Raw genomic sequence first — 288,358 nt, forward strand, 5'->3', positions numbered from 1 at the left:
CAGGAAACCCTCCTGCACACGTTGGACAACAACTGACCCATCTAAAGGACTCAAATTACAGCATTTCCAGTCAATATTTGGAAAGTTAAAGTCCCCGATAACAACTACCCTGTTACTTTCTCTCCTATCCAGAATCATCTTTGCAATCCTTTCCTCTACATTTCTGGAACTTTTCAGAGGCCTATAGAAAACTCCCAACAGGGTGACTTCTCCTTTCCTGTTTCTAACCTCAGCCCATGCTACCTCAGTAGATGGGTCCTTATCAAACGTCCTTTCTACCAGTGTAATACTGTCCTTGACTAACAATGCCACACCTCCCCTTCTTTTACCACCTTCTCTGTTCTTACTGGAACATCTAAATCCTGGAACCTGCAACAACCATTGCTGTCCCTGCTGTCCCTGTCTATCCATGTCTGTTTATTATTTCTTTCTTCTGGTTTAATTGATGGGCTTGACCCCATGACTCCAGATAATTAGCTAAATATTTAGGCCAGTAACATTTACCATTGTGCCCACCATCTTCCCCCCAAAAAGGGAGGGATGTAGAGATAGAATTGTTGTCAGACAGAGAGTTACCTTTCACCCAGTACCAATGGAAATCTTACATATTTAAAGCAGTGCATGATTAAACTAAGAGAAGAGAACCATTGATTGATTGTTTCTGCATTGGGCACTTTTCTCTTACAGAGTTTTATTTATTTATTTATATTGGGCTATTACCACAATAAAATGTCCCATAGTTTTGCGGTTCCCTGTCTGAAGTAAGCATTCGGACAGTTTTTTTACTCTCTGTCCTGTTATTTGATTTTGAAGCTGTATTGACTCTACCTCCATCAACATTTACTAGTTTAAAGGCCTTGTGCCGACACTATTTAATCTCTCTGCTGAGACATTGGTCCAGATCAGTTCAGATCCTGTCCCAAAACTGATGCCAGTGCCCTATGAACTGGGCCCTCTTTCTTGCTTCACTCAGTTTAGTTCCTGATATTCCCCAAATAAGACCTCCTGCCTATGTTATTAATCCCAACACGGACAACAACGTTATTTCCCCCTCTTCTTCCAATATTGTTTCAAGCTGGTTCAAGGTGTCCCTCACAATGGCACCCACTAGAAACACACCATGTGGGATTCTTAATCCTGTTTATAAAGGATGCTATCTGTACTCCTAATTACAAAATTCCCTACCATGATCACTGTTCTGCTTTTCTCCCCCTATCGCGTGAATTGCCGCAATGGTCAGTTTGCTCATGCACCCTGCAGTCCTTTTCCTCATCCCTACAGGGCGCAAGGTCAAGAGCCAAGGCTCCTCCAGTATTAAATTTAGGATCCTCCTACCTGCATCACTTGTAATCACATGGTCCTCTCTGTGACCACTGACCAGATGTGAAGTACTTAACCTATGGAGCGACTATCTCCTGAAACACACCATGATATGTTGCAGTGTCTGAAGATCAGACTCCAGCTAGTCAACTCTGAGCTGGAGTTTTTTTTAATTGCGAAAATATACTTTATCTGTAGAAAGAAATCTTTGGGTATGTGTGTGGTTAATGAAGCCGTTCAGATCTATACTCTCTTTACTTACAGAGAACAAATTAAGCCTTGACGTTCACCATTCTCTATATTTACAGTCAACCTCTTGGCATTTAGCTGAGGTGATAGCAAGGCATAGTTACTGAATAGACCCCTGTTACTCTTCGGCAGAAGGACCTTACACAGTGGTCTTTCCCCACTATGTCTTGGCAGCAGCTTTACCATGTCTCTCAGCACGTAATCTTAGACCTTGGAATGTGCCAGTCTGCAGCACTCAGTCAGGGTCAGCTCATTCTACTGGAATACCAGCAAGTTTTGGGTAGACCCTGTGTGTGCCTTTCGTCGAGTTGCTGATCCTCCAGGCACTGTTGATGTTTGTCTCCGTGTGTGGCCTGGGGGACAGACCATAGAGCACAGAGGCCTGCATCAGGGAGCTGCTCAGGACGAACCTTGACAAACACCACTGCATTCCTCTCCAGTCTTCCTTTGCAGGGGCACATTCCAGAAGGAGGTGTGTGACAGTCTCGTCCCCTCCACAGCTGCTTTGAGGGCAGCGTGCGGTGCGGCAGAGAGTCTGGGCGTGCATAAAGGATCCCACAGGCAGTGCCCTTCTCACCATCAGCCAAGCGATGACCTGGTGCTTGTTGGAAGGTTCTGGCGATGAGGCAGTCTGCCCAGGGAACATGTCAACAGGATCTGCCCTCTCCTTTTCCCGAAGGGTCTCGAGGATGCAATGTGTTGACCACTTCCTGATGGACCTCTGGTCAAAGGTGTTTTCCTTCACAGATTTCTCTACGAAGGGCAGGTGATATGGAATGGTCCAACTACTTGGAGCGTTCTGCAGCAGCAAGGCCAGGCCCATCCTTCGCAACACTGGGGACAGGTAGAACCTCAGTCCGTAATGACACTTGGTGTTTGTGTACCGAGGGTCTATGCACAGCTTGATGCAGCGACACATAAAGGTGGCGATCGGGACGAGGGTAGCGTTGGGTGTGTGTTTTTGCCCTTTGTCCAGATCTTTATCTATGGTGTCCCTTTGAGCAGGGTGCTCCAAATTAAGTGAAAGACGACTCGGTAGCGCAGGTTCGGGGAATAGGCCAAACCTGCGCCATGTACAACAACTGAGAGAACCGTCTGTCTGATGACCAGGCTTTTACCTGCAATGGAGAGTGACCATCTGCCCAGTTTCTGCCTCACTTTAGTGACACGTTCCTCCCAAGACTTGGCGCATTCCCCAGCCCCTCCGAACCAAACACCCAGCATCTTCATGTAGTCCCTCCTGAGGGTGAAGGAGCTAGAGGACTGGTCGTCCCAGTTTCCAAAGAGCTCTTGCCTCGGTTTAACTTGGCTCCCGAGGCCCATTCAAACTGGTCACAGATGCACAGGAGTCTGCAAAGACAGTGGATCCGAACAGAAAACAGCGATGTCATCCATGTACAGGGAGGTCTTAACCAGTAAGCCCCTGCTGTCAGGAATAGTCATCCCTCTCAGGTTCACATCCTTTCTGATGGGCTCGGCAAAAGGGTCTTTACAACACACAAGCAAGGCAGGAGAGAGTGGCCAGTCCTGCCTGACTCCAGATCTGACTGGAAAGCTGACTGATTCCCACTCGTTGGTTAAGATGGCAATAGCGATGTTGGTGTACAGCAGTTGGGTCCAATTGAAGATTCCCTCCCCAAAGCCCATTTTGGAGAGAACATCTCTGATGTACATGTGTGATATCCTGTCAAAGGCTTTCTCCTGGTCCAGGCTGATGAGGCAGGTGTCCATCCCTCTGTCCTGCACATAGGCGATTGTATCCCCAAGGAGCGCGAGACTCTCAGGGATCATCCTGCCCAGAACAGCACAGGTTTGCTTGGGCTGAATCACTGATCCCAGAACAGACCTGACCCAGTTGGTGATGACCTTTGACAGGATTTTGTAGTCTGTACTTAACAGTGAGATTGATCACCAATTTTTAATTTCCTCCCGCTCCCCCTTCCACTTGTGGCTGAGGGTGATGATACCTTTCCTTATGGATTCACTCATGGTACCTGCCAGGAGAATAATGTTGAATACCTCGAGCAGGCCCTGGCCAATCAGGTCCCACAGAGCAGAACAGAACTCAACCGGTAAGTCATCACTTCCGGCAGTTTTATTCTTTACAAAGGACTCAAAGGCCTTGGTCAGCTCATCCAGAGATAATGGCTGGTCCAGCCTCTCCCGTGTCCTGTTGTCTATGATCTCCATGATATTGGACAGGAATGACTGGGAGGCCACATTGCCTGTGGGCTTCGTGTGATATAGACTGGCATAGAAGGATTTGCTGATCCTCGTGATGTCAGACTGAGATGATGTTACCGAGGCATCGTCCTCCTTCAGGCTGCTGAGCACGGAGCTCTCCTTGTACACCTTCTGGAAGAAGAAATGTGAGCACGTCCCGTCCTGCTCCATGGAGTGGACCCTGGACCTGAAGATTATCTTGGAGGCCCCCGAGGCAAAGAGCAAGGCTTGCTGGCCCTTCACCTCCTGGAGGTCCTCCATGACATTGACCCCCATCGTCTGCAGCCGGAGCAGGTTCTGCATACCTTTCTGAAGTTTTGACAGTTTTCCCTGCCTCTCTCTCACCTTCTGCACACCTTTGAGGATAAACAATCTCTTGATGTTCCCTTTGACTGTTTCCCATCAGTCCGCTGGAGACTCAAAGAGAGGCTTCACGGTTCTCCAACTCGTGTAATCCTCAGAACGGAACTTGTTCAACAACTTCTATTTTTGTTTCTAATTTACAGATCTTTTGGTTTTAAGTTTAACAAGGCATTTTAACTTACTTGGTGATTGTTAATTCTAAGTTGGACCATGAATCTTATTCATATATAAGCCCAAGAAGGGCTTACTAGAACTTACCATGTAAACCTGGTTTGCTACTCACTTTATGTCTCCCTCGGTATAATCTCCTTACTGTAACAGCCCTTAATGATCTATGACAGGAAGGGATAGGGAGTACATGTCTAAGAGTAAACCAACAGATGCATCTAAAAGTTACAAAACAATGAACAAAACTAAAGACTCTATAATTGAATGATCATGGCATTTGAGATAAAATAGCTGACCTCATAGTGCATTTAGAAATAAATATGATCTGATAACCATTACTGAAACAGGGCTGCAGGATAGCTTAAAGTGGTATCTGAACTTTGAAGGGTATAAGAGATTTAGGAAGTGAAGATGTATCCATTAGTAGGAGAGAATTGGATGAAAGGGCACAGCCCCAGAGTATAGGGACAACCCATTAGAACTTGACAGGAGAAATGTCTTCAGGAAGAGCATAGTTAATCTGTAGAACTCATTGCCAAAGAAGGGTGTGGAGGCCAGGTCATTGAGTATATTTAAGACAGAGATAGATAGGTTCTTAATTAGTAAGGGGATGAAAGTTTATGGGGAGTAGGCAGGAGAAATATATCAGCCATGATTGAATGACAGAGCAGACTTGATAGACTGAGTGGTTGAATTGCTCTCCTGCGTCTTATGGTTTTATTGGGAACTAGGAAAAGGTGAAGCGTGGCTTTGTTAATTAATGATGATATTGTGTAATAGAGAAGGATGACCAATATCTGACAACTTGGCAAATTAGTAAGAGGAGGAAACAGGACTACAATTGTTTACCTCATTGGTATGTACGGAGAGGAAGCCTAAATACGGTGAAAAATAAAGTTCATTCTGGTAGGTTACAAAATGCTTTCAAGTTTTACACAGATGGGAAGAAACTGGAGCACCCAGAGGAAACCCGCACAGATACGGGGAAAATGTGCAAACTCCACACAGACAGTCGCCCGAGGCTGGAATCAAACTTGGGTCCATGACACTGTGAGGCAGCAGTGCTAACCACTGAGCCACTGTGCTGGCTAACTCAAGTTTCATCTTTCATGGTTTGAATCCACCTGGATCACAGGTATCGCCATGATGTTGAACATTCCTCAGGCTGTTGTTCTCACCACATCCTGACAGCCCCACACACCAGGCCTTGTCATCACATAGGATGTTACCCATTGCCAGCTACTCATAGTCCCAATTATCAGTTACCAGACTGACCAAGAACCACTCCTTTCTCTGTTCACTGTTTTCCTCACCCTTTGGGCTCCATTTCCACCTATTGTTGACTCTCCCCCCTCCCCCATCCCAATTTCTGAATGATCACCATCCTTTTTCTAGCTATCATCAGTTCTGAAGAAGTGCCACCAGACCCGAAGTGTTAACTCTTTGTGGCTTCAAAGGACAGCACCCTGATATGCACCTTGTGATAATATACATTGCACGGGGTACTGAAGGCATGCCAGTTCATCTCCTTATTCGCTACAGTGAGTGTACCAACCTACATAATCGATGTCCCACTGCTCCTTTTGAGTCTCACTCCTTTATTGGTTGAAACGTTTATCCTGACATTATAGAGTCAGTTAAATCAAGGCCCACATTTTTCTCCATTCAAAAAATGACACATTTAAAAATTGGATTAATAAGGTTTATTAACAATTAATCATTCATACAATATTATAAAAAAATTCAAATGATATCCATTCAGAATCTTCAAGGCACATTCCAGTTTGCAAAAATCCACATACTTTTGTAAGGCATATTCATATAATCATGCCCTAATCTTCTTTCTCAGTGCCAACTGGTAGTTTTCTGACTTGTCTTGGAATGTCTAGAAAGGATGTAGGAAACGTCAGAATGTTTTAGTGAAACCACATCACATTCTGCTCTTGTCATTCTTGGTGGAGAAAAGATCTTTTATTCTTCGCCTTCTACAAGGACAAAATCTTGCAATTTGCTAGCTTTCTCACTGCAGATTACTGGTGACTTTGTTTTGTTGAAGTAGTGGAGCACTGAATGACATATCCAAATAATTTGGAAATTGTCCAAAAGGATAGAACATTTTCACTGTCAGGCTCCTTATCAACCCTCTCTTTTTCCCGAATCTGATTACTAAGCCAAGTTTGCCAACCACTGTTCCTTGTTACTTTTAAGATATGAGACAGCTGACTGAAAAAAAATTAAGTACATAATCTCTCTGATTCTATATATTATTCTCATTTCTAACAAACTTTCAACTTTCTGTGAAGTGACAAATTAACCATAATGTAATTCTCATGGTGATTTACTGCTTTATTGTTTACAGCTGTGCTTAATAAAATATTTTTAAAATCTGCAGAATTACCCACTGATTATTGGTACAAACAGAATGTGAATCACTGGAAATGGATTTCTCCAGCCAAGTTTAGATTGATCACCAACAAGATTATACATGAAACATTTCCCATATGTGAGCCAGGTGGTGAATAGTGGAAGCCTTTTCCATCATAGGACCAATACAAAAAATACTAATCTTGACAATTACCAACATCATGCCTGACTAATGGGAAGATCATTGAAAGCTACTTGGTATAATCGACTGCTGATTCTTTGTAGTCCTTCTCATACTGTTCTTGAAATCAGTCACCACTTATCCTAATTGTTCGGTTTGATGTTAGTCTGTCTGTAACCACAATCAACTGCATAATCACATTTTGTTTTGGGAATTTTGTATAGCACCCATTGAAGAAGACACAGGAAAGTAAGAAAAGGAATCAGCTATTTAGCCCCCTCAGGCCTTCTTCAACACTTACAAGATAATGGTTATCTATGACCTGACTCCATATGTTTGCCTGTGGTTAACAAAATACATCATTCAGATTTAAACAATAAAAAGCAACATCAATTACCATTTGTGAAAGTGTGGCGCTGGAAAAGCACAGCCGGTCAGGCAGCATCCGAGAAGCAGGAGAGTCGATGTTGTGAGCATAAACTCTTAACCATTCCTGATGAAGAGCTCATGTTTAAACGTCAACTCTCTTGCTCCTCGGATGCTGCCTGACTGGCTGTGCTTTTCCAGCGCCACACTTTTAGACTCTGATCTCCAGCATCTGCAGTCCTCACTCTCTCCTAATGTTTGCAAAAGACAGCTGAAAAGTTCTACTACCCTATTTGAAATGTTTCCTAACGTGTTGCCATCCTTAATTGCCCATGAACCAACTGGCCTCCCAGCCATTTCAGAAGGCAGTTGAGAATCAACAGTACTGCTCCAGGTCTGGAGGGCCACGTAGGCCAGACCAGGTAAGGACAGTGGTTTCCTTTCCTAACGGACATTACTAAACCAGATGGGTTCTTCCCAACAATTGACATGATGATCATTAGAATCTGAATTCCAATTTTTTAAAAATTGATTTCAAATGCCACCATCTGCCATGGCAGTATTCTGACCTGGGTCCCAGAACATGACCTGGGTTGCTGGATTAACAATTGAGTCATAATACCAGTAGGCCATCATCTCTCCCACATTAATGAACCAGTTAGATTTTTACTGGAGTAATTTCATGGTTCCTGCTCCTGAGACTAGATTTATATTCCAGATGTTTTTAATAATTGAAATTGAGCCCATTTTTCCACAGCTTTTGTAAAGTACTAGTCTAATGACTACTATGCCATCATCTTCCCCTAAGTTCATCACATTGGGAATGTAGCTTTGAATCTTTATGACTCATCTGTTCAATATCATACCATTCAGTGTCTTCTCATTTGAGCCACTGACTGTAGTTCATTTGTCACTCACGGTTTACATTAGTTTGAGACTGAGCAGCATTTGTTCCAGTCAACAGAGGTATTTAGGAGGTGGTACATATTTTTTGCAATTATATTTACTCTTTATTTGCAGTTTGGAGCCACACAGGTGGAACTCCACACTACTTGCTGCCACTATGATGCTGATTTCACCAAAATTGTCCACATATTTGTACATTTTTAAAGCTTTAATATTTTGCTATGATTTATTCATTTCAGCATTTGCTTCACCAGAAGTTTTTATCTTTCCTAATTAACAATTCTTCAAACACTTCTATTAAAAAAATGAATCATGTTGGTGTAAAATATTTGAATCTTAAACAATGATTCCATTTAACCTGCTTAGTTGTGACTGATGCTTAAAATGATAGTTTGAATATTCTGTTTTCTAGATTTCCAACCTATTGTCTGCCATCTCATCTGCCTCTCACCCTACTTCAACCACCGACTCCTGACTTACTTATCCACCTTGCCACCCTACCCATATATTCACGCATCCACTCACACATTCACTGACATTAAAATTGGACCTTTAAACGTACCAATTGACAGCTAGTGCCACTAAAAAAGGAACATCTCATCTTTCCACTTAGGCCTCCAGAATTCAACATTGAGTTTCAATATTCCACAGCATGAACACCCTGTTCATTGTGTACTACCTACCCCAATAACCCCAGATCCTGTCATGAAATGGGTTAAGCGCGGCCAACCCATTTTGAACTACTCTGAGTCCCTATTATTACCTGTCTAGCTTCTTTTCTTCCCTGGCCTACTATCAACAATCCCTTTTTCTGCTGTGACAATACTATGGCTTTAAGAGTTGTATTTTGTCCTGGTGTTTTTTTGTGAAGGAAGGTTGAGGCAGAGATGAAAGGCAGTCCACTCAACACCAATAAAGTACACAGCTTGTGAAGCCTTGGGATTTTTTTTAAGTTGGAACAATAGAAGCAGCCTGACTGGATGGGGTCAAGCTCCCACAGAACCAGAATTTTTAGTTATAGCTTTCTGCAATTGCTGGGGTCCTGGAGCTGGATGTGGAAACTCTTATTTCTTTCTCAGTTACAACTAAAATCTGGGGTTCTGCTTCTGCTGCTAGAATTGTATATGAGATAATCTATTTTACTGAAATTGCTTTTGCCAAGGGTATTTATGGGATGTTACAATGTTGGAATAGTTAAGTGGTAGTAGTTAATATTTATATATTATTTTGTTTTGCATTTCAATATTTTTATTTTGCCTGTATTTTAATTGTAATATAAAAATAAAATATGTTTTCCTTTAGGTCAGGTAGTTTGACCAATAAAATTACATCTGGAATACTACACCTCAAGCTTATCTTTACAACAAGAATAAAATAGGGTCTAAAATATCATCTTAATATATTTTGAGGGGGGTTTGATCTGACCCATAACAAATTGGGGGCCATCTTGGGATCAAAATCTTTAATTCCAAGTTGGGTTTAGGATTATTGGACTCAAAGGCAGTGGTGAGTATTTTTTTTAAATTTCAGGTGTTGTACTCAGTTGGTTTAAATAGGATGTGCCTTGTGTAGTAATGGCTGCTTCAGTTGCTAAGAATTTCCTGGGGGTGGAATAAGTTACTTAAGATGTTTTTTAGCAAGTGACCAAGGCAAATCTTTCTGAATTGGCAAACACTTTGAAGGTTGGAGCTGCCCGAGTTGGTGAGGAAGGGGGGGAAATAATTGGTGAGGTATTTGCATCAATATCAAAGGAAGTATCTGGGGAGTAAATTGAGTTGAAAGATGCCATCCTAAGTGCATATGAGCTAGTCTCAGAATCATGTTTTAGGAATCTAAGGAGGGACCCTGGTCAAACGTACATAGAGCTTGAAAGGATCAAAGAAAGTAATTTTGATCTGGGAGTGTGGTGCTGGAAAAGCACAGGTCAGGCAGCATCCGAGGAGCAGGAGAATTGACATTTTGGGCATAAGCCCTTCATCAGGAATAGGGCACTGAAAATAGATCAAACATACATATTCACTTAGAGAGACAATTATCTTGGAGGAGTTCAAAAGTTCACTTCCTGAAGTAGCGAGAACTTGTGTGGAAGAGCAGAGAGTTAAGACAGCAAGATTAGCAGCTGAAATGGCAGATGATTATGATGAGTTAGTCCATAAATTAAAGTTTGGCTTCTGACATCAGTTTCAATCCATGAAGGATAGAAATTAGGGAAATGAGAAATCCTCAGGTGGTAAAAAGAAAACGAGACCTCATTTAAGATAGGAATGATAGTTTACCACAGGGTAAAAAGGAAACCCATAAGGGGGCAAGAGCAGTAACAAATGTTTGCTCTGTAATAAAGTAGGCCACATGAAGTTGCAGTGTTGGTGGTTTACAAAATAGCACTGAGAGGACAGATGTGAAAAATGAGATTCTCCAGTGAGTTTTAATGAAATGGTATAGCAAAGCACAATGGAAGCTAAAAAGCTGCAAAATAATATATAACCTGATCAGGGGTTAGTTGAGAAAAATGTGCCAGATCTCTTTAAAGAATTTACTTGCGTGGGTATGGTTTACTCATGTATGCCAGGAGGAGTATGTAAAGAAAGTAAGATTTTAAGAGACAGGATCAAGTCAATCTTTGAGGGTGAGAGAAGAGGAGATATGTAATTCAGAAGGAGTATCCCAGAAAAAATGTGAAATTCATCGTGAGCAGACCATTGTTCCATTATATAAAGTGAGGTTGGAGAGGCTGGTGAAAAGTGGTGATAGGAGTAATACAGAAACTTTTTGTTCCAGAAATACGGCTGATCCTCGGGAATAATATTACAGCTAGGTCACAGGTGGGAGTGATCCTTACTGTGGTTGAAAAGCCAGTGGGAAATCAGGCAACTGAGGTGTTACAAGAAGTATACCCTGGGATTTTTCCTAACTGTGTGGTCACAATGTCACAAAGCCCATGGTGGAAACAGGAGGAGAAACCAAAGCATAAACATAAGGAAGTTGAAGTTCAGAATCTACGTTTGATCAAATGTTGAGGAAAAACAAGAACAGGTGGAGGACAAAATGGATACTTTTCGTTCAGAGAAATTAGCTGAACCACAACAGAGAGTAAAAACTAAAGCAGTTATGATGATTAGATTAGATTCCCTACAGTGTGGAACCAAGCCCTTTGGCCAAACAAGTCCACACCGACCCTCCGAAGAATAAACTACCCAGTCCCATTTCCCTCTGACTAATGCACCTAACACTACGGGCAATTTAGCATGGCCAATCCACCTGACCTGCACATCTTTGGACTGTGGGAGGAAACCGGAGCACCTGTTGCAAACCCATGCAGACACGGGGAGAATGTGCAAACTCCACACAGACAGTCACCTGAGGCTGGAATCAAACCTGGGACCCTGGTGCTGTGAGGCAGCAGTGCTAACCACTGAGCCACTGTGCACAGCAGAAGAATCTGAGCGTATCCCAGAACGTTTCTATCTTAAAAATGAAGTGTTGATGAGGAAATGGAAACCATCACATATTTGAGCAGAGTAGAAATAGGCAGAAGTTTATCAACTTGTATGACCAGTGGGTTAAAGAAAGGAGGTTTTGCAGGTAACACATGAATTACCAGAAGGAAGTCACTTGGGAGTAAGGAAACCGCAAATCCAAATACAAAAACATTTTTATTGGCCTGGACTGCACAATGATGTGGTTCAATGTCATGCATGTCAGGTAACTGGAAAACCTCAGGCAGTGGTACAACCATACCCTTAATACCCATTCCCGCATTTGAGGAATCTCTTACAAGTCTCACAATTGATTGCGTAGGTCGTCTACCTAAAACGAAGAGTGGAAATCAGTATTTGTTGACCATAATGGATGTATCTTTTAGATTTCCAGAGGCCATTCCATTACGCAATATCGTGGCTAATAGGATTGTAGAAGAATTTACTCAAATCTTTTACTAAATATGGATTATCCACAGAAATACAAATGGTTCAACAGTCAAATTTTACATCAAAATTATTCAAGCAAGTTATGGATCACTTAGGAATAAAATTATTCAAATCCACTACATGTTACCCAGAATTACAGGGAGCATTACAACAGTGGAGTCAAACTTTAAAACCATGTGAGGGCTAATAGTCAAGACTATCCAGAGGATTGGGATAAAGGAACTGCATTTGTAATTTTTGCAATTAGGGATGCTCCTAATCAACTAAATTTGAACTCGTTTTTGAGCATGAGTGAGAGGATGCCTAAAAGTAATTAAGGGGAAAGTGGTGAGTCAGAGATCAGAGACGACTCATTTGAACTAAGTGTCAAATCTTAGGGAAAGATTCAATATAGTGGGGAGAGTTGGCTGGAGAGCATTTATAGATTAGATTAGATTAGATTACTTACAGTGTGGAAACAGGCCCTTCGGCCCAACAAGTCCACACTGCCCCGCCGAAGCGCAACCCACCCATACCCCTACATCTACATCTACATCTACCCCTTACCTAACACTACGGGCAATTTAACATGGCCAATTCACCTGACCTGCACATCTTTGGACTGTGGGAGGAAACCGGAGCACCCGGAGGAAACCCACGCAGACACGGGGAGAATGTGCAAACTGCACACAGTCAGTCGCCTGAGGCGGGAATTGAACCCGGGTCTCTGGCGCTGTGAGGCAGCAGTGCTAACCACTGTGCCACCATGCCGCCCAGTACATGGTGAAACAGGAAGCAGACAAGAAATCAAAAGCTCGCAATTTTGCTCACAGAGATAAAGTGTTAGTGTTACTTCCAGTAATAGGTGAACCTTTAAAAGCAAAGCTTAGTGGACCTTATCAAATCAAAAGGAGATTGAGTGAGGTGAACTATTTGATAAGGACTCAAGTTTGTCATGTGAATATGCTCAAGTGGTATTTTGATAGAGAAGGAAAGCAAAAGGAGAACATGTTATTGGTTACAACATAAAGTGAGGAACCAAATTCAGAGGATTCTGAATGGGATGTTCCTCAAATTAGATTGGACAATGATGTAGTTGTCAAAAAATTGGGATAAATTATTGAGTTACTTTCCAGAGAAAAGTCAAAATGACCTGAAAGAGCTATTACTATTGCATGGGGAGATACATGGGAATAAGCTGAGAAATAATAATCTAATTATGTGTGATTTAGAGGCAGGAAATGCTGATCCAACTAAGCAACATCCTTATAGACATAACTCTTGAAAGTTGGCACAGGTTCAAAATGAGATTGAACACATTCTCAAAGACAATATAATCAAAGTGAGTTGTAGCGAATGAGCTCACTCATAGTAACAGTGTTGTTACCCAATGATTATGTGTGGACTATTGCAAAGTTAAAGCAGTTACAAAATCTGATACATACCCTATTCCACATTTGGAAGACTGCATAAGAAGCTGGGACAAGCAATCTTTATCCATAACAGCAGATACCTTTATCCATAACAATGAAGGAAACTTTGGCTTTCATGACACTGAAGGGACTGTAGTAGTTCGAAGTTATATCATCTGGTATGAAAAGTGCGCCAGCCACATTTCAAAGACTAATAAAATCATTCCAGGATTTAAACATTGTGTGGTGTACATCGATGATCACGTGGATTTTGGTCACATATGGAAGGAACATTTGAAGCATCTATCAGAATCGACTTCAGGAGGTTGACTTGGTGATAAACCTGGCTGTTAGCAAACACCCATGCCATTGGCCATGTTATTGGATATGGACAGATGGCCCACAGGATATGAAAACAAAGATTACTGGGGAGTTTCCCATACCATCGACAAAGTGGTAAGTACTGCAATTCGTGGGATTGAGTGGTTTTTACCAGAAGTTGAAACAAACTGAATTTTAGCAGTGTGGTTGCTCCACCAACTGACTTTCTGAAGAAGTGCAAAAATGTTCAGTAGATGAAGGGATGCTAAAGGCACTTGAAAGCCTGAAAAGTGTTAGCCACACCTGGTTATGCAAAATCATTCAAAGTGGCTATCGCTGCTGCACTCTTGCAAATGATGACAAAAAGATAGGAAGACCCAATGGGTATTTTTTACAGAAAATTAAATAATCATCAACAGGTATATTTCACAATTGTGGAGACCTTAGATTTGGTATTGGTATTACAACATTGTCAGTATTGTATTGTCTGAGACAATTGCATATACTGATCATAACTCTGTAAAATTTTTGGAAAATTTAAGGATAAAAAATCCACACTGTTTGAATGGAGGTTATTATTGCACCCATTTAAAGATTACACCTGCGGCAGAATGAGAGAACGTAATTGCTGATGCATTGTTGAAACTTTGATGAAGGTAGACGGTGACATTAGGTGGTGGGAGAAACATACTGAAATGGACTGTAGTAGTGAATGCTTGCATGCTTAGAGTCAATATATGTATATATATTGTAGTGTAATAATAATAAGATGAAAAGTTTTTAAAAATGAAGCTATCTTTGTGTATTGTCGTTTTCTTTTAAGGGAGGGAGGTCTGATGATACAAGAGCTTTAAGACATGCATATTGTCCTGGCTTTTTAATGAAGAAAGATTAAGGCAGAGGTGAAAGGCAGCCTGCTCAATGCCAATAAAAGAAACAACTTGTGAGGCCCTGGTTTTTTTTTTAAAAGTTAGAACAATAGCAGCAGCTTGAACGGGTTGGGTGAAGCTCCCACACAACCAGAATGTTTAGTTTTAGCTTTCTGCAGTTGCTGGCATCTTGAAGCTGGACTTAGACGCTCTTATTACTTTCTCTATTATAGCTAAAAACTCGGGTTCTCTTTATGCTGCGAGAATTGCATGTGAGACAATTCTTTTTACTGAATTTGTCTTTGTCAAGTGTGTGTTTATAGGATGTTACAATATTGGAACAGTTAATTAGTAGTAGTTAATACGTATATTAATTTGTTGCGCATTTTGATGGAGTTACAGTTAAGCCAATTTTTTTTCTGTATTTCAACTGTAGTTTTAAAATAAAGTATATTTTACCAATTGAATTGCATATGGAATGTGATGCCTTACACTTACCTTTTCAATAAGAAAAAGTTAGAATCTAAACAATCTTCTTAATATATTTTGAGGGGATTTGGTCTGGGCCTTAATACTGCCTATTGTTTTGTTTTCTCTCTCTCTCTCTCTCTGTGCTCCCTCTCCACCTATCTTCTCACTGCCCCCCCCCCCCCCAAGCCCCCATCCTTCATCAGCACAAATGTCACTTTTTCCTGCCTGATTCGAGTTCGGAAGAAGGGTCACAGGACTCGAAATGTTAATTGTTTTCTCTTCATAGATGCTGCCAGATCTGCTGAGTTTCTCCAGGAATTTCTGCATTTGTCTGTTTCAGATCTTCAGCACCTGCTGTTTTGTTTGCTTTATTTTCATCGTTAAAAGGGGACTTGTTCTGTCTTTCCTCCCCGACTTTTAGCCTGCTGTGATGGAGTCCTGAGGGTGACTCTGTGCTCTGCATTCCTGGGAAAGCGGTGTCCGGAGATCCCAAAACAGATGTGGGGTTGGATAGAGTTGGGAGTTGTTGATGAGGAGTAACTGATCTTTGGGCGATCTGGGCCGTTAACTAAAAAAGCAGACTTTCCCGAACATCTGCTTGATTGTTGAAAACTCACAAAATTGTACTTCACTAATTCCTGAAGCAGAAGTCCAGTGCTGATGAACAATGTTAAACCACAAAACAGACTTTATCTTTTGCCTATTTTTGAACACTGAATGTTGCAGCTGCTTTCTTCTGGATGTTAAATTATTTTTATAACTGCTGTGATTTATTGCAACATTTCTCTAAGAAGCAATTCTTCTCAAAACCAAATTATTTAAAGTAAGGTATACATTAATGTAGTACTAAATCTATTAACTACTGCTGTACTTAAATCAGTTGTCCAGATATGCAAGTGTGAAATTGATGAGGGACACTGAAAAAGTGCAATATTGTAGTTATTAAGATCGATGATATAAAGATGATATTTGAACAAAATATTTAATAATTCTTTGCATAACTATTTCCAGCAAACGCCTCACCTAACCACATATTAACTTGTTTCACCTCATGTCCTGTATTGAAGTTCACAGTTAAATTGTTGCATTTAAGTGCTGAACATACATGGTAAATTCCAACAGGTATGGTGGGGGGGGTGGGGGGGTGGGTGTCAAGGAGCATAACTCTTGTTACAAACCTGGCACAGAATATCACATGATTAAATTGATAAAAGAAAATAGACCTTAGGATATTTTCTTTAAATGCAAAACTTTTAGGGACTTGCTGGTAAGTGAAATGGATGAGTTCAAGGAGAAATTTTAAAAAAATGAAAATCTATCTCTCCAGCAGCAGTATGAGAAGCTTAACTCCAAACGTTAATAACACACTTATAATAACCTGTTGACTATTGGCCTTGACAAATGTAACAGTACTAGGCCCCAATGACTCCTGTGTTAAACTGACATTAATAACTCCCCTTTCACCACTGGATTACAGCTTAATGAACATTTAAATGTGGGCCCATGAAAAGAGCTGTATCAGTTCAAGAGAACTGTCAGTGGTCGTGTTTTTGCAGCTACTGTATTTAAAAATATACTTTAGCATATTTGTTGCTGTTTACATATAGTATTATAACAAACGCAATACAGTACATAACAGGTTATGTTTAAAAATACAATTTCTCAGCTCAATAGTCACAGTAAATTACTGTATTCATGAGGACATTAAGCATGCATTTACATAAACAATATATTAGATTTTAAAAGAAATTATACATTTAAATGTCTTTTTTTAAAATCTACGTACACCAATTAGAATCCGACAAGTGACATACCAGTAATGAGCTTACACATGTTCCTGACCATTTTTCTTAGATATCACCGTTTCTAAAATCTCATTTCAGATATCACACATCATTTAAAATAAATTTAAGGTTAGACAACAAAAACCTGAATTAACCTGTCTTCCCATTTTTGAATTTTAAAATCTTTTAGTCCCATGTAAAATATACATCAAAAAGTAAAAATTATCTTGAAATACATTTGTTCTTTTTCTCAGTGTGGAAGAAACTAAAAGATGGCTGGCCAAGAGTTTATTTATCTATCCCTTGTATCAGTCCTGTGCCTTGATGGTTTCTTGGTAAGCAGGTTTTTATGCACTCTTCATATGAGCTGAATCTGTTTTTGTTACCCTGGCAACCTCGATAGAGAAACTGTTCGCACTGTCTGGTATCCGCATTAAAGAACCACCGTCTTACAGGGGTGTTACAGTTCCCATGTTTTCTGGGCTGCTGGCAAATTGCTGCCGAGGAAAATAATGAAAAAGTAAATCTGAATACATTGCCAAAGGAAGTAGTTCAAGAATCCAACTTATTAATGATGAACCAAACAATTCAACTTTTATGATAAGTTCTTGTTGCAGCTCTGAAAAAAACACTGATGTTCAATTCAAACTCTATTTAAATGGACATTTCAGACATTTGATACTGTGCTAGGGTTTAATTGTAAAACTAATCAGTTAACAACATCAAGGGAGATGTATTTTGCATTCAATATAAATAAAACAAATTCTAATGGAAAGAACCATGAAGAATAAACTAAAAGTCTTCAGGACCTGCTGCTTCCATTCCAGGGATTTAGAAGAAACAGGCGAAGAAATTGAAGAAGCTTTAGCTTTTCGGTTTTCTTGAATCACAAATGTTGCTGTTCGAGATAGTGAGAACTGCAGATGCTGGAGAGACAGAGTGGATAAAGAGTGGAGCTGGAAAAAACACAGCAGGTCAAGCAACATCACAGGAGGAGGGAAGTTGGCATTTCAGGTTATCAGGTGACTACAGTTAAAACCTTAAGGACAGAGTGACTAAAGCTCTTGAACAATTATGAGTCAATTAGAAAGAGACAGCAGAGCTTTGTTCAGGCTGTGTCACATCTCATTAATTAACTTGACTTTTTTTTCAGGAGATTGCTCCAAATGCAGATATGAGAGCATTTATGGATTTTACTGAAAAATTCTAAGTTTCTATAAGCACTTTACATCAGATTTCTTACAAAAATGAGAGTCCTTTGTAATGGAAGTTGACTTTTGAATAGGGTTGGAAATTGGTTGGAAGGTAGAAGACAGAAAATTAGTCAGAAGACAGTTACATTGTAAAGGAACAGGACTAGCAGTGTATGCCAGGGATCTGTTCTGCAACCTCAACTCTTTTAAGTTTTCATTACTAAGTTGGATATACAACATAGACTAGAAATGCTAGAACCAATAGACCAAATTACCCTTCAAGCCCATTCCACCATTCAATATGATGATGACAGTTCCTCAATCTCATCTCCACTTCCACACCTACCTCCCGTATCTCTTAACTCCCTGACAACAACAAATTCTCTATACCAGTCTTGAATAAACAAAACATTAGAGCATCCATCATTCCAAGGATTCATAACTCTTACTTTTCAGTGAAGAAATTTCTCCTCATCTAAGGCTGAAATGATTGCCCCATAATCCTGAGGCTGTGCCCTTGTCTTCTAGATTCTCTAGCTTCAGAACCATCTTTCAATGTCTACCCTGTCACAGTCTGTCAGAAACATGTGTCTGAATGAGATTATACCCCATTCCTCTAAAACCTAGAAAGTATAGGCTCACTTAATTTTTTATTTTACTGCCTCTTCTCATAGCAGAACCCTACCATCCTAGAAACCAATCTAATTCATTTTTGTGTTACCATCTCCAAGTATATCCTTTTAGAGATCAAAACCAAAGGCCTCTGCAGAGATCAATACAACTGTAACAAATTTACCTGATTCTTGTTTTCTGACTCTTGCAATATGCCACTTGATTTATTAATTGCTTGCTGTATCTCCATGCTAGCATTGCATTTTTCTTATGTGTACATCCAAGTATCTTTGAACATCAACATTTAACATGCCATGTATTTTTAAAAAGAGTACTTAGATTTTAAATTAGATTCCCTACAGCGAGGAAACAGGCCCTTTGGCCCAACAAGTCCACACTGACCCTCTGAAGAATAACCCACCCAGACCTACTCCCCTACTCATGCACCTATGGGCAATTTGGCATGGCCAATTCACCCAACCTGTACATCTTTAGATTGTGGGAGGAAACCCACGCAGACATGGGGAGAATGTGCAAACTCCACACAGACAGTTGCCCAAGGCTGGAATTGAACCTAGGTCCCTGGTGCTGCGAGGCAGCAGTGCTAACCACTGAGCCACCGTACCACTCAATGTTTTACTTGTTCGTATCAATAAAGTGAATATCCACCTCTCCACATTATACTCCATATATCATCTTGTTGCCTACTCACTTAATCTGTAGAAACCTCTTGACTCCTTGAGTCATCCTCACATGCATTCCCATTTTGTTTTGTATTGTCAGCATTACTCTTGGCCTCGTCATCCAAGTGATTAATGTAAATTGTGAACAGTTGAAACCCTCACATTAATCCTCACCATTTAAAACCTCCAAACTTGAAAAAAAAAATTATTTTGTCCTTGTTTTCTGCTTCCTATCCAGTAACCAATCCCTCCACGTGAATATATTACCTCCAACCCCATCATCCCTTATTTAAGCATGTAAAACCTTTGTGTGGTACATTATCAAATGCCTTTGGAAAGGTAAATAATAACTTCTGGCTCCCCTTTATCTAACCAATTAGCTACATCCTTAACAAAAATTCCAATGAATTTGTCAACACAATTTCCCTTTTGTAAAACTATGGTAACCTTGTCTCACTAAAATTTGATTAAATACATTAAGGCTTCCTTAAAAATAGGTTCCAATATTTTAATTCTGATTGATGTCAGATTTACTTGGCTTATAGTATCCTTTCCTAAATAAAGTTGTTACATTTGCTAACATACAATTTTCTGGGTCCATTCTTGAATCTCTGAAATTTGGAAAATCATAAATTGCGGATTCATTACCTCTGGAATGCATTTTAAAAGTTCGAGCTTTAGAAACAGTGTCCCCAATTCATCAATTGCGTTATAGCCAATTGGTATTAATGAAACATGCATTATAACAGAATGACCTGTACAACACAATTTTCAAAATGCTGGAAGAATGAAATTAGAATGAAAATATAGGGGTGGCACAGTGGCTCAGTGATTAGCACTGCTGCCGCATAGCACCAGGGTCCCAGGTTCGATTCCAGACTGAGGTGACTGTCTGTGTGGAGTTTGCACATTCTCCCCATGTCTGTGTGGGTTTCCTCTGGGTGCTCCGGTTTCCTCCCATAGTCCAAAGATGTGCAGGTCAGGTGAATTGGCCATGCTAAATTGCCCATAGTGTTAGGTGTATTAGTCAGAGGGAAATGGATCTGGGCGGGTTACTCTTCGGAGGGTCGGTGTGGACTGGTTTCCACACTGTGGAGAATCTAATCTAAAAAAAATACACTGCAGCACAGTAGCTGAAAGATCTTGATATGTAGATAGGCAGGCTGTTTAAGATGACAGCAAAATTCCATAAAATCCAACATATTATACAGTATCTTTGGTCTTTAAATCAGAGATATAAAGTCTACAAGCAAATTATTCGTGATGAAATTGTTCAAAACTGTAGATTTGAGTTAAATGCTGTTTTGAAGTTTTGGCATTCTATTATAGAGTCAGACCCGGAAACAGACCCCTCAGTCCAACCAGTCCATGCTGTACACAAATCCCAAACTAAACTAGTCTCGCCTGCCTGCTCCTGGCCCATATCCCTCCAAACCCCTCCTATTCATCTATTTATCTAAGTGTCTTTTAAAAGTTGTAACTATGCCCACATCCACCACTTCCTCAGGAAGTTCATTCCAGTTTATATCATATCATGGGAAGAAAAAGCAGTGAAACAGATGCACTGTAGATTCATTAGAATGTTCCTAGGAGTTAGAGGTTCCAGTTATGAAAAGAACATTGAAAAATGGAGCATTTCAATTTTTACAGCTAAGAATGTAAAGAGTTGACCCAAAACTGGTCTCCAAAATGATGATAAAGACAAAAAAACAGTAGATGCTTGAAATTTAAACCAAAAATAGGGAGTGCTGGAGAGACTCAGCAGGTCTAGCAGCATCCATAGAGAGAAAACCAGAGTTAACCTCATAGTCCAGTTCTATTACATTTTAATGTGGTAACTTCTCAATAGAATCAAATTTGCCTGAATGCTGTAAAAGAATTCAGCCAAGATTACTATCCTGATTGTGAAGAAAAGCTATCCCAGGTAAATCATTTTCACTTAATTTCCTTTATTGCATGAAAGAATTATAAAGTTTGTCAAATGTAACAGCCTTATGGAAAGTCATACTGACTGGTCCTGAATAATTCATGTTACCTCAGATCCTTAGTAATTTCATCCCATATTATGGATACTAGTCATTTAGCTGCAACTGATGTACAGCACAGTTTTGTGTTTTCAACCTTGGTATAGTTTTCAAGAAATCCTTCTGTGGTAACTGAACAATCAGAAGTACAATGCATAGGACATAACAATGATGGTTGACTATAATCAGAATAACAGGAGTTATTCCGCATTGAAAACACAAAGTATAACTTAACTAGTGAAGGAATGTTGACATAGTTCCAAGTCAGGATGGTGTGTAGCTTGAGAGAGAAACTTGCAGACAGAGGGATTCCTGTGTTGCCATTGTCCTTCTAGGTGTTACAGAGCATGGGTGTAAAGGAGTCTTGTTGAAAACTGTAGTGCATCTTGGAGATGGTGTACATTGCTGCCTCTGTGGTGGTGCCAGATGAATGTTTATGATGATGGATGAGATGTCCATTCAGTGGGTTGCTTTGTCTTGGCAGAGTGTTGAGCTACTTCAGCGTTGTTGGAGCTGAACTCATTCAGGCCAGTGGATAGAATACCATAGTGCTCCTCATTCTGGCTCATAAATGGTGGACAGTCTGTGCTAAGTCAGGAGGTAAGTTACTCCCCTCAGTATTTCCAGTCTTTGATACAGCATTTGTGTGGCTACTTTAAGTAAGATTTTGATTCGTAACCACTAGGATTCAGTGCTGCATTGTTGGAAAAAGACATTTTGTCAAAGCTTTTTGCCTTGCAATCATTAGGACGCTTTGCAAGATTACCAATTTAAGGTGAAAACCAACATACAAATTGCATGAGACAATTGGTGGAGGAATTGCCAAGGAGAATGCACCCATCAGTGCTGATTGATACTTAACAGCCAGACTTTGTTTAAATTTTAAACCGGCCAGAATGACTCTGATTGTTGAGGGCATTGCCCTGATAATTAACAAGAGAATGACAGTCATCTATTTGTTCAGCTGAAACAGGTTCAGTGCATGTACATGTACTTTCTGCCTGAATGAGGCACTTATGTATCAATAGACGTAGCTTCCAGTACACGCTTCTGTACCACACTGTGAACCTGATTATCTTAAGTTGGTCATTGTCATAATTCATGATTATCTGGCAAATGTCACCCAATTGTAGGATCACATTTCATGTTCAACATGAGAGCCTGATTCCTGATGAAGGGCTTGTGCCCGAAACATCGATTCTCCTGCTCCTCGGATGATGCCATACTGTTGCGTTTTTCCAGCACCACACTCTCGACTTTCACGTTCAATAGTTTGTTGTGAGTTTTGCACGTGCAAGCTGGTTGGGTGTGGTTAGTCCTTGCCTGTTGCACACATCTGAAAGGGCACTCTGTTTGGTATGATCCACCAGTCTTTTGAACTACATACTTGGCATCACACTGGCACTGAAATTCATTCCCACATTACTGATTTGTGAGATAGGCAGAACATCTTTATCAGCATCCTGTCAGTGGAGTACACTGCTACTTAGTAATAGCGTAAAGTAGCTAGTTTCACCTGTTGCTCCAACAATTCCTTTTTATTACAGATACATCCTGTTAACCAGTCAAACAATTTGATGCAAGTTATTGGTTTAAAGGCATATACATATTATACTGGAAGTTGAATAATACCTGCCCTTGCCACTCCTTGAATGTTTCGATCCACTAGTTCGCACTGAGGTCCAGTGTAGCTTTCTTTACATAAGCACATATTAGGCCGCACACATACACCACCATGCTGGCACACTGGATCACATTTTGCTGTTAAAGAAACAAAAAATCTTTAGTACACAAAAAACTTCAATTTGCTAAAGATTAATTGTCTTTATACATAGCATGGTTATGTACAAATACAGTCAAAAATAGTTATATTATGCAAAGTTATATTATACTTTACATGTGACTGGAATTTATTTTTGTTATTCATTGGAAATAGATAATAACATAATGTGCGTGATTTAGAAGGATATTGCTGTAAAGGCAAACTACATTGAACTCCTGGTCTGAGCCAGATTGTACAGGTAAGTTCAAGTCCAGATCAGCAACCTTTCTGTTTGGTAACTACCATCACATGTCTGTGGTAGCAGCCCATACGATGACAATCTCAGGTGTGTTGGGGTTGGGGTGAGGACTTGGGAGAAGGTGCTTAGGCTCTAAACTAATTGAACTTGGTATTCAGCCCTGAGGGTTACAGGATTCCCAAGTGGAAACTGGCAGGATGTTCTTCCAGCTTGTGCTGAGCTTTGCCGGAGCAATGCAGCAAGCCTGAGACAAAGATGTTGGCCAGGGAACATGGTGGTGTGTTGAAGTGTCAGGCAACAGGATGCTCAAGGTCATTTTTGAGGAGAGACATAGATATCCTGAAAATCGGTCACTCAGTGTGCATTTTGTCTATCCAGAGATCATATTGTGAGCACCGAATACAATAGTGCAGGTAAATCACTGCTCTACCTGGAAGGTGTGTCTGTGGCTTTTGGGTAGTGAGGAGGAGGGAGGAAGTAAGTGGGCAGGAGTTATACTTTCAGCGATTGCATAGGAAGGTGCCATGGAATGTGCTGAGTGTTGGGAGTAGAGGAGGAGTGGACCAAGGTGTCTTGGAAGTTACACTCGCGCCTGAAGGCTGACAAGAAAGGGGAGGGGAACATCTCTCTGGCGGTGGCATCCTGCTGGAGATAGTGGAAATGGCGCTAATGATCCTTTGGATATGGATGCTGGGTGGATTGCAAATAAGGGCCATCTCTGTTGTGGGAGGGAAGAGAAGGGGTGAGGGCTAAAGTGTGGAAGATGGGATGGACATGGCTGAGGGCCCTAAGAGGGAACAGATGAAGGTGGGAGCACAGTGGAAATTGGAAGCGAAATTGATAAAAGTTTTCCAATTCTGGATGACAGAGGGAAGCAGCAGCGATGATGTTACTGATGAACAGGAGAAAGAGTTGAAGGTGGGGGCCAGAAAAGGACTGAAACAAGGCATGTTCCACAAAGAGATGAGCATAACTGGGACCCGTGTGGGTGTTCGTGACCATATCTTTGATCTGAAGAAGATCAGAGGAGTTAATTGTTCAAGGTGAGGCTGATTCGGGCCAGGTAGAGGACGGTGGTGATAGATGGGGACTATTCAGGCCTTTTTTGCCAAAGCCGGAGAGCTCTGATACCGCCCTGATGGGGGAATGGATGTGTAAAGGGAATATATATCCATGGTGAAGAAGAGGTGGCCGGTGCCCCCCAGTCTGGAAATTCTGAATCTGATGTAAAGCGACAGAAGAATTGCGGATGTAAGTGGGAAGAGTCTGGACAAAGGAGGAAAAGTCAAGTCAAGGTAGGAAGACATGAGACCTGGAGGGCTTGAGCAAGCAGAAATAATGGGTGTGTCTGGGCACTCCTGTTTGTGTATTTTTGGAAGGAGGCAGAAGCAGGCTGTGTTTGATGAAGAAACTATGAGGCTGTTCGGGGAGATCACCAAATGAAACAAGATCAGTGATCATTGTGGATACAATTGCCTGGTGTTCACTGGTGAGTTCCTCCCTTCTTGACATCTGTTTATATTTCTGGGAATAGGATGGCCACCAATATCCACTATAAATCCACCGTAAACCACCGTGACTATACATCCTCTCACATTCTGCTTCCAGTAAAGACACTCTCTTAGATTCAATTTCTATTTTCCTAGTTTCTGTCTCTGTTGCAACAATCCCGATGATGCCAGCTTCTATCAGGGGGCCTCTGAAATGTCCATCTTCTTCCTCAACCGAGGATTCCCCATGACCACGGTTGACAGGGACCTCATCTGTGTCCGACCCACCTCCTGCATTTTGGCCCTCACCCTTCTCTTCCCTCCCACAACAGGGATAAGAATCTCCTTCGTCCTCACTTGCCATCCAAACAGCATCCACATCAAAGAAAGGATCATGAGCTGCTATTTCCACTATGTCCAAGCAGGGTACCACCAGCAGATACAGTGTGAAAGTCATAATCAAGGGAGCACGCTCTGAGCTATATACAATGTTGCTTCCCCTTAGAACGGTGAGATCAAGAACAGACATCGCAGAGCCAATGGGTTGAGTAAAGGGACGAACTGTTTGACAACAATGTCTTGTTAGGTTCCTAATCACAGCTTGTGTGGGATTAGTGCATCTAGCCTGCAAAGGGAAAGCATCAAGAAATCTGTGTGTCTGTCTCTCTCTCTCTCTCTCTCTCGTGGGGGTACTAAAAATCTCCAGTAACAACTAGCTGTCCTGTTTCTTTGTAAATCCCCTGACGGAGGAGTAATGAAAGCATTAATTCCTAACCAGTGAATGGAAGAGAGAGTGTGTGAACAACAGTAACAAAAAAATGAAAAAGAAGATATTGAAAGAAACAGCTCTTCAATTGCTGTGGTTCAGACTGGTGCTATTGAAGTGTATAGCTCTGATTTTCTTTTTCTCTTTAACCTGACTGATGATTGAGTTCGTCAGTCTAGTAAATTGGGGATTTTGGGTTGTTTGACTTAAATCTGTTCACATTAGTGATGACACCAAGAAAAGTGGGGCTTGCTTTGCAGCACACCAGACCAGAGATTTGCGATAAAGTTTGGGAACTGGTGGGTGGGATGTTTTGGAACCAAGTCAACGTAAGATTGAATGTGGAGTGAGTGAGTGACAAAGAGATAAAAAGAAACACTTGGATCGATTCTACTAAAAATGTGATTGCAATAACTCTACAGGGGCCAGTATCCCGTCATTAACTTGCCTTTTATTTACAAGTGGCGAGTCTTTGACACTGATTCAGCTCCCTCAGAGCCAGCTCTCAGAGTGAACAGAACCTCTGGCACCCCTATTTATATCTGTCAGCCAGAGCTCTCTGATTGGAATAGATTAACAGCCCCAGTCAGGGAACTCATATTCTATGAGGTCAAGCTGGCTGACCTCCTTACAGTCACTGCAATTAGAAACTGCTAAAGCTATCCTGCAAGAGGAAGATACGTTCCTAACAAACATACAACAAGTCACACAATCAGACTGATTGGAACTGGCAAATAAATTAGAACGAGAATTGCCTAAGAAGGCACAAATAAAGATCGAGCACAGCATTTGAGTTTGATAGAAAGAGAGAGAGAGAGAGAGACCAGGTATTCCAAATAGTGGACCATCAGAATTCGTTCATACTGAGTACAGTTAAATCATTTTCAGAATGAGGAAGCAAAAGCAGCTGGCCTGGAGCTGGAAATGGAGAGCGATTTCCAAAGGACAGAAAAAGACAAACAGAGAGCAGAACAAAAAAAAAGGAACGTGAGAATTCAAATTGAAATTGAAATAAGAAGGATGTAACTAGACATTAAAGAGACTGTAAAAGGGAAAGAAATTGAACAGAAACTCCAACAGCTCAAGGGCATCAACGACATCAACGACACGTGCTATTTCTTCAATGCTATCAGGATAATGATTCAAGCATTCAAGGATTCTTTAAGACACCAGCTTTGAGGGGATCTCCCCAAAGACAGAGAGACAGTCAATGCTCACTAGAGAGAATAGTTTGAAGAACCCCTCAACTGAGACTCCAATTTTGATTTGAAAGCCCTTCACTTCTTTCAGGTCGGCAGTAAAGCACTGAACAGCTGAAAAGCAACAATGACTCCAGATTAAATGAGATCCCTGCCAAAAATTCTGAAGCATGGCAGAAATATACTGTTGGCATGGCTACACAACCTCTTAACGGTTATCTCAAAAAAGAAGTACTTTTTTTTGGTCATTCACAGGATATAGGTATCACTGGCTATTATTGTCCATGGTTCTACATTTGGGGCATCAGACTCAAAACGTTAACTCTATTTTCTCAGCACATATCCTGCCAGACTCGTTGAATTTCTCCAGCAATTTCTGTTTTTACTTTTTTCAGGTCTCCAGCATCCGCAGTTTATTAAAAATTGTACCAAACACTCCTATTTGGCCTTTTCAACCTCACAAAATCTTTTAACTTTCAAATGTGAAGGTTTATGAAACAACCCAAAATTTTGCTACCCTCAGAAATTTGCCATCGTTCAAAGTCTACTCCACGATGACCCGCATGCCATGATTGTCATCAATGGCACTATGGAGAACCTATCTCTGTGAAATCTGGATTCAATGACGGCTGTATCATTGCACCAAACCTTTTTCTATCCTACTGAAATATTGCATACTACCTTCAAACGAATTACCGACAGGTATGGTAATAAGTCATCAAATGGGAAACTTAGGTATGTCAGAAAGGCAAGGTCACGGTGATCATGGGAGACTTCAATATGCAGGTGGACTGGGTAAATAATGTTGCCAGTGGATCCAAAGAAAGGGAATTCATGGAATGCTTACAGGATGGCTTTTTGGAACAGCTTGTCATGGAGCCCACAAGGGAGCAGACTATTCTGGACCTAGTGCTTTGCAATGAACCAGACTTTATAAAAGATCTGAAAGTAAGGGAACCCTTAGGAAGCAGCGATCATAATATGGTAGAGTTCAGTCTGGAGTTTGAAAGAGAGAAGGCAAAATCGGATGTAATGGTGTTACAGTTAAATAAAGGTAATTATGAGGGCATGAGAGAGGAACTGACAAAAATAGACTGGAAGCAGAGTCTAGCGGGGAAGACAGTAGAGCAAAAATGGCAGGAGTTTGTGGGTATAATTAAGGACACTGTACAGAGGTTCATCCCCAAGAAAAGAAAGATTATCCAGGGTGGGATTAGACAGCCATGGCTGACAAAGGAAGTCAGGAAATGTATTAAAGAAAAAGAGAGATCCTATAAAGTGGCCAAGAGCAGTGGGAAATCAGAAGATTGGGAAGGCTACAAAAACAAACAGAGGATAACAAAGAGAGTAATAAGGAAGGAGAGGATCAAATATGAAGGTAGGCTAGCCAGTAATATTAGAAATGATAGTAAAAGTTTCTTTCAATACATAAGAAACAAATGACAGACAAAAGTAGACATTGGGTCACTTCAAACTGATGCTGGAAGCCTAGTGATGGGAGATAAGGAAATAGCAGGAGAACCTAACAAGTACTTTGCGTCAGTTTTCACAGTGGAAGACATGAGTAACATCCCAACAATTAAAGGGAGTCAGGGGGCTGAGTTGAGTATGGTTGTCATTACATAAAAAGTCTTAAAATTGATAAATCTCCTGGCCCCGATGGGATACGTCCTAGAGTTCTGAGAGAGGTGGCTGAGGAAATAGCGGAGGCATTGGTTGAGATCTTTCAAGAGACACTGGAGTCACGGAAAGTCCCGGATGATTGGAAGATCGCTGTTGTAACCCCATTGTTCAAGAAAGGATCAAGATAAAAAATGGAAAATTATAGGCCAATTAGCCTAACCTCTGTTGTTGGTAAAATTCTAGAATCCATCATTAAAGATTAGGTTTCTAAATTCTTAGAAGAGCAACAAGTCAACATGGATTTAGTAAGGGGAGGTCATGCCTGACAAACCTGTTGGTATTCTTTGAAGAGTTGACGAGTAGGTTAGACCAGGGAAACCCAGTGGATGTGGTCTATCTAGACTTCCAAAAGGCCTTTGATAAGGTGCCACACGGGAGGCTGCTGAGCAAGGTGAGGGCCCATGGTATTCGAGGTGAGCTACTGGGATGGATTGAGGATTGGCTGTCTGACAGAAGGCAGAGAGTTGGGATATGAGGTTCTTTTTCAGAATGGCAGCCGGTGACGAATGGTGTCCCGCAGGGTTCAGTGTTGGGGCCACAGCTGTTCGCATTATATATTAATGATCTGGATGAAGGGACTGGGGAAATTCTAGCAAAGTTTGCAGATGATACAAAGTTAGGTGGACAGGCAGGTAGTACTGGAAGTGGAACGTGTCCAACGGAGATTCACACAGATGATCCCTGGAATGGTAGGTCTAAAATATGAGGAATGGCTGAGGATCCTGGGATTGTATTCATTGGAGTTTAGAAGATTAAGGGGAGACTTAATAGAGACGTACAAGATAATACATGGCTTGGAAAGGGTGGATGCTAGGAAATTGTTTCCGTTAGGTGAGGAGACTAGGACCCTTGGACACAGCCTTAGAATTAGAGGGGGTAAATTCAGAACAGAAATGCGGAGACATTTCTTCAGCCAGAGAGTGGTGGGCCTGTGGAATTCATTGCCGCAGAGTGCAGTGGAGGCCGGGACGCTAAATGTCTTCAAGGCAGAAATTGATAGATTCTTGTTGTCTCGGGGAATTAAGGGCTACGGGGAGAATGCGGGTAAGTGGAGTTGAAGTGCCCATTAGCCATGATTGAATGGCGGAGTGGACTCGATGGGCCGAATGGCCTTACTTCCACTCCTATGTCTTATGGTCTTATGTTCAAACAAGGCCACCCTCAAACCAAACCATAAACCTTCCAAATTAACTCAACTGTTGACATAAAGTAACTCCAGCTTAACTCAATTGTTCACTTCCAGTATGCAGAAATCTCTTAGTAATTGGTGACTCCTCTAAAGCTTATGTGAACATGTGTCTTTCACTGAATATACACAAGACTATGGTTTTCTTTCAACCAATTCCCATAGCACTACGTTTCTGTTCACTGATAATGAATAAAAGCAAGATCCTGGAACATGTTGACCATTTAAAAAATATTTCTGTATTTTTGTCTGAAGGCAGAAATAATAAAATCACAGAATCCCTACAAGTGTGGACGTAGACCATTTGCACACTGAGACCGCACTGACCCTCTGCAGAGCATTCCACCCAGAACCCCTCTACCCTACTCACGTAATCTTGCATTTCTCATGGTTAAATCACCTAGCCTGCACATCCCAGGACATGACAGTGCAATTTAACATGGCTAATCCACCTAACCTGCACACCTTTGGTGTTACAAAGCTGAGTTGAAAAATGTGGTGCTGGAAAAACACAGCAGGCCAGGCAGCATCCGAGGAGTAGGAAAATCGACGTTTCGGGCATAAGCCCTTCTTCTGGACGATTCCTGAAGAACGGCTTATGCCCGAAACGTCAATTCTCCTGCTCTTCGGATGCTGCCTGGCCTGCTGTGTTTTTCCAGCACCACATTTTTCAACTCTGGTCTCCAGCATCTGCAGTCCTCACTTTCTCCCTGTTACAAAGCTGAGTAGAGTAATTGTGAGTTGAGAAGAATGTACGGTCGCCTTTAAGAGAGAAAGTCCTTTTCTGAGCTTAAGGGACAACAAATGCTGGGGAGCAGCTGGGAAACAGGCTGTTCCAAAATAGACACGTGTAACAATTGGCTGTGAAATGGATACCTGTGTTTCGGTCGCTGTTTTGACAACAAATCAAATCTGACCAATTGATTTAAACCAAACACTCAGCCCCTCAAAGCCAATTGAATTTAAAATCTGAAGATGTTGACAGCCTGAAACCAATCTGACTATAAGAATTGGAGGTGTACTCAGGGGTATAAAAACAAAAATCCCAGGGAGGGAGCAACTGCCTCCGAAAGAGAGCCAATAGCCCTGAACAGCTCTGAACGAAATCTCAGAAAGCACACTCTATTAAAGGTACCAAGGAATTTTATACAAAGATACTTGCAGGAAAAATAAATCATTGAAAACAGCCCAGGGAGAAGACAGCAGAATCGGAAGTACAGAAGGGAACAGCAGAATCGGAGAGACGGAAGGAAACAGCAGTTTCGGAGAGACGGAAGAAAACAGCAGAATCGGAGAGATGGAAGGAAATAGCAGTTTCGGAGAGATGGAAAGAAACAGCAGTTTCAGAGAGACAGAAGGAAACAGCAGTTTCAGAGAGACAGAAGGAAACAGCAGAATCGGAGAGATGGAAGGAAACAGCAGTTTCGGAGAGACAGAAGGAAAAAGCAATTTCGGAGAGATGGAAGGAAACAGCTGTTTCAGAGAGACAGAAGGAAACAGCAGAAACGGAGAGACAGAAGGAAACAGTGTAAGAGACTGATTGGACTTTGAGAGATTAAGTTAATTTAATGTTTAGTAATTGTGTTACTGGAGCAGCATTTTAGTAGAATTGGGGTCAGATAGTGATTAGGAAAAATGGGTTCGGATTTGTTGATAGTTTTTGTTTAGTGTTCACTGTTAAGAGTTAGGAAAATAAATTGTTATTTTTTTCTTCAAACAGCGAAAGTCAGGGGTTATCTTTCATGCACTCACTCACATTTTTAACCAATTACGAGGCAAGGCAAGCTTCTCTGGGTATTTTTGTTTTAATTAGAAGATGGATTCGACATCTACTTTGTAACATTTGGACTTGGAAGGAGACCGGAGCACCCAGGGAGAACACGCAGACTTCACACAGACAGTTGTCCAAGGATGGAATTAAACCCAAGTCCCTTGCATTGTGAGGCAGCAGTGCTAGCCACTGAGCCACCGTGCCGACCATAATATATAAATAGACGACAAAATTCATCATTGCCTCCAATGTTCCAGCTCAGGTTTTGGCTGAATGAGGAAAGAGTATGTGAGAACAAGGATCTCCAACCTGAGACTAGGGTTATAGGACAAGGTGGGCCTTCTAGCCTGCTGAGCTCGCCATCAGCTCACTTCCTTTGACATGTGGGGCCTCCCTCTGAAGGTGGAGGAATTCTCAGTTCTTGATATCTATCTCCTTGCTTAAGTCCCTGTCCTTCATGTCATATTAAGAAGGTGTGTGTAGTGAATGAGATAAGTTGTCTTGGGATCCAGGTGTCATATTGGGCCAGATTCTGCATCAAGGACAGTTGTGTGGCTTTCAGCTCTCAGTTATAATGGAATAAATTGGTCAATACCTTCGAACAGCTACATATGCATGTTAATGTTCAGGTTGAAATGCTGCTGTCCGAGGGCAGTGATTGGAACCAGCTGGATCTTGTTGACTACAAGATCCTTGTTTGGGGATGTTAACCTGGGCCAATCAGAAAAGCCCTGGCTGATCACTATAACCAGGAGAAAGGGCAGTGCTTGTCACTGGCCACTCAGGTGTTTTCCTATCTTCCTGGTGGTGGAAATTGAATAAAGATTCGTGCACTTTGTGTCTTTCACTGTGTCTCAAGAAAATAAGAAAAAAAAAGAAAAAAAAATATAACCAGGAGATGCTGGTTGACTGGGGGTGTCTGCGTGGTTTGTACTATTTCATTATTTGGTTAATTGGACTGTTCTGTGTGTGTTTGTGTCGACTGTTTCTCTTTGGTGGAATTTGGGGTTCATCCGCATTTCCCTGTGAACTGGATGTACGGTGGGGTTTGGGGGTTGGCTATGTTGCACCTACTCCAATGTAAATTGCCAATTCTTGTAAGACGCTGTTTATTGTTCACTGTTGACTGTATGTTTTGTACAGTTTAAAGGGTGACTTGGTGATGGGGTAGTGGCCTTTGTGCAGTAATTTCTGGGAGATTATCAAATCAGTGCAATTTTCAAAATGGGTAACACCGGTCATACCAATCGTGAAGCCTGATGTCTCAGTTTGTCTTTGTGGGAATTTTAAGCTAAAGGTAACCATCTGGATAAATACCTGGTCCCTCGCAGAGAGAACTTGAATGCAAAGTTGGCAGGGGCTGTCCTTTACGAAGCTGCACATGAGCCATGCCTACCGACAATTGCAACTCAACGAGGAGTCCCAGAATTATGCTACAATTAATACCCATAAGGGTTTATGTCAACATACAAGGCTGCCATTTGGGATATCATCAGCTTGCACCCTTTTCCAATCGACAACGGAGAATATTTTGCAAGAACTACCCCAGGGTGCCATTTAGCTGGATGACATACTAATAACAGGGAAGACCAATAATGAGCACTTGGAGAACTTGGACATTGTGCTTAAATGTTTCTCCCAGGCATGCATGCATCTCAGAAGGGAAACAAAATGTGTATTCCTAGTTACCTACCTGGATTACAAAGTTGACAAAACCAAGTTACACCCATTCGATAATAAAGTGAGGGCAATCAAAGGAACTCTGGCTCCCAGGAGCTTGAGTCGAGAGTGTGTTGCTGGAAAAGCACAGCAGGTCAGGCAGCATCCGAGGAGCAGGAAAATTGACATTTCGGGCAGGAGCCCTTCCTGATGAAAGGCTCTGCCCGAAATGTCAATTCTCCTGCTTCTCAGCTGCTGCCTGACCTGCTGTGCTTTTCCAGCAACACACTCTCGACTCTGATCTCTAGCATCTGCAGACCTCACTTTCTCCTTGTACCAGAGCTTGGGTTTTTCATTGGGTTAGTGAATTATTACTGAGAACTCACACGTAACCTGGCCTCCATCCTGACACCTTTACACTTGGTTTTGAAAATGAGTCAACCTTGGAAATTGTCATGTAGCCAAGAAATAGTCTTGAGGGAAGTGAGAAAGAAGCTATTGTTGGGTAAGGTGTGACCCACTACGATTGGAAGTGGGAGGTACTGCTGACATGTGATGCCTCCCTGTACAGTATCAGGGTAGTGGTGGCTCACCAGGGGCCCATCAGGCAATAATGCCCAATAGCGGATGCTTCCCAGACTTGGCTGAATGCAAATATGCCCAGATAGAGAAGGAAGGTTTGGTGGTCATCTTTGGTGTGAGAAAGTTCCACCACTACCTTTTAAGGATAGAAATTTGTCAGAGGAGCAGATCACAAACCCCTGCTAGGGCTACTGAAAGAAAATTAGATTAGATTCCACTATGTTGTGGAAACAGGCCCTTTGGCCCAACCAGTCCACACCGACCCTCCAAAGAGTAACCCCCAGATCCATTCCCCTCTGACTAATGCACCTAACACTAAAACCATTGCTTTTAATGGCAAATTCTACCAATAACCTCTCTAGCACTGTAAACATAAACTTGAAAATGTTCAGTCTCACACACTTGGAAGAAAATTTGGTATTTTTAAAAGAAAAACTTTTCTGCATGTCTCATTTTTTCCCGTCGTCCCATTTTTTTTTTTGTTTTTCACTCTTCATATGATCTTCTACATGTAATTTCCAAATAAATAGACTGTTCAAACTGACTGGAGGAAGAGCATCCCTATTTCTTGTGCTACTCACGGATGTCATGCTGTCCAATGTCAGATGTCCAATTTCAGCAAGTCCCCAAACAAAAGCACAGTGGGGAAACTGCCAAAGCATCTGCATTGTCACTGACTGCAAGATCTAGTTCAATAAGAACAAGGTTCTTAACTTTACCTTAAGGTTTGCTATCTGATTTCATTTCACAAGTAGTCCAAATATCTTAACTTGCAAAGAGCTCTATTTGGATATCTTGCTGATTCTAATACATTTGGTAGGGGTTTCAATTTCCAAGGTCAGATTTTCATTGTACAGGCTGGAATTCAAGGTGGTTGACTTCCCTATTGGAAACCTACCTCCATCGTTAGCCTGCCAGGAAGCAATATATTCTAGAGATTAGGGGCTTAATTTGTCTTGAAGACAGGTCTAGTAGGCAGACCTAAAGTAGCAGTGGAGGTGGGCTGATTCCAATGCAGACAAATTAAGAATTCCGGCTGCAGTTCCCACATGGTTCCAAATTTACCAGCCTGGATCGTCTGACGAATTAGTAGTGAACATTGAGCTACATTGGTAAGGCCTCATGTACATGCATTTTAAAAGTAATTCTAAATAATTGTAAAATTTGATTGCAATTTCCCATCCCCCTCCCCCAACTTCTTCAAGTGCTTATCTACTCATGAAATCACACATCACCCACAGCAAAATCTCTTTACTCACCTAATGGCCCCTCCCTTGCGACTAGACAATCATCACCCAACCTTCTCACCCAAGCCCACCCCACAGAACCCTAATCTAAACAACACACCAAGCTCCATCCCACTTCCATTCCCCTCCAACCAAACCACCATCCATTAGCCACTTCATAAACATATGAATTCACCGGTTCTATTCTAAAAGCTGGATTTCATCCAAGAGCCCATAAATCCTCAATTAAACAATTTGACTCTTGAGAGCAGCTACGTAAACACAGTTAAACATTTATAAACACACATTACAAGTTGGATTGTATCCAGAAGCCCATAAGCTTGCCAAATAAACAATTTGACCTTAGAACCGCTAATCTTAGCAGATCTCTAAATGGACAACATAAAATCAATGGGAAAATTGAAAAGTAAAAAAAGCGAAGGCACGGCTATGAGAAAAGACAGTGGAATGTAATTAATTTGATAGCTCTATCAAATATTCAGCACAAGGAAATCTCTGTATGATTTTGTACATTGTATGATATTTTGTTGCATGACATAGAAATTGTGGTGCAAGCTAGTCATAGAGTCATAGTCATAGTCATGTAGAGCATGGAAACAGACCTTTTGGCCCAACCCCTCCATGCCGACCAGATATCCCAACCCAATCTAGTCCCACCTGCCAGCATCCGGCCCATATCCCTCCAAACCCTTCCTATTCATATACCCATTCAAATGCCTCTTAAATGTTGCAATTGTACCAGCCTCCACCACTTCCTCTGGCAGCTCATTCCATACATGTACCACCCTCTGTATGAAAAAGTTGTCCCTTAGGTCTCTTTTATATCTTTCCCCTCTCACCCTAAACCTATGCCCTCTAATTCTGGACTCCCCAACCCCAAGGAAAAGACTTTGTCTATTTATCGTATCCATGCCCCTCATAATTTTGTAAACCTCTATAAGGTCACCCCTCAGCCTCAGACGCTCCAGGGAAAACAGCCCCAGCCTGTTCAGCCTCTCCCTATAGCTCAAATCCTCCAACCCTGGCAACATCCTTGTAAATCTTTTCTGAACCCTTTCAAGTTTACAACTTCTTTCTGATCGGAAGGAGACCAGAATTGCACGCAAAATTTCAACAGTGGCCTAACCAATGTCCTGTACAGCCACAATATGACCTCCCAACTCCTGTACTCAATACTCTGGACCAATAAAGGAAAGCATACCAAACACCTTCTTCACTATCCTATTTACCTGTGACTTCACTTTCAATGAGCTATGAACCTATACTCCAAGGTCTCTTCATTCTGCAACACTCCCTAGGACCTTACCATTATTTGCATAAATCCTACTAAGATTTGCTTTCCCAAAGTGCAGCACTTCGCATTTGTCTGAATTAAACTCCATCTGCTACTTTTCAGCCCACTGGCCCATCTGGTCAAGATCCTGTTGTAATCTGAGGTAACCCTCTTCACTGTCCACTACACTTCCAATTTTGGTGTCATCTGCAAACTTACTAACTGTACCTCTTATGCTCGCATCCAAATCATTTATGTAAATGAAAAAAAGTAGAGGACCCAGCACCGATCCTTGTGGCACTCCACTGGTCACAGGCCTCCAGTCTGAAAAACAACCTTCCACCACCACCCTCTGTCTTCTACCTTTGAGCCAGTTCTGTATCCAAATGGCTAGTTCTCCCTGTATTCCCGTGAGATCTAACCTTGCTAATCAGTCTCCCATGGGGAACCTTATCGAACGCCTTACTGATATCCATATAGATCACATCTACTGCTCTGCCCTCATCAATCCTCTTTGTTGCTTCCTCAAAAAACTCAATCAAGTTTGTGAGGCATGATTTCCCACGCACAAAGACATGTTGACTATCCCTAATCAGTATTCTTGTTTCAGAGTAGTGATCCCAAAGGCTTTATCACCATTGGTGCCTTAAAGGACTTGGACAGTGAGAAAAAGAGAGATTGAAGACTATAGTATAGAACATGCCTGTCCAACAGTTAGCCTGTGGGCCACTATGTGGCCTGTCAAGGTGTCTTTTGTGGCCCACCTCACCAATGTTCAAAACCCAGCTAAATGTAACTGGATGATTTTGAAAATAACTGTTCTTCCAATCATGGACCATTTCACTTCTGAGTTTGCTACTGATAGGTTTACTTGTGAGTATATCAGCAGCAAATGTGGGATAGGAACGGTCTGTGACTGGACTAACAACACAACACAACTCCTTTCATTCAGCACAAAGCCTGGAGGAAAGGTGTGGAATGGGAACGAGGAGACACTGGCTTGCGGAGGAGGGAAATGGCAGCCAGGATAGAGGTAGATTGAGAGTCGGGGTGCCATGGAAAAGCGGGGTGGGATGTGAATTGAACTATCATGGGAAAGGAGGGTAAAATGAAAGTCAGGCCTGTGTGCCTTAACAAAACAAGGAGAAAGTGAGGACTGCAGATGCTGGAAATCACAGTCGAAAAGTGTGGTGCCGGAAAAGCACATTATCTGAGGAGCAGCAGAGTCAGCGTTTCAGGCATAAGCCCTTCAACACGAATAGCAAAACAACACAGTCACTTGAGCACCATTTTCTTTTTCATTGTCCCAGCTGTGAGTGATGGAGAGCACTGTTATAGCCCACAGATGGAATTATTTCCAAAGGTGGTACTAGCTTTGTATTTCCTTCCCACCATAAGGAAGTAAATTCACAGATTTAACGGCCCTATTAAGGGCCAGAGAGGAGACTGCTGACAAGGATGACAGGTTATGCCTTTGGTCCCAATGATGACCAGGGACGGTTGGGGACAGCATTATCATGAAAAGAAGCAATTGCAGCAGTGGCATAGTTTGGGAGTATGGTTAGTGAATGGTTGTTTAGTTGGGTGAGTGACTGGGTGAGGCTCAGTGGTTAGGACTGTTGCCTCACAGCACCAGGGACCTGGGTTTGACTCCCACCTCGGGTGACTATGTGGAGTTTGCACATTCTCCCCGTGTCTGCATGGGTGTGCTCCGGTTTCCTTTCACAATCCAAAGATGTGCAGGCCAGGTGAATTGGCCATGCTAAATTGCCCACAGTGTTAGGTGCATTAGTCAGGGGCAAATATCGGTCTGGGTGGTTTAATGTTCGGAGGGTTGTTGTGGACTCGTTGGGCCTAAGGGCCTGTTTTCAAACTGTAGGGAATCTAATCTAATCAGTGAGTGAGTGATTGTGCTGGATGAATGAACAAGTGGTTGATTGGGTGAGTAAACGAGAGATTGGCTGGGAGAGTGAGCAAATGGCTGGCTGACTGAGTGGAAGAGCAAGGGCCTGACCCTATTTCCATGTAAATCCTACCTTGGAATACACGCAACCAGATGCAAATCAAGATCAGTGTTAGTTAAACCCAACTCTTTTGCTTGCCCTGGTCCTAATCACTTACTTGGTGATCAAAACTACTTTAGCTGTTCTCAGCTTAAAAACATTATTAGTTAGCTATTAGAATAGTTTTTTTCTTTAAACATTTGAATTTCATATATCTGGAGCATTAGTCTGGGTCTCTGGTTTACAAGTTCAGTAACAATTCCATAACACAATTATCCTCTCTCTGCTCTGCTACTTGGTACATTGAAATGGCTGTTTTTATTAGTTATTCATTTAAAATGAATCACTCATGGATTGTGGGCATTGCTGAGTCAGCCAGCTTTCATAGACTATCCCTAGTTACCCATGGGAAGCTGGTGATGAGCTTGAACTATTGCAGTCTATATAGTGTAGGTACACCCACATGCCTCTAGGTAGGTGGTCGAGAACTCTGACCAAGTGACACTGAAGGAATGGCGATATGTTTCCAAGTCTGGATGGTGGCTCGGAGGGGAACTTGAGGGTTACAGTGTTCCCTTGTATCTGTTGCTCTTGTCATTAGAATCATGAACTCATATAACTGAACTAATTCCCGTCCCATTTTTCTGCATTTGGCCCATATCCCTCAAGACCTTTCCTATCCATGTACCTGTCCAAATGTCTTTTAAATGTTGTAATTGTACTCACCTCTACCACTTCCTTTGGCAGCTTGTTCCATATTCGCACCATCCTCTGTGTGAAAATGATGTCCCTCAGGTCCCTTTTAAATCTTTCTCCTCTCACCTTAAATCCATGCTCTCTAGTTTTGCCTTCCAGATGACAGTGGTCTCAGATTTGGAAGGTGCTGTTTAAACAGCCTTGGTGAATTTCTGAAGTGCTTCTTGAAGATAGTACACATGGCTGCTTTTGATCATCAATGGGCAGAATGGATGTTAATGGGTATGGTGCCAAGCTAGCAGGCTGCTTTGAACTGGATGGAGTCAATGTTGTTGGAGTATCATTGGATCTACACTCATCCAGGCAAGTGGGGAGTACTCTATCACATTCCTTATTTTTGCCTTTAGATGGTAGACAGACTTGGGAGAGTCCGAGATGAGTTACTCGTTGCAGAACCCTAGCGTTTGATCTGTTCTTGATGGAACTTGCCATGGAACTTACATGATTAATCCAGTTCATTTCAAATTATCAATTTATTGTTACCGAAATGTTTCACTGAAATTTATACTTACTGCTGTTCAAAACCTCAGCTTTCTGAAATGTACTCCCCTAATCCAGTGAAACAAAACAATGAAATGCCACTCCCTTCACCCTCAATACAAGAAGGTTGGACAACCCTGGGATAAAAAGACTGGATATCAGAGTGGGGATTGGAATATGGTAGGATTGGAGACAGAATTGCGGTCAAGTGGCAGTTACCTGAGACTTCTTGACTCTTCATATCTGCACATTTTGGTGAGTTCAGTTCAAAAAGCTTCCTGACTGATACACAGCTAATAGGCGACTCCAAGATATTTGCCGACTGAGGTCAGTTTTAACTTTTCCCGGGTGGGAATCAAATCGGCATTCGTCCCATATTTGTACTGGTAAAGCACTTAATGCCTATTTCAGGCATGAGTCATATATGATGACGTTGTGCACACACCTCCTGCTTGCTATAGTGCGGGCTTTAGCAAGCACACTGGTGCCTGATAAAAAGGCACTACCTGGCCAAACTTCTAGGCATTTGATTCCATGAACAGGAAACTGCCAAGCCTGAAGCTACCTTGTTAACTATAACATTTCAGATGAATTACATTATTTAGACTATTACACTATTAATTACAATTAATAAAAAATCAGTAGGCGCAGAGGGCTGCTGGCATGAGTTACAGAACTTTCAGGTAAACTCAGATTATGAATTGGGTGCCCAGCCACTTAAATACTTTCACATGCTGAAAGGAAAGTATTTTGTTACAAATCAACCTTGAGGTAATCTTAATAGGATGTGCTGGGAAAGGTCCAGATGAGAGTTTTGTAGTTTTCTTAGCTTCAAAGTGCTGAATCGAAGTTGAGACTTGCACAGTACACTATATTGTGCTATTTTCTTGTATTATTTCAGAATTATGGCTTCCACAACTTTTGAAGGGATGTGGGATATTAGTAGGAACTGTTTTTACCAGAGTTCACCAGAATATACCTAACTAGAGGAATAAATCTAAAAGATGAACTACTTTGTATCTTACAATGCCTTGATAATATGAAAAAAAAGATTTTTATCCTCTGCAACAATGGAAGGACATTACTTTAGCAATGAGTGTACTCAGTGGGGCACCTTAACCCAGAAAATTGAATTTGATGCAGATTATGGTCAACGATGCATCAATAAACAGCAGTTCTACAGTGGGACACGATATTAACTAAGAAGTACTATGGGCTTGTAAGAAAGATATGACAATAATCAATGGTGATTTTAATATGCATTTTGACGACATTACTCAAATTGGCAAGGATTGCATTGAGAAGGAGTACATTGAATGCGATAGGGATTATTTTTTGGAGCAATATGTTGGGAACCAACCAGGGACCAGGCTATTCTGGATTTAGTGTTGTGAAATGAAGTGGGAATAATTAATGGTCTCATAGTAAAAGGTCCTCTTGGCAAGAGTGATCATAACATGCTAGGATTTCAAATTCAGTTTGAGTGCAAGAAACTGGAGTCCCACACTAGTGTTCTGGAGTGAAACTAAGGCAATTACATAGGCACGCGAACAGATTTGGCCATGTAGTAGTGGACAGGAAGACTAGAAGGCAGAACAGTTGAGTAGTAACAGATGTTTGAGGGAATACTTAACTCCTTCCAACTAAAATATATTCGAGACAGGAAGAAAGATTGGAAGAGGGGGAAAATATCCATGGCGAAAGTGAGGACTGCGGATGCTGGAGATTAGAGTCAAGATTAGAGTCAACCAGTCCATGCCAAACATAATCCCAAACTAAACTAGTCCCACTCACCTACTCCTGGCCCATATCCCTCCAAATTTTTCCCATTCATGTTCTCATGCAAATGTATTTTAAATATTGTAATTGTACCCATATCTACCCCTTAGTCAGGAAGTTCATTCCACACACAAACCACGCTCTGTGTAAAAGGTTTGCACTTCATGCCTTTTTTAATTCTCTCTCGTCTCATCTTAAAAATGTGCCCCTTAGTTTTGAAATCTCCCAACCTAGGGAAAAGACAACTACCATTAACCCTATCTGTACCCCTCATTATTTTATAAACCTCTACAATGTTTCCTCTCAACCGCCTACACTCCAGTGAAAAAAAAGTCCCAGCCTATCCAGCCTTTCTTATAACTCAAACCGTACCTACCCAGCAACATCGTGGTAAATCTTTTCTGAACCCTCTCCAGCTTAATGATATCCTTCCTATAACTGGGTGACCAGAACTGGACACAGTATTCCAGAAGAGGCCTCACCAATGTGCTGTACAACCTCAACATGACTTCCCAACTCCTGTACCCTAAGGAGAAAGTGAGGACTGCAGATGCTGGAGATCAGAGTCAAAAAGTGTGGCGCTGGAAAAGCACAGCCTGTCAGGCAGCTTCTGAGGAGCAGGAGAATAGACGTATCGAGCATAAACTCTTCATCAATACTTCCTAACTTCTCATTGAAAGGATTTTTCTTTCATTTTTCTCAAAATCCCATTTCTTTCAGGTCTTCATTGGAAAATGTGAGAATTCACATAGCTGAAGAAACTACCTCAGTTGTGACCATCAGTTGGAGAAACCTTTTGACAGTGATACAAATGTTTGCTGAACAAAATGATGCTTTAGAATTTTACGTTAAACCTATGTAACAAAACTATAGTCAATGACTATCAGGCACTGTTTGCTGCTTTGTGGCAGTAGTCTGGCACTAAGAAGTGAGGTGATCATGTAGGTTCCCTAAAGAAACTGAATAAAAGATACATGCACTGGATGAAAATCCAGAAGGACATAGGTGTTACTCATGTGTTCTTTCACTGAGTATGGTTATGTGATTTAAAAAAAGTATATAAATGGTTTGAATCAAATAAACGATACGTAATTATTGCGGAACACTAATAATGTAGCTGACTTAATTTTTGCTTACAAATTGTTCAGATATAAAAGTTTGTTTTATAGCATTACGCCATTCCTTCAGTCTATAATATATTACATTTTTTTCAAAAATGCAAGAGAACCTACTTACCCACGCTGCAGAACTCTCCCTCCCAGCCTGGACTACAGCAGCATTTTCCTGTTGGAGTACAATGTCCATTCCTACAGAGATGTGAGCATTCTGATGCTACTGGCTGTGGAGGCTGTACTGATCTCTTACATTCTTCTGGAACATTAGCTCTATTTTAAAATAAAGAAATGCCAAACGTTTATGCTATTTGGCTGAGAAGTGAGCTGTGTTATACCTCCGCTGGTTTGTCAGATTATATTGACGCAGACAATTCAATCACTTGGATCAACCAATAGTGTGCTTACTATCTTTTAAATGTAAAATTTTATTTTAATAATAAAATCATAATTGAAGTAGAAAACATCGGAGCCTAGAAATTACAAGATTAGAAGATTCACAAATAGACACTACATTTGCAAGACATTATTTTGTCTGCCATTTCAACTTAAGAGTTTAAACAATTTATTTCAAATATATTAATGATTTATTTTGTATGCTTTCATACAGTGATATTTCTAGATCTAAAAACTTTTACCCAGATATCTTTTGCTGCTTAACTTTAAATACATTTAACACACTAACTCTTGTTCTTCATACTTCAAGAATTGAAAGAAGTAACCCTAATACTCTCGGCCTTAGCTACAAAGGACAATATATTGCCATGGTGACCACCCTTTCTTTTTGTCTGACTAAATTTCGGACCTGTGGACATGCAATTCATGATCCTTCTGTTCCTCTACACTTCTCAGTATCCAACTTATTTTTTAGTTTTCTTTCTCTTTTCCAAATGCATTACCTTATATTTCCCCAGATGAAATTCCATTTTGTCATTTTCCATCCACCTGACCAATCATTGTTATCTTCCTTTAGTCAATGGCTTTCTTCCTCATTATTAATCTGATGACCAATTTTCACATTATGTGCAAACTTCTGAATCAGGCCTCTTACAGATCTAATCATCAATGGCAAGGGGCCCAGAATTCAGCCTTGCGAAACCCTCCACAAAACAGCCTTCCAATTACAACAATAACTTACTGCCACTGAATCAATTTTAGATCCTATTTCTTGTTTCCTCTTAGATCTCATTAGCTTTTAATTTATTGACCAGTCTGCCATATGGAACCTTGTCAGATGCCTTGTTAAGATCCAGGTACGATACATCAGAATTGCAGCATGTGAACAGTCCCAGAAGAAAAGGAGTCCTGTCAATGGTAGAGATGGTGTCAAAAGTGACATTACAGAAGGAGGGGTCCCACCCAGTTTCATTGATGCCTCCCTGGAGGCACTGCTCCAGGCCAAAATGGCTCCCACACCAGCTCATCAAAGCAAGAAGGTATGGACAGAGACTGCTGATAACCTGAGCAGCCATGGGTGATCTCATTTAATGTGGCTCCCTCTCTGATCAATGACCTGATGTGCTCCAGCAAGCGGAGTACAATGCTTACTATTAAGTTTAGAGGCTTAAATGTGATATAGGCTTAAATGTCGTCACATGACAGCTACAATACTGTGAATAGTTTTCATTCTGTTATCGAAGGAAAGGTATAGTGGCATTGGAGGAGATCAGAGAAGGTTCACTGGTTTGATTCTGGATATGCGTGGACTTTCTTACAAGAAGAGATCGAGTAGGTTGGACTTGTACTCAATGGAGTTTAGAAGGAGGACAGGAGTCTTACTGAAGCATATATTCTTTGAGGAAAGGTTGCTTCCCTTTTGAAAGAGTGTAGAACCAGAGTGCATAATCCAAGGATATGTGGTCACCTATTTAAGGCAGAGAAGGTAGTCAATCTGTGGAAATCTGAACTGCAGAAAACTGTTGAGGCTGAGTTGTTAAGTATCTTCCCAGTTCAGTTAGATTTTTAACGAGTAAGGGACGAAAGGTTATGGGAATAAGGCAGGAAAATGGCTTTGAGAATTAATATATCTCCTTGAATGGTCAAGCCGACTCATTAGGCCAAATGACCCAGTTCTACCCCTACATCATATGGTAGCTGCAGCTGGTCATGATATGCACTTGAGGCAAGGCCCATTGCGGATCCCAGGCCAGAGCGAATGATATCGAGGGTTTGCATTGCTCACATGGGGAAAGCGGTTTGACAGCAAAGACAACATAGTGACTCAGCAAAAATCCCATCACCTCCAGAAGAATCCATTAGTAACACTTCATATTTATTTCATCTGCTCCCCCACCTGCATGCTGAGCTCCTTCCTCACTCATGACTCGATCAATACCGTTAGCAATGCAATGGAACCCTTAAGTGGACATTACTTATGGACTTTACTGGGGTGAAGGTGGGAAGGAAGCAGAATTCTGACCCACCACCCTCTTGATTTATTACATGTCACCTGACATCAAACTTGCCAAAGGGGAGGCATGGAATCCTGCCCAGTGAATTGAATAGATATAAAACTGTTGTGAACCACTGGATGCTCTTTTATCATGATACATTCTCTTTTTAGGGAAGTCTGGATGAGTTGCTTCCATTCCATCTCCATGACTCTGAGATAGCTGATAAATTGGAGTCAAAGGCTGGCAGGAAAAATGGTTACTAAATAATGGACAGCCTTTCATAAAGAGGTAGGACACAGTCAAGGTATATTCTAACAAAGAGGAAAGGTAAAGCAAATAAATTTGTAGCTCCTTAGGTGATAAATGAAATAGGGATTTAGATGAAAAAGAAAATCTGTGCTCACAATACTTCCAATATAGCACAAATATAAAACCAATATCATAAGGATTTATACAACCTAGAGCTAGGCTGAATGTGATAGATTCAGAGAGGTGAGAGAACAACCAAAAGATGCCAAGAAAGAGTATGAAAAGAAACTGGCATGAAAAGGAATGCTACAGTCTTTTATAACATATAAGGATTCTGCGTAATCCAAGATGGAGGACGGGAAAAATTTCTGGCTGTAACAGCTGCTCCTTTTTTGATGTATTTCAGGTGTTGGAAGTGAATTCCTTGAATTCCAGGCACAGCAATTACTGTTTTATAAGCTGTTGCATTGTTTTGGAACTTTGGAGAAAAAAAGTCAAAACAACAGCACTTTTAAAAGGGAGAAGAACAGACAAAGGAAGCACATGGTGAGATCAGTGCAGGAGAGAGAGAGAGAGAGAGAGAGAGACAGGGAGAGGGAGAGGGAGAGGGAGAGGGTGAGGGTGAGGGTGAGAGGGTGAGAGAGTGAGAGAGAGAAACCCACATTACTAACTGACAGAGTTAGCAGTTACTGCCTTTGCTGTTGAATTTATGAGTCACTGGACACCAGTGCCATCTGGGAAAATGAAAAAACAGTGAACTTCACAACTGATCTTGGAGGAACCTGTCTGGGAGCAGTCACAGCACAGAAGCAGAAAAGTGGATTTTAAGCGTGACCTTAAAATAAGTCTGCAGTAGTGAGTACAGTGGGTTCTTTCTTGATTATATGTTTTATTGAGCTATGTCTCTTGATTAAACTTAAAATATAAGCCATAAGTATTAATATAACCTGGAGCAGTGTTTTGTAGAAGAATAAGACAATTCTATTTTCTGGGTCTGTAGGGTGAAAGAAGTAAAAATGGCCTTTAGTAGAGTGATAGAGCTTAAAAATGTGTTGTTGGAAAAACGCAGCAGGTCAGGCAGCATCAAAGGAGCAGGAGAATTGACGTTTCAGGCATAAGCCCTTCTTCAGGAAGGGCTGCGCTTTTCCAGCAACACATTTTTAAGCTCTGATCTCCAGCATCTGCAGTCTTCAATTTCTTTTAGTAGAGTGATATGCTCTTCTTGTCGGATGTGGGAGTTTAGGGAGAGTTTACGGGTTACTGCAGAATATATCTGCAATAAATGCCATTGGTTGTGAATCCTATCAGATCGAATGGATCAGTTGGAGAGACAGTTAGAGACAATGAGGAATTTACAAGAGCAAGGGGATGTGATGGATGGCAGTTATAGGAAGGGGGGAAAGTCTCAGATACAGTCACATAGATGGGTTAACTCCAGGAAAGGTAAGAGAGGTAGTCAGGTAGTGCAGGAATCTTCTGCAATCCCTATTTCAAACAAGTATGTTGTTTTGGAAAACATAGGGGGTGATGGATTCTCAGGGGAATGTAGCATGAACAGATAAGTTTCTGGTATTGAGACTGGCTCTAATGTAATGAGAGGTACATCGGGTTCCAAGCTATCGATTGTGTTAGGGGACTCTCGAGTCTGAGGTACAGACAGATGTTTCTGTGGCCAGCAGTGAAAAATCAGAATGGTGTGTTGCTTCCCTGGTGCTGGGATCAAGGATCTCTTAGAAAGGTTGCAGAATGTTCTCAAGGGGGAGAGGGACCGGCAGGAGGTCAGTGTGCACATTGGAGCCAACGACATAGGAAGGGAAAAGGTTGAGATTCTGAAGGGAGATTACAGAGAGTTAGGCAGGAATTTAAAAAGGAGGTACTCGAGAGTAATAATATCTGGATTATTACGGGTGCTACGAGCTAGTGAGGGCAGGAATAAGAGGATAGAGCAGATGAATGCATGGCTGAGGAGCTGGTGTACAGAAGAAGGACTCATATTTTTGAATTGTTGGAAGTTGTTTTGGGATAGAAGTGACCTGTACAAGGAGAACGGATTGCACCTAAATTGGAAGGGGACTAATATACTGGCAGGGAGATTTGCTAGAACTGCTTGGGAGGATTTAAACTAGTAAGGTGGGGGGGGGGGGGGACCCAGGGAGATAGAGAGGAAAGAGATCAATCTGAGACTGGTACAGTTGAGAACAGAAGTGAGTCAAACAGTCAGGGCAGGCAGGGACAAGGTAGGATAAATAAATTAAACTGCATTTATTTCAATGCAAGGGGCCTAACAGGGAAGACAGATGAACTCAGGGCATGGTTAGGAACATGGGACTGGGATATCATAGCAATTACAGAAACATGGGTCAGGGAAGGGCAGGACTGGCAGCTTAATGTTCCAGGATACAAATGTTACAGAAAGGATAGAAAGGGAGGCAAGGTGGGGGGGGGCATTTTTGATAAGGGATAGCAATACAGCTGTACTTAGGGAGGATATTCCCGGAAATACATCCAGGGAAGTTATCTGGGTGGAACTGAGAAATAAGAAAGGGATGATCACCTTATTGGGATTGTATTATAGACCCCCTAATAGTCAGAGGGAAATTGAGAAGCAAATTTGTAAGGAGATCTCAGTTATCTGTAAGAATAATAGGGTGTTATGGTAGGGGATTTTAACTTTCCAAACATAGACTGGGACTGTCATAGTGTTAAGGGCTTAGATGGAGAGGATTTTGTTAAGTGTGTACAAGACAATGTTCTGATTCAGTATGTGGATGTACCTAATAGAGAAGGTGCAAAACTTGACCTACTCTTGGGAAATAAGGCAGGGCAGGTGACTGAGGTGTCAGTGGGAGAGCACTTTGGGGCCAGTGACCATAATTCAATTAGTTTTAAAATAGTGATGGAAAAGGATAGACCAGATCTAAAAGTTGAAGTTTTAAATTGGAGAAAGGCAAATTTTGACGGTATGAGGCAAGAACTTTCAAAAGCTGATTGGGGGCAGATGTTCACAGGTAAAGGGACGGCTGGAAAATGGGGAGTCTTCAGAAATGAGATAACGAGAATCCAGAGATAGCATATTCCTGTTAGGGTGAAAGGAAAGGCTGGTAGGGATAGGGAATGCTGGATGACTAAAGAAATTGAGGGTTTGGTTAAGAAAAAGAAGGAAGCATATGTCAAGTAGAGACAGGATAGATCGAGTGAATCCTTAGAAGTGTATAAAGGCAGTAGGAGTATATTTAAGAGGGAAATCAGGAGACATGAGATAGATTTGTCAAATAGAGTTAAGGAGAATCCAGAGGGTTTTTACAAATACATTAAGGACAAAAGGGTAACTAGGGAGAGAATAGAGCCCCTCAAAGGTCAGGAAGGTGGCCTTTGTGTGGAGCCGGAGGAGATGGAGCAGTATTTTGCATCAGTTTTTTACTGTGGAAAAGGATATGGAAGATATAGACTGTAGGGAAATAGATGGTGACATCTTGAAAAATGTCCATATTGCAGAGGAGGAAGTGCTGGATGTCTTGAAACGCATAAAAGTGTATAAATCCCCAGGACCTGATCAGGTATACCCTAGAACTCTGTGGGAAGCTAGGGAAGTGATTGCTGGGCCTCTTACTGAGTTATTTGTACCAGCGATAGTCACAGGTGAGGTGCCGGAAGACTGGAGGTTGGCAAACGTGGTGCCACTGTTTAAGAAGGGTAGTAAGGACAAGCCAGGGAACTATAGACCAGTGAGCCTGACGTCGGTGGTGGGCAAGTTGTTGGAGGGAATCCTGAGGGACAGGATGTACATGTATTTGGAAAGCCAAGAACTGATTAGGGATTGTCAACGTGGGTTTATGTGTGGGAAATAATGTCTCACAAACTTGATTGAATTTTTTGAAGTAGTAACAAAGAAGATTGATAAGGGCAGAGTGATGGACGTGATCTATATGGACTTCAGTAAGGCGTTCGACAAGGTTCCCCATGAGAGACTGGTTAGCAAGGTTAGATCTCATGGAATACAGGGAGAACTCACCATTTGGATACAGAACTGGCTCGAAGATAGAAGACAGAGGGTGGTGGTGGAGGGTTGTTTTTCAGACTGGAGGCCTGTGACCAGTGGAGTGCCACAAGGATCGGTGCTGGGTCCACGACTTTTCATCATTTATACAAATGATTTGGATGTGAGCATAAGAGGTATAGTTCGTAAGTTTGCTGATGACACCAAAATTGGAGGCATAGTAGACAACAAAGAAGGTTACCTCAGAGTACAATGGGATCTTGATCACATGGGCCAATGGGCTGAGAAGTGGCAGATGAAGTTTAATTTAGATAAATGTGAGGTGTTGCATTTTGGGAAAGCAAATCTTAGCAGGACTTATACACTTAATGGTAAGGTCCTAGGGAGTGTTGCTCAACAGAAAGACCTTGGAGTGCAGGTTCATAGCTCCTTGAAAGTGGAATTGCAGTAGATTCTAGTGAAGAAGGCGTTTGGTATGCTTTCCTTTAGTGGTCAGAATATTGAGTACAGGAGTTGGGAGGTCATGTTGTGGCTGTACAGGACATTGGTTAAGCCACTGTTGGAATATTGCATGCAATTCTGGACTCCTTCCTATCGGAAAGATATTGTGAAACTTTAAAAGGTTCAGAAAAGATTTACAAGGATGTTGCCAGGGTTGGAGGATTTGAGCTGTAGGGAGAGGCTGAACAGGCTGGGGCTGTTTTCCCTGGAGCATCGAAGGCTGAGGGGTGACCTTATAGTGGTCTATAAAATTATGAGGGGCATGGATAGGATAAATAGACAGAGTATTTTCCCTGGGGTGGGGGAGTCCAGAACTTGAGGGCATAGGTTTAGGGTGAGAGGGGCAAGATATAAAAGAGACCTAAGGGGCAACTTTATCACTCAGAAGGTGGTACATGTATGGAATGAGCTGCCAGAGGAAGTGGTGGAGATTGGTACAATTGCAACATTTAAAAGGCGTCTGGATGGGTATATGAATAGGAAGGGTTTGGAGGGATTTGGGCCAGGTGCTGGCAGGTGAGACTAGATTGGGTTGGGATATCTGGTTGGCATGGACGGGTTGGACCGAAGAGTCTGTTTCTGTGCTGTACATCCCTATGACTCTATGGTTCTCTATCATTAGTAAAACAGAATTAAAAAGGCAAGTGTGGTTCATGAGGAGCATTACTGAGGTATGAAATGAACTTAAACTTCTGAGTTTAATAAAGAAGATGCTATCAAGATCCTGGTGAAAGAAGAGATCATTCAGACACTGAAGTATTTAAAATTTATAAAGAGGAGGTATCAGACTTAAAATTTATAAGCTGCCTAAACTGGATGAGGTGCATCCAAGTGCACAGAGAGAAACAAGAGTAGAGGTTGCTGAGGCGTTGGCTCGCAAGAAAAGGAAATAGGACAAAAGAATTCCAACTCAGTGCAAAACTAATTGACTGGTTAACTATCAGTGTTCCACTATCAACTTCTTTACCAAAAAAACCAGAGAGACTGATCTTCTAACTTTTATCTGTTTTTGGACTCACTTCTTATTTCTCATCTCAGTGTGTTATTACTCTTCCTTTACACATTTAGTCATTAATAAACTCACTTCTTTGCTAAATCAAGAAAGCCTTATTAAATTAGCTCCTTTTAAAACAAATTCATTTGGTCTGGGAGACAGGCATCTATAATCTATTAAGGCATCCATTTTAAATTAGATGCTTAAATTAGCCATGATGCAACTAACTGAGAGAATGGGTGAACAATGAAGCAGAGCCATTTAGTTTTTCTGCACCTGCGAGCTAAAAGCTGTGGGGTATTCATCTGGAACTGGATTAACTTGGGCAAATTGCCTGGGGTCTGGTCGTAACATTAACCAGCTAAGCACTTTCACCATTTTTGCTTAAATTTAAGGGAATGAGATTGTTGGTTTTCATGAAAGGCTAACCAGGGAACCACTGATTGCAGAAGGAATTAAAAAGATTGCCATCCTGTTGGAAGAGGTCAAAAAGACACCTAGGCAAAACAATTCACCAGCATGCTAAGTCTGGGGAAGAAACCTGGCTTCTTCAGGGGAAATTAGCTCCTTTCAAACTCAATGCTGGTCTGAAGGACAATTATGAGATAGTGATCCAATTACTAGACATATTGTTTTATTTTGCTGAATTTCACCAGGGGAAGGGTGCTAGAGTCTTAAGAGCGCTGACTTGCATCTATATTATGTGGTGGGAAACCTTAAACTCACTGTGGGACCCCCACCTCTCAGTGAAGAAAGCCCTATCCTTCCAAGCTGCTGATTAATCTGATTAACTGGCAGTTCTTGTGATCCAACAATGCTAGAACCAAATAGCTGACACTGCGAGGATTTCAAACTATCCCATGAAGAAGGCAGCATAGACACTGGTCTCAGGCAAGTCTGGGAATTATGGACATGGAGCGATTAGGCATCCTAGGAAGAGGTAGGAAGGTGCAGGGAGGAGGCAAAAAAGTGGGGGTACAATATTTTGCGGTGGTGGGTCGGGTGGGGGAGTTTCTTAATTAGGTTAACACCGTTAGATTCTTAATTGCACATTAGTTGGCTGGGGGAGAGGGTGGGGTTAAAATCCATTTCCTTATTTCTCTTTTCGCAAGGAGATTCGTTGGCTGATGAATCCAGGCAAAATTTAGTTTTTGAAGCTTGCTGTAATGCAATAGAGCTTAATTATTTGTCCATGGTCTTGTCTCACTGAGTGTTCTAGTCCAGTTGTGACAGATTGGAGAATCACAAGGGTAGAAGCTTGAAAGATATAACCTGCTCATTGCATTACAAGTGACTAAGAATGTTATACTTCTAGTTTAAGCAATTTTAAAATTACATACTGGTCAGTTTAGGCACTTTTCTAAGTCTAAGGCACTTGGATCGATTTACTGTAGTGACCAACACTGTTGTGCTTGAGAATATCCAAGACAAATCTGGAATTTGGCACAATGTACTACTACACAAATCAAACATTTCCAAATTAGGGTCAAAGTAACACCTCTGCATACTATTGGCTTATCCCCAGTAGAGACTGGATTTAGACAGGCAACTGTAATTTGAATTACGACCCTTATTAGATAGCAAACAGACATTCAACTGATCAATCTAGACTGGATTTGAACACCAGAGGTGAAATGTTAATGTTTACCCCACTGTTATGCCTAGTCTATGCTCAAATAGCCCATTTGTACTCAATGGGAATCACATTAATCAACACTTATTGAGAAAATATTGAACAAATGCCCAAGCTTAGGAAAGTAAAGTCACTGTAAGTAATTTGAACAGTTACACCTACACTAATCTTGTTTAGGTAAGGTACTGGAAAAGACTTTTAAACAAGCAACTTTTTTTCTTTTTGAATTTCTATATCAAGAGAAAATTGAAAGAATAATGCATTATTGCATTTCGTCTGGTGTCAGAATGTTGTGATTGAAACAAACATAAGCTTAGTACTGTACTGACATTTTTTGACCCATAGCCTTTAACAGCTCTGAAAACATTTGAAAAATGACACCCAGTGTTCTTTGCATCAATGACAATAGCTCAGAGGTCAGTACAACTACTAAATAGTTTGTATTACTGTCAGGGTGGCCTTGAAAACAACACCTGTTGCACAAGTACTTGAACAAACAGCTGGGTCAACAGGCATCAAGGGAATTTCTCAATGTAACATCTATCACAGAAGAGGGCACAGAGAATTTACTACTGTTCTCTAAAGTTGGTTGAACAGTTTGAAAAGTTGAAATGCACACAAATTATTAAAGCTCTTAAGGGAATGGTTTATGCGTGTGGCTGGGTAATTGAGATAAGCAATCTATGGCAATATTATGCTCACTGGCCAAATTAAACAAAACACTGTGCTAATTTTAGTATGTAATTCCTTGCAAAGAATGATGTTAATTCACAAGAAAGAGTGAATAGCCAAATGTTATACACAACATAAAATATGCTTTTAAAACAGTCATGACAAAATAGTGTATTTTACTACAGCTTAAAAGGCAGACACAATTGGGAGTACTCCAACCGATCATCCACGAGGGAAAATGACTGAGTAAACATCCAAAAAACAGGAGTCACTTTCATTCAGTCGATGCTGCACATTGTGTTAATCACATCACCCCTTAACCCATCATAGTCGGCTGGTGCATTGTGAGGTCCCAGTATAACCTTCGAGATATTTCAGCTCAAGACCACCCCGCTAGTTTGGACAACATGATCATAAAACCAAGGTCAGACGAGTCAGTTCCTTGAAATCAGATACAAATACTGTAACAGGCGCAACCAACTCAGTCCAAGAAACTAAATCACTGAACCTAATGTGAAAAGATTTGTTAAGTTTGCAGACATGACAGCAACAGCACAACATCGATCTAGCTGTAACTGTGTTCTGAACTAATAATAATTCCTTTGTTTGAAGGATATATAAACTTCTTCACAACTAAGATTAAACGATGATGGTTTACTTACTTATGCAATCTTTTAATTATCCAATTTGCATCTACACAAAGCTTTTAACATGGGAAATATCCCAAAATGGTTCACAGGGGCATTGTTAAATAAAATCTGACACAGAGGCACAAAAGAAGATATTGGTACAGGTGCCCAAAGGGTTGATCAGAAAAAAGTGGAGTGGAGCATCTTAAAGGAGGGAAAGAAATTTTTGAGATTTATGAAGGATATTCCAGAAATTCAGGCCTGGGTATCTAAAGGGAAAAACATTAATAATGGAGCAAAGGAAATTGGGAAGCACAAGAAATCTGATTGGAAGAGCACAGAAATCTTGGACAGTTGTCGGGCTCGAGAAGATTTCAGGGATAGGCAGACACAAGAATCAAGGAAAGAATTGAAAACAAGAATAAGAATTTTAAACATCGATGTGGCTAGACTGAGAGCCAATGAAAATCAGCAGTGTTGCAGTGATTGGTGGTTAGGACTCCATGTGAGTCAGAACACAGGCAGCAGAGTTCAAGTTTTATCAGGAAGCATTTTGCATTATAGCTCCTTATGAACCAATTCAAAAAATGGCTTTGTATCACAAGTTTGGTTCAGATTTTTCCACATGATAAGTGTTAACCGCTGCTTGTTATTTTAGAATCATTGAGTTTTTTACAGCATGGAAAAAAGTCCTTTGGCCAATGTTGTCTAGATTTGATATCAAACATTCATCTTTTCTAATCTAATTTTTCAGCATTTGGCTCATGACATTGGATGCCATGAGATTTCAATTCTGCGATAGTTTCTTAATTCTTTCCAAAGTGAGAAAACTTTGCATTTGAAAAACACATGTAGTATAGCACTCAGTGGTGGAGGACGTTTTGTTCATGTGGTGCCAATGAAGTGGGCTGCTTTGACCAGGATAATGTCAAGCTTCTTGAGTGTTGTCGGAGTTGCACCCATCCAGGTAAGTGGGGAGTATTCCATCACACTCCTGACCTGTAAATGATGGATGGGCTTTGGAAAGTCAGGAGGTGAGTTACTTGCCACAGTATTCCTAGCCGATGACCTGCGCTTGTAGCCACTGTGTTTATGTGGTGAGTCCAGTTGAGTTTCTGGTCAATGGTAATCACTAGGGTGGGGTAATGAGGAATTCAATGATGGTAACACCATTGAATGTCAAGGAGTGGTGATTAGATTGTCTCTTATTGAAGATGGTCATTGCCTGGTATTTGTGTGGTGAGAATGTTACTTGCCACTTGGTGCTCTGATGAAAAGTCATCTACACTCAACATGTTCGCTTGCTCTATCTCCATGGATGCTGCCTGAGCCACTGAGATTTTCAGTATTTTTTGTTGTAGCTACGAATTGCAGCATCTGCAGTAGTTTGCTCCTTACTTGCTACTTGCCAGCCCAAGTTTGGATATTGTCCAGATCTTGTTCCATTTGCACATGGACTGCTTCAGCATCTGAAGAGTAATGAATGGTGCTGAACATTATTCAATTATCAGTAAATATCCTTACTTCTGACCTTATAATGGAGAGAAAGTCATTGATAAAGCAGCTGAAGATTGTTGGGTCTAGGACACTATCCTGAGGAACTCCTGCAGAGATGTCTTGGAGCTGAGGTGACTGACCTTCAACGACCACAACCTATGTAGCAGGTATAACTCCAACTGGTGAAGGGTTTGCCCCCGATATCCACTGATTCCAGTTTTGCTAGGGTAATAATTCTTCGAAATTCAATTCAAACCCACTCCAACCCCCTTCCTGCTTAATTATCCCCGGTCTATTGCCATTGCAAAGGGCAATTTCAACTGACGCTAGATCCCCACACATCTTCTGAAATCCCCAGGAAGGGGATTTTCCCCAGGCTAGGGGAGTCCAAAACTAGAAGGCGTAAGTCTAAAGTGAGACGGGAAAGATTTAAAAGGGAAACTGAGCAGCAACCTTTTCACAGAGGGTGGTGTGTATATGGAATGAGCTGTCAGAGGAAGTGGTAGAGGTGGGTATAATTACAACATTGAAAAGGATGGGGATATGAATAGGAAAGATTTACAGGGGTATTGACCAAACACAGGCAAATGGGAATAGATCATAGGTACCCTGGTTAACGCGGACACGTTGGACTGAAGGTTCTGTTTCCTTGCTGTATGACTCTATGCTTTTTGATGCCCCATGACCAAAGAACCTTTGAACTTAATTCTGTCCATTTATCATTTTCAATGTGCACACATAAATCCCTAAAGGAGGTACTATAAATGGAAATAAATATTTGTATAGTACTTTTATGACTTCCCAAGCACTTCACAGTCAATGCAGTACTTCTGAAATGTAGTTACTGGTTGCAATGTGAAAAAGTTGGAGATGGAAGGAACTGATTGAATGTTGTATCTCAGCCTCCTCTGTAGGTGCCCATATTATAGATGTTAGTCTTCAGACAACTTAATTCACTCAATGTGAATTGTTGAACACATGGAATACGGCAAAGTCTATGTGCCCTGACAATATTCTCACTGTAATGTTGAAACTTAGCTCCAGAACAAACTACATGTAACCAAATTGTTTTGATGTAGCTGCAGCACTAACATTTACCGTACAGTTTAGCAAATTGCAATGAGGTGCCTTTTCCCCAGTAAGCAAGACAAATCCAGTCTGGTTAATTGTCACCCTTTTGGTTTACTCTCAAAAATCAAGAAAGTGATGAAAGGTGTCAGCAATATTGCTATCAAGTGTTATTTTACCCACTTCTAACCCCATAACTGATGGTTAGTTTGAGTTCTGCCAGGGAAATTCAGCTCTTGGTCTACTTCAACAACTCTGTTGAAATCCAGAGATGAGACACCTTTGATGTCAAGATAGCATTTGACAAAGAGTGACATTAAGCAGCTCAAGTAAAATTGAAGAAAATAGAAATAGAGATTTTTAAATATACAGAGGAACTAACAGGGAGGTCAGATTCCACAGAATACTGGGGAACTCAGTGACCGAGGGAAATAATAGTTATGTCATTTCACGAAGGAGTGGTCTAAAAGAGTAAACAAGAGACAACCTAGGAGTCGGGGTTTAAAGGTATTAATTGGGTATGCAGGTAGATGAATTTTCTTGATCTTTTTTACTTTAAACTTGGACAATAGTTTAAGCTAAAACCAAGGAGATAATAATATTGAACTAAATTTATAGATATTAGTAATGTTATAAACTTTAACTATAAATAATGTTTGGGTAATATTTCAAAACCTGAAAGCCCAAATAATTAAATGTCATACAGTAGAGAAGGTATGCCAGTGATGCTTTAGATTTATTAGCAGTGGATACCTGTGTAGAATCCTGGAAACTTTAGGCACGGCAAAGTATCAGGCATGGAATCAGTCACATGGATTTTTTTTCTCTAGGAGGCAGTCACATGTATTAGATACTTCAGATTTAGTGCATGGTCAGAAAAAGAGGTGTGTGACTATATGTGAAGAAGGATAAGGATGCAGCAAGAAGCACTGGAGGAGCCTCAGCCATTACACACATCTAACAAGCACAAGGTCTTTGCAGCCTGTATCGACAATACTGGGTACTACAGAGAGGATGAGCAAACTGACCAGAGTATTGTGGTTCATAGGACCATTCAAGTTGAGGAACAAAAAGGAATGCTATAGTCGTAGATGGGGAGTACCATTCTCTGCAATTGACAGCATGTATTCCAAAAGCTATGTTGCCTGCTTAGTGCCAGGGTTAAGGATATTTTCTTGGTTTGGAGAGGAGCTTGGAGTTAAAGGGGAAGGATCCATGTGACATTTAGGAAGGACAAGAAGTTTGGAGTGGTTTTGGTGAAATATTACCCAAACATTATTTATAGTTAAATTTAGCTGTCATGGTCCAAGGGAGTACCAACAACATATGTAGGGTAGGAAAGAGGTTCTGTTAAGGAAGCATGTGAAGTCAGCTGTAAAGGGGTTTAAACAGCTGAATGAGCTACTAAATTCTTATTTTCTAAAACATGTCTAGATCTTGAAAATTACTGCATGGTTTCTCACAGCAGTGTCCTCAGACCAACTATCTTCACTTGTTTCATCGGTGACCATCCCTCCATCATATGATTGGAGACGATGTGCTTCCTGATGCTTGCGATGTTTGCCTTCACTGCAACTTATTCAATACTGAAGCTGTCGAAGCCAAGTGCCAGTGACAATTGGTGACCATGATCAGTATTGGCTGAATAATTGAGAAAGGCAAATGGGCTTATGATGCTAGAGGGCTAATAGGAGGCCCTCCATCACTGAAAATCCTGCTGACAGAGGCAGGAGTTGTCAATGTGGGTGAGAGAGAGAAGAGAAAAGAGATAGAGATAGAGAAGACTGCGAACTGGAAATATACACTGAACAGTTTTCAAATGTTTTTGACACAAGGCTCAAGCTACCAGCTAACATTGTGGATGGCCAGTGGCTATGCATGTATTGGGGAGTGTTCACTAGCTAGATGGAAAGCTGCCTCTTCCCCATAACACTGGTTTGCTTCAGGGAGGTCAGCTCCATCCCTTGACCATGCTTTGGCCTCAGTGACCGGTAGTAGTGCAAGTCGAGATTATTAAGTAGTGACATGTGGCTGTCGGATGATCTAGATTGCGATGTAAATATTGGAAGGCATGTGACATTTAGGAAGGACAAGAAGTTTGGAGTGGTTTTGGTGAAGAAAATATTGGCACAATAGAGGGGGATAACTTAAATTCAGGAAACCAGGATATAGAAGCAGTCTGGAAAGAGATGAGGAATGATAAAGACAAGAGGTCATTTGTGGGAGCTGCATACTGGCCCCCTAGTGGTAACCACATGGTAGGACAGGACATGTATCATGGTAGAAATAATGGGAGCTTGTCAAAAGGGTATAGTGATTATCATGGCAGATTTTAACGAGCATGCTGTTCAGAAAAATCAGGTAGGGAAAAGTAGTCAAGATGAAAAAAAAAATCAATGAATGTTTTTCAGACTTTTTTTTCTAGACTAGCATGCAGTGGCACCAATCAAAGAGCGAGCTATACTGGACCTGACTTTTAGCAAGGATTTAGGACATATACTGACCTCCTAGTGGAAACACCCCCTGGGTAGCACTGACCACAATATGATTGAAATCGACATACAATTTAAGGGCGAAAACTATGGATCCAAAACTACAAATTTGAATTTAAACACGAGCAATTGTGAGGGCAAGAAAGCAGAGCTCATGAAAGTGGACTAGCAATTTAGGTTTAGGGACAGGACAAAGGAGTGCAGTGCCAACCATTTAAGGGAATATTACATAAAGCGCAGAATAGATACATTCCAACACTTAATACACATTCTAAGGGACCTGTAATCTGCAGTTAACTAACCAAGTCAAAGACAGTATTAAACTCAAAAGAAAAGACATATAATTGCACAAAGATTGGTGGCAGAACAGAAAATTAGACAGGATATGAAAAAACAGCAAAGTATTACTAAAAGATTAATAAGGAGAGAAAAAAATAGAGTACAATAGAAAGTTAGGCAAAAATATAAAAACAGATCAGAGAAGTTTTTCAGGTACTTATAGAAAAACGTTAACAAACTTAGTGTTGGTTCTATAGAAAATGATTCTGGGGAATTAGAAATGGAGGATAAAGAGATGACAGGGAAACTGAATAAACAGGACATAAGCATCCCGGAAATACCTGTATATCAGGAATTAAAAGGAGGGAGGAAGTCAAGAACATTACAATTACCATGGAAGCAGTACTGAATAAATCACTGAGCCTGTGAGTTGTCAAGTCCCCAGGTCCTGATGGATTTCATCTTAGGGTCTTAAAAGAAGTAGCTAACGTTGGCTTTAATTTTCCAAAATTCACTGAATTTGGGGAAGTTTCCTTTAGATTGGAAAATAGCTAATGTAACTCCTGTATTCAAAAAGGGAATAAGGCAGATATCAGGAAAGTACAAGCTACTTAACCTAACATCAGTAATAGGGAAAATTTAGGACTGATTTGAGGAGGCACTTCTTCACCCAAAGGGCTGTGAATCTGTGGAATTCCCTGCCCAGTGAAGTAGCTGAGGCTTTCTCATTGAATAATTTTAAGGCAAAGTGAGATCGATTTTTGAACAGTAAAGGAATTAAGGTGAGCAGGCGAGTAAGTGGAGCTGAGTCCATAAAAAGATTAGCCATGATCTTATTGAATGGCAGAGCAGGCTCAATGAGCCAGATGGCCTACTGCTGCTCCTAGTTCTTATATTCTTACTGGGCACTTGGATAAGTTAACCAGGCAGAGCCAATATGCTTTTGTCAAAGGTAAATTGTGTTTAACTAATTTAATGGAGTTCTTTGAAGAAGCAACTTGTACTTTTGATAAAGAGGGACCGGTAGATGTATTGTACTTAGGTTTCCAGAAAGCATTTTATAAAGTGTCACATCAAATGGTTATTGCAGAAAATAAAAGCTCAATTGTTGGGGATAACATGTTGGCATGGATAAAAGATTGCCTGACCAACAGGAAACAGAGAATAGGAATAAATGGGTCATTTTCAGGCTGGTAGGATGTCACAGATGATGTGCTGCAGGGGTCAGTGCTGAAGCGTCAACTCTTCAGTATTTATGTAAATAATTTGGATGTAGCTAAATTTGACACAAAGATAGGTAGGAAAGTGGTTGTGAAGAGAACAAAAGGAGCCTATATGAAGGAATATAGACAAATTAAGTGATTGGGCAAAGATCTGGCAAATGGTATCATACAGAATGGAGTGAAATTGTCCATTTTGGCAGAAAGAAAAGAAGCATATTATGTAAATGATGAGATGTTGTGGAACTTTGAGCTGCGGAGTGATTTGGGTATACTAATACATGAACTGCATAAGTTTAGTATGCAGCTATATCACCTAATGAGGAAAGCTAATCTAATGTTATTCTTTATTACAAGGGTAATTCAATGTGAGAGTAACAAGGTTGTTTCAGTTACACAGTGCATTGGTGAAGGTACGTTTAGTGCACTTTGTACAGTATTCCTCACTATACTTACAAAAGGACGTTAATGCTAGAAGCAGTTCAGAGAAGGTTTACTGGACTAATACCGGGAATGAACTGATTGCCTTATTAGCTCTGCATCCTCTGGAGTTTAGAAGAGTTAGAAGTGACTTTATGGAAACATATAAGAGCCTGAGGGCAGTTAATATGGAGGATGTAGAAAGTATGCTGCATCTTGTGGAGAATCTCAATTTGGGGTCATGATTTAAAAATAAATGATTGCCCATTTAATACAAAACTGGGATAAGGTGAATTTTGATGGAATTAGACAGGAGCTTCTGGGGGTTGATTGGAGTAGTTTGTTTGCAGGCAAAGGGACCTCCGGCAAGTGGGAGGCCTTTAAAAGTCAGATAGCTAGAGTTCAAGATCCCATGAGGGTGAAAGTCAAGTTTGACAGGAATAGGGAACCCTGGATGACAAGAGATATTTAGGCTATGACTAGATAAAAGGAGGTTTGGCTCAGGTACAGACAGCTGGGATCAAGGGAATCTCTGGAAGTATACAGGGGATACAGGAGTTTATGAAAGAATGAAATCAGGAGGGCGAAAGGAGCCATGAGATAGCCTTGGTTGAGAAGATTAGGGTGAATCCAAAAGGTTGGTTAAGTATATTAAAGGAGAAAGAATAATTTAGAGAGAGAATAGGACCCCTTAAGGACATGTATGTGTAGAGCTGCAGGAGATGGGCGAGGTCCCAATGAATATTTCTCCTCTGTGTTTACTGTGGAGAAGGACATGAAGACTTGGGAACTTGAGGAAGTTAGTGGTCATATCTTGGGGACAGTCCATGTCACAGGAAATGTTAGATGTGTTAGTATGTATGAGGATGAACAAATCTCCTGGTCCTGACCAGATACATCTAGCAAGAGGCTAGATGCAAGAGGCTAGAAAAGAAATTCCAGGGCCCTACCTGATATTTTTGCACCATCGTTAGCCATGGGTGAGGTCCCAGAAGACTGGGGGTGGGCGGGGGGGGTAGCAAATGTTGTGCCCTTATTCAAGAAGGGCTGCAAAGGAAAGTGTGGGAACTACAGATCAGTAAGCCTAACATCTGTGGTAGGTAAGTTACTTGAGAAGATTCTGAAAGATAAGATATACATGCATTTGGAAAGACAGAGTTTGATTAGAAATAGTCAGCTTGGCTTTGTGCGTGGGAGATCATACCTCACAAATTTGTTAGAGTTCTTTGATGAAGTGATCAGGAAGGTTGACAACAGCAGGGCAGTAGACGTAGTCTTTTTGGATTTCAGTAAGGCCTTTGATAAGGTTCCACATATTAGGCTGCTCTGGAAGGTTAGATCGCATGGAATCCAGGGGGGGGCTGGCAAATTGGATACACAATTAGCTTGATGGTAGGAAGCGGAGGGTAATAGTGGAAGGATGATTGTTGGACTGGAGGCCTGAGACTAGTGGAGTGCCTCGGGGGTTGGTGTTGTTTGTTATCTATATCAATGATTTGGATGAGAATGTACAAGACATGATTAGCAAGTTTGCAGATGACACTAAAATAGTGCTATCATGGACAGTGAGAAAGGTTATCAGAAATTGCAGCAGGATTGTGATCAGCTGGGGAAGTGGGCCAAGAAATGGCAAATGGAGTTTAACATAGATAAGTGTGAGGTCTTGCATTTTGGCAAGTCGAATCAAGGTAGGAGTTTCTTGGTGAATGGTAGGCCCTTAAGGAGTGTAGTGGAACAGAGGGATCTTGGAGTCCAGGTGCATGGTTCTCTGAAAGTAGAGTCACAGGTAGACAGGGCAGTGAAGAAGGCTTTTTACACACTGGTCTTCATCAGTCAGGGCATTGGGTATAGAAGTTGGGAAGTTATGTTGCAGTTGTACAAGACGGTGGTGAGGTTGCACTTGGAGTATTGTGTTCAGTTTTGGTCACCTTGCTATGGGAAGGATGTTATTAAACTGGAGAGAGTACAGAGGAAATTTAGAAGGACATTGTCAGGACTCAAGGATCTGAGTTATTGGGAGATATTGGACAAGCTAGGGCTTTTTATTTAGAGCAATAGGAGACTGAGGGGGGAACCTTAGAGAAGTGTATAAGATGGTGAGAGGCATGGTTAGGATGAATGCAGTCAGTCTTTTTCTCAAGGTTGGGGAATCGAGAACTAGAGGGCATCAATTTAAGGTTAGAGGGGAAAGAATAAAAGAGAACCTGAAGGGCAACTTTTTTTACATAGAGGATGGTACACATATGGAATGAGCTGCCAACAGAAGTGGTTGAGGTGGGTACACTAACAACATTTAAAAGGCATTTGGACAAATACATGGATAGAAAAGGTTTAGAAGGATATGGGCCAAGTGCAGGGAAATGTGGTTAGCGTGGATGGACATTTTGGTCAGTATGGACCAGTCTGGGCCAAAGGGCCTGTCTCCATGCTGTCAGACTCTATGACTCTTTGAGGAAAAACCTCTCCCTCAGAGGGTTCAAAAAGTTGAAATTCTCTTCCTCAAAATGCAGAGAATGCAAAATATTTAAATGTTTTAAGACACAGGTAGATAGATTCTTGATTACCAAAGGAATAATAGGTTATGCAGGAATGCAAAATTGGGGTTAAAAATCAAATCCATGTTGGCAGTTAATAATCAAGAGATCCAGAGTAGTAGCTGAGTGTTTAGTCTCTGTTCACTCTATGCAACTAAGATCTGGATAATATTGCTGTTAGTACATTATGGCATAATTTCTTTTTCTAAGTTCAGGATGGGTCTCCAGCTTAACTATCCTGATTACAGAAACCCTGCCCCCAAAGCTGATTTTCTTTTGCTTATGGAGAGGTTGGGCAGTTGTAGATTTCATTTCTATGGTTCGTGAGGCAGCTGCATGTGTTAAAGTGTTGCTGCCTTCAAACAGACACAGTTTTCTACAGTGGGATGTCGAAAACATATCTGTGGTCTCACACTTTTCTTGGGAAGATCTAAACTCACTGGAGTCCTTTGCAGAGATAGGAAACCTTTTGGAGAGTTACCCTCTTGGATGTCAAGGGTGCCCTCTGGAATTGTTAAAATTAGAATCGATTGGCATCAGAAGTTGCTACATTCATCGCAACTGTCAAACAGTCATGGCATTTAAATTCCTTGGAACTGTCAAGCTATAAAGGCATTTTAATCTCTTGGTCTTTAAATAAAAAAAAACATCTGCAGTTTTAGAGAATGGATCTGCCGGCTATTTCACCCTGCCTGTTACCACAAACCTTTCTATTCTGTTGCCATAGGTCTGAGTGCAATAATTATAGGATTGTTCTGCATGTCTGATTTCACAACCTCAGTGGATGCCTGGCAACTCACAGTTTGAGTGAAAACTCCAGGTCTTGGGCATGAGACTAAGATAACAAATAATTGTTTTGTTTTAACAAATCAAATCGTTGATGCAATTTAAATATAGTGAGGTTTAAAAATCAGTTCTGCTTTCAAAATAATGAATTCATCAATAGACAATTCGAACTTTACTGTATTTCATCTCAGCATGGATCCTGAGCTCTGTTATTGTGGATAATGAATGCATTGTTATGGAGGACGTAAGGGATAAGAGTGGTGGCTGATGAGCATGGTTGGACATGAGATGACAGTAAGTTGGTGTAATGGCTATAAAGGACAATTGGCTGGGTACAGTTGCATAGGTTGGCATGGAGGGTGTGTGGGGCCATTGGTTAGCAAGATCATAAGAAGGACGAATAGGCGCAAACTATTTGGTTCCTTGTTCTGTTCCTCCATTCAAAAGAACGATGGCTGGTTGATCTAACATTCCCCATATCTGCATTCCTGTGTTTCCCCCGCTGATCAAGAGTTGATCTATTTCACAAGGACTTTGGCCTCATAGCCCTTGAGTATTGGAGATGGGATGTCATGTTGTACTGGACCAGACCTTGATTAAGCCACCTTTAGAATACTGCGTTCAACTCTGGTCTCCTTGCCATAGGAAAGATGTTGTTAAACTTGAAAGGGTTCAGAAAAAATGTTGCTAGGATTGTCGGGTTTAAGCCATAGGGAGAGGCTGGATAGGCTGAGGCTTTTTCCCCTGGAGCGTCGGAAAACTGACAGGTGACTTTATAAAGTCATGAAGGGCATGGATAGGGTGAATAGCTAAGGTCTTTTTTCCCAGGACAGGGGGAATCCAAAACTAGATAGGTTTAAGGTGAGAGGGAAAAGATTTAAAAGGGACCCAAGGGGCAAGTTTTTCATGCAGTGGGTGGCGCATGTAGAGAACAATCTGCCAGAGGAAGTGGCATTCCGGATGAAGGGCTTATGCCCGAAACGTCGATTCTCCTGCTCCTTGGATGCTGCCTGACCTGCTGTGTTTTCCAGCAACACATTTTTCAGCTCTGATCTCCAGCATCTGCAGTCCTCACTTCTTCCAGCACCACTCTAATCTCCAGCATCCACAATACCCACTTCTGCCAGAGGAAGTGGTGGAGGCTGGTACAATTCCAACATTTAAAAAAGCATCTGGATGAATACGTGTATTGAAAGGGTTTAGAGGGATGTGGGCCAAATGCTGACAAATGGGACTAGATCAGTTAGGATAGCTGGTCAGCATGGATGAGATGGACCAAAGGATCTGTTTTCATGTTGTATAACTCTCAAACCTCTGAGCTGAAGAAATTGCTCCTCATCACAATCTTAAATTGGTGCACCTATATACTCAGAGTGCGCCCTTTGGTCCTTGACTCTCACCTGAGGGGAAAACATCCTACCAGTATTTACCCTGCCAACCCATTAAAAAGCCTGTATTTTACAATGACATCACCTTTCATTTTTCTAAACTCCAGTGAGTATAATCCCAAATCGCTTAGCCTCTGTTTATGAGACAATCCCTCCATTCCAGAGATCACTCACGTGAACATTCTCTGACCTGCCTCCAAATGAAATAGTATTTCCTTAGATAAGAGGACCAAGATTGCTGCAGTGTTCCAGGTGTGCTTTCAACACTTACAGGAAGACTTACCCTACTCTTATACTCTAAACCCCTTGAAATAAGGGCCTATATTCCATTCGCCTACCCGATTACCTGTTGCAGCTGTGTGGCTTGCTTTCTATGTTTCTTGCACAAGTACTCTCATAGTAGCTTTCTGCAGATTTTCTCCATTTACAGAAGAGCCTCGATTATCCAGCATTCGATTATCCAAATATCGGATTATCCGGCAAGATCATAAGGTCCCGATGCTCGGCTAAACTATGTTGTCTGGCATTTGATTATCCGGAATTCGATTAACCGAATGAAACACTCCCCGCCCTGTCCCTTGGATAATTGAGGGTCCTCCGTAAATAGTATTCTGATCTTCGGTTTTCTTCTGTATCAAGGACCGTATGCAGATCGAAGGGAGGGGTCACGAGAAGGCATGGATTGGATATGTGGATATTGGATATTGGGTGTGTTGGTTGAGAGGGTATGAGGGGTGAGGAATGATTTTGCTTCATTCCCTTGCAAGGCCCCAAGCACCAAAGCTGGCTTTTTACAGTGCTTACTTCACACCTGGTAGCCTCTGTGGCTTGACCTGATTCCAATTACTGCCCAGCACCCCCCCACCGCCCCCAATCTGGAACCCAAATCAGAACATTTTTACAGAGAAAATTCAGGCCTACATGTTAAATAAAACTTAAGTGGGAAACCCTTGAAAAGTTGCCGCTCTGAATTAGAGGTTAGTTCTGGATGTAAGTTTGCTCGCTGAGCTGGAGGGTTCAATTTCAGACATTTTGTCACCATACAAGGTAACATCATCAGTGAACCTCTGGATGAAGCATTCGTGGTATGGCCTGCTTTCTATTTGTGTGTTTAGGTTTCCTTGGGTTGATGATGCCATTTCCTGTGGTTATGTCATTTCCTGTTCCTTTTCTCAGGGGGTGGTAAATAGGATCCAAGTCAATGTGTTTGTTGATAGAGTTCCTGTTGGAATGCCGTGCTTCTAGAAATTCTCATGTGTGTCTTTGTTTGGCTTGTCCTAAGATGGATGTGTTGTCCCTTGTAGAGGTCAGTGCTTAGCACTAGTTGAACAAAAAAATACTTAAATAAATTTTGGGGAGTTGTGGTTCTTTCTTGCAACAATTATGAGGATCAAATGGGGTTTATGTATGAAATCAAGAAATAGATGTAGACATTTCAGTATTCTGATAATAGCTAATCAGGATCTACAGTCCTAAATTTATGTTATTTCTTAATTTTCTACTTTCCAATCCCTGTGCTTAGATTAGATTAGATTACTTACAGTGTGGAAACAGGCCCTTCGGCCCAACAAGTGCACACCGCCCTGCCGAAGCGCAACCCACCCATACCCCTACATCTACCCCTTACCTACACTATGGGCAATTTAGGATGGTCAATTCACCTGACCAAGTAGCTGCACATACTTCTTCATGACGTGGAGGTGCCGGAGTTGGACTGGGGTGGACAAGGTCAAAAATCAAACGATACCAGGTCATAGTCCAATGGGTTTATTTGAAGTTGCAAGCTTTTGGAACTCAGCTCCTTCCTCAGGTGTGGTATGATAGAGAAGTTTAAGACATAGTATGTACAAGCAAAACGTTAACAGCTTTAAAACTAGCTGCACTTGTTGAATGCTTTAATCAGTTAAGAGATATACTACTGATCAAAATGCAAAATCCAGATTCCTTTCAAGTCTTTGTCCCTAGATAACTGAAGGTTTTATCCATGTACAAGAGATGATATCTCAGGATAGACAATGAACTTTAGCTGTGAGGTCCCGCTTTGAATCTATGTTTTAAGCTGAGGTCAGGTTTTACTTTTAGACAGAAATGAATCTTGAATGAAATAATTCCCCTTAGCGTGTGTATGTGTATGTGTGTGCGCGGGCATATATGAACATTTGAGTGTGCGCGCGCGTGCGCATGTGCATTTGAGAGAGAGGGTGTGTGTGCACATTTGAGACAGTGCAAGAGTGTGTGTGTGTGTATATTTGGGAGAGTGCAAGTGTGCATGTGTATGCATTTGAGATTGTGTGTAAATGTGTGCGTGTGTGTGTATATGTGTGAGTATAAGTATTTGTGTGTGGGAGAGGGCCTGTGTGTGTGCGCGCGTGCGTGTAGTGAGTCTGGGTGTGGGAGTATGTAGTGTGGTGGGATTTACCTGTAACATGACATGAATCCAAGATCACAGGTGAGGGGTACGGTACCCTCAAGGGGTACAGTCAACATGACCACAAAATCAAGACATGTCAGACCATTGACATGGATACTACCATCACACGTGGGAACGCCACCCACTATGTACATGGCAGGTACTCATGTGACTGGGCCAATGTTCTCTATCTTATACAATGCAGGCAAGGATGCCCCAAGGCATGGTACATTGGCGAGACTATGCTGACACTACGACAACAGATGAATGGATACTGTGCAATAATCAACACACAGTGGGGTTTCCTCCTAGTGGGGGAACACTATGGCGGTCCAGGACATTCAACCTCCGATCTTTGGGTGAGTGTCCTCCAAGACAGACTTTGAGATATGCAACAACGCAAAATCGCTGGGCAGAGGCTGATAGCTAAGTTCCGTATCGGTGAGAACGGCCTCAACTGTGATCTTGGGTTCATGTCACACTACAGGCAATCCCACCACACCATACACTCTCACTCACACATGCGCACACACACACTCTCACACACGCATGCATTCTCTCTCACATGCACACTCAGACACACTCACACACTTCCACACACCCTCACTCTCTCACACACGCTCACTCTCATACACACACTCTCTCACACACTCTGTCACTCACAAATGCACACACTCTCTCTCACACATGCAAACACACTCTCTCACTCACACACATGCACACACACACATACTGTCTGTCACCCCCACCCATACACACAGACTGGGAGGAATTATTTCATTCATTTATTGCATTCTGTAAAAAAAAACTGACCTCAACTTAAAACATTGGACAGATTCGAAGTGGGACCTCATACCTAAAGTGCGTGGTCTATCCTGGGATATCACCTCTAACACCTTGATAAAACCTTTAATTATCTAGTGACAAAGACTTGAAAGGAAGCTGGATTTTGCATTTTAATCAGCAGTCTACCTCCTAACTGATTAAAGGATTCAAATAGGAAAGCTAGTTTTGAAGTTGTTAACATTTTGCTTATAAATATTGTGTCTTATACCTCCGAAAGTTTATAATTTCAAATAAACCTGTTGGACTATAGCCTGGTATTGTTTGACTTTTGACCATATGCTTCTTCAGGCAGAGTGAAGTAAAGAAGTCAAAGCCTACTCTCAGAGAGTATATATATCTTCGTGACTGTAAATAGTTGAATTTCTGAATATAAACAAAGTGAAATAGGTATATTAGAAATGTGACTCATCGCCTCTCTGCCTCATGATTTTTACTTTGAAAACAGATTTTATCAATATCTGGGTTGAGACAATTGTACATGTATTAACCACCCAATTCTAAATCATGCATTTTATGAAGTACTTTATGAATAACTTACCACTAGAACTACATTAAAACATGCAACTAAAGGCAAACCTACTGCTGGATGTAGAAAAACCTAACTGCACATTTCCATAACACACAAACTGCGCACCTGCCATTTTTATTCACACAGTGGTAAGGTTCACAGTGCAACTTGTGGGCCATGTTGGAGAGTAGGATAAGTGTGGATTTGGAGGTGGGCAAAAGAGCATCATCCGCTTTGATTCCTCAATAGAGTATTCCAGCTTGCCACAGGGTTTAAAGATCCCAAAGACCTTAAACCTCAGCCCTCACCATTTGCATTCCCTCGATCCATAATGCCATCCCATGGCTCCTCAGATCATCTATTCCACCCCAGCAACCTTGTGTCTCCCACATAGCCTCTTGCCCAGTCCTTGGATTCCATGTAATTTGAATGGAAAAACAATTATGGGAAACAATGAACCTCTCACCATTTAATAAAAGGATACAGAAAACATGTATTCTGCCACTTAAACAGAAGTTGCATTATTTGTAATCCTATTAACTGTCGAGATTAGAGTGGTGCTGGAAAAGCACAGCACGTCAGGCAGCATCCAAGGAGCAGGAAAATTGACATTTTAGGAGTGAGGCAAGGTGCCTCGGGAGTGGAGAGGGGTGAGGCTAATTAACTGTGTCAATTAGAAATCGCACTGAATGAATTTTGTTAATACAGGTGCTTGAAACTGTCATTCATTCTCAGATGAACAGAAAGAACACATACTGTGCTACAAAAGCATTAGCATTCGAAACTGAGCCGTGCACTGATAATGACCACGCCTTTCCCATCAATAATACTCTCCTGAATGGAAAGAACAGAAGGTGCTGACTTCAATTTCAAAGCAAAGTCTCTTCCAACTGATGTGAGGGAGAAAGTGGTTAGACGTTTTTAAGTATCAAAACTAACTTTTTACATCAGCTAGAGCCATTTAAGACTTAGCAGAAAACATGAAGGGACAGCTTGATAGGGCACATTGTAACATTTTTCATTGCCTTATGGTGCACTCGCCATTGAAAAAGCACTATAATACAACAGAACAAATACAGAATGCTGGTTCATACAAGCATCAACTTACCCTTAACGAATGGATCCCTATGGGCAATCGTGACACTAACAACTCAGAGAGTCATAAAAATGAACAGCACAGAAACAGATCCTTTGATCCAACTTGTCCATGCTGACTAGATATCCTAACCTAATCTACTCCCATTTTCTAGCACTTGGCCTATATCCCTGCAAACCATTCCTATTCATACACCCATCCAGATACCTCTTAAATGTTGTAATTGTACCAGCCTCCACCAGTTCCTCTGGCAGCTCATTTCTTACACACACCACCCTCTGCGTGAAAACGTTGTCTCTTAGGTTCCTTTTAAACTTTTCCCCTCTCACCCTAAACCTATGCCCTCTAGTTCTGGACTCCCACAAGCCAAGCAAAAGACCTTGTCTATTTACCCTATCCATGCCCCTCATAATTTTATAAACCTCTATAAGCCTCTTACACTCCAGGGAAAACAGCCCCAGCCTGTTCAGCCTTTCCCTATAGCTCAAATCCTCCAACCCTGGCCACATCCTTGTAAATCTTTTCTAAACCCTTTCAAGCTTCACAACATCCTTCTGATAGAAAGGCGACCAGAATTACACACAATATTCCAAAGTGGCCTAACCAATGTCCTGTACAGCCACAACACGACCTTCCAACTCTTATACTCAATTATCTGTCCAATAAAGGAAAACATACCAGACGCCTCCTTCACTATCCTATCTACCTGCGACTCCACTTTTAACCTGCACTCCAAGGTCTCTTAGGGTGAAATGCAAGGCTGGTGGATGCAGTGAACGCTGGATGACGAGAAAAATTGAGGTTTTGGTTAAGAAAAAGACAGAAGCATATGTCAGGTTTGGACAGCAAAGATCGAGTGAATCCTAAGCAGAATATAAAGGTAGCAGGAGTATACTTAAGAAGGAAATCAGGAAGGCAAAGATGGGGCATGAGATAACTTTGGCAAACAGGTTTAAGGAGAATCCAAAGGGATTTTATAAATATATTAAGGACAAAAGGGTAACTAGGGCCCCTCAAAGATCAGGAAGGCAGCCTATGGGTGGAACCACAGGAGACAGAGGAGATACTAAATGAGTATTTTACATCAATGTTTACTGTGGAGAAGGACATAGAAGATACAGAATGTGGGAAAAAAAGATGGCGACATCTTTAAAAATGTCCATATTACAGAGGAAGAGGGGCTGGATGTCTTAAAACACATAAAAGTGGATAAATCCCAAGGACCTGATCAGGTGTACCCTAGAATTCTGTAAGAATCTAGGGAAGTGATTGTTGGGTCTTGTGCTGAGATATTTGTATTATCGATAGTCACAGGTGAGGTGCTGGAAGACTGGAGGTTGGCTAACATGGTGCCACTATTTAAGAAAGGTGGTAAGGAAAAGCCAGGGAATTACAGACCGGTGAGCCTGACATCGGTGAGGGACAGAATTTACATGGATTTGGAAAAGCAAGGACTGATTAGGGATAGTCAACTTGGCTTTGTGCATGGGAAATCATGTCTCACAAACTTTATTGAGGTTTTTGAAAAGTAACGAAGAGGATTGATGAAGGCAGAGCGGTGGACATGATCTATATGGACTTCAGTAAGGCGTTCGACAAGATTCCTCATGGTAGACTGATTAGCAAGGTAAGTCACATGGAAAACAGTGAGAACTAGCCATTTGGATACAGAACTGGCTTGAAGGTAGATGACTGAGGGTAGTGGTGGAGAGTTGTTTTTCAGATGGAGGCCTGTGACCAGACGTGTGCCACAAGGATCGGTGCTGGGTCCTCTACTTTTCATCATTTATGTAAATAATTTGGATGTGAACATGGGAGGTATAGTTAGTAAATTTGTAGATGACACCAAAATTGGACAACTACCCGATGAAGGAGCAGCGCTCCGAAAGCTAGTGCCTCCAAATAAATCTGTTGGACTATAACTTGGCGTTGTGTGATTTTTAACCAAAAATGGAGGTGTCGTGGACAGCAAAGAAGGTTACCTCAGAGAACAAAGAGATCTTAATCAGATGGGCCAATAGGCTGAGGAGTGGCAGATGGAGTTTAATTTAGATAAATGTAAAGTGCTGCATTTGGAAAGGCAAATCAGAGCAGGACATATACACTTAATGGTAAGGTCCTGGGGAATGTTGCTTAATGAAGAGACCTTGGAGTGCAGGCTCATAGTTCCTTGAAAGTGGAGTCGCCGGTGATTAGGACAGTGAAGAAGGCGCTTGATATGTTTTCCTTTATTGAACAGAGCATTGAGTATAGGACTTGAGAGGTCATTTGCGGCTGTACAGGACACTGGTTAGGCCACGTTTGGAATATTGTGTGCAACACATTTACGTGAAATGCAAAACCCAATTGTGACATTTGAAAGTGTAAAAACACTCCTCACGTTTAGATTAGATTACATTACATTACAGTGTGGAAACAGGCCCTTCGGCCCAACAAGTCCACACCGACCCGCCGAAGTGCAACCCACCCTTACCCCTAACCTAACACTACGGGCAATTTAGCATGGCCAATTCACCTGACCTGCACACCTTTGGACTGTGGGAGGAAACTGGAGCACCCGGAGGAAACCCACGCAGACACAGGCAGAACGTGCAAACTCCACACAGTCAGCCACCTGAAGCAGGAATTGAACCTGGGTATCTGGCGCTGTGAGGCAGCAGTGTTAACCACTGTGCCACGTTTCTTTCAAAATGTTCCAGAATGCTCCTACAGAAAATGGAGTGGGGATAAAGTGTGGCTATTTGGAGATCAAAATACACCTCTGCACCGGACAAAAATTTAACCCCAAATGTGTATGCAAATTCTTGAAGTTTACCATCACTGTCACCAATGTAAGGTACTAATCTTGGGGCAGATGGTGGCTCAGTAATTAGCACTGCTGCCTCACAGTGCCAGGGACCCGAGTTTGATTCTACCCTTGAACGAGTGTCTGTGTGGAGTTTGCACGTTTTCCAATATGAGTGTGGTTTTCCTCCAGATGCTCTGGTTTCCTCCTACAATCTAAAGATGTGCAGATTAGGTGGACTGGCCATGGGACATGCAGGGTTAGATGGATAGGATGGGTCTGGGTGGGATGCTGTTTGGTGGGTCAGTGAGACTTGATGGGACAAACTGTAGGGATTCCACAATTCTATGACATCTAACAGCAATGAAAGATATACATAATGTGGTCAATCATAAACAGTGCAAAACTGAGACCAGACATCTCCTGTATAGATTAGATACAGTGTGGAAACAGGCCCTTCGGCCCAACAAGTCCACATCGACCCTTCGAAGAGCAACCCACCCAGAACCATTCCCCTACATTTACCCCTTCACCTAACACTATGGGCATTTTGGCATGGCCAATTCAGCTAAACTACACATTTTTGGATTGTGGGAGGAAACCAGAGCAAACCCACACAGACAAAGGGAGAAAGTGTAAACTCCGCACAGACAGTTGCCTGAGGCGGGAATTGAATCCAGGTCTCTAGTGCTGTGAGGTAGCAGTGCTAACCACTGTGCCACCGTGCCACCCTTTAAACCAGTGCTAGTAAACCAATGATCTCAAAAGTACATTAAGGATGACAGGAGATAATAATAATGATCTACAATAAAACTATAAAAATGATGAAAATAAACTTAGCTGTTCTGAGCTGATGGTTCTAAAACATTTTAAATTAGTTAGCATGGGAGACAGGATCTCCTCAGATTGTTCAACATGCATCATATTCTATATTAGAGTGTAAATTCAAAAGTAATCTTGACATCTAGACCACTATTTTTTATGATGATCTACGTCAGTAAAAGCAATAACAACCAGATTTTATCGTCATTGTTTTATGGATTCATAACAGTAACCAATCAAACTGGCATTAATTCTGCTCTAATGACTTTTGAAACAAGCAAAAACAGGAACTCCTTTTAATCCTCCCTGAATTTTCTGTAATTATGTGGTTAAAGTGAAATGCATAAAATTTTAAAGACGTGTTCTCAAATTCTGAGGCTTTCCTATGGCAGGTACAATGACATAAGCTTTACTTGTGCCTAAGATTTAATGGTTAACAAAATACAGATACTAGATGATCTTTTACCCCATAATTGAATAGCTTGATGGTGCTCTCTGTGTCATTTTCACTCATTCTTTATATCATCTGCTAATATAATGACACCGACTTATACCATGTGGGGTATAAACTGCATATGTGGTCCATGAATACATAAGGGCTGTACCTTTTTGGATCAATCAATTTGTAAACCTTTCCACTATGTGCTTCTGTCACACTCTTGCTGCTTGCCAAAATGTACACCTCACCTGCGAACACCAAATTAGAAAGTTTTCAAACCCATTGCCTTCAGGCAGTCTGTGTATTATTGTTTATTAATGCATTATTCATATCCATTAAGAAAGTTCATGATTATTAATTTTCTTTTCATTCAAAAGCCACTTATCTTTCTGTAAACAAAGATGTCAAATCAAGTCAACACATACACATTTTTTTACAATGACTCAAAGTCAACTGTAGGAACATACGAGTCAACTATTTAGTCCCTTAAACCTGTACCACCATTATATGAGATTACGGATTGTCTGTGACCTAATGTCACATACCTGTTTTTGCCCAGGATAATAAAAACCCATCATTCTTATTTAAAATTTACAATTGATCTCGCATCAATTGCTGTTGTAGAAGAGAGTTCAAACTTCTACTACTGTTTGTGTGTGGAATATATCCTACAGAAGAACTTAACAGTGCCATCAGAACTGGCATCTCTAATGGGTGCGCTGGCTAATCAGATGGGAGCCAAAACATCAGCTTCCAAATGGTGGGTTGAGTTTAAGAGATTAAATCAGAACTGATCTGGGAATCTTGGTTTCCAGTGACAGAAACATCTTTACAATTACAGGCCACAAATACTCACTAAATCACAAGTTATCCAAATAAAATCAAAATTAAGCCAACAACAAATAGAAAATTTGTGCAATCTGATTTAGAACTTGTTAAGATGTGGTGCATTAGTTGAGGTGGCCCATTCAGATCATACATGAGTGACTGTGTCTGGTGAACACTGAGCTAAAGGGAAAAGATCAGGAGAGGGGAGAGAGTAATTGGTGGGGGAGGTGGGGGGGGAATGGGATTCAGGATTTGATTGGAGAGGTGTGAGAGTGGTGTGGATCCCAGGACATCATACAGAATCATGAGGGGCTGAATGATGGAATAAAAGATTCTAAAGTTTCGAAGATGACATCTGAATATTTTTTGAACAGACAAAGACTGCAGGAAACTCGAGTAGGGAGTGCTTGGACACAAATCACAAAAAAGCTAGCACGTGAGTTCAGTAAATAACAGGGAAGGCAAATGGACTGTTGGCCATTATTTCAAAGGGAATGGAACACAAAAATAGGGAAGTCTTGGGAGACCTATACAAGGTATGGGTTAGACAAGACCTGGAATACTGTAGAGTTCTGGTTCCTTTATATATAGAAAAATACACAGGGACTGCAGGCTCAGAGAAGGTTCAGTGTGGGTTAATTCTAGATATAGGGGGATTGTCTTATGAAAAGAAGTTGAGTAGGTTGATTCTGTATTCAATGGAGTTTTGAAGAATGGTAAGAGACTTTATGGAAACATACAAGATTGTTGTCATGATTCGGAGATGCCGGTGTTGGACTGGGGTGTACAAAGTTAAAAATCACACAACACCAGGTTATAGTCCAACAGGTTTAATTGGAAGCACTAGCTTTCGGAGCGACGCTCCTTCATCAGGTGATTCACCTGATGAAGGTGCGTCGCTCCGAAAGCTAGTGCTTCTAATTAAACCTGTTGGACTATAACCTGGTGTTGTGTGATTTTTAACTTTGTACAAGATTGTTAGGGGGCTTAACAGGCTGGATACAGAGAAATGGTTTCCCCTGTGGGAAACTCAAACACCAGGGACAAATTCTTCCTGTAAAGGATCACCTATTTAAGACAAATCTAGAGGTGCCAGTGTTGGACTGAGGTAGACAATGTCAGAAGTCACATGACATCGGGTTATAGTCCAAGAGGTTTATTTGAAATCACAAGCTCCTTCATCAGGTGAAATCAGGTTTCGGAGCAGGGCTCTGAAAGCTTGTGATTTCAAATAAACCTGTTGGACTGTAACCCGGTCTCTCTGACCTCATTTAAGACAGGGATAAGGAGGAAATTCTCCTCTCAGGAGGTTGTGAATCTGTTGAATTCTTTACCGCAGAGGCTGGGTCATTAGGCATGTTCAAGACTGAGACAGGCAGACTTTTAAAATCAGAAGTGAAGTGTTATGGAGAAAAGGCAGAAAAGAGGAGTTGGAAGTTATCAGATCAGTCGTGAACTAACTGATGGGTCAAATACTTTGGCTCATACATCTTAAGAGTCTTTCAGGTTTGAAACCTTGACAATATCCTTCCAAACTCAAAAATATTGTTCCCCAGCTAACTTGCTCCCTGCTTACAGAACCACTTTACTCATTTTAGGGGCCTTTTCTAGGCCCCTTGGAGCTACACAGCAATTGCTTGATGATACGTTTTGCCACTTCCTGCTACTCTGCCTTGTGATCTTTCATGCTGCAGGGGATGGTTGTCTACCTTCTAACATTAACATTAAATTATGTGTACCAGCTGCCCACTTATTTTTTCATTTGGTATTTGGGCCTTCCTGATTAAATTCTCCCCCTATTTTCTCTCCTGAAAGGACTAGCTTGCATCCTTAGACTCTGCCCCAGACTCTTCAACTGCCAAATATAGTTTTCCTGTAGTTAGTTTATCTATTCCTATGAATAACTTGAAAACTCCAATCAAATCATCACTTGACATCTGAAATTCCAGGAACACAACCTTAGATTGTATATCTCCTTGTAAATTAAACACTGGAGTCCAGCTATGCTTATTATATGTTAATTACATACTAAGGGCAGGCTTTCAGAAAACTTGCTTTAAAGGTGATTTAATTTGTTTTGTCTTTATTTACATAAATCTTGCTGCAGTTACTACAAGAATGAGAGATATTAGATACATGGGGTAAGATCTATAAGCAAGTTTTGCAAGGAGGATGAGGGGGAAATGAAGAGTAACGACCATTATGTCCTCACACTGTTTATTATTAAATACTGTTTATTATCTAAAATTCTTTTTATCTGATATTAATTAATTAATATTTATTCTTAGAACTAAAACATTACATGCCCACAATTATAAAGTGAGATCATTGAACCTAAGGAATACCACATTCTCAACCCCTTCAACAGGAATAATCTGTGAAATCAGACTAGCCAATTACTTTCAGTGGATACAGATGCGATGATTCACCACTCCATAAAACTTTTAAAAAGCTGCCAAGCACTGACAAGCTCCATTAAATTTGATCTTGTTCCAGAATAGATATGCTTGCAATACTATCTTACTGTACCTTCAAATAAAAAATGTGGAAATTAAGGAAGGCGCCAAAAATACAATAAATCCATTCCACGATAATATGCTTGCAATGCATAAACAAAGTATGTTGCAGGAGCAGTCATGTCACTGACAGGAACAGGATTTTCTGCTTGAACCACTTATCTCAGCTGCTTTGCTGCAGATAGGATCTTTTGACTAACTGAGGCAGGGTTCTTAGTCCTGACATGGGATTCTATTTGGAGCCACAGAGAACGGCTGTAGCATTGCCTATGGCCTTCCATTGGTTAGCATGGCTGGGTGTCATTTTGTTAGTTGAAGTCATTCTTCTTTGCATTTTCAAAAATTCATTCATGGCATGTCGACATCACTTGCTAGGACATAATTTATGGACCATCCTTAATTGGCCAGAGCGCAGTTAAAAGTCAATCACACGTGTAGGTCAGATTCCCTTTCCTGAAGAATGTCAGTGAACGAGAATCGATAATTGTTACAGCAGCATAAAATTCTAGATTTTTGTTGAATTCCAATTTCACCATCGGCCATGGTTATCTTGAACCCACCTCCCCAGTTTATTATCCTGGCGGTCTAGATCAATAGTCCCATCGCATTACCATTACACCAACACATTCCACACAATGAAGCACATGGGCACCCCACAGCTGTCATTTCTAAGTCACCACTTGCCTAGACAAGTGCTTCAGGACAGAAGAAGCAAGAGCAGAGAGCAGAAATGTGTTGTCCAGCCCATCAGACTGCCACGCCCTTCAGCAAGATCATGGTTGATTTGCCCAGGCCTCCCCTCTTCTTTCCTGCCAGCCCATCATAGCCCTGAGTTCGCTATCTTTCAAAAATCTATCTCTTCAAATGCTTTCAATGATCTATCCTCCACAACTCTCCAGGGTACAGAATAGCAGATCTTCAGTACCGTCTGGGAGAGCAATTCCTTCACATATCAGTTTTAAATGAGAGTCCCCTTGTTCTGTAACTGTGTCCCCACACTCAAGATTTTTCCCACAAATGGAAACATCTTCTCAACATCTACCCTGTCCAGCTCCCCTTCGAATTTTCTATATTTCAGTAAGACCACCACTCATTCTTCTAAAAGTTAAGTTCTTTCATCCCAGGAACCAGCTAATGAATCTCTGTAAAACTATCCAACATGAGTACATCCTTTCTTAAACAGAGGGACCAAAACTGTACCCAAGAACCCTAGGTGTGATCTCAGCAACAGTTGTAGTTTTTAAGCTTCAAATGCCAAAATTCAATTTGCTTTCTGCAGAAAAACAGAAAGAATGCTCTCCAGAATGTATTTCTGGACTCTTTCTCCATTTGAATTGTAGTCTACTTTTGATTCTTTCTATCAAAGTGCTTAACTTTGTGCTTACCTATGTTTAACCTCGTGTGTCAAGTTTAGGTCCAGCCACTCCACCTAACTATAGCCCCTTGCAGATTCATTTGTCCTCATCATAACACACTCCCTCATCTATTTTGGTGTCATCAGCAAAGTTAAATGACATTACACTCAGCTCCCCCTCCTCACAAGTCACTAATATAGGTAGTAAATAATTGATGCCATCGGACTGATCCATACGGCAGTCCACTGCTGTGTTTTTCCAACCTCTAAAAGACCCATCAATTCCAATTCTCTGTCTTCAGTGTGTTAACCAATTCTCAATGCATTCTAATACATTACCCCAGCATGCGAGTTCTACCTTGTGCAATAATTTTTGTATTTCGCTTTAGTGAATACCCTCTGCAAATCCAAGTACACTATATCTACTGGTTTCCCTTTATCAACTCTACTTATTATCACACTTGTCAAATCTGACTTCATTATCACAAAACCATGCTGACTCTGTATGATTGTGTTAAGCTTTCTAATTCTTCCTGAATAGTGGATTCGAGCACTTTCCCAATGACAGATATTAAGACTAACTGGCCTTTGGCTACCTGATTTCTGTTTCCCTCCCTTCTTGAATGCACAAGTATATGTTGTCCTCAAGAGGTTCTGGGTGCAAATCCAATCATTTGACACATACTTGTCAATGTGTGACATTGGAGTATCTTTCTATACTTTGGTGGGTATTTTCTACATCATTCCTAATTTTCCGCTGCCATGACCAAAATAGTGTGGCAAGCAGGGCACAATACTCAGCAATCTTTGCAAAAAAATTCTGTACTTTATATATTATTTTAACTACACTCTGCAGTTCATGAGCATAGAGCACTTTCAAGTTTTTAATGCCTCTTTAAATGATCATCTGTAGATTAGACTCCCAAAAGTGATCTCCCTGCCATGTCATCGCAATGAACGACACTGACTGATCAGTTGCCAATGGTGGATGCTCAGCAAACTGCAGAACTGAAACAAAAACAGAAAGTGCTGGAGAAACTCAACAGTTCTGACAGCAGTTGTGGACAGAACTGTTCTGATGAAGGGTCATGGGACTCGAAACGTAACTCTGTTTTTCTCTCTGCAGATGCTGCCAGACCTGCCTCATTTCTCCAGCACTTCCTGTTCTTGTTTCATATCTTTAGCATACATTTCAAACTTCTATTCTGAAGCCTATTATTCCTGAATCATGTTGATTCCAAAATGACTTTTTCCATTTTCTCCCCTACCATCTCTTTGACAATAACCTGCATCCATATCGATTCCAGCTCCTTTAAGATTGTAAAGCATCTCTGGTCCTTATCAGGAATGTTATCAGACAAAAAGCTATGTCTTGCTTTTTCCCCTTATTCTTAAACTATTCAAAATGGCACTGAATAATGGTGACAATGGAAGCTTTCCACAATACTTTACTGTATTCTTACTGTAAAATACACATGACAATAAATCATTCATTCATTCAGAAGTTGCCAGCTAGCAACATAAGTTGATTTTAGTAATATGTGAGGTTAGAGGTAAGAATGGAGAAATTAGAATACAAGACTGAAAATTTTGAAATTGAGATCTCTTAGGAGTCAATATGAGTTAGTGAGCATGGAAAAAAAATGGGTGAACAGGAATTGATATAGGTTTGGATAAGGGCAACAGATACAGTCACTCATTAATCATATGCCTTAAATAAGTTGTGCTCTAAGATCATTTCTTTTGATGAAGGCATTATTTTTCAAGTCTGAAAGGAATATTACAGATGATGCAAGTGTATATTATATGGAGCATGCTGTGTAGTGGGAACCAAAAAAAATTTGTAAATCTGCAACTTAACGATTGCGTTCATAACATGTCATAAAACATATGAGCCATGGTATCGGAACCATTTGGTGTTTCTTTGCCACCATGGAGGTTGGATCATGATGCAGAACATCACAGGAAATTGGTATGAGATGGTGAATTACAAAGGAATTAATTATTTTTATATAATGTGCACTTTCAAAAAGTAAATTAATACTCTGATGCGTAACCTAAAAATTCCGTTTATCCAATTAAATATATCTCTAGTCAGCACAAACAGATGCTTTAGTAGCAATAGTCATCGCAAACATTGGGTTGATTACCTAATTCATCTTCTCCAAATCCCAAAACCGTTCCTGAGATATGACCACTAAGAGAGTTTTCACAGGCAGTACTCGTGCCAAGACACAAGGTTCGTTCCTGCCACATTTTGTTCATAGGGTTTTGCTGAAGGCTCATCAGTTGCCTGAAATTATGGAAAAGATTAACTGTTACTCATATACTACAAAAAATACTTAGATCTACAGCCCCCTCTTGAAATAAAGCAAGATTTTAAAAATTACTTTATAACATATATGATATCCAAACTAGTTTAACCACCCAAACAGGTATTTAGAAGGTCATGAAAACACCCCTGCAAGTAAAATAACACTCGTTAGGTGTTAGAATTTTAATCAGACCTAGAATATACACTGATTACATATGCTAATATCTACAATAATTGGAAGAATCTAAATCTCAGTCCAATTCCAAACACTCTTGTGAAGAATGAAGACATGAACCATAAGTAAGAATCCGAACCAGAGAATCTTGATTAAGTCAGCTAACACAATGCTATTTATCTTTATATTGGTTTTACTTTATTGGTCAGCTTTTCAATCAGCATTCAAATATGAATGCATACACAAAATATACTATTTTAAGATTTAAATCATCATGTGCATTGCTATGGTAATCAAAACATTGAAAAATATAGCTTCAATCAGGAGATATGTAGCAATTTGGTTCGTGTGCATTTAAATGGCATCTTAAATTTCACTTGTGCATTGTAATACAACCTGTTTTGTTGACCTGCCAATTGCATCAAAAACAATTACATGGACAGCTGGAGATGAAACTTTCTGCCAATTTCACAGGTGTTCTTACCTACACAATGTTGGTTAAAACCATCCAAAACCTTGCTCTTGGGTGGTAAGTTTTTCTAATACTTTCTGTACAGCTTTTATAGTTCCTAAGGGTTTATATTGGCAACATTATACAGTTATGAGATCAATATCACTTTTATACTGGCACAAGGCTGAAAGCATAAAAAGGGATTCTCAAATCCTTTGAACGACTTACAACCTTTAGAGCACATGCTTGGGAAAAGGAATAGAGTTATGAAAGCAAAATGCATAACATTTCCAACTACATAATCCAAAATACATACGATGGAACATTAAGCAAACATTTATTCCATCAAATGGACTCAACAAACTGAGAGTAAATCTAGATGAGTGGTAACTCATTCCAAATTCTAGACGAGTGGTAACTCCGCTCCCCAACTAAGTTACCAGCGAGGTTAATTGAATGATGATGAGTTGTATCAATAAGATTATTTTAACTTACAGCACTTAGGCAGTAATCAGATGGAGAAACGGTTTATCTATTGTAGGATTTGCCTAATTTTCATTCAACTGATTTCAAATGATAAGTTCATTAGTTCCACAATGAGTGAACAATCCAGAGCATTGTCCTCAATGTCCATTAAATAGTTCCCCTCCTCCATTCAACCAGAAGAGACAAAACTTCCAGCAGAAGTAAAGAGAAAATATTAAAAGCACTTGGCTGCAGGTACACTGTTCATTTAGCTATTGTTGCTATGTGTCCATTACCTAGATTTGGAATTAACTGTGTAATTTGAAAAGTATTTTTCTCTATCTGATATAAGATCTTTATAGCCAGCAAATTTAGGAATAATGAATCCAGTTGTAAATAACCATGAAGGTTGCTGTACAATATAAACATCTGTATTAATTGGATTTAAATTTGCAGTTTCACTCAGAGAAGCAATAAGTACATCCTGTAGGGAAGGGACAAAATTGCAGTGTTCAATGGCAGGGGGTCTTCTCAACTTTTGCTTAAGGGACAATTGGCCTTAAACTTCCCAATGAGGTTTTGGAATGACAAACTATTAAAACTTATTATCCAATATAGACATTCTTCAAACAGAGGCAGAAAATAATGGAGACACTCAGCAGGTCTGGCAACATACGTGGAAAGAGAAACAGTGGGCTGAATTTTTCTAAAATCTGGCTAAATGTCAACTTCAGTGAGTTTCAGAAAGGGTTTTCTCTGTGAATTTCCTTGTATGAATTTACAGTTACTGTTGTCATCAGCAATCACTCATCACTGAGTACGATTGGCCACTTATGAAATTCCGTGTAACTGGTTTTGGGTTCTGTGAGTCCTTGTGTAACTGACGATTCCAATTCTAGAGTTGCATCTCCAATCACAAATCTGGCAGCTGTTTCGGGCAGGTGGAATAAGTCCTGGATGTTGAGATCACTGGCATTCCTTTCTCCTTTTTCATACTTCCTCTTGCCAAAGGATGTTCTCAGGAAATTGTGACCCTCCATACAGGAGGTTTCTCCAATTGATTCTTTCTGAAAGAGGGTCTCCGATGTGTTGACAACTACATTGCATTTCCTGAGGGAAGCCTCCAGGGAGTCACTGAAACACTTCTTTCATCATCCTCTTGTCATAAACCTTTCTTGAGCTTGGTGAAGAAGATTTGCTTTGGCAGTCAGAACTCCTAAGCATGTGGTCAGCCCAGCAGAATTAGATTCAGGTGATTATGGCCTCAATGCTGGTACTACTGACTCCTTCAAGAATGCTGACGTTAGTATGGTCACCCCCCAGCTGATGCGGAGAATCCGTCTCAAACAGAGTAGACAGTTTTTGTGGTTTTTGTGAAGGTTAGCAGTTCAGGTTGAAGTTCTGGATGTAAGTTTGCTCGCTGAGATGGAAGGTTTGTTCTCAGACGTTTTGTCACCATGTTAGGTAACATCATCAGTGAGCCTCGTTGAAGCGTTGGTGTTCTGTCCTGCTTTCTATTTGTGTCATGGTCTGTTGTGGTGTGTCTGCAACAAACATTACATTGGACAGACGGGCAGGAACCTAGCCACCCAGGATAAATGAGCACCAACTAGCCACCAAAGACATGACTGGTATCCATACACACAGACGAAGATGGACACCAGTTCAACCAGGATAATACATCCATCCTGGGACAGGCTCAACAACGCATGCACGGGAATTCCTAGAGGTCTGGCATTCAAACCGGAACTCCATTAACAAACACATTGATTTGGACCCCATTTACCAACCTCTCAGAAATAGAACCGGAAGTGATGTCACCCACCACAACAGATTATCAGAAAGCGGGACAGAACACCACCGCTTCAATGGAGGCTCACTGATAATGTTACCTAGCATGGTGACGAAACATCTGAGAACAAACCTTCCAGCTCAGCGAGCAAACTTACAACCAGAGTTGATGGTACTTCTCAGGGGCCTTGAAGTGGTGTCTATACATAGTCCAAGTTTTGCAGACATACAGAAGAGTCGCGAGGATGACTGCCTTATATGTAATGACATGATGTCACAATCATTGAAGACTCTCGTTTTTAGGTGGTGCTTGTAGATTGGATGAGGTGTTGAATATTTGTGTCAATGTCAGCCTTGGATAAGAGGTGGGTCTTCAGCTATATGAAGTTCTGGGGGGATTTCTCCATTGATCAAAATGGAGGGATGAGCTGGAACTTGCCCTGGGATGATTTGGTAAACAATTTGAGTCGTCTTGAGGTTGATATTCCAATAATGATTGTAATTCAGAGAAGCTGAGAATTGGATAGCAAATAGTGACCTTACCTGACTGAAATAAAGAATAAATGCAACTTCCAAAGTGCACAAAAGACAAAAGGATATTGTCTCAACTTGGGATATTCACCCCTCTGATAGTAGGGGCAACATCACTGGTTTGGGTTCTGCCATGACCACTTAGCGTCTGACCTGATTTTAGGATTGTTTCAAACATAAACAATAAAACTGAACTCGAGGTGAGATGAGAATGACTACCCTTAAAATCAAGGTCGCATTTGACCAAATGCAGGATCAAGGAGTGCTAGTGAAGCTGGAGTATATGGGAACTGGGGGAAGTGGGGGAGTTCTCCAATAGTTTGAGTCATACCTAATATAAGGGAAGATTGTGGGGGGTCAATCATCTCAGCTCCAGGATATCAGTGTAAGAGTTCCTCAGATTATTGTCCTAGCCCCAACCAACTTCAGCTGCACCATAAAGTCAGAAGTGGCCAGTCGCTGGTGATTGAGAAATGATATGTGGTGTTGCACAGATAAGATAGCAATCCATGGACTTATGCAGTAATAACTGGACAATATTCAGGCTTGGGCTGCTAAGTGGAAAATAATATTCCCACCACACAACTGTCAGGCAATAACCTTTTCCAATGAGAGAATGCAATCATCTCCCCTGACATGTAATGGTTTTGCCATTTTTGAATTGATGTACAATCTAAGTCCTGGGGATTATCATTGACCAGAAGCTGAATTGGAACAGTCATGTAAAGACTACAATAGCAGGTCAGAGGCTGGAAATTCTGAGCAAGTAACTTGCCTCATCTCTCCCAGTTCCTGTCTACCACCTACAAGGCACAGGTCAAGGATTACTCCCCATTTGACTGGATGAGTACGGCTCCAACAACAATCGCGAAGCTCAATGCCATTCAGAAAAGTGCAAACATATGTATCAACTACAAGATATACTGCAGTAACTCACTGAGACTCTCATACCACATTCTAAACCCATAACATCTATTGTGTAGAAGGACAAGAGCAGCATACTCTTGGGAACATTACCATCTACAATTTCCCCTCCAAGCAGCAGACCAATTTGACTTGGAACAATTTGGTTGTTCTTCTCTGTCGCTAGATCAAAATACTCCAATTCCCTTCCTAACAGCACTGTGTGTACCTATTCCCCAAAGACTGCAACTGTTAAACTCATCAGCCCCTTCTCCAGAATAATTAGCTATGAGCAATGAATATTGGCCCTAGCAGTGATGCCCACATCCAATGAACAAATAAATAAATATAATTTAACCTACAAAATGCAACATGTAAATAAAAAGTAGAAGCCTCACTCGCTCTTGAGAGACAGCAAAGTCTGCAATTCTGAGCTAAACATTGAGGAGATAAAAATTGTCAAGGCAGCTCCAAGTGATAAGGAAGCTAGCCATAATTTTATGTTGAGTGAACTATTATTACACATTGAGACAATAGCATAGCTGTAGATCCTTGTCTTTTTCAATTCTTCCAAGCCTAAGCCATGGAGACAGGCCAATGTGTTTGCATTGTCCAAATACATGAAGACATCACCTGTGCAGTTACCACCAATATTCTCACTCTGCTCAATAACTTCATCGTTGAAGAGTAGTTAAATGATGAGTAATCCAGCTGTTATCCAGGATGATTGTGCTGAGAACAAGTTGCAAAACCAACTTCATTCATCAATCATAGTTTTCAACTAGCATAATTATGCGGCTGCGTATTTTTAACTTAGCTTTACAAAGTTCTTCACTGGTATGGAAAATCATTCCAATTTATGTTGAGAGGTGGTTGTCGGTTTCCAGGAAACACTGGGCTGAATCTACCAGAAATCAGCAAGGTGACTCCATGAACCGTTTTTACCTGTAAGCCCTAGTGAGTATTTTAGCATTCTCTTCCCAAACTCACCTCATTACCATGCCACTTCGGTGCCCCACTTGTCATATTCTCCCACAGGCAGAAGTGTTGGTCATTGGTGCAATCTTTAAAGTTCAGCCATGCAGCTAGTCAAGCACTGGAAGTCTGCTGCCCTGCACAGTTCATTTTATGTCCCAGACATGAGGGTAATTAGCATCCTGTTTTTGCTGATGAGGTCAGGGGTTAGGGTTTGAATGTGGTCGCTCCTGCCCATGCTCGAAGATGTTGGTGACCGATGGAGGAGCAAGCAGTGAGCTGAAGATGCCAGGTAACCACTCTTTCCTGTCTGGAGTTGCCATTTAGTTTCTATTTCGCAGGTGAAAAATAATGGGAAACTGCATATTAATGAAGCAAGACGATGTGATAATGAGGATGTCAATGTACCTGAGTAGGTCCCATGCTGTTCACACGTGAGAATTTCATCTTACCATGCAACATTTATTTAAAAATTAGGACTTGCGCTTGAAAGTAGGAGCTCCTCACTGCTGATCTCATTTTATTTCCTCAATTTTCTCACCAATGTCGATGCCATTTGGTGCCTGGATAAATTCTATCCAATAAGTAACATTTATTTTCTGGTAAGGATCACAAGATGATGTGGAACTATAGACACACATGGGTTAGATATATAAAACAGAAGATTCGATTTCCTAAAGGACATTTAGGAAACCCAATCCCAGCTGGGTTCATGCGGCTTCAAGGGTATAAGATTTTTGTTGCATTTGTTTTGTGGGCATGCCAAGCAGCGTAACAGCAAGCGATCCCACAACCAATGGATCAAATCCTGCCACATCGGATCACGAACGGTGGTGGACAATTAAACAACGCAGTTCAGGGAGCTGCTCAAAAACATCCATATTCTCAATGACAGAAAGGCTCAGCAAATCAGCGCAAATAATAAGGCTGAAGCATCTGCAAAAATCTTCAGCCAAAAGTAATGAGTGGATAATCTCTTTTGGTCTCCTCCATTGGTCCCCAGCATCACAGGTGAATTCAATTCACTCTATGTGATATCAAGAAATAGTTTGAGCCACTGGATCCTGCTAAGACTATGGACCCCAACAACATTCCAGCAGTAGTACGGAAGACCTATACTCCCGAACGTCCTGGAACTTTAGCCATGCTGTTCCAGTTCAGCTACAACACTAGCATCTAACTGATAGTGTGGAATAATTTGGTACACAAATAGGACAAATCCAACCTAGCCCATCAATTAACTCTCAATAATCAATAAAGTGACGGAAGGTGTCACCAACAGTGCTATCAAACAGCACCTCCTAAGCAATAACTTGCCCACTGATGCCCAGTTTGAGTTCTGCCAGGGTAATCCAGCTTTTGACCCCATTACAACATGGATAAAAGAGTTGAATTCCAGTGGTAACAACAGAGTGATAGCCCTTGACATCAAGGCTGCATTTGCTGAGCCCTAGCAAATGGAATCAGGGAAAAACTCTTTGCTGATTGGAATCATTCTTGATGATTAGGAAGATGGTCGTGGTTGTTGGAGGTCAGTCATCTCAATTCCAGGACATATCTGCAGGAGTTCCCCAGGAGAGTGTCCTAGGCCCAACTTCATCAGTTGCTTCATCAATGAACTTCCTTCCGTTATAATGTCAGAAGTGATGGTGTTTGCTGATGACTGCACAAAGTTCAGCACAATTTGTGAATCCTTAAATACTGAAGCAGTCCATTTTCAAATGCCACAAGACCTGAATGATATCCAAGTAACATTCATGCCATACAAATGTCAGGGAGCGATCATCTTCAGTTAGAAACAATATAGCAACTTCCCCTTGACATTCAATGGCGTTACCATAACAGAATCCCTCAATATTAACATCCTGGGGCTTACCATTGACCAGAAACTCAACTGGACTCACAAGAGCAGTTAAGAGGCTAGGAATACTGTGGTGAGTAACTCAGCTCCTGAACTCCAAAAATCTGTCTATCATCTACAAGGCAGATGTCAGGAGTGTGATGGAATACTCCCCACTTGACACCATTCAGGACAAAGCAGCCCACTTGTTGGCACCACATCCACAAGCATCCACTCATTCCACTAACTAGCAGCAATGTGTACTTTATACAAGATGCACTGCAGGAATTTGTCAAAGATGCTTAGACAGCACCTTCCAAATGATGAACCCTTCATCTAGAAGGATAATGGCAGCAAATCCATGGGAATATCATCACCTGCAAGCCACTCACCATCCTGACTTGGATATTCCTTCACTGTTACTGGATTACAATCCTGGAATTGCCTTTCTAATGGCATTGTGGGTTGACACATAGTGGTTCAAGAGCAATTAGGAATAGGTATTACACGCTAGCTCAGCCAGCAAGACCTCATCCGATGATTAATTTAAAAAGTTGAGAAAAATGATCATCTGGCAGTGCCTTCACTGTTCATGACATGCTGAGCCAAATGTTACAGATTCTGTCAGTGGGAAAGCCACGTTTTATCCTGGTTTATAAAGGATAGCAAAACATTTCTAACAGCTGGAAATAAATGTGCAGCTTCTGAATAGGGCAAGTGATTTGAAACCATAATAAATATTTTCACATTTCATTTATGACGTAGAAGAATGTAATTTGGCCCATCAAGTCCATGCCAGCTCTCCATGGAGCAATCCAGTTAATTCCATGCACCTGCTCTAACCTTGTCGTGCTCAAAGTTTACTTCTTTCAAGTGCCTATCAAATTTCCTTTTGAAATCACTGACTGACTCTGCTTCCTTGTGTGTAGTGAGTTCCAGGTCATTAACACTTCCTTGCTTTTATGTTGAATCCTCCTGTTAGTGAAATATAAGTGCCAACATGCTTTACTATCAATTCCCTGAATATGTCCCGCAAAGATCCATGTACATAGTTCTCCAGGTCCCTCTGTTCCTGCATATTCTGTGGACTGTGCATTTAAATCCATTTGGCCTCTCCCTGTTCCCTCTGCTGGTCTGTAGCTATTGCAGTCAATTAGTATCATCCTCATTGTTTGCCACTTCCAGTCCTCCAAGATTGGTATCATCAATAAATTTTGAAATTTTACCATGTCTTTCAATTTACAAGTAATTTATATCCAGCAACAAAATATGATTCTGACATAGACTCTTGGGAAACACTATTGTCTGCCATGATACTGTCTGAAAAATAACCATTGATCACAACTTACTATTTTCAGTTCTTAAGCCTTTTCAAAGTTTCTAAACTAGGTTCCCTCTGGTATGGAAACAGGCCCTTCACGTCCACATTGACCCTCTGAAGAGTAACCCACCCAGACCTTTTCCTCTACGCTATATTTACCCATGACTAATATACCTAACGCTACGGGTCAATTTAGCATGGCCAATTCACCCGGCCTGCACAGCTTTGGACTGTGGGAGGAAACCAGAGCTCCCAGAGGAAACTCACGCAGAGAACATACAAACTCCAACACAGTCACCTGAGACTGGAATCAAACCTGGGTCCCTGGTGCTGTGAGGCAACAGTGCTAACTACTAAGTCATGTGCTGCCCATTCTATTTGACACTGATCCTCTGTTTCCATAAGCTTCCATTTTGTTAACAGTTATGTAGTACCTTGTCAAACACTTTAAAATCCATATAGACAACATTCAAATTATTCCCTTCATTAACCTTTCTTGTTACTTCACCAAAAATTCATTGAGATAAGTCAAGCAAGGTGTTCTTTTCATAATGTCATGAGGGTTATCTTCAACTCCTAAGTGCCTGGTGATTTGTTTACCATGATATGAGTCATACTCTCAAAGATGTACACAGCACAGGAAAAGGCCCAATAGCCCACTGAGTCTGTGCTAGTCAAAAACATCAACCTAACTATTCCAATCCCATTTTCCAGGACTAGGCCCATAGCTTTGTATGTTTTGGCATCACAAGTTAAATGTTATGACGGTTTCTGCCTCTATCATTCTTATAGGCAGCGAGTTGCAAAATTAGAATCCCTACAGTGGGGAGAACAGACCCTTCGGTCCAACAAGTCCACACTGACTCTCCGAAGAGTATCCCACCTAGACCCATTCCCCCTACATTTACCCCTGACTCACGCGTCTAACCTACACATCTCTGAACACTATGAGCAATTTAGCACGGCCAGTCCACCTAACCTGCACATCTTTGGATTGTGGGAGGAAACCGGAGCACCCAGTGGAATCCCACACCATAACTATTCCTCGAAATGTTCCTCGCATCCCCTCTAAACCTCCTACACCTCACCTTAAATCTATGTCCTGTGGTTGTCACTGATCTTCCACCAAAGCAAAAAGTTTCTTCCTGTCTGCACTGTCTATGCCCTCATAATTTTATACATCTCAATCATGTCTCCCCCACTTCCAGTCTTCTCTGCTCCAAGGGAAACAACCCCAGTCTATCCAATCTCTCCTCATACCTAAAACTGTCCAGCCCAGGCAACGTCCTCATAAATTTCCTCTGCAGAGCAATCACATCCCTCTGATAATGAGGATTGCAGAACTGCAGCAGAATACTCAAATTGTGGCCAGAACAAATTGTATACTCGTCCTGCTTTTCTGCACTGCTATTGAAAAATATCGGCAGGGAACATATCCCTCTGATGCCAATGTCCTGCAGCCACAGGGCATCTGCCTCTCACCTAAGAAGAAGGCACACCACAACAGCAGTCAACTCTTCCATGAAGAGCACCTCTTGTTCCATTCCAGTTTCCTCTGGTAATACTTGGTTTGATTTTTCCCCAGCTTCAACTTTTCCCATTGAAATTTGCTCTATTCCAAGTTAGACACTTTGGATTGTTCCTTGGTTTTCCAAATTACTATTCTAAACCTTCTGATATAATAATTACTCTTAGCCCTATGTATTTACCCAACAACACTAGAAACACTTGAACAACTCAGAACCAGATCTGGTAATGACTCCTTTCTAATTGTGTTGAGAAAATACCAATCAAATAAATTCTCATACATACATTTCAGAATTCTCTTCTGTTCTTTAATTACAAATATTCATTGGGTTAAGGTTAATGTTTTGCCACACTATCAATTTTGCATATCTCTGCATTTTCCTTGCAGATTTCACCTTCTCTCCATCCCTGTCACTGTCTGGAGGCCTGTACTTCCTGCCCCTTCACCCTCTTTTCGATGACTACCCAACCATTATCCTGAACTCTTACTCCCTGCGGAAGGCCCGTTTCCTGAAATAAAAGATCCAGATGTAGTCATCCTTCTTGAGGATATGGATCTAAGTTGCTGTGCTGCTCCAGCTCAAATATCCAGTGTTTGAGCTGAATCTGCTGGGGTCACTTCCTCATTCATACCCAAGAAGAAGCCTGATGTTTCCTGATAGCGTGCAGGAATTCCACGCAACAGGCCTCAGATGCCCATGCCTGATCGAAAATAAATCCTGCATTCCCACTACAGGCCCACTTCAATAAATCAGCACTTTGTTTAATATTTTGACATTAACTAATTCCTCGAGACCGCTATGCGTTATACTCGTCTAAATTCGCTGACTATTATAGTTACCCTGATCAAAATTTTTAATTTCTTAGTTACGGATTTTAATAAATGCGCTAGTTAGGAGATATGAGCAAAATGTATTCACTAACCAATCATTGACATGCCTCCCTGTAATGTCACAGTTTGATTCTCTTTCAAACATGGTTTTCATTTTGGAAACGAGGAACCTTCATCCTTTTATCCCCCCCACCTGACTGGCTGTACTTCCAGTGCTGTTGGCACCACTCTCTTAATTCTCTCTGCTAGTCTTACAGTATTCCGACTCTTGGTGCTGCTCTGCTGCTGATCTTCTTTCCTCCCTGCTGGTCTTGCTATAATCTCACTCAGTGCTGCTTTGCTGTTGCTCTTTATTCTCCCCTCTGGTCTTCCAGTTCTCTCTCATTTTGTGGTACCCCTCATATTTTGCTATGTTAAGGCACTGAGTGTTTGTTTTCATGGTCTTGGTGGTAATCTGGTGGGCTGGACCATCAGCTGCAATAAAGCTGTTGAAACAGAATGAAAGTTCTGTAGAAGGGAATGAAATATGCTATTGCCTGATTACAATGCAGCCGAATCTGTTTAACTGTCATTTGTAATCCTTGTTCTCCCAATGTTTTCATACACCTGAGGGGTCACTGGACCCAAAAGAATGTTAGCTCTGACTTCTCTCCATTGATGCTGCCAGACCTGCTGAGGTTTTCCAGCAATTTCTGTTCCTGATTTCCAGCATTCGCAGTTCTTTTGTTTCGTGTTTAACTCACTGCCACATCTCTTCCAGGTATGCCCACCTTGAAGAAGTTCTGTTCCTTTCCCTGACAGGATTTCTGTTCCAATCATTTTTCTTGTTCATTGTTAATTTTGCTGCCACTCCTCCTAATGTTTGACAAGGTATCTGCCAAAACCGATTTCCACAGTTATTTCACATTCCCCAGTGACTTCCTCCAGCTTAAACTCACCCCATGTGGATTCCAACTCAAGTTTCATCCTGAGTGTTTTGAATCCACCCGGGATCAGGGTATCTCCATGATGTTCGATATTCCTCAGACAGCTGTTCTTCCCGCATCCTGGGATCCACATGCAGTGCCATGCAGTGCCATATGTACATTTTCATTCTCTCTTCATCACCACCACCTCACACTGACTCAGAGCTGCCCTGCCTCCCAGTTCCACTTCAATCTCTGGCATATTTGACGTTCTAACAAGAGACTCTTTCTTTTCTTTTCAGGCATTAAAGAACACAAGATGTAACAACTCAGAGATACTCACACCCCTCTGGAACCTTCCTCCCCTTCCCTTTGCTCTAATTCCACCCCCTCTCCCAATCCCACCTCCCGTTTACTATCTCTTCAGGCCTTCTGCTCTCTGATACTGAATGTTCTGTACTCAGCAAAGGTTTTACGCCTCAGTATCCCCATCTTAAAGAATTTTGGGCATGACATGACTTTGAACCCTTCTTCCATCGCCTTCACCTCCGTGCCCATTTCTCCGGACAAGAGACCTCCACCCGTCCCATAGACTCCGTCAGCCACCTCCGACTCTCTCTCCCCTCCCACCCAGACCTGTCCCTTTTGCTTTTTACCTGCACTCAGAAAAAAAAGTTCTGAAGAGTCGGTGGACCTGAACTGTTAACTCTGATTTCTCTCCACAGATGCTGCCAGACCTGCTGATTTTTTCCCAGCAATGTCTGTTTTTGTTTTCTCTTGCCATTTGCTGGATTGTCCAACTGTTCAGACATTGATGATGCACAGCAGACTAGACTGATAGTGCATGCGACATGCGATCATTTTGTTAATGCTCTGCCTCTCTGCATGCTGCTTTGGATTCAAAACTCACTGCCACTGTCAGCCTTTAAAGTACTTGAAAGGTTTCAGGACCCTGGAGCAACTTTGCAACAATGCCATGGAGCTTCACATTACTGCGTACAAATACTACAGTGTTGGCAGAGTTAGAACATTTAGAAGGCTCATAAATCAGAAGTACATGAACACATCAGGAAGACAGATACCTCGTATAAATGTATGTCTGGTATATCTACAATTACCGTATGCAACAGCATTTGGTATTATTGTACAATAAACAATATCACTTCAAAGTCCAAACCTCAACTACTCTGTCTTGAACCCAAACTCATTGTGGAATTAAACTACATAATGAAAGGTTCTAGCAACGAAAGGATACACAGCTTAGAAAATCACGGCAGTAGTAAAGACAAGAAACAGATATGATTGTACATAGAAGAGAAAAATAACATCTCAAGGTGTTATTCAGTACACCTTTAAGATCAGCTCTCAACCAGAAGCCACAGAACAGCTGCTGTAAAGAAACATTCCTGAACAGAAATTTCCTGCAGGAAAACCCCAGGCCGTTGAAACGGTTAAAAAAGAATGGCAGCCATCTTTGACACAGTCAACAAAGATCATTGAATCTTATTGAGTGAATCTACTTTGAAAAGTTCTACCAACAGATCTTTCAGAAATTGTTTCGTCGTTTTGAAAAAGGAATATCCTCATTCATCTCTATGAAGACTCTGTCACAGTAAAGAAACCTGGCCTTTATTTGAAAACTGCAGAAACTTTAACAGCTTTATGTTTTAATACTACAACAGCTATACAACTTTTGAATCCAAGATGGTGGTGGTGTAGGACACTCCAGATGAAACTCGTCTGTTCCATCCATTCCTTTATTTTTCTCTCTTGTGTTTTTTGTTCTCTTCTGTCTTTTTCCTCTTCTGCCAGTGAGCTGGAGCATAGCAGGTGTGGCCAACATCCCGAAGCAGACCAGGGGCGTCCAGTGGTCTGGACCGAAGATAGCTACTGGTTGGGAATTGATGGAGCCTAGTCAGACCACGTGGAAGCTCTTAGAGAAGGACTGTAATATCTATCTTTTTAGCTTCATTTCCTCTTTTTCCAATTTATACTTACCTATGTATATCTGTAGTGTACTGTAAGTCTTTTACGTTATTTTTTGTACTTAAGGTTCATACCTAGGTACTTTGTGTGCTGGCGACATTGTGCACTTATCACTGTATTTTTATTCTTTTGTAAATTAACTACACGTGAGAATAAATCTAACTCTAATTCTACAAGAGTCTTTACAACTACAAAGACTCAACAGCAATTTTAAACAGCTAAGAATACCACATGATAACAAAAACAATGTGGGGAAGGGGAGGTCAAAACTCTTAATAATATTCCGCCAAATCAAGAAAAGAATCAACTTCGAGAGTCCATCAATATCAACCCATGCAACAAAATTCACCAATCCTTCCAAAACTTTAATCTATTTGATAATGTGATCAATTTGAGTGAAATGGCAGACACGGAAAGCAGAATTCAGTTTTAAATAGCTGAACATCAAATCAAATCAAATAATCAGATCAGCACACTTCTCTACTGTATGGGAAGGAAATCAGATCAAATGTTCCATAGACTGCAGAATGATTAGAAAGAAATTCTCCTCAACATCCTCCTCATATCTATAATTCCCATGCCTTGCATTATTTAGGATTAATGTTTAAGAAATAGCATTAGTTTGCATGAAGACTGCTCTGAACTTTGCCTTCTCCACGACTAGTCTGTCTTTAACCCAAACTCATTGTGGCACACAGTACCACACAATAAAAGGCACTAAAGGCAGAACCTTACATATTTGGCAAGTGTCAGCATCATCAAATTTCCCTCTGCGAGGCCTAGTGAGATCTCTCGCCGTATCTTCACCCACTCCCAGCAAGACTCCTTCACTACTGCATGCAACAGCTTTCCTCACTTGCACTCATTCCCTCCCAACCACCCACATATTAGCCCCGCATAGCAGCTGTGCTGCCTACTCACTCACCGGGGGCATCCATCCACCTTTCGTACACCTGTACTGGCAGAAACAGCTGTGCCACTCCCTTTCATCTCATTCAATTCCTCCCTTTCTCTCATTCCAGGAGCAACAGCCCAGAATGAGGGCCAACTGAGATACTACCACCTTGGTGGGAACATCATGCTTACAAAGTTTGGGACCTTCAGCTGGTAAACACTTCAGTGCAACAGCTGCACAGTTGGCAAGGAAGAAATGTCTGATGTTGTTGGCACTTGGAGGACCACTGGACATCAAACACATGCTCAGCCCTAGGCAGGAGAGGACCTTGTGTTTATCATAATCAGGCACTTTGTCCAAAGGTACAGGGATGAACAGGAGCAGCAGGCAGGAATGTGGGAGGGAATGGCCCTCATAGCCCAGAGGTTGCAGGCATGTAGCTAAGCTATGCGGACTGAGCTGTCTCAAACATGTGATTGTCTGGGTGTTTCCACAGATAGGTTGATAGCAGCAATGAAGTGCCGGGCACAGTGTCCTCAGAGTCTGCCAGATATGTGCGCACATCTGAACTCCATGATCCCCAGCCAATGGTCCTCATGACTGAAGACATGGCAAGAACAAAGAATATGGTGCACAGTCCAGATGCCCCTTCCTCACAAGAAGACAGGAGGAGGTGGGAAACACCGAGCTAGAGGAAGAACCAACAAGCCTGTCAGAAGTCACTCCTCAAGATACACCATATGTAGCTGGGGCCTTCTGACAGCCTAGAAGTTCTGGCCAAGAAGGATCCTCCAGCCTCTGGTAAGAAGACTCACAAAATGTGATCTAAATGACCCCAGGGTCACCTGACTAAACCTTCGAGGCCAACAGACTCCACTGCTGAGCAGGCTCCCTCCCATCCCAAATGAAAAAACTTGGGTCAACTGAAAGGAAAAGAAAAAAGACCTTTTGAAAATACTTCGATGGTACTGGTGACCGGGCACTATATATAAAGTCTCATGGTGGCATAAATGTTATTGACTTTGCAAAACATCTACTTGTTCCACCCTTGGCTGACTGCCTGTGTGGAATTTGCATGTTCTCCCCTGGGTGTCTGCGTGGGTTTTTTTCTGGGTGCTCCAGTTTCCTCCCACAGTCCAAAGGTGTATGGGTTAGGTGAATTGCCCATAGTGTCCAGGGATGCGTAGGTTAGGTGGATTAGCCATGGGAAAGATAGAGTTACAGGGATAGGGTGGGGACTGGATCTGGGTGGGATGCTCTTTGGAGGGTCAGTGTGGACTCGTTTGGCTCCTTCCAGACTGTAGGGATTCTATGATTCTGTTTAATTCCACATGTAACGGTGCCGTGATGGTATCTAACTTCAGCTCCATACAGGATATGCAATGTGTTGTCTATGTCGATAGCCAGCTGCAGCTTACTTTAATTGTTTAAGTGCATGCATTAATATAGTGTAAAAAAAATTGCTGAGTCTTAAAACTTAATTGAAAACATCAACAAAAATAGTTTCCATCCACTTAAAAATTACACTTACAATTACATTGAGCTCCAAAATGCTAATAATTTGAGTACAGCTTCACAAATCTAAATTTTCAAAGTTGTTCTCACATCCACCTAGAGAAAAGAAAATGTATCTCATCATAAATTCTTGCTGACCCATTGCGAAATTTTAAAATTCATGCTTTAGGTGCTTACGTTTCTCACCATGTGTAAATGGAAGCTTGTATCAACAAAATTTTATCTGTAATGAGAGACAGGCAGATAGGATGGGAAGGAGCATTCGACCCCACAGCAATCTTTAAGAAAAGATGTTTGGTTTTGAGATAGTCTATTGTTGTCGCTTTAAGGGATGCCACTTAGACTGCTCATTGCCTCTTACTAATGGTCAGTATTCATGTTTACTCTATCTGTTCGTACCACAATAATACATGAAGATCCAGTGTAGGTCATAGGTCCCAGATTATGTTACAAATGATGTGTATTTAATGGCTGCCTCATGTACACACGAAAGGTGCAGGTACAGCAGAGGTAGAGGTCTCATGACCACATAAGCCAGTCAGTATACTAAAGTTACAACTGCATTTCTCCATTCACTGTTCATAAAGAAGATTAAAAATGTATGCCTTATAAATTGCATTTAAAAGTTACCCAATATGCATGGTCACAAAGAAAATGATCAAACATTAACAAAACAGCATGTTAATTCAGGTTTGTTCCACTTTTATCAATCTCTGCACTTGCATTATATACATATAATCATTAAATCATAAAAATGTCCCAAAGATACACACATGCATTTTCTCTGTCTCTTCGCCTGGTATCTACTCATTCCTAGGGTGTTGCTTCTGCTCTCAGTGAGTAGATATGGAATACACTGCCTGAAAGTGTGGTGGAGGTAGGTTAGATTGAGGCATTGAAGAGGGCATTGGATGATTATTTGATTAAAAATAACTTACAAGAGTATGAGCAAAAAGGAAAAAGTAAATGATGTTCATTTAACAAGCTGGTGAAGGTATGATGGGTCAAATGGCCTTTTTCTGCACGCTAATACTTCTGTGATTCTGAGATTCCTTCTTTTAGAGTGAATTTTGCTCCTCTGCTGAACATTGTTGTCGTAGTAAATAATCTTTCCTGTTGCTCAGGAACAGCTGAACTCTATGACTGGATGTTAATCTGTACTCTGTGCAGGTGGTGAGAACTCTTTTTGGTCTGCTGACTGTAGTGAAGGTATAGTATCTCTGTACGTAGATATCCGCATTGTCATGATGTATCTGGTTGTTCAGGTTCTCATGCATCATGAAGCTGATAATTGTTCCACACCGGTTCCATGTTGCCACTGTGTTAATTTTGTTGAGAGCACTGTATGTTCATACTTTGATTGCTACTCCGCTGGTCAGCTCTGGTAATGACATTAGAGTCAAGCTTAGAGTGGTCCTGGAAAAGCACAGCAGGGCAGGCAGCTTCTGAGGAGCAAGAAAATTAAGGTTTTGGGCAAAAGCCCTTCATCAGGAAAGACACCAGACGAAAGGCTTTTGCCTGAAACATTGATTTTCGTGCTCCTCGGAAGCTGCCTGTCCTGCTGTGCTTTTCCAGCATCACTCTAATCTTGACTCTAATCTCCAGCATCTGCAGTACCCACCTCCATCTGATAATGACATGGCAGTTCTTTGAAGTGAAATTTGACTTTCTAAAATTTCATCTTGACTTTGTCACTCGTGCCCAATACAACTTCTGGCTTTTGTAGTTTGGTGGCTAGTGGAAGATGCTGTGTGGCATTAATCTTTGGACTGGATATTTTTCCATGCCTTCAGTAGTGTTTCTCCAGTCAATGGTTACCTTATAAAAGTCTCTGCTGGATTCTCTCTGTTTCTTTATGCTGCCTTTCCCGATCTTCACAGCTGCCTCAACCTTTCCTTGTGACTGGGGATAGTGTGGAGATGATGCCTGGCATTGAATTTCCCAATCCTTTGTGAAGTGGCTGAATTCTTCACAATGGATGGCCATTGTCACTCACCACAACATGTGGAATACAGTTAATGACTAAGTATGTCTTCAGGCATTCTACAGACTTATTGGTAGTCAGTCAGTCAGTAATATCAGCTGAACTAAGACCCAGTCATCTGAATAGTTGATGATGACAAGATAACCAGTTGCCGCAAAAGTGAAGAGATATATTTCAATGATCCACGGTCTATTTCAGATGTGATGGACTATAAGCAGCTCTGTAGCTTGACAAGTATGACATTGGCTGGTGCGGTCTTGAATCTCACTGCTCATGTTTGTCCAGATGAACACTTTTTTTTCTCTCTTCCTCAGTGTAGAATCAATTCATTGATGACTTACATGTACATGTTTTGACATGTCTTTTTTCATTACCTGTCCTCAGGGATAATGACTACTTCTTTTGTACAAGATGCCATCTTGGGCTATCGTTTTGTTTCTCTACGCCAATACTCTCTTATCGCAACAAGTGTGTTGTTGATCATTTCAGGCCATCTGTTCATCATTAGTTTCTGCAGCATTTGGACAGTTGCATTATATTGCACTGTTTACTTGATTCGAGGAAGATGCAGAGTTGATAAGTTCCAGAGCATGGTGAGCTTTTGCTTTTCTTTGCATCTGCAAGATTTCACATTCTGTCTTAGCTATTAGTTCTTCAAAGGGAACGTTACTCACCACAGCATATCGACAACATATATCTGTTTCCCTTGATTTTATGTCATATTCAAATGGATCTCTGCAAGAAAAATAAAATCCTTTGCACTTGCTTTGGAACTGTTAGAGGCAGTTTGAGGAAGATGCTTTGTATTGGTTTGTAGCTGAAGTCCACTGTTACCTTCTCTCTCCAAACAGGTATGGATTAAAATGCTCACAAGCAGACATAAACACCAGATGCTCTCTCTCTTTCCTGGTGTTGTGCCATTCAATGTGCGACAATGCCCTGGATGTAAAATGTAACTAGGCAAAAGTGAGGACTGCAGATGCTAGAGATTAGAACCAAGAGTGTGGTGCTGGAAAAGCACAGCCAGTCAGGCAGCATCTGAGGAGCAGGAGGGTCGATGTCCATTTTCCTGCTCCTCGGATGCTGCCTGACCGGCTGTGCTTTTCCAGCACCACACTCTTGGGTGTAAAATACAACTAGATGTCCTTGCTGCAATAATATGATATAAATGGGCTTGACTTGAGGGCAGCTGGAACTCCTTGGCAGACACTGCATTGGTTTCCCACGTGTATTCACTTTGAGATGATACTTACCAGAATGCTATACATGACCTATAAAAATATCTTTGTAATCTGGGATATGTTCATCAGTCAATGTTTTAGTGACTGGTGAAATGCTGCAAACCTCTTCTGGCACATTTAGGGTTAACAGTCTAATCATTATGCTTGCTTCAGCTGGGAATAAGTGGATTTTGTTTAACATCTACCATCTATAACTTCAGGTTTTCATTCTTCCCACTGCATTGAGCTCTTAGCCTAATTTCCCCCCTTCACACAAATATTGTTCCATGACATAGCTTTAATTTTTCTTTTGAATGCTTCGTTCATGTGTAGCCGTTATGAGCCACTTTACACAGGTGTGTGAAACTCATGATGTTGAAGTGATGCCCATTTGACACTTCATGTTCACTTGTTGTTCTCCTTCTACAGTCATAATTCCAACAGTCAGAAACTAATGATCACCTTTAGACCTAACCACGCCAAATTCTCGCAAAATTCAGAATCATTGCTTGGCATCTCTACAGCAGCTATCTTCATAGGTTTCCTTTTTTTCTCTAGCTAAAGATTTGCATGGAAAGTCATTCAGTTTCTTGCAGCTAGAGTATTACTTTCCCACAGTTGATATGCTGTCTTTTCTTTTGAAGGATGTCCTTCACAATTGTTATATCCTGTCCTCTGGTCTTAAAGATTCTTGGCTTTTCTGCAAATGTTTCTTCCTTTTTCCAAATCTGTTGTGTTGATTTCCCACGGATTAATGTCTCAGTATAATGAAAAACCATGTCCGTTCTTTCATTAACACATTCCAGCTGATGATTGATAACCTCCAAGCTTCTGCACAAGCCGACGGCTTTCTGAGAGCATGTTTCTCCTCCCTCAGCAGATGTACTGTCGTGGCAGGATCTCTTACGCCTGAGACAGTCCTATCTTTGACGGAATCATTTTTCAGTTCTTCAAACTGAAAAGATTCAGCTAGATGCATCCATGCAGACACACACTAATTTGTAGTTTCCTGCTTCCATTGCCTTCTGAACAAATACCATTCATATGTGACATTCAGAAGAGTTGAAAGTGTCTTGAAAGCCTACAAAATCTCTCCCTCAAGTATAACTTGTCGCATACTTTCTCCACCATTAATAGCTAGGTTACAACTCCCTACTTGTTCAGGTTTCTAAAAATTAATTCTGTTGGTGTTTCACAATTCCCATCTCTGCCTCATATCACCTTTTACTTTCAGAGGAGTGAAAATGCCCATTTCATTTATACTTGGCCAAGAATTGAAAGTAGTAGACTGTTGTATTTCTCTTTTTCCTTACTTGCTCTTTAACAGTTGCCTCTCTCAAAACTATGCAAATTCACATATTTTCATCTGCATCACTTTAACCTGTTACATGTGATGGCTGTTTAATGGCTGCCACAAAGCACTTACAACAGATGTAGAGGTCACGTGACTATGGTAAGCCAGCAAGTACACTCATGGTACAAATACATTTCTCATTGCAAGTAGCATATTTGACCTCAGCTTGCACACATGCAGTGATCTTCAAGGTGTTATTAATCTGTTCCACCTAGATACAAAGCACTGAAGTTGAACCTATATCTGACATTTCTATTTTGAAAAAGAGTCACTGGACTAGAAACATTAACTCTGTTTCTCTATCTACAGACCTGACGAGTTTCTCCAGCAATTTCTATTTTTGTTTGACATATATGATTTCCGTTTTGTAAAAAGAAATCACTCTGTGTAGTCTTACTTATGTTAAAGATCTTAAAGCATCACTGCAGCTTTCTATAATGTACAAAAGTAAATTCAAACAGTAAAAACACGGATTTATCATATTACATTAAAAATGATTTAAGATCTTTAAGAGAGCAGAGCTGATGCCTAACAGTAGACAGCTGGAAATGAGACTTGAATCCACAAATTTCAAAAGCAAATCAACAGTGATCAGAATTTTGAAGATGGAAACCATTAGTGAGGAGATGCTGATGCTATGTGGGGAGTTGGTGGCATTGTGGTAAAGCTACTGGACTAGTAATCTGGAACCCTAGGTTGACAAACTGTGAACAAGGGTTCAAGTTTTGAAATTTGAATAGATTAAAATCTAGAAGTAAACATGAGCCTAATGGCAACCATGTAACTACTGACAATTGCTATAAAAACCAATCTAGTTAACTGAAGTCCTTCAGGGCTGGAAAAATCCTATCCTTACCCAGACTAGTTTACGTGTGTCGCCAGACCAACAGAAATCTGGGTGACTCTTAACTAACCTCTGATGTAGCCAGCAAATGACTACAAAGCCGAGAGAAAGGAATGAATTCAGATGGATTACCAGACATTGACAAAGGTACTGGAAATGGGAAGAGCAAACGGAGCCCTGTCCACCTTGCAAAGTCCTCTCTCTGAAGATCTGGGGGCTATCCCATAGTTCAGTCAAGGAACAGCCTTACATAGTCATACACTTGGAATCATACCATTAAGACAGTTTTTCAGATGCAACCTTCACCATTCCCAGGTATTTCCTGTCCTACTCATATATAGTTGGGAAAGAGTTGCCCTAGGAGTTCTCTGGATCCTATGAAATCTCACATGATTTGGAGATGCCGGTGTTGGACTGGGGTGTACAAAGTTAAAAATCACACAACACCAGGTTATAGTCCAACAGGTTTAAGTGGAAGCACTAGCTTTCGGAGCGACGCTCCTTCATCAGGTGGTTGTGAAGGACACAATTGTAAGACACAGAATTTATAGCAAAAGTTTACAGTGTGATGTAACTGAAATTATACATTTAAAAATGCCCTGATTGTTTGTTGAGCCTTTCATCTGTTAGAATACCATGATATACACTCTCTCCCTCACTCACAACCCCGCACCCGGACAGGCAGGCAGACAGACAGACACACAAAACCACATGCACACATATAGATATAAACGTTTGCAGAGTTACATTGTACTTTGCTCAAAAACTGCATGGATCTATATATGACTCTGTTAACTCACTTTTTAGATTCGAATCAGTCTAAACATGATAGCACAGACAGAGAACACAGGGGGCTAACACCTTCAGCATCTTGTCTGCGCTGACACCAATTGTTACAGTTAATCTGAGAATGTAACTTTTTAAAAAAGTTGTGTGATTTATGTGTGAAAGAAGTGAAACTATCATGATCATTCTAACAGATGAAAGACTCAACAAACAATCAAGGTATTGTTCAATGTATAATTTCAGTTACATCACACTGTAAACTTTTGCTATAAATTCTGTGTCTTACAATTGTATGCTCCACAACCACCTGATGAAGGAGTGTCGCTCCGAAAGCTAGTGCTTCCAATTAAACCTGTTGGACTGTAACCTGGTGTTGTGTGATTTTTAACTTTATGAAATCTCACATGATCTTGTAAAAGCAAACCTCCTGCTGAGCAGTATCTACTGTCGCCTCCTCAGCTAATGTGTCTGTTCTGTTTCCTGTTGAAACACTACTTGGAGGAAACACTGAGGGTGGCAAGCACGCAGAATGTACTCCGAATGCTGGACTTTAATAACCGTCACAAAGAGTGGCTCAGAAGCATCACTACTGACAAAACTGACAAAGTCTTAATGGACTTGGCTGCTTGATCATTTATTTGATCACATCATCCATCTATCTGTTGTAGATGCATCTGTCCATGACCATTTCAGTCAGAATCACTGCACAATCCTTGTGGAAAGAAAGTCCTGTCTTCACACTGAGGATACTTGCCATTCTGCTGTGTGGCACTAACACTATGCTAAAAATAGGACAGACTTCAAACAGGTCTAGAACCGGAAATCTAGGCATCTATAAGGTGTTGTGGCCCACAGCAACAGCAGAATTATATTCAACCACAAACTGTCACCTCATTGTGGAACATATCTACCATACCTGACAAACCAGGAGATTCAATGAGAGGATAAGACAGCATGCCTGGAGCAGCATTAATGGAGCAGGCATATTTAAAAATGAGGGGCCATCCTGAAACTACAACACAGGACTACTTGCATATCTCAAAATGGAGGCAGCATGCAACAGACAGCAAAAAAGTGATCCCACAATCACCAGATCAGTTCTAAATTTTGCAGTCCTGCCACATCCAGTCATGAATGGTGGTGGTCATTTGAAGAACCCTCTTTCGGAAGAGGTTCCAAAACATCTCAATTTTCTTAAATAAGGGGGGGCCCAGCCCATCAATTCAAAAGCCTGAAGCGTTCTGAAAAATCTTTGGCCAGTAGTGCTGAGTGGATGATTCACCTTGGCCTCTTCCTGAGGTCCGTTGTATCACAGGTGCCAGTCTTCAACCAATTTGATTCATTCCAGATGACAGTGAGAATGGCTCAAGGCGCTTGATACTGCAAGAGCGATGGGCTCTGACAATATTCTACATTAGTACAGAAAACATGTACTCCAGAACCACATCATCCAAGCTGCTCCAGCTACAACACTGGCATCTAACCAACAATGTGGAAAATTGTCCAGGCATGTCTTGTGAACAAAAAGCAGGACAAATCCAATCCAGCCAATTTCCTGTTTATCAAGTTACTTTTAATCATCGGCAAAGTGGTAGAAGGGGCTGTTGATAGCATTGTCCTTTCTACTTGCAAAGGAATAACACACAAATTAGGAGCAGAGTTGACCATTCAGTCCTTCATGAAGTAGATTGTGTTCCAAATTTCATTCTACCATTAATCTTGAATTTTCTTGCCCAACAAGAATCTATCTACCTCCACCTAAAAAACATTCAACAATTCCATCTCCACGATCTACAGTTTCAACGTTGCACAACTCTATGAAGAAACAGACTTCCTCTTATCTTTCCCAAAAGGCCAACTGCTAATTTTAAGAGTATACCCTAATTCTGGACTCATTCACAAAAGGAATTATCCTTTCTACATCTACTTTGTCAAGACTATTCAGGATCTTTTAAATTCTAATCAAATCACCCCCTACCCTCCTGAACTGTAGTGAAAATAAGTCCATCCTGTCCAATATTTTGTCATAAGACAATCTGCTCATGAAGGGTATCAATCTAGCAAACTCCTCTTAATCATTTCCAACACTTTTACATTCTCCCTTAAATGAAGAGAACAAAACTGCATACTACATTTGAGATGTGGTCTTATCAATGTCTGGATAAATGAAGCATTGCATTGCTACTTTTATGTTCAATCCCTCTTATAGGAAAGACAAGCATCCCATTATCCTTCCTGATTATGAGCTGTACCAAATGCTAACCTTTCGTGACTTATGCAACACCTGGATCCCTCGACATTTTGAAATTCCGGAGTTATTCTCAGTTTAAACAATACTTCAACCTTTAGTTTATTTTGAAGAACTTCGCATTTATTTGTATCATACTCCTCAAGCCAGATTTTTGCCCACTCAGTTAACCTATAACATCTGTCTGGATCCTTCTTATGTCATCTTCACAACACACTTTCCTATCATCTGCAATTTTAGCCATCATGTCTTCATTCCCTCGTCTAAGCCATTGATATAAATTATAAAATGTTGAGCACCCAGCACAGAGCCCTATTTGTCACATCTTGTCAATTTGAAAACTAATCTTTCATAGTTATATATACTGTTTCTGTCAGTCAACCAATCTTCTATCGGGCTAATATGTTACCTTTTATACTGTGACCTCTTACACTGTGCATTAATCTTTTGTGAATCCTTGTTAACTGTCTTCTGGAAGACTGCACCATGCATCAACGAGCTCCCCTTTATCCACAGACCATGTTACTTATTCAAAGAATTCCGAGTAATTTGTCATTTTCTTTTCACAACATCATGCCGATTGTTCCTGATTACCTTGGGGTTTGTCCAAGAACCTAGTTATTACTTCCTTAATGATTGATTCTAATATCATCTCCACAACTGACTAACTGGCCCATAGTTTCCTGTTTTCTACGTCCCTCCCTTCTTGAATAGAGGGGTATACTTGCTATCTTCCATTGTAATTGAATCTTTCTGGGATCTAATAAACTTTGGAATATTAACACTAATACATCAATACCTCATCAGCCACCTATTTTAAGACCCTCAGATGAGATTCATCAGGATCTAGTGACTTATCAACCCACAGCTCCTTCAGTTTATTCAGTATTGCTTCCCTCATGATTATAACTTCACCAAGTTCCTCTCTTCCTTCAATGCCTAGATTTAGTTATTACTGGGATAGTTGTTGTATCTTCTATCATGAAAACCAAAGTAAAATATTTATTCATTACATCCACCATGTCTTTATTATTTACTATTAACTCCACATTCTTCATCCTGTGGAGGACCAGCATTTACTTTACTATCTTTCACTTTTTAGATACTGAGAGAAATTCGTGCTGTTTCTATATTTCTAGCTAGCTTTCTCTCATGCTCTCATTTATTTGTTCTGCTTAATCTTCAAGTCATTCCCTACCTCCTTCTGTATTCTGACCAGTCATATGACCTGCTGCTCACCTTTGTGCAATTATATGCTTTTTCCTTAAGTTTGATCCTCTCTAACTTATTTAGTTAACCATGGATGGTTGGTCTTCCTCTGAGAATTTTTCTTTATAATAGGAATGGATTTATTCTAAGTATTCTGAAACATCCCTTTAATTATCTGCTACTCCCTCCCTACTGATCTGTCTTGTCTGACTTAAGCCAGACTCAGTTTTCATGTCCATATAGTTGCCTTTTTCTAAGTTTTAAAATAAATATCATCTTTGACCTACTCTTTTCCCTCTTAAAATTGGGTATAAAATTTAAACACATTGGTTGGAGACAAACCTAGCAGAGGAAGGTGATTATGGTTGTTGGTGGGTCAATCACTTCCAGCACATCACTTCAGGAGTTCCTCAGGGGGCGGTGGTAAACGCCCATCTGTTTCAGATATTTCACCAAAGACCTTCCCTCCCACACACATCAGAACTGGGGATGTTTGCTAACGATTATGCCACATTCAGCACCAGTGTGACACCCCAGATGATGCTGAAATAGTCCATCTTAATATGCAACAAAATCTGGACAACATACAGGCTTGGGCTGATAAGTGGCCAGTAACATCAAGCCGCATAAGTACCAGGGAACTATCTCCAACAACAATAAACCTATACATCTCCCACTGGATTAGCATCACTGAGTCCCCTCATTATGAACATCTTGGAGTTGACCAATGACCTGAAACTGAACTAGTCAAGCCATAGAAGTAACAAGGCTCGAAGAGCAGTTCATAGGCTAGGAATTTCACAGCAAGTAGTTCACCTCCTATCTTCAAATGCCTGTCCATAATTACAAGGGATATGATGAAATACTCTCCATTTGCCTGGATAAATTCAGCTCCAATAACACTCAAGAAGCTTGACACCATTCAGGACAAAACAGTTCACTTGAGTGGCACTCCGTTTGACTCCATCTGCGTGCACTCCTGTCACCACTGACATATGATGACAGCATTGTGTTTTATCTACAAGATGCACTGTAATAATTCATCACAGCTCCTCCAATAACACTTCACAAAATCTGCAACCTCTACCATCTAGGTGATCATGGGCAGATGCACAGGATCACTACTGTGTGCACGGTCCATTCCAAATTGCCACACCATCCTGATTTGGTGTTATGTCACTGTAACTGGGTGAAAATTCTGGAATTTTCTTACTAATAGCACTATGGGTGTCCTTAAACCCCCAAGGATGAAGGCAGTTCACCACCACTCTCTCCAGTGTAATCAGGATAACAACACTCACATTCCATAATGAATAAAAAAAATTAGATTTCTTATTTCAATAATTTTACCATTATTAGTGTTGCTTACAATTTGTTGCTTGACTAAAGAAAATAAAATCTGATCCTAAAGTGAGAGAAACCAAACAATTTAACAATACCTGCATCAAAGCTTACAATTCATGGCTTTGAGTGGAATAAATATTGCAATCAGCAGTTTGGTATTAAGAATTCTTGAATCCAGTATAAAATTAAATAACATAATAATATTGGAATTTCTAGACTAATTATCAATTCAGACAATTCATTCATATTTCCCAATTCGAAGCAGTTTTTATGTTTTGTAAGTTACATCAAATTAGTGAGTATTTAAAAATATATGGATTTTTAAATAAAGTTTCGGATAAATTTATTTTTGTAAAAATTCAACTGATCGTGTTGAAAAGGCAATGCAATGAAGTGGTCTGTATTATCTGCTTGTATAAATCCAGTGAATTTGTGTTCACTTCCTCAAATCCAATATTTTGTTTGTGACGTACAAATTTGTGGTAGAGAATCTTCAGAAAACTTAACTAAAATCTTGATTTTTTTTCATCTTTGTAAGCATATAACACATTGGCAAAGAAGCACAAAATGATTGATTTGTTAATTATATGGAAATTTTGAAAACATACCCATTTCGATCTCCGAAGATATAGTTTCCAAAAAGCCTTCTCGACTGACATCCTCTGTATATAAAGCCACCTACTAAAGGGTTGCGACTAGAAGATTTGTATTCAACTGCTGGAGGTTCTGTTTCTTCAGAAAAAGCAATCTGATCATTAATTTATTACAGGAAATGTCAGCTCTATGTAATAGAATAAGAAAATATTTGCTTTACTTTTACGTGGGATATTGTATAAGGATAATACAACTGTGAGTTAGTAGTATTTCTAGTAACACCAATAAAGCCTTTTTAGTAATTTTAAACCATGCCATACTTATTGGTGTAGCTACTCAAAACAACAACGTATGCACCAACAAGCATATTTTGAGTTTCATAATTACCATAATCCTTTCCCCTTGTTATTTTGATTATCCTTCCTGATGACTTATTCCAAATATTTGACTCTGAGCACAGAATGGTCAGATTGCCATTAGAGTCTGTGAGATGTTGATCCACTGTACACCTAAACAAGTCAATACATTATTAAATAAGTTTATGGAGAAAGGAACATCGATGTACCCTGCAAATTGTTTTAGTAGTGGCATCCCAAATTATTAAAATAAAATCAACCCTGGTGTAATTTAGTAATTCAACATTGCAACACTGGTCACAATTTTCTTCTCTTTAGAAGCATTATCATTTCTCCTAAAATTTTTTAGACACTCTATGACAACCTGTTTCCCCAAATTAGGAAATTCCCGCAGGCTGCACTTTGCCAAGGTGCAGAGCTGCAGGAGTTCTGGCACCAGTCTGTTATGGATATGCGTGTTCTCTGGTCGCTGACATGAAACTTCAGAATGGCACTTGTTAGCCTTGATGAGGGTTGAACTGTTCTAGCCAACCAACTTAGGACTTCTGAAGAGAAAGTTCCATTTTATGTTGAACCTATTGGAAAATAATATGTATGCCCCAATTTGTTAAAACTCTGGCAATGCAAAACACACTCTATGGTTGAACCAGAGAAAACAGCAGTTCTTTGTTTGAGGAATTAAGCCATTTAGCTAGCCCATTTCCTTTTCTGACATTACATGGACATCTTTGAAGATTGTTTTCAGCTCAAAAATATGATGAAAATGAAAACTTTCTCCAGGTAGAACTCATTCTAGGATCAGGGAACGACAGGAATAACACCAAGCTGACTACCAGAAACAATTCATGGTGAATTACAATCCTATTTAGGGTCATAGAGTCCTACAGCATAGAGACAGGCCTTTCGGCCTAAATTGGTCCATGCCAACCAAAATATTCATCAATGTTAATCCCATTTCCTGCGCTTGGCCCATATCCTTCTAAATCTTTCCTATCCATGTATTTGTCCAAGTGCTTTTGAATGTTGTTAATGTCCCCAACTCAGCTCATTCCATAGGTGTTAAACTGATGCCCTCTAGCCCTCGATTCCCCAACTCTGGGAAAAAAAACTGACTGCATTCATCCTAACCATGCCTCTCATAATCTTATACATTTCTATAAGATCCCCCCCCCCAGCCTCCTACACTCTGAAGAAAAAAATCCTAACTTGTCCAACAACTCCTTATAATTCTGACCCTTGAATGCTGGCAACATCCCTGTAAATTTCTTCAGTACTCTTTCCAGTTTAATAACATCCTTCCTATAGCAAGGTGACCAAAACTGAACACAACACTCCAAGTGCAGCCTCACCAATGTCCTGTACAACTGCAACATAACTTTCCAACTTCTATACTCAGTGCCGTGACTGCTGAAGGCCAGTGTGCCAAAAGCCTTCTTCACTGCCCTGTCTACCTGGGACTCCACTTTCAGAGAACCATGCACCTGGACTCCAAGGTCCCTCTGTTCCATGACACTTCTTAAGGTCCTACCATTTACCACGAAGCTCCTAGCTCAATTTGATTTTCCAAAATGTAAGACCTCACACTTATCTGTATTAAACTCCATTTGCCATTTCTTGGCCCACTTCCCCAGCTGATCAAGGTCCTGCTGCAATTTCTGATAACCTTCCTCACTGTCCATGATACTACCTATTTTAGTGTCATCTGCAACTTACTAATCATGCCTTGTACCTTTTCATCCAGATCACTGACATAGATAACAAACAGCAATGTGTCCAACACTGACCCCTGAGACACTCCACTAGTCACAGGCCTCCAGTTCAACAAGCATCCTTCCACTATTACCCTCTTCTTCCTACCATCAAGCCAATGTGCATCCAATTTGTCAGCTCCCTGTGGAATCCATGCAATCTAACCTCCCGGAGCAGCCTTAAATGTGGAACCTACTGAAATCCAGAGAGACTATGTCTACAATCCTGCCCTCAAAACTTAACCTACTCTTGGGAAATAGGGCAGACAGATGACTGAGGTGACAATGGGGGAGCACTTTGGCCCCAGTAACCATAGTTCTATTAATTTTAAAATAGTTATGGAGAGGGACAAAACTGGTCCACAAGTTCAAGTTCTAAACTGGGGCAGGGTGAATTTTGATGAGCTCGCAAGATTGACTGCAGGCAAAGGGACCTCTGGCAAGTGGGAGACCTTTAAAAGTGAGATATCTAGACTTTAAGGTATATATGTTCCTCTGAAGGTGAGGGGCATGGTTGGCAGAAATAGGGAACCCTGGACGATAAGAGATATTGAGGCTTTGACCAGAAAAAAGGTGGGGGATGGCTAAGGTACAGGCAGCTGGGATCAAGGGAATCCCTGGAGGTATACAGGAGTTTACTGTAGACGGAAGTCAGAAGGTGGCATGAGATAGCCTTGGCTGAGGAGATTAGAGTGAATCCAAAGAGGTTCTTTAAGTATATTGAAAGAAAAAGAATAAATAGAGAGAGAATAGGACCCGTCAAGGTTCAAAATGGGTATGTGTGTGTGGAATCGCAGGAGATGGGCGAGGTCCTCAATGAATATTTCTCCTCTGTGTTTACCGTGGAGAAAGACATGACGACTTGCAAACCTGGGGAAGTTAGTGGTGATATCGTGGGGACAGTCCATATCACAGTAGAGAAGGTGTTGGATGTATTAGAATGTATGAATGTATTTAGTTCAAAAAGACATCTTCTTCTTTATATCCAATCTAAGAAAGTTGAAAGGCAATGGAGAACTTAATTTTAAATACAAAGCGTTTGGTTAAATCTCAACACAAAGGACATAACGTTCACCATTCTGTCAACTTCATCAAGCACTGAAGCTTTCCCCTAAGCCAGCACTACCCTCTTCTCATCAACTCAGTTTGGTTTGCTTTCCTCCTCTTTTAAAGGCATTGCTTGTTGTTGGTAAAGAGTTGTGGCAAGTCTCCACAATCACCAAAGGAGCCATTCTTCAGCGATTGGGGTTAACCTTGCCACTGTCGCTGTGCTGTCAAACTGATCATTTGCCATCCAATCCTGGATAAGCTGCGATATTCTCCAGTTAAATTGGAAAGACTGACGGCATTGCTGCCTCAACTAACACAACACCCCTTGACGCTAATTCTACCCTTCCCCATCCAGTGCCTTAGATTGAGTCAGACTGTTCACAAGCTCTCCATTGGTTTGAATGGAAATGCAATTTTTGATTCGGTATTCTCTCTATCGTAAAGACTTCGGTTTCCATAGCACTACTCACTTCTGCCCTTGCAAGAGTGAGATGAATTTTGTCCTGGATGCTTTTTATAGATAGGAGTGGGTAAACTTGGACAGTTGTGCACCGGGATTGGCCCCATTACACTTGCCTGCCTTTCAGCGAGTTTTCAAGGGGCTGCCAAGGAAGTTGACAAAATTCCCCATCAAGACAGGCACCATTTTGAGGCAATTCTTGGAGCCAGTAGCAATTTCTTGAGATCAGACTGGCCTCCCCCCCCTCCTTCAGTGAATATGAAGCCGAACAGAAACTTGGAGGCTTGCCTTCCCGTGGCAATCCAGAATGCCATCAGTGCCTCCTCTTCATGGTTCAGTGTGTATGAAGATAGTACAGAATATTCCAGTGAAAGGGCTCTCCTGCAACAACAGATCTACACAACAGTAGACCTTTGTTAATTTTCAAGACTCAGTAGGCATCTCACCTCCACCTTGAGGTGCCCTTGGTACTCTTCTTTCTGCTGCAGCAGCACCCAAATCTAATGGTAGGGCATTCGCCCTGCTATCAGTAATCATGCTGACAGTCACAGAGTTCTTATGTGGTGGATGCCCCAGACCTCTTCGACTCTCTTTCTCTCTTGCGCCCCGCCTTAAAATGATTGCTATAATCAAGCATTTAATTGCACACGTGCCTGATTCAGATCCTGATCTTTTAGAAAATGCAGCCCCTGAAGTTACGCAAGGTTCACAACTAGCAAGGTGAATAATTTCAGGAATGCATGTCCATCTCTAATTCATCAAGTAACCTAGGATCTCTTAAAGCAGTTCAAACATAAAAACAAAATGTATTAGTATTTTCTTTTTTTTCCCCCCTTTCCTCCTGGATTCATTCTTCTAAAAAGCCTACATGGATCCAGACAGTGACATCCCAGAGTTTTGTTTACTTCCAGAAAGCAGACAAACCTTCGGGCAGTTACGGTGAAGTATTGGGCAACTCAGGTACGACTGATTTAAATTTCAAGGCTGATTTTATAATCTTGACGATAATTTGCCCACATTGGACAAAACCTGGATACCAGTTACCACTTAACATTCAAAGTGAGCTCCAGACTGATGCCAACATTAAGGATTTGACTTTTGCAGGCACATCCATGCGACTAATGCAAAAAAAAAAGTCTTAAAACAAATTATCTATCTATTGTCAAAAGAATAAGTTGTTCATGGCATGGCAATCCTTTGGTGATGTTTTTATCATGGTTCAAGGGACACATCTAAATGCACTGAGTGCTTACTTCAACCTACTCTAGTCTAAGTAAAATTAAAGAACTATACATCAAACTATAGAATATATTCACAGTTTCTTGTAGCTCTAATGTTTATTATTATATAATTCTGATGTCCACATAGCCACTTCCTCAGCAGAACTCTTCCTATGTTTGGATCAAGAAGTCAATAAATATGTAAAATCATAAATAACATGCTACCTTTTAATTGAACCTTTTTTTATCCATCCTTTTGTTTTATGAGGGTTGAGGAATTTGTGTCAATTGACACTTGACTTTGGAACCAATAAAGCAAAGAATTGATGCTTCTATTTGAATAACTGTGACTTTTGAGTTTATCTATGGTATCCTTAAGCACGCTTACCTCCCTGGATTATGAAGTCCATGTGCAAATATTTCTGGTGGTTGATTGGTGCTGTTAAAGTAGGGATTGCTTCTGGGTATAGCATAAGGAGCATTGCAGGTGGCAGTATCTACATCAATTCGAAGCACAGAGCCTGTAAAATCACTGGAAAGGTTATGCAGCAAATGTAAGAAAAGCATAAACTTTGGTAAATAAATGAGAATGAACAGTAATGCAAGACTCATATTCAAATATTGTCATTTTTGGCACTTTGCCAAGCAGCAGATTTTGGGCCAAACGTGGAGACCTCCCAGTTGGAGAGAGTTCTTCCTTGAAAATTTGTTTTCTTAAAATAAATGATTGTTCGGCACCAACAATCCTTCACACATGAGCATTTATGACTTTAATATGTCTTCTAGGTAGAGGTGCCTAATCAAACTGAGGTATTTCTACGCAGGGTAGGTTAACTGGCAGGGAAGTTGATTTGGGCTACTCCCTCAGGTTGAGAAAAATAATTATATTAAATGAATATTGCAGAACTACTTCTACTCTCTGGTGACTTAGGGTTATCTGGAGAAAGATTGCTTGGAAATTGTCTGTGACTTCTCCCGAGGGGAAAATGAAAAGTGTAATTGTTGACACCTCTGTTTGAGGTATGCCTGGTGCTGCTCCTAGTAAGCCTTCCTGCAATCTTGAGGAAGTTCAGGACAATATCATTATGCAATCAACTCTCTGATGAGTGTTAATTACATAACAGTAAGTGTTAATATTGTTAAATGTATGAGTCAAATCTTGCAGTCAAGTAGAAATTATACACAGCCATATTGCATATTCTCCCCGTGTCTGCGTGGGTTTCCTCCGGGTGCTCTGGTTTCCTCCCACGGTCCAAAGATGTGCAGGTCAGGTGAATTGGCCGTGCTAAATTGCCCGTAGTGTTTGGTGCTTTAATCAGAGGGAAATGGGTCTGGGTGGGTTACTCTTCGGAGGGTCGGTGTGGACTTGTTGGGCCGAAGGGCCTGTTTCCACACTGTTGGGAATCTAATCTAATTACACATAATCTGGTATTTGGCTATCTACTCGATTTCAAACCCTCCTCCAGCTTGTGCTACCTGATTTATTTAGGCATAGTATTGAATCTTTCCAACATATGCAAATATAGCATCAATTATCTGGCTAATCAAGAAGGTTTTGTACTGCCACTGGGAGTTGCTAAATAAAGATCTTAGATTTACACATTGCTGTATCACATCCTCAAGTGCAAAGTGCAACAAATTAATTATTTCTGAAGTGAAGTTACTGTTGCGTAGGCAAATATGTCGAACAAATTGTAGAAAGCAAGGCACCACAAATAGCAAGTGTAGATGACTGATCAAATTGTCATGTCGGTCCAGGATGTTAGGTGCGATATTATGAGTCAGACTGTGCTTTGTTTAAAGTCTCCATCTGAAAGTGCTCTGGCAATGCAGCACTATGCAGTACTCTAGTGTAGTATTGGTAGAAATTATTGATATTGTCCTGAACCTCCTCAAGATTGCAGGAAGGCTTACTAGGAGCAGCACCAGGCATACCTCAAACAGAGGTGTCAACTTGGTGAAGCTACAAGTCTACTTATATGCCAAAGAGCATAAAGAGTATTCAACAGACAGTTAAGCAATTCTACAACCAACAGGTCAGATCTCAGCTCTGTAGTCATTCCATTATGGAGGAGAAGGCTCCACATATTGCCAGTATCAATAATGGAGGAGAAGGCTGAATCCTATGTCACTATCTTTAGACAGAAGTGTTGAGAAGTTCCATCTTAGCCTCCTCCAGAGGTCCCCAGCATCATAGAGGCCAGCCTCTATTTTACTGATTCAATTCAGTCCTCGTGATAACAAGAAATGACTGAATGCATTGGATACTGAAAACAACATGGCAACAATAATGCTGAAGGTCAGTGCTCTGGAATAACTCATGCCTCAAGCCAAGCTGTTCCACTGCAGTCACAACACTCATTTATCAGCAAGGTGGAAAATTGCCCAGGTATGTTCTGTCTACGAAAAGCAGCACAAATCCAACCCAGCCAGCCTACTGTGCGATCTAGCTGCACTTGCTCAGTGATAACCTGATAATTAATGTTAAGTTTAGGTTTTGCCAGGATCACAGCTCCTGACCTCATTAAAACCCTGATCCAAACATTGACATTTAGGACATAGGCACAGCTAGGATAGGCCACTGAGCCCCACAGTGCCTGCTCTGTCATGCAATAAGCTCTGATCTCCCTGCTATAGGAAAGACGTTGTGGAGCTTGAAAGCGATCAGAAAAGAATTACAAGGATGTTGCTGGGATTGGAGGATTTGAACTATATGGAGAGGCCGAAAAGGCTGGGGCTATTTTCCGTGGAGTGTCGGTGGCTGAGAGGTGACCTTACAGAGGTTTATAAAATCATGAGAGGCATGGATAGTCAAGGTCTTTTTCCCAGAGAAAGGGAATCCAAAATTCATCCAACTCCAAAGGGCATAGGTTTAGGGTGAGAGGGGAAGATTTAAAAGGGGCCTAAGGAGCAACTTTTTCACACAGAGGGTGGTGCGTGAGCTGCCAGAGGATGTGGTGGAGGCATGTATGAATTAGACCAAAGGGTCTGATTCCATGTTGTATATCTTTGTGACTCTATGACTCTGTGCATGATTTGGTTGTGGTCTCAACCCCACTTTTTTGTCTGCCTCCTATAACACTTGTAACATGTTACAAGTGGCACAAGTACACAGTAACTCTCGACTCTGATCTACAGTCCTCACTTTCTCCTACACAGTGCCTACACTTGTAAGGCTCCTGCCACACAGTAGGGAGTGCAACAGGGACATGGTCTACTTTAGTAAAGGGACTAAGGTGCAGGGAGTTCAGCAAGTGGAATTTCAGGAGAGTTAGGTGACGCTGGATGGCCTCTACTTTAATGCGACCAGTATTATAGATAATACAGATGGGTTAAGGGCATGATTTATAAAATCATGAGGGGCATAGATAGGGTAAATAGACAAGGTATTTTCCATGGGGTCGGGGAGTCCAGAACTAGAGGGCATAGATTTAGGGTGAGATGGGAAAGATATAAAAGGGGCCTAAGGGGCAACTTTTTCATGCAAATAGTGGTGCGTGTGTGGAATGAGCTGCCAGAGGAAGTGGTGGAGGCTGGTACAATTACAACTTTTAAAAGGCATATGGATGGGTATATGAATAGGAAGGGTTTAGAGGGATGTGTGCCAAGTGCTGGCAAATAGGACCAGACTTATTTAGGATATCTGGTCTGCATGGACTTGTTGGGCCGAAGGGCCTGTCTCCACACTGTAGGAATTCTAGGATTCTATGTAGAAAGTCCATCAAGGGATGGTACATGCTGGTGAATGAAGCTGGACCTGGATTCATTTTAGTGATAGTGACCACAACATGATAGGTTTTAAATTTGTAACGAAAAAGGAAAAAGATGGTCCACAAAAAATGGAATTTAGATTAGGCAGTCAGATTTTATTAAAATAAGGATGGATCTGGCCAAAGTAGACTTGGAATAGCTACTTCAGGGTATCTCTTCATCAGAACAGTGAAGGTGCATTAAAAATGGAACTGGCAAGAGGACAGTCCCAATGTGTTCCCTTTAAGGTGAAATGTAGGAGCAACAAGCCCAAAGAACTCTGGATATCTCGGAAAATTCAAGACTGAATAAGAAGGGAGAAAAGGGCTTTTAACTTGTACAAAGGGAATCCTTTGTGAAGTAAGTGCAGAACTTAAGAAAACAATTAGGAGAGCAAAGTGGAGCATGAAAAAAAAACTGGCGGGTGAGATTAAGGAGAATCCTAAAATATTCTAAGTATATCATGGGAAGGAGGATAACCAAGGAAGCAGTGTGTCCAATTAGAGTCCAAGAGTACAATGTGTGTGTGGAGTCGGAGAACATTGGTAGGGGGTTAAACAAAGTTTTCAAAACCTTCTTCACCTTGGAGAAGGAACGTGTTGGGGTACAGAATTCTGGAAGAAGGATTGAGGCTTTTGAGCAGCTTGACATAGGAAATGAGGAAGTATTGGAGGTTTTAGCGGGGTGAAAAGTGAATAAATCTCTAGGTCCAGATGAGTTATATTCCTGGGTGCTGTGGAGGATGAGTGAGGAAATTATAAGGGCCTCAGGGGATAAGCCAAATGACTCGATGACAGCTAATGTGTTTCCATCTTTCAAAAAGGGTGGTTGAGATAAATCAGGGAACTACAGACCAGTGGTCTCACATCAGTGGGAGGGAAACAATTAGAGAAAATTAATACCTACTTGGAAAGGCAAAGTTTAGATTTGATTCCCTACAGTACGAAAACAGGCCCTTCAGCCCAACAAGTCCACACTGACCCTCCGAAGAGTGACCCACCCAGACCCATTTCCCCCACCCTACACTAACTGCTAAGATGGCACTTTAGCACAGTCAATTCACCTTTGGATTGCGGGAGGAAACCAGAGCACCCGGAGGAAACCCACACAGACACAGGGAGAATGTGCAAACTCCACACAGTCAGTCACCCAAGGCAGGAATTGAACCAGGGTCCCTGGTACTGTGAGGCAGCAGTGCTAGCCACTATGCCACCCCAGGGATAATCAGCATGGCTTTTTCAGAGGGCAGTCATGCCTAACAAATTTATCTGAATGTCTCAAAGAGGTGACCAGGTGTATAGCTGATGGTTGTACAATTGACGTGTTTATATGGAATTCAGAAAAGCTTTTGACAAGGTTTCACATGGAAGGCTGATTAAAAAAAAGATAAAGCACATGGGACGTCAGATAACTTGACAAGTAGGATCCAAACTTGGTTAAATGGCTGAAGACAGAGGTGATGGTAAAAAGGCTGTTTGTGTACCTTGAGGCCAGTATCCAGTAAGGTACTGCAGAAATCAGTTCTACTGCTGAAACAAATAGGTTCCTGACCCACTTCCAAATATCTAGTTTCCCAATCGATTTAAGCTGACCTGCCTGTTTTAATCATGTTTTAAAAATAATAATTAGATGTAACTTTGGCAATCCTTCAGTCCTCTCGCACCAATATCCAAGGATTATTAGAAGATTTTGAGAAGAGGCTTCACAGTTACCACTATTACGTCCCTGAACAACCTTGGATAAATTCTATTTCAGATGATGGATGATAGTAGTATTATTGCTAGACTATTAATCCAGAGACCCAGCTAATGTTCTTGTAACCCACATTCAAATCCCACCAAGGCAGATGGTGGAATTTAAATTCAATAATAACCGAGAAATAAGAGTCTAATGATGACTACGAAACCATTCCTGATGAAGAGCTTATGCCCGAAACATCGATTCTCCTGCTCCTTGGATGCAACCTGACCAGCTATGCTTTACAAGCACCACATTCTTGACTCTGATCTCCAGCATCTGCAGTTCCTCACTTTCTCTTAATTGACAAAGGTTTCATGTCAATGTCAAAAAGTGTGGTGCTGGATAAGCACAGCAAGTCAGGCAGCATCCAAGGAGCAGGAGAATCAACTTTTCGGACATAAGTCCTTCATCAGGAATGAGGGTCATTCCTGATGAAGGGCTTATGCCCGAAAAGTCAATTGTCCTGCTCCTCGGATGCTGCCTGACCTGCTGTGCTTTTCCAGCACCACACTCGAACGATTGTCAATTGTCAGGAAAAAACCATCAGGTTCACTAATGTTTTTTATAGAGGGAAATCTGCCATCCTTACCTGGTCTGACCTACATATGACCTACACATAAACAGACCCACAGCAATGTGGTTGACTTTTAACTGCCCTCTGGACAATTGGGGATGGCAAGAAATATTGGCCAAACTAGTAATGCCAACATCCCATGAACGAATAAAAAGAATGAACTGGGTAATTTTTCTCTTGTGAGTACCTCCATTTCAATTTCTCTACTGTCCTCTCTTCTTGTATTCCAATTCTTATTTTCTATAATAACTGAAATAATGGAAAAAATTATCAAAGAAATCTATATTATGCTGTTTGGCATTACCAAATGATACTTGTCATGTCAACTTGGATATTAAACAGAAAATCCTTCATTGCAAGTGTTTTGACAGTTAATTTGTAATTATTGAATATTATGTGCATTTTACAGTTTGATATTTTATAATCTACTTACCTTAACCCATCCATCTCTTCCATGTCATCAAGAGTAATCATTCCATCTCCAAGGAAGATGTACAAAAAACCATCAGGTCCAAACAAGAGCTGTCCACCCAAATGCTTTCTGTGTAACTCTGCTACTTCAATCAATACCTTTGCCGTTCTTGTATCCACTTGATTTGCATTTTTTCTATGTAACAAGTTAAAATTATGTTTACTAATGCAATTACATTCAGTTAGTCATTTGGTAGTACAGAACATGATTATTAGAGTCATAGAGATGTACAGCATGGAAACAGACCCTTCGGTCCAACCCGTCCATGCCGACAGATATCCCAACCCAATCTAGTCCCACCTGCCAGCACCCAGCCCATATCCCTCCAAACCCTTCCTATTCATCTCCCCATCCAAATGCCTCTTAAATGGTGCAATTGTACCAGCCTCCACCACTTCCTCTGGCAGCTCATTCCATACATGTACCACACTCTGTGTGAAAAAGTTGCCCCTTAGGTCTCTTTTATATCTTTCCCCTCTCACCCTAAACCTATGCCCTCTAGTTCGCTGAAAAAAAGACATTTTGTCGATTTTTTTCACTTTGCACTCAATCAGGACAATTTGCAAGAAATGGTAATGTGGAAGAAAATCAGTTTTTAATTGTGTGAGAGTGTTGATTCATAGGAAAGTGGACTCTGATTAGTTATAGCAAATAATCGCTATAGCGAATAATCCTGCTAAGTAATTCTGAATGCATGAAGAGGTATGCTGGCAACAAGTCAATCTTGGCGGAGAAAGTGAGGACCACAGATGCTGGAGACCAGAGTTAAAAGTGTCGTGCTGGAAAAGTGCAGCAGGCCAGGCAGCATCCGAGGAGCAGGAGAATCGACGTTTCGGGCATAAGCCCTTCTTCAGGATTCCTGCCTGGCCTGCTGTGCTTTTCCAGCACTACACTTTTCAACAACAAGTCAGTCTTGTCAGTCAGGTTCATAGTGTGGCGCATCTGTGGGTATCTACTGTAAGCTTAAAGCATTAATACACAGGGCTCTGTGCTTTGCATGCAAAGAGAATGAACGCAGACTGCATCTCTTTCAACTCAAAAAGATACATGACTGCCATTCTCAGGTTCATTTCTTAGGGCAATATCTTGAGTTAGCCTGCCTGGTTTAAAATTTAAATAAAACTTGGCAGCTGTTAGTCATCATTAAATGGTGCATTTTCCGTGACGATTCCTCTCCGAACCAGAGTTCACTTGTCAACTAATTAGCTTTGTCATACAGTATAAATGCTGTTTTCCCTTTACATTGGCATTCTTGAGAATTGTCTGTTGAGTGCAATAAAACACTGTCTTTTATAGCGATACATAATTACATTCCTTTGAAAAATACATTAAAGGAAGAACGTGCATTTTGTAGAGACTTTCGTGACCTTAGAATGCACCAAAATCCTTTACAACTAGTTAAACATATTTTTGAAGTGTATTCAGTGGTAGAGTCACATGACAGTCAAGATGGTGACAGCAAGATCCCATAAGCAGCAACTAAATTAATGTTCAAATAATCTGTTCCACTCGTTTTGTTGGGAAGACAGATATTGTCAGAATACTGGGTAAACATTCCTTCATTTTCTTCTATAATGCATGGGATGCCCATTTGAGAAGCAAGAATGCCTTGGCTCTTATCCAAACAGCAGCACCTCTGCTGATACTGTACTCCCTCACCACTGAATTGAAGGATTAGCCAGAATATCTGCTTAAAGCTCCAGAGTGGTACTTGAACTCACAACCTTCTGACTCAGTTGGAAGAGTGTGACTACCAAGTCAAGGCTGACAACCGTCGTCATTACTCAAAGGGACAAGAATGTATCAATTTAGGCAACTTAATTAAATACATTCAAAATTCTTTATTCAGAACTTAGCGTTTTCATTTTAATTTTAATACTCCTTCTTGTATAATGAATAGTGAGATAATTGATTATTATATCAAGGATACTTCTTGAAGGTTTACTGAATCCCACAGTTTGAATGTTCCAGTTTGGTTTAAAGGTGATTCACCTTTAGTTAATGACATGTCTAAACTGGTATTGATTCTAGCTTCTCACAGAGTCAGATTCCAAAAGATTTATTAAAGTTAACAGATACACGTTGGAATATCCCAAATAGTGATAGTCCTTTGTAATGGTCTGAATTAAAAATGTTGTCCTAATGGCAGCAATATTTTTATGTTCAGCTGGACTATTTAAATGGAGTTCTTAAACATATCTATAAAATGGAACAACATTTTCACTCATAACATAGTCAAACATTTATAAAACTAACCACAATTAAATTAAAACAGTTATGAAAACTGAATCAACCGTATATTAGAAAATGTGAACTTCCTTTTATCGTGATATGCAGAATTGAGGTGCATAATTTAATGTTAGAACTTGCTCCAGTGTGAAATAAACTAACTATAACCAAGTAACTTGGTTCTTGCATTTGGCTATCTTTACCAACAAATACAGTAATGAGCAGTTTAAAGAATTTTAGAAGTTAAGCAGTATAAATTCTTATGTTACTGTTTTGATGAACTAATAAATAGCATCATCTTTCTATATATAGGTATCATGGCATTTACATTGTCATTTACAGCAAATGAAGCCTTGTTCCATGTGTTCAGTAATTAATATTGGTGTGACATTTGGAGCAAAAAATTTCTCATATTGTTTTTGGACTACCTGGAAACAGTGTATTCGACTACTCGAAGAATGTGGTCGTGTGGTCCAATGGCCCATCGTTCTTGGTTGGTGGTATAAGACGCATAGAGCTTTCCATTTTTCTTATATTTGGGATGGAATGCAAGGCTTAATAGTCCTCTTTCATCTCCACCCTGTGGTTAAATTAAAAGAAAGATTGTAATTTTAAATATGTTCTCCATTTGTTTCATCTGGAAACCAGTGGAGAGGATCTTTTCTGGTGGGGATAATTTGTTTATAAACTCTCTCTTTTCTTTCTCACATTGACTATTACACACAAAAGGATTATAAAATATTTCCATTTAAATAACTCTCCAAGTTAGAATCAGGCATTTGTCACTACTGACATGAGCAATGCATTGCATATAAAAACCTCTTACTGCACCATTGTAAAGTGATTTGTGTGCGTAATCTTTAGATCGCCATGAAGACAAGTCTAAATGCTCGGAAGAATTCTTTGTTCAGCTATTAACTTGTTTATATACTAAAGAAGACAAATGAGTCCAACACTAGCAGCAGCTTTTCCTGCTGTTAATATTCTTAAAGCATCCAATACCACAGGGTGAGCTGTGAACCTCTTGCCTTGGCACTGCACTCCAAAAGCAATTAAATTGATTGTTTAGTTATATGAACTTTTCTTAACCCTTGAGGCAGTTACATCAGTTGTCACATCTCTGGTGGTCTGCTTCTTTTCGTCTATAATAATTAATAGCCATTTTTCATTTGGAGCTGTGTACTGGACAATGGAGATATGCATGGAATGCAAATGACTCAGTGTTTAGCATATTGCATTAAAGGTTACTTGCGTATTCCTTTAAAAATCCATCTCATTACAAATGGGGTGATATTTTCTTTCAGTTTATGCATTCTGGATTGTAGTGTACGATAAAAAGTCAATTGATAGTCATCTCAATTGATCTCAAAGATCTACCACCAATAAATTTGTTTTTGTTACTGGACATAGACAGTGACCATCTGAAAACACAACAATCTTGCACCTGTGATAAATTTAAAAGGGTATACTCCTTGTTCATCTCTCTTGTTGAGCTGTCTTCATCACAGCACCAAAAGAGTCCTACATATATATTTCTAATCAAAGGAACAATGAAAGAAATTGAATTTGTTGTATATAATACTGGTAATAAATCTAAATGTTGTTTGATGCATTTCTGAAATTCTGTTTTAAAGAACTTGAAACTCAGTTGCTATAAAAGAAGGTTCCCACAACACATTTATTTAACAGCAATTAGAAATAAAGGCAAAAAACTAAACAGGTACCCTACTGTTTGATACACGTTTGTGGACGGCACAAAGGTTTGTGGAGCTCGGGAAAGTGAGGAGGATTACCAGAAGATACAAAAGGATGATAGATAGGCAGGAGAGTTGGATGGAGAAATGGCAGATGTAATTTAATGTGAATGAGTGTGAAGTGATGCATTTTGGAAGGTCTAAGACAAGGGAAGTATACAGTAAATTGCAGAACCCTGAGAAGCATTAACATACAGAGGGATCTAGGCATACAGATCCACAGTTCCCTGAAAATGGCAACACAAGTGGATAAGGAGGTCAAGAAGGCATAAGGCATGCTTGTTTTCATTGGTTGGGGCACAGGGTATGAAAACTGGCAAGTCATGTTACAACGGTCGTGAACGTTAGTTAGGCCACATTTGGAATACTGCATACCGTTTTGGTCGCCTCACTACCGTAAGGATGTGGAGGCCTTGGAGGAAAGGTTTACCAGAATGATGCCTGATTAGCAACGAGGAGGGATTGGACAAACTCGCTTTGTTTTCACAAGAACATCAGAAGCTGAGGGGTGAAGCAATATTGGTTTACAAACATATGAGAGGCAGGGATAGAATGGATTGTCGGAATTTTTCAATTACTAGGGGCACAGGTTGAAGGTAAAAGAGGGCAAGTTTAAAAGAGTGGTCAGAGGCAAGTCTTTTTTTTTGGAATGTTTTGCCAGAGGAGGTGGTAGAAGCAGATAAAATAGCAACTTTTTCAAAGGCATCCTAAGAGATACATGAATGGGCAAAGAATAGAGGGATACAGATCGCAAGGTTTTTAGTTTAGAAAGGCATCATGTGTCAGTGCAGGCTTGATGGGCTGAATGGCCGGTTCCTGTGCTGTACTGTTCCTTGTATTTTGCCTGTACTTGCATCTGGGACCACCTCTGCATCTCTGCCCAAAACTGTTGATATCTTTTTTAAGGCTAAAATACATAAAATTTCCATTTAATTTTGGGAATGTCTGTTCATTGCTTGTTCTAATGAAGTGCATCAATGTGATTTTCTATTCTCTGCTTCCAGTCCCAAGTTCATTGTAAAAAGAACCTGAAAAAAAACTCAAGCTTGGCTAAAACACATCCACTCATCCTGGGTTTTGCAACAAGACAGTCAAGACTCTTGCTTTAGGCTTTCCAATAAGCACATCAGAAACATGATATTAAAATAAACAGCTAATCTGATCAGTACATAATAGAGATTTACTTATACTAGAAGCAGTAGCCAAGATAAACTCTCCTGAGGCATAAACTAAGCAGAGGTAACCTGCTGTTACAAGCACTGAACTTCTTTGCCTGTACGTTGAGTATTACTTGCAACAAATTCGGATTTCTCGCTGCTTTTCACAAAATAGCAGATTTAAGATACCTTTTAGCACTGGGATACTGTGAAAACTTCCTTCAAACTATAATACACTTGCAGACCAATAGTTAGTATTACCAGTTTTCTAAGATGACCTCCATCACTAAAACAGAACAAATCATAGAGACAGAAAACTCTCCTTTAAAACTTTTCAGTATTACATGACAAGGAACATATTATATGGAAGGGACACATTGAACAGCAAACATTAATTATTCTACCAATGAAAGAGGGATTACAGCTGCTATGCAGCACATTCCAATTAGAATTCTATGCGAAAATATTGATGACAAAGGACAAAGAATGGGTAAAGACTTTTCTAAATTCAGGGATTCTGTAAGTGCAATATTTTGTTTTATCCACCAACATCACAGTTTTGTGCTGAAATGTTATGACCAACTTTTTACATCTTACAGTTTAATTACTTACACCTCAAACTGAAAATATAATAACCACAATTTACTAATTTGCAATCAGAACAGCAGCCAAACCAAATTCAATGATTTTATCAGGATAATGAATAGACTGAATTGTATTTTTAATATAGTTTTAGTACCATTATGTAGGAAAGTTTCAGGACCTTCTTACTTTAAATAAATACTTACCATTTCCAATACAATTAAATATTGAAACGAACTAAATATGTAGCTTTCAGTGATTTGCAACAATTATGAAGGTAGAAATAGAAAACATTGATTAAGCCTCATGAATCAATCAATTCTGCCATTCTGCTATTGATCGTGACTGATCTGCAATTCAACTCCATTTACTCCATAACTTCTCATAACTGTGGTGAGCAAAAATTTGGGAACTTTACATTTTGAAGGATTCAATTACAACAACTTCAGTTTGTACAGTCCCTTTCATGTAGCCAAGAATCTCAAGTTACTTCACAGAGGTGTCATCGAACAACCTTCCGTTTGGTTCCTGATATCCACTGATTTTAATTTTTTGGTGCCCAAGTAGTTTTCATCCAACCTATTATTTCTTTAATAATCAATAACATCTCAACTATATGACCCCTTAATCATTGACAGAAGGGAATACATGTTGAGTATATGTAACTTTTTAGTTTAACCCTTTCAATCTCAGTACCATTCTGGTAAATATGAGCTACAGTCCCTCCATGTCAATGTATTCATCCTGAGATTTGGTGCCCAGAATTATATAGCGCTCTAAATGAAGTCTAATCAGTGCTTTATATAATTAATAAAGATTATGTCAATTAACACAAAGAGAATTGATCACCGTTATTATGTGAAAGTCTTTGGAGGGCACAATGGAAAACTATATCACCATGGTTCCCTATTTTAGGCATTTAAAGAATCATTATTTTGTCTTAAATGGCATATCAAAAATTTGTTCTCATTAGTTCCAAGAAGCAAAATTAAAATTGACAATTATTTACAAAATACGAGCCTGGAAATGTAACTGTGCCTTCTGCACATGCCATTGGAAAACAGATTACTTGAAACGAGTGCTCATTGTTCGATATCATCTGCCAGCTCTGCTTATTAGATGCATATTTTTGAGGAGGCAGGAAATCAAGTCTATCTGACACCACTTAAAAGGTTTGGGCACTACAGTTGTTGAGAAACTTACAGGTTTTTTTTTAACTTACTTATAAGTTAAAAAATAGCTGCAGGAGATTCAAAGAGGACATCCAGTTACTCAGATGTGATGGAGGTCCTGTTCCAGACAGGACAGCATTCAGATACACCCCCAGGCAGCACTCCTACTCTCAGTGGGATCAGGTCATTGAGGAGGTCAACGCCAGGAGCTTATGGCTGCAATGCCAGAAACAGTTTAATGACCTCATCAGCATTGTAATGCCAAGAATCTCGTCTTTCAACTATTCTCTTCTCATATTTGCAACACCTGCAGCTTCCCTAATTACAACATTCATACTTCTCCCTCTCTTCACACCCCCAAAGCTACAACAACACACTTCTTCCTTCTTCACCAATTTAGATAATCTCCACCTCTAGCTCAGGCCCACAGCAAACCTCGTGTCCCAGATTATACACATCAAATGTTCCATCATTAAAGTCATATTCTCAAAACAGCTCACAAGGCTGCCACTAAGGTTTACAGTTGCTTCCTTCATGCAGGTGATCATGCAACATGAGATGAAATGAAGTAACTGGAGGAGGCCGAAATTACCTGAGTGTCCTTTTCATTGGAGAATGCTGTGCTAGTTGTCAGAGGCAGAGTTTAAATTGTAGCCCTGTCATGTGGCAATACTGGAGAAGACCTGTGTGGAGGGTTTCTTCAAATATTGTGCTGTTATTCCCTTCTGACTTCTGCGATGAATGAGTTTGACACATTATTTTAAGCAAATGCAAATGTCAGAGTGATCATGGAGGCAGATGGATTGCACATGTGCAGATTTTGGGGGCAGGCTCTGAAGAGTCAGGAGGACAGTTACTCCATATAGTATTCCTAACCTCTGACCTGTTCTTGTAGCCACTGTATTTATGTGACATTACATAAGACCATAAGACATAGGAGTGGAAGTAAGGCCATTCGGCCCATCGAGTCCACTCCGCCATTCAATCATGGCTGATGCGCATTTCAGCTCCACTTGCCAGCGTTCTCCCCGTAGCCCTTAATTCCTCTAGACAACAAGAACCTATCAATCTCGGCCTTGAAGACATTTAGCGTCCCGGCTTCCACTGCACTCCGTGGCAATGAATTCCACAGGCCCACCACTCTCTGGCTGAAGAAATGTCTCCGCATTTCCGTTCTGAAATGACCCCCTCTAATTCTAAGGCTGTGTCCACGGGTCCTAGTCTCCTCGCCTAACAGAAACAATTTTCTAGCATCCACCTTTTCAAAGCCATGTATTATTTTGTACGTCTCTATTAGATCTCCCCTTAATCTTCTAAACTCCAACGAATACAATCCCAGTATCCTCAGCCGTTCCTCATATGCTAGACCTGTCATTCCAGGGATCATCCGTGTGAATCTCCGCTGGACACGTTCCAGTGCCAGTATGTCCTTCCTGAGGTGTGGGGACCAAAACTGGACACAGTACTCCAAATGGGGCCTAACCAGAGCTTTATAAAGTCTTAGTAGTACATCTCTGCTTTTATATTCCAACCCTCTTGAGATAAGAGACAACATTGCATTCGCTTTCTTAATCACAGACTCAACCTGCATGTTTACCTTTAGAGAATCCTCGACTAGCACTCCCAGATCCCTTTGTGCTTTGGCTTTATTAAGTTTCTCACCATTTAGAAAGTAGTCCATTCCTATATTCTTTTTGCCAAAGTGCAAGACCTCGCACTTGCTCACGTTAAATTCCATCAGCCATTTCCTGGACCACTCTCCCAACCTGTCTAGATCCTTCTGTAGCCTCCCCACTTCCTCAGTACTACCTGCCTGTCTACCTAACTTTGTATCATCGGCAAACTTCGCTAGAATGCCCCCGGTTCCCTCATCCAAATCATTAATATATAATGCGAACAGCTGTGGCCCCAGCACCGAACCCTGCGGGACACCGCTCGTCACCGGCTGCCATTCTGAAAAAGAACCTTTTATCCCAACTCTCTGCCTTCTGTTAGATAGCCAATCCTCAATCCATCCCAGCAGCTCACCTCGAACACCATGGGCCCTCACCTTGCTCAGCAGTCTCCCGTGTGGCACCTTATCAAAGGCCTTTTGAAAGTCCAGATAGACCACATCCACTGGGTTCCCCTGGTCTAACCTACTTGTTACCTCTTCAAAAAATTCCAACAGGTTTGTCAGGCATGACCTCCCTTTACTAAATCCATGTTGACTTGTTCTAATCAGACTCTGCTCTTCCAAGAATTTAGAAACCTCATCCTTAATGATGGATTCTAGAATTTTACCAACAACCGAGGTTAAGCTGATTGGCCTATAATTTTCCATCTTTTGCCTTGATCCTTTCTTGAACAAGGGGGTTACTACAGCCATCTTCCAATCATATATGTCAGTATTTCTTTGTTTCCTATTCCTCCAGTTCCAAAGGGCCAGATGTTGGTGAGATCTGGTCTCTCGGTATAGCAATTAAATAGCAGGAAGCACATGCTCACAAATCTAAAAACGTTTAATAGGATTTGCATGGAATTAGAATCACTCTGCAGACTTTTAAAAATGTGGGGAGAGAACCCAGGTGCAGGTATCCGAACTCACACAGAGCCATAGGAATGGTGAGGCACAGTTCTAGGAGAGTGACTTGAGCCCCATGGTAATAGGCTCTGCTCTCCCGATGTCACTGTGCTTACTCCACCACTACTCAGTCTTCCAGTTCCCTTGTGGGTGGCACACCACTAACTAGGTTATGTTACCTGGCTCACAGCAAAATGGTTCAGTCCTCAGCAAGGGCTATAACGCGAGTGAAACATGTCTCATACAGGAATGAAACTTAAGTTCAGCAGTCTCTTTTCAACTGGTATGGAGGAGCCATGGTTGGTGGGGCGATTGATGTTGAGGAATGAGGGCTAAAAGGCCTGACACCTTGTGAAACAACTGGAAAGAAATCCCAGGGAACCAAAATGGACCTTCCATCCAGCCCACCTTGGCATTAACCCACCCATATAGTTGCCCAGGATCTGCTTCTGGGGTTGACTAGCCTGGCTCCATTCTACTTGCTTCACTCCAGAACAAAGAATTGGGTCTAACAGGGGCCGTTAAATTGCTGAGTTGGGAAATATTCTGACTTGAGTTATCTGTCTTGGTTGTGAAAATCTAGTCCATTGAAAAAGGTGCACTGCAAAATCCCTCTCAGATAGTCTAGCCTTACATATTTCAATTTTCTGCATGACTCTTGCAGGCCAAATCTGTCTTGTACCCCGATTTTTGACAGGATTCATCAGCTACATCTAGAGAGGAGATATATTTTTGTCATCACGACAAAATCCTGTGAATTGAGAGGGCTGATTGGAATTAAAGGTACGTAGAACTGGCACAGGATGAATGGAATAAAAACAAAGTACTGGACTAATATCCTGGCAGCAACTGTGGAGACAGAAACAGATTAACATTTGACTTCATTCTGCATAATTTTTGGGAATAATTTTCTTTTACTGAAGTGTAATATGGACATTAACTTCATTTATATCTCCACAGATAATACAAGACCCCTTGAGTTTTTCAGGCTCTTTGTTTTAAAATCAAATTTAATTTCTAGCAACCACAGTATTTTGCCTTTATTATAGGAAGAATGAATCTTGACTTTTATCTGGATCATACTTGCATGAAGTACAGCCTGTGATAGTAAACAAGATAGACATTCAACTGATGTTGCTAACATTTCATTCTGCAATCTAAAATGACTCTATAACAATAAAGTTAACTGGAATGGAGGCCATGACATTCCTTGCCCTGGTTGAAGGCTCATGGTATGACCGCAGGTGACATAGCTTGACACTCTCTTTGCTGCCTTACAATAACTATATTCCTGATGAGGGGCTTATGCCCAAAACGTCGATTCGCCTGCTCCTCGGATGCTGCCTGACCTGCTGTGTTTTCCCAGCACCACACTCTCGACTCTGATCTCCAGCATCTGCAGTCCTCACTTTCTCCTTATAATAACTATTGGTTTGAAAATTTACATAATATTAAACGTAGATAGGAATCTATAATAACAAGTTGATACAAAACTTTGTTAAGGGAAGATAATTACTTTGAGCATCCTGATGAGCAAAAAACCACCACAACATCACAAAAGACCTTTGGGAGCATTGATATTCATAGCTCCCTGAAAGTGACAACACACATGGATAAGGTGGTAAAGGTCCTTGCCTTGGGGCATTGAGCGTAAATATTAGCAGCTGAATAAAACTTCAGTTAGGCCACATTTGAAGTATTGTGCAGTTCTGGTCACCATACTTTAGGAAGTGTAGTGATTGTAACAAAGTCGGCTAGGTGGGTGTCATTGAATATGAATTACCTGATTGGGGCTGTTCATCTGGTCCAATCAGCGAGCTCTGTTTGACAGATAGGAACAGGAGTGTCCTGGCCAAACTGGCCATAAACAGGTCCAGGAACTGGGCCGTGGAGGGGATCATTAGGGCCGACTGCCTGCCCCCTTTCCGCGGTTACGTTAGGGCCCGGGTATCTCTGGAGAAGGAGCACGCGGTGTCGAACAACACCCTTGAGCTGTTCAGGGAGAGGTGGGTGCTGCAGGGAGTGGAGTGCATTATTTCCCCCTCCAACTCTATTTTGATTTAGTCCCTACCCTCCCCTTCACTGTTTGATCACACAGCATTGCCCTTTGATGTGAAGGGCACTGCTTGTCACTGGCCACTTGGGTGTTTCCTTTCTTCCTAGTGGTGGAAACCGAATAAAGATTTGTGCACCTTATTGTCTTTCACGGTGTCTCACACCTGCACACACACAACATGGGTGCTGGGGAAAATATAAACACTACCGCTGTTAGGTGGCAGTATGGGGGTAATAAGGGGAAAAGAAAAAAGAACAGGAGTGTCAGACATCCTGCTCACTTTAAGAGAACTGGACCAGTGTCAAGGACTCTCTGTGTGTAAATAAAGGGTGATTTGGTGACGGGATACCAGCCTCGGTGGAGTTATTTCAAGAAGGATATGGAGGCTTTGGAGAGGGTGCAAAAGAAGTTTACCAGGTTGTTGCCTGGATTGGAGTGTATTTGCTGTCAGGAGACGTTGGACAAACTTGGATTATTTTCACTACAGTGTCAGATGTTGCAGGTTGACCAGATAGCAGTGTATAACATTATGATTAGATTACTTACAGTGTGGAAACAGGCCCTTCGGCCCAACAAGTCCACACCGACCCTCCAAAGAGCAACCCACCTAGTCCCATTCCTCTACATTTACCCCTTCACCGAACACTACGGGCAATTCAGCATGGCCAGTTCACCTAACCTGCACATTTTTGGACTGTGGGAGGAAACCGGAGCACCCGGAGGAAACCCACGCAGACACGGGGAGAATGCAAACTCCACACGGACAATTGCCTGAGGCTGGAATAAAACCTGGGTCCCTGGCGCTGTGAGGCAGCAGTGCTAACCACTGTGCCACTGTGCCTTCATATGCTTCAGCTGGAACTTCTAACTTTCATTTTACATCATTATTTTGGACACGTATAAAACAAACATAAAATCATTGGACATCTCCTCAAATTAAGGAAAGGTAATGTTCGAAGGATACAGAAGAATTCATGAAAGCAGAAACAATTTGAGAGTGAACAGCTCCGAATCAAATACAGCCTGATATAGATAAATGTGGAACTATTTTCTGGGGTAAAGAAAGGTATGCGTACAATGAATTGCTACAGAGGCAGGATACCAGAGTGCACTCAGTCTCGTGAAACAATACTCCAGCAAAGTGACTGCAGAAAAGAAGTAGGAGGGAAGTTGGTAGAAAGACAATGAAAAGAAAGCCTTAGTTCTATCTGACATTGGCTATTTTGCTAACTGCTGCTTGGTCTTAGAGCAGCAATTTGCCGCCTGAGAGAAGCTCAAGTGTGAGTCCAGCTGGGGCTGCAATTTAAATCAAAGTCTTTTCGTCTATGGTATAGTAATATCACACATTAAATCTCCAAGTGATTCGTACATTCAAACGACATGCAATACTTTACTCATCTTTGAACGATGTACACAGGAAGTGTTCAATATAACAATTTCAAATCCATGCATGCTGATGGACATTGAAAACAACTTTTAAGAAAACTGGAAAGCACTGCTTCACCACTGAGGATGTGTGGTTTGGAATGTCATGGAACACCCACACTGAACAGGATTTGCAAAGGGAGCATTATTTTGGAACAAGTTGAGCTAACTGGCACCTTGGGACTCTATTGAGGGAAACATGGTACATTAACATCTAAGCATGTGCACATAACATGATAAAACAAAATCTTCTGACTCCTGGAACTTAGATTAATCGCCCATAACTTAGCGACAAGATAACATTTTGTTGATGTAAAGTTTTGGAATTAACATCCTCTTCCACTGATAAGAGACTTTGCACAATTTTAATCCATAGTATGTATCAACAACAATCTCCAAATGAGGCACTGCTTTACAACACTTGGAAGTTAGAGCTATTTGTAACTGCTATCATGATTATTTCAACCACAAACAATCCGACTACCTGATGAAGAGATTGTTGTGCTGCCTCTGCAGTGGAGCAGTCTAACTGCTGTTGTAACAAAGAAACAAATGGTGTCAAAACTCAGTGCAAAATAGTGAAAGAAATCTGTAAGAACTAACTCAATTGAAATATCTAAATATTAAAGATTTTTTTAAAAATTATTTTATTTTTCTGAAATCACGTTCTGTCATTAAAAAGCTAGCATACTCAAATTTAACTCTCACATAGGTGGAAATACAATGAAGAGGTCAGATGGTTTTCAGTAGCAGCCCAGAGGTTAGATTAGATTCCCTACAGTATGGAAACAAGCTCTTTGGCCCAACAAGTCCACTCTGACCCTCCAAAGAGTGAACCATTCCCCTATTTAACATGGCCAATTCACCTAAACTGCACATCTTTGGACTATGGATGGAAACCCACACAGACACAGGGAGAATGTGCAAACTCCACACAGACAGTCACCCGAGGCTGGAATCAAACCTGGGACCCTGGCACTGTGAGGCAGCAGTGCTAACCACTGAGCCACGTGGAAGCTTTGGAAAGAGCGTAGAGAAGGTTCACCAGGATGTTGCCTGGTCTTGAGAGCACTGGCTATGAGGAAAGGTTAAAAAGACTAGGATTGTTTTCACTGGAAAGACAGCGGCTGAGAGGAGATCAAATTTAAGTGTGAATTATACTGTAAACCGCAGAACCCTTGGGAACCTCAAAATATAGATGGATCTGGGTGTGCAGGTCTACAGTTCCCTAAAAGTGGCAAGACTGGTGGCCAGGGTGATTAAGAAGGCATATGGCAGGTTTGCCTTCATCAGCTGGGGCATGGAGTACAAGAGTTGGCAAAACATGTTCAGCTATATAAAACCCTTGTTAGGCCACATTTAGAGTATTATGTGCAGTTTTGGTTGTCATGCTACCACAAGGACGTGGAAGCTTTGGAAAGAGTGCAGAGAAGGTTCACCAGGATGTTACCTGGTCTTGAGGGCACTGGCTATGAGGAAAGGTTAAAAAGACTAGGATTGTTTTCACTGGAAAGACAGCGGCTGAGAGGAGATCTGATGGATATCTACACAATTATGAGAGGCATAGATAGGGTGGATAGTCGGAGGCTCTTTCCCAGGGTTGAGGTTTCAGTTACAAGAGAACACAGGTTCAAGGGTGAGAGGGAGAAGATTGAAGGGAGATGTGCAAGGGAAGATTTTCATGCAGAGAGTGGTCTGAATCTGGAATGCACTACCAAAAGAGATGGTGGAAGCAGGCACACTGGTGACACTCAAGAAGCACCCGAATGGTTACATGGATAGGGAGGGATTAGAGGGATATAGACTGAATAAGGGCAGAAGTTTGTTCTTTAGTTTAGTTCAGGCATGATGATCCACACAGGCTTAGGGGGCTGAAGGACCTGTTCCTGTGCTGTACTTCTCTTTTTATTTTGTTTTTTGTTTTAAAATTGATTTCCATGAATGACAAAAAAATTGCCTGGATGCATGACAAATATATTTACAGTATTTAAAGGTACTTTGTAAATACAGGCTGTTATTTTTCACCTGGTCCTGTATAAGGAATTTCAAGAGAGCTATTAGGTATTTGGATATTTGATTAACTATTTTGTAGTTTGTGCAGACTAACAAAACCAAGTACCTGAATAATGTCTTCTGCATTTATTGCATTTGTTTCCCTTTTAATAATTGATGCTTTATTTTGACTTTTAGAACTCAGACCCAAATACAGATTTAGAAGGATAGAGGAACTAAACCTTGAGAAAACTGCACAACCATAGAATGCAATGATGCAGGGGAAGTACTTGTAAATAAGGACATAGTTCTTAAATTCACATCCTGGGGATAGCCAGGCAATGGAAGTTGGCTGGAACTAAAGTGAAGAATAAAAGTTAATGTCGACATGATAGGATGTGAGTTGCAGAATTTTAATTGAACTTTAAATAGAATTCAATAAAAGTTCCCACATCTAAGAAAATTAAAATAGTCAAGCCTAGGAGCTTAGAAAATTGTTTTGCTTATGGGATAGGATTGGAAATTGAATCTCACTCAAGATCAGATCGGACATTAGTGATCCACTGCTTTGCCAAGTGAAAATAACTTTTATAATTTACCCTTAGAGACATTCCTATTAGAACCTTCTGAATTTCATAGAATGTAGCCACTGAAGAAAAATCTGTCATAATTACATAAGATAAAGTTAAGTCACCACAGTCCCAGAAGACCACAACTCTCCTATTGGAGAGACACTGAAATTGAGAAGGCAAGACCTTCATGGTAACTTCAACCATGCAGGTCTTGACTTTTAAATCTCATACCTTGCCTGAGGTCTGGTTACACTTGGGTTAAGCTCACCAGACGCTGCCTGTCTCTGATGAGACAGCAACCCGATAGTCCAGTGGGACTATGGTGACTTCACCTCTTAATTATATCCAAGTGAATTTGTAGAATTTTTCCATGTCATAGAGTCATAGGGATGTACAGCATGGAAACAGACCCTTTGGTCCAACCTGACCAGATATCCCAACCCAATCTAGTCCCACCTGCCAGCACCCGACCCATATCCTTCCAAACCCTTCCTATTCATATACCCATCCAAATGCCTCTTAAATGTTGCAATTGTACCAGCCTCCACCTCTGGCAGCTCATTCCATACACGTACCACCCTCTGCGTGAAAAAGTTGCCCCTTAGGTCTCTTTTATATCTTTCCCCTCTCACCCTAAACCTATGCCCTCTAGTTCTGGACTCCCCGGCCCCAGGGAAAAGACTTTGCCTATTTATCCTATCCATGCCCCTCATAATTTTGTGAGCCTCTATAAGGTCACCCCTCAGCCTCCGACACTCCAGGGAAAACAGCCCCAGCTTGTTCAGCGTCTCCCTGTAGCTCAGATCCTCCAACCCTGGCAAAATCCTTGTAGATCTTTTCTGAACCCTTTCAAGTTTCACAACATCTTTCCGATAGGAAGGAGACCAGAATTGCACACAATATTCCAACAGTTGCCTAACCAATGTCCTGTACAGCTGCAACATGACCTCCCAACTCCTGTACTCAATACTCTGACCAATAAAGGAAAGCATACCAAACGCCTTTTTCACTAGCCTCTCTACCTGCGACGCCACTTTCAAGGAGCTGTGAACCTGCACTCCAAGGTCTCTTTATTCAGCAACACTCCCTAGGACCTTACCATTAAGTGTATAAGTCCTGCTAAGATTTGTTTTCCCAAAATTCAACACCTCGCATTTATCTGAATTAAACTCCATCTGCCACTTCTCAGCCCATTGGCCCATCTGGTCCAGATCCTATTGTAATCTGAGGTAACCCTCTTCGCAGTCCACTATACCTCCAATTTTGGTGTCATCTGCAAACTTACTAACTGTACCTCTTATGCTTGCATCCAAATCATTTATGTAAATGAAAAAAAGTAGAGGGCCCAACACCGATCCTTGTGGCACTCCACTGGTCACAGGCCTCCAGTCTGAAAAACAACCCTCCACCACCACCCTCTGTCTTCTACCTTTGAGCCAGTTCTGTATCCAAATGGCTAGTTCTCCCTGTATTCCATGAGATCTAACCTTGCTAATCAGTCTCCCATGGGGAACCTTATCAAACGCCTTACTGAAGTTCATATAGATCACATCTACTACTCTGCCCTCATCAATCTTCTTTGTTACTTCTTCAAAAAACTCAATCAAGTTTGTGAGACATGATTTTCCACGTACAAAGCCATGTGACTATCCCGAATCAGTCCTTGCCTTTCCAAATACATGTACATCCTGTCCCTCAGGATTCCCTCCAACAACTTGCCCACCACTAAGGTCAGGTTCACCCAGTCTATAGTTCCTTGGCTTGTCTTTACTGCCCTTCTTAAACAGTAGCACCACGTTTGCCAACCTCCAGTCTTCCGGCACCTCACCTGTGACCATTGATGATACAAATATCTCAGCAAGAGGCCCAGCAATCACTTCTCTAGCTTCCCACAGAGTTCTCAGGAACACCTGACCAGGTCCTGGGGATTTATCCAACTTTAACCATTTCAAGACATCCAGCACTTCCTCCTCTGTAATCTGGACACGTTGCAAGATGTCACCATCTATTTCCCTACAGTCTATATCTTCCATATGTCTCTAGTTTGCTTTCCGTAATTGTATGCTATTAGTTGAGAAGCTACATCGAAAAACTAATGTTTCTTGTTAGTCAAATAAACATTTTTGTAAGCTCTTTACGAGGGAAAAGAGAACATTTTAGAGGAGTTAGTGAGAAATAACTATTTGGAAACAATTAACAGTGTCAAAACATATTTTGAGAAGATAATCCATATCTCAGAGGATCTGAGGATTCAATTTTTCATCTTAGAACAAGGAGGAAACCCTCTCAGTCTCTTAAGGTATGGCTATCCATGTACAATTCCTGGAAGCCTCTGTGGTCATAGGTACAATCCTTTAGTATAGCAATATTCATTTGGACATTCAAAGAATTGCACTTCTTCCTACTGATGAATCACTTAGGTGCTCCTGATGTACCTTGTATCATGTGAGTGCATCTTTCATAAAACCCTCTCACTCTCTCCCAGTGCTGCTACATCCTGGTGCTAAATTTAAATCATATTGGGCTTAAGTAATCTAACAATGGGAAGAGAACCCACTGACCTATGCAAAGATCTATTATTAACTGAGGGATCATTTTTAGGACAATAAGCATCTCTCTCTAGTAAAGATAGTCAACTGTTTGTATAAAGCTCAAGGGGCACCATTTCATAAGTGTGGGGCAAGTTAAGGAGGGAGTTCTCCATGAACTATCACTGTCAGTATAAGGGCTGAACCCACACCACCGGCATCATTGTGCATCAAGATGCTACAGTGTGTCTGAAAGGACCCTGTAGTAAAAGGATACATTACTATTGGCAGTAACAATGTTGCATCTGGTTAATGCTGCCATTCAGGCTCACAGGAGCTGTCAGCTTTGTTTCCGTACCAGGATTTCCTCATGTGAAGGGTGTGACAGACAGGACTCGTTTGAACATCAAGGCTACATATGACCAGTAAGGTTATCAGACAACAGAAAGGGGTTCTACTCCTTCAAAACGTATCTGGTATAAGATCCACCACAAAAGAATCCTGCAAATGTCACCACGCTTCCAGGCAGCTGCCACAACTCTTGTATTCCAAGGTTATATCACGTGCCTCGGCTGTTCAGGTCACCAGATGTCCTGCATGAATGACTTCTGGATGAAAACAGTTATTAACTGAAGACATGGCTAATGCCATCAATACAGAGATACAACTCTAACCTTCTAACAACCAAAGTTACCATTCACAGGACATTAGTTGCTCAAAGTCAATTTCCGTTGCCTTGATCACCCCACACCAACAACTTCTCAGTCTAGTGGTTTGAAGATACAATGACATTTCATAGACTTCACTACAGAATGAGGAGAGCAAGGGCAGCATCTAATCTCTGTGTATGAGCATTGTTTAAATGTATGAATTCTTCTGAAGGAACGTGCTAAAACATCTCACTGTGTTGATGAAAGAAATGTTGCTTTCTGCCTTCCAATGTAAAGGACTGCTAAGAAGGTGTTTGCCACTCGATAATTCCAGTGTACTATACTCACTTTATCAGCCCTCGAGAAGTTCTTAAATCACTTCCTGCACAGGACCCAGGTCCTGAAGATGACATAAAAACTTGAGACATGCTCATCGATGTTATGTTAACCTTCTTGGTTATGTTAACCGGACTTCTCAGTTCCTGGAAAATATTACTTGGTTCCTACAAAATGGTCTCTAGGCTGGTGTCACTGAGTCATGGTGCAACTCCTCATATCTGGCAATTATCTTTTGATGATTTCTCTGCTGAATGAAAACTCACTTCTCTCAGTGCAGTTACTGAGCAGGCTACCAATGGGCTATTAAATGTCACATCCTCAAATGCATTGCTAATTTGCTAACCTGGAATCACCCCTAAATGCACAGTGATCTAGGAACCAGGATACTTCCCAGAAGATCAGACCACAGTCCCTCCATACACACAACTAAGTCGTTGCATCAGAAATAAACACGACCACCATTAATGATTTTGAAGTCGGAAGAATTCAGCCCACACACTCTTCAATGTATTGCTCCCCACTGAAGTCAAGATAGTGTTGTCACACACAGTCAGCCTCCTGTCTTTGTGGAGTATTGGAGACTACTGACTCCCCCTACGGCTTTGAATTTCTCTGGACCTCCTCTAGTATTGTCCTTCTTCTTTGATAATAAGATGCACAGAGACTTGTTCACAACACCGCATGGATTTCTGAACTGAAACAACTAAGTAACTTGCTGTACTTCTATAATCTACTGTTTGATGCATTTCTGCTATTTCATCTGTACAATATCTTTTCAGGGTGGCATGGTGGCTCAGTGGCTAGCATTGCTGCCTCACAGTACCAAGGACCCAGGTTCAATTCCAATCTCAGGCAATTGTCTGTGTGGAGTTTGCCCATTCTCCTTGTGTCTGTGTGGATTTCCTCTGGGTGCTCCGGTTTCTTCCCACAATCAAAAGATGTGCAGGTTAGGTGAATTGGCCATGCTAAATTGCCCATAGTGTTCAGGGCTGCGTAGATTAGGTGCATTAGTCAGGGTAAATGTAGGGGAATGGGTTTGGATGGATTACTCTTCAGAGGGTTAGTGTGGACTTGTTGGGCCGTTGGGCCGAAGGGCCTGTTTCCACACCGTTGGGATTCTAATTTTCACTTAGTACTATTATCATACATTTGAGGATGTGACATTTAATAGCCCATTGATAGCCTGCTCAGTAACTGCACTGAGAGAAGTGAGTTTTCATTCAGCAGAGAAATAATTGGATGACAAGTAAAGAGCAGTTCTGTTGTGTTTTGTTAAATTGCATTTCACAACCCAAACTAAATGAATGTGGATCTGAACTTTAACATGCATAAAAATGACTTCATTGAGTGTTTGGACAAAGATGAGGTAATGCCAATACATACACTTACTGTGTAAGTCAACATACACTCAGTATCTGTATTAGCTTTAATACACTGTGTACTCTCCTGTTTCTGGATAATTTTGTTTGACAACAGATAGTAATTGATTGTAGGCTCCTGCAATCAAATACATCACTTCAAATGAAGCACTTTTATGTTTCAGATTATTTCCTACTGTAGGGGAGCACCAGATTTTTAGAAAGAGCTATAATTCAGAAGTCCATAATAACCTGATCAATAACCACAAACAGTTCCAAATGTCATCACAAGGATTAAGAATAAAGGTCATCTATACTTCTTTTTAAAGAATATATATTTTAAATAAAAACTGCTTATATAGTTTGAAATGACATCTATAAATGACAATAAAGCAGCCATTAAAATAATGGACAAATACATGTCCAATAACTGTAAAGCCTCTACTGTGAGCAGTTTTGGTCCGCTTCTCTCAGGGAAGATATTATTTCATTGGAGGTGGTTCAGCTCAGAGATCTCTCCAGCATGGAGGGATGGTCTTCTGAGCAAAGGCTATATAGCATGGCACTCTACTCACTGGAGTTTAAAAGAATGAGAGGTGATCTCATTGAAACACATAGGATTCTTAAGGGACTTGACAGGATAAATGTTGAGAGGATGTTTCCCCTTAAGGGAGAGTCCAGGACCAGATGGCATAGTCTCACAATAAAGGGGTGTCAATTTATGACTGAGATGAAGTGGAATCTCAGGGGTTGGTATCTCCTTGCAATTCCTTGCCACAGAGAGCTGTGGGGGCAGAGTCTTTATGTATATTTAAGAGATAGATTCTTGATCAGTAGGGGAGGCACAGTGGCTCAGTGGTTAGCACTGCTGGCTCATAGCACCGGGGATCCGGGTTCAATTCCTGCCTCGGTCAACCGTCTGCGCAGAGTTTGCGCAATCTCCCCGTGTCTGTGCAGGTTTGCTCTGGTTTCCGTCGAGAGATGTGCAGGTTAGGTGAATTGGCCATGCTAAATTGCCTGTAGTGGTAGGTAGGGGAATGGGTCTGGGTGGGTTGCTCTTCAGAGGGTCGGTGTGGACTTGTTGGGCCAAAGGGCCTGTTTCGACAATCTAATTTAATTACCAGGAAACTGGACGTGAGAAATGTCAGAGCAGGCTCAAGGGACCAAACAGCCTACTCTTATGGTCTTAAATGTATTCATGTTGGAAGTGGTAATTTATAGATTTCTAAATCTGTTTAATCTCTGCAAGAGTGAGTTGTCAGCTTTTGCTTTGGACCTCCATTGCTTGCAGTTTGTATTTCATATGTTCCTTTAAGAGGTGCTAAGATGGCCATTTCCTATTTCAAACACAGATTTCAGTTTTAAGTCAAATGCTCTCAAGTCACATGGAATAAATGTCGAGTTTTCATTTTGCCTGTGAAATATACCTCAGTTCAACCTCAGAAGGACAATCCCCATGGCTTCAAGGTGACAATTTAGCAAATTTCTCGCCTGCCAAGTGAGATTATTCATCAGTATTGAATTAGGTTATTGTGCCTATTCCACTAATAAATGGAGTCAGCTCAAACTTGCATTGTGTAGGATCCTTACCATGGTCACATTTTAAAGGCTAAATTGGCCGCAGGGTTTATGCATGGGTGGTAAGTTGTTCTTGTCAGGCCCTGGGGGAAGGCGCCTCTCCTCTAGTCTGAGCTTGTGAAATCAGTAAGCATTATTTTCCCGTCTCCTCCCTGTACAAGCAAGCCAAAGCCCTTTACTCTGGGATGGCTTAGTTAATTCGATTTCTGATCTGTCTGCACCCAATTTCCTCAATTAAAGAAGTCCTGTCCAAACTTCTTTGCTTAACGTTGCAAACTTGAAAAAAATCAACATTCACTACTCTTAACACTTTCAGAAAAAGCATGTTTTAGCAAAGTGATGACCTAATGATGTGATTGCACTCAAGAGGATTCACTGGAAAAATATAAGGACATTGTCTTGACTGGGGAATTTTGGTCATAAGGAACAATTGAATAGGCTAGAGTTGTTGTCTTCAGAACAGAAGAGGTTGAGGGAAGACCTGAATGATGCATCTAGAATTTTTAGGGGGTTAGGTAGAGTGGATACAAAGACCTGATTCCTATCTGAAGAGAGCTCTGTAACCAAGGAATGTAGAATTCAGGTAGGAGGCAGACTATGCAATGTGGATCCGAGTGGCAATCTTCTCATCTAGAGGGTGATGGGATCTGGAACTCACTCTCGAAAGGATGGTAGAGCAGAAATCATCATAGCATTTAAACGATTAGTGGAAAAGGACTCAAATGCTGTATTTTACAAAATATGGGCCATGAGCTGGAAAATGAGATTAAGCTAGATGGCAACATGTCAGCCAATGTAGACACATGGACTTCCTTCTCTCTGTTAAATTTCTAAGATTCTAAGAAGGTTTTGATACTGAATTGAAATAAAGATCTAACTCAGCAATAGCCCCTTTCTCAGAGCTAAACAGAGTCCTAAAGCTATAATAAAATGGGCAGAAAACACAATCTCATTATGAACTGGAGCAACATGGTCCACCATATTGATAAAGGGCAAAAGATTCATTAGACACTGTGGGTGTCTGAAACAGTGATAGGTAGTTTGCAAATTATAAACTAGCACTTACTTCACACACCCACTGCTCAAGTTTGCTTTGCCCCAAGGCACCATCTCCACTCATGAAAATCAAGTCTACACGTGGCCACATAGGGGGTCTGTCAAGAAACCAAAGCAGGTCACAACCAACAAGGTAAACTTTTAAATTATGCTTTACTAATCCTGCAAGTGTGGTCCTCACCACCCCATGCTTTGATAAGCACAAACCTCAATCAGTCGCTAACACATGCTCACCCCCCACCAATAACATCTGCCACTATCTCACCAAGATCCAACATCGCATCCTGATCAAAACACCTTTCCAGTTTGGTTGGCTCCCTCTCTGACTTGGCTGCCTCAGTCCTTACCCAGTTGCATGTGCCTAACCGGTCAGCTTGCACCTTCAAATCCACTTTGTTGCTAAACTACTTGTCATGGCCTACAGCCCACTGACTCAATAAGCCTACTGACTCAATAAGCCTACTGATTCAATAATAACGTTATGTCCACACTGGACCTCACTCTTATTTGCATAACAATTGTGTTTAATATTTTGCATTTGGAAAGCACTAACTGGAGGTTCACTTGAGCAGGAATAAGGAATCCCTCACTGAAAGTGGACTTGCTGACATAAGTGATTTACTCTAGTTAAAAACAGTTCAAAAAGAAAGAACTGAAATAAAAGAATGAAAATACCTGGATCCCCTTTAAAAATCAAAAACATGTAATAGATTATGATTACCAAGAAGGATGACGTTGACTACATGGACTTTAGCAAGGCTTTCGATAAGGTACCACATTCTAGACTGGTTAGTAAAGTTAGACCACATGGGATCCAGGAAACATTAGCGAATTAGATGCAAAATTAGCATGATGGTAAGGGACAGAGGATGATAGTAGAGGTTATTTTTAGACTGGGGGCCTGTGAGTAACGATTGGTGCTGGACCCACTGTTATTGTCATTTATATAATCTATTTAGATCAGAATATAGGAGGCATGGTTCATAAATTTGCAGATGAAAATAAAGTTGGTAGTACAGTGGACAGTGAAGAAGGTTATCGCAGAGCACAATGGGCCAGTGGGCTGAGGAACGTCAAGATGGAATTCAATTTAGATAAATGAGAGGGGTTGCATTTTGATAAGACAAATCAGGGCAGGATATGATAGGGCCCTGGGGGTATTGTCGAGCAGAGAGACCAAAGGGTGCAGGCACAGAGTTCCTTGAAAATGGTGCCAGAGGTAGACACGGTGGTGAAGAAGGCATTTGGCATGTTTGTCTTCATTGGTCAGAGCACCGAGTACAGGAGTTGGGATGTCATGTTATAGCTGTACAATATACTGGTCAGGCCATATTTGGAATATTGCATACAATTCTGGTTGTCCTGCTATTGGAAGGATGTTGTTAAACTGGAATTGTGCAAAAAAAGATTTACAAGGTTATTACCAAGACTGGAAGGTTTGAGTTATAAGGAGAAGCTGGACTGGCTAGGATGTTTTCCTTGAAGCATAGCAGCCTGAGGGATGACCTTATAGAGGTTTACAAAATTATAAGGTGAATAGCCAAGATCTTTCCCTGAGGGTAAGGGAGTCCAAAACTAGAGGGTGTAGGTTTAAGAAAAGAAGGGAAAGATTTAAAAGGGACTTGAGGGACAACCTTTTCACCAAAAGGGTGGTGTGCATAAAGAACAAGCTGCCAGAGGACATGGTAGACGCAGGTACAGTTATAACATTCAAAAGATGTTTAGACAGATACATGGATAGGAAAGGTTATGGGCCTAACACAGGCAAATGGGACTAGTTCAGTTTAACAAACCTGGCCAACATGGACTACTTTGCCTGAAGGGCCTGTTTCAGTGCTGTATACCTTTGTCACTTTAATACATAAAATCCATTCCTTTCTAAGCTGCAATGAAAATTGATTAGATTAGATTAGATTACTTACAGTGTGGAAACAGGCCCTTCGGCCCAACAAGTCCACACCGCCCCGCCGAAGCATACCCACCCATACCCCTACATCTACATCTACCCCTTACCTAACACTACGGGCAATTTAGCATGGCCAATTCACCTAACCTGCACATCTTTGGACTGTGGGAGGAAACCGGAGCACCCGGAGGAAACCCACGCAGACACGGGGAGAACGTGCAAACTCCACACAGTCAGTCGCCTGAGGCGGGAATTGAACCCGGGTCTCCGGCGCTGTGAGGCAGCAGTGCTAACCACTGTGCCACCGTGCCGCCCACTGTGCCACCGTGCCGCCCACGTCGTTGCTGGCTGCCTATGAAGGATGGACAATTATTATATATTTCTTTCCAGTTGAAATCCTCTGACTATAAAAAAGAAATGACTGGATCTTGAATTTGCAAGTGACTTTGAGAAGACAGTGGCTGGCTAGATTGTATCTATTTGATGACTTTTCTCTTCCCTTTTAAGTGACTAGATAAGGAAATTTCTTTTTTATACAACTCCCAGTAAAAATGAAAGCTCAGGTAATGAGATCCTCCTCTTTAACTGAATAACAAGATTAAAGACCCAATTTAGCCTGAAGCTGTCCAATCCCATTTTCTTTGATTGGTGTTTGAATTCATTTTTATGTATTTGCAGTATATCGGCAGTAAGTTTTTCTTTCTGACATTTCCCTATCTACTGCCCTAGATTTGGACAAGAATGGGTATAAAAGTTAAATGGAAATTTGTGAATCGGGAAAGACAATGTGGAAGAAGTTGGGAATAAAGAACTGAAGAAGAACAATTTATGTTTATTTCAATCTTGTCTTCTTAAGGCCAGATCTCCACCCTGCTCAATGTTCCAGTTGAGTGAAGATTTCAACTGTTGCTTTGGGTTATTGGCTGTCTGGACCACTCATTAATTTTCAAACCATTTTCTTTTTGGCATTATTAACAATTCATCCATTGTCCTTTTCAGACTTTTAATTTCAGATTTGAATGAGAAATTAGGAGGCATAATGATGAAAGTTGCAGATGAAACCAAAATTGGTGATTATAATAAACAGTAAAAGGACACCTAAGAGTTTAATAGGTTCATAATCAACACGGCAGTGGGCTAAGGAAAGATGGGTGGAGTTTAATTTAGATGTATGAGATAAATACTGTCAGCACCATTGTGTTTGATATTTGTTCTCCAAACTTTTTTGTCCTTCTCAAGGAGAACACAATCACATTGGAAATCGTCAATTTTTTTTTGTTTCAATAATATTTTCCTGCAAGAAACTGCATTTCTGAATCCATAACTGTTTCTTCTTTGAACTCTCGCCTTTTAATGACTCAGCCAAATGCTCTGCCCATCAATTGGGCGGCATGGTGGCACAGTGGTTAGCACTACTGCCTCACAGCGCCAAGGACCCGGGTTCAATTCCCGCCTCAGGCGACTGACTGCATGGAGTTTGCACATTCTCCCTGTGTCTGAGTGGGTTTCCTCCCACAGTCCAAAGATGTGCAGGTCAGGTGAATTGGCCATGCTAAATTGCCCGTAGTGTTAGGGTAGGGGTATGGGTGGGTTGCGCGTCGGTGTGGACTTGTTGGGCCGAAGGGCCTGTTTTCACACTGTAATGTAATCTAATGTAATTGCTTGTTCAGCTCTGAATGTATTTCGTTTGACAGATGGAATCAGTCCACCATTGGGGGGGGGGGGTGGAAATGATGTCAATCTTCACGTTAGAAAATAAGAATGCTATAGCATGTTGAAATACTACATTAAAGAAAACTTACTGCAAATATGAAATGTAATATTTTATTTATTCACTCCTGGGACACGAGTGCCCCTGGCTGGCCATTTATTGTCTGTTTCTTGCACCCTTCAGAAGGTGGTGGTGGGCTACCTTATTGAACGATTGTAATCCATGTGCTGTGGGTAGATCCATATGCCCTTAAGGAAGATAAAGTGAATTTTGACACAGCAACAGAGAAAGATATGGTGATCTATTTCCAAGTCAGGATGGTGAGTGGCTTGGAGGGGAATTTGCAAGTAGTGGTGTTCCCTTTTCCTTCGGGATGGTCGTGGGTTTGGAAAGAACTAACAAAGAATCTTTGGTGAATTTCTGCAGTACATCTTGTAGATAGTGCATACTGCAGCTACTGAGCATCACGGGGGGCAAAGAGACTGGGTGCTTGTGAATGTATTGCCAATCAAGCAGGCTGCTTTGTCCTGCATGGTGCTAAGCTGCTTGAGTCTCGTTGGAGCTGCACTCATTCAAGCAAATCAGGAGTATTCCATCACACTACTGCCTTGTGCCTTTTAGATGGTGGACAGTCTTTGGGAAGGCAGAAGGTGAGTTACTCACCCCAGTATTCATAGCCTCTGACCTGTTCTTGTAGCCAGGAGTCCAGGTGAGTTCCCAATCAATGGTAACTCCCAAGGTATTGATAGTGGGGGATTCAGTGATGGCAACGCCATTAAATGCCAAGGGGCAGTGGTTACATTGAGTACAAGTCTTTAGAATGATTACCGGAATGTTCCATTAGAGATGGTCATTGTCTGGCATTTGTGCGACGCAAATGTTACTTGTCACTTATTAGCCCAAATCTGGATATTGTCCAGACCATGCTGCATTTGAACGTGGACTGCTTCAGTACCTGAGGAGTCGGGAATGGTACTGAACATTGTGTAATCATCAGCAAACATCCCCACTTCTGACCTTCTGATGAAGAGAAGGTCATTGATGAGGCAGCTGAAGATGTTTGGGCGTTGGACACTATCCTGAGGAACTTCTGCTGAGGTGTCCTGGATTGACTGACCTCCAACAACAACAACCATCTTCCTTTGTGCCAGGTATGACTCCAGCCACTGGAGAGTTTGCCCCCTGATTCCCATTGATTCCAGTTTCCCTAGGGCTCCTTGATTCCGCACTCAGTCAAATGCAGCGTTGTGTCAAGGATCATAACTTTCTCCTTATCTGGTTGTTAGTCTCAGTTCTTTTGTCTATGTTTGAATCAAGGCTGTAAAAAAGTCAGGAGCTGTGTGGGCCTTGGTGGAATCCAAATTAGACCTCACCGAGCAGGTTATCGGTGAGCAGTTGATGCTGGATAACATTGCTGATGACACCTTCTATCATTTTACTGATGATCAAGAGTAAACTGATGGGGTGGTAATTGTTTGGATTGGATTGTCCTGCTTTTTCTGTACAGTACATAGCTGGGTAACGTTTCAGATGGCCAGATGCCAGTGTTGTCACAGAACTGGAAGAGCTTAGCAAGGAGAGCTGGAAAAGCACAGCCGGTCAGGCAGTACTCGAGGAGCAGGAGAATCACCGTTTCGAATATAAACTCTTCGTCAGCTTATGTTTAAAACAACGATTCTCCAGCTCCTCAGATGTTGCCTGACTGGTTGTGCTTTTCTAGCACCATACTCTTCAACTCTGATCTCCAGTCCTTACTTTCCCACTCTTAGCTAGGGGAGCAGCAAGTCTTCAGTACTCCTGCCAGAGTGTTGACAGGGCCCATAGTTCTTTGCACTATCAGATTCTTAAAATCACGTGGAGTGATTTGAAATTGGTGAAGACTGATATCTGGGATGCAGGGGACCACTGGAGGTGGCCAAGATGGATCAACCACTCGGCACTTCTGGCTGAAGAATGCTGCGAGTGCCTCAGCCTTATTTTTTGCAGTGATGTGTTGGGCTCTTCCATCAATGAGGATTGGGATATTTGTGGAGCCTCTTCCTCCAGTGAGTTGTTTAATTGCCCACTCCCATTCATGACTGGATGCGGCAGAGTTCAGATCCAATCTGTTAGTTGTGGGATCGGTTAGGTATGTCCATCACTTGCTGCTTATGCTGCTTGGCATACAAGTCATGCTGTTCGATCGCTTCACCAGGTTGACATGCCATTTTCAGCTATGCCTGATGCTGCTCCTGGCATGCCCCCCTGCATTCTCCATTGAACCAGGGTTGATCCCCTGACTTGACGGTGATGGTTGAGTGGGGGTTATGCCTGGCCACGAGGTTGTGGATTTTGTTGGAGTACAATTCTTCTGCTGTTGGTGCTCCACAATACTCCATGGATGCCCAGTCCTGAATTGCTAGATTTGTTCAAATTCTGTCCTATTTGCATAATGACAGTGCCACACAGTACAATGGAAGGTATTATCAATGTGACTTTATCTCCACCAAGATTGTGTGCTGGTCACCCTAAATGGTATAGACATGGACAGATGCATCTGCAGCCGGAGGACTGATGAGGATGAGATCAAGTATGTTTTTCATCTTGTTGGTTCTCCCACCACCTACTGCAGAACCAGTGTGGCAGTACGCCTGGTAGGATGTGACCAGTTCAATCATTAGTGTTTCTGTGCAGCTATTCTTGGTGGTGGACATTGAAATCTAGATAAGACCATATTTCCAACAGAACCTATTTTCGTCAGTAGAGAGGTGGAAGTGGGTCATGGTAGAACATCCATTTAAGCAGAAATCCCATTTTCACTGGAGCATGGGCCTTATCCTAAATTTTTTTTAAGAGTAGATATAAATGTTCATGAAGGGTAGATAAGGAACTGTCATGGTGTCAAGCTAGTTGCATCGGTTGTCATTTAAAAACATTGAGCAACAAAAACAAACCCCATGTTTCAGAGTTAAATAACAAGTAGCACTTGAGGTTTGTGAATAGAACCCTATCATTGTAGTATTAATATTGCTTAAGTGCTTCCATAACATGGTATTATCACAATTGGTGGAGGGATCACTACAAGTTCATAGTTTGATTGACAGCTCAAACAGGTTATTAAAGGATTAGCTGTCCTTGTGGGATAATGAAAATAAATATTTGTTCTTCTCAGGGATTAAATACGTGAATATTAATGAATAAGTGTTTTTGTTTTATATAGTGAAGTTGTTTAGAATTTTAGCAGATGTTTAGCATTTTGTTTTATTTCATCTCAGCATAATCCTTGAGGTCTACCTATGATGAACCCTGGAGAATGTAAGGGAAATGGGTGGTTATGGGTTAATAACCAAATCGTTGACTTCTCCACCTCCTGATGCTGCCTGGTTTGTTGTGTTCTTCCAGCTTCCTGTTGGATTCCAGCACTTGCAGTTTGCTTGCTTCTCTGGTTGGTGGGAGGCATGAGTTGGCACTAAATTGTCATTGGGCTATAAGAGGCCACAGTGTTTGGTGAGAGATGCAAGTTGGATGAGATTGCATAAATGGAGTATGGGGGGGTAGCTGGGACTGCCCAAGACATGAGGGCTTTTACTTAACAAAACACTGGGGTCAAGCCCTAGAGAACTTGTAACCAGTTCATCTTAGCACTGGGTGAGCCTATGTGCTCATCTCTGATCTGTGTTTGGAGGTAGCAGGCCTGATTCTTGCTTACTTTAGTTTTATTGCTAAAATGGTTTCCACATAATCTGAAAGAAAATAAATATAAACCCAAGAGAGAAAGGGTTGCATTAAATTTGACAAGTAACTAACAAATTACTTAAGTTGAGCAATATAGAAGTGTTCCAACACAGAATGCTTACAGATGTATAGTCTGTTGTGGTAATTCAATAGGCTGACCATTTCTGTTCCAAATGGAACATTATGGTGCAAGGAAATTACTTATTAAAATTGGCAAGAAGTTCAAATAGCTTTAAGTTGTTAAGCTACAAATCAATGTTCAGATAACCATTTCCTATTACAAGGGTGGAAAAGTGATTTCATTTGCAACATAATTTCGAGCAGTGAGTCATGTTTATCCAACTCATTCACACTGCTAGAGTTGGGAAAGGCAACACTCATGCATATGGAGGCAATGCATGGAAAGAGTTTTGTTCACCAGCTGCTGAATAGCAGGGATGGTGGATTACTGATCGAACTCCATTAACTCAGCCTAATCCTTAAAATGTGGGCAACGGGTTTGAAAATGTACCCCATCTGATGGGTTTGCATTAGCTTTTTCACATTGTGCATTTTCCACAAGATCAATTTTCCTAGGGGATTTTGCAAACCTTAGCCATACTAAAGCTAGTTTTATACTGCACTTTGGGGGCCAGTTTGGGGTGAAACATCAACACTGCAGCGTAAAAGTACTTGGAGAGAACTCAGCAGGAAACAAGAAGGACTTTTGCGAATTTTCAAAAGAAGTTCAGAAATGGTTAAGAGCAGTTATGCAATTTAACCAAAAGATGATTTATTTGAAAAACTTAGCTTGTGGCAAACTTTTAGAACTAATAATCCATGATTTATTTTAAATGCTTACTAATTATTATCAGATAAACAAAGACATCATTTGTAAAACTGAATTAATTTTTCACAATAAGTAGTTTTTGAAATGACTGACTGGCTAAAGGGAATGTAGTGGAGCACCATACTAAAGGTGGCGCCTCACTGCACCAGGGATCTGGGTTCGATTCCCACCTTGGTTGACTGTGTGGAGTTTGCACATTCTCCCCACGTCTGTGTGGGTTTCCTCCCATGATCCAAAAATGTGCAGGTCAGGTGAATTGGCCGTACTAAACTGCCCACAGTGTTAGGTGCATTAGTCAGGAATAAATGTAGGGGGGTCAATTACTCTCCAGAGGGTCGGCGTAGAGCCAAATGATCTGTTTCCGTACTATAGGGAATCTGATCTAAAAGCTATCATTTAGTGTTCTTGAAGGTGTGTCAGAAGGCTTACTCATAAACTATAGACATTTTATACAAGAAATGCAGCAATTTTGAAAGAAAACCAGTCAGTAAAAATGGAGTTGAATTGGAAATAGTTTGCTCCCAAATGTCAATACTAAATGCAATTGTTTTGTAGTGTATTGACAGAGGACTTGGACTTAAGACTTGAACGTCAGGAACATCATCCTGAATTTAACCAGACCAACAGAATGTAAAAACTTCAGGAAGAAAAAAGACAGGTGAGTAGAATTTGCAGACATTTAGTAGACACCATTTAATACGCCAAATATGGCAGAAAGAAAATGCAGCATACATATTTTTGAAGGAGGATGTTGAAGGGCGTACATACAAGAATGAACGAGGCATTCAAATGCACAAGTTCAGTCAAATAAGGTGTTTTTAAAAAAAAGCCGATAGGCTTTTATAACCAGCAGGACACAACAAAAGAATAAGTAATTAAAATGTTGTACAAAACATTGATTAGTCCATATTGAGGAATACTGAGTGCATTATTTATACATAGTGACCACACAACTTTGATTCACCTAGATGATCTTAGGAATGGGCAATTAGTTGCAAAGAGAGCCTTCAGGTACTTGGAATATTTTCACTCCAGCAAGAAGGCTCAGGACCTTTGAGAGAAATTCTTTAAACTAGAAAATACTTTGATAGTGTTTAAGATATCACTATGAAGTATGAGGAAAACAAAGGAGAAGTTTCTTTGTATGTGATGTTTAGACTCAGCACATCATCCTGCCTGATTTCTGTCCAAATTTCACCCACTTCAGCCCGTCAGGATTTGACCATGGTGCTCAGGGACACCTACAACTTGGATGTTTCTGCCAGGATACTTTGCATGCAGTGACACATATACATCTGGGTGTGTCTTATGGCTCTTGGCTTCATTTCCAAGCACCCACTCACCTGGTGCTTACTTGGTAACGGTCAGCTTCTGTGGCAAGCATTACGTTTTGGTGCCAAGGGAGAGGCAGACAGCTTGTCACGGTTGGGAATAGTGAAGTAATAACCAAGAAGCGAACATGTTACTGCATGGCGCCATGCTACATTAATGTGACACCTACAGCATGTGACAGTGTCTTGCTCACTAATTGTGCTTCAAACCAATGTCACTTTTGAAAATCAAAGGGGAGCAGTCCATAGTAGGATCGAAGGGGTCCATGGTCAAACAGTGGATATTGCCACAGTCAGTTAGGGTGATTGTGTGATTGCAGTCCAGGAGTTGGCACAGTCAGTCAACTACTTGATCTTAACAGAGACTGGAGATCTGTGCCTTTGCATCATCAGTCCTACAGGTCATGTGTAACTAAGCTGGGGATGACAGGTACCTGCACTGAGGTGCTGTGAGATATGAATCTGTGGACTTATTCAGCACTGTGCTGCCAAGTCAACCTAGTGAGATGGGCCACAGTCAGGCTTGGTGGTTTGGTTAATAATGGTCAGGGCCTTATCAAGGGGTAGTCCACGGAGTTCTGGGAAAGTGGGAAGCTCAACTCTACAGTTGCACTTAATTGAGACCAATACGAGGGAGAAGAATGGGATCTCAATGAACTTAGAAGAGGATGGGAAGCTCCGGGAAGGGTGCCTTTCACAAGTGACTATCACTGTGGCCTCTACATTGGGTTGGTGGGTGAGTGATGGCGAGTATATGGCAAACAAGGCAATTCGCAAAGTCAGGGCTCTGAAGGTAAATTGGAGACATCAGTAGATATATAACGGGGTTGAACAAAAATGGGGGCACGCTGAAAGGTCATCGGGAGCACTGGGACAGCAGCACAAAAGAGAACATGTAGGATGGGGAGTCATCCTGTATCTCAGGCAGAGCCTGCAAGTCACTCAAGCACAAAAACAAAACTTGGCCATCTTTAATTCCAAATCAACTGTGCAATAATGGTACCAATTGTGGGAGAACAGAACAAGAACAAGGAAAAAGAAAAACAGGAAATTCAAAACCTGTAATAGAAATATGGTGAAGGACCAGGTCTCAACATGCTGAGGTAGCAGTTATTCACTTGAGATTTTTGACAATTAATATCAATATGCAATTCTACCATGGTGAGTATCGCCAATTCGTCACCGTCTGTGGTAATCTGGTGGCTGTGGGACTCTTATGCAGCATACTTTCAACAGGACATTTTTTCAAAGCATGATTTCCTCTCCCTAGCATAACAAGGAAAACACAAACAATGGTTTCTGAACTATTCCTCCAAAAAAACGAAAGTTAAATGTTCTTGTCTGTGTGACTCAGGTATTAAGCATCAGAGACCCTTGGCCATTTTGATTTTTGTATGTATCTTAGCTTCTAAAAAGGAAACAGTTCACGAAGTTTAGCAAGATCTAAAATAGACATATTAATGTTCAAGGTGGACAATGGCAACAAGGACTTCTTCAAGGAATACTTTTTGCGTCAGTCTTAAATTTATAATAATGCATACATTAGCATGATGAACAGAATTTATGGAGAAATTGCCAACCTTTATTCCACTTTGGACCTGTTTGTGGATGTCAAGAAACGTATCCTTCAGTAATTCTCCATCTGGAGTGTAAATCTTCACAAAGCCTTCTTTTTCCAAGATGAAGAGTCTCTGCGATCCATCTCCACAGTGCACCAATCCTGTTGGCTGTCTCAGGCCACTAATCGTTTCTTGCAGGCAGTAACAGTTTCTTTTATGTTTTCTAAACAAGTAATACATTTTTAATTATTCCTGATGATTGAACATGTTTTGTCTAAAAAAAGTAACCACAAAAGAAAAAGTTACCATATAAATTATTCAGCAAACTTGTAAAGTTCGGTGACAGATCTTAAAATATTCATTCAGTCTTAAACAGGGAACATTGAAAATATATTTAAAAGTATCACTTGTTCTACCTACATATCATATAAAAGCTACATTCAGCTTTCAAATGAAGCTTGATTTTGGACAAAAATCTAACCTCTCTATGGGTGATGCTGTTCCTAAATGGAATACGTTATATGTTTCAATCCTTCAATACCTTTGTCTAAAGGAAGGGAGAACTGGCAACTCTAGACTACTCATTACAATGTTTTCAGATAGGGTCAGGAATAATGACAAAGGATGCAAGGATGAATGGAATGTTGGTTAAGTAACAGCAGCTATAAAAAGTACTAAATGAAGCAATTATGTTGAACTGAAGAGGGGCAATCCCATTCCTAACCAGATTCTCCAAACAGTTCAGTGGGAGATCAAACAGTAAATATGATGGCACATTGCTGAAACAAAAGGGCAGTAATATAGGGATTTCAACTAATGTCATTTACAAAATACCGTGCAAGAACTGTAACAAACACTACATTGTACAAACAGGCAGAAAACTAGTCACCATGAACATCAACTAGCCACAAAACGACATGACCTTCTCTCACTAGTATCCTTACACACAGATGAGGAAAGACACCACTTCGACTGGGGCAACGCATTCATCCTAGGACAAGCCAAACAGAAACATGTACGAGAATTCCTAGAAGCATGGCATTCCAACTGGAGTGAAATCAACAAACACATTGACTTGGATCCATTTACCACCCCCTGAGAAAAAGTACAGGAAATGACATCACCATAGGAAATGACATCACAAACCTAAACACAAATAGGAAGCGGGCCATACCACCAGTGCTTCATCCGGAGGCTCACTGATGACGTTACCTAGTATGGTGACGAAACATCTGAAAACGAACCTTCCAGCTCAGCGAGCAAAGCTACATCCAGGAATTTCAACTACCCAAATATTCAACTGGAATAAAATCAGTATCAAAAGTGTTTGGAGAGCACAGAATTGTTAACTCCATTTCAAGAAAATTAGCATGTAGCAAGCCCAAGAAGCAAGAGCATAGTTCTGGATTCGTTTTTAGGGACTGAAGCTGGATGGGTGGACGGTGCATCAGTCGGAGAGCATTTTGTTCATAGTTATTGTAATTCAGTTAGATTTAGGTTAGTTATGGAAAAAGACAGGGACAGACCACATATAAAATTCTCAAGTGAGGTAAGGATAATTTTACTAAACTGACATATGGCTTAATAAAAGTTGAATGGTAACAGCTACTAGCTTAATCAGTGTCATGGAAGCATTCAAGGAAGTGATAGTGAAGATTCAGAAAAATATGTTCCCAGAAGAAACAAGTGTTTACATTTGTAAATCAAATGCAAAAGTCAAGCAACGTAAAGATAAGATAGGGTAAGAAAGGAAAGCTAAGGAACCTGCAGAAGTATGGAAAATGGAGGAAGGAAATTAATATAGTTTGTAAAGCAAGGAAAATATTAGTATATAAAGTCAAGGATAACACACACATATCTTGTAAATGCATAAAGAGCACATTGATAATAACTAAGGAATGGTTATGGGTTTGTTAGTGACCAACAAGTAATCAGGACACAGGGAAAGAGGACATAGGCGAGAATGCAGACATTGTAATAATGGAAGATGCATGTGAAATATTGGTTGGAACAAAGATACAAGGAAAGGAAATAATGTTGAAAGTTGACAAATCATCAGGCTCAAATGAAATGAAAGTTAAAAGAGAGGGAGGACATCACAAAGGCTTTGACCATCATTTCCCAATTTTCTCTGGCTAGCAGCATGGTGCTGAAAGATTGCTAAATGGTGCACTATTCTTTAAATGTTACCTACAAACCAGTCAACTTAACCTCAGTGATGGGAACATTATCATAAAACATTGAGAGCCAGTGTAACCCAATACTTAGAAAGGCATGGATAAGTTGAGGATAGTTGGCATGGATTAATTAAAGGAAGATCATGGTGAATTTATCTGATTGAATTATTTGAGATATTGACAAGAGTTCATGAGAATAACACATCTGATGTAGCCGATATGAATTTTAGTGAGACTTTTAATAAGGTTTTACATGGCTGACCGGCCAGAAAAATAAATGACCATGAAATTCAGGCGCAAGTGACATGTTGATTTGGGTTGGTCCCTGCCTGTTAAAACTAGAAGTAGGCTTTAGACTTTTAATAATTTAACATCCTTCTCAGCCTATCAGTTTTGGAGGACCAATATTCCTCTTTATTATGAATCAGTAGTGGGCGAAGTAAGGAGGGGACAATGGGGAATGTAAAGCAGGAACATAAGTTTAACAAGGCGTTATAACTTTGAACAAAAATTTCCATTTAGTCTGACCCAGAGCTATATGCATTATTCTAGCTATCGTATTCTTGATTTGCTTCATATAACTTCAGCTCCTCTATGTTGATATTTATGCCTTGGTTAATAAATGGAAGTATCCCATACACCATCTTAACAGGCTCAGGAAGCAAAGGGTTATTGATTGGGATGGGGTTTTGTGGTTGAAAGGCAATTTCCTGTGAGGTTCTACAAGACTTAGTATTAAGCACCTTCGTATGTGTGTGTGTGTGTGTGTGTGTGTGTGTGTGTGTGTGTGTGTGTGTGTGTGTGTGTGTGTGAGAGAGAGTGTGTGTGAATTATTCAGACATAACTTGAAAGGTATGTCTATAATGCAAATATTGATTCAATTGTTGATAGTGAGGAAACAAGATGGTGGAAAGATTATCAATGTATTGGCTAAGTTGGCAGAAAAGTGGCAAACGAAATGAAATCGAAGAGGGAGGCAATGCATTTGGGGAGGAGAAATGAGACTAGATAATAAATAATAAATGGTGGCATACTGAGAGGTATAGGAGAACAGGCAGGTCTTGAGGTGTACGTGCACAGATCCTTGAAGGTAGCAGGACTGATAGATAAGCTTGTTAAGATGGTGTATGGGATACTTCCATTTATTAACCAAGGCATAAATATCAACATAGAGGAGCTGAAGTTATATGAAGCAAATCAAGAATACGACAGCTAGAATAATGCATATAGCTCTGGGTCAGACTAAATGGAAATTTTTGTTCAAAGTTATAACGCCTTGTTAAACTTATGTTCCTGCTTTACATTCTCCATTGTCCCCTCCTTACTTCGCCCACTACTGATTCATAATAAAGAGGAATATTGGTCCTCCAAAACTGGTAGGCTGAGAAGGATGTTAAATTATTAAAAGACTAAAGCCTACTTCTGGTTTTAACAGGCAGGGACCAACCCATTTGCAGGAGGTGAATTTAAACTTTAAACATTACAATGTTCCTGCATGCCTCAAACATAACCACTGCAAGCTTGACTGGGAGACTCTTCAGTGTCTCAGGACGCCCAGCAGCAAGGTCCAGTATATGCCTTCCAACCTGTTTTCCAATTCCCTTCAATACTCCTCTTCAGGGCCTCCAATCTCCTCTGTGGAAGTTTCAATCCTCCAAATCTCTCCTTGTCCAGCCTTCAATAAACCTCTATCCTCGAATTTTCCCCTGTTCCCTACATCCCGGTCTCCAGATTTCAATCTTTTTACTAGCCTAATCCTCAGTCATTCAAATCTTGATCAGTTTTGAATTGCAATCTTCTTTCATCTCCCCAAGTCTGGCTGATCCTGTGAAAAACACATTGTCCTTGGCTTTCTGACCTCAGACTAACACTTCCTCCCTACTTCTAAGTTAATATCCAATTTTATTACCATAAACCTGACCACACTATATATTAGCATGGGTGCATCATTGTCATACTTCAACATGTTTTTCTCTCCAATGTTGCACAATGCTCCCTTTGCCCATTTTTAACTTTCTTCTCCATAACTAGCAGTTTGGAGAACTCAGTGTGAGTTATGAGTACCTTAAGACTGATCTTTGCCACAAACCATCAGAGCACCACATTTGTGGTGTAAAAGGGCGCCATGCCACATTAGCAAACTTCAAAACGTTCATAATAAAGAAGATTGCTGTTTAAAATAGACTGCTGGAGCAGCAGCTTTCATATCACATTCATCTGCACTCCAGTGCAAATACAACCCTCATATGATAGTTCAATAATACAGAATACAAACCACATGATTCAATACAAAACTGAAAGAATGAATCTTCATTAGGACTATAAAAAAGGTATTCAAATATAATATGCATTTGACTCAGCAATAAATTAAGCAAACTGTTCCAATTACATCATTACCATAATCAAAACATAGCAATGCTCCAAAATTACTGAACCTTTTACATCTGATGACTTTCCTTGCTTGCAACTTGCAGGAAACTCTTAACATCTGCCGTTTTCTTCAGTTCTTCGACTTAATCTTTCCTTCCCCAAATCTAACCCTCCGTACGTTCCTCTCTTTTCGCCAGCCCTGACTGAATTCCACCCACCCACCCAACCACCACCACTCTTCCCTTCGTTCTCAGCGAATCTTCTCTATCTCACCCTCACTAGTTTCTCTTTCCGTTTCTTGTCGAATCCTCAAATCCTCCTTTCCCCCTCTCAATGGTTCTGACTGAATTCCACCTTCCTTCCGCAAAAAGCTAGCACACTTTTTCACAAACTATTAGGGAAGACAAATGGAATATTGATCTTTATTTCAAATGGAATGGATTATATAAGAGGGTGGGGTGGGGGGGGGGGATTGTGCTAAAACTATAAAAGGCACGAATCAGACTACATCTGAAATACTGTGAACAGTTTTGGATCCTTTATCTAAGGAAGGATGCACGGCATTGGAAGCAGTCCAGAGAAGGTTCACTGAGCTGATATGATATATGGAAGGACTGTCTTATGAGGAGAAGTTGAATAGGCTAGCCTGTACTCTTTAGAGTTAAGAAGAGTGAAAGGTGAATTTATTGAAACATACAAAGTTCTTAGAGGACTTGATAGGGTAAATGCAGAGATGCTAGTTCCCCTTGTTGGACAGTCTAAGAGCAGAGGGTTTAATCTCAGAATAAGGAGTTGCCTATTTAAGACAGAGACAAGGAGAAATCTATTCTCTTGGTGGGTAGAGCATTTGTGGAACTCTTTAACAAGAGTTCCCCGCGTGGGCGGCACGGTGGCACAGTGGTTAGCACTGCTGCCTCACAGCGCCTGAGACCCGGGTTCAATTCCCGCCTCAGGCGACTGACTGTGTGGAGTTTGCACGTTCTCCCCGTGTCTGCGTGGGTTTCCTCCGGGTGCTCCGGTTTCCTCCCACAGTCCAAAGATGTGCAGGTCAGGTGAATTGGCCATGCTAAATTGCCAGTAGTGTTAGGTAAGGGGTAAATGTAGATGTAGGGGTATGGGTGGGTTACGCTTTGGCGGGGCGGTGTGGACTTGTTGGGCCGAAGGGCCTGTTTCCACACTGTAAGTAATCTAATCTAATCTAATCAAGAAGGTTACAGATTTACAGATGACTTACAGTGTGGAAACAGGCCCTTCGGCCCAACAAGTCCACACCGACCCACCCATACCCATTCCCCGACAGGTTGCAGAATCTGGGTTGTTAAGAATATTCCAGACAGATATTTAATTAGCAAGAGAATGAAGGGTTATAGGGAAAACACATGTAAATGGAGTTAGAAGGTTATTAAATTAATCATGATTTCATTGAAAAAAGAACAAACTATAAAAGAGACCTAAGGGGCAACTTTTTCAAGCAGAGCATGGTACTTGTATGGAATAAGCTGCCAGAGGAAGTGGTGGAGGTTGGTATAATTGCAACATTTAAAAGGCATCTGGATGGGTATATGATAAGGAAGAAATTTGGAGGAATATGGGCCGGGTGCTGGCAGGTGGGACTGGATTGGGTTGGGATATCTGGTTGGCATAGACGAGTTGGACCGAAGGGTCTGTTTCTGTGCTGTACATCTCTATGACTCTACAACTGTGGATGCTGAAAATCAGAAATAAAAAACATAAATTGCTAGAAAAATTCAGCAGGTCCGGCACCCTCTGTGGACAGAAATCAGACTTAACGTTTCGGGTCTAGTGTCCCTTCAGCTCTGCAGAAGGATCACTCGACCTGAAACGTTAACTCTGATTTCTCCCCACAGATGCTGGATGAGCTGCTGAATTATTCCAGCAATTTCCGTTTATAATCTCGTTGAATATCAGGGTGGACTCAATGATCTGAATGGGCTATTTCTGCTCCTATTTCTTATGGCTCCAAAAATCACCACTAGCACCATTTACAATATGGCAGTTTCACAGCTACCAATCCTTCCTGCTAGTATTAGTCTAACTAATTGACCTATTTGGAGAAGGAGGCCCACACAAAGCATAAGGGAGTCTCAATTTGATGAACAGGTTTGTTATATGTTGCTTAAAAGCTGGTGACATTACATCTGATATGTGATTATATCATGAGACATCATGCTCAACTTAACAGCAAGTTCACAATACTGCTACTGAAATATTCTCTGACAGTTTTGGCATCAAGTGAAGACCTGGAATACTCCCAACTCACATCTGTTATATTCTGATATAGTTATACCATGATATCAGGATGTTGATTTTGGGAGATCCAGTGATGATAGTGACATTTAATATCGAGGCAAAATTCTTCCTTATTTGAAATGGCCATTGTCTGGTACATGTGGCACAAATGTTACTTGCTAATTATCAGCCCAAGTCTGGGTGTTCTGCACAGCTTGCTGTATGTGGCCATCAGTTGCTCCAGTATGACAAAAATCTTGAAATGATGCTAAACTTTGTGCAATCATCAGTGAACATGTCCATTTCTGACATCAAGATAGAGGGAAGATCATGAATGTCGTAACAGCAAATGACTGGATTAAGGACACTATCCTGAATAACTCCTGCAATGTTGCTCCAGGATTGAGTTATCTTCTACAATCATCTTCCTTTGCTAACTGAAGTCACAAAGACAGCGACTTCTCCCTACTCACTCACTGATTCCCACAAACTTCTGTTTGTCTTGGGATCCTTGATGCCATATTCATTCAAATGCAGCTTTGGTGTCGAGAGCAGTCACCTTCACTTCTGGAGGTCAACTCTGTCGCCTACGACTAGACCAAAGCCATACTGAGATCAGAGTTGAGTGATCCTGGCAGAAGCTGAACAGTGACCAGGTTCATGCTGAGCAAATCCCATTTGATAGTGATATTGCAACATCTTGCATGAGCTTCCTGACGATCGAAAGTAGATTAATGAGCAGTAAGTGGCATTTTTTTCACATAGTCAGGTAGATGCCAATGCTGTAGCTGTACCATAACAGTTTTTGCAGTATCCAATGCCTTCAGCCATTTCTTGATAGCATGTGGAGTTAATGACATTGGTTGAAGACTGTCATCTGTGATCTCACCAGAAGACCAAAACGAATCATCCACTTGATAATTCTGGCTGAAGATGCATATAAATCTTTCAGACTTTTCTTTTGTATGAGTGAGCTGTGCTCCCCCAGTGCTGGAAGGGACATTTGTGCAATCACTTCCTCTTCCTATTGTCATCTTATGTGTCCACCAATATCCACAGCTGGATATTACAGGATTGCCAACTCTTAGATCAGAACTTTTAATGGTGGAATTTCTTAGCCCTTTCATGTTGCGTTGGTTCTTTGACAGGCAGGCAGTCCTGTATTCTAGGAGAAAGTGAGGACTGCGGACGCTGGAGATCAGAGCTGAAAGTGTGTTGCTGGAAAAGCGCAGCAGGTCAGGCAGCATCCAAGGAGCAGGAGAATCGACGTTTCGGGCATAAGCCCTTCTTCAGGAATGAGGAAAGTGTGCCAAGCAGCTCCTGACCCTACCGCCCCCACCCCCACTCCGGCCTATCACCCTCACCTTAACCTCCTTCCACCTACCGCATTTCCAACGCCCCTCCCCCAAGTCCCTCCTCCCTACCTTTTATCTCAGCCTGCTTGGCACACTTTCCTCATTCCTGAAGAAGGGCTCATGCCTGAAACATCGATTCTCCTGCTCCTTGGATGCTGCCTGACCTGCTGCGCTTTTCTAGCAACACATTTTCAGTCCTGTATTCTAGCTTCACTAAATCAGCACCTTAATTTGAGATATGCCCTTCTACATGTTTCATTGAATTAGGGTTGGTTTCACAGCTTGATGGTAGTAATAAAGTGGGGTAGGTCATGAGGTTACAGATTGTCATTTAATTCTGTTGCTGATGGCCCACAGTGCTTAAGTGATGTCCAGTTTTGAGTTCACTGTCTACCCTATTGGGGGGGGGGGGCGGGGGGGGGGGGGGGAGGGCGGGGGGGGGGGGTGGGGGGGAGGGTGGAAGGTATCCTCAATGTGAAGATGTGACCTTTTCTCCACAGGGACTGTATGATTAGATTCCCTACAGCATGGAAACAGGCCCTTCGGCCCAACCAGTCCACACTGACCCTCCAAAGAGTAACCCACCCAGACCCAATTCCCTCTGACTAATGCACCTAACACTATGGTCAATTTAACATGGCCAATTCACCTGTAGACTGTGGGAGGAAACTGGAGCACATGGAGGAAACCCACACAGACACAGAGGGGAATGTGCAAACTCCACACAGACAGTCACCCGAGGCTGGAATCGAACCTGGGACCTTGGTGCTGTGAGGCAGCAGTGCTAACCACTGAGCCACCGTGCCACCCATGGTAGTCACTTTTACTAACAACATCATGGATTGGTGCATCTCCAGCAGATTGATGGTGAAGAGTGAAATCGAATGGCCTCTCACTGCACTGTAGGGATTGCATGAGTCAGCCAGTCTTCGTTAATAGTGCTGCAATTATTTCAGAAGTGAAAGAATGAACTGCAGTTTGAGAGCAATTGCTAGACATGGAGAACCTCACTCCAAAGAGAGTGATTGTTTATCCAGTAATCAGCACTTTTGAGAAGCTGACAAGTACTATACTCAGCTGAAAAATATGTTGCTGGAAAAGCGCAGCAGGTCAGGCAGCATCCAAGGAGCAGGAGAATCGACGTTTCAGGCATAAGCCCTTCTTATGCCCGAAACGTCGAATCTCCTGCTCCTTGGATGCTGCCTGACCTGCTGCGCTTTTCCAGCAACACATTTTTCAGCTCTGATCTCCAGCATCTGCAGTCCTCACTTTCTCCTAAGTGCTATACTCACCAGATCTAGAAGGGTGCAGTCTACCTCATCAGGTACAGGTCTGGTATAGACAGTCAGTTTGTACAACACACATGTTTCCTGTTCCTCAACAAGAAAATTGCACCCATAAATGTAATTGCAGAGGACCAGGGTTTTAAGACATGCTAATGAATGCAAAATGAGTTCCCAAGCATGAAGGCTGGGAAGCCGATCCACCTGAACGTTCCTGGGAACTTAAAACCAGAAGTTTAGCCTGCCATCAATGAATTTCCCCCACCTTCCATTCAAAAATCTCAATATGGGCTTGGAAGACCCTGCCCCAACATTACTTATGGTGCTAATAAACTACAACAATGTTTGAATATTCTTAATATTAAATGACAAACACACTGGTGGCACAGCAGTATAATGTAAGCTGACATGTCATTGATTCAGTGTCATGAGTACAGCTATTGAATCTTTCTAAATCAAGTAACAGTTATCTTATTGAACCTGTTGATGTGTTCCATTTTATGATATTCATCCATCTGGTTTAAGTAATTGGAAACTGGCCCTTGTAGTTGTTTCCTGGGAAAGTCTGGAAAGCATATCCTATTGTCTTTTGCTGAATAAAGGTTGCAGAACTCATCTGAAGTGGTTTGGAATAGTCCTGGAAAATAAATGTTAAATAAATTACTGGTAGTCATGTTATTAAATGCCTGCATGAGCAATGTTTCTTCTGTAAGAAAGAATCAAGAAAGAAACAATATATTGTTTTGCTTTGGAAATTATATTTTAAGCAAGAATTGTCATCTTCATTATCTTGATACACACAGTGTATCAAATGTTAAAATACTGAATAACAACAAATTATTTTGCTTTTCAAAAAAAACTAAAATAAAATCAAGGCGTTACTTTAAGCACATAAACACAATGTGATAATCCATATCTTTGAACATACTAAAACTTTAAGTTTTATTTCAGTTTGTTGTGAAATGCATTGTTTCTTTAAATCTGAAACTCACTATTTATGCTTTATTCTGTCAACAAACTGCCATTACACCCAAAGCTCCAGGATGATCTCACAATAACCAAATAAACTGAGGAAACTTCATCTATACTTTAAAACAGAAGCAAATAAGAAACTGTAGCAAAATTATGGGCATGTCAGTTGTCTTAAACAAATTCTGATATCATGACGCACTTAGTTTCATAGCACTCTCTAAACATATAACAATATTGTTGTTTCTAGCTTTGCTGTTTTCATATTATGATAGATGTAAGGCATAATAAATCACGGATTCACCACACACAAAGTGTGACACGTGTATAATTCATCATCTTTATCTATTTTGCCTGTTATGGGTTATGATGAGAAAACAAGTCAGACCAACTCTAATGTTTTATGTGTTATTAAACATTGATACATCAAATAGAGGATAAGACTGATACCAAATTTATCTTTCAAGAGTGGACTCTCACATAACTTAAGTTATCAAATCATGAGTGTGTCAAAAAGGTCTTTGGAATGATTTAAGCAGCACTTAAATTTTGGTTTATCTAGTTTGTCTCAATTTGAATTTGAATTTGCAGAATGTATATTACTTCACAACTGATGAGTAAAGTCGGCAACCAATCCTTAGCCACCCTTTCATTGCACCTATTTCATCACTCCACTTTTTAAAGTGCATTCAATGTCATCGCTCAGCTGTTCAATACACCATCGCCCAGCACTATGGACAGGGCAAGCCATTCCAGAATAAAGTTAACAACAAAACACACAGATTTGCCCTCCAATTATCTCTCCTTCCTCACAGTCTATCCATGCTGGGAATTTATCACACAAAGAATTGCCATCGATAACTGTTGTGGGAAATAACAGCAGAGACACAATATCCTACCATTTTTTGGCCAAGAACATTACTGTTTTAACAGAATAAAATACTAGGCCACCCACAACTAAAGCGACTTAACTTACATACTATAAATCTAAAGATTCAGGTTTCATTAATTAGCTGTGCGTTGTAAACAGCACTTGTCTGTGGTGCATAACTGCATGACACTCTGTAATTATTCTCTGTGATTTCAACTATTATAACAATGAAAATATAATCTAAACCATCCAAATGGGTAGACAAAACCTCAACATTTTCAGAGTAATGTATATGCACTTGTAATTATATATATGCTGATTTGAAGTCAAATGACTTCTTTGAAATTAAAAATTGTTCTCAATGTTACTAATATTGTGGATACAATCATGTTCAAACTTTAAAAGAAAATCTTCATTTTGGATGACTTTCTTGGATTTGATTAGATCCCCGTTGCATAATTCTCTGGAAACTTAATTCTAATTGGGTACTCTAAGCAAATACAATTAGGGTGCTTGTCAATGACCATTCTGTCAACAAAATTTGTTTTCTATTTTTGGTATCAAAACAAAAGCTTTCAATTAGCACCGACCTCTGCAACAGCAAGTGGTGCCACATGCTGATTGTAAGCATCTGTCTAACATAGGAAAATCGTCTAGCTTGTCTGAAAAACAGGCTGCTAGTTCACTTATGCACACCCCTGAGCCCCATCCATGTCCCAGTGCTGAAGTTATGCTTTCATCTGGTTATCTTCCAAGACAACCTGGGTGGTCACCCAAAGCACTTGACATCTTGATGCACTTCAGCAGTTTTACATATACACAAACTTTGTAGAAAAATAAATTTGTCATTCATCACCACATATGTTGATCTGAAAAGCAAGGTTCCTGTGGTACCAGCTCCTGTGCTGCTGAAGACATTCCAATTAACTCTTTAGCTCAGTTCAACTGCATTTTTTAAAAATTAAGTAGCAATTCCCCAAAAACAGGGAGGCTAAGGTCACCAGGGTCAGGGATTAGTTAATTTTGAGTGCGGGAAAAAAAAGTACAAAAAGTCCCCAATGTATTTAGTGTTTGTGCATAATATCCACCAAAATCTAATGTTATGACTGCCTCGCATGCTGACTTGGAAATTCCCACCCCCTAATCCCAGCTCAGTCTTCAGGGAATGTGATAAAGAGCAAAAACCAGCTGTATGCAGGAAGCTGTAGGAAAGAAATCGGTAGTTTGTGGATAAAATAATAATATTTTCATTTTCCAGGAAACATTGGAATATCTGTGAAACCACAGCAAGAGGTGCTTTTGGAAGCTTTTCTTCAAAGAAAGTCTTGTGCTGAAGTTCAAATACTGTGCACAATATTAAAAAGGTAAGCTTCATTACAATCGAATTCATCTCTATCACAGAATGAGATGCAGAATGAAATGTCATACGCCCCTCTATCATGCTGGAATCATATTGCAAAAGGTTTTCACTGTCTTAATAAAGATGCTTTTAATTGTGGGTAAAGGGGTGGCCAACACTTCTCTCAAATGTTCCAGTCCCAAACAAGGTGGCAGCAGCATCTGTCACCAGTTCTGAAATAATGACTTTTCAGCAAGCATTAATTTTGCTTAATTGTACCCATGACCACCACTTTTCATTGCATAACAGAGAAACACGGCTCTGCTATGGACACCCCCCACACTGATTCATCATGAATCAACAAGGTATGAGGATTTATGTGAACTCAGGGGTTCATACAGATGTCTTGCAGCCTTTATTACCTGCTATGTGGCTTCTGCAGGCAACGTAGAGTTGTTCACAATAATCTCTGCACAACATGGGAAAAGTTAGCTCATTAGCTGATGTGCCTTCTCGGTCAGATATGTGAAATAAATTCTGTGCATATGGTGAACATTCAGCACACTTTATTTCCTCCAGCAATCTTGCACACTCTGTGTTGTTTGTAACAGAAAATACCTGAAAATCAAATAGCAGAAAGATGTAAGCAAACTGACTTAAAATGAAAACCAACACTGACTTGGAGAGAATACCTGCTTTACTTAGGACAATTATTGTATTCTCTTACAAATATAGATAAATTATAATTTTTCCTTGATTTTAAACCTACTTGATAAATTAATAAATGCTTTCTAAATTCTTGAGTGTACTTTTTTTTCTTACATAAAATCTGTTATGAGTGTAAAGATAAACTAGGAAGCATCAACATGAAAAATTCCAAATGTCACAGCAAATTAGAAAAGCTTTATTCAGGGCACAACAATATGTATGTTTTCCATTATCTTACAATCCTACCCCAAAACCCCCCACTACAGGAATTCTCAGTGGGAGTTCTGCTGATGCCCTTTTGGTCTGCAATGTTCTGAAGTGTGATTATAAAACTCAAAAGAAATAATAATGGTCATAAAATACATTGTTCAGCTCCACAGAACTATAAATTTACTCAAGTTATCTTCAATACAGCTAAATTAAATTACAAGTGAAGTGTTAGCAGATTACATGTTTTTGTTTATAACTATACTGAAATTGCTAAAACCACTTAACTTTTTCTTTCTTGGATGCTTGATTATCTGAATTCTCTTTGCAATGCAAGTGATCCTGTTTTCCCAGTTAACATGTTGAACTGGCTACTAACTTGCAGCTTGCATTCTTAAATTAAACAATGTAATAAGCATGTAAATAATTTAATGCACAACCCCCCCCACCACTGAGCAGTCATAGGCATTCTATGAAAAGGGATTTTACTGCCACATTCACATTTTTAGCTTGTTTGTAGTGACATTAGAAAATAAAGCCACCTTCCTTTCACAATTGCCTTCCTTAATCTGATGTTGCACAAATTTTAGTCCAAGTCTGTCATATTTAAAGTTTCATTTGGAAGAAAGTCCTGTGTTACAACTAGTATAGAGATAAACTGTAACATTCTTAACAGAATCATCTAAAGGTAAACACTGCTTCTTTAAAAACTTGTTTCAATCATGCCCTGAAAAGTCTGAAACTAGATTTATAAATTTTGTTTTTGTAGCTTTTTCTTTAAAAAGGCATAATGAATTATCTGGCAGCACATTAAAAACAGCCAATATATTCTAATCCTGCTCAGCAGTTGTCAACTAATGGCCTCTCTTCAGGCCATCACATATCCTAATTGCGCTACTGAAAGCTGTTTTTTACAGAGGCTTTTGGTGCTGAAGATGCTAATCACTGCAATCACTTTTACAATTTCTGGAATGTGTTTTGAGTCACATATAAACTAAACAATAGATTAGGCAATTGGATTATATAAATTATCTGAAATGAAATACAGTATTTTTTTCTGTTTATTTCACGCTGTTTCCACACAGTGGAACTTTCACATTTTTCTCTGTGTGAGGTCTGCAGAGTACATATCTGTGAAGAGATAGATAGAGCCATCATTATAACACACCCCTGATGCTCTCTCTTATTGAAAACAATGGGAGTGCACACAGGGCAATACAAGCATGCAATGACTGGCTCTTTGCATCTGTTGCATGCATTGTAGAACTCGTTACCATTGTCTAGTGAGTGAAAGTACAGATAAATCATGTGAAGTACTTCAAAGGATACATTTCAAACTCTAATTAAAACATGCATAAAACTGAAGTTTATTTGTTTGTACAAGTTGAACCAAGTGAAACGAATCATGTTTAATACAGTTTCTATCTTGATAAAACTTCACTGGTGCCCCCAACTTCACTTGTCCTCCGGTCCACAAAACAATCTCAGTCCTGGAACTTCATACCATGTAGTGATTTCTCATCTTCAACTTCACTGATTGTATGTTCCACATATGATAATAGCACTATGCTACCAGTACTTTTCTGTTGAAAAAGATGGCATTTTGATAATGGGAGCTATTGTTTTTCCTTAATTGGTTAACCTCTTTGGAGTTGCTCAAAATTTATAGATATGTTCACTAATTCATGCTCCTAGTACAAAGTTATGCTTAAAAGTAGCATGGATCAGAGAATAATCAGCACAATCACATCTCTAATTCAAATTCCCTTCTAGTGCAGCGATCCATTTGGATTATAGCACTGGTGAATCTTCTTTTATGTACCATTCAGTTTATATCCTCACTGCTGCTACTGGAATGTGTTCACCACCATAATTGGAGGTTGAGCAATGTTATTAGCTGAATTATCACTCCATGACAGACCTACTTCACACACTTGCAAATATCTTAGTAACATTGATAGAAAAACGATGAAACCTTTCTTTCTTCTGCACTATTTCATCTACAACTGCAAGAAAACAGAAGTCACTCCTCTGGAGTCCGAAAATTGTAATCCTGATTGAGGACAAAAATCAGTAACTACTGAAATGCAGATTGAAAACAAGAATTTATTTTATATAATTTTTTTCCAGGTTGAGTGCGCGGCATTATCTTCATTCTTTATATATTTCTCCACATAAGATTTTAACAGTGAAACAACAGCAACTTTACAAGTCAGTCAATGCTTTCTACCAACAAAAACTAAGCATTTTTTTTTGCATCTATAACACTATTCTGTAACCAACTCTGTGTAATATGCAAAGTCACTATTCTCTTTTCACGTGATGGCTCAGAACAAAAGACACTACAATAAGAATTTGCATGATTGGTAAGGCAATTCATGGTCATCTGAATAAGAAACTGATGTACAAACATAAGGCTACTAGGCTATCAGGTTGCAAAGAAAATTAGTCTTAAGCTGTAAAGAATTTCCAGTAGGACTCAAAAGTTTAAATTACTTTGAGATAACATGAGGAATGGAAATGTTATATGGATAAAAGATGCAGATATATTAAACCATTGGTCTTATTACACTGTGTGAATACCCTTTTATCAAAAGGGATGTATGCACAAACCATACCTTGCAGAGAATAAACTAACGGCAATTAGAGAATAAACATCAGACTATTGTCTAAAATGAACTTTAAAAGTTGCAATTTATAATGATACATCAGTTTAAAAATTTTACCTGGAATGATGGTTAAAGGTGTGAATTTTCAAAGGACACAGCATTTCAAGGCAATTCAAGATTTTTTAAAGTATTCCTTTCATACAAGTCTTAGTTGAAAATAAAAATATAAAATACAGAAGTATTCCCTCAACACGACACTTTCTAAACCCCTTGCAAAGGTGGACAAAAAATATCTACATCTTCAGTAACTGTTTTTGTGCACCTATATTGAGAGAAACCAAATGCGGCACACACAAAGTATGCCGACACTATGCAAGTTGAGAAGAGTAAAACTTTCAAGGCGATAAACTTACACACCAAAGCTCAACTTTTAAAAGCCCCATGATTGCAGGAAGAAGAAAACAAGGTGCTTATGGTCTTTGGAAAGAAAAGCAGAGCCAGACCATACAAACTAACTATCTTTTGGCATATAACTTATGTGATAGGTAGAGGCTTTCAAGGGTCTATTAGAATCTGTATAGTTTTCTTGGGGTAGAAAAGATGACAAGAACAAATTTGGAACACATCAACGACCAAAAATGCAAATAGGTTGCAATACTCTAATATTAGATTAGATTACTTACAGTGTGGAAACAGGCCCTTCGGCCCAACAAGTCCACACCGCCCCGCCGAAGCATAACCCACCCATACCCCTACATGTACATCTACCCCTTACCTAACACTACGGGCAATTTAGCATGGCCAATTCACCTGACCTGCACTTCTTTGGACTGTGGGAGGAAACCGGAGCACCCGGAGGAATCCCACGCAGACACAGGGAGAATGTGCAAACTCCACACAGTCAGTCGCCTGAGGCGGGAATTGAACCCGGGTCTCCAGCGCTGTGAGGCAGCAGTGCTAACCACTGTGCCACCGTGCCGCCCACATTAATGACACATTATGCAAAGCACTGTGATTTGAATTCTGTTATTAGGATAACAAGGTGAAATTTATTGTTCATTTGTATTATATGTCCCATATTTAATTATGCAACTGAACAGTTTCAGTCTGTTACCAAGTTACAAAATAAATCCATACTGTCAGTTCTATAGCCACCCTGATCAATGTACGTGATTATGAACTGCAGACTGTTAACCTGCTCTTGTTTAGCATTGATGTCCAGCATGACAGTTATGCAGTTGTATAAAGCTTTAACAACAGAAATACTTTGAAGAATCTCTAAGTCTACCAGAAACCAATAGTTTTTAATAACACATGACTTTTTATACAGTGGACTTTTTAAGGTTGTTTAAAAGCACTTTGTTAGTTCAGTACAGGTGGGTGAAAACTCAAATCGACATCTAGGTGCACTGATGGTTCAAATAAACAAAGCGTAAGGACTGATTTTACTTATTGCAAATGGGTAAGATTTGATAATAACTTAGTGGAAAGCCTGACAGGGGCTTGTATCTATTGCAAGGCTATTTCAACATGTTAAATTCAGGAATTCCTGAAGAAGGGCTGATGCCCGAAACGTCGATTCTCCTGTTCCTTGGATGCTGCCTGACCTGCTGCGCTTTTCCAGCAACACATTTTCAGCTCTGATCTCCAGCATCTGCAGTCCTCACTTTCTCCTCCTATTTCAACATGTTGTCAGACAGAACAAATCTGAGCCCCACAGTCAGTACATTGGTTCATGAGAAGATGGGTCTTTTATTGAACTAACTGGCCAGAAATTAGGTTATCACTAAGAAAATTGGTGGAATAGTTGATAGTGAAGAAGATTTTCTAAGATTATGAAGGATCTTAGGTTAATTGGCTGAAAAATGGCAGATGGAGTTGAGTCTGGATTAATGCGAGGTACTGCACTTTGAAGGAACAAAGAGGGGTAGGACTCATACAATTAATGGTAGGGCCTTGGCTAGTGTTGTAGAGAGAGGGTTCAGGTACATAATTCTTTGAAGTTTGCATCACATACAGACAGGGTGATTAAAAGGCATTTAACACGCTTGCCTTCATTGCTCAGTCCTTTGAGTACGGGAGTTGGGAAGTCATCTTGAGGTTGTACAGGACATTAGTGAGGCCTCTGCTGGAATACTGTGTCCAGTTCTGGTCACCCAATTATAGAATGGATATCATTAAACACGAGAGGGTTCAGAAGAGATTTACGAGCATGTTGCCAGGTGTGGAAGATTGAATAACAAAAAAGGCTGGATAGGCTAGGACTTGTTTCACTGGAGTGTAGGAGGTTGAGAGGTGACCTTGTAGAAGTTTATAAAATCATTAGGAGTATAGATAGGGTTAATGGTAGGCATCTTTTCCCGAAGGTGGGGATTTCAAGATTGGGGGCACATTTTTAACATGAGAGGAGAAAGATTTAATAAAAACAGGAGGGGCAATTCTTTGTTACACAGAGGGTGTACGGAATGAACTTTCAGAGAAAGTGGTGGATGTGGGCACAATTGCAACTTTTAAAAGGCATTCAGATAAGTGCATGAATAAAGGAAGGTTTGGAGGGATATGGGCCAGGAGCAGGTAGATGGAACGAGTTTAGTTGAAATTAAGTTCGGCATGGACTGGCTGGACCAAAGGATCTGTTTCCGTGTTGTATGATTCTGTGAATGATTAATATAGCTGGAAACATTTTTAGGGAAACTGAAGTGTTTCAAATGTTCAGTGAGAGCTTCCAATTATACAGAATGAAGTAGCACAATGATTGCTCCTATAGAGATGTTAGTTTGAGAATAAGCATCACAGTCCTGAACATAAAAGAGTCAAAATGGGTATAACTAATTACATGCTTGCACTATATGCCCTTCTACTGCATAATCATAGCAATAACATACATTGAAATTGATTGCATTGAACAACATGAAGTACATTCACTGCATATTTTTCTTCATGAAGGAACAGCAGCATGAAATTCCACTTCAGGAGATTCAAGTTTCCCTGTCAAATCCTATACCTCAGTTCAGTAAGGTTTGCCATTACTTGGGAAGGCCATTAGATGGTGCACCCTGTAGAAATTGTTGAAGAGGAAATACTGAAATTCCCTGGCTCTTTCCAACTCCCCCCCCCCTCCCCCCCCCACCCCACTGCAGTATCATCACTCAACTTTGGAAACCGCAAAGTTGTGTCAATGTGGTCATGAGGATGGCTGCTGCCCCAAGATTATCCCACCCACCTTGGCTGTGAGATGGGTCTTTGTAGAGAATATCTGTGGAGAAAAATAAATTAAGAAGATTCTTTTTTTTTGAAACCAAGAATCAGATCGATGATGGGAACCAAGTGATTGAGGGAGACAAGCAGCACAATCTACCAATGTGATTGGGTTTTCTCCCTCATGGAATGCACATTTCCTCTGAACCTTAGGTGCGTATACCAAAGTTCTGACACGTTCATCAATTGCTTTGTTTCTGCAGAACTGTATTCTCATGAGACTGTGCAACGCAGTCTATGTAACAGAGTACTCAAACTACTCGCTAATTATATTTAATAGCGCGTTATTCTCACACTCATAACAACAAACCAGAAATCTGACAAAACCAATTCAACAAAAATGTGTTTCTTGAAATATCCTACTTGTTATGTACTTGTTTTTTTTCTGGCTGTTAAATAAGTTATTGCAACATTTAAATTGAAAACAATATAAAACCTTGCTTTCTCCAATAATGCCTCATTTCCTCTTTTTCTCATTAAGCGTAACAGATTAAACCGTCAAGCTGCACGTGATTAAACATAACGCATTGAAATGCTACAAAAATTCAAACATTATCCTAACATGCTTCGGAATGATGAGTATTGCTATTGACTAACATAAAACATGTGTGCAGTCCTTCTTTCATCGTCAAATCACTCAAAGCAGAAGTAAGACTTAATTTGATCCTTTCATACAGTCAGCGTTAACAGTGCATGAGTTTGTTGCTCAGTTACATTTGTATAACAAAGGGACTGTTAGTACAATAGTACGAGCAAACAGATCAGTGTGAGGGGAACACACTTGAAAATGATCCCTGGGCGAACTTGGCTCTCAAATCATTCAAAGCAGAAAGAGCACGGAGCTGTAAGGCAGCCAGACTAAATTTACAAATAAGTTCTTCCTTAACTTAACCATGTGGTCAGAAAACACTTGAGGCATTTGCGATGAAAAATTAAGGAAAACATATATCAAGAGGCATCATCACTTCTGAGAATATCAGACACACTCAACAACACTTTTAGATTTGTATGTATTCATAAAGTATTGATGGGAAAACTTCAGCACTACTGACTCATTCACTTCCACAGACAGTTAAGCTGGCAATTCAATGCAAAACCATTATCTTGCCCCTCTCAAATGGAGCTACATTTGGTAGAAATAAAAAAAATCTACAGCTGAAACCTTACATCATGGCGTTTTCACTCATCTGGGAATAGGAATAGTGGGACAAATGCTCACTCAAAAGGCATGAAGATTTGGACAGACTTAGACTGAAGGAGAATGGTGTTCTCCAGTGTCACCCATTAGTGAACCAACTAACAAACACAATGGTGTTGTTGTTATTCTTTTGCTATAAGCAACAGGACTCTGTGTGTGGGCAACAGTTTAGTGGGGAGGAGGATAAGTCGACCCCTTTTTGTCCTATTGATCTTTTTCTATTTGCATGACTTGAGCAAATTAAATGATGCAATATGGCTTTTTGTTACAAAACAAAGTGCAAGATACCACCCAGACACATATGTTGATTCGTAGAAGCTGTTTACATGAGAATAGAGTGAAATCTACCGTGAACCGAGCATAAAAATTCGACTCAGTCTGGGCATTTCTTACTATGTTGAGGCCAGAAGACGCTTGAACAGGAGCCCTGAGGCGTCCCTCATCAGGACTTCACATCCTAGTGGAGTATTTTCAAACCAGAACATCACCTGAAAACGTAACACGTGCAACTCTCTAAGTTTAGCCTGTCAGCGCGATTATGATCAGAGCCCTCACACACACACTCACACACACTCCAGTCAAAGTTTTATCCCTGAACACCAACCCTGTCACACGCTTGCTTTGGCAGAAAGTGATTGATAACCGAAGTCGCTGCGTGTGACTCTGATCTATGGCTTGCAAACGTGCATTCCATGGGGACCGCGGCGTGAAGAGCGTTACCTCGGGGTCCAGGAGCTGGGGCGTGTGTCTATTCCGAGGGCAGCAGGACAGGCGGCTGTAGAGCTTGTGACAGATGTACCCCTGGGCGTCCAGCGCCAACAGCCTCCTGTCTCTCTTCTTCAGGCGGCGCGGCGCACTCCCGTCCAGGCATCTCCTCAGTGGGGACGAGGTCTCACTCCTCTCCCGCAGCCTGGTCTCGCTGTCCAGGAAGTTGGCGGCCACCGCTAGCACCAGGACAAGCGTGAAGGACACCCCGGCGTGCATCTTCACCTTGCGGGTCGCTGGTAAATCCCACCACCACCCCTCCCCTCTCTCTCTCTCTCTCTGCGAACTTCTTGAGCACAGAAAATTTCAGTGTGCAAGAGGCGTCATAAAATAAAAGGGCACCGTTTTACAACCCCCTCCCCTCAACTCCCTTTCTGTTTGAATGGAGATTGGAGGGGGGGGGGGGGAAGGAAGAGGCTGAGGTACAACGGGTTTGAGGAACCAGCAAGCAGCCTGAGGGACTGGCGGGAAGGTCGGTCGTACGCTCCTTCGCTCGCTGGGGGCTGGACACGCTGTGAGCAGGTAACCCGAGCGTGTGGGTGGCGGACTCAGTCTCTCCCCACATGATATCTCCCACCCTCTTCCCCAGCTCCCCCACCCACCCACCCACCCCCTTCCAACAAGTCCATCACAACCGCGTGCACGCGCGCCCGCGACGTCAGCGCGCCCCCACCACCCCCCGGGAACGCGCTCCTGCCGTGAACACCCGCCAAAGGACTCGCATTCTCAGTCAGTCACAGCGCCGGGATCAGGGTGTCCCGAGGGGGTTTTATCTGGGAGCGCTGTCCCTCTCTCCAAGCACCAGGATGGAGGGAGCCAGCGCTTCCAAATAAACCCGCCTGGGTGGGTGGGGGGCGAAACACATACACACACAACACTCTAAAGGAGAGGGTCTGTGAATGCATCATTGATTCCTGGGGGGAAGTAAAAAGCTGGCGCTGATTTTCAGATCGTTCAAGCAATGGGGAATTTCAAGCGGCATTTGACGGTGCAGAGGGAGATTGTAAACAGGACGGCAGATGATGAAGGAGTGGGGCGATGTCTCGAACTGCACAGGGCGAGGATGATAATATCATTCATCCTCATCTGAAGATGCTGGTGTTGGACTGGGGTGGACAAAGTTAAAAATCACACAACACCAGGTTATTGTCCAACAGGTTTAATTGGAACCTTCCAATAAAACCTGTTGGACTTATAAACCTGGTGCTGCGTGATTTTTAACTTTATTCATCCTGATGATTTATTCGGTGCTGAACAGCGTGATTTTGTTTTCAGGACTTTAATGAACTTTTTGCATTTGACACGTTTAAGATGGCATTGTGATTTTTTTTTGTAAATAAAAGCTCACTGATTCAAATCAACCTGTGACCCGTGATGTTTAAACTCTGTCGACTCCAGTCCAACCTCCCGAGTCATTGAGCAACAAAAGTGTGACCGAAATCCTCCTCCCGTCCCGGATTGGGTTAAAAGAAAGTTTGTTCTTGCTGTGAGGCAGCGATGAGATGTTCACTCTCTCTCTCTGCACCCCCCCCCCCCCCCCCCCACTTTCTCCATGCTGAGGATTTCCGCAAGTTTCTGTTCATTAAAGCAGTTGTGCCGCATAATCCTGGAGTGCTTTCCCCGAACTGCGCTGTGATGTTGGCAGTGCTGCGTGCTCCCCTGCTAGTTCACGAGAGAGAGAGAGAGTTACTTCAGCAACTTATACTATGACAGGACACCCGATGGGATCTAGCAACTAGATGTTCCGACTGTAGGATGTGTGAAGTTTATCTGTGTGTTTTAATAGGGATATGAGGTGGAAAAAGGAGAGCCGTTAGACAGAATTTAAGCGCAGTTAGGGTGGTGAAAACGATTGGAATCTCCAAACCATTCCAGGGATCCTCATTGAGTGTACATGTGCTGGGTAAATAAGGAGGTGAACCGAAATTGAATAGATAACACAAACTGTCATGCCAAGTAGACTGGTGTGAAATTCACTTGCTCTCTGGTAGATCTCCCCATGATTAAAATAAAAGACAGCACAAGGTATTGGTGCTCTCTGGAAAGAATTTCCCCAAAACCAGCACTGCAGTAACGGGTGCCATATTTCAGATGAGACAATAAACTGTTGTGCTGTCTGCGTTTGTTTCATTTCAAAACTATACTTCACTGATAAACAAACTCTTTGTGTGTGTGTGTGTGCACATTGTCACAAATGCGGATCCGTTCTGAACAGTTAAACACATCAAATAAACAAAAGCAAAATCATTGGACTTTTGGCTCTGTTAGACAGACGGTACTAATATTTACACATATTTGAGACGCTGGGAGAGTCCGATAACTGAACAGACTCCCATTTACCTTCAGCATAGAGACCTCAGACAGTGGTCTAACCCCGCTACCCCTTGGAGGCTGCTGCCCCAAACTTTCCTGCGTCCTGGACCTGGGAATGGGGCAGTCTGCAACATCCAGTTGGGGTCAACTCCTTGACCTGGAAGACCAACAGGTTTCTGGCAGACCCCTGGTCTGTCCTCTTAAATGGGTGTATGCCACTATGTATTTCAAAGATGAGTTACAGGGTCAATTCTCGTGTCCTGGTCCCATTGCAACCCCTTTAGAGTTGACCATAGAGGGAAGAACTCTCAGACTATAAAAGACAAGAGGCTCCACTTCAGCAAAATATGGCCCCAATATTAAATTTTTGCAGTTGTGTACATGCCATCGACACCAACTTTTGGGAAGCCATTTGAGCGAACTGATCATAATTTTCTTCACTTATAGAGTCATAGAGATGTACAACATGGAAACAGACCCTTCGGTCCAACCCGTCCATGCCGACCAGATATCCCAACCCAATCTAGTCCCACCTGCCAGCACCCGGCCCATATCCCTCCAAACCCTTCCTATTCATATACCCATCCAGATGCCTCTTAAATGTTGCAATTGTACCAGCCTCCACCACTTCCTCTGGCAGCTCATTCCATACACGTACCACCCACTGTGTGAAAATGTTGCCCCTTAGGTCTCTTTTTATATCTCTCCCCTCTCACCCTAAACCTATGCCCTCTAGTTCTGGACTGCTCCAACCCCAGGGAAAAGATCTTGCCTATTTATTCTATCCATGCCCCTCATGATTTTATAAACCTCTATAACATCACCCCTCAGCCTCTGATGCTCCGGAGAAAACAACCCCAGCCTATTCAACCTCTCCCTGTAGCTCAAGTCCTTCAACCCTGGCAACATCCTTGTAAATCTTTTCTGAACCCTTTTAAGTTTCACAATATCCTTCCAATAGGAAGGAGAACAGAATTGCATACAATATTCCAACAGTGGCCTAACCAATATCCTGTACAGCGCAACATGACCTCCCAACTCCTGTACTCAATACTCTGACCAATAAAGGAAAGCATATCAAACGCCTTCTTCACTATCCTATCTACCTGCGACTCTACTTTCAAGGTGCTATGAACTGCACTCCAAGGTCTCTTTGGTCAACAACACTCTCTAGGACCTTACCATTAAGTGTATAAGTCCTGCTAAGATTTGCTTTCCCAAAATGCAGCGCCTATCATTTATCTAACTTAAACTCCTTCAGCCACTCCTCAGCCCACTGGCTCATCTGATCAAAGTCCTGTCGTAATCCAAGGTAACCTTCTTTGCTGTCTGCTATGCCTCCAATTTTGGTGTCATCTGCAAACTTACTAACTGTACCTCTTATGCTCACATCCAAATCATTTATATAAATGTTGAAAAGTAGTGGACCCAACATTTTGGCACCTGATGTCAAACCTTATCACTTAGGCAAGGTATGACATGAGTGAGTTGGCACTGATGTGATTTCTCCGAGTGACAGCGGAAAATGACAGGGTGCAGAAGGAGGTCATTCAGCCTGCGCTGATTCTGTTACCTAGTGCCAATCACCAGCCTCTTCTCCATATCTCCACACATCAGTTTTATCCATGGGGATGGTAGGGTGGTCAGTGGTTAGCACTGCTACCTCACAGCGCTAGGGTCCCAGGTTCAATTCCAGCCTCAGGCAACTGTCTGTGTGGAGTTTTGCATACTCTCCCCGTGTTTGTGTGGGTTTCCTCCCACAATCCAAAGATGTGCAGGTTAGGTGAATTGGCCATGTTAAATTGCCCACCTAATTGACCTTAAATTAGCTGCAGTAGTCGGAGGGAAATGAGTCTGGCTGGGTTACTCTTCGGAGGGTCGGTGTGGACTTGTAGGACTAAAGTGCCTGTTTCCACACTGTAGGTAATCTAATGTAATTTAATCTAATTATCCAATACCCTCTAGAATGCCTCAAATGAATCTGCCTCCAAAACACTTTCAGGCAGTGCATTCCATTGCCTAACTACTTGCTGTGTGACTAATTTCTCACATCACCCTTAGTTAGTTTGCAGATCAATTTTAAAAGGAATTATTTGTTTCTTCATTTGATTTTAGTTTGAAATGAAAAATAAATTCATCTGCACACTATCACCTATACCTTCAAGAATCCTTGAATTAGTATTTCAGTCTGTCAATATTATATAACAATTATAATGAAAGTTAGGTGACTACAGAGATGGATGTGTATGTAATCATTGAGAAAAGTTGACCAATTCTGAGCTGGCTACTATAAAGAAATAGGTATTTTCAATTTTCACAACTGAGGTTTTGTAATTTCAAGAACTGTCAAGAAAAATAAAATCTTGCGTACAAGCTTGGCATTCATGCCTACATTTCTGATTCAGCATCATGCTGCCAGCAGTGTAATATTTTTTAAAAATGGTAAATGTAGAGGAACAGGTTTGGCATGCTGGGAGGTAAAATCTAAAGTCTTAAATCATTGGTCTTGCTATTGCAGGAAAATATGAGCTAGAATTTGCAAAATGTTTCCAGAATGGGGGCAGGTGTAGGATCATACAAATTCGTGGAAAGCATAACCATGTACAAAATTAGATGGACGCATTACTTACCCTCATGTTTTGGTCTGAGATCCATCTGCTCCTTCAGTCAACTTATGTGTCAACCTCCCAACGTTCCTTCCTGGTCCTATACTAACTGATAATGTTCGCAGTTCTATCTCCTTAGGTGTTGTCCTTCTCTCCTTTAAATCTCATCATTATCCCTTTCCTCAAGTAAATAACTCTTGACATGACCATGCTTGGAAACTGTTGCAATGCAAATCTCTCTTCCCTTTTTCTTAGAAGTGTTGTTGTCTCCTAAAACTGTGTCCATTGATCCTGAATTCCATGTTTGAGCCTCCAGCCAAATCTCCTCTGGTTCCACGGTACTGAAAAGGCCCTGGTCAAAGTTACAAATGACGTCCTAAATGGCTGTGATAATGATGAGATTTCCCTTATTGTATTTCTCACTTGTCTGCAATCTTTAACATGGCTGACCACACCAGCCTCCTCCAATGCCTTTCCATTGTCAATCATTTGGTGGGACTGTTCTCATCTGAATCATTTTTGTCTGTTTAATTGTATCCCGACTGCCTTGTTCATGTAATGTTATCAATGGTACACCACAGGGATTAATCCTCGGGCCTTCCTATTTATTGTATTAATGCTTCCCTGATGACCTCATTGTAAACCAGTGTTAGTTTTTGTGTAGATATTGTGGATACTTAACTTACCTCATCACTACCTCTTTCTGTTTATCTGGCATCCAATATTGAATAAACTGGACTACCGCACCCCCCCCCCCACCAATAAATACTGGGAAAAATGAAGCCACATGACACCAGGTTATAGTCCAATAGGTTTATTTGAAATCACAAGCTTTTGCAGAGCTGCTTCCTTCATCAAGTGAAGTTAAATGCTGTCACCTCTACATCACCAGGAAAACTGAAGTCGTTGGACTTAGTCTTCCCACTTTTTGACAGTGCTTCCTTGATTGTGAATCATGGCAGCCCAGGTCAACCTTTCTCAAGCAATCTTCCACTCCATCACATTACATAGACAGCTAGCCTCTTCAGCACCCATCTTTTGGAATCATGTGGCAGGAGAGCTGATGGACTCACTGTTACTGGAACTTTGTGATGCCCATGATATATTTAAAATCCAGTTGTGCATCACCTCAGATGCTGTAAGCCAAAAAGTGCCCCTCACACTGTGGTGTTCCAGCGTTATTCCTGAGGAGATGGGCTGGTGGGGAGGAGAGAAGTCCTTTTTTCTGTTGACTGGCAAAGCAGGCCAGTTCATTACACTCAGCCAGCCTGAACTGAGCTGGACCTGTGTCCTTATAGTGTCCTGGATGAAACAAAGTGTGCAGCAATGCAGGGAGAAGTTTAATGATCTCTGCGTTTGGACAACTTTAAGTGCCGTTCTGTTGCCTCTGCTATCTCATGCTCAGAGGGCTACCATACATTCTGACTTCACCATTGCACATACTTTTCACCAAAGCATATGGCCTACAACTCGCAGAATTGTATGCATTAGATCCACTCAAAGTAGACCTCAACCCCAAATCAGAACATTTCCTGTCCTCTGCATTTCTTGCTCATGCACAGGGGCACCTTACCAATTCTCCAGCTTATGCATCGCCAATAATTCCTTTTCCATCTGTCATCACATTCACTGTCTTCCTTTGTCTTATTACAGGAACGATTCTTCCAATCCCAGCCTGAGGACTCCACAGCATCCTGGCTGACATACTGACAAGTTGTACTTGACCTGCAGGACAAACTGTGGCATAATCCATAGTCTCTGGATCTCTGGACTCTGGTAGGACTAAGCATCTTACAGACCATGGCCAACCCCAGATACAAGAATTGGATGATCCCCTTTGACTGATTGTGGTGGCATACCTTAACTAACCATACTCCCCCTTGACTCCAATAAAGACTGTTTGTTTGAAGCACTTGCAGTGTGTTTGTTACTGAAGTTGCCAGCACATGCTGTAGGTGTGATAATGATGTGCCACACAGCAACATTGTTCACCCCTTGTTCTTGATCCCCCCCTCTAATCTCCCACATCTCTACTCCACACCTCCCACATCTCTACTCATTTTGGAGAAAGTGAGGACTGCAGATGCTGGAGAATCAGAGCCGAAAAGTGTGGCCTAATCCTGCACCTATTTTCTATGTTTCGATGGATCTCTTGAGAGCTTGCTGCACCATATAGAAACAAGATGAACAGGGCAATATTATCCCTCTTGGTCAAACATCTGTAATTTTTCCCTAGCCTTTGTGTGCAGAAGTGTTGCTGCCAAATTAAGTGGTCAGCAATATCTGGAGCAGGGAGGTGGACATTACAGAGGCAGCCAAGTCTGAGGATTGCCAGAGAACTTGAAGGTTTGTGTTATGTACAGTGCATGTATCTGAGTGTATGCGTGTCTTCTAAAGGGTCTTATGTTGTGGATCTTGCAGCCCCTTCCCTCACAGATCGAGACACTTAGCCTGCCAACTCATCCAGGTGAGCGGAAAATATTTCACCACATTCTGGACTTGTGCCTTGTAGATGGTAGAAACGCTTTGAGGAGTCACGAGGTGAGTTACATGCTGGACTCTGAACTGCTGTTGTGCCATTGTATTTATGTAGAATCCCTACAGAGTGGAAACAGGCCCTTTGGTTCGACAAGTCCACACCGACCCTCCAAAGACTATCCCGCCCAGACCCATTCCCCCCACCCTATATTTACCCCTGCCTAATGCACCTAACCTACACATCCCTGAACACTATGGGCAATTTATCATGGCCAAATAACCTAACCTGCACATCTTTTGATTGTGTGAGGAAATTGGAGCACCTGGAGGAAACTTAGACAGACACGGGGAGAATGTGCAACTCCACACAGACATTTGGCCGAGGTTTGAATTGAACCCAGACTGCTGGCACTGTGAGGCAGCATTGCTAACCACTGAACCACTGTGCATTCCTATGGGTAGGTCAGTTCAGTTTCTATTTTAGTGGTGCTGGAAGAGCACAGCAGTTCAGGCAGCATCCAAGTAGCTTTCGCTGCTGAACTGCTGTGCTCTTCCAGCACCACTAATCCAGAATCTGGTTTCCAGCATCTGCAGTCATTGTTTTTACCCAGTTCAGTTTCTAGTCAATGGTAATTCCTAGGATGTTGATCGTGGGGCATTCAGTGACGTTAATGCCACTGAATGTTAAGGGATGATGGTTAGATTCTGTCTTCTTGGAGATGGAACCTTGGAGATGACACAAATATTATTTACCACTGGTCAGCCCAAGCCTGGGTATCATCTGGCTATCATCTTGGTCATGCTGTAATTTCACATAGACTACTTCTCCATCTAAACAGTTGCCCGTAGTGCTGAACTTTGTGAAAATCATCAGCAAACAGTCCCACTTTGACCTTATGATGGAGGGAAGGTTACTGATGCAGCAACTGAAAATAGTTGGTCCTGGGGCACTACCTTCGGGAAAACCTTCAGAGATGTTCTGCAGTTTAGATGAATAACCTCCAATAACCACGACCACCTTCGATTTTGCCAGCTAAGTGTGTATCCAGTAGAGAGCCTATTCCTGATCCCCATTGACTCCAATCTTGCTCACTCTCCTTGACTCCACAATTGACTAAATGGCAGTCACAATCACCTCACCTCTGGAATTCTGTTTTTTTGTTCATGCTTAAACTAAGGCTGTTGTGAGATCAGAATCTGAGTGGAAAAACTGAATGACTATCAGTGAATAAGTTATTGTCAAGCAAGTGCTGCTTGAGAGAGTCAGAGACTCGTAGACTCATATAGCATGGAAACAGGCCCTTTGGTCTAACTAGTCTACTGTGACCACGTTCCCAACTAAACTAGTCCTGCATTTGGCCAAAATCCCTCCAAACCTTTCCTTTTTGTTTACTTATCCAAATGTCTTTTAAATGTTGTAACTATACCTAAATTCACCACTTCCTCTGGCAGGTCATTCCACATACGAACCATGCTCTGTGTCAAAAAAAAGTGTCCCCTCAAGGTTTTTTTTATAACTTCCTCTTCTCACCTTAAAGCTCTGCCCCCTCATTTTGAACTCTCCCACCCCAGGGAAAAAGCCCTTGCGATTCACCGTATCTATGCCCCTCACGATTTGATCAACCTCTATAAGCTTATCCTTTAACCTCGTATGTTCCAGTTAAAAAAGATTTCCAGCCAATCCAGCCTAATTTTATATCTCAAATATCCCCAGCAACATCCCGGTAAATCTTTTCTGAACTCTCTTCAATTTAATCATATCCTTCCTATAGCAGGGTCACCAGAACTGCACACTGTGCTCCAGAACAGGCCTAACCAATGTTCTGTGCAACCTCAACATGACGTCCTAACTCCTATATTCATCAAAGGTCTAAGCAATGAATGCAAGCACGCCAAATGCCTTAACCACCCTGTCTACATGTTGATGACATATAACACGGTTGTTGATACCTTCAATCATTTTGCTTCTAATTAAGAGTAGACTGATGCCCAGTAACTGCACAGGTTGGTTTTAATTTCTTTGTTGTGTACGGAACATATCTTGGCAATTTTCCACATTGTTGACCAGATTTCAGTGATGCATTGACTGTTTAAACACTGCCTGAGTAATTGGCAACTATGTTGGTACAGAAAAGGTTTACCAGGATGCTGCCTGGATTAGGAGAGCTATAAGGAGAAGGTAGAGCCTCCAATAACCTCTGGAGAGGTGGAGGCTGAGGGGAGATGTATTAGAAGTCTGTAATGTTATGAGATACATAGATAGGGTTGCTGGTTAGAATCTTTTTCCCAGAGTTGAAATGTCTAATGCTACAGGACATTTATTTAAGATGAGAGGGGATAGTTCAAAGGAGATGTGGCAGATGAGTTCTTTTACACAGAGTGGCAAGACTCTGGAACGTGTTGCCAGGCGTGGTGCTGGAGGGAGATATAATAGGAACATTTAAGGGGCTTTTAGATAAGGACATGAATTTGCAAGGCATGGAGGAATATGGACCAAGGGCAGGCTGAAGGGGTTAGTTTAATTTGATGTCATGCTCAGCACAACATCGATGGCCAAGGGGGAAGTTCCTATGCTGTACTGTTCTATGTTCTATATTCTAGGTCTGGACCATATGCCTTTGTTACAATTGCTGGAATGTTGACAGGGCCCATAGCCTTTGCAGTATCCAGTCTCTCCATCTGTTTCTTGATGCCATGTAGAGTGAAGTGAATTGACTGGTACCTGTGATGCTGGGGAAGTCAAGATGGATCATCCACTCAGTGCTTCTGGCTGAACAATATTGCAGATGCTTCAGCTTTATCTTTTTCAGTGGTGCGCTGGGCACCCCCATTATTGCGGATAGAGGTTGTTTTGAATCTCTCCTGCGGTGAGTTGTTTAATTGTCCATCGCCATTCATGTAGCTTCAACAAGTTGACTCCTACTTTTTAGTTATGCCCAGTGTAGCTTCTGGAAAGATGTTCTGCACTCTTCATCAAATCAGGTTTAGTCTCCTGGCTTGATGGTAATGGTAGAATCTGGGACATACCATACCATCAGGTTACAGGTTGTGTTGGAGTAGGATTCTGCTACTGCTGGCAGGCGTAAGCTCATGTATGTCCACTTTGGGTTGCTAGATATGTTCCAATACTATCCCATTTAGAATAGCAATGCACATGTGACATGATGGAGTGTATTCTTAAGGTGATAATTCGATTATTCTGTCTTCTAGTTCTTCCCATCTTTCTTGCCATTGCTCACTCTGATCAACGGCATGGAAACCTATCACAGAATTATAGAGTTTCTACAGTGTGGAAGCAGACTATTTGGCCCATCACACCCACACTGACCCTCTGAAGAGCATCCCACCAAGACCTACACCCCTAAACTATCCCTATAACCTGCATTTCCCATGGCTGATCCCTCTAGCCTGCATATCTCGGGACACTATGGACAATTTAGCATGGCCAATCAACTTAGGAGAAAGTGAGGACTGCAAATGCTGGAGATCAGAGTCAAGAGTGTGGTGCTGGAAAAGCACAGCAGGTCAGGCAGCATCCGAGGAACAGGAGGATCGACGTTTCGGGCAAGAGCCCTTCATTAGGCATGAGGCATATGGGCTGGGGGGCTGAGAGATAATGGGAGGGGGGTGGGGCGGGGGGCAAGGTAGCTGAGAGTGCAATAGGTGGGTGGAGGTGGGGTAATGGTGATAGGTCAGAGAGGAGGGTGGAGTGGATAGGTGGGAAGGAAGATGGATAGGTAGGACAGGTCATGAGGACGGTGCAAAGTTGGGGGATTTGATCTGGGATAAGGTGGGGGAGGGGAAATGGGGAAACTGGTGAAATCCACATTCACCCTGTGTGGTTGGAGGATCCCAAGGTGGAAGATGAAGTGATCTTCCTCCTGGCGTCGAGTGGTGAGGGAGTAATTGCACAGGTTGGGTTTAATTTCTTTATTGTGTACGGAACATATCTTGGCAATTTTCCACATTGTTAACCAGATGGCAGAAATGCATTGGCTGTTTAAAACCCTACCTGAGTAATTGGCAACTATGCTGGTGCAGAAGAGGTTTACCAGCATGCTGCCTGGTTTAGGAGAGCTATAAGGAGAGGCTATAAAAATTTGGATTGTTTTCTCTGGAGAGGTGGAGGCTGAGGGGAGATGTAATAGATGTCTGTAATGTTATGTGATACACAGATAGGGTTGCTGATCAGAATCTCTTTCCCAGAGTTGAAATGTCTAATGCTATGGGACATTCATTTAAGGTGAGAGGGGTAGTTCAAAGGAGATGTGACGGATGAGTTTTTTACAGAGTGGCAAGACTCTGGAACGTGTTGCCAGGGGTGGTGATGGAAGGAGATATCATAGGAACATTTAAGGGACTTTTAGATAAGGACATGAATTTGCAAGGCATGGAGGAATATGGACCAAGGGCAGGCTGAAGGGGTTAGTTTAATTTGATGTCATACTCAGCACAACATCGATGGCCAAGGGGGCTCTTCCTATGCTGTACTGTTCTATGTTCTATATTCTAGGTCTGGAACACATGCCTTCATTACAATTGCTGGAATGTTGACAATGGTGGAGGCCCAGGACCTGTATGTCCTCAGCGGAGTGGGAGGGGGTGTTGAAGTGTTTGGCCACGGGGTGATGGGGTTGGTCAGTGCAGATGTCCTGGAGACGTTCCCTGAAGCGCTCTGCGAGTAGGTGTCCTGTCTCCCCAATGTGGAGGAGACACCTAGCCTGCACATCTTTGGACCATGTTATGGCCAATGTGTCTGGCCCCCTCTTCAAACTCAATTTCTTACCTACTGAATCCCTCCCTCTTCCAAGCAGCAATGAGTTAACTAGAACGTTCATAACTTTGGTGCTGCATTTGATCTTGAAATAAGTTTCACACTATATATCCGTGCCTTTAGTAATACTGCTTATTGCCACCTCATCACCCTATTTCAGCTCTGTCCCGGCTTATCTGCTGCTGGATCCCTCATTCATATCTTTGTTCTCTCTAGATTTAATTATTCCATAAAACCCTGGCCAGTTTCTAAAGATCTACTCTCTATAGACTTGGTCATCCAAAAACTAACTTACGCCATGTCTCATTCATTTATCACTCTTGTATTCACTAACCAAAATTTTTGTCCTGTAAAGCAACACCAAATTTTAAATTCTTGTCCATATTTTAAAATCTTTCCTTCCGTGGCCTTATGCTTCCCCATTGCTCGAATTACGTCCAGCTTCACACCCTCCAAGATAATCAGTGTCAGTCTAATTCTGGCCTCTTGAGAATTCTCAATCTTAGATGCTTTACTATTGGTGGCCTTGCTGTAGCTGCAAGGTCCGAGGTGCTCAATGTTTAATTAGGTTCTGTAATACTCTTGTGAAACACCTTGTGATACCTAATTTCATAAAGAGACTATAATAACAAAAGTTCCCTTTTGTTGAGTATGTTTAGCAAATATCCTGCTTTGTTCCAATTTTACTTAAAATCTATTTTTCCTGACACTTTTGCAGAACACAAAAGAGCCCATCACCAGTTTTCTGTAGTTGGCTTCAAGGTGGTGGCAAGGAACAGCCAGGCATGAATCTCCCACTCTTTTCTGGCTTACCTGAATTCACTTCATCTTCAACTCAGCAATTCTCTTCTGGACTCAGCTCATTTTGGCAACTGAAGAAAGCAAGACTCAAACTTACGCGCACATGTGTTAATACTTTAATGCTCAGCACCATTGTTCCATCCACTGTATGTATATTATTATAAAATGCTTTGCATGAAGTGTGTTGTGGTTGAAAAATAGTTCCAGGAAGAAATGGAGAATACCATATGGATTTGGCACAACATGTAATCAGCAAATGGAGTAACCACATAATAAGATGTAAATGTCCTGTGCTTGGTCAGATCCATGAAATATTCAAATATCATAACACAGTGGGCCCCATGTGGATTGACACTGCAGACAATTAATGTTACTTTCTGCTATTTGAGAAGAAACCTGATACCACGCAAAAATTAGTTTAATGAAATTCATGCTTTGCTTTCTTTGATGTTATGGTGGAGTATTATAGTACTATCATTACTGTTTTTGTGGATGCTTTAAACTCTTAGGGAGATTCTCAATCCTCAATGATGTCCTTGGCATGCACACACTTTTCATATGAAGAGCACGTGGACCCATATAATAAAAAGATTAGTGCATTCCACCGAGCAGACAACAGGATGACACAATGATTTGGTACCAACTGTGTCATTGCGGAGTTTCATTGTTCAGCTGATACCCTCTCTTAACCTTTCACAGTACAACACGATGTAAAGCAGCATGAAGAAACCCTACACTCCACCGGCATTTTGTAATGAGTCATCAATAACTTACAGGTCAGTTGCTAGTTTATTTCTTCTGATTCTTGTTGCAATTTTCTTTGGGGCTTTCTGTAGGCATTCAAATTTTAGAGGTCTACAGAGAATATTGGAGCAGGTGCAGAGTTACTTACAGTTGATTTTAAGACTTCTGCACAAATCAGTGGCTTGCAGTCTTGGGTGCACAAGGTGCTCAAAGAAAAATGAAGAGGACAGTGGGAGGAATTTCAGCAGGAAGATGGATCTATTCAACATCTTCAGAGAGCAATTCTACTACCTGAGTTTCAGTCAGAAACAATGAGGAGATTGTCATTGAAATCTCTCAGCTGCATCAGTCATATCATCTGAACTGTGCAAAAGCCACATAGACAGCAGACATGCAGCTAACCAAGGGTATGAACTTTAATGTGTTTGGCTCCTTTCAGGTAGCTTTTGGCAGATATTAATAATAATTATAAGTTTGCAGTATACTATCACATAAGGATGGTTAAAAACACTTTCTGTTCAAAGAGACATAATTTCATTTTGTGCTGCCAGAGTGAAGCAGTTGGATGATTAAGAGGGTTCGCAATTGTTCCCAACTTCTCCATAATACAGGATATTATTGACAATACACACATTGTTCAGTTTGCACCTCATGTCAACTCTTCCATGTAACCCAATGTACCTCATTGTCTCAACATTTTGCTGTTGTGTGGCCAAAGACAGTGTACCCTGGTAGCTATCATAATGTATTCATGCTGCTGCATTATTCTGTGGAGCAACCGAAAGGTGGCTACTTTGCAACAATGCTGATGACACAGCACATGATTCTGGTTCAAGATGTATTGAAACAAGTGTAGCCTGTAAAAAAGGAATGAAGCAATAATTCTGGTTCTTGGATAGTTCTAGACTTCCTTATGACCATTCGCTTAGTTAATGTCTCAAGTCTTGTTATATTATGCCTCAAGATGCGAGGGTTGCCATGATTCGAACATGCTTTGTTTAAGGAAATCAGAAGTACAAGGAAGAGGTAAAAGGGGAAGGAAGCTGAAAATCTTTTCTTCCTCAACAATATAGAAAGAAAGAACTAATTCAAGTTCAATACCAGTAATCAATCTGAATTCTCCATTCACCATAAGTCCCACACTTCTTAACTAATTTCTGACATTGACCATCATAATACCTTCTTCGCAACAGTACAGAAATCATTGTGACCAGTGGTGTTCCACAGGGATCAGTGCTGGGTCCATTTTTATTTGTCATTTATATATATGATTTGGATGAGAATATAGAAGGCATGATTAGTAGGTTTGCCAATGACACCAAAATTGGTGGTATAGCGGACAGTAAAGAAGGTTATCTAAGATTACAAAGAGATCTTGATTAAATAGGTAAATATGCTGGAGAGTGGCAGATGGAGTTTAGATTAGATTAGATTTCCTACAGTATGGAAACAGGCCCTTCAGCCCAGCAAGTCCATACCAACCCTCCGAAGAGTAGCCCACCCAGACTCATTCCTCTTTGTCTAATGCACCTAGCACTATGGGCAATTTAGCATAGCCAATTCACCTAACCTGCACATCTTTGGACTGTGGGATAAAACTGCAGCAAACCCATACAGACAGAGGGAGAATGTACAAACTCCACACAAACAGTCACCCGAGCTGAGAATCGAACCCGGGTCCCTGGTGCTGTGAGGCATCAGTGCTAACCACTGAGCCACCATGCCACCCCTAATTTGGACAAATGCGAGATATTGCATTTTGGTAAAACGAACAAAGACACGACTTATACAATTAAAAGTAGTATGGAACAGAAAAACCTCGAGGTTTAGGTACATAATTTTTGAAGTTTGCTTCACATATAGATCAGGTGGTTAAGAAGGTGTTTAGCACACTTGCCTGCATTGCTCAGAGCTTTGAACATAGGAGTTTGGATGTTACGCTGAAGTTGTCCAGAACTTTGGTGAGGCCTCTTCTGGAGTACTGTGTCCAGTTCTGGTCACGCACAACTGTTATAGGAAGGATATTATAAAGTTGAAGAGGGTTCAGAAGAGATTTACCAGGACGTTGCCAGGAATGGAGGGCTTGAGACATAAGGAAAGGCTAGATGGGCTGGACCCTTTTCACTAGAGTATGAGAGGTGACCTTATCGAGGTGTGAGATATTGTGTTGTGAGATATTGTGTTGTGAGATATTGTGTTGTGAGATATTGAGTTGTAAGCTATCGTTATGAACGCACTCACCAGCTCGCTATATTCATTAATACCAGGTTCCTGTTCATTCATTCATAACCCTTTACTAACCTGTAATTTACAATAACACGGTTTCATTCATTTATTGATAAAACCGCAGTTGTGTAGTATCTGAATGTAAAAACAACCCTTTCAAACCCATGACTGCATTTTCACACCCTATCAGCCCTTACTATAAGCAGTGTTTACCTGTGAATAAATGCAGCATACAAAACAATACCATCCCCATCAAATCTCCACGAAACATTATATTAATCAGCCCTTATCAACCACCTCATACAGAACAATACCACCCCCATCAAGTATCCACAAAACATTATAATATTAATCAATCCTTACCAACTATCTCCTGATCCTGAATAGATTAAGTACGTGTTAAATACCTTTTAACTGGGCCATGAAATTGCATGAATGAATGAAACTCATACCGGCAAATAGTAAACAATCTCACAACCCAGCCGCAGTAATCAGTTTAATATCCTTTATTCTTTTATTAAGTATATATACAATTTGTAACTCATTTAGAGCATATAGGCCCAGCATTTTTACTAGTATTTACTAACTTAAAAGACAAAAGGACTAACACATCCTAATTGTGCAAGCAGACTAGACAGTCCTCCCATCAGAAGTAGCAGGCAGCACTTAGCTCTTGTTTTAATCCATCTCCTCTCTCCCAGGACAGAAGCCCTTCAAACCTTTGTGTACTAGAGATAAAAAAATGTACCATCATAGTAATGCAATTTTTGATGTAAGTTTGCTCGCTGAGCTGAAAGGTTCATTTCCAGACGTTTCGTTACCCTACTATGTAACATCTTCAGTGGACCTCATGCAAAGCAATGCTGAAAATTCCTGCTTTCTATTTATAAGTTTGGGTTTCTTTGGGTCAGTGATGTCATTTCCTGTAGCGATGTTATTTCCTGTGGTGAAGTAATCATTTCCTGTGGTGAATCCTAAAACAAGCCAAACAACGACATGCACAAGAATTCCTAGAAGCATGGCATTCCAACTGGAACTCTATCAACAAACACATTGACTTAGACCCCATCTACCACCCCCTGAGAAAAGGAACAGGAATTTACTTCACCACAGGAAATAACATCACCACAGGAAATGACATCACCAACCCAAAGAAACCCAAACATATAAATAGAAAGCAGGAATTTTCAGAGTTGCTTCACCTGAGGCCCATTGAAGATGTTACATAGAAGGGTAACAAAACATCTGGAAATGAACCTTTCAGCTCAGCAAGCAAACCTACATCCAAAACCTCAACCTGAACTACAAATCTTCTCAAAACTCACCAATGCAACTTTAATCCATACAAAACTGTGTATAAAGGGGTTCTTGTAAGAACTATATTTTGGGATTCTATTGCTGCTCCTAACTTGTGCTGTGATTGCTGAATAAAAGAGGTTAATTTCATCACTCACTGGTATGGTTGTTATTTAAACATGATCCCACAGAGGTTTATAAAATGATGAAGGGTATAGATAAGGTGAATGGCAGATGTCTTTTCCCTATGGTGGGGAGACTTCAAACTAGAAATGATTATTTTAAGGTGAGGGGAGAAAGAGTTAAAAAAGATGTAAGGGCAATTTTTTTACACAGAGGGCAGTTCGTGTATGGAATAAACATCCAGAGGAAGGGTTGGATGCAGGTACAGTTACAATATTTAAAAGACATTTGGATAAGTACATGAATATTAAATGTTTGAACAGATGTAGGCAATGGACAGACAGGTGGGACTAAGTTTAGTTTGCGATTATGGTTGGCATGGATTGGTTGGACCAAGGGGATTGTTTCCATGTTGTATGACACTGTAAATATTCCATGCCAAATTTATCAAGGAATTTATCAATTTATCATGTTAAGCTAATCACTCTTGAACATTGCCCCTGTGCCTGGTCCTTGTATTTTGACTTGCCCTATGTTTCTGTGAAGTGCTGTTTTAGTGGCTGCAGAATGGTTTGTGGAAGATTGTTCACTTTCAATGAATGTGACTATATACATCCAAGAAAGATGGTCTTGAGTAGCTCTGAAGTCAACACTTAGGGTGTGGATCGGATGCTGATCAATGGATCGATGGTTAAAATTTCTGTTGTTGGAGATGATCATTGTCTGACATTTGTATGGTGTGTTTGTTACTTGCCACTTATTAGCAGTAGCTTGAATGTGTCCACATCTTGCTGGAGGAGTTGGGATGCTGTGGGGTTTGAGGATGGTATTTAATACGATTTAATCATCAGTGAACATTTCCAAATCTGACCCTGTGTTGGGGGTGCAGTCATTGATGCAGCAGCAGAAGATGTTTAGGCTCAGGACCCGGTCCTGATGAACTCCTGCAATGATGTCCTCAGAAATAATTGTAGAGTCATCAAGTCATAGAGATGTACAGCACAGAAACAGACCCTTTGATCCAACTTGTCCATGTCAACCAGATATCCCAACCCAATCTCGTCCCACCTGTCAGCACCCGGCCCATATCCCTCCAAACCCTTCCTGTTCATCTCCCCATCCAGATGCCTTTTAAATGTTGTAGTTGTACCAGCCTCCACCACTTCCCCAGGAAGTTCATTCCATACACGCACCACCTTCTGCGTGAAAAAGTTGCCTCTTAGGTCTCTTTTATATCTTTCCCCTCTCACCCTAAACCTATGTCCTCTAGTTCTGGACTCCCCCCCTTCCCCCCCCCCCCCCCCCCACCCCAGGAAAAAGACCTTGTCCATTTACCTTATCCATGCCCCTCATGATATTTAAGCTTCTATTAAGTCACCCCTCAGCCTCCGATGCTCCAGGGAAAACAGCCCCAGCCTGTTCAACCTCTCCCTATAGCTCAAATCCTCCAACCCTGGCAACATCCTTGTAAATCTCTTCTGAGCCCTTTCAAGTTTCACAACATCTTTCCGATAGGAAGGAGACCAGAATTGCATGCAATATTACAACAGTGGCCTAACCAATGTCCTGTACAGCTGCAACATGACCTCCCAACTCCTGTACTCAATACTCTGACCAATAAAGGAAAGCACCTTCTTCACTAACCTATCTACCTGCAACTCCACTTTCAATTGTAGTTTAAGAACTACAAATATCTCCTTTTGTTTTGGTTAAGAACTTTTTCCTTAATTCTCATTGAATTCAATTTTGCTAAAACACTTTGAAGCCATATTTACTCAAATGCTGCCTTGATGTCCTTACCTCACCGTGTGCATTTTAATTGTCGTAATCTATAGAATTTGGCCAAGATCTGGAAGCTAGAATTAAACTGGATAGTTCTTTCTTAGTTGACATGGATACAATAGGTCAAATAGGCTCCTTCTGTGAATTTATGTTTTTCTAGGCAGAGCCACTGCTTTCACACAGGCTGATGCTTTTGCAGCAAGTGAACGTCAAGCATAATCATCAGAAGTTTCATACGATGCCCCATCACTTTTACATTGGAATTGATAGTCTAAGCTCCTTGGGCCAAAGTAGTGCTGAATTTGCCCATTCTCTTTCATATTATATAAGCTTTCTGACCACCCTTCCAATGCATCAAGCAGTTTGTAGTGTGCATTTGTAATCATGTAATGCAGGGCTCTTCTGTAGCTTGCCCATATCTGACCTCATTTGATCTTATGCAACAGATTTAAGTGAACCCTTACCTTGCAGTGTGCTGGCACCTGCACTACTCCATACTCAGAATCTGAACTGGTGACTGTGGGTGTGAAATGGAGTAAGGCTTATGAAAACTTGGCATTTGGAATAAAATGGAGGAAAATGCGAGGTTACGCACTCTGCCAGGAAGCAGAATTAAAATGACTTAAATGGGGAAGGACTGCAGAAAGTTGCAGCAAAGTGGGATTTGGGTGCCCTCATTGGAAGAATCACAAAAATCCAACATCTAGGTTCAACAGGTCAGAGGGAAGGCCAATCCAGACTTTCGGTTTTTATTTCAAAAGGGCATGGAGTATAAAAGTTGGGAGGTTTGTTGAAACTATATAAGACCACACCTGAAATATCGTGAACAGTTAAGGTTCTGTTATCTAAGGAAAGATATACTGGGATTGCGGCCATCCAGGGATGGATCATGGTTTCCATGTATGGAAGATTTTCTTATGAAGAGGATGTGAGTAGTTCTGGATTGTATTCATTGGAGTTTGGAAGATTGATATTGAAACATAAACTATTCTTAGGGAGCACAACAGGGAAGATGCTGAGAGGATGTTTCCCTTTCTGGGAGAGTGTAGGACCAGAGGGAATAATCATAGAACCCCTACAGTATGGAAGCAGACCATTTGGTCCATCAAGTCCACACCTACTTACCAAAAAGCATCCCATCCAACCCCTGGATTTCCCATGGCTAGTCCATCTTGCCTACACATCCCTCCCTGGTCTTTATGGGTAATTTAACATGACCCATCCACCTTAATCTGCACATCTTTGGATTGTGGGAGGAAACCCATACAGACACAAGGAGAATACCACACAGACAGTCACCCGAGGCTGGAATTGAATCCAGTGCTAACCACTGAGCCCAAACCTCAGTATAAAATGCCACTCATGACAGGAGAAAGTTCTTCTCACAGAGAGTCATGAATCTGTGGAATTCTTCATCACAGAGGGCTGCCAACGTTGGGCTTTTAAGTGTTTTAAAGGTTGAGATGGACAGATTTTTAATTGGTAGGGGGATCGAGGGTTGTGGAGATATGGTAAGAAAGTGGAGTTGAGGGTTATCAGATCAGTCGTGATCTCACTGAATGACACAGCAAACTCAGTGGCTGATTGGTCTACTACTTCTATATCTTTCTTCTCTGGGCTGCCATTGTGGACACTTGGCAACAACGTCCCAATGACAATAGATGTACATTCGCATCTGACAACAGCCAGCCCCTGAGAAATCCCAAAATACATGGAAGATGATGGGATAGTGCAGGAGGATGAGCTGAGAATAATTTATAGGTCGGCGCAACATTGAGGGCCGAAGGGCCTGTTCTGCGCTGTATTGTTCTATGTTCTATTATACCTCTCACATCCACTTGCCGGTGCTAGTGCAATGCAAAGCTGCACTTTGGGGTGCACTGTCAACCAGCAGCAAAAGGTGGCTGCAACTACACACTGTGTGCAGGGACATGCACCAGGCTCCCTGATTGGATCTGGCTACATCTCAGGACTTGCACATTTACTCTCTTAACACACACTTTTAAAAAATTCATTTGTGGGATGTGGGTGTCGCTGGCTGGCCAGCATTTACTGCCCGTCCCGAGTTGCCCTTGTGAAGGTGGTGGTGAGCTACCTTCTCAAACCACTGCAGTCTCCCTGCTGTGGGTTGACCCTTAATGCCGTCAGGGAGGGAATTCCAAGTTTTGACGCAGCGACAGTGAAAGATCGGCGATGTATTTTCAAGTTATGGTTGTGAATGGCTTGGAGGGGTTCTTGAAGGTGGTCTTGCTCCTATGTATCTGTTGCCTTATCCTTCTAGGTGGAAGGGCTCATGAGTTTGAGAGGTGCTGTCTCAGGCTCTTTGGTGAATTTCTGCAGTGCATCTGATAGACAGTACACATCGCAGCTACTGAGCATCGGTGATAAAGGGAGTGAATGCTTATTGATGTAGTGCCAATCAAGTGTGCTACTTTGTCCTGGATGGTGTCATGCTTATCTTTCATGAATCTTGGCGAGTTGGAGCGGCTGTTAGCTGCCTTGTTCTTCGATGTCATGGTTCACTCCTTTAAAATGTGCCAGTAGATGGAAGAGGTTATGGTGGAGGCTGGACTGCACACTCACTGTATGTTTGACAAACCTCATCTGGCTGCTGATCCCTCAGGACCTTCTCTCTCTATCAGTCCCTGTGCCTGTGTGGAGTTTTCACATTTGCTCTGTGTCTCTGGGTGCTCCGGTTTCCTCCCACAATCCAAAGATGTGCAGGTTGGGGTGAATTGGCCATGCTAAATTGCCCATAGTTTTCAGGGATGTGTAGGTTAGGGGTAAATGTTGAGTAATGGGGTATGGGTTTCGGGGGACACACTTTGGAGGGTCAGTGCGGATTTACTGGGCCGAAGGGCCTGTATAGACACTGTCGGGATTTTAAGCTTCTTGAGTATTGTTGGGGCTGCACTCATTCAGCCAAGTGGTGAGTTTTCCATCACACTCCTGACTTGTGCCTTATTGATGGTGGACAGGCTTTGAGGAGTCAGACGGTGAGTTATTTATTGCAGTATTCCTCATCTCTGACCTACCTCTGTGACCATCGTGTTTTGTGGCAAGTTCAGTTGAGTTTCTGGTCAATGATAAACCCCAGGGTATTGATAGCGAGATTAAGTGATGGTAACACCGTTGAATGTCAATGGGCGGTGGTTAGATTGTCTCTTCCTGGCGGTGGTCATTGCATGGCATTGTGTGGCATGAATGTTACTTGCTACTTGGCAGCCTAAGCCTGGCTATTGTCTGGATCTTGTTGCATTTGAGCATGGACTGCTTTAGTATCTGAGGATTAATGAATGGTGCTGAACGTTGTGCAATCATCGGTGAACATCCCCACTTCTGAACTTATGATGGAGGGAAGGTCATTGATGAGGCAGCTGAAGATAGTTGGGCCCAGGACATTACCCTGATGAACTCCTTCAGAGATGTCCTGCTGCTGAGATGATTGATCTTTTACAACCACAACGATCTTCCTATGTGCCAAGTATGACTCTAATCAGCAGAGAGTTTGGCCCCTTACACCCATTGATTCCAGTTTTGCCAGGGCTTATTGGTGCTGAAAATGTGTTGCTGGAAAAGCGCAGCAGGTCAGGCAGCATCCAAGGAACAGGAGGATTGACGTTTCGGGCATCAGCCCTTCTTCAGGAAGAAGGGCTGATGCCCGAAATGTCGATTCTCCTGTTCCTTGGATGCTGCCTGACCTGCTGCGCTTTTCCAGCAACACATTTTCAGCTCTGATCTCCAGCATCTGCAGTCCTCACTTTCTCCTCCAGGGCTTATTGGTGCCATGCTCAACTGAATGCAGCCTTGATGTCAAAGGCTTTGTTACTCTCGTCTTATCTCTGGAATTCAGCTCTTTTGTCCGTGTTTGAACCAAGGCTGTAATGGGGTCAGGAGCTGAGTGGCCCTGGCAGAAGCCAAACTGGGCGTCACTGAGCAGGTTATTGCTGAGTAGGTGCTGCTTGATAGCACTGTTGATGACACCTTCCATCACTTTACTGATGATCGAGAGTAGATTGATGGGGCAGTAACTGGCTAGGTTGGCTTAGTTCTCCTTTGTGTGTACAGTTCATACCTGGGCAATTTTCCATATTATTGGGTAGATGCCAGTGTTTTAGTTGTACTGGAACAGCCTGGCTAGGGGAGCAGCAAAGCTTGGAGAAAAAGCTTTCAGTACTTCTTCCGGAGTGTTGTCAGGCCCTGTAGCCTTAGCAGTATCTTGTGTCTCCAACCATTTCTCAATATCATGCGAAGTCAATCGAATTTGCTGAAGACTGGTTTCAGTAATGCTGGCACCACTGGAAGAGAACTGCTAGGGCAATTCCCTCTCGACTGCATACCACTGCACTGCCATGTCAGCTGGATCTATCCTGCCAATGGCACAGGACATACCCAGGGATGGGTCATGGTGGCATCTGGGATATTGTTTGCAAGGGATGATTCCTTGACTATGACTTTGTCAGGTTGGTGCTTGATTACTCTGTGAGCTAGCTCTCCCAATTTTGGCGGCGGCTCCAAAATTTGACAAGGAAGATTTCGCAGAGTTGACAGGGCTGTTTCTGCCGTTGTCTTTTCTGGTGCTGAAGTTGATGCCAGGTGAATCTGTCTGGTTTAATTTCTTTGAGACTTTGTCGCGACTTTCTCACAGCACCCCTGCCTTACCTGGTCTTGTCATGCCATGCCTTTAGTGTGAAGGGCTTGCAGTACTGCCATACGGACTTCCTGTTTAGTGCATGCACAGAGTATTTGCTTGCATGCTTGTTTTTAGTGATCCATCCAGGAGGTGGACATGATGGGCATGTTGCTTTATGATACAGTGATACATCAATTTGGTAGCTGCAGCATGTGCTGCACATGCACCATATGATTTTTTTTTAACCATTGGCCGCGTCCGAAAGTATATGGTGGGTGGGAAGGAGGTTAGCCCACCCTCAAGTTAAATAGGGGCTGCTGTTATTCAGGGGCTACTGATATCGTCGATTCAAGACAGAGTCAAGGAGCTGGACTGCGGTCGGTCATCTGTTTGGAACAGTCTCTGAGTGTGGTGCTGGAAAGACACAGCAGGTCAGGCAGCATCCAAGGAACAGGATGCTGCCTGACCTGCTGTGCTTTTCCAGCACCACACTCTCGACTCTGATCTTATGGAAGTTACTCTGGCAGTTATGTAGCTAACTAAGTGTTGTAATGCATGCACAAGATCATATTACAGAGTGCCAGGAACAGATAATGGTTGTGCACTGCAATTGGCTAGATTGATAGATGTGCTAGTATTGAAGCTGGTGGTGTTGTAATGTCATCGGTTAAGTGTAATGTAGTGAACCAATGGGGCAGAAGATGATTAGTTTAGAAAGACAAAGTAAGCCAGCATGGTTATGCTAATGTTATCTGATAAGCGCAAGAAGAACAACTGTATAAACCACAGAGGAACAAAGGGCTTGTGGGCAGTCAGGGAAGACATTTTTCTGGCTGCCACAGCTTTAATTTTGCAGGATTAAAGTTTAATTTCATGAAGGATTTTCTGCATGTCCTGGTCATTGTTTTACAGAACATTGAGTGATTCTTCCACAACAATCTCCAGCATCTGCCATCCTCACTTTCTCCTTGGAGCAGTCTCTTTGTCAGGGGTTACATCCTACAGCAGCCCCAGGAGTTGTCTTGATATCCAAGGCCATTACAAGCTGTCAGGGAATCATGTACAATCAGTTGGGAGCTGCAAGGACAGTGGTCAGGGTTCTGATAAGTTCTTTCCTGGGATGTTTAGATTAGATTACTTACAGTATGGAAACAGACCCTTCGGCCCAACAAGTCCACACAGACCCTCCAAAGAGTAACCTGACACATTCCCCTAAACACTATGGACAATTTAGCGCAGACAATTCAACTGACCTGCACATCTTTGGATTGTGGGAGGAAACCGGAGCACCCGGAGGAAACTCACGGAGACACATGCTTTTCAGGGTCAAAGTGCCTTACAAGGCTGGTTACAGTGAGGCAATAGCCATCTGCTTTGACTATGGCTGATGACATCATTGTGCAAACTCCTAATGGATGCAAACTGCAGATACAATGCCGCCTATACTTCAACCAGGGTCGTAGTTGAGTAGATGATAGGGCTGCTGGATTGGTGAGGGACCGCCAGCCTAGTCCAGAGAGAATATACTGCATCATTGAGCATGGTGTACTCTGTGCAATGGGGTAGGCAATAAGGTAGTGTAACGGATGCTGAGGAACTGGGTGAGTGGGATCAGTCTGACATGAGTGGACTTTGAGGATATTGAGCTAGAGGAAGCTTTGCTTGTGCATGACAAGAGGATATTGTCAATATGGACATTAGTAAGGCTTTTGACAAGGTCCCGCGTGGCAGTTTAGTCATGAAGGTTAGGTTGCGTGGGATCCAGGGAGAGCCAGTTAATTGGATTCAAAATTGGCACAATGGTAGGGAGCATAGGGCAATGTGGAAGGTTTTTTCTCAGACTGGAGGCCTGTGATTAGTGGTGTGCCACAGGGATTGGTGCTGGGATCTCTGTTATTTGTTATTTCCATAACTGATCGAAATGTGAATGTACAAGGCATGATTAGTAAGTTTGCGGATGATACAAAATTAGGAGGTATTGTTGATAGTGAGGATGGTTATCAAAACTTACAGAGGGATCTTGATCAGATGGGGAAGTGGGCTAAGGATTGGCAAATGCACTTTGGCAAGTCAAAGCAAGGTAGGACTTATATAATAAATGGTAAGATCCTGAGGAGTGTTGTGGAACAGAGGGACCTAGGAGTATAAAGACATAGTTCTTTGAAAGTGGCATCACAGGTAGACAGGGTGGTGACGAAAGCATTTAGCACGCTTGCCTTCATTGGTCAAGGTATTGAGTGTGGGAATTGGGATGTTATGTTACAGTTGTATAAGTCATTGGTGATGCCCCACTTGGAGTATTGTGAACAGTTTCGGTTACCCTGTTATAGGAAAGAAATAGATACATTGGAAAGAGTGCAAAGAGGATGTTGCAAGGACTAGTCAGCCTGAGTTATAAGGAGAGATTAGCATTAGATTAGATTAATAAGAGTTTATTCCTTGGAACATAGGAGAATGAGGGGTGACCTTATTGAAGTGTATAAAATCATGAGGGGCATAGATAGGATGAAAGCAGGGACAGGGAATTGAAAGCTGGATGGCACAGGTTTAAGGTGCGAGTGGAAAGATTTAAGAAGGACCTGAGGGGCAACTTCTTCACGCAGCGAGTGGTGTCTATATGGAATGGGCTGCCAGAGAAAGTGGTTGAGACAGGCTCAATAGCAACATTTAAAAAAAACATTTGGATAGATACATAGATGGGAATAGTTTAGAGTGGTATGGACCAAATATAGGCAATTGGAAGTAGCTGGGTGGGTACCATGGTCAGCATGGACCAGTTTGGGCTGAAGGGCCTGTTTCCAAGCTGTATTACTCTATGACTCGATGACAGAACTGAGCTGTGTCGGGTGCTACAAGCCAGACAGGACCTGATTGACACCTGGTGCATAGAACCATAAAAATATAGAAAACCGGGGCAGGAGTAGGCCACTTGACTCTTCGAGACTGCTTCCCCATTCAATATAATCATGGTTCCAACTCTGTACCCTGATCTTGCTATCTTCCTCAATTCCCTTTGGTTCTTTAAGCTTGATATCTCGCTCCTCTTGAAAACATTCAATGTTTTGGCCTCAACTCCTTTCTATGGCAGAGAATTACTTAGGCTCATGAGTCTCTGGGTGAAGAAACTTCTCCTCATTTGAGCCCTAAATGGCCTACCCTGTATTCTTAGACTGTGGCCCCTGGCTCTAGGCTTCCTGGCCATCGGGAACATCCTTCCTGTATGTATCCTGTCTAGTCCTGTGAGAGTTTAATAGGCTTCTAAACTCCAACGAATGTAGTCCAATCAATCCAGCCTTTCTTCGTACATCAGTCCTCCCATCCCAGGAATCAGGTTAGGAAATCTTTGTTGCACTCCCTCTGTAGCAACAATATCCTTCCTCAGATAAGGAGACCAAAGCTGCAGACAATACTCCAAGTATGTCGAACCAAAGCTCCGTACAATTGCAGCAAGACATTCCTGCTCCTGTACGTGAATCCCTTTGCTATGAAGGCCAACAAAGCATTTGTCTTCTTCAGTACATGCTACACCTGCATGCTTGCTTTCGGCAACTGGTGGATAAGGACACTTGGATCTTGTTATACCTCCACTTTCCAAATCTATTATCATTCATATAATAAATCTTCCTTCCTGTTTCTCCCAACAAACCTTATATTTATCCCCAAAAAATTTCATCTGTGGTTCATTTGTCCACTCACCCAACTGGTCCAATTCACACTGAAGCATCTCTACATCCTCCTCCCATTTCATCTCCCACTCAGCTTTGTGTCATCTGCAAAATGGAGATATTACACCTAATTTCCTCATTTAAATCATTAATGTATGTTGTGAATAGCTGAGGTGTAAGCCCAAAGTGCTGTGGTACCCCACTAATCACGGGCTGCCACTTGGTAAAAGATTGGTTATTGCAACATTTCATTTCCTATCTTCCAACCTGTGACCTTGTTTTCTGTCCTCGCGACTTGATGAGACCTGGTGCAGCAGACAATCAAGTATTGTAAAATAGTTGTTGGTCATTATACCAGCTTTTCGTTAGCATTGTGAGGACCCTCTATTAGCTGTGTTTGTATTCGCTTCGATGATTACAAATAAAAGATCACCAAGGAACAAAGAAAATTTACAGCCCAGGAACAGGCCCTTTGGCCCTCCAAGCCTGAGCCGATCCAAATCCACTGTCTAACCTATCACCCAATTCCTAAGCATCTGTATCCCTCTGCTCCCCATTTACTTATGTACTCCCCATACACTTATGTCAAGACGTACCTTTGGAAATGCTTGTCTGTGACAGTTACCTACTGAATAATGATAAGCTGTTTAGATTAGATTCCCTAAAGTATGGAAACAGGCCCTTCAGCCCAACAAGTCCACACTGACCCTCCAAAGATTTACCCACTCAGGCCCATTCCCCAAATCTATATTTCCCTCTGACTCATGCACCGAACACTATGGGCAATTTAGCATGGCCAATTCACCTGACCTGCACATCTTTGGGTTGTGGAAGGAAGCTGGAGCACCCAGAGGAAACCCACGCAGACACGGGGGAGAATGTGCAAACTCCACACAGACAGTCACCCGAGGCTGGAATCGAACCTGGGTCCCTGGCATGCGAGGCAGCAGTGTTAAGCACTGAGCCAACATGCCACCAAAGCCACTGTGCCACTATATCGTTATCTGTGGTAGGTGTTAGGGCTAGAATAGAGATGACTTAGAGAGGGTGGTAGGATGGGATGTGGCTAAAGACAGGTAAGCTGTGTGGCCTGATAAGACAAGCAAGACAGAGAGGGTTAAAAAAATGGAGCTGAATGTGCTCAGAAGTGTTAGCTATGTTCCATGAGCAGCCTATGTTCAGAACAACTGGACCATGACAGTAAATGAAGGGAAAGGCAAGGCCAGTGCTTGGTTGAGTGTTCAGCCGAGATTTAAACGTAGCACTGGAGCCAGGATGCTGACCTATTCTGGGATATCCAGTGAGTACTGAGATCTTCAGTCTGCAGCAAAATCATAGAATCTGGCCAGCATTGAACAAGAGGGGTGCCGCAGCGGCGTGTTTGGTAGGTATTGGTGTTAATTTGGAAACCTTGTTGTGCCTCACAGAAAGAAAGCTGTGTGAAACTGAACAAAATTGACACTTATCCAAAATTTCATAAGATTCAACCCCCAAAATCTACGGCTGCTCAGAACACTCTTTCTTGCTGGCATGCTAACTGAGAATTCCATGGTAGACATGAACCTACCACACCAACGTTACCCTCAGACCTTTGTGGGGTGCTGCGTTCAGTGCATTCAGTTCAAAATTTTTAGTGTGGCTTTCTGATTCCTCCATGATTCTGCTTTTGAGACTTGTCCAGTTATATATATATATATATATATATATATATACTTTTTATGGACCATTGTGTTATTTGTTATCTTCAACCTCTGACACTGAATTGTTCTTCATTTGCCACATCCCCATCTCTACTTTTTGGTTTCCCTTTGCTTCCCTTTGACAGTGTCTTTCACTCTTTCCCTGCATACATCTCATTTTCAGTCTCAGTAGCTACGTTTTCTGTCGTGTTCAATGCTATGAGACTTCCTTTTTACTTGAGGGTCAGTGTATTAACTAAATCTTTGTCAAAATGGTATTGCTGATGTGTCCTCTGGAGTTATACCTCTGAGCATTGTTACAAGTCATGCTGAAGCCAACTACAATGGTGGTCTGTACACACAAACTTGGATGGATACTAGCTCTCAGTTGGCTAGTTTTTAATGTTGGGAGAGTAATGAATTGAAGTGTCTGTTCACTGTAATTGAAAAAACATTTCATACAAAGTTCAGGAATACTAAGCAACCACCTTAGCGTTTTTCAGATGTGGCTTTGCATTGGTTGACGTTGTACCACAATTAATGCTTTCAATTGGAGAAGAAAGCAAATGTGATCCACCCCCATAGTTCAGTATTAACCCTGCTTCAAATTTAAATGGGTGGTTTACAAGAGTGGTATCAGTTAATTTAAAGAATCTGAACTTGTTCTCCTCAAAGCTGGAAAGGTTAATAGAAGTGTTCAGAAGGATGTATGGTTTAGGTGGAACAGATCATGAGGAACCGATCTGTAGCAGTAACTGGAGGACGGACATGTAGGATAATTGACGGAAGAACTAAGGAGATGAGAAACGTGTTTTAAATAGTAAGTTGTTGTGAACAGCAATTTATTGACTTAAAGGAGGAGTTTTGTTTTTAAAAATCTTCTTTTGTGGGATGTGGATGTTGCTGATAAAGGCTAACATTTGTTGCCACTGCTAATTACTCTTCAAATGGTATTAGTGAGCCAGCTGAACAGCTCCAGTCCACGTGACCCAGTACAGAGGAACCTCAATTAAACGAACGACATGGATAGGAGCATTTCGTTCTGATAATTGAATGTTCGGATAATCGATTGCCAGGTAACACAGTTTAGCCGAGCATTGGGACCGTGCGATCTTTTTCGGGTAATCCAAAATTCAGATAATCGAATGCCGGATAACCGAGGTTCCTCTGTACTCTGTTAGGAAGAGAGCTCCTGGACTTTGAGTAATAATGGTGAAGAAAAGATGATATTGTTCCAAGTCATTGTGATGTGTGCCTTGGAGGGAAACTTGCACGTTATAGTGCTCCAAGCAAAACCATTGTTGTAATCTGACCCTGAGTGAAGTTCTCAGGCTATTACGGCTCCAGATGAAATATCCCAATTACCTGCTCCCAGGTGAGCAGAGATGAACATTATTCATCCACATCCTCAGTTGTAAATAGGATAATTTACAATGGATCCTCTTCCTTTTGAATGCTTGTCCTCATACCAAAAGAATTTTTGTTTTAAAAGGAACCAAGCTAACTAGTTTTCTTGAGCTAACAAAGAGAGAGTTATTACATGTGAGAAGGATAATAAAATAATGCACACACAAACAGATTAGAAATGAGAAGTGGGGTTAAAACAGATGAAAGTTAAAAAATATATAGTGAAGTCTCTGGGCCATTTGTGAAGAGAAGATAGTGGAGCACTGACAGTTGAACAGTTGATTTCAAGATGTTTGATTTTGCAGATTGATTGAAATTCTTTTGTCCTGTTTCCTTTATAAAATTTCAGTTTCACTGGTGGGACTTTGATTGTGATATTCACCCTTAAACCTGGGCTACCACATAGGGTCACCTCAGCTCACTAGCGTACTTTCTTTCACTAGTACATACAGACAAAGGTTGAAATAGCTTTTAACCCTGTTCTTATGTATTCTCGAGTGTGTGAAATACAAGATATGTCCCTCACCCAGCTTGCTATCTCCCATTATGTCTACAGTATGACATAACTTCCAGGAGGTTACAATTGTCGCTGGTTCATCTCTGTGAATCCTCCTTGACACCTCATCAGGTGAGACATTCTATGGTCTCTCTCCAAACACCCAATGAATTTACATCCACAATAATTCTTTTGGTTGTAGTAATCTTTCCTCAAAAAGAAATGTTGTAACTAAGTGATCAGGATTTTCATAAATAGTTTGGGATTCTCAATTGTCACAACATCTGGAATTGTCCATTCATGTGGTTAAGATCGCAAGTTTGGAAAGTGCTGTTGATCGAATCTGGGTGAGTTGCTGCCTTACACCTTGGAAATGGTGTGTACTACTGTCACTAAAGGCAGTGAATCTTTAAGGTGTTGGATAGTATGCCAATCAAATGGTTTGTGGTGTCTAGCTTCTTGAATATTGTCGGAGCTGCTCCTATCCAGGCCAATGGAGAACATTCCATTACACTCCTGACTTGAACCTCTTAGATAGTGGACAGGCATTGGAGAGTTAGGAGGTGAATTACTCATCAATGAAATACCAGCCTCTGACCTGCTCTGATAGCCACCGTGTCTATATGGCTAGTCCATTTCAGTTTCTGGTCAATTACATCTCTTCAGATCTTAGAAATGGGAGATTCAGCAATGGTAATGCCACTGAATATTAAGGGGGGATTTTATATTCTCTCTTCTTGGACATAGTCAGTGCCTGGCACTTGTGTGGTGAAAATAGTACTTGCCACTTATTGGCCCAAGCCTGGATGCTTAGTTTCCCCAACATTTCTATCACAACAGTTCCCCTGGATAACCTGCCTTGACTTAAAATGCATCCACCCGCCAGCTGACATGTAATGACAGCTCAATCTGATGATGCCACGGTGGCTCAGTCATTAGCACTGCTGCCTCACAATGCCAGATTAGGTGCATTGATCAGGGGTAAATGTGAGGTAATAGGGTAGGGGGAAGGGGTCGGAGTGGACTTGTTGGGCCGAAGGGCCTGTTTCCACACTGAAGTGATTCTATAACCGAACAGACCCCTAACTGATCTCTGTGTGACTCACTGCTCATCCACAGACTGATTGTCCTAAATCTGCAGGACTGACTGTGGCCGATTCCCTGGACGGTTACAATATAGAACCACTGACGTTGACCACTCCCAAGTTGCCAAATGACCATGATCTAGATCTTGGCCTGCATTCACCATATTCTGAGGACATGCTCCATGTGTAGCAACCACCTGCAATCCCTATCCAAGGAGGACACATCGTCTTGGCAAATTTCCAAACTCACCTCTGTGTCATTCACTGACTGACTTGCTGCTAATCCACAGACCTGGTCATATTTTCCAGCTGACTTGCTCATTGCCCAATTGTTAAGGAGTTGGGAAGATTCAACCCAATATTTTTCAAAACTCAGAAAGTATATTACTATCTCTAGTTGAAAGCATCTGTGCTCAATTCATTTGGAATGGAGGCAATTACCAGCCTAATAGGTAAACTATTACAACAAAAACAAGTTTCATTCAGCAGAAGTTGTAATCATTCTAACAATACTCCCTGAGAACTACATTTCAAGTATGAGTCTCACTTAGAATATAGTTATCCATTTCAATGCTGCACTTTGATGGCACTAACACCTTTAACTAAAATGCTGCGGCCAGACTACTTTGTGCACAGGGATACGCAACATCTCATGAATAGGAGCAGAGTTTACCTCTTGGCTCTTCTCTTGCTTTCTCAGCGTACACTCCGTTTACACCTATTTTAATGCTCACAACATCTCTCCTTTGTTATACCTTCTTGTGCTTTACTGCTTCAGTCAGAACTTTTAGGTTCACATTGCTTCAGCCTTAACTCGTCTTTGAGCAATAACACAAAGACAGGCAGCTAATCATGTTTGTCAACAATGAGCAGTTAAGGGATGGTCATGTTACTTTATAGACAGGACCATGCTAATGTCACACCTACAACAGGTGCCAGGAGCTTGTGCAGCAACGACACTGCATGTACTTCAACCAAATAGCTATATCTCAAAATCTAAAGAGAGTGGTCAAGTCAAAACCTTGGTCAGGGGATGGTGCAACAGTCAGTCAAGGGCAGTCAAGTCTGATCTTAGTCCAGGGTTTTGGATATGGTCATTTGGCAACTTGGAGTGGTCAAGCTCAGCGGTTCTGTATTGTAACAGTCCAGGGAATGGGCCACAGTCAGTTCTGCAGATCCAGTACAATCAGTCTGTGGTTGAGCAGTGAGCTACAGAAAGATCGATTTGAAGTCTGTTCACAAGGATGTCACAAGGAATTAAGGGCTATGGGAAGAATGCGGGTAAGTGGAGTTGAAATGCCCATCAGCCATGATTGAATGGTGGAGTGGACTCAATGGGCCGAATGGCCTTACTTCCGCTCCTACGTCTTATGGTCTTATGGTCTGTTCAGTCATCAGATGGAGCTATCATTACACATGGGGTGGATCCATTTAATGAGAGTCAAGGCAGGTTATCCGGAGAACTGCTGTGATAGAAAAGTTGGAGAAATTAATTGAATAGATCGGAGGAAGCATATTGGGTTGCAGAGTGGACAACTCAACATATAATAGTGTGAGATTATGTGCATTTGGGTTCCTGTTGGAAGAGGATAATTGACCACCACAACCACCCTAGCTTTGATGGGATGGAGTGCAACATGATCGTTGGGATGGGCTAAGCTGTAGGCATGGGGCTCAGGGAGTAATGTTGGGGGATAAAGGCTTAAACGAAGGAGGAAGGTGGGGCTGGTCAAGAAGAAGAAGAAGGCTTATGTTAGGACAAAATGTGAAAACTCAGTTAGAGCGCTTGAAGGTTACAAGGATGTCAGGAAAGACCTAAAAAGAGAGCTCAGAAGAGCCAGGAGGAGACATGAGAAGTTGTTGGTGGATAGGATCAGGGTTAACCCTAAGGCTTTCCATAGGTATGACAGGAATAAAAGAATGACGAGAGTTAAATTAGGGCCAATCAAGGATAATAGTGGGAAGTTGTGTGTGTGGAGTCAGAGGAGATAGGGGAAGCACTAAATAAATATTTTTCGACAGAGTTCACTATAGAAAATGAAAATGTTGGCGAGGAAAATACAGAGATACTTGCATCTAGATTAGAAGATATTGAGGTTCACAAGGAGCAGGTATTAGAAATACTGCAGAGTGTGAAAATAGACAAGTCCCCTGAGCCGGATGGGATCTATCCTAGGATCCTCTGGGAAGCAAGGGAAGAGATTGCCGAGCCTTTGGCATTGATCTTCAAATCATCATTGTCTACAGGAATAGTGCCTGAGGAGTGGAGAAGAGCAAATGTTGTTCCCTTGTTTAAAAAGGGTAGTAGAGACAACCCTGGTAATTACAGACCAGTGAGTCTCACTTCAGTAGTTGGTAAAGCGTTGGAAAAGGTTATAAGAGATAGGATTTATAACCATCTAGAAAAGAATAATCTGATCAGGGACAGTCAGCATGGTTTTGTGAAGGGTAGGTCATGCCTAACGAATCTTATTGAGTTTTTTGACAAAGTGACAAAACAGGTAGATGAGAGTAAACCTGTTGATGTGGTGTATATGGATTTCAGCAAGGCATTCGATAAGGTTCCCCACAGTAGACTATGAAATAAAATGTGGAGGAATGGGATTGTGGGAGACATAGCAGTTTGGATCAGTAATTGGCTTGCTGAAAGAAAACAGAGGGTTGTAGTTGATGGAACATGTTCAACTTGGTGTCCAGTTACTTGCGGCGTACGGCAAGGGTCGGTGTTGGGTCCACTGCTGTTCGTCATTTTTATAAATGACCTGGATGAGGGCTTAGAAGGGTGCGTTAGTAAATTTGTGGACGACACTAAGGTCGGTGGAGTTGTGGATAGTGACGAAGGATGTAGGAGGTTGCAGAGACATAGATAGGATGCAGAGCTGGGCTGAGAGGTGACAAATGGAGTTTAATGCGGACAAGTGTGAGGTGATACACTTTGGATGGAGTAATCGGAATGCAAAGTACTGGGCTAATGCTAAGATTCTTGGGAGTGCAGATGAGCAGAGAGATCTCGGTGTCCATGTACGCAGATCCCTGAAAGTTGCCACCCAGATTGACAGGGTTGTTAAGAAGGCATACAGTGTTTTGACCTTTATTAATAGAGGGATTGCGTTCCGGAACCAGGAGATTATGCTGCAGCTGTACAAAGCTCTGGTATGGCCACACTTAGAGTATTATGTACAGTTCTGGTCACTGCATTATAAGAAGGATGTGGAAGCTTTGGAAAGGGTGCAGAGGAGATATACTAGGATGTTGCCTGGTATGGAAGGAATGTCTTATGAGGAAAGGCTGAGGGCCTTGAGGCTGTTCTCGTTAGAGAGAAAGGTTGAGGGGTGACTTAATAGAGACATACAAGGTAATCAGAGGGGTAGATAGGGTAGACAGGGAGAGCCTTTTTCCAAGTATGGGAACGGCAAACACGAGGGGACACAACTTTAAAGTGAGGGGAGATAGGTATAAGACAGATGTCAGAGGTAGTTTCTTTACTCAGAGAGTAGTAAGGGTATGGAATGCTTTGCCTGCAATGGTAGTAGATTTGCCAAGTTTAAGTGCATTTAAGTCATCATTGGACAGGCATATACATGGAATAGTGTAGGTGGGATGGGCTTCAGATTAGTATGACAGGGCGGCGCAACATCGAGGGCCGAAGAGCCTGTACTGCGCTATAATGTTCTATGTTCTATGTTCTATAAGTAGGTTTAACATAGAGGCCAACAGGGAGTGCAAGGAAGAAAGGAATTTGAAGATTTCATGAAGGGGTGTCACTTAGATTACCAGATACATTTTGTGAAATGTTACCTGTACATCATCTTTTGAACTGCAAATGCGAGATGGAAATAAAACATAGTTGCCACTCATATCCAGAACTGGAATAATATTTATGTCTGTCTAAGGACATGGCCTCTCCTTGTGGGTGATGCGAGGCCCTTAAAGGGGTAATTTTATTAATCAGGCATTGACACAGTACAGCCTAAAGCCATTTGTAATCATTGGGTCTGACGTTAGCAATGCATGCAGTGACCAACTACGTTGCACACAAATTCAGACTGTGAGCAATGTTGATCATGTCTATAGTCATTACAAGTTGATCAGAGTCATCTCTGTGAAGCAGAAATAATCACAAATGACCTTAAAAATGTCATCAGTGGGCCACAATTCACAAAAACCATCCAAGGTCCCATAAGCTGCACGAGCGTGTGCAGCTAATTTGAACTGCAATTTGCCAACATGCTCATTGCAATACTGCCTTTCTCGGGTAATGTTGGGGTTGGTGGTAGATACAGGGGTGGGGGCAAGGTTTTAGTAATCCTTCAATACTTACAATCACCCACTGTACTTCCTGCATACATCAGCATAAGGTTGACCATGACAAAGATTCCAAGTCCTTGGCAGAGTCCTCCATGCCCTACTTTACTGAGGACAGAGTTAAAATGTCACTTGTGCATGATATAACACTGACTCTTCACATTACTAATGGCCTGTTCTGTTTCTGATATTCCCCACACAGGAACTGTGACCAATGGATCTAGTCACAACAAGGATTACCATCACCACTGTGGTGCTAAGCTGTCACAGAGAATTCGAGGAAGAATAGATTTGTCAGCAAGCCCAGGACCAGTATCGTTCTCCAAGAAGAAGGCACAACTGAAAATGCTCTTAAGATGTAAAGGAGGTGCAGGGACTCTTACGATCTCACAATCTCGATGCCATTTCCTCCACATGAGTAAGGCACAGTATAGCTGTTAGACTGACATTGTCACTGAAGCAAAAAGTGTGGTGCTGGAAAAGCTCAGCATGCGAGAAGCAGGAGAGTCGGCGTTTCGGGCACAAGCCCTTCATCAGGAACCCCGAAATGTCAACTCTCCTGCTTCTTGGACATTGACTGACCTGCCGTGCTTTTTCAGCCCCACACTTTTTGACCCTGATCTACAGCATCTGCAGTCCTCACTTTCTCCTCCTCATTGTCACAGAACGGACTGCTGGAGTGGGCCTTGCAAACTCAAGAGGTGAGTTGTCATCCTAACCTACTTGTCGTCAAGGTGACAGCTGTGCTAAACTTTTATGCAACTGACTACCTCCGAGGATTCACTGGGATCTGTGTCGGATCTCCTCCCCTCAAACTATGAATGTATTGTGGCTGTTACTGATGTAACTTGTGCCAGATAACACTGCTCTATTTCTTTTTCCTGTGATGAGACAAAGCTACAGCCTGGACAATATGGTTTGCCAACTTGGTTAGCTTTACCCCAAATTCAGGTGCTTTAGACTGTGCATAGCATTGAGAGGGTCATTACATAATGTAGCTGAGCTCATCAACAGAAAAGGCTTCCATTCCATCTGCATAGAGGTCATTTGTGATCATCAAGGTTGCATTTCCGAAAGCTGTGCAGACACCCTGGAAGCTGCCGTGATGCCTATATCCTTGACAGCTCTCCTGCTTTGATTCAAGGACAAAATACCTTATAAGGATGGTTGCTGAGAGACAAGGGCTATCTTCTGCAACTGTGCTGATGATGCCATTACTCAACTCTTTGACCGAGGCTAAACATACTCCGGTCATAATGAAACAGACAATGGGTCTTCTGAAGCTGAGGTTTTAAAGCTTGAATCGTTCTGGGGAGGGTCTCACAGTACATTTCATTTAGAGTGTGCCACCTAATCTGGCATGCTGAAGGAAGTGACTGGAGCAGACAAAACAAAGAATGTGATGGACTCTGTGATTATGCCAACAGTACGTGGGCTGCAACAGGTCAAGAAGAGAGCTCACCATCATACTAACAAGGGAATTAGGGGTAGGCAATAAACAGTGGCCTAGTCATTGTAGGATAACTGTCTCATTGCATGAGCAACCAATCCAGTAAACTACCTCCAAGGAAAGCATTACTTGCTGAAATATGGAGACTTAAACTGCTTTTTCTAGATGTGGTCTTGCTAAAACCCTGTACATGTCAGCAGACTTCCATATTCTTACATTCCAATCCCCTTAACAATAACAATCAACTTGACATCTGCCCTCCTAATTACTTTGTGTACCTTCATCCTAACTTGTTATTTCATTGTATACATTTTTTTCCTGAACATAACAGTGAAAGGTTACATGGATTTTCAAAAACACACTATTTTCCTATTTATGCAAGTGAATACTTGACGATTTTATGCTCTATCTACCATCTGTCTGTTCAGTCACTTAACTTGCCTGTTTTGCATTTGCAGTCTCTTTGTGTCCTTCTCACAACTTACATTCCTATCTAGTTGCATGCCAGCAACAAACAGTAAAATGGCAGCAAATGCACAAAGTATCTTGTTCTGCCTGCACATCAGCATTCTCTGCACACCATCTCACTGAAGGCATCATCTGAGTCTCTTTCTGTGAACATGCCCTCGAGGAACTAACAAATGAGTTGTCCTTTGTTTCTAGCCTGGCAGCAGCCCAATTATACCTGGTGATTCATCCTGTGCGAATCCTGACTTGATACTAACCTTGGCAATGTAAATGTTTGTGCTGGTGGCTGCAAGTGTTGGCACAAATGTTTCAGCCTTAAGAGGTCTCTAGCATCTGTTATGAGTCGAGAGTAGAGCGCTGGAAAAGCACAGCAGGTCAGGCAGCATCCGAGGAGCAGGAGAATCGATGTTTCGGGCGAGAGCCCTTCATCAGAATCCCTCCACATTAGATTGGCCAGCCAGGCAATTACTCTTGGGTATGTGAAAACAGAAATCAGAAGGAGAGGGGTCGGGGTGGGTTTGGCTATGAGGAGTGGGAGGGAAGCAAAAGGCCTCTGATCACAGCTTGCACCTTCAGGAGAAAGTGAGGACTGCAGGTGCTGCAGATCAGAGTTGAGAGTGTGGTGCTGGAAAAGCACAGCAGGTCAGGCAGCATCCAAGTAGCAGGAGAATCGACGTTTTGGGCATAAGCCCTTCATTGGGAATGAGGCTTGTGGGCCGGGGGGAGCTGAGAGATAAAAGAGGTTGGGAAGGTTGGGGAAAGCGTGGGGTTGGGGGGGAAGGTAACTGAGAATGCAATAGGTTGATTAAGTTGGAGGAGAAGGTGATAGGTCAGAGAGGAGGGTGGAGCGGACAGATGGGAAAGACAGTGGACAGGTCAAGAGGACAGTGCCGAGTTGTAGGTTTGGGACTGGGATAAGGTGGGGGGAGGGGAAATGAAGAAACTGGTGAAATCCACATTGGTCCCATGTGGCTGGAGGGTCCCAAGGTGGAAGATGAGCTGTTCTTCCTCCAGGCATCAGGTGGTTTGGGTTTGGTGGTGGAGCAGGCCCAGGACCTGCAGGTTCTTGGTGGAGCAGGAGGGGGAGTTGAAATGCGCCCTGCAGCCACACCTACTCCCTCACCTCCATCTAAGGCCCCAAAGGACCCTTCCACATTCAACAGAAATTTACCTGTACCTCCACCAATGTCATCTACTGTATCCGTTGCGCCTGATGTGGTCTCTGCATTGGACACCGACTTGATCATTTCAGAGAACATCTCTGGGACACCCACACCAACTAACCCCACCACCCTATGACTGAACACTTCAACTCCCCCTCCCACTCTGTCAAGGGCATACAGGTCCTAGGCCTCCTCAATTGCCAAACCCTTACCACCCAATGCTTGGAGGAAGAATGCCTCATATTCCGCCTTGGGGTCCTGCAACCACACGGGATTAATTTGGCTTTCATCAGTTTCCTCATTTCCCCTCCCCCTACTTTATCCCATTCCCTAGCCTCTAACTTGGCATCATCCTCTTGATTTGTCCATCGTCGTTCCCACACATCCACTCCAGCCTCCTCTCTGACCTATCGCCTTCTCCCCCACTTCATCTATCTATTGCATTCCCAGCTACCTCCCCCCCAGTCCTACTTCCCTCCCATTTATCTCTCAGCCCCCTGACCCACAAGCCTCATTCCTGATGAAGGGCTCTTGCCTGAAATGTCGACTCTCCTGCAGCAATACACTCTCAGCTTGCACCTTCATGCCAGATTCCTGGATGAAGAAAATGTGAGATTTAAGGAGTTTCTTAAGGCAGTAACAGACTGTGATCCTGAATGTTTTCTGTGGGAATGGCTTCATGGACAGCTGCCTACATTTGTTGTGCACAGCCTCCTCTTACACCTTAAAAGATGTGGGTGTTTTTGATTTCTATTCACTCATGGGACGAGCCAATGGCTACTGGTATTATCGGTAGACTGTTAATCCAGAGATTCAGCTAATGTTCCAGCACCTGTGCTCGAATCCCACCAAGGTAGATTATGGAATTTGAATTCAGTGAAAAAAGTACCTGGAGTTAGGGATCAACGATGACCATGAAACCATCATTGATTGTCAGCAAAACCTATCTGGTTCACTAATGTCCCTCGGGGAATAAAATCTGCCATCCTCACCTGGTCTGGCCTATATGAGATTCCAGACCCACAGCAATGTGGTTGACTCTCAACTGCCCTCTGAGCGATTAGGGTTAGGCAATGAATACTGGCCGAGCCAGCGATGCCCTCATCCCATGAAAGAATTTTTAAAAATTCTCAAGGGATGAGTAACTCACTGGTCTGCACTTTTTGCTTATTCTATATGCCCATGAAAATGTGATGATAGACTGCCTTCTTGAATTGTTGGAATCCATGTGCAAAATACTACTAGGCAGGAAATTCCAGGACTTTGACTCAATAACAGTGTGGAAGTGTGATACATTTCTAAAGTTGGAGGGGAAGTTGTAGGTGGTGGTGTTTCCAGGTATCTGTTGTCCTTATCCACCTATGATTTTGGAAGTTGCCTTCTAAGGACCTGCAGTGAAATTTATAGATTAGATTAGATTACTTACAGAGTGGAAACAGGCCCTTTGGCCCACCAAGTCCACACCGACCTGCCAAAGTGCAACCCACCCATTCCCCTACATTTACCCCTTACCTAACACTACAGGCAATTTAGCATGGCCAATTCACCTGATTTGCACATCTTTGGACTGTGAGAGGAAACCGGAGCACGTGGAGGAAACCCACGCAGACATGGGGAGAATGTGCAAACTCCACACAGTCAGTCGCGTGAATTGGGACTTAAAACCGGGTCTCTGGTACTGTGAGGCAACAGTGCTAACCACTGTGCCACCATGCCGCCCATCATACATATAGATCATACAGCCATCACCATCCTCTTTCTCATGCATTATAAATTGTTGTCCCCTTTGATATTTGGTTTTCTGGAGACTCTATCCTGATGAAAGCATAATGAAAAACTTTCTCAACACATATCTTTCTTTAGCAATACTAAGATATGTTAAATTACAATGTTATACTGGAACCCTTTGCTGCATCATTGAGTCATTGAATCATACAGCATGGAAACAGACATTTCGGTCTAACCAGCTCATACCGAACATAACCCCAAACTAAACTAGTCCCACCTGCCTGTATCTGGCCCATATCCCTCCAAACCTTCATGTATTTATCCAAATATCTTTTAAACATTATAATTGTACCTCCATCCATCACTTCCTCTGGATACTTATTCCACAAACGCACCACCCTCTGTGTAAAACGTTTGCCCTTCGTGTTTTTTCTAAATCTCTCTCATCTCACCTTAAGTATGCCCCACCGAGTCTTGAAATTCTCCATCCTAGGGAAGAGACAACTACCGTTAACTCTCTCTATGCTCCTCATTATTTGCTGGCTGGTTAGGGAACATTTTCAGTGTGCAGTTGGATATGTGTGATCCCTCACCAAGAATACCTGGGATTACAAGGCCAAGGAGTGAGATAACAATCAGTTTGTTGAGCCAACTCTATTCACCCTAAATCAGTAGATGGCAGTCTTAAACCAGACCAAAGGACAGACCAAGGAGGAAGTCTTCTGATCTGCATTCTCCCCAATCCTCATGCACTGGATGACCTAAGATAATATATTCAATGTTAATATCAAGCCAGAAATAGGGAAACAACCATTTTTAGACTGCTGGAGAGAATTTGCAATCTCTGCCATTGTATAAAAATTTGAAAAATATCAGGGTACAGATTGGGTAACCTGCCCATCCATCTATAAAATTGATCTAAAGAAAATTCAAACAATTGCATTCTATAATATTTTTCTTAGTCCCCAGAGCTTGATTAATGAACATTAAAATTAAAAACACAGATTATGTTTGTTCAGCTTATTCCTCAAAGCGCAAATTCTCATGTCATTTTTCACAATTTGGGAGGGAAATTGAAGAAATACTATTAAACTGTACTTTGTGTCCGAATCTGGCAAACAGATTTGTGGAATCTCAAATTAGCAAATGAATCGAGACGTTAATGTAGGATAGATGCAATGTAGCATAAACTTTACAATATTCCTCAATAGATGGAATATACCAAATAGTTTTTGAGTAGATTAGATTCCCTACAGTGTGGAAACGGGCCCTTCAGCCCACACCGACCCTCCGAAGAGTAACCCAACCCCCCCTCTGACTAATGCACCTAACAGCCATGTACAATTTAGTTGTATCTGTTGCATTAAATTGGACTGGATCTGATACAAGGTCCCAGAGTGTGAGCTTTTTTGGGCTGCTTATTGATGGCCAATTCTGTTTGGGTTATCTACCTGCCCCTTAGAGCTTAGATTAGCTGTTATTTCAATTATATCAAACCAACAGTCCAAGAACATCGTCACCACCTTCTTCTGGTGACTAAAATAATAAATGCCATCAGCATTTATATCCTGCAAAAGAATAAAAAATAGCAATGGCAGAAGATTCTTGTATTTGAATTTAATGGCCACATTTCTTTCATGTACATGACACAGACAGATATAGATATATTGTGTTCATTAAATGTCATGTGTTTACTTTCATTGGACAGGACGAAGCTGAAGAGGATTAGATTGAGGTGTACACAATTATGAAAAATATGGACAGAGTAGATTGTGAGAATCTCTCCTCCATGGCAGACATGTCTAAGACTAGAAGGCTGAAGTTTTTGGTGAGGAACAAGTGGTTTAGAGGAGATCTGAGGAAGATTTCTTTTCATCCAATGAAACATGGGACATACTGCCTGAAAGGGTGGTGGAGGCAGATACTCTCTCCTGGATGAGTACTTAAATTCCAGAACATGGTAAGCTATGGACCAAATGTAGGTAAATGGAATTAATGTAGCTTGGTTTTTGTTGGTCAGCATAGACATGGTGGGCCAAAAGGCCTGTTTCCATGATCTAGGATTCTAATTCAAATGACTGTTGCACCTTCAGGTTCAATTCTATATGTAGATAAAGTTTGTATATTACATCAAACTGGACCATTTAGAATCATGAAATTGATCCTTGACTTCATATCTACTGTGAAAGAAATAGTCAAATATCATAGATCTTGTTTCTATTGTGTGGGTCTGGATGGGATGCTCTATGGAGGGTTGGTGCAGATTTGATGGGCCAAACAGCCTCTTTTTGCACTGTAGGGATTCTGTGATTCTCCATTTGGAAGCTACAGCAAACATGTGTCGAAATGGAAATTGGACATGTCTTTATGATTTTTCTTCATAAAATTTAAATGAAAACACTTGTACAGTTTCATACTTTTAAACGAAGTGTTCAAAGCCAATTAAAGGAAAATCATATCAGCTCCTTTGAGGTTCCACTTTACCCAGGAGCAGTATCATTGGAGATCTTCTAACATTTGATTGATATATTTTATAATTATGATCTGTGAAGCCTAGGTAGGAATGATTGGTACTTTTAAGAATATAATGTTTTTACTTGGATCAGTTAAGCCTGGGACCTCGTTGGATGTTTGCATTGATTGAGTAGCAACTGAGAAAGTCTTCTCTTGGTAAATGCATTAATTCTTTTTCTTCAAAAATAAATACGACACATAAATCTACAATGGCTTTAACTCACTCGATTATGTATCAAGCAAAAAAATATATAAAATGCCTGTTATTCGCTTTAGGCATTGGTATTCAGAAGTAAATTGAAGAAGAAATGTGATCAACAGTTGATACCATAAATTATCCATCAGTTTTAAATTGAACAGTATAGACCCAAGATAAGTGGCAGCTTAGCCCAAGTAGGTGAAGACAGGAATTGCAATGAATCACTGGATTTAGTGATGAACAATAGCTGGAGAAGGTAGGTCAGGGTTGCATGGAGAAGAATAGAACATTCAGCAGAAAAACAGCATAAAAGCAAACCTTGTCCTTAGACAGGCAAGAGAGAGTTTGGAAGGTTAAGCCAAAATAAATTATAATGTTGGCCATAAGAATTCTTTCTCCCTGCAGCCTCCTTGGAATCAAAAAGTTATTAATCATAGGTCACGCCATGATATCATGGGAAAGGCAAAAGGCAATTCCTAAGAGCTACCTCCACCAGTACAGGAATAGATCCCGTGCTGTTGGCATTATTCTGCACTGCTCTGTAGCCAACTGAGCTAACTGACCCCTTCTTATGGAAACATTGGTTTTCATACAAATATTTCAATGAAATAATACCGGGTTGCCAAAATAAGCAGCTCTAAAACTATTAGCAAAATATAATCTTCAAAACATTTAATAAAGATAGACCACCATTTATTTTTTAAGAAATTTTACAAATCTGGATCACAGGACAACTAAATGATAATTCCAGCTTAACTAAACAAAACAATCAAACACAAAGGTGAATTGGTAGATGTCAAGGGCAAATTAGTAGATGTCAAGGGTGAATCAGGAGATGTTGTGTGTCTGGACTTTCAAAAGGTTTTTGACAAGGTTCCACACAAGAGATTGGTAATAAAAAATAAAGCTCATTGTATTGGAGGTAATGGATAAAGAACTGGTTGGCAGACAGGAACCAGAGAGTTGGAATAAACAGGTCCTTTTCAGAATGGCAGGCAAATATGAGTGGGGTGCCACAGGGTTCAGTGCTGGGACCTCAGCTGTTCACAATATACATTATTGATTTGGATGAAGGAATTGAATGCAATATCTCCAAATTTGCGGATGACACTGAGCTGGGTTGCAGTGTGTGCTGTGAGGGGGATGCTAGGAGGATGCAGGGTGACTTGGACTGACTGGCTAAGTAGGCAAATACTTGGAAAATTAAAAAAAAGGGGATTGTCACAACTGATTTCCCTGGCTGCGAATGTCTGATTTACGTTGGGACAAGCTAAAGGGATAAGGCAGAAGCACACCTCCAACAAGAGAGAAGGAAAATCAGAGGGCAAATCACCTAAAGCTGTTGTTGTAAATCTTTTACTAATCTTCCAACTTCACACCCTCCCTCTGGAAATCTGGAGACAGATATATCTCCACCCGAGTTTATGTCAAACCAATTTTCTACTTATATATTTCAGCTGTTTCTTGTTTGGAGGATAAATTACGTTTATGTCTTCCATTCATTAAAAATATGCTTATTGACTTTGGGATGAGAGGATTGGTGGGAATCAGGGGCACAGTCTGTGTTGACCAGATGTCTTGAACTTATGGAATTCTCTCCCACAAGAAGCTGTTGGGGCCAATTCGTTAGATATAGTCAAAAGGGAACTGGACATGGCTTGAATAATGTAAAAATCTGCAATGGATTCTCTAATGATGACTAAATAACCATTTATTTATGCAAATTTTTCACTCTTGTTCGAAATGTGTCTAAGGATTACCCAGCAACTACAGCCCAGTCAGTTTCACCTCATTAGGAACATCTTCCGAAGTGATGGGCTGAGCTCTGGCAATGACACTGGAAGTAGTTACTTCTTCCACCTGGGCAGCCAACAAATGCCACCTCAGATTACAACGGGATCTTGATCAGATGGGCCAATGGGCCGAGGAGCAGCAGACGGAGTTTAATTTCGATAAATGCGTGGTGCTGCATTTTGGAAAGACGAATCAGAGCAGGACATATACACTTAATGGCAAGGTCCTGGAAAGTATTACTGAACAAAGAGACCTTGGAGTGCAGTTCGTAGTTCCTTGGAAGTGGAGTCTCAGGTAGATAGGATAGTGAAGAAGGCATTTGGTACACTTTCCTTTATTGGTCAGAGCATTCAGTATAGGAGTTGAGAGGTCATGTTGCAGGTGCACAGGACATTGGTTAGGCCACTTTTGGGGTACTGTGCGCAATTCTTGTCTCCCTGCTATAAGAAGGATGTTGTGAAACTTGAAAGGGTTCAGAAAAGATTTACAAGGATGTTGCCAGGGTTGGAGGGTTTGAATTATAGGGAGAGGCTGAATGGACTGGGGCTGTTTTCCCTTGAGCGTTGGTGGCTGAGAGGTGTCCATACAGAGGTTTATAAAATCATGAGAGACATGAACAGGATACAGGTCTTTTTCTTAGCGTGGGGGAGTCCAGAACTAGAGAGTGTAGGTTTAGGGTGAGAGGGAAAAGATATAAAAGAGACCTAAGGAGCAACGTTTTCACGCAGAGGGTGGTGCGTGTATGAAATGAGCTGCCAGAAGAAATGGTGGAGGCTGGTACGATTACAACATTTAAAAGGCATCTAGATGGGTCCATAAATAGGAAGGTTTTAGAGTGATATGGGCCAAGTACTGGAAAATGGGACTAGATTAGGTTAGGACATCTGCTCAGAATGCACAAGTTGGACTGAAGGATCTGTTTCCGTGCTGTAAATCTCTATGACTAAGTGACAACCTAATGACTCAGAGAAGTATGGCTCCTGACCTAATAAACAGCAGAGATGGGAACTGAAACTCAATGGTGACATCAGTTAATGCCTAAGCAGTTAATGGAACCCCCTTAAAGGTTGGCATCCCTACTTTCACTGCTATCTGCTTAAAAGATTGCTGCCTGACCAGTCTGAAGATTCTCCACCTGCCGAAATGTTCAGAAAACTCATGGCCTATCTTACAGGCCTGAAGATTACTCCTGCTGCCTGACTCAGCTAACACCCCAAGGAGCTCAATGAGAACGTGCAGCAACTGTGGAAGGATGGTCCTGGGTGGCCTGAAGGTTCAGGGATGCCTCAACACAGCTTCTCCTACAGGCTGGCAGGGCAAGAAGAGACTGGCCAGCTTACACAAACAAGACGTTGGATGTTGCATGGGAGATCAGCAGCCATGCTGTCATCACCTCCTCGTACCCTTAGGTGGGGGGTTTCAGAGTTGACATGTGAGTGTACATGGTGAAATAACAGGGTTATAACAGGGGAGTGAGTGAACGAGTCAGAGGCACAGGGCATCTGCCTCCCAGGGTCATGTGCCCTACAGTGAGCACAAGGAGCCCCACATCCATCGTGGTTGAGATGAGGAAAGATTCATGGCTTTTGGCTTGTTTCAGACTCATGTTTCCTTGTACGAATCAGGGTCATTCTAAATGATGTAGAGCTTGAGAGGTTAGGGGACAGTCAGCCAACTCTGTGGGGAAGACTGGAACTTCAGATGGTGTAGTGTCACATCATTCCGTACCCACAACCATTCCCACCAACACTCTTCACACCCCTTCACCGCCACTAATTCTCTGATGTTAGTGTGCGTGCAATTGATTAACTTCAGATCACAAACTGGTGATAAGGCCTATGACAGCTGATGCTACTGACAGCTGGTGGAGTGTGGGAGGCAATGCCACTGTTGAACTCCAGGCTGTAGAGTCATTGTCATCAACATCTTCTGCAACTACAGTGAGGTCAGGGAATATTTCATGATAAGGCCAAAGACTACATGTAGCCTTGTGCAGTTACTGCTTGAGTCCATCTAGAACTCATTGTTACTTCTGTTGAGTATGTTCTTAGCTTCCTCCATCTAGAACCTGGTGATTGGCATGGATTGCATGATCCAGACAACCAACTGGTGATGCTAGAGATGCACATAGACCTGCAAACCATTGCCGCATCCAAGAGCAGTCATGACAAGGCGATGGGAATGAGGCAGCTGAAGTCTCTACCAGGCCTTGATTCTTCTCAGATCAACAACATCGTACATATTGTTATGGACAAGACCAAACCCCCAACCCCCCCCCCCCATCAAAATACTCTGAAGATAGTTAAGATCCTTGATTTTCCTTATTTTAAAGACAAATGTAAAGTGTTGCATTCCAAATGCAATTTGATTGGTCAAGCAACTGGATTTAAAGCAAAACACACTTGATAGAAGTCTTTAAAATTATGGGATGCATAGATAGGGTTGATGCTCATAATCTTTTTCCCAAAGATGAAGTGGCTAAAACTGAGAGGGTGGTTGGTGGCATGCATTTAAGGTGCGAGGGGGAGAATTCAAAGGAGATGTGAGGGGCAAGATTTTTTATATAGAGAGTGGTTTGAGTGTGGAATGAGCATTTACCCTATCTATGCATCTCATAATTTAATAGACTTCTATCAAGTCTCCCCTCAACCTCTGCTGCTCCAAGGAAAACAACCTGAGTTTTTCTAGCCTCTCCATATAGCTCATACCCTCTAATCTAGGCAGCATCCTGCTAAACCTCTTCCTCCCCCTGTCCAAAGCCTCCACATCTTTCCTGTAATGTGGTGACCAGAATTGAATGCAACACTCTGAAGTGTGGCCTAACAAAAGTGTTAGAAAGCTGCAACACAACATCCTAACCCTTTTCCGCAATTCCCCGAGTAATAAATACAAGCAGGCCATACACCTTCTTTAACACCCTATCTACTTGGTGGCTACTTTCAGGGGTCTATGAACTTGAACCCCAAGATCCCTCTGTACATTCATGCTGTTCAGGGTCCTGCCAGTAACTGTATACTTTTCCTTCACATTTGATTTCCCAAAGTGAAGCACCTCACAGTTATCCAGATTAAACTACACCTGCCATTTTTCCGCCCATATCTGCAACTGATCTATATCCCGTTGTATCCTTTAACAACCTTCTACACTATCCACAACTCCATCGATCTTTGCAAACGTACTAATCCACCCGTCTACATTTCCATCCAGTCATTTATATATATCACAAACAGCAGAGGTCCTCGTACAGATCCCTGCAGAACTCCATTAGTTAGAGACCTCCTTCTATAACCTTCCACTATTCCCCTCTGCCTTCTATGGACAGGTCAATTCTGAATCCACGTGGCTAGATCACCATGGATCCCATATACCTTAATTTTCTGGATGAGCCTTCCATGAGGGATCTTGTTGAAAGCCTTGCTCAAATCAATATAAACAACATCTGTTGCTCTACCCTCATCAATCATCTTTGTCACCTCCACAAAAAAATTCAATCAAGTTAGCAAGTCAAGACCTGCCTTGCACAACGCCATGCTGACTGTCCCTAACTAGCCCATGCTTTTCTAAATGCATGTAAATCCTATCCTTAAGAATTCTCTCCAATGGCTTCCCAACCACTGATCTGACATTCACCGGCCTGTAGGTTCTTGGATTTTCCCCATTTCTCTTCTTGAATAGAGGAACAACGTTAAGTACTCGGCAGTCCTCCAGGGCCTGTCCAGTGGCTATGAATGATACAAATATCTTGCTCAAGTTCTCAGCAATTCCCTCTTTTGTCTCTCTCAATAACCTGGGGTAGATACCATCAGGCCCTGGGGACTTATCCAGCTCAATGCTCTTCTAGAGACCCAACACTTCTTCTTTCTTGATCTCAAAATGATGTTGCATAATACCATGCTCCACACAAATCCCACTATCTTCCATGTTGCTTCCCTGGTGCCTCAGAAGGTCAAGGATCAAGGATGTCTCAGAGAGGGTGCAGAATGTTCTCACAGGGGAGAGGGGCCAGCAGGAGGTCATTGTCCACATTGGAACCAACGACATAGGAAGGGAAAAGGTTGAGATTCTGAAGGGAGATTGCAAAGAGTTAGGCAGGAATTTAAAAAGGAGGTCCTTGAGAATAGTAATATCTGGATTACGCCAAGTGCTACGAGCTAGTGAGGGCAGGAATAGGAGGATAGAGATGATGAATGCATGGCTGAGGAACTGGTGTAGGGGAGAAGGATTCCCATTTTTGGATCATTGGAATCTCTTTTAGGGTACAAGTGACCTTTACATGAAGGACGGATTGCACCTAAATTGGAAGGGGACTAATATACTGGCGGGGAGATTTGCGAGAACTGCTCAGAAGGATTTAAACTAGTAAGGTGCGGGGGTGGGACCCAGGGAGAGAGTGAGGAAAGAGATCAACCTGAGACTGGTACAATTGAAAACTGAAGTGAGTCAAACAGTCAGGGCAGGCAGGGACAAGGTAGGACTAATAAAGTAAACTGCACTTATTTCAATGCAAGGGGCCCAACAGGGAAGGCAGATGAACTCAGGGCATGGTTAGGGACATGGGATTGGGATATCATAGCAATTATAGAAACATGGCTCAGGGATGGGCAGGACTGGCAGCTTAATGTTCCAGGATACAAATGCTACAGGAAAGAGTGGCGTTTTTATAGAGTCAAAGAATCATAGAGATGTACAGCATGGAAACAGACCCTTTGGTCCAACCCGTCCATGCCGACCAGATAACCCAACCCAATCTAGTCCCACCTGCCAGCACCCGGTCCATATCCCTCCAAACCCTTCCTATTCATATCCCCATCCAACTGCCTTTTAAATGTTGCAATTGTACCAGCCTCCACCACTTCCTCTGCAGCTTATTCCATACACGTACCACCCTCTGTATGAAAAAGTTGCCCCTTAGGTCTCTTTTATATCTTTTCCCTCTTCCCCTGAACCTATGCCCTCTAGTCCTGGACTCCCCCAACCCAGGGAAAAGACTTTGCTTATTTACCCTATCCATGCCCCTCATGATTTTATAAACCTCTGTGAGGTCACCCCTCAGCCTCCAACGCTCCAGGGAAAGCAGCCCCAGCCTGTTCAGCCTCTCCCTATAGCTCAAATCCTCCAACTCTGACAACATCCTTGTAAATCTTTTCTGAACCCTTTCAAGTTTCACAACATCTTTCCGATAGGAAGGAGACCAGAATTGCACCACTACCTTTGGAAGAATATGATGGCTTTCACGATGATGCAGAAAGGAGTTTGAAGAATAGTTCCAGGATGAGGAACTTCAGTTTGAAGGGTATTCCAGAATAGTTGTATTATTTTCCTAAAAGAAGGCTGATAGGAATTTGAGAGAGACATTTATCTCAATGAGAGGACTGAAGACAGAAAATGTATCCATTGCAGAAGGCTCCAGAAGAAGAAAAAACTCATTTAAGTGACATTCAAAAGAGTCAAAAGGTGACATAAGGACATACTTCTTTATGCAGGAGGTGGTTAGGAGTGAAGGGTTACAATCTGGATTACACGGAGAGTTCTAATGTGGGCTGGTGCAAATCAAATGGGCCTTGTTTTGCATGGACTCACTGATTTTATGACATTATGAGCTTCAAGTGGAAAACGAGTTTTGCTAAGCTTGCACTGAAGTTATAAAGGTGGAGTGGGAAAAGCTCCAAGGAAACTCTAAAGGTATTTTTTATGGGAGAGCATTCTGGCCTCTGTTGTTAATCTGACGGCTAATTTAATATTTCAAGTTTCTGGTGATGCAACAAAAAAAGTCATTTGAGCAAGCTGAATAAATGGAGGGAGTGCAAAGGTTGACTTTGATATATTAAAACTGAAGTTAAATTCCAAATACTTTATTTATAATTTCTGGACTTTACCCAATGAGGCCTGATAGCTCAATGTGTTTCCCTGAAATTCCTTTGACTGCTGTTTCAACTTAAGTAGGTTAATGCCTCCATTAGAATAGCAGATAAAGGAATTTCGGATCAACAAGTAGTCATGTAATATTATGAGATAGCCAACATTTCTAGCTTCGCACTGATTCTGTGCATTTCATTGGTTGTTGATCCAGTCTTAACATGTCCAACAATATATTGATTAAATTTCCTTGGTAAGTAAAATAAGAGGGGGACAGTTTTCTTGCCCCTCTGTGCTCCAGCAGTGCATTTAAACCAGCTGCTTCTGATACTCGGGGGATTCTGAAATAACACAGAACAGAGAACTGGAAAAATGGGTTTCCATTCTTTTCTTCTAACCTGAACTTTCTCAATCTGGCATACCTCAGCAGGGCCAGCTGCCGTAATTCCTGGAGAGCAGATCTTGGTGCTTAAATTGGATTCAAAGGCCTATGAATGTTTGGACTGACTGTCCTGGTATTGGTGTGGAGGTGCCAGTGTTGGACTGCTGTGGACAAAGTTAAAAATCACACAACACCAGGTTCAACAGGTTTATTTGGAAGCACTATCTTTTGGAGAACTGCTCCTTCATCAGGTAACCAGTGGGGCAGAGTGATTTTTAACTTTGTCTTAGTAGTAACAATGCTGACCTCCATTTAACAATCACCAGTGTAGATATACAAGGATTAGTGTTAAACATAGTCATCTGTAGTTTCTGCACGTTGGGAAATCTCAGTCCTTTTCCTTTTTGGTTTCCCATCAATTAATGTTAATGGACAAGGGAAGGTAAGGACCATATAAAGCTAAAAGGGAAAAAGTATAACAAACAAAGATAAGTGGGAAATCGGAGGACTGGGAAGCTTTTAAAGAACAACAGAGGATAACTAAAAAGGAAATATGCAAAGAAAAAATAAGGTACGAAGGTAAATTGGCCAAAAATATAAAGGAGGATAGTAAAGGCTTTTTTAGGTATGTGAAAAATATGGTTAAGACTAAAATTGGGGCCTTGAAGACAGAAATGGGTGAATTGATTATGGGGAGCAAAGAAATGGCTGAAGAGTTGAATTGGTACTTTAGATCTGTCTTCACTTGGGAAGACATGAGCAATCTCCCAGATGTAATAGTGGCTGAAGGACCTGAACTGAAGGGAATTTATATTAGACAGGAAGTGGTGTTGGAGAGACGGTTAGGTCTGAAGGCTGATAAGTCCCCGGGACCTGATGGTCTGCATCCCAGGGTACTGAAGGAGGTGGCTGTAGAAATCGTGGATGCATTGGTGATCATTGTCCAATGTTCTATAGATTTAGGATCAGTTCCTGTGGTTTGGAGGATGGCTAATGTTGTCGCACTTTTTAAGTAAGGAGGGAGAGAGGAAACAGAGAATTATAGACCAGTTGGTCTGACCTCAGTGGTGGGAAAAATGCTGGAGTCAATTATAAAGGATGAAATTACGACCCATCTGGATAGCAGTAACAGGATAGGTCAGAGTCAGCATGGATTTATGAAGGGGAAATCATGCTTGACTAATCTTCTGGAATTCTTTGAGGATGTAACTCTGAAGATGGATAAGGGAGTATTAGGGGCAAAATACTGACATGGATTGAAAAGTGGTTGGCTGACAGGAAACAAAGAGTAGTGTTAAACGTCTCCCTTTCCCAGTGGTGAGCCGCAGGGATCAGTGCTGGGACCGTAGCTTTTTACAACGTACATTAATGATATAGATGAAGGTATTAAAAGTAATGTTAGCAAATTTGCTGATGACACAAAGCTGGGTGGCAGGGTGAAATGTGAGGAGGATGTTAGGAGAATACAGGGTGACCTGGACAGGCTAGGTGAGTGGACGGATGCATGGCAGATGCAATTTAATGTGGATAAATGTGTGGTTATCCACTTTGATGACAAGAACAGGAAGGCAGATTACCACCTAAATGGAGACAAGTTAGGTAAAGGGGCAGTACAATGAGATCTAGGTGTTCTTGTATATCAGTCAATGAAAGCAAGCATGCAGGTACAGCAGGTAGTGAAGAAAGCTAATAGCATGCTGGCCTTCATAACAAGAGGAATTGAGTATAGAAGCAAAGAGGTCCTTCTGCAGCTCTACAGGATCCTGGCGAGACCGCACCTGGAATATTGTGCGCAGTTTTGGTCTCCAAATTTGAGGAGAGACATTCTGGCTATTGAGGGAGTGCAGCGTAGGTTCACGAGGTCAATTCCCGGAATGGCGGGACTATCTTACACTGAAAGATTGGTGCGACTGGGCTTGAGTTTAGAAGGCTGAGGGGGGATCTGATTGAGACGTATAAGATTATTAAAGAATTGGACACTCTGGAGGCAGGAAGCATGTTTCTGCTGATAGGTGAGTCCCGAACCAGAGGACACAGTTTAAAAATAATGGGTAAGCCACTTAGAACAGAGTTGAGGAGAAACTTCTTCACCCAGAGAGTGGTGGGTGTATGGAATGCTCTGCCCCAGAGGGCTGTGGAGGCCAAGTCTCTAGATACTTTCAAGAAAGAGTTGGATAGGTCTCTTAAGGATAGTGGAATCAAGGGTTATGGGGATAAGGCAGGAACAGGATACTGATTGAGGATGATCAGCCATGATCATAATGAATGGTGGTGCTGGCTCGGAGGGTAGAATGGCCTACACCTGCACCTATTATCTATTGTCTATTACAGGGAATTCGCCTATAATTCCTGGCTATGTTTCTCAGGTGGGGTAAACACCAAGCTGAGACAGACCTTTCATAAATTGTACATTCAAGCTTTTTAAAATCCTTTTGAGTAACCTGACATTAATATTTTTGGTCAATTAAATTAAATTTTGTGCTTAGAATCTACAATGCTAAAAATTTCTAAGCACCATAACTTAAATAATGCCATTTTATAGATATCTTCTGCTTTCTTTTGTAAAGTAACTTTGTAGTTCATCTTTCCATTTTCTGCATTCTCCTTGAATTACTTGTTGTTTCTCTTCAAAGTCTGACTTAGGCATTTGATCCAATATTTCTTCAAAGTCCAGGTACATTCTACAAATGGTTAATAACCAAATTGCCCCAGTAAAACGACACAATATTTGGTTTAGCAGACTAGTCACTCAAACTGTATAAGCAATTCATATTACCATTTTAGTAGTCATTTATTTTGTTGAAGGCTTTCAATAAGGTTCCACAAAGCACGTAAAGTTAAAACGCGTCAGATTGGGGATAGTGTACTGAGTGGATCGAGAACTATTTTGGCAGACAGGAAGCAGAATAAAAATAAAATGGTCATTTTTCGAGCAGCAAGCAATGACTAGTGAGATACAACAGGGAACAGTGTTTGGACCCCAGCTATTCGCAACATATTTTAATGACTAACATGAGGGAAATAAGTGTGATATCTTTCAAGGGTGGAGACAATACAAAGCTGGGTATGAGGATGAGCTGTGAGGAGGAAGCAGAAATGCTTCAGTATGGTCTGGACAAGTTGGATAAGTGAGTAAATGCATGGCAAATGTATAATGTGGATAAATGTGAAGTTATCCAACTTTGGGAGCAAAACAGAGAGGCAGGTTATCATCTGAATGACAATCGATTGGGAATTAGATTAGATTAGATAGTTTAGATTACTTACAGTGTGGAAACAGGCCCTTCGGCCCAACAAGTCCACACTGCCCCGCCGAAGCGCAACCCACCCAGACCCCTTACCTAACACTACGGGCAATTTTAGCACGGCCAATTCACCTGACCTGCACATCTTTGGACTGTGGGAGGAAACCGGAGCACCCGGAGGAAACCCACACAGACATGGGGAGAACGTGCTAACTCCACACAGACAGTCGCCCGAGACGGGAATTGAACCCAGGTCTCTGGTGCTGTGAGGCAGCAGTGCTAACCACTGTGCCACCGTGCCGCCCTAAATCTGGGTGTCCTTGTGTACCAGCCACCGAAAGTAATCATGCAAGTGCCGCAGGTGGTGAAGAAGGCAATTGACATTTTGGCCTTCATAGTGAGAGGATTTGAGTGCAGAGCAGGAATGTCTTACCTTGTTGATACCACACCCGGAGTATCGCGTGCAGTTTGTTTTCCTTGTCTGAGGAAGGACGTTCTGGCATTGAGGAGGTTGCATTTAAGATTTACCAAACTAAGCTCTGGGATGGAAGAACTGAGGCATGAGGAGAGACTGGATTAGTTAGGATTATATTAACTGGAGTTTAGAAGGGTGAGGGTGATCTCATTGAAACCTATTCATTTCTAACATGAGTAAATAGGGTAAACACAGGAAGGATGTTCTCAATGTCCATGGAATCCTGAACCAATAGTCATAGTCTAAGGCCATTTGGGACTGAGATGAGGAGAAATTTCTTCACTCAGAGAGTTGTGAGCTTGTGAAATTCATTCCCATCAAAAGCAGCTGAGATCAAAACATTGAATGCTTTCGAGAAGGAACTAGGTATAGTTATAGAGTCAGAAGATAGTTCTTAGTGCTAAAGGAATCTAAGGTTTATGGAGAGAATGTAGGACAGAGTGGTAAGCCATGATTATATTGAATGACATAACAGACTTGAAAGGCCAAATGGCCGACTCCTACTCCCATTTTCTATCTTTCTATGTCTGATCCTGAATACCATAAATGATGAATTAGGCCAATATTTTACCAACAAGGTTTATGACTTATAAAACTGAGTAAAATACATCGTACTGCATCCTAACTTTCCCTTCATAATTTACAGCCCATGTCACATGTCCCATTTGCCTGCATTTGGCCCATATCCCTTTTAACGTTTCCTATCCCTATCTCTATCCAAATGTCTTTTAAAAATTGTACTGGCCTCTACCACTTCCTCTGACAGTCAATCCATATACCACTGTGTGTGTGAAGAAGATGCCTCTCAAGTCCACAACCCCATGCAAATTCAGGCCCGCGGTACACCTACCACCGAACGCCTCTGTATCTCATTCGAGTCTCAAAATCGCATCGGCAATCACGTTTTCGCGACCTGCCACATGCACAATTGTCAAATTGAACGGCTGCAACAACAATTCCATCCAAACAGTCTGGCATTTTTGTCCTTAAATTTTTCTACAAATGTCTATGGGTTGTGATCAGTGTAATTGATTGTCTCAGATGCATTGTTGGTAATATAAACACTGAAATGTTATAATACCAACACCAAGCTTAAAGTCTCTTTCTCCGCCATTGAATATTCCTATTGATGAATGTTCAACTTCCTGGAAAAATACCCAATGGGTCTTTCTATCCCCTCGTCGTCTTCCTGCAGGAACACCGCACTGACACCCACATCACTGGCATCGATAGCCACCTTGAAAGGTTTCATGTAATCCAGTGTGGTTAATACCGGGGCAGTGGTTAACACCGTTTTTAGGCTGTCAAATGCGTTTTGGCAGTCGGCTGTCCACCAAAATTTCTTGCCCTTTTCTTAGCAATTTGGTGAGTGGAGCAGACACACTGCTAAATTTGCCAGAAACTTTCTGTAAAATCCACTCAACCCCAGAAATGGTAGTACTGCTTTTTTACATTGACAGTGTGGGAAATTTGCTAATTACTTCCATTTTCATATCCCGTGAGGCCATTTGTCCATGTCCAATAACATGGTCCAGGAAGGTGACATGGGCTGTAAATGTTCCTTCCTTGAGTGACTAAAAATCATCAGATCATTAATTTACACCACACAGTTGGGTAATCCGGCAATGACCTTATTAGTCAGTCTCTGAAATGTGGCTGGAGCGTTTTTCATACCAAATGGCATGACTTTGAACTGATACAGTCCATTTGGCATTACGAAAGCCGCAAGTGTCTTTACTCTCTCTGACAGAGGTACTTGACAGTTGCTTCTGAACAAGTCCAACTTAGAAATGTAAATTGTTTGTCCCACTTTTTCCCCACAGTCCTCCAACCATGGAATTGGATATGCATCAGTCGTTGTAATGGTGTTGACTTTGCGATAGTCCACACATAACCACTGGGTACCATCTGGCTTTGGCACCGTGGCTATGGGTGAGCTCCAGTCACTGTAACTCACTTCAAATATGCCATCATGGAGCATGCACTCTATCTCCTTCTGGACCTGTGCCAACTTTACAGGGTTATGTCTATAAGAATGTTGCTTAATCGGAACAGCAGCTCCTATATCTACATCATGCACAATTAGGTTAGTACTTCCCAGTTTATTTCCCCATATTGCCCCATGTGATAGTAATAACTCTGACATGTCATTTTGATTTTCTTGTGGAAGATAACTCAATAATCTTCTGTGCTGTAACCATTAACACCTTCTCCTTTTGCTTTCCTTCCCTCTCAAAATACCTTTTGAGCATATTCACATGACGCACTCTGTGAGATGTCTTCCTGTCTGGAGTCCTTATCAAGTAGTTCACCTCACTCAATTTCTTCTCAATTTGGTAAGGTCCCCTAAACCTTGCTGTTAAAGGCTCACCTGTCACTGGAAGTAACACCAATACCTTATTACTAATTGCAAAATTGCCAATTTGTGGTTTCTTATCCATTTCTTGTTTCATTGTATGCTGTGATATTTTTAAATTCTGTCTAGCCAATTCTCCAGCTCTATTTAATCATTCTCTAAAATTTGACACATGGTCCAAATGGGTGATCTCTGAATTCTGACTTATTAATTTCTCCTTAATCAACTTTAACGGTCCTCTTCTTCATGCCCAAAAATGAATCCAAATGGACTGAATTTGGTTGATTCATTCAGTGCATCTCTGATCACAAAAAGTACAAACGGAACTCCCTTATCCCAACCATCTAGATAATCCTGACCATAAACCCTCAACAAGGTCTTTAGTGTTTGATGCCATCTCTCTAGTGCTCTCTGCAAGTCTGGAAGGTATGCAGTAGATTTGAATTGCCTTATTCCCAAGTTATCCGTAACTTCCTTGGATAGTTTGGATGTGAATTTTGATCTTTGATCTGACTGGATCGTTATTGGTAGTCCATATCTAGTAAAAAAATTAAGTAATTCTTCTACAACCCTTTTTGCTTTGATGTTGTGTAATGGGATTGTCTCTGAAAATGTAGTTGATACATCCATGTTTGTTAATAAATACTTATTCCCACTTTTTGTTTGAGATCAGGCATCTACACAATCGAACAAGGCTCTTGTAAAAGCTTCCTTGAATGCAAGAATAGGTATTAAAGGTGCAGGTTTTATTACTGCCTGTGGTTTTCCATTTAGCAGACATGTACGACATGTCTGGCAAAATTCAGCTACATCTTTGTGTAGTCCAGGCCAGCAAAGATGTCTTTGTATTTTAGCCTGTGTTTTCCTCACTCCTAAATGGCCTCCAAGTGCTAGCTCATGCGCTACTCATCAAACAATTTGATGAATCTCTGCCCATTTCTCATCTACTTGAATGTGTGACGGTCTCCATTTCCTCATTAAGACATCATTTGTTCAGTAATAACACACAGGAACGCATCCATTTCTTTTCTCTGCAAATGCCTTTTGATATAACTGTTTTAAATTCTCATCTTTCTGCTACAATTCAACCAGCTTGGCATAGATAAAGATACTTACATGTTTACCTATTTGCTCCTTCTCTATTCCACTGACTTGATCAAAAAAAGGTCTTGGATAATGCTATGTCAGCTTCCTTTTCTGTGCCTTTTGATCTCTCCTGCTTCAACTTATGCCTCTGTGATCTTGTAATCACACAATCAGGAAAAATTCCTGGATAAACATTCTCCATGTCTTCAGTTGCCTGCGTCTCCACTGGCTTTTCAACTAAAGTAGGCCTCATGCCTACTGATGAATCAGCTATGTCATTAGCAAGAACAAATTGTATTCCTGGAGCTGAGAGTTTGTCCAGTACTCCTCCACAAATTCTCCACTCTTCTCTGGACTCTCTAGCCTCACTTTACATAACTGAGCACTTTTTGTCTCACCATGAATTCCTGTTACCAGCACCTTTTCTGGCAATAGTCCCTCAGGAATACAGTCTCCTCACTCTTCAACATTACAGATTATCCTATATTCCTTAATATTGTAACCTCCTTACCTGCTACTCCTGACCTATGTGAATAAACTTTACCCTTGCAGGTATATTGTTTAAGCAGATCTGACACTTCCTTCTCAATCAATCTCTGATCATCTTGTACACTCTGAGGCAGTTGTCTAACTTCCCTTGTTACTAGCCCAACAAAACTCCCAGGCTTTTCTGGTTTTCCTACATCTGGCTTTCTCTTAGCCCACCAAAACTGTGATTTCGTGTTGCCCACTGAATTACAATGAAAACACCAGAGAGTTTTAACTTGTTTGTCCACCTCAAGAGTTCCTTTTTCACCCTGTGGTCAGTTATCCTTATGATCTTCACCGAGATCTACCTTTCCCTTTCCACTTGAGGATTTCTCTTTGCCCCAATTTCTATCCCTCACGGACTGAAATTGATTCTGGAAGCCAAACTGAGTTTTATGGGCCAGCTCATAATCATCAGCCACTTCAGCTGCTAACCTTGCTACATTAACTCTCTGCTCTTCCACATAAGTTTGCACTATTTCAGGCAGTGAATTTTTGAATTCCTCCAAAATATATACCTAAGGACATTATAGGTTTGCTCGATTTTTAAAACTCTTGTCCATCTATCGAAATTACTCTGTTTGATCCTTTCAAACTCAATATAGATTTGACCTGGGTCGCTTCTTAGATTCCTGAAACATTGTCTGGTACAAGCTCATTTGGACTTAAAATGGCTTTTCTCACCTCCTCATAGTCCCCAGATACCTCCTCTGATAGGGATGTAAATACCTCACTAGCCCGATCTATAATAAGTAAAAGCGAATTACTGCCAATGCTGGAATCTGAAACCGAAAGAGAAAATGCTGGAAAATCTCAGCAGGTCTGGCAGCAGCTGTAAGAAGGGAAAAGAGCTGACGTTTTGAGTCTTACTGACCCTTTGTCAAAGCCTTTTGGTTGGCCCGATCTACAAGTTTTGTTTGGATCAACAAAACCCACATTGCCATTGGCCACTGCATTTGTTTAGCCACCTTTTCAAATGAGATGAAAAAGGCTTCTATAACCTTCTCATCCAATTTCGGCAATGCTTGAGCATACTTAAACAGTTTCTCACTCGGCTTCTGATGACCAGAGGCTTGATCCTCCTCACTCTCTTCCTCAATAAGCCTATCCTCAGCCTTTATCTCCAGCCTTTTATACTGACTTTCCTTTGCGAGTGTCAGTTTTTGAAGTTCAAAAGCTCTCTCTTTTTCTTTCTCTGCTCTCTGTCTTTCCCTCTCTTCTTCTCTCTGTCCTGTTGCTGTCTCTATTTCCCTCTCTTCTGCTTTTAATCTTAACTCAGACTGTTTCATTTCTGCTGCCCTTGCCTTATCTCCCGCCTCTAACTCAAGCTGCTTCATTTGCAATTGAATTCTTGCCATCTTTATAGATTCTGATGGTTTCTCCGGCAAGTTTAAATGCTGAGCTACTGCTGTAATTATCTCTCCTTTCCTTATAGAAGCAAACAGTTCCAATTCCAGCTTCTCTGCTTATTCGTGCAACTTGGTCTTATTCACTTCCAAAGTCACTGCAACCACATCCAGAAACCATTTGGCGACTGAAAGAGCCATTACTATCCTAAGCTGTGTCTACCCAACCAAACCTGTACCTGAAATAAAGACACTAGCACATACCATTAGCCGTTTAAAATCCTGCAAAGAGCCCTCAATCTGTCATGGACTAGGCCAGACCGGTCAAAACATTCTTAAGCAGGCAGCCCCAGACCATAATTTTGCAATTTGTTTCGGTAAGTATACAGTGAAAATTACCCGGAGTGAGGTAGCTAGGTTGACTATTAGATTTTAAAACAAACAAAAATTTATTCACAAAATTACACAGTGAAACACAAAGAACAGAATAAAGAACTCGTACAGAACTCAGTCTATCCAAACTAGACTTAATTATGCTGTTCCGAATATATACAATAGACCCAATAAGTAAACTCCCTTTAAAACCCAGTATAAATGGGACACACGCTTACAGGTTGAAGTTGAAGGGCAGAAAGATAGAGAGGGAGAGAGTATCCACACAGCTCCCTGTTGAACTCCTCCCTAGATCAGACCGAACTAAAACTGTTCAGCTCAGCCCAGCTAGAGAGCTGACCACTCCCCTTTCATTATACAGGTCACTTCTAAAACATGACCACTTTGGCCTGAAGTCTCATCTGTTTACATATAAACAAAGGGCCTCTCAAACTCCTTTTCATCTCTGTACCAAACTAGACTGATTGGAGCCTGGCCTGGTTTATTGCCTCTCTGAAAAGAAAATCAAGGCAGAGCCTCCTTGAGCCAAGGAATGGCTTTTAGAGAATAAAAGGGACCAGCTTTGTGACCGATGGCACCATGAGAGGCGACAGTGTAAACCTTTCACTGCGTACCTCTACTTCAGTACATGTGACACTAAAACCTAATTCTAAATCTAATTCTGCAGAGGAGAGGCATGAATAATAAGGACATTGCTGATTGAAATGACCCTTTTAACAACGAGGATGTGGAAGTGTCAGTTTGTCAGGCAAACCAAGGACTACAGGCGACACAAACAAAAACAAGACACCATAGATGCTGCAAATATGAAACAAAGAAAATGCTAGGGAAACTCAGCAGGTCTGGCAGCATCCATGGAGAGAGAAACAGAGTTAATATTTGCATAGGTTTAAGGTGAGAGGGGTAAGTTCAAAAAGGGACCTGAGGGGCAACTTTTCATGCAGAGGATGGTGTGTGTATGGAATGAGCTGCCAGAAGAGGTGGTGAATATAGTTACAACTTCACTTTGTACAATTGTATCATTATAATTAAGTTGAAAAGGATGGGTACGTGAATAGATGAGATTAGATTCCCTACAGTGTGGAAACAGGCCCTTCGCCCAACAAGTTCACACTGACCCTCCGAAGAGTAACCCACCCAGACCCATTCCCCTACCCTATATTTACCCCTGACAAATGCACCCAGAACTATGGGCAATTTAGCAAGGCCATTACACCTCATCTGCATATTTTTGGATTGCGGGAGGAAACCAGAGCACCCAGAGGAAACCCATACAGACACGGGGAGAATGTGCAAACTCCACACAGAGAGTCACCTGAGGTGGGAATTGAACCCGGGACTCTGGCGCTGTGATGCAACAATGTTAGCCACTGAGCCACTGTTCTGCCCCTCTAAAAGGCTTAGAGGGTTATGGGCTAAATGCTGGGAAAGGGGAGTGGCTTAGTTTCGGATATCTGGTCAGTATGGATGAGTTGGACCAAAGGGTCTGTTTCTGTACGGTATAACTCTATGATTCTTCTCAGGAACATATAATGAGATATGCTCATGGGAAATTTGAAAGGTCATAATATGGAGAAGATTCCTTTTGCCTTCCTGGAAACATTCCAGCCTTACATTCCTGATATCCTGTTGCTGTCCACCTTCATTTGGGCACTCGATTACCAAAAGTACACAATGGCACAGACTATGGAGCTGAAGAGACACTTCGAAATCCATTGCTTCAAACCCATCGAAGGAGTAGGAACAGGAATGAGAAGCAGAAGTGATAAATTCATTAACTCTCCACCAGGAAGGAAACATGACATTTCCACATAAACGATTTGAGGATAAGGGCACAGGGTGTTGGGATGGTGCATGAGCCTACATGAAGGGTAAGGAGAAAGTGAGGACCGCAGATGCTGGAGATCAGAGCTGAAAATGCGTTGCTGGAAAAGCGCAGCAGGTCAGGCAGCATCTAAGGAACAGGAGAATCGAGGTTTTGGGCATGAGCCCTTCTTCAGGAAGGGCTTCTTCTACATAAAGGGTTAGCCAACTGACATAAAAAACATAGAAGGTGGGGGTGAGGTTCTGAAGCCTACAAAGTGGGAAATGTGGTGGGCAAGGTGACTTAGTTAGGCTGGAGCTCAAATTTTACTTTTCTTACAGTGGGTTAAAACTTTGTGATCACATCAGTGGATTTTCTTTTGTGTTGGATTAAGCCACTTGCCATCCCAGAGAGCATTCGCATTTATAATATACGTAAATATTCCGTGAATGCTAGTTTATTAAAAAAATTTGAAATTATGTACTACTACATGAACGAGGAAGTCAGGGCAAAGGCAAAGTAAGTTATGAAGAATAAGATAAAAGTCTACACATGGGTTAAGAATTTGGTAAATGATGTATAATATGAAGTTGCCTGGTTTGGTGGGATGAATTGAAAAGGTGGAATATTATTCAACTGGAGAAAGACTGCAGAATGCTGTATTATATTTCTGTGTTACAGAAATATCTGGGTGAACATGACATGAATCACAAAACTGTTAGCATGCAGGTATATCTGGTCATCACAAAGGGAAATAGAATGTTTGTGCACCATTAAGATCAAACCAGTGAAGTCAGAGAGTTTAGGGTGATATTCATCAGCAGGGTAAAAACTTGAGGGTAGATCTAACGTAGTGAGACATTAGCAGAATGTATAATATTGATTGATGCGTAATGCCATAATGTTGATGACAGTATCTCGTGAACTCCTGAAGGGAACTGAAAGAGTGGAGAAGCTGTGGCAGGGTCTTGAGAGAATATAGGTACATATAAAGCAGTAACTAAAGAGTTCTTAACAAAAAGTGCCATTGTAGCGGGAATCAGACTGTTTAGGAGGCTAAATAGAGTTAGATGCATACACGTAACAAAACAATATGCATCTTCAATTGGCAGGCACATACTTTTTGCTTGAGGATAATTTAATTGGAGATTTACATTTACTTCTGAAGTGATTGCTTTATAAAGAACATGTACAGCATACAGAAGGAGTTCCCAATACTCAGTTTCACGAAGTTTAACCCTCCTTCACATTTCTGAGGACTTTATACCAAAGCTCCATCCTTCCATTGGAAAGAAGATTTTTGTCATAAAGTCTGAGAGTCCTACAGCACGGAGACAAGCCGTTTGGCCCAAACTGGTCCATGCCAGTCAAAATGTCCATTCACGCTAACCCCATTTCCCTGCACTTGGCCCATATCCTTCTAATCCTCTCCTATCCATGTATTTGTCCAAATGCCTTTTAAATGCTGTTAATGTATCCATCTCAACCATTTCTGCTGGCAGCTCATTCCATTTGTGTACCACCCTCTGTGCAAGAAAGTTGCCCTTCAGGTTCACTTTTACTTTTTCCCTCTAAATTTAGACTCATGCCCTCTAGTCCTCGATTCCCCAACCCTGGGAAAAAGACTGTGCATTCACACTGTCCATGCCTCTCATGATCTTATACATTTCTGTAAGATCCCTGCACAGTCTCGTACACTCGAAAGAAAAAAGTCCTAGCTTGTCCAACGTCTCCCTATAACTCAGACCATTGAATCCTGGCAACATCCTTGTAAATTTCTTCTGTACTCTTACCAGTTTAATAACATCCTTCCTATAGCGAGGTGACCAAAACTGAACCCAATACTCTAAGTGCAGCCTCACCAACATCCTGTACAACTGCAACATAACTTCCCAACTTCTATACTCAATGCCCTGACTGGTGAAGGCCTCTGTACCAAAAGCCTCCTTCACTGCCCTGTCTACCTGGGACTCCACTTTCAGAGAAGTGTACACCTGGACTTCAAGGTCCCTCTGTTCCACGACACCCCTTAAGGTCTTACCATTCACCATGAAACTCCGACCATGATTTAACTTTCCAAAATGTAAGACCTCACACTTATCTATATTAAACTCCATTTGCCATTTCTCGGCCCACTTCCCCAGCTGATCAACGTCCTGCTGCAATTTCTGATAACCTTCCTCACTGTCCACGATGCCTCCTATTTTAGTGTCATCTGCAATCTTACTAATCATAGTCAAAAAGTGTGGCATTGGAAAAGCACAACAGGTCAGGCAGCATCTGAAGAGCAAGACAGTTGATGTTTTGGGCATAAGCCCTTCATCAGGAATTTGGAGGGGAGGATGGGCTTAGAGATCTCTCAGTCCTTCTTTCTCTCCCTAATTCCTGATAAAGAGCTTACGCCTGAAGCATCCACTCTCTTGCTCCTCAGATGTTAGCTGACCTTCTGTGCTTTTCAACTCTGATAAATGTGAGATGCTGCATTTTGGGAAAGCAAATCTTAGCAGGACTTACACACTTAATGGTAAGGTCCTAGGGAGTGTTGCTGAACAAAGAGACCTTAGAGTGCAGGTTCATAGCTCCTTGAAAGTGCAGTCGTAGGTAGATAGAATAATGAAGAAGGTGTTTGGTATGTTTTTCTTTATTGGTAGAGTATTGAGTATAGGAGTTGGGAGGTCATGTTGTGGCTGTACAGGACATTAGTTAGGCCACTGTTGGAATATTGTGTGCAATTCTGGTCTCCTTTCTATCGGAAAGATGTTGTGAAACTTGAAAGGGTTCAGAAAAGATTCACAAGGATGTTGCCAGGGTTGGAGGATCTGAGCTACAGGGAGAGACTGAAAAGGTTGGGGCTGTTTTCCCTGGAGCGTCGGAGGCTGAGGGGTGACCTTATAGAGGTTTACAAAATTATGAGGGGCATGGGTAGGATAAGTAGACAAAGTCTTTTCCCTGGGGTCGGGAGTCCAGAACGAGATGGCATTAGTTTAGGGTGAGAGGGGAAAGATATAAAAGAGACCTAAGATGCAACATTTTCACGCAGTGGGTGGTACGTGTATGGAATGAGCTGCCAGAGGAAGTGGTGGAGGCTGGTACAATTGCAACATTTAAGAGGCATTTGCATGGGTATATGAATAGGAAAGGTTTGGAAGGATATGGGCCAGGTGCTGGCAGGTGGGACTAGATTGGGTTGGGATATCTGGTCGGCATGGTTGGGTTGGACCAAAGGGTCTGTTTCCATGCTGTACATCTCTATGACTGTATGACTCTCCAGCATCTGCAGTCCTCACTTTTTCTCAAACTTACTAATCATGCCTTGTACAATCATTGATATAGATAACAAACGGTAATGGGCCCAGCAACGACCTCTGAGGCACTCCACTAGTCACAGGCTTCCAGTCCGTTAAGCATCCTCCTGCTATTACTCTTTGCTTCCTACCATCAAGCCTACTGTGTATCCAGTTTGCCTGCTCCCTCTGGGTTCCATGACATCTAACCTTTCAGAGCAGCCTACCATGTGGAATCTTATCAAAGGTCTTACTGAAATCCAAATAGACTATGTCCACTGCCCTGCCCTCATCAACCTTTCTGGTCATTTCATCAAACTCTCACAAATTTGTGAGGCATGATCTCCCACTCACTAAGCCATCTTAATCAAACCCTGTCTTTCCAAATGCATGCATATATTATCTGTCAGAATCTTCTCAAGTACCTTACCCACCACAGATGTTAACCTTGCTGGTCTATAGTTCCCAGGCTTTTCTTTGCAGCCTTTCTTGAATAAGGGCACAAAATTTGCTACCCTCCAATTTTCTGGGACCTCATCCGTGGCCAATGATGGTGCAAAAATATCAGCCAGGGCTCCTGCAATTTCCCTATCCATGACCCTCATAATTTTATAAACCTCTATAAGGTCACCCCTCAGCCTCCGATGCTCCAGGGAAAACAGCCCCAGCCTATTCAACCTCTCCCTATAGCTCAAATCCTCCAACCCTGGCAACATCCTTGTGAATCTTTTCTGAACCCTTTCAAGTTTCACAACATCTTTCCGATAGGAAGGAAACCAGAATTGCATGCAATATTCCAACTCTTGTACTCAATACTCTGACCAATAAAGGAAAGCATACCAAACACCTTCTTCACTATCCTATCTACCTGCGACTCCACTTTCAAGGAGCTATGAACCTGCACTCCAAGATCCTTTTGTTCAGCAACACTCCCTAGGACCTTACCATTAAGTGTATAAGTCTTGCTAAGATTTGCTTTCCCAAAATGCAGCATCTCACATTTATCTAAATTAAACTCAATCTGCCACTTCTTAGCCCATTGGCCCATCTGATCAAGATCCTGTTGTAATCTGAGGTAACCTTCTTTACTGTCCACTACACCTCCAATTTTGCTGTCCACTACGCCTCCAGCAAACTTACTAACACTACGAACAATTTAGCATGGCCAATTCACCTGACCTGCACATCTTTGGACTGTGGGAGGAAACCGGAGCATCCGGAGGAAACCCACACAGACACGGGGAGAACGTGCAAACTCCACACAGTCAGTCGCCTGAGGCGGGAATTGAACCCGGTCTCTGGCGCTGTGAGGCAGCAGTGCTAACCACTGTGCCACCGTGCCGCCCAAATCACATCCAAATCATTTATATAAATGATGAAAAGTAGTGGAAGCAGCACCGATCTTTGTGGCACACCACTGGTCACAGGCCTCCAGTCTGAAAAGCAACCCTCCACCTCCACCTTTGAGCCAGTTCTGTACCCAAATGGCTAGTTCTCCCTGTATTCCATGAGATCTAACCTTGCTAATCAGTCTCCCATGGGGAACTTTGTTGAATGCCTTACTGAAGTCCATATAGATCACATCTACCGCTCTGCCCTCATCAATCTTCTTTGTTATATGATTACTAACTTCCCCAAGTTCCTGAGTCTTCATGTCTTTCTCCATGGTAAACACAGAAGATAAATATTCATTGAAGGCCTCACCCATCTCCTGCAGTTCGACACACAGATGTCCACTTTGGACCTTGATGGGCCCTATTCTCTCTTGTTATTCTTTTTCCTTTAACATACTTAAAGAAATCCTTTGGACTCACCCTAATCTTCTCAGCTAAGGCTATCTCCCTTTTTTCCCTCCGAATTTCCTTCTTCAGTAAACACCTATATCCTCTATATACCTCCAGGGATTCCCTTTATCCCAGCAGACTGTACCTTAGACATGCCTCCTTCTTTTTCTGGTCAAAGCCTCAATATCGCTTGTCATCCAAGGTTCTCTATTCCTGTCAACCTTGCCTTTCACTTTCACAGGAGCATATAAACCTTGAACTCAAGCTATCTCACTTTTAAAGGCCTCCCTGTTGCCGGAGGTCCCTTTGCCTGTAAACAAACTACTCCAATCAACCCCTGCGAGCTCCTGTCTAATTACATCAAAATTCACCTTGCCCCAATTTAGTACTTGAACCTGTGGGCCAGTTTTGTCCCTCTCCATAACTATTTTCAAAGTGCTCCCCCACTGTCACTTCTGTCACCTATCCGGCCCTGTTTCCCATGAGTAGGTCATGTTTTGCCGGTTCCTGAGTAGGACCCTCTATATACTGCTTTAGGAAACATTCCTGAACGCACTTAGCAAATTCTACCCCATCTAAGCCCTTCACACTCTGGCAGTCCCAGTCTATAGTTAGGAAAATTAAAATCCCCCACTATGACAACTCTATTGTTCCTGCAAGTCTCTCCAATCTCCCTGCATATTTGTTCCTTTAATTCCCATTGTCTATTTGGGGGCCTAGAATACAACCTCAATAGCGTCACCATCCATCCACAAAGCCTCACTGGATGATTCTTCAGTTAGATTCCCTACAGTGTGGAAACAGGCCCTTCGGCCCAACCAGTCCACCCCAACCCTCTGATGGGTAACCCACCCAGACCCATTTCCTTCTGACTAATGCACCCAACACTATGGACAATTTAGCACGGCCAATTCACCTGACCTGCACATCTTTGAACTGTGGGAGGAAACCGGAGCACCCGGAGGAAACCCACACAGACATGGGGAGAAGGTGCAAACTCCACACAGGCAGTTGCCCGAGGCTAGAATCGAACCTGGGACCCTGGTGCTGTAAGGCAGCAGTACTAACTGCACTGGCCCTGATTTCATCTCTGATTATTTCTGTGATGTTCACCTCCAAAAAATTAATGCTCCAAGCCAGCCAAGCTTATTTCTCCCTTAAACACCACAAAATTCCACCCAAGGAAAGAGACATTGGAAGCAACATTTAATTTACTTTCGATATCAAAACATTTCAGAAAGCCTACACAGTGCAGTGCAGGTTGAGAAAAGACATATTGCTGAGTACTGGAGTATTGCTTTATTTTAAATTGGCACCCCTTTATTCTTAAACAAAAAGAAACTCCTGTTGTGATGTGCGTACCATCATCAAGATACACTGGAGTAAACTCACTCAGGCTCCTTCAACAGCACCTTCCACAACCATAACCTCTATTACCTAAAAGGACAGGGCAACAGACCCACGGAAAAACTACTAACAAGTGATCAGTTCCAAGGCAAGTCACGTACCAACGTGACTTGGAACAGTATGTTGTAGATTCACTGTTAATGGGTTAAAAGGCTGGAATTCCCACCCTAAAGGCATCATGAATATACTTACACGATATGGACTGCAGTACTTTTAAGGTAGTGGCTCACCATCACCTTCTCAAAAGAAATTAGGGCAGGCAACTTTTGCTACCAGTGACACCCACATGTCAGAAATGAATAAAGGAAATGTTTTCCTGTTGTAAGTCATAGTTCGCCATGAACTGAAGGCCCTTTGGGCCAGCCCTAATCGGTGACTGGGGCTTGCCAACAATTCTATGGGCAAGCCCTCAGTCCTACAATTGTATTTTACGAGGAAAGCTTAAAAAGCTGTAGGAAGGATTCAGTTTCACATAGGTTGGAAAATTCAGTGGCAAGTACTGCACATAGCCCATGTCTGAGTGAACGTCTTTGATGGGATGTGATAGACTCTATTGGTTGGAAGGAAGTAAGCATGGCCAGTTTTCAAGCCCAATTCCTAAAAGCTACTCTGACTGGGAGGTGGATAGAACAGCAATAATATTGACGAACAATGCTGACATCTTTATGTCGACGTTTTGCTGAGTCTGGCACTTTGGGTTCAGTTTGGTGCACGTTTCCACTCAGGGGCGTGGCTTTTAATCAGGAGAAAAATGTCAAACTGAGCTGAAAGGTTAGTGACCATTTACTGTACAGATTTATGATCTGATATTTAAGCAACGCATGCTTGCAATATCTAGAAAACTAACAAAACCGCTTACCAAAGAAATAATGTATCCTTCACCTGCTTCATACATCTGCACACAACTGTCTACAAGCTGCATGCCAGTCAGAATTGAGACAAAATTGTGTTAGGGTATGCTTATGTTGGAGATAGTGTCAAGCAACCATGGATGCTATTTTTATACTGACATCTTTAAGATTCTGTGCATAGATTACAGAAAATTAAGATATAATATGAAGATGTTGTCTAATTTTACCATGTCTGTCCAAAGCTATTCAGGTACTTCCATGAAAAACTAATAAGTATCATGATATAGACACACAATGTTGGATGCACTCAATGGTACCTCAACCTCTAAGCCAGAGGCTCCAGGTTCAAGTCCCACTCCAACACTTGATCACATTGATAATACGATTATTAATCTGTAAACCCTTCAAAAATGCATGTGTAGGCAGTAAGTCAGATGAGTCTTCAGGTCAGCCATGCTTGGTTTGGAGTGTTACTCCTCAAGCTGGAGATTTTGGTGTCAGCCAAGTGACTTGTGCTTTAGCTGCCTGATACATGGCACGTCTGAAAAAGAAGAAAGAACTGCCACAATACCCTGGAGTTGCCAACACACTTTGCCAACACACTTTGGGAACTATGTACAATGGTTTAGCAAATTGGCTTTATTCTTCAGAAAATATCTGCATGTTCACAAGTGAGGTCTGGATATTTGACTGCAAGCCAAATTTAAAATTTAATCTAAGACAAGATAGAGAAAGACCTGTTTAAATGTTTAACGGTCTTTCTGGCACCTAGACTAAATGAATTCTGCCACTTTTAACATTTGATTTAAAGACAATTGCACAAAACTTAAGTTGGGCAAGTCAGCTGACTTGTGCAACATTAAAGTACCCCACACATTTTGTTTACGATTCCCTACATTTGACCCAACCAGTCCACACTGACCCTCCAAAGAGTAACCCACCCAGACCCATTTCCCTCAGATTAATGTGCTTAACGCAATGGGCAATTTAGCATGGCCAATTCACCTGACTTGCACATCTTTGGACTGTGGGAGGAAACCAGAGCACCCGGAGGAAACCCACGCAGACAGGAGGAGAATGTGCAAACGCCACACAGACAGTCGCCCGAGGCTGGAATCGAACCCAGGTCCCTAACGGTGTGTGGCAGCAGTGTTAACCACTGAGCCACGATGCCACCCATAAAGTTGCAAGGTGGTAAGTTAATTGCACCCACTTCCAATTTTTCATCTGAAATCGACCCTGAATGGGGAATATTACCCAAGGAGGTCAAGGGTAGTTAATGGGCAGGGAAGAATTTGTGCTGCTGCAACAGTGAATGTTTTTTATGAAGGTGATTGGCATAGATGGATAAGAATGTGCTGCTGTGTAGAATTAGGTTTTGGGGATTTCTATTAAACCTTGTTAATTTTTGCGAGAATGATTTCTTGATGACTTTATTGTCTGCTACATACTAAATTGTAACTTGCTTTCCAGTCTGCTGAACACTTGGGCGTGCCTCCATTTTTTTATAGTGTAAAATATTTTATAAAAATCTGGATTTTGTGATGCTAAGAAAAAAGGTTTCCTTTTTTTTACCTGAAGGCACATTACTCAAGAAATCACTTCTGAACACCTTTGTTGTTGTGTCACTAGTCTTACCAGACCATTGGGTCTTCTGTCTCATTAGGGAGGGAAGCGACCGGTGGTGACTTAACCTGAGGGACACTAGGCCTCAGGGGAGGGAAGAGGTTGAAAAGGAGAGTCCTTCATGGGAACTGCAAACCGCCGATGGGAATTGAACCCAGGCTGTTGGCGGCACACGGCTCTGCACACCTCATGTAGCCATTGAATCTTAAGTCATGAGTTACACAAAACAATTGTGCATTTTCCAAAAAAATAATTCACTCATGGGATGACCGTGCCACTGGCTAGGCCAGCACACGTTGCCCATCCTTCATTGCCCAGAGAGAAGTTAAGGACCAACCACATTGCTGTGGGTCTAGAGTCATATGTAGGACAGACCAGATAAGGTTGGCAAATTTCCTTCCCTGAAAGATATTAGTGAGCCAAATAGGTTTTTCCAAGAATCAGCACTGGGTTCATGGACATCCAATAGACACCTAATTTCAGATTTTCATTGAATTCAAATCTACCCTGGCAAGATTTGAACCCAGATCTCTGAAATATTATCTGGGCCTCTGGATTACCAGTCCAGTGATAATACCATAGGCTATTGTCTCCCCATGTCAATTTTCTCATGATAATCATTTATTGCTGTTACTTTTGAGGTCCATCACTCTGGAAATAGAGTGATATTAAAAGGAATCGTATTGTCTTCAAACTTGTTCAGACATTAGGGTGATTTCTGAGTGTTGATCCCACAATGTCAAGGTTCTGCTAGTCTTGGACAGCAGGTGACCCAGAAGACCCACAGCACTGGACAGACAGTGATCCTATTGGGGGGAGGTCAGTGTTGCTGAAACAAGTAGGAGAGTGTGAGGGGATGGAGGAGCCCTTGCAACACTGCTGTAAAATTAACCATGAGGCTCCCAACTCTCAAACCTCATACTCCCAGCATGAAGTGGGAGAAATGATGAGCAGCAGAATGGTTGAGGACCAGGCTTCAACCTTTGGATTAAAGAAGCTTAACAATGCGGCAAGTGAGATAAGGGATAAATGGGACCTCCTGGTTGCCTCTATGAGGCTGCATCTCCAAGTGAGCAGAAATAATTTTTCAAAGAGCAGACATGTCAGTCATGGCTTGCTAAGCAACTTCCCATTCCTTTCTCTGGTTGCCAACAATGAGTTTGATTTTGCCGCACTGTCCCTTGCTGAGCAGTGAATGAGAATCATGAAACGTTCTGTAAACCTAATTCCACTGGGCAAATACATTGCCCTCTGCATTCTACTGAAAGTATTCAGCTCCCTTTATCTGCCTCATTGACCTTGACTACGAATCCTCATTGACCCAATTTGCCACACCAGCCTTCCAGGAGAGATGCATAGGCTAATGGAGGTTCATTAGCAAAGGAAGAGGCCATTCAGCCCATTGTGTTCATGCCGGTCAGCAAAGGTCTGACTACACTAATCTCATTTCCAGCCTTTGGCCCATAGCCTTAGAACCTATGGCATTGCAAGTGATAGTCTAAATACTGCTTAATCGTTACCAGAGTTTCTTAGTGCACCATTCTTTTAGGCAGCGAGTTTCAACTCCCACCAGCCTCCGAGTGAAAGGATTCTCTTCGTCTCCCCTCTTCGCCTTCTACCTCTTCCATTAAAACTATGCCCCAGTCACTAACATCTCAACTAATGAAAAAATTGGCCTCCCAACCATCCTTTCTATGATCCTCATAATCTTCTACACCTCTTCCAGGTCCTCTCTTATCTGTCACTGCTTCAAAGGGAAAAAAAAACTATTGCAGTCTATCCAATCATTCCTCATAGTTCAGACCATCCAGCCCAGGCAACATCCTGGTAAATCTACTCTGCACCCTCACTAACAACATCACATCCTTCCTATAATATGGTGACCAGAACTGCATGCAGTACTCCAGTTGCGACTTATCCAGCATTTTATACAGTTCCAGTGTAACCAATATGCTCTTGCAGGGTATTCCTCAGCTACTAAAAGCAAATGTGCCACTTGCCTTCCTAATCACCCCAACCACTTGCTCTGTTACTTCAGCGATCTTTGGATATGCACACCAAGGTCCCTCTGATATTGTGTACTTTCCTTGTCCTTCCGCTCATAGAGTAATCCCTTCAGGATTCATTTCCCGCCTCAGGTAACTGTCTGCGTGGAGTTTGCACATTCTCCCCGTGTCTGTGTGGGTTTGCTCCGGTTTCCTCCCACAGTCCAAAGCTGTGCAGGTTAGGTGAATTGGCCATGCTAAATTGCCCGTAGTGTTAGGTGTAGGGGAATGGGTCTGGGTGGGTTGCTCTTCGGAGGGTCGGTGTGGACTTGTTGAGCCGAAGGGCCTGTTTCCACCCTGTAAGTAATTTAGTCTAAATCTGGTCTAAATTTTATTAATCCTCCAAAGTATAGCTGTTATTTCCTTGGGTTTTAGTGACTTGATTTCATTTTTTGTTTATTTTCAATAATTTGTTCTCTTTTACTCTCGGGGACTTAAACAATGCATTTTATTTTGCACCAAACTGGTATTTTTAAATCTGACTGTTCACCAATGAATCTGAAACACTGCAGTGTAATTTCGCAGTATCAATATTTTGCCGATGGCCATCAGATGAAGAATTCCATTAGGGGAAGAATTTTGTTAACTCATGGGAAAGTTTTGTAATAGCAATGTGTTGTGTTTATGGATGGCCTGTAGTGTAGCAAACATTCCTGCTTCACCAGAGTGTTATCAAACAAAATGTTACACTGAGCCATGGAAAGTGACATTAGGGCAGAAGCTTTGTCAAAACAGTTGCCTTTAAGGAATGTCTTAAAGGAGGAAAGAGGTTTCGAAAGGCAAGAGATTAAGGAAGGGAATTCCAGAATTTAGGACCTGGACAATTGAAGGCACAATTGCCAATAGTGGGATGATTACAATGTGAAATGTGAAAGAAGCTAGAATTGGAGGATTACAAATATCTCAGAGGGTTTTAAGTTTGGAGGAGATTGCACGAAGGAAGGAACATGAATCAATCTGAAAGTAAGGCTAAAGACCTAGGGTGCTGAAGAAACGGGGGCCAGGCAACATCTGTGGTGAGAGTGACAAGGTTAACATTGTAAGTCCAATGGTTCATCTTCAGAATTGAAGAAGGTGGAAAAATATTGCAGGTTAGCTTTAACTAGTGCTGGTCTCCCATGATGTTAAGGCCTTTTCTGAGGCACGCACCTACTCAACTGTACACTGGCTGCATTCTGCAAGTTTGTTCATTCTTCTCCTCTTTCATAGAATCTGAATGTTGCTGTTGAGGTCAGCATTTTCTTATGCATTCTTAATTGCCCTTGAAAAGGATGCTAGGATACAAACTGCATCGAAAACAATAGGCCTGGATTAATCCATGCGGCTTCATGCAGCTGTTAAATTTACCTTCAAATAGTCCAACTCCCAACACTTTGAAAATGTTTTTATAAGTTTGACACTGCTGGAAACAACTGAAGGTGACATATTAGTAAAGCTAGATCCAACAGACAATTTTTGATTCGAGATAATATAGAAATTAAACAATAGTTTTGAATATGAAACAGGCTATAACATATCTAAAATCATAGCATTGACCAAGAAAGGAAAGCTTGAGCAATTTGTTTAGCATCTGAACCCAAGAGTGTACCATAATTTCAAACACATTCCAACTTTGGCCTGATTTTTGGAGGCTCTCTTAATGGAATTCAACTGTCGCAGTCAATATTTTCCATAACCACTGTCTGCTAGTCTTTTGTGGGACATTATGAAGCAGAAAAATAATGATTTGAACTATTAGAATTTTGGATGTGATCAGCTGACAAGAAGAGAACATGTTATTGGTAGATAACATTGTATGTGATGTTTTTTCCCCTGAGATTCCCAGTATTATAGTTGTCAGTCTGCAGACAATTTAATTCAGTCTGTATATCAGGAAAAGGCCTAGCTCTTATTTTTAAAATGTTGACCAGATGAGCCAATGGGCTGAGAAGTGGCAGAAGGAGTTTAATTCAGATAAATGTGAAGTGCTGCATTTTGGGAAAGCAACACTTAGCAGGACTTATACACTTAATGGTAAGGTCCTAGGGAGTGTTGCTGAACAAAGAGATCTTGGAGTGCAGGTTCATAGCTCCTTTAAAGTAGAGTCACAGGTAAATAGGATAGTGAAGAAGGCATTTGATATGCTTTCCTTTATTGGTCAGAGTATTGAGTACAGGAGTTGGGAGGTCATGTTGTGACTGTACAGGTGATTGGTTAAGCTATGTTTGGAATATTGCATGTGATTCTGGCCTCCTTCCTATTGGAAGGATGTTGTGAAACTTGAAAGGGTTCAGAAAAAAAGTTACAAGGATGTTGCCAGGGTTGGAGGAGTTGAGCTTTATGGAGAGGTTGAATGGGCTGGGATGTTTTCCCTGGAGTGGTTGGGGGTTTTATAGACCTTAATGAGGTCTATAAAATCATGAGGGGCATAGATAGGACAAGTAGAAAAAAGTTCTTTTCCCTGGGTTGGGGTAGTCCAGAACAAGAGGGCATAGGTTTAAGGTGAAAGGGGAAAGATATAAAAGGGACCTAAGGGGCAACCTTTTCACACAGAGGTTGGTATGTGAATGAAATGAGCTGCCAGAGGAAGTGGTGGAGGCTAGTACGATTGGAACTTTTAAAAGGCATCTGGATGGGGATATGAATAGGAAGGATTTGGAGGGAAATGGGCCAGGTGTGGTAGGTGGGACTAGATTGGTTTGGGATACCTGGTCAGTGTGGTCAGGTTGGACCAAAGGGTCTGCTTCCGTGCTGTACATCTCTATGACTCTATGATTCTATATCCCTCCAAAGTTGGAGATTCCCCAACCAGTAGAAACTGCTACTCATCACCTACCTTATCTAGTCCCCTAGCATCCTGAAAACGTGAGTGAAATTATCTCATAACCTGCTAATTTCCATGGAATATAACCCTTGATTGTGTAATCTGTTTTTGTAATTTAATCGTTGAAGTCCAAGTCATTCTGGGAAAACAATGCTACCCGATTTGTAGCTCGGGTGCTCGTTGTTGTGGTTCTGTTCGCTGAGCTGGGAATTTGTGTTGCAGATGTTTCGTCCCCTGTCTAGGTGACATCCTCAGTGCTTGGGAGCCTCCGGAACAACTGGAAGTGGCAGAGACAAACCACTATAAATGCCGGAAGAAACATCACAGAAGCGCTTCACAGGAGGCTCCCAAGCACTGAGGATGTCACCTAGACAGGGGACGAAACGTCTGCAACACAAATTCCCAGCTCGATGAACAGAACCACAGCAACTATGCTGCATTTCTTAACTTGTGTTGCCTGGAATTACTCCCAGCGTTCCATGTTAGTTTTGTCGAGCTGAAGTGTTACTTCTCCCTCAAGTAATTTGGTGTTCTAGATGTAAAGGCTAGCATTCCACTAGCCTTTTCTAATTTTTTTCAGCGTCTGTCATGACAAATTAATTATTGATGTGCCTAGCCTCCCTGAATACTTTTAGCTCACCATTGATTCCAGTGTTTCACAATTTCAAGCATTCCAATATATGTCTTTTGGTTACAAAATAGATATCTCGATTTTCCTCCACTGAAGTCCATCAGCCAATTTTGAACACCCCAGAAGACTATGTTATGGCCAGACCAAAACCCTTCAAAACATGTCCAGCAGATAGCCTAGTCTGTCACTGTGTCTTATTTTAAAGGCAAGTGTCAGGCATTGCAATCTGGATGCAATTATCAATTGTCATCAAACTGTCAAGCTTGAAGCAAAACATACTTTATTCACACACTATAGTTAAAGTACAGACACAATAAAGAAAACATAAAAGAATTGGCTTAATTCCTGCTCAATTGAAATACTTAACAAAATAATAAATGACTTATTAACTGTTCCAATATAATAATGTCCCATAAGCACACCCTTGGAAAAGGCAAAGTCAGTAAAATAAATTGCCTCACATGTATTTCTACCATTAGGAAGAGGACCCCAGCCACAGCAGTGAAAGGGATAAGCAATTCCACATCTAACTTCAAAACCCAAGCAACTGCTAAAAGCTAAAACTAAAAATCCTGGTTCGATGGCAGCTTAACCCCACCCATTCAGGCTGCTTCTATTGTTCCAACTTAAAAAAAAACAAGGCCTCACAAGCTGTTTACTTTGTTGGCTTTGAGCAGAATGCTTGGCACATCTGTCTCAACCTCTTCATTAAAAAATGACTAGGACAAAATACATCTCTTAAAGCTGTAGCATCATCACATTTACCCAGTAACTGTCCAGAAAAATACTTGTCTTCTCTCAGTCAGACAGCCTTCACACTCCCACCCCTGTTGCTCTGTCAGTTCATTCCCCATTGACCCTAAATAAGTCACCCCACATTGCTGCTGTCCATGCCAAAGTAGTGTAATTGGAATCTAGGGCCTCAGGGCCCATAACAGCTAAGTTGTCTGCACTTGAAAGTCAGGACATTGTAAAGGCTGTACCACTAGAATAGCACATTATAACAGCAATACCAGGTAAGGGTACCTGTAAAACAGGCACTAAATGAAAGAACTGGAGAGAACAATTGAATACTAAATGTATTATTGAAAGTGTTGTTGGATAAAGTTGTTATGGAAAAGATTATTATTGATGGATTTTACTGCAGATGTTTGGCCAAGAGATGAATATAGCAGACATATTAGAAAATGGAGAATTGTGGAACAAGGGTGTGGTGATGGAATGATATCTTAAGGAAACCAGATTCTGATTAGGCACACATGGCAGCCCAGGCAGAATGAGAGTCCTGGATACCTCCTTTCTGCCTCGTCTTCATTCCTCTCATTTTTCTCCAATTCTTCCCCAGGCAGCCTCCGCATGTCTTGTGGCAAGGTTGTGTCCTTGTAACGGTAAGACGTAATAGCCCTTGTTGAAGCTGTTTTGCCATTGAGGGTTGAGGGGGTTGTAGGAATATCATGAGCTATATGTATAGGGCTTTCTCTGCCTCTAAGTCAATGAGTCAATCTCTTGTTTTCAGTCCAACACTGATGGAAATGGCAGTTTACTTCAGGATGGAGGCATCAAGGTTGCTGCCATGACAACGAGCCTTCACCAGCATAATATTCTGGAAATTTCTGAAGGTAATGGAGTTGATCTCTTTTTAGTTACAGTAAAACTCACAAGTTAACTGTTGTCTTGCAGAGTCACATGTACACAGTCGATGATTTGCAACAATATTAGAATTAGAATCTTCAGAAAAGCCGTGTCTCCACAAAGGCTCCTGTTTGGTTGGAGAGGGGATGATGCCTCTCTTGATGCCTTCCGTAATCTCGCAGCTGCTGTGATGAATTGCAAACTGGGAAAGATTGACAATGTTTGATTGCTCCTTTCTAGAAGGGGCTGATTCTGCAGAGGTTGAGAATAATGATGACTTCAATAGCCACTGGCATCACTGTCCTTGCCTTGCTGTGATACTGTAGGCCCTGTTAAAGGAGATAGCATAATTTTGTGACCAACTACTGGGCAAATCAAAGGGAATTGGTTTAGCTCAGTTGGCTAGATTGTTGGTTTACAGAGCAGTATAGTGCTAACAGTGCGAGTTTGATTACCATCACTGGTTTGAGGTTCCCATGAAGGACTCTCCTTCTCAACCTCTTCCCTCACCTGAGGTCTGATGACCCTTAGGTTAAATCACCATCTGTTGCTTTTCTTTTACGAGAGAGGAGCCCCAATGGTCTGCTAAGACTATGGTCACACAATAACTTGGTAAATCATAGGTGCCTCCAAGTGTTTCTCTCAGCTGAGATATTGGTAGGAAAGGGGCCCCTTGAAGATGATTCTCCATTTGTGGAGAGAGCTCTTCTTTCTCTATATACAACTTCACTTTGCAATCAAAGGAGTGATCGCAATCACTGTTCCCCATTATTCCGGGAGGCTTTCTGTCAACAGAAGAGAACACCCCTCTGACCTCCTGCCAGCATGCAGCAAATCTCATGGCAAAGTACACCAATCACCAGAATTTCCTCATGAATATAATTGTGTTTTCACAAACTTTTCAAGATGAAACGCAAGTCAAAGGCACCTCACCTCCAAGTCAAATCATTATTCCTTTAAATAACATTAGTGGTATAATACTGTTGCTTTCATTGTTTTATTACATAATGTTTGGACTGTACTGAGGTAATGAGAAAACTAGCATTTTGAAGAAATATCTGACTTCATCTTGTCTCGAAGCTGCACGAGGAAGCAAGATCATGTGACATTGCATCACTTCCTGTGATGTTATATACTGTCTCATTAGCAAACTGTACAGGCAGACTTAACCCTCTGTTTTCCAAGTTGGGGGTGCTGGGTGGTGTGTTTTCCTTTTGTTGATGTAGAAGTTGTCAGAATGTAAATTGAATCAGCCTGAAAGACTGATGCCACAATTGTCCCACGGCCAAAGCCACTGAGGAACACAGATCCATACAATTGTTCTGATCATCGTGGCATGGACCACAATGGAAGTGGCAGAAGTGGTGTGTGTGCATTTTACAAAACTGAGGCTTGTTGAGTAGAAATTCTTGGTCATACGTTATTGCAACAGTCTGATAATACTAGGGAGTATTTTCACCAATATTTTCATGCAACTAAACTAAGGAATATAAAGTACATGATAAATCAAAGACATTTTCTCTCAATATTTATTCCATAAGCACTGATCTGATAAATATTTCGAGGAAGTCAGGAGAAACACCACCCTTTGGAAAATTTGCTTATGATGGAGACGTTTGTTGACTTATTACAGAATATTTTTCCATTTTGGCTTTTGGGTATTGCTGAAAACTTTTCCTAAACAGAGGGACGTCTACTAGTCTGGCTCCATACTAGACTTATCCATGTTATTGACTCTTTCATTCATTACTGAATTGTAATTGCTTACGTTTATGGAGACCAAACGACAGCGTTGATTATAATAATATTGTTTCTTGATAAATTAGTCGAAAGGAAGAGGGTAAACAGTCTAGTACTTGTTTCTGTAAATGTTTTGAAATTTATCTTGTTGAAAATGCTTTCCTTCCATTTTTACCAATCCCATGACATCACAGCTCAAAGATTAAATAGGGAACAGGGGTCCTTGCCCAGGGCACTGTCAGTGCTCATTACTCTTGAATCATTTGGTAGTGGATGAGAGTTGACCGGGACTGAAAACTTTAGCTCAAGAATGCTGGTACTATCAGATTATAGTTGCTATTATGGTTTCAAAACAGCCTTCACTCAATGTTCACTTCTGCTGCAGCCTGTGTTGATCATTGTCTTGGTGAAGTTGTATCAGATCTACAGGATGGGTCAAATATGCATGCACTGGAAATGTGCCTTATGGGCAGATTGTGGTGTTAGCATCTAGTGCAGTTTTAATGCCAATGTGGGCATTTTAATCATCTCTGCTCTGGTTAATATTGTCTCTTAAGCAATTGAACATTAAGCAGCAAAAAAGACAGCCCCATCCCAGTGCTATTTAGTGGGACCAACAACTAGCTTGGAGCTTGGTTGCTGCTTTCTCTGTTTGAATTTAAGTGCTGGGTGTTTTGAGGAGTTGATTAAAGTTAATGAAGCCCGCAGGGAGTGGCATTGCACTAAAAGGAAGCATAGATCATTACTGCATGGAATCCATTCACAACACTTTACTCATCAATCATGGCTGCCATTATAGCAGATCCATGCTTGGCTGAGGCTTGAGAGGGAGATGGTAGCAAATAAGATGACTAGCTGCATAAGAAGGAGATCATAAGCAACAGGAGCAAGAGGAGATCACTCAGCCCTTCCAAGTCACCTCTCTGTTACTCTTAATAAGTTTTGCAACATCTTAACTCACCTGTTTTTAACCACCCCAATTTCCCACACCACTAACCTCCCACAGCCTACTCACTCACTCAGGACACCTCATTACCTGTTGAAGATCTGCGCCAAGACTAATGACTGTGTCACCCACTTTCATCTCACTCAATTCCTCCTTTTCTCTCATTACAGGAGAAGAGAGTCCATACAGGGCAGAAGAAGCCAATATTGGCGAGGGGTGTTGGACCTGAGGACCTTTGGTTTCATATGAAGAGAGAATACTGGCCCTCACAGGAGGAGACTGGAACTATTCCTTTGGGGATTCCAAAACATCCATGTCCTGCTAACTGACCAAGTATCACTCTTCATTCCACTGCCCCTCTCACGGCAACCCTGTCTTTGTCCTCATTCATTGCACACCACTTCTAACCACTGGCCATGATACCCTCGTTTCCTTTTGACTTGCAGGTACCAGTGGGATAGGACTATAATACTGTAAAAAATAGAACAGGAGTAAGCCGTTTGGCCCCTTGAGCTTACTCCACCATGACTCATCCAACATTCCACATGTTCACTTTCCTGCATTTTCCGTGTCACCTTTGACTCTTCAACTGATCAAGAATCTATCCATCTCGGCCTTAAATATACACAAGGACTCTGTCCCCACAACTCTCTGTGGGAAAGGAGTTGCAAGGACTCACAACCCTCTGAGAGGAGAAATTCCTCCTCATCTCAGTTTCAATTGGCACTGCTTTATTCTGAGAAGATCTGGTCCGAGACTCTCCCATGAGGGAAAATATCATCTCAGTATTTACCCTGTCAACGCCCTGAATAATCCTATATGGTTTAATGAGATCACCTTCTATTCATCTAATCTCCAATGAGTAAGGTTCCAACTTTCTTAACCTTCACTTATAAGATAATTCCTCCATACCAGGGATCATCTGAGTGAACCTTCTCTGAACTGCCTCCAATCTTTCCTTAAAATAAGGGGACTGAAACAGCTCACATTAATCAAAGATGTCTCTTACTTTCACTGTGAAACAGCCAGAATTCACCTCTTGGACTGGGAGGATGAGAGTACTGAGACATCAGAGTAAACTTTAACAGGGCTGCTATCTGCATCTGCTACAAGCTCAGATACTGACATCCTGGTGGGACCGTCATATTCAGAAAGTTTGGGAGCGCATTCTGATGAGCATCTCACTGAGTCAAGGTAGAGATGCTCCACGCCGCTGGCACTCAGAGGACTGCTGGAGAGACCAGGCACTTACTCAGTCCAGGCCAGAGTTGTGTCAGCAATCAGGGACTTTGTCCGTATACACAGGGAAGTGCAGCAGCGGCAGATGGGTGTGTGAGAGGCATTTGGTATGCTTTCCTTTATTGGTCAGACAGAAAAAGTTTACAAGGATGTTGCCAGGGTTGGAGAATTTGAGCTATAGGGAGTGATTGAATAGACTGGGGCTGTTTTCCCTGGAGCGGTGGAGGCTGAGTTTATAGGGGTGACCTTTTAGAGGTCTATAAAATCATGAGGGGCATGGATAGGATAAATAAAAAAAAAATCTTTTCCTGGGGTTGGGGAGTCCAGAACAAGAGGGCATAGGTTTAGGGTGAGAGGGGAAAGATATAAAAGAGACCTAAGGGACAACTTTTTCATGCAGAGGGTGGTATGTGTATGGAGTGAGCTGCCAGAGGAAGTGGTGGAGGCTGGTACAATTGCAACATTTAAAAGGCATCTGGATGGGTATATGAATAGGAAGGGTTTGGAGGGATATGGGCCGGGAGCTGGCAGATGGGACTAGATTGGGCTGGAATATCTGGTCAGCATGGTCGGGTTGGACCGAAGGGTCTGCTTCCGTGCTGTACATCTCTATGACTCTATATCCTCAACAGTAGAAACTGCTACTCATCACCTACTTTATCTATTCCCTTAGCATCGTGAAAGCGTGAGTGAAATGATCTCATTACCTTCTAAATTCCATAGAATATAACTCCTGATTGTGTAATCTGTTTTGTAATTTAATCCTTGAAGTCCAAGTCATTCTGGAAAAACTAAGCTGTGTTTCTTAACTTGTGTTGCCTGGAATTACTCCCAGCATTCCAAGTTAGTTTATCCAGGGTTTTGTCTAGCTGAAGCGTTACTTCTACCTCAAGTAATTTGGCGATCTAGATGTAAAGGCTAGCATTCCACTAGCCTTTTCTGAATTTTTTGAGCATCTGTCATGACAAATTAATTATTGATGTGCCTAGACTTCCTGAATACTTTTAGCTCACCATTGATTCCAGTGTTTCACAATTGCAAACATTCCAGTATATGTCTTTTGGTTACAAAATGGACATCTCGATTTTCCTACATTGAAGTCCATCAGCCAGTTTTGAACACCCCAGGAGACTATGTTATGGCCAGACCAAAGCCCTTCAAAACATGCCCAGGAGACTGTAACTTTTTCTTGTTTTAAAGGCAAGTCTAAGGCATTGCAATCTGGTTGCAATTATCAACTGTCATTAAACTAGCAGGCTTGAAGCAAAACATATTCTGATGAGCATCTCACTGAGTATTCCTTGCAGCTGGTCAAGGAAGAGATCCTCCAGGCCACTGGCACTCAGAGGACCGCTGGAGAGACCAGGCACCTACTCAGTCCCGGCAGGAGTAGTCTCAGTGGTGGCAGCAATCAGGGACTTTGTCCATATACACAGGGAAGAGCAGCAGCGGCTGACGGGTATGTGAGAGGCAATGGCCCTCATTGGCCAGAAAGCTGTGTCAATTCAGTGAATCCTATGACTCTCTGGGAAGTTGTTGGCTGGCCCAGCACTCTCAGGGGTTGATGCAGAAACACATACACCTACAATCCTATGCCCCAATTGTTGGTCCTCAGGACCGTAGGCATAGCGACATGGACAAGGGAACTCGCAAACACTCCAGGTGCACCTTCCTCACAAGGAGATATGGTGAGGCCGGATGGCACCCAGCCTCACCCAGGCCCCTCTGAAGTCTCCACTCAGGACACTCCCTTGGTGACCAGGCCCTCCATCTCTACCCTAGGTCGTCCCCATCCTCAACCTGAGGACCTTCGCGCTGAGGAGGTCTAGCTTCTGTCACAAAGACCCTAGATGTGTCTGGATCTTCCAAAGACAAATGTCCTCAGGGTCACTCAACCAAGCAGGCAAGGCCAGCAGACCTGATGCCTGAGCAGGCCCCCTCTTCACCCAAGCTGTAAAACCAGGGCGTACACTCAGATGTAGTGGGTGAGAGAGAAAGAAGAAAACATATTGAGGGTGCTTTGGTGGCATCATGACAATGTACTGTACATTACTTGTCACTTTTCAAAAGATAGCTCTGCTTTGACCTTACATTTAGTTGTTTCTTCCTTTGTGCAGCCCCGAATTGAACTGTTCCATCATGAGGAATAACTTCATAGCTGCACCGGATTTTGCAAGGATTGATGTCCATGGTGAAAACCTTCTGGAAGGAAGAGGAACAATGGGCACATGACCCCTGGCCTTTGTCCAATAGCACCATTATTCTTTTGTCAAATGTTGGTGTGAATGAGATTGTGAGAGATGGCTGGGTCTGTGTGTAATGTTGTTTCTCTTTAAGTATCAGTGAGTGCTACAGCCCCAATCCTCACCAGTTGAGTCGCTTACCTTCCCTATTCTGATTGTGAGTGCAGCCATTTTCTTCCCCATCGCACGATTGATTTTCCGCCTGATGGAAGGTGACAGTGAGCCCTCTTCAGCCACGGGCTTCCAGACTCTGCTGCTCCATATTAGTGAGCTTCCAAATATCCAAATCCTCTTCCTGCAATACTTCCCATAAGCCTGCCAACATTCCAACTTCCCATGCTCCCATCCAAACTATCTACCTGACCCTGCATGTGCTCAGCTTTCCCCTTACCCTGGCATGCGAGATGACCAAGCCAATTGTAGTCATACATTGATCCTGCTCTGCCCTTAAACTCAGGGTGCTCCTGGCCATGGAGAGACCCACATCTCATTCATGCTTCACTGTGTGCCCACCTTGCAGGCATTGTTGCCCCATTTTCAAATGTCATCTTCCTTCCCTCCAGTCTGTAGCTTCCCCTCACCCTATCCCAAAATGTCCCTGAGTCTCTGTCCCATGGCAGTGGAGTTTTCCATCCTCCTTTCCCTTTAGTTCCTATGAACAAAAACAACATGCGGTCCATCCCCTTGAGGAACCTAACCAGACTGTCCCAGATGAGTTGTGCCCAGACCCCTGACTGGTGGCTCTGCATCACATTAACTGCACCTTGGATTGGTCACTATCGAGCCATAGGGTTGTGACTCACTTCTTGGACTGGAGAGCTACAGATCCCTGGCTGCAAACACTTCTACCGACCACCTGACCATGGCCAATACCCTGGGTCGGTATCGAAGGCTGTCTTTGACTTACTGTGCTGACACTCCCTGACTGATGAGCACCTTCATGAACTCAGTGAGGGCTACTCCCCTCAGACTTTGAGAGATGGCTGCTTGCTTGATGCACACGCAGTGTGTTTGCTGCATATATATCTGGGATGTGTAGCACATTGCAGTACAGCAAGATATCCACCCCACAACTGAGGACTACTGACCAGCAAGACAAGTTGCCTCGTTATGTGTCTGCACTAATTGGCATGTCAACGCAAGGAAAGGCTTGGATACTCTTGAGTGTCCATGAAGGGGTTAAGTGAGTGAGCGCTAAGAAAGCAAATGAACAGCCCCGAAATGCAGCCTGGTCCAATCCGTGAGGTGAATCCCTCACTCGGTCGCACTCAGCTTCTCGCTCTTGCAGCCTTTCAATGCTAGTTGCCCATGTACCCTGCAATGCAAGTCTGAGCTTCCACAGTACCCTACATGTGTGTTGGTGATCCGCCATTATGATCATGAGGGGTTGGCAATTGCCAGATGTCAAGGTCAGTGAATAGGGGATACAAGTGGATGGCGGCCTGTGGATCATATTTTGAGACACTGTTTAGTCTTAAGCAGTATGAAAATTCTTCAGGGCTAGTGACTTTGGCCAGTTGATTTCTATTCCTGAAGAAGGGCTCATGCCTGAAACGTTGATTCTCCTGCTCCTTGGATGCTGCCTGGCCAGCTGCGCTAGGAGATATCAGTTATCAGTAAGAATAATAGGGTGATTATGGTAGGGGATTTTAACTTTCCAAACAAACACTGGGACTGCCATAGTGTTAAAGATATAGATGGAGAAGAATTTGTTAAATGCGTACAAGAAAATGTTCTGATTCAGTATGTGGATGTACCTACTAGTGAAGTTGCAAAACCTGACCTACTCTTGGGAAATAAGGCAGGGAAGGTGACTGAGGTGACAGTGGGGGAGCACTTTGTGGCCAGTGACCATATTTCTGCTGGGTTTAAAATAGTGATGGAAAAGGATAGACCAGATCTAAAAGTTAAGGTTCTAAATTGGAGGAAGGCTAATTTTGACGGTATTAGGCGAGAACTTTCAAAAGTTGATTGGGGACAGATATTTGCAAGTAAAGGGACGTTTTCACAGTACTGTGAAAAATATGATCAAAATATGATCCACAGGCCGCCATCCACTTGTATCCCCTATTCACTGACCTTGACATCTGGCAATTGCCAACCCCTCATGACCATAATGGCGGATCACCAACACACACGTAGGGTACTGTGGGAAAATGGGAAGTTTTCAAAATTGAAATGATGAGAGTCCAGAGGCAGTGTGTTCTTATTCGGGTGAAAGGAAAGGTTGGTAGGTGTACAGAATTCTGGGTGACTAGAATGCTTTGGTCAAGAATAAGAAGGCAGCATATGTCAGGTAGAGACAGCAGAGATCGAGTGAATCCTTAGAAGAGTATAAAGGTAGTTGGAATATACTTAAGAGGGAAATCAGGAGGGCAATAAAGGAACAGCTTTGAGATAGCTTTGGCAAATAGGGTTAAGGAGAATCCAAAGGGATTCCACAAATATATTAAGGACAACAGGGTGACTAGGGAGAGAATAGGGCCCTGGAAGACTAGCAAGGCCACCTGTATGTGGAATTGCAGTTGATGAAGAGATACTAAATGAGTATTTTGCATCAGTGTTTGCTGCAGACAAGGATATGGAAGATATAGAATGCAAGGAAGTAAAAAACAGTATCTTGAGAAATGTTCATATTACAGAGGAGGAGGCGCTGGATGGCTTAAAATGCATAAAGGTGGATAAATCCTAAGGACATGATCAGGCATACCTTAGAACTCTGTAGGAAGCTAGGGACATGATTGCTGGGCTCCTTGTTGAGATACTTGGATCCAGGACCTGTGAGGTCCTGGAAGACTGAAGGTTGGCTAACGTGATGCCATTATTTAAGGAAGTTGTTAAGAAAAAGCCAAGGAACTAAAGACTGGTGAGCCTGGCATTGGTGGTGGGCAAGGTTGGAGGGAGTTCTGAGGGATAGGATTTTTATGTACTTGGAAAGGCAAGGACTAATTAGGGATAGTCAATATGGCTTTGTGCGTGGGAAATTGGGTCTCACTAACTTAACTGAGTGTTTTGATGAAGTACTAAAGAGGATTGATGAGGGTAGAGTAGTGGACATGATCTATATGGATTTCAGTAAGGCTTCTGACAAGGGTCCTCATGGTAAACTGGTTAGGAAGGTTAGATCATCTGGAATAGAGGGAGAATTAGCCATTTGGATACAGATCTGACCCTTTGTGTGTCCTCATTGTGCGACAAGTTTCAAGCAATCAGCTGGTCTCACTGTATACCAGTGACTGGCATAGCCAGAATAACCTTGCCTCATGTGAAAAATGCCCATTCTAAATATTCGTCTGGAAAACTTTGTTTGAACTATTCTATTGCATTTACATTCTTGCTTCTATAAGATAACCAATATTGTTCTCAAGAAGTGTTCACATTAGTGGCCTGTATAACTGAAATGTAACCTCCCTGTTTTTGTATTCAGTTCCCTTCGCAATAAAAGATAACATTCCACTAACATTCTTAATTATTTACTGTACCTATATACAGTAACTAATCCTATATGATTCATGCACAACACACCCTGATCATACCTCCTCTCAGCACACTTCAAACTTTCGCCATTTAAGTTACGTTTTATATTTTTTCCAAAATGAACAGTTTTACATATCTCACATTATACTCTATTTACCACACCTTTGCTCACTCACGTAACCCATCTAAATCTTTTTGTAGCCTCCTTGCGCCCTCTTCACAACTTACTTTTCCTCCCTATCTTGTGTCATCAGCAAATTTGGCAACCACACCTTGAAATCTTTGCACCCAAATAATTTATCTGCTTTGCAAACTAGGTTGAGGTTCAACTTGGAGAAGGTGAGGACTGCAGATGCTGGAGACCAGGGTTGAAAGGTGCGGTGCTGGAAAAACACAGCAGGCCAGGCAGCATCTGAGGAGCAGGAGAATCGACATTTCGGGCATGAGCCCTTCTTCAGGAATGAGGCTGGTGTGCCAAGCAGGCTGAGATAAAAGGTAGGAGGGGGAGGGAATTTGGGGGAGGGGCGCTGGGAATACGATAGGTGGAAGGAGGTGAGGGTGAGCGTGAGGGTGAGGTGATAGGCCGGAGAGGGGGTGGGGGCGGAGATGTCAGGAAGAAGATTGCAGGTCAAGAGGGCGGTGCTGAATCTGGGGGTAGGGACTGAGATAAGGTGGGGGGAGGGGAAATGAGGAAACTGGAGAAATCTACATTCATCCCGTGTGCTTGGAGGGCTCCTAGGCAGAAGATGAGGCGCTCTTCCTCCAGGCGTCTTGTGGCCAGGGTCTGGCGATGGAGGAGGCCAAAGACCTGCATGTCTTGGTGGAGTGGGAGGGGGAGTTAAAGTGTTCAGCCACGGGGCAGTTGGGTTGGTTGGTGCGGGTGTCCCAGAGGTGTTCCCTGAAACGTTCCGCAATTAGGTGGCCTGTCTCTCCAATGTAGAGGATACCACATTGGGTGCAGCGGATATAGTAAATGATGGGTGTGGAGGTGCAGGTGAATTTGCGACGGATATGGAAGGATCCACTGGGGCCTTGGGGGGAGGTGTGGGCGCAAGTTTTGCATTTCTTGCAGTTGCAGGGGAAGGTGCTGGGAGTGGAGGTTGGGTTAGTGGGGGGTGTGGACCTGACGAGTGAGTTGCTGAGGGAGTGGTCTCTCCTAAATGCTGATAGGGGTGGGGAGGGAAATATATCCTTGGTGGTGGGGTCTGTTTGGAGGTGGCGGAAATGATGGAGGATGATTCGATGGATCTGGAGGTTGGTGGGGTGGTAGGTGAGGACCAGTGGGGTTCTGTCCTGGTGGAGATTGGAGGGGCGGGATTCAGGGTGGAGGAGCGGGAAGTGGAGGAGATGCGGTGGAGAGCATCGTCGACCACATCTGAGGGGAAATTGCGGTCTTTGAAGAAGGAGGCCATCTGGGTTGTTCGGTATTGGAATTGGTCCTCCTGGGAGCAAGTGCGGCGGAGGTGAAGGAATTGGGAATATGGGATGGTGTTTTTACAGGGGGCAGGGTGGGAGGAGGTGTAATCTAGGTAGCTGTGGGAGTCGGTCGGTTTGTAGTAAATATCTGTGTTGAGTCGGTCACCCGAGATAGAAATGAAGAGGTCTAGGAAGGGGTTCAAGCACTGATCTCTATAGCACACCACTTGGTACATTTTGCCAATGTGAAAAAAATAACTATTTTTTTTGGTCAACTCTTTTTCCTGTTGGCCAGTCAATCTTCTCTCAATGCCAATATGATAACCTCCATACCATGAGCTTCTATTTTCGGCAATAATCTAGAGGTTATCTAGATGAAGTACTTAAGCAAATGCCTTCTTGAAATTTAATTGTGCTACATCCACCAATTCCTCATTATCCACAGCACATGTTACACCCACAAAGAACTTTATTAGATTGGTCAAACATGATTTCTCTTTGACGAAATCATGTGACTCTGTTTGATTGCCTTGAACATATCTAAGTGCCCTGTAAAAAGCTTATTTAATAATAACAACTTACTTAATAATAACATTTTCCTTATGTCAAGTCTTAGGTTAATTGGCCTTTGATTTCCTGTTTTCTGTCTCTCTCACCTTTGACATAAATCAACGCAACCAGAAATTGCTGGAAAAAGTCAGTACATGTGACAGTTTTGTGAAAAGAAACATGATCATTTTGGGTCTAGTGGCCCTTCTTCAGAACTGAAGATGAAAACTTCTGAGATTTTCCAGCAATTTCTGATTCCATGCATCCACAATTCTTTGATTCTTTTGTTTTGGATAAATGAATTTGATTTACCTATTTCCCATCTAATTTGGCCTTCCCCTGATCAAGGGAATTCAAACCAATGGATCAATTATCTCATTAGCTACTTACGTTAAGACTTTAGATTGATGAGTTTTATCAGGACTCAGGTATCTGTCAACCTGCAACTCCAGCAATTAACCCACTACCACTTTTCTGACAACTGTTTCCCTGGGTTTTTCCATTCCTTCCACCTCCTTATTTATAGCACTTGTTACTTATATCCTTTATAGTGATGACTGACACAAAATAGCTGCTCAGTTCATCTGTCATCTCCTTATTTTCCACTATCAACTCTCCACTGGCTTTCTGTCAGCCCAATGCTCAGCTTGGCAAAAATGGGTACTGCCGATGCTGGAGATCTGAGTCAAGATTAGAGTGGTGCTGAAAAAGCACAGCAGGTCAGGTAGCATCCGAGGAAGAGGAACATCGACTTTTCGGGCGTTCCTGATGAAAGGCTTGTTAGGTTGGTTTTCCTGCTCGTTGGGTGCTGCCTGACCTGCTGTGCTTTTCCAGCACCACTCTAATCTTGATCCCAATACTCAGCTTGTTTACTCTTTTAAAATATTCATCAGAAGTCTGTGGTGAGTGGTGTTCCACAGGGCTCTGTCCTTGGGCCTCTATTGTTTGTAATTTTTATTAATGACTTGGATGAGGGGATTGAAGGATGGGTCAGCAAGTTTGCAGACGACACAAAGGTTGGAGGTGCCGTTGACAGTATAGAGGGCTGTTGTAGGCTGCAGCGGGACATTGACAGGATGTAGAGATGGGCTGAGAGGTGGCAGATGGAGTTCAACCTGGATAAATGCAAGGTGATGCATTTTGGAAGGTCGAATTTGAAAGCTGAGTACAGGATTAAGGATAGGATTCTTGGCAGTGTGGAGGAACAGAGGGATCTTGGGGTGCAGGTACATAGATCCCTTAAAATGGCCACCCAAGTGGACAGGGTTGTTAAGAAAATATATGGTGTTTTGGCTTTCATTAACAGGGGTATTGAGTTTAAGAGTCGTGAAATCTTAAAACTTTGGTTAGACCGCACTTGGAATACTGCGTCCACTTCTGGTCGCCCAATTATAAGAAAGATGTGGATGCTTTGGAGGAGGAGGTTTACCAGGATGCTGCCTGGGCTGGAGGGCTTATCTTATGAGGAGAGGTTGACTAAGCTCTGACTTTTTTCATTGGAGAAAAGGAGGAGAAGAGGGGACCTAATTGAGGTATACAAGATAATGAGAGGCATAGATAGAGTCAATAGCCAGAGACTATTTCCCAGGGCAGAAATGACTAACACGAGGGGTCATAGTTTTAAGCTGGTTGGAGGAAAGTATAGAGGGAATGTCAGAGGCGGGTTCTTTACACAGAGAGTTGTGAGAGCATGGAATGTGTTGCCAGCAGCAGTTGTGGAGGCAGGGTCATTGGGGACATTTAAGAGACTACTGAACATGCATATGGTCACAGAGATTTGAGGGTGCATACATGAGGATCAGTGGTCGGCACAACATCGTGGGCTGAAGGGCCTGTTCTGTGCTGTACTGTTCTATGTTCTATGTTCTATGTAACTCTTACTATATTTATAGTATTGTACCTGAATTTATATTTCCCACTCAGATTATTGCATATTCTACTTTTTAAAATGTTGTATTCATTCTTTGCCTTTTAAAAATATTCTGTGCAATCCTCTGACCTGTGACCTGTCTTTGCACAACTGTTTGCTTGTCCTTTATAGATGCTATTACCACCTATAACCTTTCTAATTAACCACTGGTGGTAGGTCCACCCCTTGGAAAGTTTCTTACTCTTGGAATATATCTTTTCTGAAATATCTCTCTCAATATCTGCCTCTGCATTTCTATTGGTCTATCCTATAACCTATTTTGCTGATTCACTGTGGATTTTCCTTTCTTAAGGGCTGTAGTTCTGTGGAGAGTTTGAGATGTAGCAAGTTTTAAAGTGGAATCCTTTCTGTGATTTAAAATATAAATTGCCTACCAAAAAAATGTTCAGTTAATACCATTTTTATTCATTTGCAACAGTAAAAACCTTAAACCATGAGCATTGTTGTGTCAGCTCTTTTAGCTACTGACTGGAAGTGCAAATTCCTTTTTAAATGTTACCATCGTGAACAAAGATCATTAACAATCTTCTTGCCAAATGGATAATTTCAAATTTTACATATCTATCTACTCAAGATCTGCCAAAAGTTTGCTCCTCACTTTATGCACGTGTACGTTTTCATGCAGACTCTATATATCCTCCTTATAACTTGCTTTCCCACTTATCTTTGTAGCATCAACAAATTTGGTTACAATGTAATTGGTGTTTTCATCATTAGGAGCAATTATAAATATTTGAGGGACTCAGTTATGACCTTTGAGTTAATCCCACAATGCAGTTTTCCAACCTGAAAATGAACCATCCATCCAGACTTTGTTGGTAGGTAACCAATCTTCCATCGTGATAATGTATCACCTTTTATGTAGCACTTTAACGAATCCCTTTTGGAAATTCTGATACAATATTGCTGACTCCACTTAATCCACACACATCCTGTTAAACCTTCAAGGAACTCTAATAAATTTGATGGACACAATTTCCCTTTCAAAAAACAATGTTATTGTTGTTTCTTTTCGCACTTGGTCACAGGATGTGGGTGTCCCTGGCTCAGCCAGCATTGATTGAAGATCCTGAACCTCCCTTGAGGAGGGGAGTGGTGAGGTAGTGGTGAGTCAGCATTCTTGAACCACTGCAATTCATGTGGGGTCAAAGGGTAGGTACACCCGTTGTACTGTTAGGAAGGAAGTCTCAGGTTTTGGACACACCAATAGTGAAGAAACAAACTCAGATAATGCTGGAGAAATTCACCAGGTTTAGCAGCATCTGTGGAGAGTGCAATAGAGCTAATGTTTTAATTCTTCAGAACAATGAAGATACATCCAAGTCAGGATGGTCTTTAGGTCAGAACAAAACTTGCAAAAGTTGCTGTGTTCTCACCATTTGATGTCTTTGTTCTTCAAGGTGGTCGAGATTGTGGGTTTGAAAGGTGCTGTTGAAGGAACCTTACTGAGTTGCTTGATTGTTTTCCAAACATCCTATTACAATCAAGTTCAGTACTTTCCAGGTATTAGACTAATTAGCCTACAGTTTCCTGCTTTCTGTCTATTTTCTTTTTTTTTGCAAAAAAGCTTTACATTTGTGGTTTTCTAATCTGCTAATATCCTTCCAGATTCTATGGAATGTATCACCATCTCTATAGCTATCCCTTTTATCACCTGGGATATAAGCTTTGGGTCAGGAAGACTTGAAGACCTTTAGCCTCATTTAGTTTTCCCAGTACATTTTCTTTGCTATTATTATTCTTTTTAAATGTTTTCCCTCCTTTTGAACAATTAATTTTCTGCTATTTGTGTTTGGTTGATGTAGAATTTGAGTATGGCTAAATCAAAGAGGCATGCTGTCAAAGCTTTTCATCTCACACTCATCAGGATTGATGCAAGAATGCCAAATTTCAAAGAAGCTAACATTTACATTGCTTGAATAAAGAGTGATTGGTTGGCAAGTTGCCTGTGATTGGTAGAGACATTGCCATGGAGAATGCATCAGGCAACTATTGTGCCTAATATCTAACATTAGATATAATTCCACAATTGGAGAGCACTTGCTGAACAATCATGTATGATAAAGAATTACAGTAACAACTAATTTAAGATGATTAGTCAAGCTCAAAATGTGGGTCAGTTACACCTCCTAGAAATATTTATACTTGTACTGTGCAGGCAAAATGAACGTTTTCTTTTTGTTTCCCCTTAAACAAAGATGTAGTGTACAATAAATTCGGTGGTCATATTCCTCTAGGGACATACTGCAATAAATCAGAGTTGACCTATATGATTTGACTTATTCAGCACTCTTTTCTGATGCAATGTAAGTTATAGATTTGTAGATTCAAACAGCGCACAAAAGTCCCTTTAGCTCATTGAGTCTGCACCGACATAAAATTAGATTCCCTACAGCGTGGAAACAGGCCCTTCGGCCCAACCAGTCCACACTAACCATCTGAAGAGTTACCCACCCAGACCCATTTCCATCTGACTAATACACCTAACACTATGGGCAATTTAGCATGGCCAATTCACCTGACCTGCACATTGTTGGACTGTGGGAGGAAACCGGAGCACCCAGAGGAAGCTCACGCAGACACTGGGAGAATGTGCAATATGGCTGTGCATAATTTCTACTATTAAAGACACACTAATCCTAATTCTTGAACTTTTCCTATATCCTTGACTGTTACGATATGTGATGTGCTCATACAAATATTTTTAAAGGTTATGAGAATTTTGACCTCCCCAACCTTCCCAGGCAGTGCATTCCAGGTTCACACCACCCGGTGAGTGACAAAGAGTTTTCTGAAATCCCTCCCGAATTTCCTGTGCCTTGCTCTAAAACTATACCGTCTTGTGATTGACCCCTCAATCAAGGGGAACAGCTCCTCTCTATCCACTCTGTCCATACTCTTGTAATCTTATACATGTCAATCATGCCCCCTCCATTTTCTCTGCTCTAAAGAAAACAATCCAAGCCTATCGAGTCTCTCTGTGCAGCTCAATTTGTCCATCCCAGTCAACAGTCTGGTGAACCTCCTCTGCATCCCCCTCGTGCTAACACCTCCTTCCTGTAGTGAGGTCATCAGAACCGCACATAGTTCTCCAGCTGTGGCCTGATCAATGCTTTGTATAACTCCAACATTACCTCCTTGCTCTTATACTCTATGCCATGACTGATATATACTCCTACATAAAGTGAGCATTGATTCTTTAGAGGATGAGACTGGAGAATTAATACTGTCCTATTCACATACTTACCACAAGATCCCCCTGTTTCTCTGTGCTACCCAGTGTCTTGTCATTCATTAAATATGCCCTCATCTTGATTTTTCTTCCCAAGTGCATTGCCTCACACCTATCAGGGTTAAATACCATCTGCCACTGGTCTGTCTATTTGATCAACCTATCTATATCTTCCTGTAACCTACAATCATCATCTGCACTATTAACTACCCTACCAATCATGATCTCGTCTGCAAATTTGCTTAACATTCCCTCCACATTTTCATCTATATCATTTATGTATGTAACACAGAATAAGGGTCCCAGTTTTGATCCTTGTGAGACACCACTGGACACCAGTCTCCGGTCACCCTGATAGTCTTCCAGCACTACCCTGTCAGTCCTCTTACTGAGTTAGTTGCTCATCCATCTCACCAAATTTCCGTCAATTCCATGTGCTTTATCTTTGTGAATCAGTCTTCCATGTGGGACTTGTCAAAAGCTTTGATAAAAATCCATATACATCATCAATCAGCTGAACTTCCCTCATCGACAAGCTTGGTCACATTTTCACACTTGAACAAATTTATTTGGCATGATCTCCCTCTGTCTATTGATCTGCTGTTCTTAGGATTCATCTTGTGTCTTCTACTGTGAATACAGATACAAAATATTTAATTCAAGCTCACTGTTATTCTTCTTTCCCAGTATTAATTCTCCAGTCTCATCCTCTAAAGAATCAATGCTCACTTTATGTAGGAGCGTAGCCCCCCCCCTGAGTAGGGACAAAGGATCAAGAGGTAGGCAGGACACAGACAAGTGGCAGATGTTTATTCAAGCAACAAGCAGGAAGAGGGCCAACGACCTTTCCGAATCTGGCCTCGATGTGACAACTCAGTCGTTCTCTTAATTTATGGCTCAGATCAGAAGAGAGATCAATGATGCAATCTAATTCTTACAGTGAAATACACCTTTTCTTTACATTTTGTGTTACAGTAATCACATACAGCTGTGTCCTCCCCCTTATTCCATATACCCAATCCTGTGAAACAACTAAACAATGATGGGCATGCCTGAGGACAGCCCCAGGTTCCCATGATCTCACGGTGTTTAACTGACATTATTATCTCCAGGCCTTAGGGTCTTTCAATGCATTAGTTTCTATTAATTCACACTCCAAAGTTGCTGGTTATATTCCTTCAGGTCTGTTCCAGACTTGCTTATCTCTAAGGACTACTTGAATTCTGTTATTCATTGTATTCCATGTGCTATCTGCATCAAATTATTTTATTCCTCTTATATTTTCCACTGTCCCAACTTTATATATATAAATGTACAAAAGACAGTTGGTTTTAAGTAAGTCTATAAGATTCATAATATTCATTTCTGTTACAAAGTTAGTTATGAAGTGTAAAGTATTACAGCTACTTCTACTGTTAGCAATTTGTGACGAATAAGTTGCATACAACCTGTTTTGGTCAGGACATACCAGTCATCTTTTTAGAAACTAATAAATGTTCACATCTAGGTTTAAATGGTTTTCCTCCAATGCTTCTTTTATACTTTGATTATACGTGTACCTATACTTATGGTGAAATCTATCTCTATGATTATCTGAAGAATCTTTAACTAGAACCTATTTCTTAATATTGTAAAAAACTTCAAAGCTACAACAAATTGCTACAAAATAACTTTAGCTGTTGTTTTCATGGCTGCTTTAATGAGTTAGCTGACTGGTTCACGGACTGATATATACATTCCTAGTTCTAACTGGTGCTGTTCACCTAATGAAACAACATAATTTTATTAATGAGGCTGGAATGAATCACTTGTCTATCCTTAGGCATCTTCTTATTAAACTGTCACAGGGATGGTTGCTTGTAGGCCTCATGTTCACCTTGGAGTAGTCCTGGTCAAAGATACCATTATGTTTTACTAAAATGCTGGAGCAGGCGTTTAGTTCTACTAATCCCTTATCAGCCACTTTGTGTCTTCATGCTGGAGCAGGCTGGTTAATTCTCCTTATCCCTTGTTGGCCATTTTGTGTCTTCATGCTGGAGCAGGCTGTTTAATTCTCCTTATCCCTTGTCGGCCATTTTGTGTCTTAATGCTGGAGCAGGCTGGTTAATTCTCCTTATCCCTTGTCGGCCATTTTGTGTCTTAATGCTGGAGCAGGCTGTTTAATTCTCCTTATCCCTTGTTGGCCATTTTGCGTCTTAATGCTGGAGCAGGCTGGTTAATTCTCCTTATCCCTTGTCGGCCATTTTGTGTCTTAATGCTGGAGCAGGCTGGTTAATTCTCCTTATCCCTTGTCGGCCATTTTGTGTCTTAATGCTAGAGCAGGCTGTTTAATTCTCCTTATCCCTTGTCGGCCATTTTGTGTCTTAATGCTGGAGCAGGCTGGTTAATTCTCCTTATCCCTTGTCGGCCATTTTGTGTCTTAATGCTAGAGCAGGCTGTTTAATTCTCCTTATCCCTTGTCGGCCATTTTGTGTCTTAATGCTGGAGCAGGCTGGTTAATTCTCCTTATCCCTTGTCGGCCATGTCTTTCAAACATGGGCTGCCCTTACACTTTAGATACTCCTCTCTTACATATATTTTTAGAAACTTACACTGATTTTTTAATGCTTTCTGTTAGGTTTATCATGCTTTAATTTGCCTCTTTTTTTTCTGTCATTATTTGCAGACTTCTAAAATTTTCCCAAATAACCACTTTACAGCATTGTACATCTTTTCTTTCAATTTCATACCATAGTTAACATGGTAATAGGCATGGATGGTGTATCCTTCTTATATAATCTTCCTCAATTATACATATCCTTGTCGAAAATTCTGAAAGTGTATGTGGCATAATGAATCAGTGGTTAGCATTGTTGTCTCACAGGGCCAGAGACCTGGTTTCAATTCGAGCCTTGGTGATTGTGTAGAGTTTGCATACTCTCCCTGTGTCTGTGTGGATTTCTGCCAGGTGATCCAGTTTCTTCCCATAGGATAAAGGTGTGCAGGTTCGGTGGATTAGCCGTGGTATCTGTTGGGTTATGAGAATTTGGTGAGATCCTCTTTAGTGACTTGGTGCAGACCTAATGAGCTAAATGGCCTCTTTCCGGACTGTAAGGATTCTATATTTTTCCCTCATTTCTTAACCTATTTTCCCAGTCTATTTTAGCCAATTTTATGTTCATATGCTTGTAATTGCCTTTATTTATGTTGAAGATTCTAGTTTCAGACCCTCATTGCTCAAACTGAGTTGATGTGATCATTTTTTATCTGAAGGATCTCTTGTTATGAGGTAAGCAATTAATCTTGTCTCAATACACACTTTTTTTAATCTAAAATAGCCTGTCCCTTGTTTGGCTCCAGAAAGTGTTGTTTTTAGACTTTGTCAATGCACACTATGAACTCAATCTTCACACTGACTTTACCAACTTGCTTTTTCCAATCTGTATGAAGATTGAAATCAACCACAATTATTGCAACACGTTATATACAAGGCTCTCCCACTCCCAATATTTCTTAATCTATACTTTGCTATACAGTGCAGGTACTGTCAGAGGCTTTAAAAACAGTCTGGGTCTCTGTGCCTGTGCAAAAAACAAAGTCTAGCAGTATCGCAGCCTTTAGAGTCTGGCTGAAAATCCAATGCATTAACAGTTAAGGCAAGATGGATGCTGTGACAGTGTGAGTCAGAGGTAAGTGAGCAAGTGCTAAATGAGCAAGGTCAAACCCATGAACTGGGTCCCTGTCCCTATGTACAAAGTCTCCTTGCAGGAGCCCTTCAATGCAGGTTTCAACTTGCTAGTGGATTGGAGACCAGCCATAAGAATCCTCAGGGCTATGCAATTATTGGATGCCAAAATGTCTCTGGATGAGGGTGTGCACGACTGGTGCCCATGGATTATGTGCTGAGATATTGTTCTATGTTAAGGAATATTGAGATTTTGCAGTCAGTGGTCAGCTGAAGTGGCAAGAAACCCACTCTGACCTACATGCCGAGAATTCTTGACAACGAGATTGGTCCCAGCGGATGGTAAGTTAGGAAATTCTATAATAATGAGGTGTGATTGCAATTAATAGTATCCTTTTCAAGCAATAATCCTCATTAAATGGCAACTTGCCACTGCCAAGCAAGAATCTTGCCTCAGTACCTGGAACATAGTCAAATAGAGCACATTGTTCCTAATGTTGAAATAGGCCTCACTGGACTTTTCACATTCTTACCATAGCCCATGTCATTCTGACCCATATAAGATTCAACCCCACATGATTTCTTTGGCATGAATTCCACCTCTTTTGCTGTGTGGAGTACTGCATCTGTTATACTGCTCTGTGCTGGGAACGCACAATATGGAGATGGACTGGTGCCTTGAGGATGTCCAAACACCCAACTGTATTGAAACATTTACACAGAAAACTAATCCTAATGCAAAAGGCAATTAAATCAAATCATGTTTATAAACGTTTGCACAGAACAAATTAAAAGTTGAGAATACACGAGGTTGAAGTAGAAGTTAAGAAGTCCAGATATTCTGAGGAACCCTCTGTTAAAAATGTATTTAAAAAAAATTACAAGTTAACTGAACATCAGAACTAGCGCTGAAAAAATAATTTCATAAACACGGTGTGCTATTCATCAATCATGTTGCAGTTAAAAACCGAGCTGAGTTTGATGGAACAAAGTGTAAAACTTTTAAAAAGATTTAAGTGGTGATATAGGAATAGTCAAGCTACAATTTTGATTAAATTTTGTGCTTATTGGCACTGGGTTGGGATCTCCGTTGTAGTCCACGGCAAAATGTAGAGCGACAGGACATACCTCCTAATTGCTGCAACCATCTGTGGATGGCTGACATCTTGATATTTCTGGGTCGAGATTAGAGTGGTGCTGGAAAAGCACAGCAGGTCAGGCAGCATCCGAGGAGTAGGAAAATCGATGTTTTGGGTAAAAGCCCTTCCTTCATCAGGAAAGAGGCAGAGCGGAAGAGAACTTCTTCAAGGTAGGCAGCCTTGCAAGAGGATTCGCAGCAAGGTTAAAATCAACTTGGCAAAAGTGAGGACTGCAGATGTTGGAAATCAGAGGCTAGATCAGAGTGGTGCTGGAAAAGCACAGTAGGTCAGGCAGCATCCGAGGAGCAGGAAGATCGACGTTTCGGGCAAAAGCCGCCTAATTCCTGATGAAGGAAGGGCTTTTGCCCAAAAAGTCGGTTTTCCTGCTCCTCGGATGCTGCCTGACCTGTTGTGCTTTTCCAGCAGCACTCTGATCTAGCCTCTGATTTCCAACATCTGCAGTCCTCACTTTTGCCAAGTTGAAATTTCTGTCAGTTTTAGCTGGGAATAAAGAAAGTTAACATTGGTGGTTTGCTGCACTCACCTCAGAAAATCCTACATGTTACTTTTGGAATTGTTTTTAAAAAAAATGCTTGAAGACTCCCAGCCTCCTGTGAAGATGTGATTAGCAGTATTCAGAAATAGTTAAAAAAGAAAAAGGAACAAAATAAAACAACAATTAATCAAGAAAAATACTCAAGGACCATCTGTTTCTTGAATTAAGATGGATTAAAATGTGCAGGTCAGGTGCATTGACCATACTAAATTGCCCAGAGTTTTAGGTGCATTTGTCAGGGGTAAATATAGGGAAAATGAGTCTGGGTATGTAACTCTTCGGAGGGTCGGTGTGGACTTGTTGGGCTGAAGGGTCTGTTTCCACACTGTAGGGAATCTAATCTAATCCAACTGAGCATTAATTAAGGAAAGTCAGTGTGGATTTTTAACAGCAAATTGTATTCAACTAATTTTCTTTATAACAGAGAGGATTGATGAGGGTTACTGGACTCTTTTTTTTCTCTCTACAGATGTTGCCAGACCTGCTGAATCTCTCCAGCACTTTCTATTTTTGCATGGTATTGATGTGATGTATATGGATATCCGAAAGGCACTTAATAAACAGCTGCACAGAAGACGTAAGGGTCAATTTAGAACTCATGGAATTAAAAAGCCCAGTGGAGAGTGGGTACAAAAGGTGACAGAAAACTGTGGGGAAATATTGATTTTTCAGATTGGAAGAAGGTTTCTAGTGGATCTCCAGGGATCAGTGTTAGGACCTCTGCTTTTTCTGATATATCAATGATCCAGACCTTTGAGTATAAAAATTTCTAGACAGATGGAACCTGGAAGTATTAAAAACTATGAGGAGGACATTGTAGAGCATCAAAAGGTTAGAGACAGTTTGATAGAATTTGCCAGTTAGTGGCTGATTAGATTTCATTAAGTGAAGTGATCACTTTGGTAGAAAGAACAGCAGAGGCATACAGGAACAGTGGAACCTCGGTGTGTATATGAATAAATCATTGAAGGTGACCGATTGAGTTGAGAGTGCAGCTAATAAAACAAAAAACATTCTGACCTTTATCATTAGGGGCACAAAGTACAAATGCCAGGAGGTTATATTAAACCTGTGTAAAATATTGGTTTGGTCTTAGCTAGAGTATTGTATTCAGTTCTGGGCACTAACTCTTCAGGAAACATATGAAGGTATGAGAGAGGACATGGGGAAAAACTCCAGGAGCTTCCGTTAGAATTTAGGATATTCTTTATTGTCACATGTACTCAAGTCCAGAAGTACAAGAGCACAGTGAAAAGTCTACAGTGCTCTCATATGATTCCATCTTAGGCACAAAGTACCTAGGTACAAATCTTAAATACAAAAGGAGCAATAAGAAAGAAAAGTTGCATTACCTTACAGTGATTTATATATAGGTTAGAAATAAGACGTAGTTAAAAGGATAAACTTTTCAGTCAAATAAACAAATTTCAGATGAACATTACATTGCAGTAACTCAACATCGGGTGTTTAACACATGTGGTCTGACTGATCTTGCAAGCCTGCCTGCGCCAGCCCCAGTCCAACAACCATCCCTGCTCTGCTTCATGCCTCTAGGCTGCTCCTCTCTGGCTTTCAGCTGCTGGACACTGCTCCAGGCCTCCAGCCTGCTCTGCTCCACACCATTCCAGGCCTCCAGCCTGTTCTGCTTCAGCTCTCTGTTGCTCTGTGCCACTCCATGTCTCCGGCCTGCTCTACTTGGGCTCTCTGCTATTCTACACCATTCCAAGCCTTCAGCCTATTCTACTCCAGCTCTCTGCTGCTCTGCACCATTGCAGTCCTCCAGCCTGCTCTACTCCGTTTCTCTGCTGCTCTGTACCACTCCAGTCCTCCAGCCTGCTCTGCTCCAACTCTCTGCTGCTCTGTACCACTCCAGTCCTCCAGCCTGCTCTACTCCGTTTCTCTGCTGCTCTGTACCACTCCAGTCCTCCAGCCTGCTCTGCTCTGGCTCTCTGCTGCTCCACACCGTTCTAGGCCTTCAGCCCGTTCTACTCCAGCTCTCTGCTATTCTGCACCATTGCAAACCTCCAGCCTGCTCTGCTTTGACTCTCTGCTGCTCCACATCATTCCAGGCCTTCAGCCTGCTCTGCTCCGGCTCTCTGCTGCTCCACATCATTCCAGGCCTCCAGCCTGCTCTGGCTCCGGCTCTCTGCTGCTCTGCACCACTCCAGGCCTCCAGCCTGCTCTGCTCTGACTCTCTGCTGCTCCACACCGTTCTAGGCCTTCAGCCCGTTCTACTCCAGCTCTCTGCTATTCTGCACCATTGCAAACCTTCAGCCTGCTCTGCTCCGACTCTCTGCTGCTCCACATCATTCCAGGCCTCCAGCCTGCTCTGCTCCGACTCTCTGCTGCTCTGCACCACTCCAGGCCTCCAGCCTGCTCTGCTCTGACTCTCTGCTGCTCTGCACCACTCCAGGCTTCCAGCCTGCTGTACTCTGGCTCTCAGCTGCTCCAAGATATGTTTACCTATCAGAAATGAAACACTTTAAAATCTTAGCACAAAAAGAGGAAGAATAGTGGGTGGGGGGGGGGGGGGTGGGGGAAAAGTGGATAGATTAGCGAGGCCTGGGCTGAGCAGCCCGAAAGTCACCCACTCCACTGCCATCATCTTGAAGTAAATTGAAAAGTTTGGGAATGCTGTCATTCGTTGAAGAAGTGAAGTTTGAGAGGAGGTCCGATAGAGGTATTCAAAATCATGAAGGACTGAGAGAGAACAAATATGTGGAAACTGGTCTCACTGGAGAAACTGAGAACAGATTTAAGGCAATTGATGAAGAATCAGTGAAGTCATGAAGGAAGACTTTTTTTCATATAACAAGGATTTAGAATCTGGAACGTATGAAACCACAGAGTAGGTATGTTCAATTGTGATTTTCAAATGAGAATTGAACAATAGCTGTTGAGGAAACATTTCCGTGGCTATGTGGAAAAGGCAGGGGTGGAGTGACACTTTTTGAATTACTCCTTCACTGGCCCAGAACAGACACAAAGATCCAAATGATTTTCTTCTATGGTGTATCCACTTAATGATTCTGTGAGGGCTCCGGACTTGTTCAAATTTGGTTGCCATTTTAGTCTGGCAAAAATTCTTGCATTTAGCTGCTTTTTTTTTTCATCTTGTGAAGGAAGGGCATCAGACCAGATTTAATCATATTCTCAAACATGCCAGCATCTCAGAATGCTTTACGAGCCACTTGGTTGAGTGGGAGGTACTTGACTATGAGAATGTGCAACAATCTCTTCAGTTGAGGGGACTGACTCTGAGCTGGCTGGTGCCACAGTCAATGTGTTCCCGCTATAACTGAGGAGGAGAGTTTCTTTATCTCTTCCCCCTTGTTTAGGGAAGATATTTGAACAAAAACAATGTGCAACAATCCCAAGCTAGCAAAAGCTGTTGAAATTATTTAGTATCAGTTTCCCGATGCCTTATATAGCACACACAGGAACGTTCCCAAAGGGAAGACTCTCATAGTTTGAACTTGATATCACAGTTCTTTCAAGTTGATTCATAACAATGACTGATGGACATTCTCTATCAAACTCAATAATGAAATATAAGATAAGTCTCTCCCACTTCCAGACCTATTTGCATTACACCATTCAAACTGAAAGGCTTTAATTAGCCACCACTAAACCATCACTAAATTGCACTTTCCAGATCTCTGATTGATTGCGATTTTAAAGTCACCAATTAACTGCAAGTGGTTGGTCTGTATTTTAAAAGAACAGGTGGAAAAGTTATATACATCATCTGTGCGAAAATAACCAAGAAAAGAATAAATTCTTGAGTGGAATCACATGATCTTTAGGAGACCAAGTCAAAGTTAATGTAAATGGACAATGATGCATTGAAGTTTGAAAGCCATTTGCCAGGAAACAAAGTAGTAAAACATGGCCTTGTAGGGTACACATTTTGTTTTAAATAATACTGTCTGGAAAGCAGTGCAATGATGGAATGTAAGAAATATAAACTTTCATTCACATAGACTCTGCAAAATGCTCATAATTACTTTTAGATGACACATTGTAAAATTTAACCTAGGCTTTGTATACATGTCACAGTTAAATGTATAGTTATACTTCTGACTGAAGCAGTAAAAGCACCATGACTTATGTTCTGTGTATACTAAAAGTGAAGTATAGTCTGTTAATATTGGTAGAAATGTTAATTTGATAAAATACAATAAATGCCAATTATTCAAAATATCAACCAAATTAAGAAATATCACACATTGCAATCTGACAAGTAATGAAAACACAGATAGGTCATAAAAAATGTGACTGTTATCCCAGTCAGGAAAAATAAACAAATTTGGCTTTTAGTTGAAGGGCTGGCGACCATTAGTTTCTTGTATGTATTGTATGAAGCTTATTTCAGTTTGTAGTGTTGGTGGTATTCATAATGTTTGGGAGTATTTACCAATTCACCCTTGCACAGCTTGGAATGTTTGGGGGAATGCATCTATTTTAAATGAAATGAATACAGTGCATGTGTACATGTTTTTGTAATTACCCTTTCCTAGTATTTATAAAGATGGCTCTGAAGCAGTTTGCAGGTCTCATTTGCAGTTTGCAGATCAAACTTACCTTGAACCTGACCTCTATATTGAAATGTTAAGTCAAAGCATAAGTCGACATATGTTCTGAGTGTGTTAATGAAGGGTCTTGTTCAGTTCTCTGCTAACACTGGGTTTGACCCAATGTGCCTTGACCTCCACCAGGTGTTCTGAAAAGGGGTTTGTCCCAAATCGACCCCAATAGACCTGAATCAAACCCCATCACGACTGGCACCAACCTGATCCACACTGACCTTCCAGTCTCCAAGAAGTCTAGTTTGCTGTGATAACATACACTTTCATAAGCATGTCCTGTACGACGGATTACGACTGTAGAGGCTCCAACTTTTGTATGTTTCCTAAATGTAGGCAAAGCAACAAAACCAGTTGGAAAACCCATTAGCACTTTATCAAAGCATCGGTCTTGGAACATGTCATGGCAAAAGCCCCACGTGCATCTTAAACTTTCCCCATCTCTGTGGATAAGCATGCATTAGGAGCCCAAGGGAATAGCCTCATGGATTTTTTTTTTAGGAATGGTAAACTGTCACTATTAGACTAGAAATGGTGGATGCAGCTCCAGCCCATTGCTAATCCAGAGGTCATTAATCTGCACTCAACACCAGGTTGTAGTCCAACAGGTTTATTTGGAAGTATTAGGTTTATTCAACTTTTTACACCCCAGTCCAACACCGGCATCTCCAAATCATTAATCTGCACAGTGCCCGAAATGTTGATTCTTCCAATTTCCCTTGATTTTCAAGTATTTTATTAGTTCTCAGGGAGAAGTAATTATCAAAGGCCTTCAGTATTTCCTCAGAAGTTTTCTTTTGCTTCTTTTAACCCTTGGAGAGTTATAACATCATCACCAGGTTTACTCCCAATTGCGTATTGAAATGATTTACTTATTCAGTTTCTAATTTAGTATCTAACTTGGAAGGCATTCTGTATCTCAGAAATTGCTTTCTCCAAAATGTCCAATTCTGGGCTCTATTTGATCTATCTCTGAAATGAAGTTTTTCTCAAAATGTTATTTCTGATTCTGTCTTCCTCATGGTTGTATATTTTGTTTCACCAGAACACTTTCGTTTCATAGTAAGAGCTGTTCTGCTGCTTTTGATGCTGGGTTGCCAGTATTAGAGGGTTTCCCTCATTTTGCAGCTAAAATGAAAAATTACAGCCTTCTCATGGTTAAAATAAATGATGCTCACTTTAACCATTATTTTAATGATTGATTCCTCTTCCATGCAGCAGATTAAATAAATGATCCCAACCTTTAATGTAGCTTTTATGAAAAGCTCCCAAACTTTCTTTCCCTGTCATATCAATTTGCATTCCTGTATACACACACACTCACACACTCTCGCACACACACTCACTCACACAGAAACACACACACACACACACCAACTCCTGACATCATTACAGCCTCTAATCGACTGAGTTTGGCATCAAGGAGCCCAAGCAAAACTGGAATCAATGGGAATTGGGGCAAACTCTTGGGTGGTTGGAGTCACACCTGACACTTAGGAAGATGGTCGTGGTTGTTGGACGTCAGTCATCTCAATTCCAGGAGATCTCTGCAGGAATTCCTCAGGGGCATGTCCTCAGCCCAACCATCTCCAGCTGCTTCATCAATGACCTTCCCTCTATCATAAGGTCAGAAGTGAGGATGTTCACCAATGATTGCACAATGTCCAGTACTATTCATGATTCTTTACACATTGAAGCAGTCCATGTTCAAATGCAACAAGATCTGGACAATATTCAAGCTTGGGCTGGCAAGTAGCAAGAAACATTCACGCGCACAGATGCCAGGTCATGACCATCACAAATTAGAGACAATTTAGCAATCGCCCCTTGGCATTCAACAGTGTTACCATCACTGAATCCTCCACTATCAACATCCTGGGGTTTATCATTGACCAGAAACTCAACTGGACTCACCATATAAACACAGTGGCTACAAGAGCAGGTCAGAGGCTAAGCATACTGCGGTGAGTAACTCACCTCCTGAATTCTGAAGGCATATTCACCATCTACAGGGCATAAGGAAGGAGAGTGATGGAATATTCCCCACTTGGCTGGATGGGTGTAACCCCAACAACACTCAAGAAGCTTGACACCATCCAGGACAAAGCAGCCCGCTTGATTGGCACCACATCCACAAGCATCCACTCCCTCACCCACTGGCAATCAGTAACAGCAGTATGTATTATCTACAAGATGCACTGCAGAAATACACTAAAGATCCTTAGACAGCACCTTCCAAACCCACGACCAGTCCATCTAGAAGGACACCTTGATGTTGGAGACCAAGAGGTTGCCAGGAAGGAAGGACTTAGTATATATTTGGGCAGCAGCTAAACCAGAGATACTACACATGTGGTATCTCCCTCCCACGCACTTCCCCCCCCCCCCACTCCCCCCGCCAAACCAGAAGAAAAGGACTCTGTAAGGTAAGTTATTTTTTCTCTTTCATATATTTAAGTGTATGTTTGGTTTTAATTAGTTGATATAAAGCTAAAGTTTACAATGGCAGGGGACCACAGACCCGTGCCATGTGACTATTGTTTGATGTGGGAGCTCAGGGACGTGTCTGACGTTCCTAACTCTTACACTTGCAAGAAGTGTGTCCAGCTGCAGCTCTTGTTTGACCGCATGGCGGCTCTGGAGCTGCGGATGGACTCACTGTGGAGCATCCACATTGCTGAGGAGATCGTGGACAGCACATTTAGTGAACTGGTCACACCGCAGGTTAGAATTGCTGAGGGAGACAGTGAATGGGTGACCAAAAGGCAGAGAAAGAGTAGGAAGGCAGTGCAGGTGTACCCTGTGTTCATCTCCCTCCAAAACAGCTATACCGTTTTGGATACTGTTGGGGGAGATGGTTCACCAGGGGAGGGCAGCAGTTGCCAGGATCATGGCACAGTGGCAGGCATTGCTGTTCAGAAGGGCGGGAAAAAGACCTGTAGGGTCATAGTCATAGGGGATTCTATTGTGAGGGGAGTAGATAGGCAGTTCGGTGGCTGAAAACAGGACTCCCGGATGGTTTGTTGCCTCCCAGGTGCTCGGGTCAGGGATGTCACCGATCGGCTGTTGAGCATTCTAAAAGGAGAGCGTGAACAGCCAGGTGTCTTGGTGCATATAGGCACCAACGATATAAGTAAAAAACAAGATGAGGTCCTGAAAGCAGAATTCAGGGGGCTAGGAGAGAAGTTAAAGAGCAGAACCTCGAAGGTAGTGATCTCGGGATTATTACCTGTGCCATGAGCGAGCCAGGGTAGAAATGAAAGAATAGGCAGGAATAACATATGGCTTGAGAGATGGTGTAGGAGGGAGGGGTTCAGGTTTGTGGGGCATTGGGACCGGTTCTGGGAAAGGTGGGACTATTACAAATTGGATGGTATACACCTGAACCAGACTGGAACTAATGTCCTTGGGGGAGATTTTGCTACTGCTGTTGGGGAGGGTTTAAACTAATGGAATGGTGATGGGAACTGGAAGAGAAGACAAGTAGACAGTGAGGTGGAAACGAGAAACTGTAAGGAACATGACGTTAGCATTCCCAAGGGGAAGGGTAGGCAGAGAGCAGATGAACGCAAAAGAACTGGCGGCCTGAAGTGCATATACTTTACTCCAAGGGGTATAGTGGGTAAGGCAGATGAACTTAGGGCTTGGATTGGGACCTGGGAGTATGATGTTATTGCAATCACGGAGACTTGATTGAAGGAAGGACATGATGATGGGCAACTAAATGTTCCAGGATATAGATGCTTCAGACAGGACAAGGAGGGAAGTAAAAGGGGGGGGGGGGGGGTGGAGGGCAGGGGGGGCGGGGAGGCAGGGAGGAGTTGCATTGCTGGTCAGGGATGATATCATGGCTGTCCTAAAGGAGGACACTTGGAGGGCTTAAGTAGTGAGGAATTATGGGTGGAGCTGAGAAATAAGAAGGGTGCAGTTACATTGTTGGGGCTGTATTACAGACCTCCCAATAGTGAGCATGAGGTAGAAGTACAAGTAGGTAAACAGGTTATGAAAAGATGCAGAGGCAACATGGTGGTGGCGATGGGAGATTTTAATTATCCCAACCTTGACTGGGATATACTTCGTGTCAGAGGTCTGGATGTGGCAGAATATGTAAAAAGCATCCAGGAAAGTTTTCTAGAGCAGTATGTTAATAGTTCGAAGAGGGAAGGGGCCATATTGGGCCTGGTACTGGGGAATGAGCCAGGACAGGTGGTAGAAGTTGCAGTGGGGGATTTCTTTAGGAATAGTGACCACAATTCTGTAAGTTTTAGAATACTCGTAGACAAAGATGAGAGTGGTCCTAAGGGAAGAGTACTAAACTGGGCCAAGGCCAATTAAATCAAAATTCGGCAGGAGCTGGGAAAGGGGGATTGGGAGCAGCTATTTGAAGGGAAGTTCACATTTGATATGTGGGAGGCTTTCAAAGATAAGTTGAAGATAGTGCAGGATAGGCATGTCACTTTGAAAACAAGGGATAAGAAAGGCAAGATTCATGAACCGTGGATAACAGGAGAAATCTTGCGACCTGCCAAGAGGAAAAGGGAAGTGTACATAAGGTCCAGGCAGCTAAGAACAGAATGGGCCTTGGAGGAATATTGGGAGAGTAGGACCAATCTTAAACGAGGAATCAAGCAGGCTGAAAGGGGAGCAGAATTAAGGAGAATCCCAAGGCCATTTATTCATATATAAGAAGCAATAAGGTAACAAGAGAAAGGGTTGGTCCACTAAAGGATAAGGAAGGAAGGTTGTGTGTCAAATCTGAGAAAATGGGTGAGATTCTCAATGATTACTTTGCTTCAGTGTTCAGTGAGGAGAGGGGCATGATGAATGTTGAGATTAGAGATAGAAGCTTGTTTACTCTGGATCACGTTGACATAAGTAGGGAAGATGTGTTGGGTAGGCTAAAGGATATTAAGGAGGACAAATCCCCAGGACTGGATGGGATCTATCACAGGTTGTTGAGGGAGGTGAGAAAGGAAATAGCTGGGGCCCTAACAGATATCTTTGTAGCATCCTTAAATACAACTGAAGTGCCGGAGGGCTGGAGGGTTATTAATGTTGTTCCCCCTGTACAAGAAGGGTAGTAGGGATATTCTGGGTAACTACAGACCAGTGAGCCTGATGTCAGTGGTGGGAAAGTTGTTGGAGAAGGTACTGAAGGATAAAATTTATTTATATTTGGAAAAGAATGGGCTTATCAGTGATAGACAACATGGTTTTGTACAGGGGAGATCATGCCTTACCAACTTAATAGAGTTCTTTGAGGAAGTGACCAAGTTGATGGATGAAGATGGAGATGTCATATACAAGGACTTTAGTAAGGTGTTTGATAAGGCTCTCCATGGTAAACTAATGGAGAAAATGAAATCACATGGTGTGCAGGGTGTTCTAGCTAGGTGGATAAAGAACTGGTTGAGCAACAGGAGACAGAGAGTAGTAGTTGAAGAGAATTTCTCAAACTGGAGAAAGGTGGTGTTCCACAGAGATCAGTGCTAGGGCCACTGTTGTTTGTGATATATATAAATAATCTGGAGAGGGCACTATTGGTCTGATCAGTAAGTTTGCAGATGACTCGAAGATTTGTGGAATAGCAGAAAGCATAGGGGACTGTCAAAGAATACAAGGGAATATAGATAGACTGGAGAGTTGGGCAGAGAAGTGGCAGATGGAGTTCAATTCAGGCAAATGTGAGGCGATGCATTTTAGGAAGTCTAATTCTAGAGCGAACTATACTGTAAACTGAAGAGCCTTGAGAAAAGTTGATGAGCAAAGAGATCTGGGAGTTCAGATCCATTGTACCCTGAAGGTGGCTAGAGTGGTCAAGAAGGCATACGGTATGCTTGCCTTCATTAGATGGGGTATAGAGTGTAAGAGCTGGCAGGCCTTGTCAAAATTGTACAGGACTTTGGTTTGACCGCATTTAGAATACTGTGTACAGTTCTGGTCACCACATTACCAAAAGAATGTGAACACTTTGGAGAGGGTGTGGAGAAGGTTTACGAGGATGTTGCCTGGTATGGAAGGTGCTCGCTCTGAAGAGAGGTTGAGTAGGTTAGGATTTTTTCATCAGAGGAAAGGCGATTGAGGGGGAACCTGACTGAGGTCTCCAAAATCATGAAGGGTATAGACAGGGTGGATAGAGATAAGTTTTTTCCCAGGGTGAGGGATTCAATAACAAGAGGTTATGCGTTCAAGGTGAGAGATGAAAAGTTTAAGGGGCATACACGCAGATAGTACTTTATACAGATGGTGGTAGGTGCCTGGAACGCATCGCCAGCAGAGGTGATAGAGACAGATTATTTGTAGATTCATTTAAGGTGCATCTAGGCAGATGCCTAAGTAGGTGGGGATACAAATCCTTTGGAATTGGGCGATAGGTTTAGACAGTAGATTTGGATCGGCTCAGGCTTGGAGGGCCGAAGAGCCTGCTCCTCGGCTTTGTTCTTTGTTTTTTTTTTCTTTGACAAGCGCAACAGATATATGGGTATATATGGGAATGCCACCATCTTCAAGTTCCCCTCCAAGTCATTCACCAACCTGACTTGGAAATATATCGCCATTCCTTCACTGGCTCTGGGTTCAAAATCCTGGAATTCCCTCCCTAATGGCATTGTGGGTCAACCCAAAGCAAGGGGACTGCAGCTCACCACCACCTTCTCAAGGGCAACTCGGGAGGGGCAATGAATGCTGACCAGTCAGCACTGCCCACATCCAACAAAATGAAGAAATATTAAAAAATCGCAAACTCATGCACACATTCTTGTACACATGTACTTGGTACTTCACAAACTCTCTCTCTCTCTCA

The 288,358-nt window shown here is 41.8% G+C and overlaps 1 protein-coding gene and 1 long non-coding RNA gene across 4 annotated transcripts; one reads left to right on the forward strand and one right to left on the reverse strand.

The window, feature by feature from the left end:
• Window positions 1-16,086: 16,086 nt before the first annotated feature.
• On the reverse strand, window positions 16,087-175,802 carry hhip (hedgehog interacting protein). Of its 3 annotated transcripts, none has more exons than XM_072571620.1 (14): window positions 175,532-175,802; window positions 167,254-167,449; window positions 164,133-164,289; window positions 154,239-154,440; window positions 122,814-122,965; window positions 120,118-120,291; window positions 114,009-114,152; window positions 109,174-109,295; window positions 108,801-108,918; window positions 80,928-81,070; window positions 74,246-74,327; window positions 42,546-42,694; window positions 23,047-23,175; window positions 16,087-17,399 (listed from the first exon to the last, which is right to left on the reverse strand). In XM_072571620.1, exons 1-14 carry the CDS (start codon window positions 175,793-175,795, stop codon window positions 17,191-17,193), a joined length of 2,241 nt encoding a protein of 746 aa, XP_072427721.1. In that variant the 5' UTR covers window positions 175,796-175,802; the 3' UTR covers window positions 16,087-17,190. The 3 variants fall into 3 exon arrangements, with proteins under 3 accessions (XP_072427721.1, XP_072427713.1, XP_072427730.1); XM_072571612.1 differs by having other exon boundaries at window positions 108,801-108,924; XM_072571629.1 differs by having other exon boundaries at window positions 17,198-17,399; window positions 23,051-23,175; window positions 108,801-108,924.
• A 189-nt stretch (window positions 175,803-175,991) lies between these two features.
• On the forward strand, window positions 175,992-192,334 carry LOC140477894 (uncharacterized). The gene is made up of 4 exons (XR_011960769.1): window positions 175,992-176,098; window positions 182,149-182,271; window positions 182,917-183,036; window positions 188,466-192,334. It is a non-coding gene; the product is annotated as an uncharacterized lncRNA (long non-coding RNA).
• Window positions 192,335-288,358: the final 96,024 nt, after the last annotated feature.

Source organism: Chiloscyllium punctatum, chromosome 1, assembly GCF_047496795.1.
Source record: "Chiloscyllium punctatum isolate Juve2018m chromosome 1, sChiPun1.3, whole genome shotgun sequence".
Lineage (NCBI taxonomy): Eukaryota > Metazoa > Chordata > Chondrichthyes > Orectolobiformes > Hemiscylliidae > Chiloscyllium > Chiloscyllium punctatum.

Bases quoted from the DNA above. Each gene is read 5' to 3' on its own strand.
- hhip (XM_072571612.1), bottom strand. From the start codon at position 175,795: ATGCACGCCGGGGTGTCCTTCACGCTTGTCCTGGTGCTAGCGGTGGCC. The intron at 167,450-175,531 runs GTAACGCTCTTC...TTTGATTTTCAG, and splicing joins CCCAGCTCCTGGACCCCGAG to GTATTTTCTGTTACAAACAA. The intron at 122,966-154,238 runs GTTGGCAATTTC...ATTTAACCACAG, and splicing joins AGGTCCAAAGTGGAATAAAG to GGTGGAGATGAAAGAGGACT.